Below are 288358 nucleotides of genomic sequence, written 5' to 3' on the forward strand. Positions count from 1 at the left end.
AGGTTTTGTGTATAACCTAGGACTTCACGTATCGTTTGGTTTATTGTTTTGGTTCGTGTTGTGTACGCAATAAAGGATGTACGCTTATCACGCTGCGCCTTGGTCCGCTTCATCTGTCAGCGATCGTGACACTCATTCAAGGGTTTTTCTTTATTTTTACTATTTTCTACATTGTAGAATAGTAGTGAAAACATCAAAACTATGAAATAACACATATGGAATCATGTAGTAACCAAAAAAGTGTTAAAGAAATCAAAACATATTTTATATTTGAATTTCTTCAAAGTAGCCACCCTTTGCCTTGATGACAGCTTTGCACACTTTTTGCATTTTCAGATCTCTCAAGAGATGTTAAATCAGATTCAAATCCGGGCTCTGGCTGGGCCACTCAAGGACATTCAGAGACTTGTCCCGAAGCCACTCCTGCATTGTCTTGGCTGTGTGTTTAGGGTCGTTGTCCTGTTGGAAGGTCCTGAGGGCTCTGGGGCAGGTTTTCATCAAGGATCTCTCTGTAATTTGCTCCATTCATCTTTCCTTCGATCCTGACTAGTCTCCCAGTCCCTGCCACTGAAAAATATCCCCACAGCATGATGCTGCCACCACCATGCTTCACTGTAGGGATGGTATTGGCCAGGTGATGAGCGGTGCCTGGTTTCCTCCAGATTATTTATTCCCTTTTATTTATGAAAAGAAGCTGATACTGGCTTTTATTTTTCATGATTTATTTCTGATATTTTAGCCTAATTAACTTGATTTATATTATGCTGTTCCTTTCCCCCCAAAAACGTAAATGCATTTTACAGTAGCCTATGTATTGCCTAAAACATCCGTTAATACATTTGAATTCCTTCAAAATGGAAACAACATATTGTCACGGATCCCCCTGGTACTGCAGCTCATTCCGGTCTACATCACCGGCTTTCTAGGCGTCACTGACACGGATCATTTCCACCAACCCCGGACTGTCTTGTCTCATTACGCACACCTGGCTCCCATTCCTACTGATTAGTATGTATATATATATATATATATGTGCCCTCTGTTCCCCATTGTCCTTGTCGATTATTGCCTCATGTCCGTTGGTCTCATGAGTACCGTGTATTGTGCTCTTGTGATTATGGGTCTCGTCCCCGTGTATTTGTTTGTAGGTTTACACCTTGCTCTTTTGTTTGGGTTACATCCCAGTGTTATATATATATACACGTTTGTTTTGGGCTTCTTCCCCGTCGTTTATCATGACGTACCTTGTGTTGGGTGGAGTAAATAAAACCCCTAATACGTATTCCTGCGCCTGTCTTCAAATCATTATACAACGTGACAGAATAATCGACCCATAAAATGGAGACAGCGGAAAGGCAGAGCTGGCGACCATCGTAGAGATAGTCCTCGTGATGCTGGACTGTCTCTCCAGACTCGGCAGCGCCATGGACAGCATGCTGGCAACCATCCTGCATTTGGAGAGGAATGTGCAGTCTCTCCAGTCTCCAGCGTCGGTTCTGGCACCAGCCCCCACACCACCACTACCTGCCTCCGTCCCATCGGAGCCGGTTCACGGAATACCCCTGTCCCTCCCGGAGCGCTTTGATGGGATTCCTTCTGCAATGTGACCTGTACCTCGCTCGCTATGCCCAGGCTGTCTCCGGGAGAGACAGGGTTGCCACAGTCATCTCGGCACTGAATGGAAGGGCCCTGGACTGGGGTGCCGCGGTCTGGGAAACGGGTGGACCCGAGGTCGAGTCCTACGAACGCTTAACCCTCCTCTTCCGCTCGGTGTTTGATCATCCTGTGGAGGGCCGAGATGGGGGTGGGCGTCTACTCTGACTACGCCAGGGATCTAGGACTGCCTCGGAATTCGCCCTGGATTTCCGGACCATCGTGGCCTCCACCGGATGGAATGAGTCGGCTCTGGTCACCATTTTCCGCAGCGGACTGCAGGAGGAGGTACCAGCTCATCAGCATGGCGATCCGGTTGGACAATCTCCTGCGGTCCCAACGAAGACCTGTGCGGAATCCGGAGCCCATGCTACACCTGCTCCGTGGCCAGAGCCGATGGAGGTGGGCTCTGCACGTTTACCCAAGGCAGAGCGTAGGAGAAGGAGGAATCTGTGTCTCTGCTTATATTGTGGAGAAAGGGGTAATTTCTCCCCGACCTGCCCCCTATCCACTAATAGGCGAGGAGGTGACAAGCCAGGGAATTCTCCTGCTCCAACACAGGAGTGTCAGGGGAGGTGTCTCGCGGTGTCTGTCAACACCACTACAGTGGAAAGTCCGGACCACGCCACTCAAGTGGATTTACCGGAGGAATACCTGGATCTGCACCGGGTTTTTTCTAAGATCCAGGCTAAACGCCTGCCTCCTCATCACTCCTGGGACTGTGCCATTGACATGCTGTCTGACGCAGCCCTCCCGAGAGGACACGTCTATCCCCTCTCCTACGCGGAGACCGAGGTAATGGAGACCTACATACAGAAGACCCCCATCATCCCTCCGTTCCCTATCACCGTGCCAGTGGTGTGGGACATGGACGCCGAAATACGGCAGGCCCTGCGTACGAAACCCGCACCTGCAAGGTGCCGGAGAACCACGCCTACGTGCCCACGGGTGTGCGGGACCGCCTCCTTTCCTGGGCGCACAAGGCGCCTGTGTCGGGTCATCCTGGGATAGGCCGTACCATCGCCTGCCTGACTGAGAAGTACTGGAGGCCCACCTTAGCTAGGGACTTCCGGGTTTACGTCTCTTCCTGCTCCATCTGTGCCCAGTCTAAGACACTCAGACACCTCCCTTATGGAAAGCTCTTTCCCCTGCCGGTTCCAAAACGACCCTGGTCTCACCTCTCGGTGGACTTTGTCACTGACCTTCCCCACTCCCAGGGGAACACCACCGTCCTCGTCGTTGTGGACCGGTTTTCCTAAGCTTGTCGCCTCCTTCCTCTGCCTGGGCTCCCATCGGCCATGCAAAACGCGGAGGCTCTTTTTACGCACATCTTCCGGCACTATGGGATCTCGGAGAACATTGTGTCAGACCATGGTCTTCAGTTTACCTCACGCGAATGGAAAGCGCTCATGGAACGCCTGGGGGTCACGGTCAGTCTCACCTCCGGGTACCGTCCTCAAGCTAATGGGTAGGTTGAGAGGGTTAATCAGGAAGTGGGAAGGTTCCTGAGGTGTTACTGTCAGGCCGGGGGAGTGGCCGGATTTTCTACCTTGGGCTGAGTACGCACAGAATTCCCTCTGCCACTCCTACACTAACCTCACTCCTTTCCAGTGCGTGTTGGGGTACCAGCTGGCCCTGGCACCTTGGCATCCGAGCCAGACTGAAGCCCCTGCGGTGGACGAGTGGTTTCGGCGCGCTGACGAGATCTGGAATGCTGCACACACTCGTCTCCAGCAGGCCGTGCGTCGACACAAAGAACAGGCCAACCTCCATCGCAGTGAGGCGCCTGTTTTCTTTCCAGGCGACCGGGTCTGGCTCACCACCCCGGAACCTGCCCCTCCACTTGCCCTGCCGGAAGCTGAGTCCGCGGTTTGTTGTGCCGTTTAAGAGGAGGGTTAATGAGGTAACGTACCGTTTACAACTCCCTGATGATTACCGCATTAACCCGACTTTTCATGTGTCTGTCCTCAGGCCAGTGGTGCCTGGTCCCCTCGCTGAAGCTGGACCCGGGGGGGGGGGGGGGGGGGGGGGGGTTACTGTCACGGATCCCCCTGGTACTGCTGCTCATTCCGTTCATCAGTTCCGGAGGTCTACGTCACCGGCTTTCTAGGCGTCACTGACATGGAATATTACCACCAACCCCGGACTGTCTTGTCTCATTACGCACACCTGGTTCCCATTCCCACTGATTAGTATGTGTATATATGTGCCCTCTGTTCCCAATTGTCCTTGTCGATTATTGTCCCATGTCCGTTGCTCTTGTGAGTACCGTGTATTGTGCTCTTGTGATTTAAGGTCTCGTCCCGTGTATTTGTTTGGAGGTTTACACCTCGCTCTTCTTTTTGGTTTACATCCCAGTGTTATATACAGTTGAAGTCGGAAGTTTACATACACTTAGGTTGGAGTCATTAAAACTTGTTTTTCAACCACTCCACAAATTTCTTGTTAACAAACTATAGCTTGTTTCTTGGTGACTATACTATTTTAACTCAGCTTGTTGCAATGATCATGAGAACGGTGAGGAATCAGCCCAGAACTACACGGGAGGATCTTGCCAATGATCTCAAGGCAGCCGGGACCATAGTCACCAAGAAAACAATTTGTAACACACTACGCCGTGAAGGACTGAAATCCTGCAGCGCCTGCAAGGTCCCCCTGCTCAAGAAAGCACATATACAGGGCCGTCTGAAGTTTGCCAACGAACATCTGAATGATGCAGAGGAGAACTGGGTGAAAGTGTTGTGGTCAGATGAGACCAAAATCGAGCTCTTTGGCATCAACTCAACTCGCCGTGTTTGGAGAAGGAGGAATGCTGCCTATGACCCCAAGAACACCATCCCCACCGTCAAACATGGAGGTGGAAACATTATGCTTTGGGGGTGTTTTTCTGCTAAGGGGACAGGACAACTTCACCACATCAAAGGGACGATGGACAGGGCCATGTACCGTCAAATCTTGGGTGAGAACCTCCTTCCTTCAGCCAGGGCATTGAAAATGGGTCGTGGAAGGGTATTCCAGCATGACAATGACCCAAAACACATGGCCAAGGCAACAAAGGAGTGGCTCAAGAAGAAGCACATTAAGGTCCTGTAGTGGCCTAGCCAGTCTCCAGACCTTAATCCCATAGAAAATCTGTGGAGGGAGCTGAAGGTTTGAGTTGCCAAACATCAGCCTCGAAACCTTAATGGAGAAGATCTGCAAAGAGGAGTTGGACAAAATCCCTCTTGAGATGTGTGCAAACCTGGTGCCAACTACAAGAAACGTCTGACCTCTGTGATTGCCAACAAGGGTTTTGCCACCAAGTACTAAGTCATGTTTTGCAGAGGGGTCAAATACTTATTTCCCTCATTAAAATGCAAATCAATTCATAACATTTTTGACATACGTTTTTCTGGATTTATTTGTTGTTATTCTGTCTCTCACTGTTCAAATAAACCTACCATTAAAATTTATAGACTGATCATGTCTTTGTCAGTGGGCACACGTACAAAATACGCAGGGGATCAAATGCTTTTTTCCCTCATTGTACATGTGTTTGTTTTGGGCTTCTTCCCCGTCGTTTTTCATGACGTACCTTGTGTTGGGTGGAGTAAATAAAACCCAAAATTCCTGCGCCTGTCTTCATATCATAATACAACGTGACATATCCTAATGTTAGAAAGTAGAATATAAACTAGATATAGGCTACTATGGGTGGGGTAGGCTAAATAATTACAACCGAATAGGCCTAAAGAACTGTCAATGACTAATCATATCAATAGATGGAATCAGTGAATTAATGGCTGCAGCAACAGATGAGGCCTAATTAGACAAAATAACAATTCAGTCGTTTAAACGACAGTGTACTTTTTTTTCCTTTTTTTTTTCCTTGGCCTTCAGGGCTTCCGTAAGATCTGCAGAGAGGAAGATCCATTGCTTCAAACTTGTGAGGCAAAAAAAAGTCACATTTCCATTCAAATGCAAATGCAGTTTTATATTAAAAGAGAGCAAAGGGATAATTCACTATATCACACAACACAGCTTGTTAGTACTGCAGGAAATACATATTGTATTTTTCATATTTACACATTAAGTGACAACCAAACAAAGAAATCATAAATATCTCTTTTAGTTAACTTTACAACAGTTATATGTGACCAATATTTCTTAACATAAAACAGCATTATTAAATAAATGTCAGCAACCCTATCATTTACAATGTTTGGAAACACAGTGGTTAAATAATCCAGCAAAACAAAATGTTCTTCTCCAGTGAGTAATATTAATACAAGTCAAAACAATCATGAAATCCCTTTTGTACAAAATCCCTTTGTACAAAATCAACACAATATCTTAGACAATTTGTCTGCTTAAAATGCATGGTCAAATCTGTACAGTTTAGCAACCTTCGCTGAGTGGGTGGGATTCTGTGTGTTAGCATAGTTAATGATTGAAGCGTTGGTCAGATTGATGTGTCTGTGATCCAACCATCAGAGACCTCAGGTAAAGTAGCTGCCAAGACCTTCTCTCATTGGCATCAGTGCTGTGGAATTCCCGTCTAGCAGCAAATCAGCATGTTGCTGAACTTGTTGAAGTTACTTCAATATATATGGTTTGAGAACTCAAACTGATATCTGTCCAGAGCAACGCTCCAATGCCTACCCTCTGCATTTCCATGACAGATAGAACAGTACAAAACAATGTTAATCTAAGGGCTAGATTCAATCCGTAACACTGAAGATCTGCACGATTGAAATTTAAAGGCAATGTGCTCACGTTCACGGAGACTGCATTCAGGGTAAACGCTGCATATGTCGGCTCAATTGGAAATTACCTTTCAATTTCAATTGCGCTAGAATGCAGATCTTCAGCGATAAGGCTTGAATCTAGGCCTTAATGTAATATATATTGTTTTTACTTGAATAATATGAATGGTTCCTTAAGTTGTCAGTGGTATATTTTTTGTCTAAGGTAACACCTCTGTGATTTATGGTTCATGGTAATCTCATTTACTGTACAGCGCATTCAGAAAGTATTCAGACCCCTTGACTTTTTCCACATTTTGTTACGTTACAGCCTTATTCTAAAATAGATTCGTTTTTTTCCCCTCATCAATCTACACACAATACCCCATAATGACAACACAGAAAATGGGTTTTAGAAATGTCTGAAAATATATAAAATAAAAATTGGAAATATCACATTTACATAAGTATTCAGACCCTTTACTCAGTACTCTGTTGAAGAACCTTTGGCAGCGATTACAGCCTCGAGTCTTCTTGGGTATGACGCTACAAGCTTGGCACACCTGTATTTGGGGAGTTTCTCCCATTCTTCTCTGCAGATCCTCTCAAGCTCTGTCAGGTTGGATGGGGAGCGTTGCTGCACAGCTATTTTCAGGTCTCTCCAGAGATGTTTGATCGGGTTCAAGTCCGGGCTCTGGCTGGGCCACTCAAGGACATTGAGAGACTTGTCCCGAAGCCACTCCTGCGTTGTCTTGGCTGTGTGCTTAGGGTTGTTGTCCTGTTGGAAGGTGAACCTTCACCCCAGTCTGAGGTCCTGAGTGCTCTGGAGCAGGTTTTCATCAAGGATCTCTCTGTACTTTGCTCCCGTTCATCTTTCCCTTGATCCTGACTAATATCCCAGTCCCTGCCGCTGAAAAACATCCCCACAGCATGACGCTGCCACCACCATGCTTCACCGTAGGGATGGTGCCAGGTTTCCTCCAGACGTGACGCTTGGCATTCAGTCCAAAGAGTTCAACCTTGGTTTCATCAGATCAGAGAATCTTGTTTCTCATGGTCTGAGAGTCTTTAGGTGCCTTTTGGCAAACTCCAACATGTGCCTTATACTGAGGAGTGGCTTCCGTCTGGCCACTCTACCATAAAGACCTAATTGTTGGAGTGCTGCAGAGATGGTTGTCCTTCTGGAAGGTTCTCCCATCTCCACAGAGGAACTCTAGAGTTCTGTCAGAGTGACCATCGGGTTCTTGGTCACCTCCCCGACCAAGGCCCTTCTCCCCCAATTGCTCAGTTTTGCCGGGCGGCCAACTCTAGGAAGAGTCTTGGTGGTTCCAAACTTCTTCCATTTAAGAATGATGGAGGCCACTGTGTTCTTGGGCACCTTCAATGCTGCAGAAATTGTTTGGTACCCTTCTTCAGATCTGTGCCTCGACAAAATCTTGTCTCGGAGCTCTACGGACAATTTCTCTGACCTCATAGCTCGTTAATTTTTTTTTTCTTTGGGACCTTATATAGACAGGTGTGTGCCTTTCCAAATCATGTCCAATCAATTGAATTTACCACAGTTGGACTCCAATCAAGTTGTAGAAACATCTCAAGGATGATCAATGTAAACGGGATGCACCTGAGCTCAATTTCGAGTCACATTGCAAAGGGTCTGAATACTTATGTATCTGTTTTTTATTTTAAATAAATGTGCAAAAATTACTAAAAACCTGCTTTCACTTTGTCATTATGGGGTATTGTGTGAAGATTGATGAGGTAAAAAAAAGTGTTTAATCCATTTTAGAATAAGGCTGTAATGTAAAAAAATGTGGAAAAAGGTCAAGGAGTCTGAATACTTTCCGAATGCACTGTATGTGTTCAATATTTCACAAAGGGCAACCTTGTCAAATGACATAATACACTGAAGCCTATTCTATTGTCTAGACTAGAACAGTGGACACTAAGTGCACAGTGCTTTACAGGTTCAGAGATGACAGATATCTGCTTTAATCAGAACAGCTAAAAGAATACCAAGCACATTTTACAACCTCCAAGAAATATAAAACTGAGGAAAGAAAAAAATGAAAATAATGTTTGGCACTTATACTTCATCGAGACTGCTATTCCCCGAGGACCAGAAATGGTTTACTTGCAGTTTACTTTAGATGTTATAAAATGAATGGATTTCAACGATTGCTAATGCAGTTTCCAGTACCAGTCTAAAGAACCAGTTTCCAGTACCAGTCTAGAGTACCCATTTTCAGTACCAATCTAGAGTACCAGTTTCCAGTACCAGTCTAGAGTACCCATTTTCAGTACCAATCTAGAGTACCAGTTCCCAGTACCAGTCTAGAGTACCAGTGTCCAGTACCAGTTTAGAGTACCAGTTTCCAGTACCAGTCTAGAGTACCAGTTAAGAGAGACCAGATAGATAAGTCCATGGTTGGATTTAGAAGAGTAGGTATACAATGCGAAACATATGTCTGAAACAGATTGTCCCATTCCTGTGCTCTCCCATAGGTAACTGTCTGTCTGTCTGTCCGTCCTTTACGTGGCACATATCTCATACAATTTCTTCTAATGTAGATGTAGCGAAGCTCCACCCTTTGGCACTGTCATAAATACAGTTCTACACAACACTCTCATCATTCTCTAAAATCAGCAAAAACCCACTCAAAGAACACAAAGTTCATAAATACAGTTCATAAGGACATGGTATATGATGAGTGGCATATAGAGGTGAGAGCAGTTTGTTACATAGTCTCCTGCGGGAGTATATCGTTTTTAGCTTTGCCAAAAAGTTCACAAAAAATGCAATGTTATAAACAACTAAGCAGCCCTCACCTTGAGGGGTTGAATTCTTTAAAAAGGCTCCAGATGTCATTTCATTCTCTTTTTATCATTTCCTTTCTCAGTGTCTTTTTTTTGCTTTCTTTTTCCAGCATGTTTGTAAATTGTCATTCAGTCTGTTGCCTGAAGAGGGTAGCAGTGAGTCAGTCTGCGGTTGTGAGAGGGTAGTGGTGAGAGTGCCGGTGTGTGTGTGTGTGTGTAGGACGAAGTCCAGCGGGTGGAGGAGATGCCAGGTTTGTATGCATGCATAAATGTTTGTGTGTAGCATGAAGTATGTATGTGGCTGTAGTGTTTGTATGTACCACCTATCTATGTGAGTGTCAGTTTGTGTATGACTCACTGTGGCCTGAAGCGTAAGTACGTACCGTTTACATATGAGTACTGTATGTATGTGTATATTGTATACAGGTGTGTGTGTGTGTGTGTGTATAGGGGTGTGTAGTTGAAGGGGTCAGGAGGACTAAGGGGGAAGAGTAGGAGTAGGGAGGCAGTGAATCGAGAGGCCTCCCTTACACCTCGCTCTCGGTGGAGGGTTTACGCGCGGGGGTCCAGCCGGTGTCGGGCAGGCTGTGTTGGGGGTGTCGTTGGGGTGTGGCTGTGGCGGGGGTCAGCGTGTTTATGGACGAGCACTCCGACGTCTCCTCTTGGAGCAGCTGCTCCGTCTCGCCGTCGTCCAGCGAGGCGCTGCTGGCCTGCAGGGACACAGTGTCCGTGCGCATGCACGTGTGCAGACCGCCCCGCGACGGCTTCAGCTGCTTCAGGTCCTCCCAGTACAGCTCCTCGCTGGAGAGGAGACACACGCCCTCCACGATGCGGATCTTCTCCTTGGTGTAGCCGCTGTCCCCGCCCCCCTGAGGAAGTAGGAAGGAGAAAGAAGACACAGTAGAAAGGTTAGCTATGTTAGCCTAGCGCACGACGTAGACATCACCCATAATCACAGATCTAGGGTCAGATGATCATATCCCCAAAAGCATCTGAGGGGATGAAGAATATCTGACCCTGCATAAGTAGTTAGTAGAAAACTAAGCCTGTATCAGTGGTTAGACAGCAGCCATTTTGGAATAACTCATCAGAAAACTACTACAAACACTCCAGAGCAGGATGTTGTTGTAAATCTCTACCCATGCACAGTGGTAGTTTGCTTTTCAGTGAGATGTCCTCAAAACTGTAACTAGGCCACTCACGAACATTCAATGTTGTCTTGGTAAGCAACTCCAGTGTATATTTGGCCTTGTGTTTTAGGTTATTGTCCTGCTGAATGGTGAATTTGTCTCCCAGTGTCTGTTTGAAAGCAGACTGAACCAGGTTTTCCTCTAGGATTTTAGCTCTATTCCATTTATTTATATCCTAAAAAACTCCCTTGCCAATGACAAGCATATCCATAACATGATGTAGCCACAACCATGCTTGAAAATATGAAGAGTGGTATTCAGTGACGTGTTGTGTTAGATTTGCCCCAAACATAACACTTTGTATTTAGGACATAAAGTTAATTCCTTAGCCAATTTTTTTGCAGTATTACTTTAGTACCTTGTTGCAAACAGGATGCATGTTTTGGAATCTTTTTATTCTGTACAGGCTTTCTTTTCACTCTGTCATTTAGGTTAGTATTGTGGAGTAAATACAATGTTGACCCATCCTCAGTTTTCTCCAATCACAGCCATTAACCCTAACCCTGAGCGGTTTCCTTCCTCTCCGGCAACGGAGTTAGGAAGGACGCCCAAGTGACTGGGTGTATTCATACAACATCCAAAGTGTAATTAATAACTTTACCATGCTCAAAGGGATATTCAATGTCTGCTTTTTTTTTTTACCCATCTACCAATAGGTTCCCTTCTTTGCGAACCATTTGAAAACCTCCCTGGTCTTTGTGGTTGAATCTGTGTTTGAAATTCACTGCTCGACTGAGGGACCTTACAGGTCATTAATTGTATGTGTGGGGTACAGAGATGAGGTAGTCATTCAGAAATTAAGTTAATCATTTCTGAATGATTAACAGAATGCAGAACAGGATGCAGAAAGGGAGGAGAGGAGGGTTGAGGAGGCAGAATCAGGAGATTGGAGGGAGAAGGAGTGGACCTCTATACCAGGCGGTGTCAGAGGAAGGCCCTCAAAATTGTCAAAGACTCCAGTCACCCTAGTCATAGACTGTTCTCTCTGCTACCGCACGGCAAGCGGTACCGGAGTGCCAAGTCTAGGTCCAAAAGACTTCTCAACAGCTTCTACCCCCAAGCCATAAGACTCCTGAACAGCTAATCATGGCTACCCGGACTATTTGCACTGCCCCCCCACCCCATACTTTTTACGCTGCTGCTACTCTGTTAAGTATTTATGCATAGTCACTTTAACTCTACCCACATGTACATATTACCTCAACTACCTCAACTAGCCGGTGCCCCCGCACATTGACTATGCAACGGTACCCCCCTGTATATATAGCCTCCCTACTGTCACTTTATTCTATTGTATATATAGCCTCCCTACTGTCACTTTATTTTTACTTCTGCTCTTTTTTTCTCAACACTTTTTTGTTGTTGTTTTATTCTTACTTTTTTGTTTAAAATAAATGCACTGTTGGTTAAGGGCTGTAAGTAAGCATTTCACTGTAATGTCTGCACCTGTTGTATTCGGCGCATGTGACCAATAAAATTTGATTTGATTTGATTTGATTTGATCATTTCACTATCAGTTAATCCATGCAACTTATTATGTGACTTAAGTAAATTTTTACTCCTGAACTTATTTAGACTTGCAACAAAAAAAAAGGAGTTGAATACTTATTGACACAAGACATTTCAGCATTTTATTTTAAATTAATTTGTAAAAATGTAGAAGAACATATTCCACTGACATTATGGGGTATTGTGTGTAGGCCAGCGACACACAATCTCAATTTAATCAATTTTAAATTCAGGCTGTAACACAACAAATGTGGAAAAAGTCAAGGGGTGTGAATACTTTCTGAAGGCACTGTACGTCTCTACATTTGTTAAATAATTAGTTAAGTCAGTCATCAGAAACAGAAAGAGTCAGTTGTCATGTATGACCAAGCAGAGGAACAATAGTAGAGAGAGAGAGAGAGAGAGAGAGAGAACATGTACACATGCAAGGTGAAGGTGGGGACGAGAGAGGGAGAGAGAGAGAGATACAAAGGCGTGAGAGATACAGGAGGAGTGAAAGAGAGAGTGATAGGTTGATTGATTGGAGGGATTCCCCCATGCAGTGTGTGACTACCTCTCCGCAGGACAAAACAGGTCAAAAGAATAAAGGAGAGAGGCTGTTGTAAGGATGAGAGAGCTGCAGTGAAGGCGAGGGGGAAGAGAAGAAAGGAGAGATGAGTGGAGGGGTCGGTCACCACTTGTGCCTCTTCATGTTTGGTTATAATTAAACTACTGTAAAGCAATCTATCTAAAGCATAGGAGATAGAGACAAACATTGAAAACTGGTATTTGTCTCAATGGTTACTTCCAGCCATACCATTTGAAACCCTTTGGTCACAATAGGCATACCGAAACCCAATGGTTTCACATCAAATGTATCCGTTCCTCTATTAAACATTAGTTACTTTCTTATTCTCATTATAAGAGAATAACATACATTTCCATTTCACTTTCAAATCGTGATTTCACCTTCAATTCACTTTTATGCTTTAGTCCCTCCAGAAAAAGAACTGCTGCAAATGCTGCACATGCAAAAATGCTTAGCTAGATTAGAACACTGTCGACATTTTCTTGAAATACTAAATAGGCCTGGATAGTTACCTCTTTCTTATATCGTAGCTGGTTGTAAATGGCCGGCTTTTGAGAGGTCTCGATCTTGACCTCTTGCGTTGACGTCCTGTATGAGGGGTTACTGTAGGTCAGGTTGCTCACCCCGGGGTCAGCAAACTTTGACTTTTTGTGTCTGAGGAAAGAAAGATGGGAAAACATTGTACACACAGTCCACTGGTTAAAACTGTCCATGGGGTGGCTTTCTAGGTTAGCTCCCACAACAGACAAATGTCACAGGTCTAACGTAGCTTCCTCTCTGTGTGTTCTTTATCTGCACTGACATGAAACGATAAGTTACATGACAGTAACATCGGCGAAATCTATTGGTGCTCAATTTGTTTTCACCTAATCACTTATTTCAGATCTGGGCAGATAAAGGGATGGAGAATAGACATATTTATTTTATTACTAGCACTGACTTTGCTGGTGACTGCTTAATCAAGGAACATTTTACTTACTATGACTGATGTGGTTGTCTCACCTAGCTACTTTAAGATGAATGTACTAACTGTAAATTGATCTAGTTTAGAGCGATCTAGATAAATGACTAAAATGGTAAATGTCAAATGAGAGGAATTTTGAGTATTTAGAGAGGACTAGGTCTTACCTGTAAATAATGAATGCAGTGATGAGTATCAGGATGGCAAGAATGGTCAACGCTCCTCCAATCACATAGCTGATATGAAGCCCCTCCCCTGTGAAAGAAGTGTTGCAGATGAACATCAACCAATGAGTGGATTACACTGCTATGACATCTAAACAATTAGATATAGCCTATAAAATCAACACTGTACATTTGAAAGTGATGATAGTAATGATGATGCAAAGTGTGATAAAGACGTTACGGAGGGTAATAATCATGATAATGATGATGATTATGATGATGAAGCTGACTGATCTTTATCTTACCGTGAGGAGCCGTCACCACGTTGCTCTGTAAGCAGCCCTCCACACTCAGGATCTTGTCTGTGCAGCTACAAAACAGGATGTAAAAAATAGAACATGAACCATCAAACTGAGCCTATACTTTCTCACAAACTGAAGATATAAAGGTAAAGCATTGTGATACAAGGTATTTAGTCAATATTCATATCAGACAACACTCAATATGTATGAATAGGATCCCTTCAAGTCATGGTCGATGAGGTAAAATGTCAGGCCTGTAGTTGACATACTTGACCAGTGGGGGTCCTTGCTGAGACGTGTCTGTGGGGGCTTTGGGGATCTTGTTGGGGGCTGGGGTGCTGGTGGTCTCTCTGTCTGGTGAGGTGGGCACATAACCTGAGACTAAACAGAGGAACAATGATTAGTGTTTTAAAGATACATAAACAGATCACACACAAAGCTGGAATGTTGTTTATCAAAATAAGTTGTTTCTTACATACATGCACGCAGGTACACACATACACACACACACACAAACTCACTGGTGGAGCAGGGTCTGCTGTCTGGTTCATCAGGGCAGGCGCACACAAAGCTGTTTGTCTTAGCGAAGCAGAGATGAGTACATCCTCCATTATTCACCCCACAGTGGTTAGTGCCTGCAGGGAAGAGAAAAGGCTTACTTTAACCTGTTAAACTCTGACGCCCTCTTGGCATTTTCACAACGGCGCACATCAAATCAAATCACATTTTATTGGTCACATTGTCACACCCTGGCTCTAGGGACTCTTTTAAGTTGAGCCAGGGTGTGTAGAGTTTATGTTTTGTGCTCGTTGTGTCTAGTCTAGTTTTTGTATATCTATGTTGGCCAGAGTGGTTCTCAATCAGAGGCAACGAGTATCAGCTGTTGCTGGTTGTCTCTGATTGGGAACCATATTTAGTCAGGTGGTTTTCCCACAGTGTTTGTGGGATCTTGTTCCTGTGTAGGTTTGTACCTGTGGACGTCACGTATCGATTTGTTGTTTTGTTCGTGTATCATTTAATGAATAAGTATGTTCACCTTCCACGCTGCTCCTTGGTCCTCTATATCCGACGATCGTGACACACATACACATATTTAGCAGATGTTATTGCGTGTGTAGCGAAATGCTTGTGTTCCTAGCTCCAACAGTGCAGTAGTATCTAACAATTCAACAATTCACAACAATACACAAATCTAAAAGTAAAAGAATGGAATTAAGAAATATATAAATATTAGGACGAGCAATGTCGGAGTGGCAATGACTAAATACAGTAGAATAGAATACAGTATATACATATGCGAGTATGTAAACATTATTAAAGTGACTAGTGTTCCATTATTAAAGTGGCCAGTGATTCCATGTCTATGTATATAGGGCAGCAGTCTCTAAGGTGCAAGGTTGCGTAACCGGGTGGTAGCCAGCTAGTGATGGCTATTTAACAGTCTGATGGCCTTGAGATAGAAGCTGTTTTTCAGTCTCTTGCTCTCAGCTTTGATTGACCTGTACTGACCTCGCCTTCTGGATGATAGCGGGGTGAACAGGCAGTGGCTTGGGTGGTTGATGTCCTTGATTATCTTTTTGGCCTTCCTGTGACATTGGGTGCTGTAGGTGTCCTTGAGGGCAGGAACTGTGCCTCCAGTGATGTATTGGGCAGACCGCACCACCCTCTGGAGAGCCCTGCGGTTACGGGCGGGGAAGTTGCTGTACCAGGCAGTGATACAGCCCGACAGGATGCTCTCAATTTTGCATCTGTAAAAGTTTCTGAGGGTCTTAGGGGCCAAGCCAAATTTCTTCAGCCTCCTGAGGTTGAAGAGGCGCTGTTGAGCCTTCTTCACCACACTGTCTGTGTGGGTGGACCATTTCAGATTGTCAGTGATGTGTACGAGGAACTTGAAGCTTTCCACCTTCTCCACTGCGGTCCCGTCGATGTGGATAGTGGCGTGCTCCCTCTGCTGTTTCCTGTAGTCCACGTTCAGCTCCTTCATTTTGTTGACATTGAGGGAGAGGTTATTTTCCTGGCACCACTCCGCCAGGGCTCTCACCTCCTCTCTGTAGGCTGGCTCGTCATTGTTGGTAATCAGTCCTACTACCGTTGTGTCATTTGCAAACTTGATGATTGAGTTGGAGGCGTGCGTGGCCACACAGTCTTGGGTGAACATGGAGTACAGGAAGGGGCTGAGCACGCCCCCTTGTGGGGCCCCTGTGTTGAGGATCAGCGAAGTGGACAGGTGTTGTTTCCTTCCTTCACCACCTGGGGGCGGCCCGTCAGGAAGTCCAGGATCTATTTGCACAGGGCGGAGTTCAGACCCAGGGCCCCGAGTTGAATGATGAGCTTGGAGGGTACTATGGTGTTGAAGGCTGACGTAGGTATTCCTCTTGTCCAGATGGGATAGGGCAGTGTGCAGTGTGATGGCTATTGCATCGTCTGTGGATCTATTGGGGCGGTAAGTAAAAACAGGTCTAGGGTGTCAGGTAAGGTAGAGGTGATATGATCCTTAACTAGCCTCTCAAAGCACTTCATGATGACAGAAGTGAGTGCTACGGGGCGATAATCATTTAGTTCAGTTACCTTTGCTTTCTTGGGTTCAGGAACAATGTTTGACATCTTGAAGCAAGTGGGGATAGCAGACTGGGATAGGGAGAGATTGAATATGTCCGTAAACACTCCAACCAGCTGGTCTGGGCATGCTCTGAGGACGCGGCTAGGGATACCATCTGGGCCGGCAGCCTTGAGAAGGTTAACACGCTTAAATGTCTTACTCACGTCGGCCACGGAGAACCAGAGCCCACAGTCTTTGGGAGCGGGCCGCGTCAGTGGCACTGTGTTATCCTCAAAGCGGGCGAAGAAGGTGTTTAGCTTGTCTGGGACCAAGACGTTGGTGTCCGCGAAGTGGCTAGTTTTCCCGTTGTAATCCGTGATTGTCTGTAGACCCTGCCACATATGTATTGTGTCTGAGCCATTGAATTGCGACTCCACTTTGTCTCTGTACTGACGTTTTGCCTGTTTGATTGCCTTACGGAGGGAATAACTACACTGTTTGTATTCAACTATATTCCCAGTCACCTTGCCATGCTTAAATGCGGTGGTTCGCGCTTTCAGTTTTGCGCGAATGCTGCCACCTATCCACGGTTTCTGGTTTGGGTAGGTTTTAATAGTCACCATGGGAACAACATCCCCTATACACTTCCTGATGAACTCAGTCACCGTGTCCGTGTAAACGTCAATGTTATTCTCAGAGGCTACCCGGAACATATCCCAGTCCGTGTGATCAAAACAATCTTGAAGCATGGATTCCGATTGGTCAGACCAGCGTTGAATAGACCTTAGCACGGGTACTTCTTGTTTGAGCAAAATGGAGTTGTGATCTGATTTGCCGAAGGGAGGGTGGGGGGCCTTGTAGGCATCTCAAAAAGGCGAGTAGCAGTGGTCTAGGGTTATTCTTAAGCGAGTACTACAATCAATGGCTGCTTGAACTTCGGTAGCATTTTCCTCAAATTTGCTTTGATAAAATCCCCAGCTACAATAAATGCGGCCTCAGGATATGTGGTTTCCAGTTTGCATAAAGTCCAGTGTAGTTCCTTGAGGGCCATCGTGGTATTGGCTTGAGGGGGAATATACACGGCTGTGACTAACATATATTTTATGCTTCATGAAAGACATTTAGATTTCAACAAATACATGCTTAGTACTATTAGAAATTGTCAGCAACAACGTGACTATTACAGAGCCAGACAGAGCCTCAAAACTTTGTTATATACCATTTGTTGGCAATGACACAGGTCGAACGTTCTCTGTAAGTCTTCACAAGGTTTTCACACACTGTTGCTGGTATTTTGGCCAATTCCTCCATGCAGATCTCCTCCAGAGCAGTGATGTTTTGGGGCTGTCGCTGGGCAACACGGACTTTCAACTCCCTCCAAAGATTTTCTATGGGGTTGAGATCTGGAGACTGGCTAGGCCACTCCAGGACCTTGAAATGCTTCTTATGAAGCCACTCCTTCATTGCCCGGGCGGTGTGTTTGGGATCATTGTCATGCTGAAAGACTCAGCCATGTTTAATCTTCAATGCCCTTGCTGATGGAAGGAGGTTTTCACTCAAAATCTCACGATACATGGCCCCATTCATTCTTTCCTTTACACGGATCAGTCGTCCTGGTCCCTTTGCAGAAAAACAGCCCCAAAGCATGATGTTTCCACCCCCATGCTTCACAGTAGGTATGGTGTTCTTTGGATGCAACTCAGCATTCTTTGTCCTCCAAACACGACGAGTTGAGTTTTTACCAAAAAGTTATATTTGGTTTCATCTGACCATATGACATTCTCCCAATCCTCTTCTGGATCATCCAAATGCACTCTAGCAAACTTCAGACGGGCCTGGACATGTACTGGCTTAAGCAGGGGGACACGTCTGGCACTGCAGGATTTGAGTCCCTGGCGGCGTAGTGTGTTACTGATGGTAGGCTTTGTTACTTTGGTCCCAGCTCTCTGCAGGTCATTCACTAGGTCCCCCCGTGTGGTTCTGGGATTTTTGCTCACCGTTCTTGTGATAATTTTGACCCCACGGGGTGAGATCTTGCGTGGAGCCCCAGATCGAGGGAGATTATCAGTGGTCTTGTATGTCTTCCATTTCCTAATAATTGCTCCCACAGTTGATTTCTTCAAACCAAGCTGCTTACCTATTGCAGATTCAGTCTTCCCAGCCTGGTGCAGGTCTACAATTTTGTTTCTGGTGTCCTTTGACAGCTCTTTGGTCTTGGCCATAGTGGAGTTTGGAGTGTGACTGTTTGAGGTTGTGGACAGGTGTCTTTTATACTGATAACAAGTTCAAACAGGTGCCATTAATACAAGTAATGAGTGGAGGACAGAGGAGCCTCTTAAAGAAGAAGTTACAGGTCTGTGAGAGCCAGAAATCTTGCTTCTTTGTAGGTGACCAAATACTTATTTTCCACCATAATTTGCCCCTGTACATACAGTGAGGGAAAAAAGTATTTGATCCCCTGCTGATTTTGTACGTTTGCCCACTGACAAATAAATTATCCGTTTATAATTTTAATGGTAGGTTTATTTGAACAGTGAGAGGCAGAATAACAACAACAAAATCCAGAAAAACGCATGTCAAAAATAATATAAATTGATTTGCATTTTAATGAGGGAAATAGGTATTTGACCCCCTCTCAATCAGAAAGATGTCTGGCTCCCAGGTGTCTTTTATACAGGTAACGAGCTGAGATTAGGAGCACACTCAAGTGCTCCTAATCTCAGTTTGTTACCTGTATAAAAGACACCTATCCACAGACGCAATCAATCAATCAGATTCCAAACTCTCCACCATGGCCAAGACCAAAGAGCTCTTCAAGGATGTCAGGGACAAGATTGAAGACCTACACAAGGCCGGAATGGGCTACAAGACCATCGCCAAGCAGCTTGGTGAGAAGGTGACAACAGTTGGTGCAATTATTCGCAAATGGAAGAAACACAAAATAACTGTAAATCTCCCTCAGCCTGGGGCTCCATGCAAGATCTCACCTCGTGGAGTTGCAAAGATCATGAGAATGGTGAGGAATCAGCCCAGAACTACACAGGAGGATCTTGTCAATGATCTCAAGGCAGCTGGGACCAGTCACCAAGAAAACAATTGGTAACAAACTACGCCGTGAAGGACTGAAATCCTGCAGCGCCCGCAAGGTCCTCCTGCTCAAGAAAGCACATATACATGCCCGTCTGAAGTTTGCCAATGAACATCTGAATGATTCAGAGGAGAACTGGGTGAAAGTGTTGTGGTCAGATGAGACCAAAATGGAGCTCTTTGGCATCAACTCAAATCGCCATGTTTGGAGGAGGAGGAATGTTGCCTATGACCCCAAGAACACCATCCCCACCGTCAAATATGGAGGTGGAAACATGCTTTGGGGGTGTTTTTCTGCTAAGGGGACAGGACAACCTCACCACATTAAAGGGACGATGGACGGAGCCATGTACCGTCAAATCTTGGGTGAGAACCTCCTTCCTTCAGCCAGGGCATTGAAAATGGGTCGTGGATGGGTATTCCAGCATGACAATGGCCCAAAACACACGGCCTAGGCAACAAAGGAGTGGGTCAAGAAGAAGCACATTAAGGACCTGGAGTGGCCTAGCCAGTCTCCAGACCTTAATCCCATAGAAAGTCTGTGGAGGGAGCTGAAGGTTTGAGTTGCCAAACGTCAGCCTCGAAACCTTAATGACTTGGAGAAGATCTGCAAAGAGGAGTGGGACAAAATCCCTCCTGAGATGTGTGCAAACCTGGTGGCCAACTACAAGAAACGTCTGGCCTCTGTGATTGCCAACAAGGGTTTTGCCACCAAGTACTAAGTCATGTTTTGCAGAGGGGTCAAATACTTATTTCCCTCATTAAAATGCAAATCAACTTATAACATTTTTTACATGCGTTTTCTGGATTTTTTTGTTGTTATACTGTCTCTCACTGTTCAAATAAACCTACCATTAAAATTATAGACTGATCATTTCTTTGTCAGTGGGCAAACATACAAAATCAGCAGGGGATCAAATACTTTTTTCCCTCACTGTATGTGAAGAAAACTGATGTTGCTACCTTTCCACTAATGTAATTAGATATAGTCTGATTCATAGTTCGTCCGCTAAATAGCAGCTGAAGATCACAAGGTCTCCTGGCCACTTGAAACCAGATGTGTCTGGTTGGGCAATGAGCTCAGTGTCAAAACTGAACAGATTTTGACACCTGACATCTTAAAATGACCATAGCGATTGGGGCTTAGAAGTTATTATTTTTTTAATAACACACAGACAGGTGAGGAAACGTCAAACTTATTTTCCCATTCAATTACCCCATAGTAAACGAGTCAGATATAGCAATGGTACATACTGAAGGATACATCCAAGGTAATGAATTGAGAAAGAAATGCATTGCATTATGATCACCAGGGTGTACATTTCACATTTACATTTGACATTTTCGTCATTTAGCAGACGATCTTATCCAGATTTAGCAGACACTCTTATCCAGAGCGACTTACATCTAGTGCATTCATCTCAAGACAGCTAGGTGGGGCGTTGGGGGAGGGGGGGCATGGTTAGGACATTGCCAGCAGTAAGATTTGAGGTTGATTTCCAAAAAGACAGTTGCTGTAGCTTTCGAATGGTATGTCATTTTGTATTTTTTGACAGTAATTGACGGGATGGATACCCCTTTAGCTGAACGGCCATTGTTTAGCAAGGTTTACTAAACAGGTGAAGAAGAGTTTGTAGAGATTCACAATACAATGTTGAACACTTTTACTGTTGTTGAGTAAAAAACTATGTTTACCTCAGCTCTAAACAAGGCATGAATTACATAACACACACTGTAAATACCATCCTTGAGTGTGACCACCAGTATAAGGTGAAAGCTTAAATAAAAAAAATAAAAAAACCTCCCAGAAATGCCTCGTTACCACTAAGTCACTGTGGCGACACCTTCAATGGGGGGTTGAAGGTAGAAGCTGGCTCTAATCGTCTAGGATCAGATTACCGTCAATCCTAACCTTCGCCATAAGAAGATGAACAAATACTTGAACTGGTATCAGTAGTTAGGGTTAACTTACCGCTCGCTTAAGGGTAAAGTTCCCCCTTCAGTACAGATCTAGGATCAGTTTCCCCTACCCAATCCTAACCTTAACCATTAGTCGGGAAAATGCTAAAATGACCCAAGATCAGCGTCTAGGGACAACTTCACCCTGCTCCCTTACCGCTCTGCCTCTGTGGCGAGACTACGATGATGTCCATGAGACCCTCCACGTTGGCCAGGACCGTCTCCTTGCTGCGGCCAGTGTGTTTGTCCACACGCTGGATGGACTTAGTCTGCCAGTCCGTCCAGTAGATCCAACGGTCTTGCTGCGAGAGTCGGGAGAAAGGGGTTAGAGGGGAGGACACCGGCTTCAACTGGGGGAACAAGGTAGAGAAAAAGAGGAGAGAAAGAAACACAGACAAGGAGGAAGAGAGAGAGGGAGGAAGAAATGAAGGTCAGAGATGAAGGGAAGTAGAATGGTTCAGTTTTATGGTTCAGTATGAGTGGAGGAGGAGGTAGAGCAAGTGAGGCAGTGAACAAACAAGTGAGTGGAGGAGGAGTGAGAGAGAAAGTGAGTGGACGTGGCAGCCAGGGGGAGGGGTCAGGTGGTTGATTGAGAGCTGGGGGGTACCTGTGTGAGGGCGAAGGGGTGGGACACAGGGCTGATGAGGATTTGACGGAGCTTTCCGTTTAGGTCGGAACTCTCAATGCGGTCCAGGTGAGCATCCACCCAGAAGATCCTACACACACACACACACACAGAGGAGTTAAACACACACATTCATAGTACATATACAGTGGGGGAAACAAGTATTTAGTCAGCCACCAATTGTGCAAGTTCTCCCACTTAAAAAGATGAGAGGCCTGTAATTTTCATCATAGGTACACGTCAACTATGACAGACAAAATTAGAAAAAAAATCCAGAAAATCACATTGTAGGATTTTTTATGATTTTCTCAATACTTTGTTATATACCCTTTGTTGTCAATGACACAGGTCAAACGTTTTCTGTAAGTCGTCACAAGGTTTTCATACACTGTTGCTGGTATTTTGGCCCATTCCTCCATGCAGATCTCCTCTAGAGCAGTGATGTTTTGGGGCTGTCGCTGGGCAACACAGACTTTCAACTCCCTCCAAAGATGTTCTATGGGCTTGAGATCTGGAGACTGGCTAGGCCACTCCAGGACCTTGAAATGCTTCTTACGAAGCCACTCCTTCGTTGCCCGGGCGGTGTGTTTGGGATCATTGTCATGCTGAAAGACCCAGCCACGTTTCATCTTCAATGCCCTTGCTGATGGAAGGAGGTTTTCACTCAAAATCTCACGATACATGGCCCCATTCATTCTTTCCTTTACACGGATCAGTCGTCCTGGTCCCTTTGCAGAAACAGCCCCAAAGCATGATGTTTCCACCCCCATGCTTCACAGTAGGTATGGTGTTCTTTGGATGCAACTCAGCATTCTTTGTCCTCCAAACACGACGAGTTGAGTTTTTACCAAAAAGTTATATTTTGGTTTCATCTGACCATATGACATTCTCCCAATCCTCTTCTGGATCATCCAAATGCACTCTAGCAAACTTCAGACGGGCCTGGACATGTACTGGCTTAAGCAGGGGGACACGTCTGGCACTGCAGGATTTGAGTCCCTGGCGGCGTAGTGTGTTACTGATGGTAGGCTTTGTTACTTTGGTCCCAGCTCTCTGCAGGTCATTCACTAGGTCCCCCCGTGTGGTTCTGGGATTTTTGCTCACCGTTCTTGTGATCATTTTGACCCCACAGGGTGAGATCTTGCGTGGAGCCCCAGATCGAGGGAGATTATCAGTGGTCTTGTATGTCTTCCATTTCCTAATAATTGCTCCCAGAGTTGATTTCTTCAAACCAAGCTGCTTACCTATTGCAGATGCAGTCTTCCCAGCCTGGTGCAGGTCTACAATTTTGTTTCTGGTGTCCTTTGACAGCTCTTTGGTCTTGGCCATAGTGGAGTTTGGAGTGTGACTGTTTGAGGTTGTGGACAGGTGTCTTTTATACTGATAACAAGTTCAAACAGGTGCCATTAATACAGGTAACAAGTGGAGGACAGAGGAGCCTCTTAAAAAAGAAGTTACAGGTCTGTTTGTAGGTGACCAATTACTTATTTTCCACCATAATTTGCAAATAAATTCATAAAAAATCCTACAATGTGATTTTCTGGATTCTTTCTCCTCAATTTGTCTGTCATAGTTGACGTGTACCTATGATGAAAATGACAGGCCTCTCTCATCTTTTGAAGTGGGAGAACTTGCACAATTGGTGGCTGACTAAATACTTTTTTCCCCCAATGTACATACTAGGCAAAAATACTTACAAGAGATATTAGACAGAGATGAGAGGGATTTAACAGGAATTGACATCAAAGCTATCCTATTAAGAGGCCAGAAAACTCCTGTACTGTACTATGATTAACTACACAAAACAGAATGTTCTGCAGAAAATAATTCAATTTTGCTGTTAGTTCCTAATATTTTCAGTCTTTCTCTCCCTCTTTCCCGGTCTCTGGCTGTCACACTCTCCCTCCCACTCCCTCTGCAGGTTTACATTTATTGGGATGAGTCTTGTCCCGGAGGCAGAACTGAGCAATTTCTGCTAGATGGGCCAGCTGCAAAGTCAAAATTGGATAATATTGTAAAATTCATGAAAACAAAACTTTGCTTTTTGGTCTTAATTTAAAGTGAATTGAAGGGTTAAGCATTAGGGTTAGCAGTGTGGTTAAGGTTAGAGTTAAGGCTAGGCAGATTATATGACTTTGTGGCTGTGCCAGCTAGTGACGAAAAACACTAACCTGCGCTCTCTCTCCCTCTCCCCCTCCCTACCTCTCTTGTATCTCTGTCTGTTATTCCCTCCCTGTCTCCATCCCCCTCCCTACCACTCTCTTCCTCCCACTCTCTCTTTCTAACCTGCGTGTGTCGTAGTCCAGTGTGAGTCCGTTGGGCCACCCCAGGTCTGTGTTAATCAGAACTTTACGGTCTGATCCGTCTAGGTGTGCCCGCTCGATCTTAGCAATGTGACCCCAGTCTGTCCAGAACAGGTACCTAGGGAGACCAATGAAACAATAACAACCCAGTTCCCACATCCCGCCACCCACACACACAAACACGCATATATAAACACCCACAAAACCAATCTCTTCCACTACACCCTTCCACCCTCTTCCCTCAACCTTAACGCTTTCCCCCCTCTATCCCTCCTCCTCTCCCCTCTCTCACCCTTTGCTGGGAAACACAGCGATGGCCCTGGGTTCATCCAGGCTGTTGTTGACTAGTACTTTGCGGCTGGTCCCGTCCAGTCGGGCCACCTCGATGGTGTTGCGACCTGTGTCCGTCCAGTACATATTCCTGGTCACCCAGTCCACAGCCAGACCATCAGTGGTTTTCAGACCCTGGCTTATCACTGTCTCCATCCCTGTACCATCCAGGTTGGCCCGTCTGACCAGCACAGGAGAAGTTAAGTCAATCAATCAATCAACAAATCAATAAATTATATCAATTATTAAATCAAATCTTATTGGTACAGTGCCTTTCTATTGCTCAAATAAATTAATCACAAAGAGTTAAAACCACAAATAGTACGAAAAAGTGACAGTGACAAGTGAGTGACAGTGTATGTATTGTGTGTGTATACACTGAGTGTACAATCATTAGGAACACCTGCTCTTTACATGACATAGACTGACCAGGTGAATCCAGTTGAAAGCTATGATCCCTTACTGATGTCACCTGTTAAATCCACTTCAATCAGTGAAGGGGAGGACACAGGTTAAAGATGGATTTTTAAGCCTTGAGACAATTGAGACATGGATTGTGTATGTGTGCCATTCAGATGGTGAATGAGCAAGACAAAAGATGTAAGTGCCTTTGAACGGGATATGGTAGTAGGTGCCAGGCACACTGGTTTGAGTGTGTCTGTCACGTTCGTTGAAGGACGGGTCAGACCAAGGCGCAGCGTGAAATGCATACATGTTTATTATACAAAATAAACACACAAACAAAACAACAAACCAACGTAACGTGAAGTCCTCAGGCTAAACACAAAACAAGCTTACACACGGAACAAGATCCCACAACTAATGATTGCAAACAGGCTGCCTAAGTATGATCCCCAATCAGAGACAACGAGCGACAGCTGTCTCTGATTGGGAATCACACCCGGCCAAACATAGAAATACAACACCTAGAAAGTAAACATAGAACTCCACACCCTGACTCAACATACTAGAGTCCCATAAGTCAGGGCGTGACAGTACCCCCCCCCCCAAAGGTGCGGACTCCGACCGCACAAACCTGACATAACAAGGTAGGGTCCGGGTGGACATTCCGCCTCAGAGGCGGATCCGGCTCCGGGAGTGACGACCACATTCTCTCAGCCTCCCCGTTGCGCCCCTGGTCTGGTCTGGACCTCGGCGCACCGCTTCCCCTCTCCTTCCTCCCACGATGTACCAAGCCCTGTCTGGACCCTGGTGTGGGAGACTCCGAACCTGGAGAGGGGCTGACGTCTGGGTCTGGACTGGAGCCGCTGACCGGAGCTGGACTGGCTTGGTGCGAGGCGCAGGCACGGGCCGGACCGGACTAGGAACACGCACCACTGGCTTGGTGCGAGGAGCAGGCACGGGCCGGGCCGGACTGGCGACACGCACCACTGGCTTGGTGCGGGGAGCAGGCACGGGCCGGGCTGGACTGGGAACACGCACCACTGGTCTGGTGCGAGGAGCAGGAACGGGCCGGGCCGGACTGGAGACACGCACCACAGGTCTGGTGCGAGGAGCAGGAACGGGCCGGGCCGGACTGGGAACACGCACCACTGGTCTGGTGCGAGGAGCAGGAACGGGCCGGGCCGGACTGGATGCACGCAACTCATCGTCGTCGTCATCCTCCAACTCCTCAGTATAAAACTGTTCCCACTCTTCTTCCCATGGTCGTAGGGACTCAACCTGGAAACCCACCGGGTGCAGTGGTCGGGGCTCTTCTCTCTCGCTCCCCAACCACTCCTTTAGCCCCCCAAAATGTTTTTATTGGGGCTGCCTCTCGGGCTTCCTCCTCGGCCGGCGCCTTCTGTGTTGCCGTTGCTCCTCTCCTGCCTGGGCCTCCTTCTTTGCCCAGGGTCCTTTCCCCGCAAATATCTCCTCCCAAGACCAAATCTTCCCCACCTGTGTCCAGGGTGTTTGCTCCTGGGCACGCTGCTTGGTCCGTGTTTGGTGGTGGGATCTTCTGTCACGTTCGTTGAAGGACGGGTCAGACCAAGGCGCAGCGTGAAATGCATACATGTTCATTATACAAAATAAACACACAAACAAAACAACAAACCAACGTAACGTGAAGTCCTCAGGCTAAACACAAAACAAGCCTACACACGGAACAAGATCCCACAACTAATGATTGCAAACAGGCTGCCTAAGTATGATCCCCAATCAGAGACAACGAGCAACAGTTGTCTCTGATTGGGAATCACACCAGGCCAAACATAGAACTACAACACCTAGAAAGTAAACATAGAAATAACAACATAGAACTCCACACCCTGACTCAACATACTAGAGTCCCATAAGTCAGGGGGTGACAGTGTCAAGAACTGCAACACTGCTGGGTTTTTCACGCTCAGTTTCCCGTGTGTATCAAGAATGGTCCACCACCCAAAGGACATCCAGCCAACGGCAGGCCAGTGGTCGAAAACAGGTCATTGATGAAAGAGGACAAAGGAGGCTGACACGAATTGACGGACTACAGTTAGTCAACTGACAGTCCAGTACAACATTTGTCCCCAAATAAAATAATGCACAACTCGTCGTACCTTGACACAAATGGGGTATGGCAGCCGATGACCTTAGAGTTCCACTTCTTTCAGCAAAAAACAATAAACTGTGGTTGCAGTGGGCTAAGGAACGAAAACACTGGAAACTGGAGAATTGGAAAAACATTGCCTGGTCTGCTATTTCACGCTGAGTACATGCATCCATCATGTTGCGTGTCAACATTGCAGGCTGGTGGTGGTGGTGTGATGGTGTGGGGTGTGTTTTCATGGCACACATTGGGTCCCTTGATAAAAGTGGAGCTACGTTTGAATGCCACAGGATATCTGAACATCATTGCCAATCAGGTGCATCCCTTCATGGCAGCAGTGTATCCATCTGCAAATTGATTTTTTTCAGCTGGATAATGCCCCATGCCACAAGGCTAGGATTGTCCAGGAATGGTTCCACAAACATCAGTGAATTCAGCTTACTGCAGTGGCCTGCCCAGTCACCAGATCTCAATCCAATTGAGCATTCGTGGGATGAGATGTAACCATCTATTTGGTGTAGAGATCCACTACCAGCCAACTTGACACAACTGTGGGAAACATTGGTGTCAACATGGGCCAGCATCCCTGTGGAACGCTTTTGACACCTTGTAGAGTCCATGCCCCAACAAATTGAGGCTGTTCTGAGGGCAAAAGGGGGTGCAACTCAATATTAGGAAGGTGTTCCTAATGTTTTGAACACTTAGTGTATATTGTGTGTGAGCGTGTCTTTTTAGCATACCTGATAACATCGAGGCTGACATCGGTGTAGTACAGCTTCCCGTCCACACTGTCGTAGTCCAGTGAGATGACGTTGTGCAGCTCGGGCACGGGCACATGAACGTCCGTGTGGTCATTTGTGTCCAGGGAGATGCGTCGCACGCTGACCCGGTTGGAGAAGAGCAGGTAGGTCTCGGGGGAGTCGTCACATGACCTGGCATCCCCCTTGAGGAGGATGCCAGTAGGACAGGCACAGGAAGTACCGTTGGGTCGGGGCAGACACAGGTGGCTACAGCCCCCGTTCCTTCTACCACACTTATTGAAACCTGGAGAGGGGGAGGGAGGGGTGTGGGGGAGAGAGAGAGAGAGAGAGAGAGAGAGAGAGAGGGAGAGATGGTGTGTAAGAGAGAGAGAAAGAAGCAAACCAAGTCAGACTTTTGTTGCAGGTACACAAATAGGGGTAGCAACAGTATATTTACGGGTTTCATTACATTCCCATTACATACAGGCAACTGATTCCATTGAAAGTGAAGTGAGAGAGGGAAGACAAACAATAAATAGAAAATACAGGGGACAAAGGGAGGTAAGCAAACCGGTAAGTGCCACGCAATTCCAAGCACACACCAACCAAACAACCTTCCCAGATTATTTGCAGTCATGTGATTTTCTAAAATTAAATGACGACAAGTAAGGTCACTCCCATAGAATTCTATGGTCACTCCAACTAAGGCCAACTTTGAATCGTTGATGTATCTGGCTTTTATGCGACATGCACAATAGCCTTGGGACGAGGTTAAACCAACGCAAACCCCTACCCACACCTTCCTCTATGCTGTTCCAAGGCCAGTGTGCCATTCGTGGGATGAGATGTAACCATCTAGCAAAAGCATTTTGCAAAAGCACTCACCCAGTGGCTTCTCTCTATCCACAGCCTGTATGTCCATGAGCCCAGGTAGGTTGCTGCGTACGGTGATGGTGTTGGCGCCGGTGGTTTTGTCAGCCCGCTGGATGCTGCGGCTCTGCCAGTCGGTCCAGTAGATGTGTGGTCCTAGTAGGGTCAGACCGTACGGGTGCTGGACCGGGGATACCAGGGTATGGCGGTTCAGCCCGTTCAGGTCTGCCGCCTCGATGCGCTACAGGAGGGTAAAACTTTGTTAATTCACTGACTCAATAGGCCGGTTTCTCAGACACAGAATAAGCCTAGTCCTGGATTTTAAAAACTATTTCAATTAAGATTATCCATTCTTCTTCTCCAATAAGAACACAGAATTGTCATTTCAGTGGCAAAATGCTTTTGCTATGGTGTGTCCTACTTTAAACATGACCCAGCTGTGGTAGAGCTGGGCTGGAACAAAAGCCTGCACAGCTTTTCGGACGGGGCGACTGACCTCTGTGTGCGCGTCGGCCCACAGTAGCTGTGAGCCGGCACTGTCGATGGCCAGTCCATTAGGCCAGCCTAGGTTGTTACTGATCAGAACCAAACGGTCCGAGCCATCCATCGATGACCGCTCCAGTTTAGCATGCTCCCCCCAATCTGTCCAGTACATATACCTGGAGGAGAGAGAGAGAGAGAGAAATGAGCAAGTCGTTAGCGACTGACAAAGTAGGGCTAACTATTGCCCAATCTAGGCTATTTAGAAAGTAAATTGCTGGGGTGTAATTCACGACGGGTCAACTTTTATTGACGAAAATATCGAAATACCTAAAACACACAGGAACCAACTCTCTCACAGGAACTAACTAACAGTCTGCATATGATTATTCAGTAAATTGATAGTAAAAATTACATTTTAATTTAAAAACAAGTGCAAAATCAGAACCTGGAGCTAAACACACTGCTCTGCACAGCGAATCTTAATTGACTGACAGCCAAAATAACTCCTTACCCCATCTCGTGGTAGAGGGCGATGGCTCGCGGGCTGTCCAGGTTCTGCCAGATCAGAACCTTCCTCATGGAGCCATCCAGGTTGGCCACCTCGATCCGGTTCGTTCCGGTGTCAGTCCAGTAGATCTTTCGGCCCACCGCATCCACCACCAGACCATCAGTGGTCATCAGACCTGGAGAACGAGAGAAAGAGAGAGGAAGAAGGAAGGAAGGAAGGAAGGAAAAGAAAGAAAGAGAGAAAGAAAAAGAAAGAAAGAGGAAGTGTGGAAGAAAGGAGCGAAGGAGATACAGTTAGGGAGAAGAGAGAGGATTAGAGGAAGTGAGAGAGAAAGGAGAGATAAGTATAGAAGTTGAAATATTTCTGTGCTACAGGTCATTTGTTTTACATAATAGATTACTATTCCTCTGTAATACAGCAGAAAGACAAAAAAGACACTAGCCTAGTACTATCTGTAATATGATTCAGATATGTTTTCCTTTATGAAATAAAGCTGATTGATTATTTCCCTCACCTGTAGCGATGATATCCTCATGAGCCGTCCCATTCATGTTAGCTCTACTCACCTTCTTCAATGTGCTGTCTGACCAGTACACTTTACCTGCAGGGGGCAGTAGACACACACTCATCAAGGTTACAAAGACATACTGTTAGTCACTGTTTACTGTTAGTGCGTGCAAATGGAACAGCGTGTGCACATCAGTGGAGGCTCCTCAGAGGAGGAAGTGGAGGACCATCCTCAATGAATTTCATAAAAATTTAAATAGTGAAACATTAAAAAGTTATCCTTTATAGATAAAACTATACTAACTATATTCACATCACCAAATAATTAATTAAAACACACTGTTTTGCAATGAAGGTCTACAGTCGCCTCAAAAGCACTCTCTGGGGTAGTACCATTGACTTCAATACAAAACCTAGGACTTACACAGTTATTATGACAACTTCCGGAGGACGCCCACCAACCTATCAGAGCTCTTGCAGCATAAACCGGCATGTTGTTCACCCAATCAAAGAATCAGAGAACAAATACATTTCTTCAAAAATGAAGGAGAAGCAAGAGAGAGAGAGAGCGAGCTAGCTATATTTTGTTGTATTTCTTTCACTTTCCCTTACTTAGCTAATTAATGCTATCCAACACTGGAACTCTTCCAAGTCAAGATAAGCTTTTGGTTTTATTAATTTATTTTCACCGGGGCCCGCCGGTGTAACTGCTAAACTGCTTGCTGTACATTGTACTGCATGATTGTAGCGGGTTTACTAATGCGTTAGTTTTAGTAGCTATGTTGACTATGACATTAGCTAATATGGTGACAACGATGTGTAGCGGTTAGCGGTTTGGCTTGGAAAGGTTTTTTCGCCTGGTCACAGACAGCTGTTGTGTTGCGCAATGAAGTCCACAAGCGAAGGGAAAAGGAGAGAGGACAGCGTAAATGCGAGAAGGAAATATACAATGAGCAAAGTGATCATGCTGTTTGTATGTGGCTTCTATGAAAGTGAACTGTGGGTGGGTGATCAGGGGTGTACTCATTCCACCGGTTCTGTTGAAAAACTTTTCTTAAGAGGAAGAAAACGGAACGGGGATAAACATACCTGCATTTTTTCCAATAGAAACTCTTGTTTGCAACTGCTGAACTAATGATTACACCCTAGATCAGCTAGATGTAGGGAAAAGTGTGCAAGGCAGTATTGAATGCGTCATTCACTGTCTGTCACCTTGATTACTAAAACATTTCTCTCAACCTGTGCACGTACGTGGTAAACTTTCATTGGTAGGATAGGTTGTAGAAACCTCATGATGGTTATTGGGAACATTTTTGTATCATGTAGTAGCCTAAACCTATCAATGTTACATTGAGCTGGGTGAATAAAATATGAATGACAGTCATCCAATATGCTGTAATATAAATAAGGCCATGCTCATTGAAAAAAATGTTGTGCTCCCTCATCTTAAATGGCACTGACCACCAGATCAAAAATAAAAAAATGACACTGTTTTGTCAAAGGACACTGATGATGAAGCCCTTTCGGGCTAAACATCTGGTCTGAAAGATGGAATACATATTTTATTTTTTTTACTGCAAAAACTAAGTGCAGACCTTCCTCATTTTCCTGTTCATACCACACTGAGATCACAGAAAAGCTGAAACACACGCACAGATGCACACACATACACACCCTCTTTGGGGTCCACCCCGATGGCGATGGTGTTTTTCATGGATCCGTTGACAGCCAGCACCACATCAGCAAAGTAGGGGATATCCAGAGAGACCATCCTGATATCGGTCCGCCGTGCAAAGATAAGGAAACTACTCATCCCTACAACCAAGAGACACAACACTGTCAGTTGAACTAAGCTTATGTGGCATTTGTAAGTGATATTCTTTAAGAATCAATGGGCTGTAAATACTGATTCACATCTTGGGCCTTGACGGTGCAGGTAGTAATTAAAGGAATGTCAGCAGTAACGTTTTCAAGATAGAGCACTTACAGTACAAAGCAAAGCGTGTGATGATAATGCAAAACACATTATCATCACACTTTTAGATTTTTACTGAAAGTGCTCCATCTTGAAAACTTTACTGCTGACATGCACGCTTGTTGGGACCATATCAACAGCGGACTAATTAACAAAATACTAAACTACGTTTTTTTTTCTCTCGTTTAAATCATGGATGAGACAATATTTTGTTATATCAATTAACCATTGTTATCAATCTATTTGTGGTATCTTGGAAGACGTAGTTTATTTACAAACATCAATATATCTGTATCTCTGTGATGATATATATGATATAGTGTTGTTTTTAAAAAGTTGTTTTAACCTTTATTCTACCAGGTAGTCATACTGAGACCAAGGTCTCTTTTATAGAAGAGCCCTGAATTTCAGAAAATACAAAATGCAAGCAGAAACAGAACAAGTTCATAAAACATAAACACATTAATCAGTAATAAGGTCCTCAATCAGGTGTCTAAATTGCCCCAGAGGCACCAAAACATCCAATGTACCATGGGTTGTTGTACAATGGGTGCTGGTAGTATAATAATATGACATTGTTGCTATGCTACCGTGTGTGCAGGTCTTTCCGTCCAGCTGAAGGTTGATGCCAGTAGGACAGGTACAGCTGGAGCCTTTAGGGGGTGGGGCCAACAGACACAGGTGACTGCAGCCCCCATTATTCACCGCACAGGGGGTCCGCACTAGAGAGAGAGGGATAGAGGGGGGAGAGAGCGCAATATAAAATTATTCAACATGTAAATGTAAGATTATAGTATATGTTGCCCACTCACAAACTATTGCAACAATGACATCTATTTCTCACTCATTTAACAGTTGAGAGTTTAAAAATGATCTCAAACACAATTTAACCGGGCGCTCTAGACTAGAACCTCCATGAGGTCTGTGCAGCAGGCTGAACATTTGACATCCCTACTCTGATAAGTGCTGCTTCAGCCTGGTATGAGCCCCAGGTGCTTTTTTCCCTCTGAACCACATATCTAGGATCAGTTTACCTGGTCCCTAATCCCCCTAGTGACAGGGAGGGACAGTGGACCTGGTGTTGGGGGTGGGGGTCTAGTATCTTGTCACAAAATACTCAGAAGGCGGCCAACAGGTCATGCACACGCACACACACCTGTGGTGCGGTAGCGGTGGAACATGTGAATATCCATGAGGTTCTCCAGGTTCTCGGCGAGTGTCTGTCGTCCCAGGCCAGTCATTTTGTTGGCACTCTGGATGCTCTTGGACTGCCAGTCCGTCCAATAGAGCTTCTCCTCATGCAGAGTCAGCCCAAAGGGGTGGGGTAACTGACTGCCAATCAACACCTGGACACCAATGGAGGGGAGAGGGGCGGGGAATAAAAATAAATATATTAGCCAGTAGTCTGATTTACAGAGTAAAAAGCCTCACTTGATTAAATACCCATCCAACAAACAAAAATATATTGAAAATAAGCTAAAACTTCAAAAGACTATCCCTTCAAGACCACCTCACCTGTCTGTCTGAGCCGTCAAAGTTGCCAAACTCGATGGTCTTCATCCCGGCGTCGGCCCAGTACAGGCGCTGTGTTTGATAGTCAATTGCCAGTCCGTTAGGCCACGTCAGGTTGGAAGAGATGATGACGATACGGCTGGATGCGTCCATCCCTGCCTGCTCTATCTTAGGACTCACACCCCAGTCTGTCCAGTACATGTATCTATGGTACACAGGGAAAATCATGCATCAGTAAACTGTACATGTATGTGGTATGCAAAAGTCATCTGTATACTGTATGTTCAGATTAGGTGTCTGTGGTAAACAACAAAATCCATGCTGCGCTAACGTTTTAGTATTTTACCAACTTATTGGACTGCTGGAAAAAAAAGGTGTTTTCACACGCTACTCTGTAAACTATTGTCAGAGGTGTCATTGACATCTGACGCCTGATATTGACCCTTGACCTCTGACTCACCCTCCAATTGGGTCAACCACGATGTCCCTGGGTCGGTCCAGATTCTCCCAGATCAGGACGGTACGCATGCTCCCGTCTGCATTAGATACTTCGATACGATCTGTACCTGATCTCACACACACACACACACGCACACAATTCATTATGGTTCGTACAACAAATTACTCAATAAAGACTTGTCAATAAAGACTTCCTGGTAGTCTATAGCTGACATGATACACAAACGGAAGTTTGTACCACTACCCTATAGTAATTTAAATCTAGAACACCGGTACAGTTAAGGATTCTTACCTGCGTCGGTCCAGTAGAGTTTGTTGGTCACCCAGTCAATAGCCAGACCGGCTGGACTTTCCAGACTGGTGTCCACCACCACCTGACACACACAATAACAACTCATTACAATACAGTACAGTAACTTCAATGAAATACTCCCCCATTGCAACAAGGTCAAACAGCTGTGAAATTAACTGTGATACCAAACTCTCATCAATAGGTGGCGATATTTGGTTAAAAGTAAAGTGCAAGGGACTTTTAGCAATACTCTGATCTCATCAAAACATCAACCACTATAACACTAAACTGTTTTCTTCTCTATAACTAGCTATTTTACTTGTAATGATCTTGATGGGTGGTTGTCTCATCTACTTTAGTTGAATGCACATTCCATTGTACAGTAAGTGGCTCTGGATAGGAGCATCTGCTAAGAAAGTAATATGGGGCAGAACTGACCTCCTGCTTGGAGCCGTCCCATTGGGCCCGGTTGATGGAGTCGGTGGTGACATCCGTCCAATAGATGAAGCCCTCCTCAGCGTGCCAGTCCAGTGCCACGGCGTTGCGTACGTCGGCCAGCGGGATGACATCATCCGACATGTCCTCGGTGTCAAAGCTGATTCGTCGGATGTCCGTCCTTCGGGCAAAAAGCAGGAACTTGTCAAGACCTGATCAAAGACCAAAGGTCTTCTGTCAGTGCTCTAGGATTAACAACGGGGTCATCACAACACACACAACACAACAACATACAACAAGGCTCTGTTTCAATTGTCCACACTAGCGTACCCCTTAGAATTAAGAAATGTATTGGGCATTCTAGTGTGGACAATTGGAACCTAACTAAACTAACACATGGTTTAAAGGGCAATTCCGCCACCTTTCAACCTCATATTCATTATCTCCAGCACCAAACCAGTGTCTACATATGTGAAAACAGCTAGATAAGAAGCTAGATAAGAAGAAAGGTCCTAAAAAATGCTTGTCTGTGACTTCACAGGGTAGGATTAAAAGTAAGAAAAACTGTGATTTTCAAAACCTGCAACAAGTTTCTAGCCAGAGGGAGGGTATTTTCTTGCTCCCCACGTCACCGCAAATCTCATAGTGTTTGAAAATCACTGTTTAATTATTTATTTTTTTGACTTTATATTTTGTTCTATAAAACACAGAAATATGCTGTTTTCACATATGTAGATACTGGTATTGTGCTGGAGATAATGAAACATAGGTTTAAAAGTGGTGTAGTCGCCCTTTAACATCAGCTAACTGGACTGAAAATGTATTAGCAAACATTTGAGTTTATATTTAGAATAAAGTAATGACTAAATTAACACAAAAAGATTTACAACTCTAAATCATCACATTAAAATGTCAACAAATATTATGTTATTCTACATAGAGTGTGTTCTTGTAGGCCAGTAAGTATACTCACTCAGGGCACAGTTATGCTGGTCCACTTTCTTGAAGCCCGTGGGGCAGTCGCAGGTATAGGTCTTGTTGCCAGGGAGACAGAGGTGGCTGCAGCCCCCGTTGTTGGTCCCACATCGGTTACGCCCACCTGGAGAAAAGAGGAGGGGAGAGAGGTTAGAAGCACTGAATGAGTGAGTGACTGAGTGAGTGTGCAGGTGTGTTACTGACTAACAGAGTGCATCTGTGGGTGGTGTGTGTGTGTGTGTGTGTGTGTTTGTGTGCGTATGACAGAGTGTGTGTGTATTAGATTGTGTGTGCGTTCATGCATGCGTCTGACTGACCTGCGGGCTGTCTCTGCGGGTGCAGTGTATGTATATCCATGGGGAAGTGCAGCTTGTTTCTGATGATCTCCTGGTTCTTGCCCGTGAACTTGTTGGCACTGTTGATGCTCTTGGTATGCCAGTCTGTCCAGTACAGGCTATCCTCAAATACCGTGATGGCAAATGGATGGGGCAAGCCTGGATAGAGAGAGAGTAAGAGAGAGAGAGAGAGAAAGACAAAGAGAGAGAGATAGAGACAAATATTTGTATTGAAAGAAGCATATGTTGTCTTTATTTCTGAAACACAAGAACATCATTGGAACCTTCTCGTTGACCCTTCAAAGGAATTAGACAAGTGGTATAGAAGGAGGGGGGTTACATGATTTCAAACAACAAGCACCCATTGGATCAGCAACTAAACAACACACAGTCACACACAAATCCCTAAACAGTTCCTTCGCAAACTAAGACAAAACACCAAATAAAACCAATCTGGCGTAAAGGAACAATTATCTTCAAAGCAAAATAGCACAAAGTTGGACAAGATCTGATTCCTCACACCATCAAATGAGGATGAGTTAATGTTGTTGTCTTTTCAATTTAGTGACACATAAGGCAACCCCCCTCTATTGAAAAAGTACCCAGAACAGAGCAGTGGTTCTGGCAGATTTCACGGTGTCCCCTATTGTATTCAGGCTTAATCAGAGCTGGTTGGAGTTAGCCTGTTTCTTATTAGCCACTCGCTAATGACATAAGCTTTGGGAGTTAAGTGCTAGCTCTATAGATTTCTTCTGAGAAAAAAGTCCCTGTTTGAATACTTACAGGAAGGAGGGAGGGATTGACCAAAGAAAGGAAGGAAGGAAGGGAACAATGATTTGGTCATTTAAATAGAGCCACAGTCTTTGGTGGAGAGCATGAGTGGAACACTTCCATACAATCGTCCCTTCATTCATTCGGCTAGCTACAGTGGCCCTATTGGCCAGATTGCCTATATTTTTTACGAAGCACAGAGAACCACAGAGAGCGCTGAATACGCTCAACTGATGGATGGAAAGAACATAGTTTTTCCCCTCGTTTATTTCTGTTGGTGGTGCACAGTTTGTGGTGAGCTTGCTGCCATAAAGGTCTTACACAGGTTTGGCATTTTATACCAGGATTTTACAGTGGGGGTGTAAATGAAGAATGGTGAAAGACCAAACCCGTGGAGAGAGGAGAATGACAATGGGTCTGTGTGTGTGTGCATTTGTGTGTGAGAAAGAGAGACAGTAGAGTACTGATGCAATTATTTTCTCTCTCTCTCTCTCCAAGATATTACCTAACTCTTAATGTAAATGAATACTCAGATACATACTTAAAGTATCATACCCGTCAGAAAAAAACTAAATAACATTAGCTTCAGGGAAAGATTGGTATTTATTCTCTCTCTCATGTCTCTCCATCTGTCAATTTTTTCTTTAGGTCTCCAGGTGTGTGTAGGCTGATACTTGGTGTGTGTGTGTTACTGATGTTACCTTCAAGGAGACACATGGTTAGACATGAGTGTGAAGGGGAGTCATAGAGTTGGATTGACCCTCTCCTCTCTCTTTCAAGGACAGCTAGCAGGAACACTGGTGGTATGTGGGCCTACTTTCTCTTTTCTGTCTCTCAGTTTTCTGTCTCTGGTCTAAGGGACAGCTGGCCCAGAAGCTGTAAGGCAACGGGGGACCAGCAGCTGTAAGGCAACGGGGAACCTTCCATGGGGGTCTACCCTGCACCCACATGTAACCTCTCCCCTCTCTGTCCCCGCTCTTCTCCTCAACTCCCTCACTCGCTCTATTGTGTCCTTCTCTGTCTCTCCCCTACCTCCTTTTCACCCCCCCCCACACCTACCTCACCCCTGAAGGTGCACAGGTGTGCTCAGAGGATAATGGTGTCACCCACATCACTCTCCATATACCATGACAAAGGAGCAGGCATGCCTCCAAATGTTTCTCAAACGAACACACACACACACACACACGTCCCATTTGTTCTGCCTGTTGTCTGAGCAAACAGAGGGCCTAGTGGAGGTACAGGGCCAATTACAGGTTTTTATCCCGAGAGCACACATCATTAAGGGCTGCTCACACAGGGCTGAACGAGTACCCTCTACACCCCTGTCCTCCTCCCCCTATCACCCCTCATGCACCCCTCCTCCTCTAATCAAACACTCACCCAGGGCAGTGGGTACCCCTCCTTTTCCTCTACCAAAAGCCCTTCCTTCTATTCATCCTCCCCTACAAAAAACATCTCACTTCTCTTCCACCCTCAAAAATCCTAAACGTTTTAACACTTATCCCAACAAAACTTTGATGGACCCATAAGCCACTCGAAGTGTCGTATTCCGGAGTTGTGTTTGTGGAAGCTTCTTACAGGTTAGATAATATATACATTTACATTTTAGTAATTTAGCAGACACTCTTATTCAGAGCGACTTATATACACTCATTGGCCAGTTTATTAGGTAAACCCATCTAGTACCGGGTCAGACCCCCCTTTGTTCCCAGAACAGCCTGAAGTCTTCAGGTCATTCTACAAGGTGTCGGAAACGTTCCACAGGGATGTTGGTCCATGTTGACGCGATGGCATCACACAGTTGCTGCAGATTGGACAGTGGTACATTTATGCTGCGAACAGACAATTCCATCTCATCCCAAAGATACTCTATTGGGTTGAGGTCTGGGGACTGCGCAGACCTGAACTCGCTGTCATGTTCCAGGCTATGTTTATCCACTCCTCAATTGTACAGTGTTGGTGATCGCGTGCCCACTGGAGCCGCTTCTTCTTGTTTTTAGCTGATAGGAGTGGAACCTGGTGTGGTCGTCCGCTGCAATAGCCCATCCATGACAAGGATCAACGAGTCGTGCGTTCTGTGATGCCGTTCTGCACACCACTGTTGTACTGCACCATTATTAGTCTGTTTGTAGCCAGCCTGTTAGCTTGCACAAATCTATTTTTTTATTTTTTATTTTTTTGGGGGGGGTAGATCATCTTAATATTGGAGATATATTGTAACTTCCATCAATGTAATTGTCTGCATTACTTCCAATCCCCCATGTTTTTTATATATATATTCCCCTTTATTACTTTTCAACCCCGCCATCCTTTCCCTACTTGGGGTAAATTAGTGAACAACAATGCTTAGGCCTCTACTTCCAACTTATACTTACTATCTACATTTTATGGACACAGTCAATTTTACAATAATTCAATTTTATTTGTTTTTGCTCCTGAACTTCTACTCTCAACCTCGCCGATCATTTTCATGATCTCCATCCGGTTTGCTTCTATATGCCATATCTTTCTAACTGTGCTCTTTCCCAAAAGCTCCCAACATACAACCTATATACTTATTAAGGACACAGTATGCTTACATTATTAGTTATCTTTTTATTATTTGTTGTTATTTATTATTAGTCCCATCCTTCAACTCTATTCAACACCTCCCATCTATCTCTTAACACCATCCATATATGATTTCTATTTGCCATATATATATATATATCTTGCACGATTCTTGCCATTCTCCTTCGACATCTCTCATCAACAAGCTGTTTTCGCCCACAGGACTGCCGCTGATGGATGTTTTTTGTTTGTTGCACCATTCTCGGTAAACCCTAGACAATGTCGTGCGTGAAAATCCCAGGAGGGCAGCTGTTTCTGAGATACTGGATCCAGTGCACCTGGCACCAACGATCATACCACGCTCAAAGTTGCTTAGGTCATTCGTTTTGCCCATGCTAACGTTCAATAAAACAGTAACTGAATGCCTTTGATCAGGGCTGTCCCCGACAAAAATAAATCAAGAGTCATCTGTTCTTTCAAACAATCGATTGGTCAAAATCTTTAAATGTGTATTTTTGCCTATATAGACACATCCTACAGTGGGGAAAAAAAGTATTTAGTCAGCCACCAATTGTGCAAGTTCTCCCACTTAAAAAGATGAGAGAGGCCTGTAATTTTCATCATAGGTACACGTCATCTATGACAGACAAAAATGAGGAAAAGAAATCCAGAAAATCACATTGTAGGATTTTTTATGAATTTATTTGCAAATTATGGTGGAAAATAAGTATTTGGTCAATAACAAAAGTTTCTCAATACTTTGTTATATACCCTTTGTTGGCAATGACACAGGTCAAACGTTTTCTGTAAGTCTTCACACACTGTTGCTGGTATTTTGGCCCATTCCTCCATGCAGATCTCCTCTAGAGAAGTGATGTTTTGGGGCTGTCGCTGGGCAACACAGACTTTCAACTCTCTCCAAAGATTTTCTATGGGGTTGAGATCTGGAGACTGGCTAGGCCACTCCAGGACCTTGAAATGTTTCTTACGAAGCCACTCCTTTGTTGCCCGGGCGGTGTGTTTGGGATCATTGTCATGCTGAAAGACCCAGCCACGTTTCATCTTCAATGCCCTTGCTGATGGAAGGAGGTTTTCACTCAAAATCTCACGATACATGGCCCCATTCATTCTTTCCTTTACACGGATCAGTCGTCCTGGTCCCTTTGCAGAAAAACAGCCCCAAAGCATGATGTTTCCACCCCCTTGCTTCATAGTAGGTATGGTGTTCTTTGGATGCAACTCAGCATTCTTTGTCCTCCAAACACGACGAGTTGAGTTTTTACCAAAAAGTTATATTTTGGTTTCATCTGACCATATGACATTCTCCCAATCCTCTTCTGGATCATCCAAATGCACTCTAGCAAACTTCAAACGGGCCTGGACATGTACTGGCTTAAGCAGGGGGACACGTCTGGCACTGCAGGATTTGAGTCCCTGGCGGCGTATTGTGTTACTGATGGTAGGCTTTGTTACTTTGGTCCCAGCTCTCTGCAGGTCATTCACTAGGTCCCACCGTGTGGTTCTGGGATTTTTGCTCACCGTTCTTGTGATCATTTTGACCCCACGGGGTGAGATCTTGCGTGGAGCCCCAGATCGAGGGAGATTATCAGTGGTCTTGTATGTCTTCCATTTCCTAATAATTGCTCCCACAGTTGATTTCTTCAAACCAAGCTGCTTACCTATTGCAGATTCAGTCTTTCCAGCCTGGTGCAGGTCTACAATTTTGTTTCTGGTGTCCTTTGACAGCTCTTTGGTCTTGGCCATAGTGGAGTTTGGAGTGTGACTGTTTGAGGTTGTGGACAGGTGTATTTTATACTGATAACAAGTTCAAACAGGTGCCATTAATACAGGTAACGAGTGGAGGACAGAGGAGCCTCTTAAAGAAGAAGTTACAGGTCTGTGAGAGCCAGAAATCTTGCTTGTTTGTAGGTGACCAAATACTTATTTTCCACCATAATTTGCAAATAAATTCATTAAAAATACTACAATGTGATTTTCTGGATTATTTTTTCTGAATTTGTCTGTCATAGTTGACGTGTACCTATGGTGAAAATTACAGGCTCTCTCATCATTTTAAGTGGGAGAACTTGCACAATTGGTGGCTGACTAAATACTTTTTTCCCCCACTGTATGTGTTAATAAAATCAACTACAGTTCAAGTCGGAAGTTTACATTCACTTAGGTTGGAGTCATTAAAACTAGTTTTTCAACCACTCCACAAATTTCTTGTTAACAAACTATCGTTTTTGCAAGTCGGTTAGGACATCTACTTTGTGCATGACACAAGCAATTTTTTCCAACAATTGTTTACAGACAGATTATTTCACTTATAATTCACTGTATCACAATTCCAGTGGGTCAGAAGTTTACATACACTAAGTTTACTGTGCCTTTAAACAGCTTGGAAAATTCCAGAAAATGGTGTCATGACTTTAGAAGCTTCTGACAGGCTAATTGAAATAATTTGCATCAATTGGAGGTGTACCTCTGGATGTATTTCAATGCCTACCTTCAAACTCAGTGCCTTTTTGCTTGACATCATGGGGAAATCAAAAGAAATCAGCCAAGACCTCAGAAAAACAATTGTAGACCTCCACAAGTCTGGTTCATCCTTGGGAGCAATTTCCAAACGCCTGAAGGTACCACGTTCATCTGTACAAACAATAGTACGCAAGTATAAACACCATGGGACCACGCAGCTGTCATACCGCTCAGGAAAGAGACGCGTTCTGTCTCCTAGAGATGAATGTACTTTGGTGCGAAAAGTGCAAATCAATCCCAGAATAACAGCAAAGGACCTTGTGAAGATGCTGGAGGAAACAGGTACAAAAGTATCTATATCCACAGTAAAACGAGTGCTATATCGACATAACCTGAAAGGCCGCTCAGCAAGGAAGAAGCCACTGCTCCAAAACTGCCATAAAAAAGCCAGACTACGGTTTGCAACTGCACATGGGGACAAAGATCATACTTTTTGGAGAAATGTCCTCTGGTCTGATGAAACAAAAATAACAGTTTGGCCATAATGACCATCGTTATGTTTGGAGGAAAAGGGGGGTTGCTTGCAAGCCGAAGAACACCATCCCAACTGTGAAGCACGGGGGTGGCAGCATCATGCTGTGGGGGTGCTTTACTGCAGGAGGGACTGGTGCACTTCACAAAATAGATGGCATCATGAGGAAGGAAAATTATGTGGATAAATTGAAGCAACATCTCAAGATAGTCAGGAAGTTAAAGCTTGATCGCAAATGGGTCTTCCAAATGGACAATGACCCCAAGCATACTTCCAAAGTTGTGGCAAAATATCTTAAGGACAACAAAGTTAAGGTATTGGAGTGGCCATCATAAAGCCCTGACCTCAATCCTATCGAAAATGTGTGGGCAGAACTGAAAAAGCGTGTGCAAGCAAGGAGGCCTACAAACCTGACTCAGTTACACCAGCTCTGTCAGGAGGAATGGGCCAAAATTCACCCAACTTATTGTGAGAAGCTTGTGGAAGGCTACCCAAAACGTTTGACCCAAGTTAAACAATTTAAAGGCAATGCTACCAAATACTAATTGAGTGTATGTAAACTTCTGACCCACTGGGAATGTGATGAAAGAAATAAAAGCTGAAATAAATCATTCTCTCTACTATTATTCTGACAGTTCACATTCTTAAAATAAAGTGGTGATCCTAACTGACCTAAAACAGGGCATTTCTACTAGGATTAAATGTCAGGAATTGTGAAAAACTGAGTTTAAATGTATTTGGTTAAGGTGTATGTAAACTTCCGACTTCAACTGTATATGTAGGCTATTGAGCTTGTCTGGTGTTTTATTAAGCACAATGTGATAAAATAACTAAGACAGACAAATGACTCAAGAAGTAGCCAGAGATCAAGATAGCCTAACCAGAAGAAAAAAACCTGTTCCCGACCCTCCTCCTTCAGCTACTGCTGGCCTTCGCAGATTCTGCCATTAAGCTCCTGAAGTTGCCGGTAAAAGGCTACACCAGGGGTCGGTAACCTGTTCCATTTGAAGTGCCAATTTATCTTACAATTTCTTCCGATCTGCGTGCCAGTTATGATTTTTATATTCACATTTTCATGGAACAGTTTCATTTAATTCATAATCAAGTCTTCGTATCTCAAAATCATTATCATGTGGTTAATCAAAATTCTAAAAGTAACTTCTATTACCATTGTCAACTATGTAAAAATTGCCTACATAAAGCCAACAAATAAAAAAATTGCAGCCTGCAGGTAGAAAACATCCTGATAAAAATAAATGTCCTATAAATCCTATATTGGCTACGCATGGCCTGTCTGAAGGGAACTTGAAACATTGTTCCAACTATCAACTTGGTCCGGCCTGAACCTAGCACTAGAAAACTTGCAACATTGTATAAAATATTCTGGCCCCTCAGAGTTTCCCGCACCAGTGAGCTCCGGACACAGCTGTAGGCTATTTGTGCAAGGGATAAGAAGTATTCAGGTAGGCTTATTTTATGACGTTTCCAGCGGATCAGAGCATGACATTTCCCCCCCCCCCCCCCCCTCACACCAAGTAGAGAGTGGAGTGGTTATCGAAAGAGAGCTGGAAAGATTTTTTAAATAGGCTACGTTGAGGAACTATTGTCATTCTCATTGGATGTAAAAACAGACTTTGTTTACTTGCTGTTTGAGGTGAAGAAAAAAATCATTTGAGAAGCTCCACAGTGATGGCGAGTTAAGACAATCAGAAATACTATGAGATCCCCAAATGGGCACATTTAGAGGCAAACATTTGTGCACAGGCCAGGAAGCCTAGGCCTACCTCTATGCATAATCAGGTGTACATCCTTACTCACTCTTACAAATAAAATGCAATGAATAAATTGACAACTCATAAATTAAATTAAATAAATCAAAACTTGTTCCTCACAAGTGTAGCCTAGGCCAAGGCCACACTGACTCATTGTACCTAATAAACTGGGTGGTGAGTGTATGTGCCATTTAGCAGACGCTTTTAACCAAAGCAACTTACAGTCATGCCTGCATGCATCTTTTGTATGGGTGACCTCAGCGAGAATCGAACCTACAGTCCTTGGCATTGCATACTAAGCCAGACAGGACCAGGCTGTGATAAACAGTGAACATACCTATTTATCGCCTCTGTTTTTAGATGGAGACTGAGGAGGACCTCTACTCCTGTCTCGCTTTGTTATGACCGACTGGTGTTCTGCACCGACTGCTGATTTGCCTCTGCAGAGCTGGAATTCTCTCTGCCCAGTTGGAATACCGAGCGGAATTGTGGCTGTGGCGAAGCCCAATGGTGTGTCCCAAATCGCACCTTATTCCCTAAATAGTCCTCTACTTTTGACCAGAGCCCTATGGGGGGATTAGGGTGCCCTATATTGGGCTCCTGAGTGGCATCTCAGTGCTTGAGGCGTCACTACAGACCCCCTGGTTCGATTCCAGGCTGTATCACAACCGGCCGTGATTGGGAGTCCCATAGGGCGGCGCATAATTGGCCGAGCGTCATCCGGGTTTGGCCGGTGTAGGCAGTCATTTTAAATAAGAATTTGTTCTTAACTGACTTGCCTAGTTAAAAAAAGGTAAAATATAAATATATATATACAATGAGGGAAAAAGTATTTGATCCCCTGCTGATTTTGTACGTTTGCCCACTGACAAAGAAATGATCAGTCTATAATTGTAATGGTAGGTTTATTTGAACAGTGAGAGACAGAATAACAACAAAAAAATCCAGAAAAACGCATGTCAAATATGTAATAAATTGATTTGCATTTTAATGAGGGAAATAAGTATTTGACCCCCTCTCAATCAGAAAGATTTCTGGCTCCCAGGTTTCTTTTATACAGGTAACGAGCTGAGATTAGGAGCACACTCTTAAAGGGAGTGCTCCTAATCTCAGCTTGTTACCTGTATAAAAGACACCTGTCCACAGAAGCAATCAATCAATCAGATTCCAAACTCTCCACCATGGCCAAGACCAAAGAGCTCTTAAAGGATGTCAGGGACAAGATTGTAGACCTACACAAGGCTGGAATGGGCTACAAGACCATCGACAAGCAGCTTGGTGAGAAGGTGACGACAGTTGGTGCGATTATTTGCAAATGGAAGAAACACAAAATAACTGTCAATCTCCCTCGGCCTGGGGCTCCATGCAAGATCTCACCTCGTGGAGTTGCAAAGATCATGAGAACGGTGAGGAATCAGCCCAGAACTACACGGGAGGATCTTGTCAATGATCTCAAGGCAGCTGGGACCATAGTCACAAAGAAAACAATTGGTAACACACTACGCCGTGAAGGACTGAAATCCTGCAGCGCCCGCAAGGTCCCCCTGCTCAAGAAAGCACATATACAGGGCCGTCTGAAGTTTGCCAATGAACATCTGAATGATTCAGAGGAGAACTGGGTGAAAGTGTTGTGGTCAGATGAGACCAAAATCGAGCTCTTTGGCATCAACTCAACTCATCGTGTTTGGAGGAGGAGGAATGCTGCCTATGACCTCAAGAACACCATCCCCACTGTCAAACATGGAGGTAGAAACATTATGCTTTGGGGGTGTTTTTCTGCTAAGGGGACAGGACAACTTCACCGCATCAAAGGGACGATGGACTGGGCCATGTACCGTCAAATCTTGGGTGAGAACCTCCTTCCCTCAGCCAGGGCATTGAAAATGGGTCGTGGATGGGTATTCCAGCATGACAATGACCCAAAACACACGGCCAAGGCAACAAAGGAGTGGCTCAAGAAGAAGCAAATTAAGGTCCAGGATTGGCCTAGCCAGTCTGTGGAGGGAGCTGAAGGTTCGAGTTGCCAAACGTCAGCCTCGAAACCTTAATGACTTGGAGAAGATCTGCAAAGAGGAGTGGAACAAAATCCCTCCTGAGATGTGTGCAAACCTGATGGCCAACTACAAGAAACGTCTGACCTCTGTGATTGCCAACAAGGGTTTTGCCACCAAGTACTAAGTCATGTTTTGCAGAGGGGTCAAATACTTATTTCCCTAATTAATATACAAATCAATTTATAACATTTTTGACATGCGTTTTTCTGGATTTTTGTTTTTGTTATTCTGTCCCTCACTGTTCAAATAAACCTACCATTAAAATGATAGACTGATCATTTCTTTGTCAGTGGGCAAACGTACAAAATCAGCAGGGGATCAAATACTTTTTTTCCTCACTGTGTGTATATATATATATATATATATATATATATATACACACACTGCTCAAAAAAATAAAGGGAACACTTAAACAACACAATGTAACTCCAAGTCAATCACACTTCTGTGAAATCAAACTGTCCACTTAGGAAGCAACACTGATTGACAATAAATATCACATGCTGTTGTGCAAATGGAATAGACAACAGGTGGAAATTATAGGCAATTAGCAAGACACCCCCAATAAAGGACTGGTTTTGCAGGTGGTGACCACAGACCACTTCTCAGTTCCTATGCTTCCTGGCTGATGTTTTGGTCACTTTTGAATGCTGGCGGTGCTTTCACTCTAGTGGTAGCATGAGACGGAGTCTACAACCCACACAAGTGGCTCAGGTAGTGCAGCTCATCCAGGATGGCACATCAATGCGAACTGTGGCAAGAAGGTTTGCTGTGTCTGTCAGCGTAGTGTCCAGAGCATGGAGGCGCTACCAGGAGACAGGCCAGTACATCAGGAGACGTGGAGGAGGCCGTAGGAGGGCAACAACCCAGCACAGGACCGCTACCTCCGCCTTTGTGCAAGGATGAGAAGGAGGAGCACTGCCAGAGCCCTGCAAAATGACCTCCAGCAGGCCACAAATGTGCATGTGTCTGCTCAAACGGTCAGAAACAAACTCCATGAGGGTGGTAGGAGGGCCCGACGTCCACAGGTGGGGGTTGTGCTTACAGCCCAACACCGTGCAGGACGTTTGGCATTTGCCAGAGAACACCAAGATTGGTGTCGCCACTGGCGCCCTGTGCTCTTCACAGATGAAAGCAGGTTCACACTGAGCACATGTGACAGACGTGACAGAGTCTGTAGACGCCGTGGAGAACGTTCTGCTGCCTGCAACATCCTCCAGCATGACCGGTTTGGCGGTGGGTCAGTCATGGTGTGGGGTGGCATTTATTTGGGGGGCCGCACAGCCCTCCATGTGCTCGCCAGAGGTAGCCTGACTGCCATTAGGTACCGAGATGAGATCCTCAGACCCCTTGTGAGACCATATGCTGGTGTGGTTGGCCCTGGGTTCCTCCTAATGCAAGACAATGCACACTGCTCAAAAAAATAAAGGGAACACTAAAATAACACATCCTAGATCTGAATGAATGAAATAATCTTATTAAATATTTTTTTCTTTACATAGTTGAATGTGCTGACAACAAAATCACACAAAAAGTATCAATGGAAATCAAATGTATCAACCCATGGAGGTCTGGATTTGGAGTCACCCTCAAAATTAAAGTGGAAAACCACACTACAGGCTGATCCATCTTTGATGTAATGTCCTTAAAACAAGTCAAAATGAGGCTCAGTAGTGTGTGTGGCCTCCACGTGCCTGTATGACCTCCCTACAACGCCTGGGCATGCTCCTGATGAGGTGGCGGATGGTCTCCTGAGGGATCTCCTCCCAGACCTAGATTAAAGCATCCGCCAACTCCTGGACAGTCTGTGGTGCAACATGGCGTTGGTGGATGGAGCGAGACATGATGTCCCAGATGTACTCAATTGGATTCAGGTCTGGGGAAAGGGCGGGCCAGTCCATAGCATCAATGCCTTCCTCTTGCAGGAACTGCTGACACACTCCAGCTACATGAAGTCTAGCATTGTCTTGCATTAGGAGGAACCCAGGGCCAGCCGCACCAGCATATAGTCGCACAAGGGGTCTGAGGATCTCATCTCTGTAACTAATGGCAGTCAGGCTACCTCTGGTGAGCACATGGAGGGCTGTGCTGCCCCCCAAAGAAATGCCACCCCACACCATGACTGACCCACCGCCAAACCGGTCATGCTGGAGGATGTTGCAGGCAGCAGAACATTCTCCACGGTGTCTCCAGACTCTGTCACGTCTGACACATGCTCAGTATGAACCTGCTTTCATCTGTGAAGAGCACAGGCCGCCAGTGGCGAATTTGCCAATCTTGGTGTTCTCTGGCAAATGCCAAACGTCCTGCACGGTGTTGGGCTGTAAGCACAACCCCCACCTGTGGACGTCGGGCCCTCATACCACCCTCATGGAGTCTGTTTCTGACCGTTTGAGCAGACACATGCACATTTGTGGCCTGCTGGAGGTCATTTTGCAGGGCTTTGGCAGTGCTCCTCCTTGCACAAAGGCGGAGGTTGCAGTCCTGCTGCTGGGTTGTTGCCCTCCTACGGCCACCTCCACGTCTCCTGATGTACTGGCCTGTCTCCTGGTAGCACCTCCATGCTCTGGACACTACGCTGACAGACACAGCAAACCTTCTTGCCACAGCTCGCATTGATGTGCCATCCTGGATGAGCTGCACTACCTGAGCCACTTGTGTGGGTTGTAGACTCCGTCTCATGCTACCACTAGAGTGAAAGCACCGCCAGCATTCAAAAGTGACCAAAACATCAGCCAGGAAGCATAGGAACTGAGAAGTGGTCTGTGGTCACCACCTGCAAAACCAGTCCTTTATTGGGGGTGTCTTGCTAATTGCCTATAATTTCCACCTGTTGTCTATTCCATTTGCACAACAGCATGTGAAATGTATTGTCAATCAGTGTTGCTTCCTAAGTGGACAGTTTGATTTCACAGAAGTGTGATTGACTTGGAGTTACATTGTGTTGTTTAAGTGTTCCCTTTCATTTTTTGAGCAGTGTATATATAGACAATATGGTGCCATTTGGGACGCAACTCACGGCTCCCGCTCTCCCCATAAACAGAAGGCAGTGCAGCTTTGATTTCCAGAACGGGTGATTTCCAATTAGCAGGCGGGGGGGGGGGGGGGGGGGGGTCTGATTGCTCATTTATTGTTGTATTTATTTATTTGCACCAAAGAAAATAAGTGATAGACAACAATACAGATGAAAACAAACCCTGAAATAAAAACATGGTGTGCAGGTGTTGTTGGCTTATTTGAAAATATTTGAAAATCACACCACAAAATAAATAATATACAATACAGAAGTAAAAAAAAAAAAGGTTTGTTAAAACAGATAACAAAACCTACTAATTATAAATGTATAAATGAATTGATCAGTAATCATGAAAAAAATGTGTGTGTGCATGTGTGCATGTGAGTGTGTGAGAGTTAGGCTATATAGAGGAGATTACTGAGTAGTTTGGTTCATCAGGCTGACCCCCAGTCTTCACTTGAAGTTATTGAGGGATGATGATGTTTTGGCAATGTGAAGATAAGAATTCCAGAGTATGGTACCTCTATATCTGATAGAGAATTGACTATGTGAGATGTGGCAGTGGGGATGATGAAGGTTATTGCAGTGTCTTGTGTTATATAGATGGATTTCAGAATTAACCTGGAAGAATCCATTGAAGACATTAGGTAAACTGTCTGGGAGGTATGAGTATTTGTAGATAAAAGTGCATAATTGGCGTACATTAATGTCGTAAATAGACAAGATATTGAGTTTCTTAAACAAAGGCGCAGATGGAGCCAGGTAGTTAGATGAGGTGGCTAGTCTTGCAAATCTATTTTGTATGATTAGTAATTTGTGTAGTTAGGAGCAATGTTCCCTCTAAGCTGCGCGCGTGTGTGGGCGCAGAAGAAATATGAGCCTGCGCAGAGAAGCACGAGATTGAACTTCACTCAACATTCTACAGTTTTCCCATTTAGTTAACACTATCAACATTTCGCTCTACTGTGGGAATTGTGATCGAATCAACACATTATCAAACCCTGTGGCACGCCACAGGATATCTTGGCCCTGGTAGATGCACAGCCGTTTGCATAAACATATTGTTCTCTATCATAAACGTAACTCTATAGCCAATTATATGTATAATCATGAAAACCGTAATAATGCAATTTAGAAAGTAATATTTCATGATCAACCGTGTGAAACGCTTTAAATGTAAAAGAATGCCGAGAGCGTATTCATTGTTGTTCAAGGCTGTAACGATTTTATCCACAAGTTGCAAAAGAGCCATATCTGTGGAGTCGTTTTTAACAAAAAACATATTGGTGCTCATATAGAATACAGTGTTGATTTAAATGATTCAACATTCTCTTATACACATATTTTTCTAGGATTTTAGAAAAACATGGTAGTACAGATATTGGGCGATAATTTGTAAAAGATCTGGGATCCCCAGATTTATAGAGGGTGATAACTTTGGCAATTTTCTCATCTTTAGGAACAATACCATTGCATTGATTTGGCGAAGATATACATTAGAGGCTCAGTAATCAAGGAAGACACTGATTTCACCAAAGAGGCACCAATCTCATCATGACCTGCTGCTGATACCTTTAAGTTACCAATTACCTCCATCACCTCCATTACATCAGGAGGATCAAACTGAAAGCAGAGAAGGGAAATGTCACTTAATGTATTCCAAGGGATTTCCATCAGTTTTCTCTGTTTTCTTTGACAGAGAGGAACCCACATTCACAAAAAAGTTATTAAATGCACATTAAATAACATCAGGATCACTATAGGTATTATTTCCAACAATAAATTGAGATGGGATAGTTGTAGATGCCTTTTTCTTATTCAACCGTATACTTTTTGTAACTTGCAGAATTCAGGGGAGAGGGATGTGTGAGAAACTTTTTATACAACTAGTTTTTTTAACTGACAATTTTTTGAGACCGGTTGTAAACCGAGGTTTCCAGAAACAATCTACTGCTCTCTTATTATATTTAACTAACGGAAAGCAGTGGTGAAATACAGAATTGGAAGATGTGAGAAAAGTATTGTATTATAAACATTTTTCCCATTAAATATCATCAATCAACATCTTAAAGCGTTGTGTTAATTTAGTTAAATATTCTACCCTTAATGCTACTAATCATTCCCATCGGTTCATTTCCAGCTGCCAAAATGAAGTGGAAAATTGGAAGTGGTCAGAAATGTCAGTATAAAGTATACCTGTTTTAGCCACATTTTTCAAAGAATTTGGAAAAATATTATCAATAAGGATGGCAGATGAACTGGTCACTCTTGTAGGCTTATAGATGAGCAATTAAAATAGCTGGAGTATAAAGTATTCAAAAAGGCAGATGTCAGTAAGTGGTGCTCACTTTTAAATAAGTTTATGTTGTAATCACCCAATAGAAAACAAATGTTATCTTAATTATTAATCAAATCCAAGGTTGATGCAAGGATATCAATAAAACTCCCAATGTCAGAATCGAGTGGCTGATAGATGCATCCCATTACCATCAAAAAATGAAGAGATTCAACATGTTATCAGATGCAAGTGCGAGGTCCTCTCTTACAAAGAATTGATAATGTTTATGAACAAAAATGGACACTCCTCCTCCCAACCTGAGGTTCTACAGTGGTGAACAGCATTATAAGTAGTACTTGTGACTTACATTACTTGTGACTGTCGTTGTGGACTTAGATTAGTTTCAGGTCTATTTGTGTAACAGTCTTGCTAATTTGTGGGCGTGTTGTATAGTAGGGGGTGTTTTCTTCGCCTCTGCCAGGCAATCAGCAATCAGTGCAGGGAGGTCTATCACCTTGGCTAGGCAATTAGTGCTAGTACTTCAGTCTCCCCTGTTTTGTCAACAAAACCATGACTGTCGCCGAAACAAAGACGTTCTGCCGAGTTGTTCTGTCGAGTTGTTTGAGGAAGGAAAGAGAAAAAGGCTTCACACCACTCTCACACATACAGTTGAAGTCGGAGGTTTATGTACACCATAGCCAAATACATTTAAACTCAGTTTTTCACAATTCCTGACATGTAATCCTAGTACAAATTCCCTGTCAGTTAGGATCACCACTTTATTTTAAGAATGTGAAATGTCAGAATAATAGTAGAGAGAATGATTTATTCCAGCTTTAATTTCTTTCCTCACATTCCCAGTGGGTCAGAAGTTTACATACACTCAATTAGTATTTGGTAGCATTGCCTTTAAATGGTTTAACTTGGGTCAAACATTTCGGGTAGCCTTCCACAAGCTTCCCACAATAAGCTGGGTGAATTTTGGTCCATTCCTCCTGACAGAGCTGGTGTACTCACAAGGCAGACAATACACTTGACATCATCTTAGAGGCTGTTCACCTACTAATCTCACTGGAACCCCCCTCCATGTCTCTGATTACTACTTTGTTTCCTTTTCTCTCCATCTTTCCTACAACCCTACCCACTCAGCCTCTCCCCAGATGTTCATTCGCCACCGCAATCTTCGCTCTCTTGCTCCTACTACTCTCCTCTTCTATCTTATCCTCTCTCCCTTCTGCTAAATCCTTCTCCCTCCTGTGTCCCAACTTTGCCTCTTCGACCTTACTCCCTTTCCGCATCATTTGACTCTCACTGTCCCCTTTCTTCCCGGCTGGCTCGAACCTCCCTTCACACTCTGTGGCTAAATGACTCACTGCGTACTAACAGAAGAGGGCTGCGGGTAGCTGAGCAAAAATGGAGGAAAAGTAAACTTCCGTTGGACCTATCATACTTCCACTCCCTCCTCTCTACGGCTGTGACAATTATGGAATTTTGGTTAACGATTAATTGTCATGCAAATGGCCATGGTTAGTCATTTTATTATTTATTTTTTTAAAGCTTGTATTGTATCATCATTAATATTTGAAAATTAGCTACAACATACTGTACCTAATGAGTAAAACACAGCTTTGGTGATACCCCCGTCTCAAAAACAAATGGTTCTGACCGATTGGAACTTTTGGAAATGACGCTTCTAATCCTGACCATGCAGTTCTGCTCATAAAATTATTACTAACTTGACCCTCTTAATATGAAAATGTAACTGCTATTGTGTAAACTATATCTACTTGAAAATAAAGCAGGCTCTGTCGTAGCCGGCCGCGACCGGGAGACCCATGGGGCGGCGCACAATTGGCCCAGCGTCGTCCAGGGTAGGGGAGGGAATGGCCGGCAGGGATGTAGCTCAGTTGGTAGAGCATGGCGTTTGCAACGCCAGGGTTGTGGGTTTGATTCCCACGGGGGGCCAGTATGAAAAATACAAAAAAGAATGTATGCACTCACTAACTGTAAGTCGCTCTGGATAAGAGCGTCTGCTAAATGACTAAAATGTAAATGTAAATTAATCCCCCCCACTTCCTAAAATTAATATATTAGACAATGTTTTTTTGTTCAGTTATTGTCCATAATTGTCAGTTACACGATTATATGATTATTGTGCCAGCCCTACTCCTCTCTACTTTCTCTTCCTCTGTATCAGCTGCTAAGGCCACTTTCTATCACTCTACATTTCAAGCTTCTGCCTCCAACCCTGGGAAACACTTCTCCAACCTCCTTAATCCTCTTTGCAAACAACTTTGTCAACCACTTTGAAAAAAAAGGCTGACGACATCCACTCCTCATTCATGATCCCAATGATCCCACTCACACATAACTACCTTAGGCCTTGACCTCTTTCTCCCCTCTCTCTCCAGCTGAAATCATGCAACTAGTGATATCCGGCCGCCCAACAACCTGCCCACTTGACCCGATCCCCTCCTACCTTCTCCAGACCATCTCTGGAGATACTCACCCATTCACCACTTCCCTCATCAACTCATCCCTGACCACTGGCTGCGTCCCCTCTGACTTCAAAATGGCCAGTCGCTCCCCTTAAGAAACCAACACTCGACACCTGACTTCAAACTACAGAGCAGTATCCCTTCTTTATTTTGTTTCCAAAACACTTGAGCGTAATGTCTCTGACCAACTCTCGTTATCTCTCTCAGAACGATCTTCTTGACCCTAACCAGTCAGGCTTATAGGCTGCTCACTCAACTGAGATCACTCTTCTCTGTGTCACAGAGGCTCTCTGCAATGCCAAAGCTGACTCTCTCGCCTCTGTTCAAATCTCCTAGAGCTATCTGCTGCCTTTGACACCGTGAACCATCAGATCCTCCTCTCCACCCTCTCAGGGTTGGGCGTCTCAGGCTCTGCACACTCCTGGATCGCATCCTACCTGGCAGGTTGCTCCTACCAGGTGGCGTGGAGAGGATCTGTTTCTGCACCATGTGCTCTCACTACTGGTTTCCCGCAGGGTTCAGCTCTAGGCCCTCTCCTCTGTTCTCTATACACCAAGTCACTCGGCTTACTCATATCCTCACATGGTATCTCCTATCATATGCTGATGACACTCAAATACTCTTCTCCTTCCCCCCCTTCTGACACCCAGGTGGCGACACACATCTATGCGTGCCTTACAGAGATCTCTGCTTGGATGTTGGCCCGCCACCTCAAATTCAACCTCAACAAAACGGAGCTACTCTTCCTCCCGGGAAAGGCCTGTTTGCTCCAAGACCTATCACGGTTGACAACTCCACAGTGTCCCCCTCCAAGAGTGCAAAGAACCTTGGCGTGACCCTGGACAACACCCTGTCGTTCTATGCAAACGTCAAAGCAGTGACTCGCTCCTGCAGGTTCATGCTCTACAACATCCGTAGAGTACGACCCTACCTCACACAGGAAGTGCAGCAGGTCCTAATCCAGGCACATCTTCCGTCTAGACTACTGCAACTCTCTGTTGGCTGGGCTCCCCGCTTGCGCCATCAAACCCCTGCAACTTATCCAGAATACCGCGGCCCGCCTGCAGTTTAACCTTCCTAAGGTCTCCCATGTCCCCCTGCTCCTCTGCACACTCCACTGACTTCCAGTCGAAGCTTGCATCATTTTCAACACCCCGGTGCTTGCCTATGGAGCAGCAAGGGGAAATGCCCCTCCTTACCTTCAGGCTATGCTCAAACCCTACATCCCAACCCGAGCACTCTGTTCCGCCAGCTCTGGTCTCTTGGCCCTCCAACTCAGCCCAGTCAAAGCTCTTCTCTGTCCTGGTACCCCAATGGTGGAACAAGCTTCCCCCTAAAGTCAGGACAGCGGAGTCCCTGCCCATCTTCTGAAAATGTCTAAAAACCCTATCTCTTTAAAACTCAAAAAAAAGTAAAAAGGCATTTGTCTTTTCCTACTAGCACTGACTTTGCTGATAAATAATTTGTTGAGGGAAAATGTACTTGATACGATTGTGAAGTGTTGTTGTCTCACTTAGCTATCTTAAGATGAACGCAGTAATTGTAAGTCCCTCTGGATAAGAGCGTCTGCTAAATGACTAAAATGTAATGTAAAATGTAGTGTGCACTATATCTCTCTGACTGAGGAAATGTGTGAGTGCATGTGTATCTGTGTGTGTTTACGTGTATATGTGTGTATCAGCGTCACAGTAACATCATTGTGGTCATTCAGAAACCAAGTTGAACTCTTGTCAAACCTATGCTCAATTCCTCCCTCATTTTCTTCCCCCTCTCTCACGCGCTCTCTCTCCCCCCCTCTCTACTGCCTCGGTCTCTCTCTCTCTCTGGCTGACAGGGGTTTCATTTCCTGGCCAAACGTTCATTTAGGGGATTTTCAGTTTGATTTTCCGTAAACACAGGTAACCCAGGGTGCCAGCAGAGAGAGGACTGTGTGTGTGTGTGTGTGTGTGTGTGTGTAAGTTAGTGTCTGCGTGTGTGTGTGTGTGTGAATGAATGGCGGTTAACAAACCAATTGCACATTAGATGACGTCTTGGGAGAATGTTGATATTTGTTGCTTACTGCATACATTTTTACTAAACAGTGTATGATTAGTACACAGTATACACTTTTATTAAGCAGTAGGCAAGAACAATTTCGAACATGGCCTGTGTGTGTCTGTGTTTGGTTCCTTGGTGTCCTTACCTTGGCTGATGACGGCCTTACGGTTCCGTCCGTCCAGGTCAGCTCTTTCGATGACGTGATGCTTGGCGTCCACCCAGTACATGCGGTGCCCGGCGTAGTCGATGGTCAGCCCGTTGGGCCAGAACAAGTGTGTGTCGGCGATGATGCGCCGGTTGGAGCCGTCCATGTTGGCATACTCGATACGAGGAGTGTTACCCCAGTCCGTCCAGTAGATCTTGCTGTGGGGGGTGGAAAAAGTCAGGGAAACTTAGGGTTAGGTTGTCGTTGTCCAACAAAAAGATAGGTCACATACAGTTGAAGTCGGAAGTTTACATACACTTAGGTTGGAATCATTAAAACTCGTTTTTCAACCACTCCACAAATTTCTTGTTAACAAACTGCTGGAGGAAACAGGTACAAAAGTATCTATATCCACAGTAAAATGAGTCCTATATCGACATAACCTGAAAGGCCGCTCAGCAAGGAAGAAGCCACTGCTCCAAAGCCGCCATAAAAAAGACAGACTACGGTTTGCAACTGCACATGGGGACAAAGATCATACTTTTTGGAGAAATGTCCTCTGGTCTGATGAAACAAAAATAACAGTTTGGCCATAATGACCATCGTTATGTTTGGAGGAAAAAGGGGGTAGCTTGCAAGCCGAAGAACACCATCCCAACCGTGAAGCACGGGGTGGCAGCATCACACTGTGGGGGTGCTTTGCTGCAGGAGGGACTGGTGCACTTCACAAAATAGATGGCATCATTAGGAAGGACAATTATGTGGATATATTGAAGCAACATCTCAAGATATCAGTCAGGAAGTTAAAGCTTGATCGCAAATGGGTCTTCCAAATGGAAAATGACCCCAAGCATTCTTCCAAAGTTGTGACAAAATGGCTTAAGGACATCAAAGTCAAGGTATTGGAGTGGCCATCACAAAGCCCTGACCTCAATCCTATAGAAAATGTGTGGGCAGAACTGAAAAAGCATGTGCGAGCAAGGAGGCCTACAAACCTGACTCAGTTACACCAGCTCTGTCAGGAGGAATGGGCCAAAATTCACCCAACTTATTGTGAGAAGCTTGTGGAAGGCTACCCGAAACGTTTGACCCAAGTTAAACAATTTAAAGGCAATGCTACCAAATACTAATTGACTGTATGTAAACTTCTGACCAACTGGGAATGTGATGAAAGAAATAAAAGCTGAAATAAATAATTCTCTCTACTATTATTTTGACATTTCACGTTCTTAAAATAAAGTGGTGATCCTAACTGAAATAAGACAGGGAATTCTTACTAGGATTAAATGTCAGGAATTGTGAAAAACTGAGTTTAAATGTATTTGGCTAAGGTGTATGTAAACTTCCGACTTCAACTGTATCATAGGACAAGCACCATTCAGACCTGGGATCGAATAGTACTTGTTTTCTTTAAATAATAATTTGCTGCGCAAGATCAAGTTTTCCTGGTGCAATGGAACCAATGCAGTAGTCCCATAAGTGCAAACTGTAGGAGAAAAATCACGTATTTACCTGATTTGTTTAATATGAATAGTTAACTATTAATATTCTTAACAATAGTAGAGACATTTCTTAACTATCAATGCTGTGATTTTCATAAGGATGGTACCCTCTAGCTCCCTGCAGCTGGTCTGGGCATGTAGTCAAGGACATGAGATAGAGATAAACTTGAGGAACAGATAGACCTGTATTGTTTAATTTCTCGTTGCTTCTGAGTAACCTGGTCACACGGCTTAAGACAAAGAGTGTCACGTTCGTTGAAGGACGGGTCAGACGAAGGCGCAGCGTGATATGCGTACATGTTTATTTAACTGATCAACACACGACAAAACAACAAACAAACAAACGAACGAAACGTGAAGTCCTAAGGCTACAACCCATACAAGCCTCTAACCGAAACAAGATCCCACAACTAAACAGTGCCAATAGGCTGCCTAAGTATGATCCCCAATCAGGGACAACGAGCGACAGCTGCCTCTGATTGGGAACCACACCAGCCAACATAGATCTACACATACTATAATGACAACATAGAAAATACTACATAGAACTGACTCAACATATAAGAGTCCCCTGAGTCAGGGCGTGACAGTACCCCCCCCCCCCAAAGGTGCGGACTCCGACCGCACCAACCTGACATGACAGGGAAGGGTCCGGGTGGGCATTTCGCCTCGGAGGCGGATTCGGCTCCGGGCGTGACGACCACATACTCTCCGCCTCCCTGTTGTGCCCCTGGTCTGCTCTGGACCTCGGCGCGCTGCTTCCCCTCTCCTTCCTCCCACGATACTCCAAGCCCTGTCTGGACCCTGGTGTGGGAGACCCCGAACCTGGAGAGGGGCTGACGTCTGGGTCTGGACCGGAACCGCTGACCGGAGCTGGACTAGGCACCGGTGGAGGGGACTGCTCTAGCTCCTGAGTGGAGCCGCTGACCGGAGCTGGATCAGGCACCGGTGGAGCGGACTGCTCTGGCTCCGGAGTGGAGCCACTGACCGGAGCTGGACTGGACCCCGGTGGAGCGGACTGCTCTGGCTCCGGAGTGGAGCAGCTGACCGGAGCTGGATCAGGCATCAGTGGAGCGGACTGCTCTGGCTCCGGAGTGGAGCAGGCACTGGTGGAACGGGCACGGGCCGTACCGGACTGGGAACACGCACCACTGGCTTGGTGCGAGGAGTAGGAACAGGCCGGGCCGGACTGGGAACACGCACCACTGGCTTGGTGCGGGGAGCAGGTACGGGTCGTACCGGGCTGGCGACACGCACCACTGGCTTGGTGTGGGGAGCAGGTACGGGGCGTACCGGGCTGGCGACACACACCACTGGCTTGGTGCGAGGAGCAGGAACAGGCCGGGCCGGACTGGTAACACGCACCACTGGTCTGGTGCGAGGAGCAGGAACGGGCCGGGCCGGGCCGGTTTGGAGACACGCATCACAGCTCTGGAGCGAGGAGCAGGAACAGGCCGGGCCGGACTGGGAACACGCACCACTGGCTTGGTGCGAGGAGCAGGAACGGGCCGGGCTGGCGACACGCACCACTAGCTTGGTGCGAGGATCAGGAACAGGCCGGGCCAGACTGGGAACACGCACCACTGGCTTGGTGCGGGGAGCAGGTATGGGTCGTACCGGGCTGGCGACACGCACCACTGCCTTGGTGCGGGGAGCAGGTACGGGGCGTACCGGGCTGGCGACATGCACCACTGTCTTGGTGCGGGGCGTACCGGGCTGGCGACACGCACCACTGGCTTTGTGCGAGGAGCAGGAACAGGCTGGACTGGTAACACGCACCACTGGTCTGGTGCGAGGAGCAGGGACGGGCCGGGCCGGACTGGAGACACGCACCACAGGTCTGGTGCGAGGAGCAGGGACAGGCCGGGCCGGACTGGGAACACGCACCACTGGCTTGGTGCGAGGAGCAGGAACAGGCTGGACTGGTAACACGCACCACTGGTCTGGTGCGAGGAGCAGGAACGGGCCGGGCCGGACTGGAGACACGCACCACTGGTCTGGTGCGAGGAGCAGGAACGGGCCGGGCCGGGCCGGACTGGGAACACGCACCACTGGCTTGGTGCGAGGAGCAGGAACGGGCCGGGCTGGCGACACGCACCACTAGCTTGGTGCGAGGATCAGGAACAGGCCGGGCCAGACTGGGAACACGCACCACTGGCTTGGTGCGGGGAGCAGGTATGGGTCGTACCGGGCTGGCGACACGCACCACTGCCTTGGTGCGGGGAGCAGGTACGGGGCATACCGGGCTGGCGACATGCACCACTGTCTTGGTGCGGGGCGTACCGGGCTGGCGACACGCACCACTGGCTTTGTGCGAGGAGCAGGAACAGGCTGGACTGGTAACACGCACCACTGGTCTGGTGCGAGGAGCAGGAACGGGCCGGGCCGGACTGGAGACACGCACCACAGGTCTGGTGCGAGGAGCAGGGACAGGCCGGGCCGGACTGGGAACACGCACCACTGGCTTTGTGCGAGGAGCAGGAACGGGCCGGGCCGGGCTGGCGACACGCACCACTGGCTTGGTGCGAGGAGCAAGAACAGGACGGGCCGGACTGGGAACACGCACCACTGCCTTGGAAGGGGGGCAGGTACGGGTCGTACCGGGCTGGCGACACGCACCACTGGCTTGGTGCGGGGAGCAGGTACGGGTCGTACCGGGCTGGCGACAAACACCACTGGCTTGGTGCGAGGAGCAGGTACGGGTCGTACCGGGCTGGCGACACTCACCACTGGCTTGGTGCGGGAGCAGGTACGGGTCGTACCGGGCTGGCGACAAACACCACTGGCTTGGTGCGAGGAGCAGGTACGGGTCGTACCGGGCTGGCGACACACGCCACTGGCTTGGTGCGAGGAGCAGGAACAGGCCGGGCCGGACTGGGAACTGACGCTAGAGATCTTCGACCGTACCAGTCTTTCACTCTCTGCGCCCAGTCCTCCTCCCGTGAGGACTCCTCCCTGAGCCCCCACTAGTGCAGTGGTCGGGGCTCTTCTCCATCGCTCCCCGACCACCCTTTTAGCCCCCCCCCAAAATTTTTTTATCTTGAGCTGTCTCTCGGGCTTCTTCCTCGGCCAGCGCCTTCTACGTTGCCGTTGCTCCTCTCTATACCGGGCCTCCACTGTCTCCTCCCAAGGACGGCGATCCATCCCAGCCTGAATCTCCTCCCATGTCCAGGATCCCTTACCGTCCAGGATCTCCTCCCATATCCAGGCTGTCTGCTCCTGGGCACGCTGCTTGGTCCGTGTTTGGTGGGATCTTCTGTCACGTTCGTTGAAGGACGGGTCAGACCAAGGCGCAGCGTGATATGCGTACATGTTTATTTAACTGATCAACACACGACAAAACAACAAACAAACGAACGAACGAAACGTGAAGTCCTAAGGCTACAACCCATACAAGCCTCTAACCGGAACAAGATCCCACAACTAAACAGTGCCAATAGGCTGCCTAAGTATGATCCCCAATCAGAGACAACGAGCGACAGCTGCCTCTTATTGGGAACCACACCGGCCAACATAGATCTACACATACTAGAATGACAACATAGAAAATACTACATAGAACATACACACCTTGACTCAACATATAAGAGTCCCCTGAGTCAGGGCGTGACAAAGAGCCTCAGAGTGACCACGTTTTTTCAGTTAATCCTGTCTTTTACTAGGGCACAGCTGTGTGTAGATATGAGTAGTAACGGAACTAACGTTATCACTTGTTTGTGCGCTATGACCCGATACACATAGCCACAAGAAGAAAACAAGGTAGCTCCTGATCTGCCGGGGAGGGGTGGAATCAGCCATGACTAAGCATTTTTAGGTCCACTATATAAGATGTCAGCATTTCCTGTTCGTTGGGCTCTCACTCTATCCAGTTATTTAAATAAAGATTTAGTTTAAGTATAACTCTGACTTGTGTGATAAGTTTGTCTCTCCTCATTTGATACGATTTAAAATATCCACCACATTTGGCGACGAGGATGGGATCTGTTACTTCACCTGTTGGTTGCCCCTGAAGATCTGGGTAAACTGTGCACAGGGGATCCCCAAATTGGGATCTCAGGGGAAACGCGCACCTAAATGAGCAGCTGGATCCACCTAAGATCTGCGAGGAAGCGGGCATGGGTGGATACCAGATCCCGAACATAGTATTGAGAGAGGGGAGCAAGATGATCCACCAATATCCTGATTGGTGGTTGACCTTGTCTCTCCTCATTATTGAAAAAGAGGCGAGCGAACCACACAAAGTCTAGTTTTTAAGAAAAGCCTCTGTACGTGGGCTCTGAGTGTGTATTCCTGTGAGAGGGGGCACCTTGGAGGCGTAAGCAGGGCAGAGTCAGAGGAGAGTCATCTGAGAGCACTGTCAGACTCAAAGATACTCTGCCACTGATCTGTTGCGGGCGACTTAGAGCCGTCCTGACACTGAAGTGATCACAGTGGTGATTGGTGCGGTCTGTAGGGACGAGGGGCCAGAGTGTCTGTAGATATGCCAGCACTTGGTGAAGTCCCATTGGATGAAGGACCTCTGTCTGAAGGGTGTGCCTCAGAAGTGGTGAAGTCCGATTATTTTAAATGTGCTAGCCAGGTATGCCCTGGAGGAGCCAGTGTCGGTATAGAAGCCAGCACTTGGTGAAGTCTGTACCACAGTAATCACAGTAGGTGATATCTCCGTGTGGAGATAACACCCCGTTCTGGACAATATTTTAATGGAGATATGAATTTCCCTGTTCATATGGATAAAACATAAAATCAGAAACAGCACTAACCGGCTTTCTTTGTTTGTCTACCCCTGTGTGTGTGTGTCTGTGTTAACTGTGAGTGTGTGAGTGGAACAGGAACCATGGGAGCACACGGGAGCAAGGGACATGGTATTCCAGATCCCCCCACAGGGGCCCTGAAGGTTATGTGCAGATAAGTGGGGAAGGGGCATTCTGAACCAGGTGAAATTACAGATAGGGAAGGTGGTTTTCCGTTGACAGGGACACTGAGCGTAACAATGTTAGACAAAGTCAGGGAGAGACTGACAGAGTATGAAGGGACTAAAAAAGAAAAAAAAAAATCAAATAGGCTGTGTTAAATTTAGAAAATGGGAAAGAGAGGCAGAAAGGCGTACACAAAGACAGGACCCATTTGGGGGACAGCCCCGTCAGAATATGGTAGTGCAGACTGCGGAGGAAGGAAGAACAGATAAAGACGAGATAATGAGAAAGAACAGAAAAGAAGATGAGAGATTTCCCCCCTCCCTACTTTTTTCCTCCAAATCTTTACCCAGTGCTGTCTGGGCCTGGGGCTGCGGCTGTCGACCTCCCTCCCCCCGCCTGATCCAAACGACCCAGTGGACGCTCTCATTCTACACCCCACTGCGCCTCCTCCCCCAACTTCACAGTTCACTCCTGTGCCTCCCCTAGTAGCAGCAGCGGTGGACAAACTGCTCTCTGGACTGGCCATGCTGGCGGTGGGAATGACGTCAACTCCCAGACCACAGAGGAAGGGTACGGCTGGGGGAGCCAGACAAGCGGACAGGAAGAGTCGCAACCCGTTCCTCGAGGGCGCTCCCCCAACCAGCCCAGACGACAAGACAAGACTCAGAAACTACAAGCTGCTCAGTTGACATTCTACCAGGGGGCCGCACTAGCAGCTGCTGGAGGGGGTGCGAGTGGTGGAAGAATCTGCTACAACTGTCGAAAACCTGGCTATTTCGCCGTAAGCTGCACTCAAACTGCCCAGCAGCCAAGGGGAAGAGGCAGAGGTGGATCAAGAGGAAGAGGAGCCCCAAGGGGGCTCAACAGCCATGGCAGCCGCCAACCAACCAATGGCCAGGCCCACAAGGGGGCCCTCAAGGCAGAGGCCAGCCTGGGGCCTGGCAGATGGGGCCGCCTGCACAGACGGCCCTGTACAATCCAGGAGAGGAGGAGAAGGGAGAAGTAGTTTAGTTAGAATTGTCAGAGCAACCAGAACATTTGTTTTTAAAGAACCATAACCTTCCTCGAATCAAGCTAACAGTGGAGGCTTTCATCAATGTTGAGTCAATAATATTTATTGTTGATACGGGAGCTACGATGTCTGTGATTAACTGTAAAGGCTATGACAAAACCTCCCATGTCTAGTGAAACAGTCAAAACTAGGGCCTTCAGGCCTCCCATTCAGAGAGCATGTAACTATGCCTCTGCCTGTCTCCTTTTATGAGGAGAAGTGTCAGCATCAATTTCTCTACTCTGACCACTGTCCTGTCAATCTGATGGGCAGGGACCTCCTGTGTAAACTAGGCATCAACATAACATGTGGCCCAACCGGTTTAACTGTTATTTGTGAGGAGGGGGAGCAATTGATGTTAATGTCTGAGTTTTGTGACTGGTATTATGCATTGGGGTCACGAGGGCAGTTATGTCTGAAGCAGGCTTACATTGCACCTCCCATTTCTCACCATTGACAAGAGACCTGAGATGAGAACAAATGGCTGTTAGAAAGTGTAGCGCCAGAATCTATCCAGTGTGAAGGGTTGTATTGTAGCAGTGATTATTATTATTTTTATTTTTTTAATTTCTTCAACGAGGCGGCCGCGAGGGATATCCTACAGACACCCGACAAGGCCCAAATCCCCGTCATTCGCGTGAGGAAGAGACGGAGATATCGTGGACGTAGGTCGGGGTGCCTTGTAAGGATCCGACGGCGAGCGAGTAAACTGCCTCTTCCATCAATCCTATTAGCCAATCTTCAATCATTCGATAACAAATTGGATGACCTAAGATTACGGTTATCCTACCAACGGGACATTAGAAACTGTAATATCTTATGTTTCACAGAGTCGTGGCTGAACGACGACATGGATAACATACAGCTAGCGGGCTATACGCTACATCGGCAGGATAGAACGGCTGACTCCGGTAAGACAAGGGGTGGCGGTCTGTGTATATTTGTAAAAAACAGCTGGTGCACAAAATCAAATACTAAGGAAGTCTCAAGGTTTTGCTCGCCTGAGGTAGAGTATCTTATGATAAGCTGTAGACCACACTATTTACCAAGAGAGTTTTCATCTATATTTTTCATAGCTGTCTATTTACCACCACAAACCAATGCTGGCATTAAGATTGCATTGAATGAGCTGCATAAGGCCATAAATCAACAGGAAAACGCTCATCCAGATGCAGCGCTCCTAGTGGCCGGGGACTTTAATGCAGGGAAACTTAAATCCGTTTTGCTAGCACAGACTGGAACATGTTCCGGGATTCTTCAGATAGCATTGAGGAGTACACCACATCAGTCACTGGCTTCATCAATAAGTGCATCGATGATGTCGTCCCCACAGTGACCGTATGTACATACCCCAACCAGAAGCCATGGATTACAGGAAACATCCGCACTGAGCTAAAGGGTAGAGCTGCCGCTTTCAAGGAGCGGGACTCTAACCCGGACGCTTATAAGAAATCCTGCTATGCCCTCCGACGAACCATCAAACAGGCAAAGAGTCAATACAGGACTAAGATTGAATCGTACTACACTGGCTCTGACGCTCGTCGGATGTGGCAGGGCTTGAAAACTATTACAGACTACAAAGGGAAGCACAGCCGCGAGCTGCCCAGTGACACAAGACTTCCAGACGAGCTAAACCACTTCTATGCTCGCTTCGAGGCAAGCAACACTGAAGCATGCATGAGAGCACCAGCTGTTCCGGATGACTATGTGATCACGCTCTCCGTAGCCGATGTGATTAAGACTTTTAAGCAGGTCAACATTCACAAGGCCGCTGGGCCAGACGGATTACCAGGACGTGTACTCCGAGCATGTGCTGACCAACTGGCAAGTGTCTTCACTGACATTTTCAACATGTCCCTGACTGAGTCTGTAATACCAACATGTTTCAAGCAGACCACCATAGTCCCCGTGCCCAAGGACTCTAAGATAACCTGCCTAAATGACTACCGACCCATAGCACTGACGTCTGCAACCATGAAGTGCTTCGAAAGGCTGGTCATGGCTCACATCAACAGCATTATCCCAGAAACCCTAGACTCACTCCAATTTGCATACCGCCCCAACATATCCACAGATGATGCAATCTCTATTGCACTCCACACTGCCCTTTCCCACCTGGAGAAGAGGAACACCTACGTGAGAATGCTATTCATTGACTACAGCTCAGCATTCAACACCATAATGCCCTCAAAGCTCATCACTAAGCTAAGGATCCTGGGACTAAACAACTCCCTCTGCAACTGGATCCTGGACTTCCTGACAGGCCGCCCCCAAGTGGTAAGGGTAGGTAAGAACACATCTGCCACAATGATCCTCAACACAGGGGGCCCCTCAGGGGTGCGTGCTCAGTCCCCTCCTGTACTCCCTGTTCACCCATGACTGCATGGCCAGGCACGACTCCAACACCATCATTAAGTTTGCCGACGACACAACAGTGGTAGGCCTGATCATCGACAACGATGAGACAGCCTATAGGGAGGAGGTCAGAGACCTGGCCGTGTGGTGCCAGGACAACAACCTCTCCCTCAACGTGACCAAGACAAAGGAGATGATTGTGGACTACAGGAAAAAAAAGAGGACTGAGCACGCCCCCATTCTCATCGACGGGGCTGTAGTGGAACAGGTTGAGAGCTTCAAGTTCCTTGGTGTCCACATCACCAACGAACTATCATGGTCCAAACACACCAAGACAGTCGTGAAGAGGGCACGACAAAGCCTATTCCCCCTCAGGAGACTGAAAAGATTTGGCATGGGTCCTCAGATCCTCAAAAAATTCTACAGCTGCATCATCGAGAGCATCCTGACTGGTTGCATCACCGCCTGGTATGGCAACTGCTTGGCCTCCGACCGCAAGGCACTACAGAGGGTAGTGCGTACGGCCCAGTACATCACTGGGGCCAAGCTTCCTGCCATCCAGGACCTCTATACCAGGCGGTGTCAGAGGAAAGCCCTCAAAATTATCAAAGACTCCAGCCACCCTAGTCATAGACTGTTCTCTCTGCTACCGCACGGCAAGCGGTACCGGAGTGCCAAGTTTAGGTCCAAAAGACTCCTCAACAGCTTCTACCCCCAAGCCATAAGACTCCTGAACAGCTAATCATGGCTACCCGGACTATTTACACAAAATCCCCCCCCCCAGGATGAAGGGGGCTGAGCCCCTTGTAGTCACTCCCAAAGATACCAGTCTCCCTCCAGAGCAAAGTATCCACTCAGTAAAGAGGCTATTGCGGGTATCACACCTGTATATGCCTCACTGTTAGAGCACAGAGCGTTAGTCCTGTGTCCAGAGTAACCTTGCAATACCCCTATCTTTCCAGTAAGAAAAGCCTCAGGGGATTGGTGTTTTGTACAAGGTTTAAGGCCTGTGAATAATGCTGTGTTTGCTCGTGCCCCTGTGGTTCCCAATCCAACTATGTTATGTGATTTATTTTGATGATTGTTTTTGTAAGAGAAATGCACTGCTTGAAAAGCATTTACTGCTGTTAGCGGGTTATAATTGTTTTAGATGTCATTTATTTTGTAGACTGTAGTTTTACAAAATTATAACTAAGCTACTGACTCAAGGAGTTATGACTGATTTCCAACAATACCATTTTCTGTCAACCTGCTAGTTGTAGCAGTGTTGTAACCGCTAACCTTTGCTTTCACAGCACTACCGGTGAAGACATTAGAATTCTACGTTTTAAAGGTTAAATGCTTTTAGCCTTGTGTAGAGAAGGCCTGTGTACACCATTTGAAAAGGTGTTCTTGATGTAACCGATTCCTGGTTTTCAAGTAAGTTGTTACGTGTAGTAAGAATACCTGTCCTTTCGGGAACTTAATTTTAAGTAGTGAGAATTGTGTTGACTGATCTTTGGAATTGAATTGAAGTGAACCTAATTCAATTTAAAATAGGCCTGGAATTAGTTAACTGATTGATCTAAGATGATTTGACTGCTGTTAAGAAATGTAGATACTGTTAGAGAACTAAACAAATAAAGAGGGGTACCCCATGAATTAATGTATGGACGCACACAATAACAGAATGATTGTGAATGAATGATTGCATAATGATGAACTGTTTGAACTGTTTAACACATGTTGACACTTACAGGAATGGTGGAAATCCATTTTCTGATTTCACCCATGGCCACAAGATGGCGATGAAGGACAAGATAAAGTGGACTCCTGAGGATTTGCAGGCAGTTGACAAAATCTGACACAGTTGCTAACCTTTTCTCCTTGTTTAGGTTTGCCGGATCATTCTAAACCATTTAATCTATTGGTGTTTAAAATCCACCTTAAAGGGCACACAAATGACATTTTCTGAAGTTTCTATTGCCAGAGTTTTGGTTGCACACGTAAATTATCCTGATAACAAATGTACTGAAACACCCAGTGTAAACCTGGTACACAAAATGTTTGAAATGTCTTTAAATAATGTCTGAGGTCAGTGATGTTTGACCTGTTGCATACTTAGAAATGCGCCTGTTGTAGACAGAGGTTTACTCACAAGGTCGGCTCAGTAGGAGTGGAATATTGGCTTAATGCCCAGACGCTTTTGCAGCATGATGCTGCCACCCCCGTGCTTCACGGTTGGGATGGTGTTCTTCAGCTTGCAAGCAACCCCCTTTTTCCTCCAAACATAACGATGGTCATTATGGCCAAACAGTTCTATTTTTGTTTCATCAGACCGGAGGACATTTCTCCAAAAAGTACGATCTTTGTCCCCATGTGCAGTTGCAAACCGTAGTCTGGCTTTTTTATGGCGGTTTTGGAACAGTGGCTTCTTCCTTGCTGAGCGGCCTTTCAGGTTATGTCGATATAGGACTCGTTTTACTGTGGATATACAGTGGGGAAAAAAAGTATTTAGTCAGCCACCAATTGTGCAAGTTCTCCCACTTAAAAAGATGAGAGAGGCCTGTAATTTTCATCATAGGTACACGTCAACTATGAAAGACAAATTGAGATTTTTTTTCTCCAGAAAATCACATTGTAGGATTTGTAATGAATTTATTTGCAAATTATGGTGGAAAATAAGTATTTGGTCACCTACAAACAAGCAAGATTTCTGGCTCTCACAGACCTGTAACTTCTTCTTTAAGAGGCTCCTCTGTCCTCCACTCGTTACCTGTATTAATGGCACCTGTTTGAACTTGTTATCAGTATAAAAGACACCTGTCCACAACCTCAAACAGTCACACTCCAAACTCCACTATGGCCAAGACCAAAGAGCTGTCAAAAGACACCAGAAACAAAATTGTAGACCTGCACCAGGCTGGGAAGACTGAATCTGCAATAGGTAAGCAGCTTGGATTGAAGAAATCAACTGTGGGAGCAATTATTAGGAAATGGAAGACATACAAGACCACTGATAATCTCCCTCGATCTGGGGCTCCACGCAAGATCTCACCCCGTGGGGTCAAAATGACCACAAGAACGGTGAGCAAAAATCCCAAAACCACACGGGGGGACCAAGTGAATGACCTGCAGAGAGCTGGGACCAAAGTAACAAAGCCTACCATCAGTAACACACTACGCTGCCAGGGACTCAAATCCTGCAGTGCCAGACGTGTCCCCCTGCCTAAGCCAGTACATGTCCAGGCCCATCTGAAGTTTGCTAGAGTGCATTTGGATGATCCAGAAGAGGATTGGGAGAATGTCAAATGGTCAGATGAAACCAAAATATAACTTTTTGGTAAAAACTCAACTCGTCATGTTTGGAGGACAAAGAATGCTGAGTTGCATCCAAAGAACACCATACCTACTGTGAAGCATGGGGGTGGAAACATCATGCTTTGGGGCTGTTTTTCTGCAAAGGGACCAGGACAACTGATCCATGTAAAGGAAAGAATTAATGGGGCCATGTATCGTGAGATTTTGATTGAAAACCTCCTTCCATCAGCAAGGGCAGTGAAGGTGAAACGTGGCTGGGTCTTTCAGCATGACAATGATCCCAAACACACTGCCCGGGCAACGAAGGAGTGGCTTCGTAAGAAGCATTTCAAGGTCCTGGAGTGGCCTAGCCAGTCTCCAGATCTCAACCCCATAGAAAATCTTTGGAGGGAGTTGAAAGTCTGTGTTGCCCAGCGACAGCCCCAAAACATCACTGCTCTAGAGGAGATCTGCATGGAGGAATGGGCCAAAATACCAGCAACCGTGTGTGAAAACCTTGTGAAGACTTACAGAAAACGTTTGACCTGTGTCATTGCCAACAAAGGGTATATAACAAAGTATTGAGAAACTTTTGTTATTGACCAAATACTTATTTTCCACCATAATTTGCAAATAAATTCATTAAAAATCCTACAATGTGAATTTCTGGATTTTTTTTCCTCATTTTGTCTGTCATAGTTGACGTGTACCTATGATGAAAATGACAGGCCTCTCTCATCTTTTTAAGTGGGAGAACTTGCACAATTGGTGGCTGACTAAATACTTTTTTTCCCCACTGTATGAGTAGTAACGGAACTAACGTTATAACTTGTTTGTGTGCTATGACCTGATTCACAAAGCCACAAGAAGAAAACAAGGTAGCTCCTGATCTGCCGGGGAGGGGTAGAACCAGCCATGACTAAGAATTTGTTGGTCCACTATATAAGACGTCAGCATTTCCTGTTCGTTGGGCTCTCACTCTATCCACTTGGTTGTGTGGTATTGCGACCAGCTCACTTATCGATAAGTTATTTTAATAAAGATTTAATTTAAGTTCAACTCTGACTTGTGTGATAAGTTTGTCTGTCCTTATTTGATAGTATTTAAAATGTCCACCACAAAACCCCGCCCATCTGGCACTCCATGCAGGCTCAATCAAACAACATTCAAAGTATTTAAAAGAAAATAAATACTATTCGAACCTAGGTAATTCATAGTTGTTATCAGATGCCACTGATGTCAGCTGTTTGAATAACTTTAAAACTTTGAAACTTAACTGATCAAGGTCACTGACACGTTCTCCGCCCTGGTTCCTGTCTTTCAATCATCTATATACTTTGGCTCTCAGCATTCATAGCCAATTTACCAATCATCCTCTCAATTACCACACGCAAATTAGCTATTTGATGAGCTAAATTAGTAAATTAATAGTTTCCAACTTTTCCATGTCGCTAGAGGTTCTAAAGCATCAAACTGTCACTGTGGCATATTAAAGGTGCCCACCAGAGGGCAAAGCCACGCCTATTTTGACGTAATTCCTGCAATTGCTTGTTTAGGTTCCACCTCCCAAGAATGACACAGGCTACAGTACCAGTCAAAGGTTTGGACACACCTACTAATTCAAGGGGTTCTTTATTTTAACTATTTTCTACATTGTAAAATAATAGTGAAGACATCAAAACTATGAAATAACACATATGGAATCATGTAGTAACCCAAAAAGTGTTAAACAAATCAAAATATATTTTAGATTTTAGATTCATCAAACTAGCCACCCTTTGCCTTGATGACAGCGTTGCACACTCTTGGCATTCTCTCAACCAGATTCACCTGGAATGCATTTCAATTAACAGATGTGCCATGTTAAAAGTAATTTGTGGAATTTCTTTACTTCTTAATGTGTTTTCCATAATCACAAATATTGTTGTAAAGGAAATCACACTACAAACTATCACCCTCATGCTCTTAAGTAAATCATGAATGTTATGGATACATTAGAACTAGTGGATATATGGACACTTAAATATCCTGACTTAGTTAAATATACATGGCGGAGACTCAATCAAGCTAGTCGTCTTGACTTCTTTTTTATGTCATTCCCGTTGGCACCAAAAGTTTAAAAAGTGTTGATAGGGTACAGAATGCGGTCGGACCATCATATAAGTGGCATATACATTACTCTTACTGAATTTCCACGTGGGCAAGGATCTTGGAAATTTCATCAAAGCTTATTGGATGATAACTTGTTTTTAACTAGGACAAAGGAATTTATAACTGAATTTGTCCGACATAACATAGGTACAGCAAATCCCCTTATTGTATGGGACACCTTTAAATGGGCCTTTAGAGGCCATGCAATTCAGTACTCATCTCGAAAACAAAAGCAATTTAGGTCAAGAGTCCATACTAACAAAGGAAATGGAAGGTCTAACAGAACAGATAGATATCAATAAAAACTGTAACATAGAGGCTCTGAATAAATTACAGAAAAAAACTAAAAGAAATGGATGGAACTTAATCAAGAAAGATCAAGTGTAATATATTATAAAAATAAAGCAAACTGGATGGAATATTGGGAAAAATGCACCAAATTATGTTTTTATTTTCAACATAGAAATGCTACCAAAAATAATTTACTGAAACTGGTTACAAATGACGGAGTCACTCATTATTTACCAAATGAGGAAGCAAAGTACTTAAAGCATATGTTTTCCGTATATACACTGCTCAATAAAATAAAGGGAACACTAAAATAACACATCCTAGATCTGAATGAATGAAATAATCTTATTAAATACTTTTTTCTTTACATAGTTGAATGAGCTGACAACAAAATCACACAAAAATGATCAATGGAAATCAAATGTATCAACCCATGGAGGTCTGGATTTGGAGTCACCCTCAAAATTAAAATGGAAAACCACACTACAGGCTGATCCAACTTTGATGTAATGTCCTTAAAACAAGTCAAAATGAGGCTCAGTAGTGTGTGGCCTCCACGTGCCTGTATGACCTCCCTACAACGCCTGGGCATGCTCCTGATGAGGTGGCGAATGGTCTCCTGAGGGATCTCCTCCCAAACCTGGACTAAAGCATCCGCCAACTCCTGGACAGTCTGTGGTGCAACGTGGCGTTGGTGGATGGAGCGAGACAGGATGTCCCAGATGTGCTCAAGTGGATTCAGGTCTGGGGAACGGGCAGGCCAGTCCATAGCAACAATGCCTTCCTCTTGCAGGAACTGCTGACACACTCCAGCCACATGAGGTCTAGCATTGTCTTGCATTAGGAGGAACCCAGGGACAACCGCACCAGCATATGGTCTCACAAGGGGTCTGAGGATCTCATCTCGGTACCTAATGGCAGTCAGGCTACCTCTGGCAAGCACATGGAGGGCTGTGCGGCCCCCCAAAGAAATGCCACCCCACACCATGACTGACCCACCGCCAAACCGGTCATGCTGGAGGATGTTGCAGGCAGCAGAACGTTCTCCACGGCATCTCCAGACTCTGTCACATGCTCAGTGTGAACCTGCTTTCATCTGTGAAGAGCACAGGGCGCCAGTGGCGAATTTGCCAATCTTGGTGTTCTCTGGCAAATGCCAAACGTCCTGCACGGTGTTGGGCTGTAAGCACAACCCCCACCTGTGGACGTCGGGCCCTCATACCACCCTCATGGAGTCTGTTTCTGACCATTTGAGCAGACACATGCACATTTGTGGCCTGCTGGAGGTCATTTTGCAGGGCTCTGGCAGTGCTCCTCCTGCTCCTCCTTGCACAAAGGCGGAGGTAGAAGTCCTGCTGCTGGGTTGTTGCCCTCCTACGGCCTCCTCCACGTCTCCTGATGTACTGGCCTGTCTCCTGGTAGCGCCTCCATGCTCTGGACACTATGCTGACAGACACAGCAAACCTTCTTGCCACAGCTCGCATTGATGTGCCATCCTGGATGAGCTGCACTACCTGAGCCACTTGTGTGGGTTGTAGACTCCGTCTCATGCTACCACTAGAGTGAAAGCACCGCTAGCATTCAAAAGTGACCAAAACATCAGCCAGGAAGCATAGGAACTGAGAAGTGGTCTGTGGTCACCACCTGCAAAACCAGTCCTTTATTGGGGGTGTCTTGCTAATTGCCTATAATTTCCACCTGTTGTCTATTCCATTTGCACAACAGCATGTGAAAAGCAGAACTTAATATTTGGTACATAAACCTTTGTTTGCAATTACAGAGATCATACGTTTCCTGAAGGTCTTGACCAGGTTTGCACACACTGCTTTTGGCCCACAGGTTTTGGCCCACTCCTCCATACAGACCTTCTCCAGATCCTTCAGGTTTCGGGGCTGTCGCTGGGCAATACGGACTTTCAGCTCCCTCCAAAGATTTTCTATTGGGTTCAGGCCTGGAGACTGGCTAGGCCACTCCAGGACCTTGAGATTCTTCTTACGGAGCCACTCCTTAGTTGCCCTGGCTGTGTGTTTCGGGTCGTTGTCATGCTGGAAGACCCAGCCACGACCCATCTTCAATGCTCTTACTGAGGGAAGGAGGTTGTTGGCCAAGATCTCGCGATACATGGCCCCATCCATCCTCCCCTCAATAGGGTGCAGTCGTCCTGTCCCCTTTGCAGAAAAGCATCCCCAAAGAATGATGTTTCCACCTCCATGCTTCACGGTTGGGATGGTGTTCTTGGGGTTGTACTCATCCTTCTTCTTCCTCCAAACACGGCAAGTGGAGTTTAGACCAAAAAGCTCTATTTTTGTCTCATCAGACCACATGACCTTCTCCCATTCCTCCTCTGGATCATCCAGATGGTCATTGGCAAACTTCAGACGGGCCTGGACATGCGCTGGCTTGAGCAGGGGGACCTTGCGTGCGCTGCAGGATTTTAATCCATGACGGCGTAGTATGTTACTAATGGTTTTCTTTGAGACTGTGGTCCCAGCTATCTTCAGGTCATTGACCAAGTCCTGCCGTGTAGTTCTGGGCTGATCCCTCACCTTCCTCATGATCATTGATGCCCCACGAGGTGAGATCTTGCATGGAGCCCCAGACTGAGGGTGAATTACCGTCATCTTAAACTTCTTCCATTTTCGAATAATTGCGCCAACAGTTGTTGCCTTCTCACCAAGCTGCTTGCGTATTGTCCTGTAGCCCATCCCAGCCTTGTGCAGGTCTACAATGTTATCCCTGATGTCCTTACACAGCTCTCTGGTCTTGGCCATTGTGGAGAGGTTGGAGTCTGTTTGATTGAGTGTGTGGACAGGTGTCTTTTATACAGGTAACAAGATCAAACAGATGGAGTTAATACAGGTAATGAGTGGAGAACAGGAGGGCTTCTTAAAGAAAAACTAACAGGTCTGTGAGAACCGGAATTCTTACTGGTTGGTAGGTGATCAAATACTTATGTCATGCAATAAAATGCAAATTAATTACTTAAAAATCATAAAATGAGATTTTCTGGATTTTTGTTTTAGATTCCGTCTCTCACAGTTGAAGTGTACCTATGATAAAAATTACAGACCTCTACATGCTTTGTAAGTAGGAAAACCTGCAAAATTGGCAGTGTATCAAATACTTGTTCTCCCCACTGTAAGTACAGTGATGGAAAAAAGTATTTGATCCCCTGCTGATTTTGTATGTTTGCCCACTGACACAGACATGATCAGTCTATAATGTTTATGGTAGGTTTATTTGAACAGTGAGAGACAGAATAACAACAAAAAAATCCAGAAAAACGCATGTCAAAAATGTTATAAATTGATTTGCATTTTAAATGAGGGAAATAGGTATTTGACCCCCTCTCAATCAGAAAGATTTCTTGCTCCCAGGTGTCTTTTTTTACAGATAACAAGCTGAGATAAGGAGCACACTCTTAAAGGGAGTGCTCCTAATCTCAGCTTGTTACCTGTATAAAAGACACCTGTCCACAGAAGCAATCAATCAATCAGATTCCAAATGCTCCACCATGGCCAAGACCAAAGAGCTCTCCAAGGATGTCAGGGACAAGATTGTAGACCTACACAAGGCTGGAATGGGCTACAAGACCATCGCCAAGCAGCTTGGTGAGAAGGTGACAACAATTGGTGCGATTATTCGCAAATGGAAGAAACACAAAATAACTGTCAATCTCCCTCGGCCTGGGGCTCCATGCAAGATCTCACCTCGTGGAGTTGCAATGATCATGAGAACGGTGAGGAATCAGCCCAGAACTACACGGGAGGATCTTGTCAATGATCTCAAGGCAGCTGGGACCATAGTCACCAAGAAAACAATTGGTAACACACTATGCCGTGAAGGACTGAAATCCTGCAGCGCCCGCAAGGTCCCCCTGCTCAAGAAAGCACATATACAGGCCCGTCTGAAGTTTGCCAATGAACATCTGAATGATTCAGAGGAGAACTGGGTGAAAGTGTTGAACTCTGACTACCAGGGTTGAAATTGAGCTCTTTGGCATCAACTCAACTCGCCGTGTTTGGAGGAGGAGGAATGCTGCCTATGACCCCAATAACACCATCCCCACCGTCAAACATGGAGGTGGAAACATTATGCTTTGGGGGTGTTTTTCTGCTAAGGGGACAGGACAACTTCACTGCATCAAAGGGACGATGGACGGGGCCATGTACCGTCAAATCTTGGGTGAGAACCTCCTTCCCTCAGCCAGGGCATTGAAAATGGGTCGTGGATGGGTATTCCAGCATGACAATGAACCAAAACACACGGCCAAGGCAACAAAGTAGTGGCTCAAGAAGAAGCACATTAAGGTCCTGGAGTGGCCTAGCCAGTCTCCAGCCCTTAATCCCATAGAACATATGTGGAGGGAGCTGAAGGTTTGAGTTGCCAAACGTCAGCCTCGAAACCTTAATGACTTGGAGAAGAGGAGTGGGACAAAATCCCTCCTGAGATGTGTGCAAACCTGGTAGCCAACTACAAGAAACGTCTGACCTATGTGGTCCTCTGTAGCTCAATTGGTAGAGCATGGCGCTTGTAACGCCAGGGTAGTGGGTTCGATCCCCGGGACCACCCATACAGTGGGGAAAAAAAGTATTTAGTCAGCCACCAATTGTGCAAGTTCTCCCACTTAAAAAGATGAGAGAGGGCTGTAATTTTCATCATAGGTACACGTCAACTATGACAGACAAAATGAGAAAAAAAAATCCAGAAAATCACGTTGTAGGATTTTTAATGAATTTATTGGCATATGATGGTGGAAAATAAGTATTTGGTCAATAACAAAAGTTTCTCAATACTTTGTTATATACCCTTTGTTGGCAATGACACAGGTCAAACGTTTTCTGTAAGTCTTCACAAGGTTTTCACACACTGTTGCTGGTATTTTGGCCCATTCCTCCATGCAGATCTCCTCTAGAGCAGTGATGTTTTGGGGCTGTCGCTGGGCAACACAGACTTTCAACTCCCTCCAAAGATTTTCTATGGGGTTGAGATCTGGAGACTGGCTAGGCCACTCCAGGACCTTGAAATGCTTCTTACGAAGCCACTCCTTCGTTACCTGGGCGGTGTGTTTGGGATCATTGTCATGCTGAAAGACCCAGCCACGTTTCATCTTCAATGCCCTTGCTGATGGAAGCAGGGTTTCACTCAAAATCTCACGATACATGGCCCCATTCATTCTTTCCTTTACACAAATCAGTCGTCCTTGTCCCTTTGCAGAAAAACAGCCCCAAAGCATGATGTTTCCAACCCCATGCTTCACAGTAGGTATGGTGTTCTTTGGATGCAACTTAGCATTCTTTGTCCTCCAAACATGACGAGTTGAGTTTTTACCAAAAAGTTATATTTTGGTTTCATCTGACCATATGACATTCTCCCAATCCTCTTCTGGATCATCCAAATGCACTTCAGACGGGCCTGGACATGTACTGGCTTAAGCAGGGGGACACGTCTCGCACTGCAGGATTTGAGTCCCTGGCGGCGTAGTGTGTTACTGATGGTTGGCTTTGTTACTTTGGTCCCAGCTCTCTGCAGGTCATTCACTAGGTCCCCCCGTGTGGTTCTGGGATTTTTGCTCACCGTTCTTGTGATCATTTTGACCCCACGGGGTGAGATCTTGCGTGGAGCCCCAGATCGAGGGAGATTATCAGTGGTCTTGTACGTCTTCCATTTCCTAATAATTGCTCCCACAGTTGATTTCTTCAAACCAAGCTGCTTACCTATTGCAGATTCATTCTTCCCAGCCTGGTGCAGGTCTACAATGTTGTTTTTGGTGTCCTTTGACAGCTCTTTGGTCTTGGCCATTGTGAAGTTTGGAGTGTGACTGTTTGAGGTTGTGGACAGGTGTATTTTATACTGATAACAAGTTCAAACAGGTGCCATTAATACAGGTAACGAGTGGAGGACAGAGGAGCCTCTGAAAGAAGAAGTTACAGGTCTGTGAGAGCCAGAAATCTTGCTTGTTTGTAGGTGACCAAATACTTATTTTCCACCATAATTTGCAAATAAATTCATAAAAAATCCTACAATGGGATTTTCTGGATTTTTTTTTCTCATTTTGTCTGTCATAGTTGACGTGTACCTATGATGAAAATTACAGGCCTCTCTCATCTTTTTAAGTGGGAGAACTTGCACAATTGGTGGCTGACTAAATACTTTTTTTCCCCACTGTACGTAAAAATGTATGCGCACATGACTGTAAGTCGCTTTGGATAAAAGCGTCTGCTAAATGGCATATTATATTATTATATTATATATGTGATTGCCAACAAGGGTCGAATACTTATTTCCCTAATTAAAATGCAAATGAATTCATAACATGTTTGACATGCATTTTTCTGGATTTTGTTGTTGTTATTCTGTCTCGCACTGTTCAAATAAACCTACCATTAAAATTATAGACTGATCATGTCTTTGTCAGTGGGCAAACGTACAAAATCAGCAGGGGATAAAATACTTTTTTCCCTCACTGTATGTATGTTTATATATATATATATATATATTTGCGAGAAAAAAAAAAACATATGGGTGATTGGAAGTAATGCAGACAATTACATTGATGGAAGTTACAATCTATCTGCAATATTAAAGCTGATCTACACCCTAAAAATAAATAAAAATACAAAATAAATAAAACTATTATTGTTTCAGCTGTTTGAAGCTGGTGTACAGAACTGAAAGTAGAAGACGCAAAAACAAAACTGAAGAATGGGAAGCATAGAAAATGTATTTTATTTTACCTTTATTTAACTAGGCAAGTCAGTTAAGAACAAATTCTTATTTACAATGACGACCTACACCGGCCAAACCCGGACGACGCTGGGCCAATTGTGCGCCGCCCTATTGGACTCGCAATCACGGCCGGTTGTGATACAGCCTAGAATCGAACCAGGGGGTCTGTAGTGACGCCTCAAGCACTGAGATGCAGTGCCTTAGACCACTGCGCCAATCGTGCACATAGAACAGATGTACCACTTCTTAGACATGCTTTCAAGTAGAATTATATATCTATAACTCACATCTCTATGTAAATTTGGTCGGGTCGCCCAAAAAGTTACATATTGCCACTTTAAAATGTACAATCAAGGCTCTCCTTAGGCATTTCTGACTAGGTGGTGCTGATGTAGGCCTAAGGGTGAGTAGGAGAGAGGTCTGGAAGTTGTGAAGTTGGAGAAGGAAATTGGAGCATTTTGCTATAAAAAAAAAAATAAAACTTTAAATGCCATTTCCTGAACCCTAGAGTCTTAAATGATATTAAACAATGTAGCCAACACAGTAGTCTAGTGTGTGATCCTAAATTAAATTGAGGTGGTCTCAATGATACTTTCAAATTTTTTTGGGTTAAATTTAGGGGAGATTATCATTCTAATTCATAGGTGTCTTAATGTGGAAACTCTAGTGGAAATGTAAACTGGCATTTTTAATTTGTAGCTAACTACCTGTTTTGTAAAAGACGCCTTAGCTAAGGAGCTATCTAAGAAATAATATTGGTTATGTGCTTGACTAACGCATACAATTTTGGAAAATGTATTTGGCAAACAGTCCATTCTCCATATTCCCTACCCTTTTCCCTCACACATCAGTGGTATCAACAGACAAAGTGGAGAGCTGCCATCCAGCTGCAGGGACGAAAATAGTACTACGACTATGGGGGGCTGGGAGGGCTGGAGATTTTTTCTCCTCGTCTGAGTCCTATGATTGGTTCAGCTCCAACTTCAGAGTCAAAAACCACAATGTGCCTACTAGAAGCTTATTTTTGCATTGTTTAGGGTCGTTTTTTGTACCAGCATACTTTGACCTGAAATTGCGTGTATGGTACACAAAATACGTGCAGGTTGGCAGGTAGGGATAGAGAAGAGAGAGGAGAAAGAGAGAGATCCTCCTTACCCCTCTATAGGGTGCAGTGCGATGGCTCGGGGTTTCTCCATGCTCTGCCATAGGAGGACCTTGCGGTGGGTTCCATCCAGATTGGCCACCTCAATACGGGACGTCCCTGAGTCAGTCCAGTATAGCTTGTCATGGATCCAGTCTATAGCCAGACCACCTAGAGGGAGAGAGCAGGGTCATGTTCATTAGGCACCAAACGGAGGAAAACGGACTGAAACAGGGAGGGACTGTCTTGACTTAATTAAAAACAGTCTTTTGTTTTCCATTGCAAAAGTTTTAAAACATGTTATGTTGCATGCCCTAATAAACACAACCCTGGTAGTCAATAGATGGTAATATTAAAATGTGGCAAAAGAATCAGCGCTGTTGAGCCATCTAGTTTTTATCTAGGGGTTATGGTTTGGGGCAAACTTTGGGTAAAAGTGTAGAAGCTAAAATCACATTTGGGATTAAAGGGCGGCAGGTAGCCTAGCGGATAGAGCGTTGGGCCAGTAACCGAAAGATTGCTAGTTCGAATTCCTGAGCAGACTAGGTGAAATATCTGTTGATCTGCCCTTGAGCAAGGCACTTAACCCTAATTGCTCCAGGGTTGCTGTCATTAATGGCTGATCCCTGGCCGTGACCCCACTCTCTGAGGGTGTCTCAGAGTGGGATATGCAAAAAAACACATTTCCATTTCACACCACACACTTGTACAGGTTACACAGAACAAATATAAGCCCCCCTATTTGACCTTTTTGGATTAGAAAATGCCATCCATTTGTCTTCTTCAGCAAGGCCAGATTGTGTTGACTCGTAATTTGTCCTAAACCTTGTATTATGACTGTTGCAGTGCTGTACATACTATGTTGAAACATGTTCTGACCATAGTAAAACCATGTGTGGTCGTAGTTATAACTGGGCTTTCCTTTAAATAATTTTGTGTGTTCAGAATGTAGCATGACCATCTGTGATCGTATCAATGGTGGTGGAAAACCACCTGCTATGCATTCTCCCGTGTGTGTTTTGACCAGAGTTAGACCATAAACGGTCATGTTCATACCTGGACTCTCTAAGCCAGTGGAAACCACTTCCTCCACGTTGCTCCCGTTCAGGTTGGCCTTCATGATGCGGTCGAGCGTGACGTCGGACCAGAAGACCAGCTCCTGGTTGTGGTGGAAGTCCAGAGCGATAGCGTTTTCCAGGTTGTTCAGCAGCAGAGTGTACTCTGACCGATGGGGCAACACCTGGCGGATGTCTATACGGTTAGCGAACAGCAGCACTGGCTCAGGACCTAATGGGGGGGTACAGAGTAGGGTAAAGAGAGGAGGGTATAGAGAGGAGGGAGGGAAAGGAGAGAGGGAGGGTAGTGAGAAGCAAAATGAGGAGAGTAATAGAAAGAGGGAGAGAGGGGAGAGGGTGTGGAGTGCAAGGGAGAGAGGAAGAAAAACTCAGCTCTTGCAGGAAACTCCAGCTATCACTTTCAATAAGACCCAACATTAATATTAGTCAGTCAGTCAAGTACACCCCCTGGCCACTGGAACCCAAGCAGAGATGCTCGACCGGGGTTCACCAGTGATACACACCAGATTTGTGGGGTGCTGTATTGGCAATGTAGTGGACCCTAGCTTCATATCTAAATATAGTACAGACCAGGCCTGCGTTTCAAATGGCACCCTATTGCTTTATAGTGAACTACTTTAGTACAGTAGTGCACTATAGGATATAAGGTGCCATTTGGGATGCACCCAAGCACTCGCTTTTCTGACCTTAAACTATGAGCTAACCTCAGCCACAGTCCAACTCCCCCAAGCTTAGCAAGGGATATGGTTACAATTAAATGCAGATGAAACATGTTTGCATGTTTTAAACACAACTATGATGCATATGGGTCACCCACTACCCAGGGCAGAGTAAGGGAAATGGTTTGAATTCCATGCAGGCAAAACATGTTTAAGAAACACAAAACCCTGATGCATTTCAGGTAAACAACTTCCCCAGGCGCTCGCAATCCCTCCAAATGTTGAAGCCAAAGGTCTTAAATTGAAAGGTTGTGAGTGGACTCACCCAGCGCCTTGCAGCTGCGCTTGTCAGGCCTCAGCTCGTAGCCCTGCACACACCAGCACTGGAACCCCCCCTCTGTGTTGGTACAACCCTGGCTGCAGTAGCCCTCCTCTGCACACTCATCCACATCTGGGAACGGGGGGTGTAAGAGAATATGTGATGAAACTGCAAGTGTAAACACCTAAAATATATACATTTTCAATCAACTCATTATAAAATCAGCAGAGCTCATTTACGTTAAATTTTTTCAGTCTCTCATCGCACGCACACGCACACACACACACAATCTCACCCTGGCAGGCCCTGCCATCCTCCATCAGTCTGTAGCCAGTATGACAGGTACACTGGACCAGACCTCTGGCCATCTGACACTTCTGAGAACAGTCTCCGTTATTCAGGTTACAGTTGCCCTCGCTGGACCGCGGGCCTACACTCAAACACACACACACACTTGTTAGAGAGATATTATGATGTGGAGCCTTACAGAAGTTTCCGCATAAGCCCCCAAACACACACACACACACACCCTTCCCCTTATACAGTCAGACATAACTCACGGCAGTCCTGGTGAGGGTGTTCGTCCGTCCCATCTCCACAGTCGCTGACCTCATTACAGACCTTCCTCTGGCCAATACAACGGCCGTTCCCACACAGGAACTGGTCTGGAGCACATGGATGGGTGTCTGGTGGGGAGATAGATGGAGAAAGTTACAATGGGCTGGAAAAAAGCTGTGAAGAACAATGGACAACATCTGAAAACTCTGTTTCAAATGGCACCCCTTGGGTCCTGGTCAAAAGTAGTGCACTATATAGGGAATAGGGTACCATTTGGGACTTAGCCTCTGACTTTTGAAGGATAGACACAAAAGGTCGGTGGGGTAATGGTAACCGTTCTTTAGATTGACTGGATCTAGACTCCACCCTGGGTGGGGTGATCATCCAATATACTTTCCCTCTGACAGTTTCCTCTCCCATGATGCTTTTCAGCATGGAGAGCTGTCCTGCAACTGTTGTCATGGATACTGAATTATAGGGTGCATGTCTGAGGTGTGAGATTTAGCTCAATGTTTGTTTAGCCCCGCCTATAATAACTAAGTCCCTGGAGCTCTCTTTCCTCCTTTGTATCCTTTTATTTCCTCTGTACTGTCTAGTTTAGATTAATGCCGATCTGCACAAGTGCACACACCCACACACGTACCAGTCTTCTCACAGTCATCTTCATCGCTGCCGTCAGAGCAGTCCTCCTCGCCGTCACATCTCCATGACAACCTGACACAGCGTCCCGATGCACAGCGGAACTGATCCGCAGTACACATGGAGGTGGCTGGAGGGAGAGGACAGGTTGGTTAGACACACACACACACACACACACACACACACAATCTACATACATTGCATACACAAACACACAGAAACACACACACAATATGTACACACACACACACACAAGCAGATACTTACTGCAGTTCTTCTCATCTGATTGGTCATCACAGTCAAACTCCCCGTCACACCTCCAGCCAGCGTTGATGCACATCCCACTGCTGCACATGAACTCCACAGAACGACAAGGCTGGTGGGAGGCTGCAGGACACACACACATGCACGCACACACACAATCACTACCGTGAGATAAAATGCAAATGCTTTTGGAACTTCAATCATCCCTGACAGTGTAAAACAATTTATCTGAAGGACCCTGATAATACAAAGATGCTTTTACAGGGACAGAACAGAAAGAAACATGTGGGGCAGGACATGCATGTTTGCAAAAGAATCAAACATATATATCCAAGACCAAACGAACACACACAAGGACACACACACTTTTATTCATGATCTAACAATAGAGCCTGTTCATATGAGGCTGAAGGGCTGAGGGTAGAAGATAAGGACAGAGAGCTGAGGAATGAATAAAGCGAGGGTAAAAAAGAGAGGAAGCGTGAGAGAACAAGTGCTGTAGAGTGTCTGCATGCGTCCATGTGAAGTGTTATCAGTTAGACAAGAGAAGGGAACAGCGCCAACAGAACAGAAGAGAGGGAGATAAGAAAGCTGTGTGTGTGATGAGGGGATGATCAAAACACCAGGTGGTGAGAGAGAGAGAGAGAGAGAGAGAGAGAGCGAGAGAGAGAGAGAGAGCAATGGAAAGACATTTTAAATGGACAGTGTTCTCATGTTCAAACCCACTTATCAGCTGGTACCCTGTCGTCCACATTGACACCCACACACACAGAGAACCGTTTCATCTACTCGTGTGTGCCCAACTCTCAGAATACACACACACACAACGAATACACAGACATAACCATACACACACACACACACACCACTAAACACACAGATAATCGTTTGATCTGCTCGTGTGCCCAGATCGCTCTCCATTCTGAACACACACACCATGCCCATCTAAGAGTGTGCCAGTGTTTTTCTATCAAAGCGTCCAGCATACAGTCAATACCAAGACATGCAGTGTGAGGATGGCTAGTCTTATTCCTCTCTGGTATGTCTCCTCTGCCAGCTGTAGTGTAAGGTCTTCTTTTCCTATTTTTTTTTATCTCTGTCCTTTTTCTTTTTCTTTGATGCGTTTTTAACTTTCCCAAAAATTATGAATATCCCAAGGCAAGGGGGCAATTATCCAATCAAGTTGTATTGGTCACATACACATTTTTAGCAGATGTTATTGCGGGTGTAGCAAAATGCTTGTGGAGGGCGGAGAAAGGGATGATAGAGGAGAAGAAGAGAAGAGGTGGGAGGGGGGACGAAGACATGCAACTAACATGACCTTACTGATCTGTCAGTCATGAAGAAAGCCTTATCACCGTTAAAGACAACATCAAAGAAGAGAGGAGTTTGAGAATCGCTGCTCTCTCTCCTCTCATCCTAATCCCAAGTCTGATGCATGCTAACAGAGATCCATTCTCAGGCATTTGTGTGGGCTGCCATGACAGAGAGAATGAGAGAGAGAGTGTGTGTATCATTGAGCGAGAGAGAAGAGGAGAAACATGATAGCCTGTGCTAATCGAAACGCTAGCTAGCTCGCGTGTATATGTGTGTTAGAGAGAAAAAGACGGGAAGTGTTTTCCAACGCACGCAGACATGCACACACGCACGTAACATAGACACACCACGGAGCAGCAGGCTCTACCACGACAGCTGTCAGCAAGGAGAATGGGACAGGGCATTCCAGGAATCTGTGTTAGGGAACGCTCAGAGAGCCATAATAAGTGAGGGAGACAGATTTCTGCAGTGTAGCCATTCAGTGCTCAAGCTCAATCATAGCTACAATGGTAACAGCTGGACCAGCCATCACCAACTTGTCTCAATTCTGTTTAACCTCAGCCGATCCTATCCTATCCTTTTCTCTTTTCTTTTATGAAGACTTGACTGGAAATTTTGACACACTATTGCTTTCACCTGATAAGGCCTTAAAAATAAAACAAAGAGTGTCAGTGGCACCTCTCAAATACTGAACTTCACTCCCTCACTCCTGTCCCTCATGATAAAGTTGTAGCCCACCTGCAATCCTACCTGCCCCTAACATACTGACCCCTTTGTTTACATTCCACTTGACAAATAGGGCGCTCGGCATTCTGGGTAGAATTCCAAGCTGTCGTCTGGCCACAGCAGGTTCTCTCTGTGTGTGTGTGTGTGTGTGTGTGTTTGTGTGTCTGTGTTTGTTTGTGTAGCAGAGGAATTTGAGGTACAGTATGTGTTTGCTGCCTGGCGGTGTAGCAGCCTCTGATGAAGCATTTATTGGTGCTGGCGCCTGCAGATGTCAATGATTAGCTACCTGAATCAGACGTGTGTGTGTGTGTGTGTGTGTACTTACAGCAGTCGGACTCATCAGACCAGTCTCCACAGTCGTCGTCTCCGTCACAGTGGTAAATGTCCAGAATACAGCGTCCGTACGCACACTGGAACTCTTCAACACTACAGGTGGCCGTCATTACATCAGATGCTACAGAGGGAGAGAGAAAGGGAGAAAAAGAGAGAGGGGGGAGGGTTTGGTGAAGCTGTAATGTCGACACACTGACCCCTTGGCGACAAAGGAAAGGGAAGATAAGGCTCCGAGTGTACACCTGTGCGAGGCCCTTTGAAATCCTGCTGCCAATCCTTTATCCATACCATTGAAATCCCCCTCGCCAGAGAGAGAGAGAGAGAGAGAGAGAGAGAGAGAGGGGGGGACACACACACACGTACAGTATGTGTCTCAGGGGGAGTTGGGACATGCAAAAAACAAAAAACATTTCCATTTCATGCATATAAATAAACGAGGCTGTCTGCACTTTTTTAAGGTCCTTACTACTGAATAGTGTCTGTTCCAGGTGTGTAGGAGTCAAAATAAGAATACTGGAAGAGATGGAGACCCACACACTGTAGAAAAAATGAATAAATCCAAAACTGAGGCTTGAATGCAATTATTAAAACATCATGGTGGCCAAAAAATCTGAAGGCTGAAACGTTTGTGTTTTGTTTTCACCTTTCATTTATGCACTGATGATTTTTTGGACACCATGATGTTTTAATATACATCTTTATTTTGCATTAAAGCCTCAGTTTTGGATTTATTCCTTTTTAGACAGTGTGCGGGTCTCCATCTCTTTCCAGGACACATGTGTAGAATACACACTTGTACATGTGTGAAACAGGACAAATATAAGCACACACACAGGGCAACTCACGGCAGTTTTCCTCATCTGATCCGTCCTTGCAGTCAGTGTCTCCATCACAGTACCAATGTTCAGCAATGCAGCTCCCATCTGTACAGCGAAACTCCTTATCGGAACACTTACGCATGTCTGAGAGAGAGAGAAAGAGGGGAGAAAGAGAGAGAAAGTAAGAGAGAGGATTGAGTTGTGACAAAGACTATGATTTTCTGAATGTATGTGTATACTGTAGGAGTGAATGTGTGGTGTGCATGTGTGTGTTTGTGTGTGTGTGTGTGTGTGTGTGTGTAACTCACCACACTGCTCGTCACTGTTATCCCCACAGTCATTGTCCCCATCACAGTGCCACAGGCTGCGGATGCAGTAGCCGTTCTGACAATGGAACTCATCCTCTTCACACTCTCTAGGAGCTACAGACAGAGAGAGAGACGGGATGTCAGTCAAAGGACAAATCACACAAACAATATCCTATACACCGCTTGTATGATGTAAGTATCTGATATGGGTGCATGCACGCACCGCACAGCTTAGTGACCTTTCTCTTACTTTCATACAGAGAAAAGTAGCTGTCTATTAACCTCCAGTGGACAACCTCCCATCCACACTGATGGTTAACCTCTGGTCTAAAATACACTGTCATATCCAGCACAACAACACCCCAAAACCTACTTCCTTACAATAATGTATCCGATGTTATTATTAGTTCCACTTACTAGCTCTCTTAGGCCTACAACAATGTCTCTCTCCCGTTCTCTCCTGCGCTGTCCTCCCCCCCATCTCGCCATCTTTCCCTCTCCTTCACTAATACAACATCCTGCCAGTCATTACCACGGCGTTCATTAGCCAATTATAGTCCTGGCTAAAGGAGGACCAGGTAAACAGGTTAATATTGGAGGGAAGTACTGTGATTTCTGCCTGAATGGCCCCAGACCGGAGGTGATATATTATTTAAAGTGTGTTGTGTGTGTGTGTGTGTGTGTCTTGTGTGTGTGGGGGGTTGCTGCCTTAGAAGGTTAACTAATTATGAAATCTACCTCACTTATACCTGGACTGCCAATAAAATGGATACAGAGGCTCAGTCAAAGAAACGTGACGGCAGTTCAGAGTGTAATACAAGTTAAGGAGCAGAGAGACAGAAAAAAGGGACGGGCACAGATATGTTTGAGGATAAAATGTGTATTTTTCATTGAGACTGTACTTCCTACCTCAGTGACTATTGCGACGGAACGTGACCCAAATCTACTACCTCTCATCTCTTTCTCTTGTTTTCTTACACACAGTCTTCACAGCTTTAAGACCCAACCGAGTCATCAGAACAGAAGAGACTAGATTTATTAGTATTTTTATTTAAGAGTACTCTTGCCCCTCTCCTATTCAGATGCAACAGAGTAGGAGAAGGACACGGAATAGAAGCAGAAGACAAAGCTAGCCCCTGGATGAGAGTCTCTAAACGATAACACTATGGCTGAATCTCATTCCAAAAACTAACTTGGCACACTAAGTAGAATTTAATTGAATCTCTCATCTGGCGCTCTCTTTCCTTCCCTCTCATTCCTAACCCAAACAGAGGAAAGTTCAGAAGTCACGTGTCCTTAGGCAGATCATCAGTCAGAAAGCAGGCAGGGGTTAGAGATGAAAGGTCACTGTGATTCATTACCAGGGTCATTATGCATTGAGGTGTGTGTGTGTGAAAAAATGTATAAAACAAAATACATTCATTTTTAAACACTTTTAATGTTTCCTGGAGTATTACCTATGCACTTTCAGGGTTTGCCTTCCCTCCTTGCCCCCTGCCTGCCTTGCATCCTCCTCTCATCCCATGAGTTGACATAGAAAAGAGCAGAAGCTCTGAACTTTCCCATCAGTTCTACCTACAGGTTATAGAAAAGAGCTGAAGCTCTGAATAGTATTTGAACCCATATCTGGTGTGTGTGTGATACCACTGTGGATATGTAGTAATGTGTGTTCTGCTGAATGTTTGATAAACAAACAAAAAAATGATATGAACGTAGGACCACACACATCCACACAGGCACGCTCACTCTGTCACTCACTTTCACACAAACTTCTCTTTTTCCAGTTTTGTTGTCTGAAACTTTGACAACTTGCTAAGCTCAAGTGGAGCATAACAGATTCTCCCCCGTCTCTCTCCTTTCTCTTCCCCTTCTCTCTTTAAATAATGGAATAAAACAACAGTGGGGGGAAAAAAACTAGGGAGGAGGACAGAAACACAGAGAGAAAAAAGGCCTGAAATAATAAGTAGGCCGAGGAGCGAGGGAGGGGGAAATTTACGGAGCATGAAGATGAAACATTTATGGCTGGCTCACAGAAGACGGACCCCCCATCAGGATGGGATTCTACGTCTGGCTCCTGTAATATGGGTCAGACAGGAGAGAGGGAAGCTGGGAACGAGAGAATCGGAGACAGAGACAGAGAGAGAGAAAATCAGAGAAAGAGAATCAGAGACAGAAAGAAAGAAAGATTGAAAGAAAGCCCACCTCCATACAGAGATATCTGGAAAAAATAAGGAGGGAACGAGAGAATCTGAGAAAGAGAGAGAGAGCTCACCTCCAAAAAAAAGGATGAATGGAGGTACATGCTGGCAGAGTTAGCTTGGGTCAATTCCATCTCCTTAACATTCAGGAAAATCAATCCATGGAGTTGGAAATGAATCGTACCAGGTTTCTCATTCCGATTTGAGTGGTGATCTCTGAGAAGGACTTAATGGGTGTGGAGGTGTGTGGACTGAAATCTCATTAAACCACAGGGTATCATGGATACCTCTGTTTATTATGACACCTTTTTATAACAGACAGTTGTGAATGTGTGTGTGTGTGTGCACGCGCAAACGTATTAGTCTTTGTCTGGAAGTCACTTTAAGCATTTGAAAATATTTAAATGAATCCAGAACATTATTTTGAAGGCTCCCTCATGAGCCATAGTATAGTTGAAAATATTTCCCGGCATACATATCCACTCACTACACTGGTAACAGGGTATGTAGCAGTATGATCAAGCCAATGGAAATACTCAGCCATCTACATGGATTATATGTGACACTTTCAACCCAGTGAGTCACTCTGGATAAAGCAGTTACCCGTTGGACAGTCTTCATTTAGTCTGACCACTAACTACATCTCAACCCAGAAACAACTCTGACAGCTGGAGTGGATAGGGAAACATCAGTGCCCTGTGTATGTCTGCTTCCCAAATGGCACCCTATTCCATAGGGCTCTGCTCAAAAGTAGTGCACTATATAGGGAATAGGGTGCCATTTGGGATTGAGCATATAAGTACATGTACAGTGGGGAGAACAAGTATTTGATACACTGCCGATTTTGCAGGTTTTACTACTTACAAAGCATGTAGAGGTCTGTAATTTATCATAGGTACACTTCAACTGTGAGAGACTGAATCTAAAACAAAAATCCAGAAAATCACATTGTATGATTTTTAAGTAATTAATTTGCATTTTATTGCATGACATAAGTATTTGATCGCCTACCAACCAGTAAGAATTCCGGCTCTCACAGACCTGTTAGTTTTTCTTTAAGAAGCCCTCCTGTTCTCCACTCATTACCTGTCTTAACTGCACCTGTTTGAACTTGTTACCTGTATAAAAGACACCTGTCCACACACTCAATAAAACAGACTCCAACTCTCCACAATGGCCAAGACCAGAGAGCTGTGTAAGGACATCAGGGAAAAAATGGTAGACCTGCACACGGCTGGGATGGGCTACAGGACAATAGGCAAGCAGCTTGGTGAGAAGGCAACAACTGTTGGCGCAATTATTAGAAAATTGAAGAAGTTCAAGATGACGGTCAATCACCCTCGGTCTGGGGCTCCATGCAAAATCTCACCTCGTGGGGCATCAATGATCATGAGGAAGGTGAGGGATCAGCCCAGAACTACACAGCAGGACCTAGTCAATGACCTGAAGAGAGCTGGGACCACAGTCTCAAAGAAAACCATTAATAATACACTACGCCGTCATGGATTAAAATCCTGCAGCGCCAGCAAGGTGCCCCTGCTTAAGCCAGCGCATGTCCAGGCCCGTCTGAAGTTTGCCAATGACAATCTGGATGATCCAGAGGAGGGATGGGAGAAGGTCATGTGGTCTGATGAGACAAAAATAGAGCTTTTTGGTCTAAACTCCACTCGCCATGTTGGAGGAAGAAAAAGGATGAGTACAACCCCAAGAACACCATCCCAACCGAGAAGCATTGAGGTGGAAACATCATTCTTTGGGGATGCTTTTCTGCAAAGGGGACAGGACAACTGCACCGTATTGAGGGGAGGATGGATGGGGCCATGTATCGTGAGATCTTGGCCAACAACCTCCTTCCCTCAGTAAGAGCATTGAAGATGGGTCGTGGCTGGGTCTTCCAGCATGACAACGACCCGAAACACACAGCCAGGGCAACTAAGGAGTGGCTCCGTAAGAAGCATCTCAAGGTCCTGGAGTGGCCTAGCCAGTCTCCAGACCTGAACCCAATAGAACATCTTTGGAGGGAGCTGAAATTCCGTATTGCCCAGCGACAGCCCCGAAACCTAAAGGATCTGGAGAAGGTCAGTATGGAGGAGTGGGCCAAAATCCCTGCTGCAGTGTGTGCAAACCTGGTCAAGACCTACAGGAAACTTATGATCTCTGTAATTGCAAACAAAGGTTTCTGTACCAAATATTAAGTTCTGCTTTTCTGATGTATCAAATGCTTATGTCATGCAATAAAATGCAAATTAATTACTTAAAAATCATACAATGTGATTTTCTGGATTTTTGTTTTAGATTCCGTCTCTCACAGTTGAAGTGTACCTATGATAAAAAGTACAGACCTCTACATGCTTTGTAAGTAGGAAAGCCTGCAAAGTCGGCAGTGTATCAAATACTTGTTCTACCCACTGTAAGTATAAATATGCACCAACTCCTGACGTGTATAAGTACATGGCGATATAAACATGAGTGTATAAATACACACACTCCTCACTCACACCCTCCCACTCTCTCTTTGACCATCTACTGCTGCCAGCCAGCTGAAGCCTATTTCAGTTTATTTCCCAGGCATGTGCATGCATGCACACACATGCATACACACACACACACAAAATAAGTGTTCCCCCTGGCAACAGGAGGAAGTGTTTGCACGGTAAGGTAAAAGGTCATCCTCAGAGTCAGGTGTGATTGCCATGGGAGCAGTGACCTCCCATTAGGGTGTGGTCACGTGTTGCCAGTGGACAGCAGGAGAGTAGGGGTCTCCTTTACAACTCACTCATGATGACTGCTCCTTTCCTGTGTACACACACACACACACCCCACTGGACGAAAAGGGTCCATATCAGGGGATATCTTTTCATTACATGTTTTTGATATTCTAGAGCATACAGACCATTTCCAATGAATATTTTCTTATTTTTTAGATTTGCACCATATCCTGACAAATTCTGAATCAAGATGTGTCTTGTAGACATACAGTGGGGAAAACATGTATTTAGTCAGCCACCAATTGTGCAAGTTCTCCCACTTAAAAAGACGAGAGAGGCCTGTAATTTTCATCATAGGTACACGTCAATTATGACAGACAAAATGAGAAAAAAAAATCCAGAAAATCACATTGTAGGATTTTTAATGAATTTATTTGCAAATTATGGTGGAAAATAAGTATTTGGTCAATAACAAAAGTTTCTCAATACTTTGTTATATACCCTTTGTTGGCAATGACACAGGTCAAACGTTTTCTGTAAGTCTTCACAAGGTTTTCACACACTGTTGCTGGTATTTTGGCCCATTCCTCCATGCAGATCTCCTCTTGAGCAGTGATGTTTTGGGGCTTTCGCTGGGCAACACGGACTTTCAACTCCCTCCAAAGATTTTCTATGGGGTTGAGATCTGGAGACTGGCTAGGCCACTGCAGGACCTTGAAATGCTTCTTACGAAGCCACTCCTTCGTTGCCCGGGCGGTGTGTTTGGGATCATTGTCATTCTGAAAGACCCAGCCACGTTTCATCTTCAATGCCCTTGCTGATGGAAGGAGGTTTTCACTCAAAATATCACGATACATGGCCACATTCATTCTTTCCTTTACACGGATCAGTCGTCCTGGTCCCTTTGCAGAAAAACAGCCCCAAAGCATGATGTTTCCACCCCCATGCTTCACAGTAGGTATGGTGTTCTTTGGATGCAACTCAGTATTCTTTGTCCTCCAAACATGACAAGTTGAGTTTTTACCAAAAAGTTCTATTTTGGTTTCATCTGACATTCTCCCAATCCTCTTCTGGATCATCCAAATGCACTTTAGCAAACTTCAGACGGGCCTGGACATGTACTGGCTTAAGCAGGGGGACACGTCTTGCACTGCAGGATTTGAGTCCCTGGTGGCGTAGTGTGTTACTGATGGTAGGCTTCGTTACTTTGGTCCCAGCTCTCTGCAAGTCATTCACTAGGTCCCCCCGTGTGGTTCTGGGATTTTTGCTCACCGTTCTTGTGATCATTTTGACCCCACGGGGTGAGATCTTGCGTGGAGCCCCAGATCGAGGGAGATTATCAGTGGTCTTGTATGTCTTCCATTTCCTAATAATTGCTCCCACAGTTGATTTCTTCAAACCAAGCTGCTTACCTATTGCAGATTCAGTCTTCCCAGCCTGGTGCAGGTCTACAATTTTGTTTCTGGTGTCCTTTGACAGCTCTTTGGTCTTGGCCATTGTGGAGTTTGGAGTGTGACTGTTTGAGGTTGTGGACAGGTGTCTTTTATACTGATAACAAGTTCAAACAGGTGCCATTAATACAGGTAACAAGTGGAGGACAGAGGAGCCTCTTAAAGAAGAAGTTACAGGTCTGTGAGAGCCAGAAATCTTGCTTGTTTGTAGGTGACCAAATACTTATTTTCCACCAAAATTTGCAAATAAATTCATTAAAAATCCTACAATGTGATTTTCTGGAGAAAAAAAATCTCAATTTGTCTGTCATAGTTGACGTGTACCTATGATGAAAATTACAGGCCTCTCATCTTTTTAAGTGGGAGAACTTGCACAATTGGTGGCTGACTATATACTTTTTTCCCCCACTGTATATGATATTGGGATTACTCTGAATATCACCCATGGACATTTCCTAGGGCCGGACATGGACTCATTCAATATCCTGAGATATGTGATATCCTATTTTCTCTCTTCATGTTGACAAATACTGACTGTATAAATCACATATCTGTGTTTTCTCAGCACATTCAAGATATTAAGCTATATTGATTCCAGATATGCTTCTCTTGGCTGAGGTCCATGTCCGGATCTTGATATGCTTTTTGATATGCTGAAAATAAGGACGAGTTTTCATCACATGCATTTTTGGATTCCATCATTTTTGGATTCCCTCCAGACATCATACATGGTATTGCTGGATATTGACTCATTAGATTCCCTGAAATAGGCCTATGTGGACATCTTATTTCTCTATATGATGACTTTCAAGTACTTTTTCAAGCACTAATATTTATTTTCAAGGACCATAAATGTGTAATAGTTCATTTCAAGAACCATCAGATCCTCCTCTCCACCCTCTCCGAGCTGGGCATTTCCGGCGCGGCTCACTCCTGGATTGCGTCCTACCTGACCGGTCGCTCCTACCAAGTGGCGTGGCGAAAAGCTGTCTCAGCACCACATGCTCTCACCACTGGTGTCCCCCAGGGCTCAGTTCTAGGCCCTCTCCTTTTCTCCCTATACACCAAGTCACTTGGCTCTGTCATATCCTCACATGGCCTTTCATATCATTGCTACGCTGACGATACACAACTAATCTTCTCCTTTCCCCCTTCTGATAACCAGGTGGCGAATCGCATCTCTGCATGTCTGGCAGACATATCAGTATGGATGACGGATCACCACCTCAAGCTGAACCCTGGCAAGACGGAGCTGCTCTTCCTCCCGGGGAAGGACTGCCCGTTCCATGATCTCGCCATCACGGTTGACAACTCCGCTGTGTCCTCCTCCCAGAGTGCGAAGAGCCTAGGCGTGACCCTGGACAACACCCTGTCGTTCTCCGCCAACATCAAGGCGGTGACCCGATCCTGCAGGTTCATGCTCTACAACATTCGGAGAGTACGACCCTGCCTTACACAGGAAGCGGCACAGGTCCTAATCCAGGCACTTGTCATCTCCCGTCTGGACTACTGCAACTCGCTGTTGGCTGGCCTCCCTGCCTGTGCCATTAAACCCCTACAACTCATCCAGAATGCCGCAGCCCGTCTGGTGTTCAACCTTCCCAAGTTCTCTCACGTCACCCCCCTCCTCCGCACACTCCACTGGCTTCCAGTTGAAGCTCGCATCCGCTACAAGACCATGGTGCTTGCCTATGGAGCAGTGAGCTGAACGGCACCTCTGTACCTTCAGGCTCTGATCAGTCCCTACACCCAAACGAGGGCATTGCGTTCATCCACCTCTGGCCTGCTGGCTCCCCTTCCTCTGCGGAAGCATAGTTCCCGCTCAGCCCAGGCAAAACTGTTCGCTGCTCTGGCACCCCAATGGTGGAACAAGCTCCCTCACGACGCCAGGACAGCAGAGTCACTCACCACCTTCCGGAGACATTTGAAACCCCACCTCTTTAAGGAATACCTGGGATAGGATAAAGTAATCCTTCTAACCCCCCCCCCCAAATTGTAAAGTGGTTATCCCACTGGCTATAGGGTGAACGCACCAATTTGTGAGTCGCTCTGGCTAAGAGCGTCTGCTAATGACGTTAATGTGCCCTTGAGCAAGGCACTTAACCCTAATTGCTCCTGTAAGTCGCTCTGGATAAGAGCGTCTGCTAAATGACTAAAATGTAAATGTAAATGTATATTATGCAATTGTTTCTAGTCGCCACCAGATGGCAGTATATCACCACAGCCTCATGACAAATAAAAATACACTTCGCATTCATCACTACCTTACATGTTCTACTCAATAATATGTTGTTTCACTACTTATTTACTACATACATGAGTGGTAAGTCCGTACTGATGATTTTGTCATTTGAGTAGTGATGAGCAGAGTTTTGGGACATGCCTACTGGTGAACACACATTTCCTATTCACATTACTACACAATTCCAGCTAAATTACTGTTTTTATTGGGCATTTGGGAATCTACTACTTAATGGCTACAAAAAAAGTATTGCTTCCAACTGGCTGCTTTATTGGTTGGGTCCAGTAATGTTGTGGTAAAAAAGGTGGGTAAACTACACTGAACAAAAATATAAAACACCACATGTAAAGTGTTGGTCCCATGAGCTGAAATAAAATATCCCTGAAACTTTCCATACGCACAAAACGCAGGATTGAATCCACATTTGCCCGGCATTTTAGCTATTGATGTGACGTTTGGCAGCGCGTTATCAGTCAGTGCTGTACAGTGCCTTGCAAAAGTATTCATCCCCCTTGGCGTTTTTCCTATTTTGTTGCATTACAACCTGTAATTTAAATGGATTTTTATTTGTAATGGACACACACAAAATAGTCAAAATTGGTGAAGTGAAATGAAAAAAATAACTTTTTCAAAACATTCTAAAAAATAAATAACGGAAAAGTGGTGCGTGCCTATGCATTCACTCCCTTTGCTATGAAGTCCCTAAATAAGATCTGGTGCAACCAATTACCTTCAGAAGTCACATAATTAGTTAAATAAAGTCCACCTGTGTGCAATCTAAGTGTCACATGATCTCAAAATATATACACCTGTTCTGAAAGGCCCAAGAGTCTGCAACACCACTAAGCAAGGGGCACCACCAAGTAAGCGGCACCATGAAGACCAAGGAGCTCTCCAAACAGGTCAGCGACAAAGTTGTGGAGAAGTGCCGATCAGGGTTGGTTTATAAAAAATATCCTAAACAAAAATGGAAAGAATATGGCACCACAACAAACCTGCCAAGAGAGGGCCGCCCACCAACTCACGGACCAGGCAAGGAGGGCATTAATCAGAGAGGCAACAAAGAAACCAAAGATAACCCTGAAGGAGCTGCAAAGCTCCACAGCGGCGATTGGAGTATCTGTCCATAGGACCATTTTAAGCCGTACACTCCACAGAGCTCGGCTTTATGGAAGAGTGGCCAGAAAAAGCCATTGCTTGAAGAAAAAAAATTAAGTAAAAACGTTTGGTGTTCGCCAAAAGTCATGTGGGAGACTCCCCATACATATGGAAGAAGGTCCTCAGGTCAGATGAGACTAAAATAGAGCTTCTTGGCCATCAAGGAAAATGCTATATCTGGCGCAAACCCAACACCTCTCATCACCCGAGAACACCATCCCCACAGTGAAGCATGGTGGTGTCAGCATCATGCTGTGGGAATGTTTTTCATTGGCAGGGACTGGGAAACTGGTCAGAATGATGGATTGCGCTAAATACAGGGAAATTCTTGAGGGAAACCTTTTTCAGTCTTCCAGCGATTTGAGACTGGGACGGAGGTTCACCTTCCAGCAGGACAATGACCCTATGCATACTACTAAAGCAACACTTGAGTGGTTTAAGGGGAAACATTTAAATGTCTTGGAATGGCCTAGTCAAAGCCCAGACCTCAATCCAAGTGAGAATCTGTGGTATGACTTAAATATTGTTGTACACTAGCGGAACCCATCCAACTTGAATGAGCTGGAGCAGTTTTGCCTTGAAGAATGGGCAAAAATCCCAGTGGCTAGATGTGCCAAGTTTATAGAGACATACCCCAAGAGACTTGCAGCTGTAATTGCTGCAAAAGATGGCTCTGCAAAGTATTGACGTTGGGGGGGTTAATAGTTATGCAAGCTCAAGTTGTTTTTTTGTCTTATTTCTTGTTTGTTTCACAATCAAAAATATTTTGCATCTTCAAAGTGGTAGGCATGTTGTGTAAATCAAATGATACAAACACCCCCAAAATCTATTTTAATTCCAGGTTGTAAGGCAACAAAATGGGAAAAATGCCAAGGGGGGGTGAATACTTTTGCAAGCCACTATATTAAGAAAATGACTGTAAAAACTCATAAATCCTAGTGGATGGATGAGGAATTGAAAATGTGTATGGTTGAGAGGGATAAGGCAAAAGGAATGGCAAAGAAATCTGTCTGTACAACCGACTGGCAAATTGAGAAATCATGTGACTAAACTGAATAAAAAGAAGAAGAAACTACACTATGAAACAAAGATAAATGACAAAGAATAATAGTAAAAAGCATTTGAGCACCTTCAATTACATTTTGGGAAAAAAGGCAAACTCAGCTCCATCATTTATTGAATCAGATGGCTCATTCATCACAAAACCGACTGATATTGCCAACTACTTTCACAATTTTTTCATTGGCAAGATTAGTAAATTTAGGCAATCTCTGATTTGGACTCCAGACCAAAGGACACATTTCCACCTGTTTAATGTCCATTGCTCGTGTTTCTTGGCCCAAGCAGGTCTCTTCTTATTATTGGTGTCCTTTAGTAGTGGTTTCTTTCCAGCAATTCGACCATGAAGGCCTGATTCACACAGTCCCCTCTGAACAATTGATGTTGAGATGTGTCTGTGACTTGAACTCTGTGAAGCATTTATTTAGGCAGCAATTTCTGAGGATGGTAACTCTAATGAACTTATCCTCTGCAGCAGAGGTAACTCTGGGTCTTCCATTCCTGTGGTGGTCCTCATGAGAGCCAGTTTCATCATAGCACTTGATGGTTTTTGTGACTGCACTTGAAGAAACTTTCAAAGTTCTTCATGTCTTAAAGTAATGATGGACAGTCATTTCTCTTTGCTTATTTGAGCTGTTCTTGCCATAATATGGACTTGATCTTTAACCAAATAGGGCTATCTTCTGTATACCCCCCCCAAAAAAAAAAAATGTGTGGTCGAACTGACAACTGAAGAAACAAAGAAGTGAGAAGCTGTTTAGAAAATACCTCAAAGTAGTTAAGGCTAAAGTGAGTAGCTAATTTGAGATGTTTTATTCATCTTAGTAACTAGAATCAAGAACGTTAGCTAATTTGGCCAGCAGCCAGTAGGGCGAGCTAGCTAGCTAGACTTAATAGGGGGGTAAAGGCTAACTGGTAGCCTAGCTAGCTAACAAATAATGACATTGCCTTCCTTTTAGGGAAAAATTGTGTTTACCCCCTATCAAGCGTCAAGGTGACAGATAATGTTTTTAAAAGTTTAGGCATATTTTGTATTATTGGTTTGTTGATGTGCATGAATGTGTGTGTTAGATTAGATATTATTTTCTTATTCACAAAAATTGTGAATGTGTGTTTCTGTGTGTGTGTGTGTGTGTGTGTGTGTGTGTGTGTGTGTGTGTGTGTGTGTGTGTGTGTGACTTACGACAGTCCTGTTCGTCGGAGTCATCCTCACAATCGTTGTCCCCGTCACACACCCAGGAGCGGCGGATACACTTCCCGTTGTCACAGTGGAAGTCCAGTGGAGAGCAGGTGGGCAGCACTACAGAGGAAAATACCAGCCATTAACACATCCGAAACAAAGTATGGGCATACACACACACAAATGCATGACAGCGAACACGGCCCCATGGACACAGCCAATATACTGAGTATACAAAACATGTTTGGTATACTCAGTGTATATAGCAACACAATTAAAAAACAAAGAGACATAATGAGAAAGAAAGGAAAGTATAGGAACGAAGCAAAGACAAGGTAATGGCAGGGAAATACACTGGATGGAGGGGAGGTTGGTTATTTATTATCCTCCATATCCTACTCTATGTGTCCATTCCCTGAGTCCAAATCTCAGCACATTCCTCACTAACTTCATTCCCGCTCTGAGTCCGCTGTACCCATCACAGAATGACTGGCTCTTTGTCATCAACAGATAATGAAATTACCACAGGGAGAGGGGGAGGAAGAAGAGGAAGAGTTATGTTATCTTTCTTGTAGGCCTTCAGGCCACTATTATATACACACAAACGTGCATGTTGATATGAAGTATGAAACATTGACCATCCAACATGGACTACATGAAAAATGCATGACGTCACTGAGTAAAGCAGCCCATGTGGCAGGCAGCTAAGAAGTCTGAACTGACTGAGTGATGTATGAATGAATAATGTGTGTGTGTCTGTGTGACAGAGACACTGGAGTGGAGTAACGAGGAGAGGAAAGCCCCACTGACCCATATATCCCTGTATGGGTCCTGTATTATTAAGAGAGAGAGAGCAAGAGAGAGAGAGAGAGAGAGAGAGCGAGAGAGAGAGAGAGGAGAGAGAGAGAGAGAAAGAGTGAAAGATTGAGAAAGAGAAAAAGAGAGAAAAATAGGGAAAAGAGAGACAGAGATAGAAAGATAGAGAGAGTGAGAAAAAAAGAGAAACATAAAACACAACAGAGACATGGAAAGAAAGAGATATGCAGTGAGAGAGTGAGTGTCACGCCCTGGCTCTGGAAACTCTTTATGTTGAGCCAGGGTTTGTAGGTTTCATTGTTTAGTTTTCTATGTTTGTGTTCTAGATCGTTTAGATCTATGTTGGCCAGGGTGGTTCCAAATCAGAGGCAGCTGTAGCTTGTTGTCTCTGATTGGGAACCATACTTAGGCATCCTGTTGGCACTAGTTATTTGTGGGATCTTGTTCCGTAAGGTTTGTTTTGGGGTTAACCTAGGACTTCACGTATCGTTTGGTTTGTTGTTTTTGTTCGTGTGTGTACTAATAAAAAATGTACGCATATCACGCTGCGCCTTGGTCCGCTTCATCTTATAACGATCGTGACAGAAGATCCCACCTCGACTGGATCAAGCAGCGTGACGAGGAGAGAGGATGGACTTGGGAGGAGATGAGTGAGTCTGGCAAGAGCGATGGAGGCCATGAGCACGGGGGAGAGACAAGCCCCAAAAAATGTTAGGGGGGGGCTCACGCCGTGGACGACGAGGCAGCAGGAGGCCGCGATAGAGTGGTTCAGCAGGTTGGCAGAGGAGGCCGCCAGGTTACGGGGACCACTGGTCACGAGGGAGAAGAATAGTGTGGAGGCACGGCGAGAGGAACTGAGTAGGCAGCAGAGGGAGCGGAGGTTTATGAGGAAACCCAGTCCCGCTCCTCGCACCAAGCAAGTGGTGTGTGTCACCAGTCCGGTCCAGCCCGTTCCTGATTCACGCACAAGGCCAGTGGTGTGTGTTCCCAGTACGGTCAGGCCCGTTCCTGCTCCCCGCACTAAGCCTGTGGTGCGCGTCGCCAGCCCGGTCCGGCCTGTTCCTGCTCCCCGCACCAAGCCAGTGGTGCGCGTCGTCAGCCCGGTCCGGCCTGTTCCTGCTCCCCGCACCAAGCCAATGGTGCGCGTCGTCAGTCCGGTCCGGCCCGTTCCTGCTCCCTGCACCAAGCCAGTGGTGCGTGTCGTCAGTCCGGTCCGGCCCGTTCCTGCTCCCCGCACCAAGCCAGTGGTGCGCGTCGTCAGCCCGGTCCGGCCCATTCCTGCTCCCCGCACCAACCCAATGGTGCGCGTCGTCAGTCCGGTCCGGCCCGTTCCTGCTCCCCGCACCAAGCCAATGGTGCGCGTCGTCAGTCCGGTCCGTTCCTGCTCCCCGCACCAAGCCAGTGGTGCGCGTCGTCAGCCCGGTCCGGCCCGTTCCTGCTCCCCGCACCAAGCCAATGGTGCGAGTCGTCAGCCAGGTCCGGCCTGTTCCTGCTCCCCGCACCAAGCCAATGGTGCGCGTCGTCAGCCCGGTCCGGCCTGTTCCTGCTCCCCGCACTAAGCCTGTGGTGCGCGTCGTCAGCCCGGTCCGGCCTGTTCCTGCTCCCCGCACCAAGCCAATGGTGCGCGTCGTCAGTCCGGTCCGGCCCGTTCCTGCTCCCCGCACCAAGCCAGTGGTGCGCGTCGTCAGTCCGGTCCGGCCCGTTCCTGCTACCCGCACCAAGCCAGTGGTGCGCGTCGTCAGCCCGGTCCGGCCCATTCCTGCTCCCCGCACCAAGCCAATGGTGCGCGTCGTCAGTCCGGTCCGGCCCGTTCCTGCTCCCCGCACCAAGCCAATGGTGCGCGTCGTCAGTCCGGTCCGGCCCGTTCCTGCTCCCCGCACCAAGCCAGTGGTGCGCGTCGTCAGCCCGGTCCGGCCCGTTCCTGCACCAAGCCAATGGTGCGAGTCGTCAGCCAGGTCCGGCCTGTTCCTGCTCCCCGCACCAAGCCAATGGTGCGCGTCGTCAGCCCGGTCCGGCCTGTTCCTGCTCCCCGCACCAAGCCAATGGTGCGCGTCGTCAGTCCGGTCCGGCCCGTTCCTGCTCCCCGCACCAAGCCAGTGGTGCGCGTCGTCAGTCCGGTCCGGCCCGTTCCTGCTACCCGCACCAAGCCAGTGGTGCGCGTCGTCAGCCCGGTCCGGCCCATTCCTGCTCCCCGCACCAAGCCAATGGTGCGCGTCGTCAGTCCGGTCCGGCCCGTTCCTGCTCCCCGCACCAAGCCAATGGTGCGCGTCGTCAGTCCGGTCCGGCCCGTTCCTGCTCCCCGCACCAAGCCAGTGGTGCGCGTCGTCAGCCCGGTCCGGCCCGTTCCTGCACCCCGCACCAAGCCAATGGTGCGAGTCGTCAGCCAGGTCCGGCCTGTTCCTGCTCCCCGCACCAAGCCAATGGTGCGCGTCGTCAGCCCGGTCCGGCCTGTTCCTGCTCCCCGCACCAAGCCAGTGGTGCGCGTCGTCAGTCAGGCACGGTCCGTGCCTGTTCCACTGCGCCTTGGTCCGCTTCATCTTATAACGATCGTGACAGTGAGAGAGATAGTGAGAGAGACATACAGTGAGGGAAAAAGTATTTGATACCCTACTGATTTTGTACGTTTGCCCACTGACAAAGAAATTATCAGTCTATAATTTTAAATGGTAGGTTTATTTGAACAGTGAGAGACAGAATAACAACAACAAAATCCAGAAAAACACATGTCAAAAATGTTATAAATTGATTTGCATTTTATTGAGGGAAATAAGTATTTGACCCCCTCTTAATCAGAAAGATTTCTGGCTCCCAGGTGTCTTTTATACAGGTAACGAGCTGAGATTAGGAGCACATCCTTAAATGGAGTGCTCCTAATCTGTTTGTTACCTGTATAAAAGACACCTGTCCACAGAAGCAATCAATCAATCAGATTGCAAACTCTCCACCATGGCCAAGACCAAAGAGCTCTCCAAGGATGTCAGGGACAAGATTGTAGACCTACACAAGGCTGGAATGGGTTACAAGACCATCGCCAAGCAGCTTGGTGAGAAGGTGACAACAGATGGTGCGATTGTTCGCAAATGGAAGAAACACAAAATAACTGTCAATCTCCCTCGGCCTGGGGCTCCATGCAATATCTCACCTCGTGGAGTTGCAATGATCATGAGAACGGTGAGGAATCAGTCCAGAACTACACGGGAGGATCTTGTCAATGATCCCCAGGCAGCTGGGACCATAGTCACCAAGAAAACAATTGGTAACACACTATGCCGTGGAGGACTGAAATCCTGCAGCGCCCGCAAGGTCCCCCTGCTCAAGAAAGCACATATACAGGCCTGTCTGAAGTTTGCCAATGAACATGTGAATGATTCAGAGGAGAACTGGGTGAAAGTGTTGTGGTCAGATGAGACCAAAATCGAGCTCTTTGGCATCAACTCAACTCTCCATGTTTGGAGAAGGAGGAATTCTGCCTATGACCCCAAGAACACCGTCCCCACCGTCAAACATGGAGGTGGAAACATTATGCTTTGGGGGTGTTTTTCTGCTAAGGGGACAGGACAACTTCACCGCATCAAAGGGACGATGGACGGCGTCATGTACCGTCAAATCTTGGGTGAGAACCTCCTTCCCTCAGCCAGGGCATTGAAAATGGGTCGTGGATGGGTATTCCAGCATGACAGTGACTCAAAACACACGGCCAAGGCAACAAAAAAGTGGCTCAAGAAGAAGCACATTAAGGTCCTGGAGTGGCCTAGCCAGTCTCCAGACCTTAATCCTATAGAACATCTGTGGAGGGAGCTGAAGGTTCGAGTTGCCAAACGTCAGCCTTGAAACCTTAATGACTTGGAGAAGATCTGCAAAGAGGAGTGGGACAAAATCCCTCCTGAGATGGGTGCAAACCTGGTGGCCAACTACAAGAAACGTCTGACCTCTGTGATTGCCAACCAGGGTTTTGCCACCAAATACTAAGTCATGTTTTGCAGAGGGGTCAAATACTTATTTCCCTCATTAAAATGCAAATCAATTTATAACATTTTTGACATGCGTTTTTCTGGATTTTTTTGTTGTTATTCTGTCTCTCACTGTTCAAATAAACCTACCATTACAATTATAGACTGATCATTTCTTTGTCAGTGGGCAAATGTACAAAATCAGCAGGGGATCAAATACTTTTTTCCCTCACTGTATTGGAGACAGAGGGATGATGTTGGGTTATCATGAAGCAGCGAGTCACACAGAGATCAAAAGCAGGCAGAGAGAGAGGGAGAGAGAGAGAGAGGCAGGCAGCATCAGAAGTAGAACAGACCAATCATATTTATTCCTACATTAATTTATTCATAAACACGCCTCATTGCCACCAGCTTTCATGTTATAGAATGAAGCCCAGCGTTGTCGTACACATAGGCTGTGTCTCAAATGGCACCCTATTCCCTATATAATGCACTACTTTTGAACAAAGTCATATGGGTCCCGGTCAAAAGTAGTGCACCACATTGGGAATAGGGTTCCATTTGGGACGCACCCTACTAAGATCTCAAGTCTTAGGCAACAGATCAATCATATGAGTTTACAGTGGAACAAATTGAAAACTGAGAAGGTAGCTACACACTTTATGGTATTTAGTCAATTATCCCTTCTCGCTCCTTCCTCCTCTACCCCAGAACCATCCCTTGTCTCTCCAGAATGATAGGATGAATAGTGGTCACATCTGTGCAGTGGTGGTAGTGTCAATTACAGTGAGTTGAATCAGTGACGTGGAGAATGAAACAGAGTTCAGTCACAGTTCAGTGAAGAGTTACTGTAGAAGTAAAGAGCTGTGTGTTAGTGTCTTGGCAAGAGTTTGTAGAACTTGCCCCGAACCACTGATACAGGGACATAACTTTTTTAGCCTCTATTAGTGGTTAAGGTTAGGATGGGGTGTAGGGTAATCTGATCCAAGATCTGTGTTTAGGGGCAACTTCTACCATGAGATTCTTTGCATTAGCAGTCTAGCACAGTCTTTGAGCTAGCAACTAACACTGAATTCCCTTTTGAAAGTTTTCAATGTAACATCTTTGAATAATTCAACTGATCTGGGCGACAGAGAGCGCAGTGTGAATACACACGTATGCAGGCAGGACACCCACAAGCACAAGTTAAACAGAGAAACACGCCGCCATAAGGTATAAAAACATTTGTGCTCACACGAACAACACACGCACATGAGCAATCACACACAAAACCTTTTTTTTTTTTTTTTAGGGGCTAGATCAGCCTTAATATTTCAGATAGATTGTAACTTTGTCACAAATTCAGCCGAGGCTGCCCTTCCTCCTTCCTCGGGCAGGCTTCGGCGTTCGTCGTCACCGGAGTACTAGCTGCTACCGATCCATGTTTCTATGTTCAACTTGTTTTGTCTGTGTGTTCATTAAGATACCTACGAGTAAAGTACATTTTCCAATTAGCTCTGTGTCCTGCGCCTGACTTCATCCTAACGCATTACACTGACGCCTTGACAGAAACACGCACCAAATATGGAGTCAGCAGGTACAGCCATGCCAGCCGGATCGATGGAGGAACGCGTCCAACAACAAGCGACCATGATCCAGGCTCTCGGCACCGCAATGGAACGAGTGTGAATATTTTTTCATTTCATTTTTAGTCATTTAGCAGACGCTCTTATCCAGAGCGACTTACAGTTAGTGCATACATTATATATATATATATATATTATTTTATTTTTTCATGCTGGCCCCCCGTGGGAATCGAACCCACAACCCTGGCGTTGCAAACGCCATGCTCTACCAACTGAGCTACATCCCTGCCGGCCATTCCCTCCCCTACCCTGGACGATGCTGGGCCAATTGTGCGCCGCCCAATAGGTCCAACTATAGAGCGATGGGAGAGAGGAGGTTTTCCTATACCTCTTCCAATTACACCACCACCTACACCGCTGTCGACCTTTTCACCACCTGGGTCCAGTGGGATTCGGCTCTCGCTCCCGAGGGCATACGACGGTACAGCTGCCGGGTGTCAGGGTTTTCTGCTACAGTTAGAGCTCTACCTGGCAACCATCCACCCGGCTCCCTCGGGATACGAGAGCGTGTCCACCCTCATCTCCTGTCTGTCCGGTAAAGCGCTCGAGTGGGCCAATGGCGAGTGGGGAGGAATAGACACAGCATCTGTACGTTATGAGGAGTTTACCCGCCGCTTTAGGGCGGCATTCGATCATCCACCGGAGGGGAGAGCGGCGGGTGAGCGTCTATTCCAACTCAGACAGGGGAAGAGGAGCGCACAGGATTTTGCACTGGCCTTTAGGACTCTGGCTGCCAGCGCAGGATGGAATGAGAGGGCCCTTATCGACCACTACCGATGCAGCCTAAGGGAGGAGGTTCGTCGGGAACTGGCCTGCAGGGACACCAACCTTAACCTGGACCAACTGGTGGATATGTCAATCAGGCTGGATAACCTGTTGGCCACCCGCAGACGTCCGGATCAGGGGCCGTCCATTTCATCCCCCAGCACCTCCGACCATACCCCTATGCACCAACTGTGGCCGCAGAGGACACACTGCTGGTCGGTGCTGGGGAGGGTCTTTAAGGAGTCGAGGCAGTAGGCAGAGCACGGGTGGACCATTTCAGGTGAGTAGGCACCCGACTCACCCAGAGCTCCCTGTTGCGCATATGTGTATAGATGTTGTATTTCCAGAGTTTTTTCCTCATTCCCAGCATAAGGCGCTAGTAGATTCAGGCGCAGCTGGGAACTTTATTGATCGTCAGTTCTCCCGTAGTTTAGGGATTCCTATTGTGCCAGTTGATGTGCCCTTCCCTATACATGCCCTAGATAGTCGCCCTTTAGGGTCAGGTCTGATTAGGGAGGTCACAGCTCCACTCTGGATGAAGACGCAGGAGGGTCATGAGGAAAACATTTGTCTCTATCTGATTGATTCTCCTGCGTTTCCAGTTGTGTTGAGGCTTCCCTGGTTAACCTCTCATGACCCCACTATTTCATGGCAACAGAGGGCTCTCAAGGGATGGTCAAGTCAGTGCTCGGGGAGGTGTGTAGGTGTTCCCGTAGGGGCAACTACGGTGGAAAGTCCAAACCAGGTTTCCACCATGCACATTCCGCCTGAATATGCCGATTTCGCTCTCGCCTTCTGTAAAAAGAAGGCGACTCAATTACCACCCCATCGACAGGGGGATTGTGCGATAAACCTCCAGGTAGGTGCTGCACTTCCTCGAAGTCACGTGTATCCTCTGTCACAGGAGGAGACGGCGGCTATGAAACATATGTCACCAAATCTCAGAGGCAGGGATACATTCGGCCTTCCACCTCCCCTGTCTCCTCAAGTTTATTTTTTGTGAAGAAGAAGGATGGTGGCTTACGCCCGTGCATTGACTACCGTGGTCTTAATCAGATCACTGTGAAGTACAGCTATCCACTACCTCTGATTGCTAGTATGACGGAGACATTGCACAGGGCACGCTTCTTCACTAAATTGGATCTCAGGAGTGCGTACAACCTGGTGCATATCCGGGAGGGAGATGAGTGGAAGACAGCATTCAGTACCACCTCTGGGTACTAGGAGTACCTCGTCATGCCATACGGGTTGATGAATGCTCCATCAGTCTTCCAATCCTTTGTTGATGAGATTTTCAGGGACCTGCACGGACAGGGTGTAGTGGTGTATATTGATAACATCCTCATATACTCCGCTACACGGGCCGCGCATGTGTCCCTGGTGCGTCAGGTGCTTGGTCGACTGTTGGAGCATGACCTGTATGTGAAGGTGGAGAAATGTATGTTCTTCCAAGAGTCCATCTCCTTCCTAGGGCACAGCTTGTCCGCGTCAGGTGTGGAGATGGAGATTGCATTTTGGCCGTGCGTAATTGGCCGACTGAAGTAGGTGCAGCGATTCTTGGGTTTTGCCAACTACTACCGGAGGTTTATCCCGGGCTTTGGTCAGGTAGCGGCTCCCATTACCTCCTTGCTGAAGGGGGACCGGTGCGACTGCAGTGGTCAGCTGAAGCGGACAGGGCTTTTGGTCACCTGAAGGACCTGTTTACCTCGGCTCCTGTGCTGGCTCATCCGGATCCCTCCTTAGCATTCCAGGTTGAGGTGGATGCGTCCGAGGCTGGGATAGGAGCTGTACTGTCTCAGCACTCGGGTACGCCACCAAAGCTCCGCCCCTGTGCTTTCTTTTCGAAGAAGCTCAGCCCGGCGGAGCGCAACTATGATGTGAGGGACCGTGAGCTGTTAGCTGTGGTTAAAGCTCTGAAAGTGTGGAGGCATTGGCTTGAGGGGGCTAAACACCCTTTTCTCATTTTGACTGACCACCGCAATCTGGAGTAAATCCGGGCGGCGAGAAGATTGAACCCTCGCCAGGCAAGGTGGGCCATGTTCTTCACACGTTTTGTGTTTACTCTTACTTACAGACCAGGGTCCCAGAACGCTAAGACAGACACACAGGAGAAGTCCATTGAGCCCACTCCCATACTTCCGGCGTCATGTCTGGTGGCACTGGTGGTGTGGGAGGTTGACGCGGACATCGAGCGAGCGTTACGTACCGAGCCCACTGCCCCCCAGTGTCCAGAGGGTTGTATGTACGTGCCGCTCGAGGTTCGTGATCGATTGATTTATTGGGCTCACATGTCACCCTCCTCTGGTCATCCTGGCATCGGTCGGACAGTGCACTGTCTTAGTGGGAAGTACTGGTGGCCCACTTTAGCCAAGGAAGTGAGGGTTTATGTTTCCTCCTGCTCGGTGTGCGTCCAATGTAAGGCACCTATACACCTGCCCAGAGGGAAATTACAACCCCTACCCATTCCACAACGGTCGTGGTCCCACCTATCGGTGGATTTTGTTACGGACCTTCCCCCCTCACAGGGGAACACCACGATCCTGGTCGTTGTGGATCGGTTTTCTAAGTCCTGCCGTCTCATTCCTATGCCAGGTCTCCCTACCGCCCTACAAACTGCTGAGGTCCTATTTACACACGTCTTCCGGCACTACGGGGTGCCTGAGGATATTGTATCGGATCGGGGTCCCCAGTTCACCTCAAGGGTCTGGAGGGCGTTCATGGAACGTCTGGGGGTCTCGATCAGCCTGACCTCAGGTTTTCACCCCGAGAGTAATGGGCAGGTGGAGAGAGTTAACCAGGATGTGGTTAGGTTTCTGCGGTCCTATTGCCAGGACCGGCCAGGAGAGTGGTCAGGTTTTATCCCCTGGGCAGAGATGGCCCAATACTCACTTCGCCACTCCTCTACTAACCTTTCTCCATTTCAGTGTGTGTTAGGTTATCAGCCGGTCTTGGCACCTTGGCATCAGAGCCAGATCGAGGCTCCTGCGGTGGATGAGTGGTTTCGGCGCTAGGAAGAGACCTGGAACGCTGCCCATGTACGCCTGCAGCGGCCCATCAGGCGACAAAAGGCGAGCGCCGACCGCCACCGCAGTGAGGCCCCGGTGTATGCACCGGGGGACCGGGTCTGGCTCTCGACCCGAAACCTGCCCCTTCGCCTGCCCTGCCGGAAGCTGGGTCGGCAGTTTGTGGGGCCATTTAAAGTCCTGAGGAGATTGAACAAGGTTTGTTATAGGTTACAGCTTCCTCTTAATTACCGTATTAACCCCTCGTTTCATGTGTCTCTCCTCAGGCCGGTATTAGCTGGTCCACTCCAAAAGTCTGAGGTACGGGAGGTTCCTCCGACCCCCACTGGACATCGAGGGGGCACCGGCGTACTCGGTCCATTCCATCTTGGATTCGAGGCGTCGGGTGGGGGGCCTGCAGTATTTTGTGGAGTGGGAGGGGTACAGTCCGGAGGAACGGTGCCAGGTCCCTAGAAGGGACATCCTCGATGCCTCCATGTTGAGGGATTTCCACCGTTGTCTTCCGACTTGCCCTGCTCCGTATCCTCCTGGCCACCCCCGAGGCCGGCGCGCGGCAAGGGGGGGTACTGTCATGAATTCAGCCGAGGCTGCCCCTCCTCCTTGCTCGGGCAGGCTTCGGCGTTCGTCATCACCGGAGTACTAGCTGCTACCGATCCATGTTTCTATGTTCGACTTGTTTTGTCTGTATTGGTCTCACCTGTTTCCCATCATGTAGTTATTTCTTCCCTATTTAACCATCTGGCTCACACTGTGTTGTGCGTGTTGGTATTTTGGCCCATTCCTCCATGCAGATCTCCTCTAGAGCAGTGATGTTTTGGGGCTGTTGCTGGGCATCACGGACTTTCAACTCCCTCCAAAGATGTTCTATGGCGTAATGTGTTACTGATGGTAGGCTTTGTTACTTTGGTCCCAGCTCTCTGCAGGTCATTCTCTAGGTCCCCACGTGTGGTTCTGGGATTTTTGCTCACCGTTCTTGTGATCATTTTGACCCCACGGGGTGAGATCTTGCGTGGAGCCCCAGATCGAGGGAGATTATCAGTGGTCTTGTATGTCTTCCATTTCCTAATAATTGCTCCCACAGTTGATTTCTTCAAACCAAGCTGCTTACCTATTACAGATTCAGTCTTCCCAGCCAAGTGCAGGTCTACAATTTTGTTTCTGGTGTCCTTTGACAGCTCTTTGGTCTTGGCCATAGTGGAGTTTGGAGTGTGACTGTTTGAGGTTGTGGACAGGTGTCTTTTATACTGATAACAAGTTCAAACAGGTGCCATTAATACAGATAACGAGTGGAGGACAGAGGAGCCTCTTAAAGAAGAAGTTACAGGTCTGTGAGAGCCAGAAAACTTGCTTGTTTGTAGGTGACCAAATACTTATTTTCCACCATAATTTGCAAATAAATTCATAAAAAAATCCTACAATGGGATTTTATTTTCTCAATTTGTCTGTCATAGATGACGTGTACCTATGATGAAAATTACAGGCCTCTCTCATATTTTTAAGTGGGAGAACTTGCACAATTGGTGGCTGACTAAATACTTTCAGCTCCCTCCAAAGATGTTCTATTGGGTTCAGGTCTGGAGACTGGCTAGGCCACTCCAGCACCTTGAGATGCTTCTTACGGAGCCACTCCTTAGTTGCCCTGGCTGTGTGTTTCGGGTCATTGTCATGCTGGAAGACCCAGCCACGACCCATCTTCAATGCTCTTACTGAGGGAAGGAGGTTGTTGGCCAAGATCTCACGATACATGGCCCCATCCATCCTCCCCTCAATACGGTGCAGTCGTCCTGTCCCCTTTACAGAAAAGCATCCCCAAAGAATGATGTTTCCAGCTCCATGCTTCACGGTTGGGATGGTGTTCTTGGGGTTGTACTCATCCTTCTTCTTCCTCCAAACACGGCGAGTGGAGTTTAGACCAAAAAGCTCTATTTTTGTCTCATCAGACCACATGACCTTCTCCCATTCCTCCTCTGGATCATCCAGATGGTCATTGGAAAACTTCAGACGGGCCTGGACATGCGATGGCTTGAGCAGGGGGACCTTGCGTGCGCTGCAGGATTTTAATCCATGACGGCGTAGTGTGTTACTAATGGTTTTCTTTGAGACTGTGGTCCCAGCTCTCTTCAGGTCATTGACCAGGTCCTGCCATGTAGTTCTGGGCTGATCCCTCACCTTCCTCATTATCATTGATGCCCCATGAGGTGACATCTTGCATGGAGCCCCAGACCGAGGGTGATTGACCGTCATCTTGAACTTCTTCCATTTTCTAATAATTGCGCCAACAGTTGTTGCCTTCTCACCAAGCTGCTTGCCTATTGTCCTGTAGCCCATCCCAGCCATGTGCAGGTCTACAATTTTATCCCTGATGTCCTTACACAGCTCTCTGGTCTTGGCCATTGTGGAGAGGTTGGAGTCTGTTTGATTGAGTGTGTGGACAGGTGTCTTTTGTACAGGTAACGAGTTCAAACAGGTGCAGTTAATACAGGTAATGAGTGGAGAACAGGAAGGCTTCTTAAAGGAAAAGTAACATGTCTGTGAGACCAGGAATCCTTACTGGTTGGTAGGTGATCAAATACTTATGTCATGCAATAAAATGCAAATTAATTACTTAAAAATCATACAATGTGATTTTCTGGATTTTTGAAAAATTACAGACCTCTACGTGCATTGTAAGTAGGAAAACCTGCAAAATCGGCAGTGTATCAAATACTTGTTCTCCCCACTTATGTCATACATATATACATACATCCATACAAACACACATGTCCTTTTTAAAATGATATTTCCCTTCATTACTTTCCAACCCCACCACCCCTTCCCCAATTGGAGTAAACTAGTGAACAACAACGCTTAGGCCTCTACTTCCAGCCCATACACACTATATACAAACAATGTTGTAGTGGAGGGTAAATGCACGCAAACTGCGCTTACGCAACTTTCTTATTTTGCGTGAACGTTTACCCACCGTTTGCAGAAACAAGCATTGAAAGTATATAGTGTTTTACTTTACTCACCGCGGACGGCAATCAACGTTTACCCACCTATTTTTTACCACTACATTCCTGCACACACACACACGAGCAGTTGAGAAATCTAACAAACACACACACACACAGTGCATGTCATGGTTGTGGTATCAGGTGGATCAGTTGGGAGTTGATGAGGTCTCCTCCTAATGCTTTGATGCCTGCTCAGCTCAGCTCCTCTCATCCCACTGCATTCGAAGCGCGAACACACACACACAAATCCACTTTTCCTCATCTCTCTCCATGGTCTAAGAAGCAGAATGTGCTTCAACTTCACCATCTCTCCCAGGGTGTGTGAGTGTAATCCACACACTCTGACTTTGCCTTTCCCAAGGCTATTCCTGGCAGAGCCACAGGATTCCAACCAGTGTTCCCACACACCTGCCATTCCCATCATCATTATGCACACACATGTGCAAACACACGGGCCACTTGGTTCATGGTGTGTGTGTGTGTGTGTGTGAGAGAGAGCGAGAGAAATACTGTAGATAAAGAGGAAAGGTGTGTACAAGAGTCTCTCTTTCTCCCTCTCCGCCCCCCTCTCCCCCTCTCCTAAGGAAGAGGGTGCCGTTTCATGGAGATGAATGTGGGAGGTTTTAAGTGGCTCCAAGGATCAAAGTTAATGGGCTCTCCTTTGCTGAAACAGAGCTACATCAAGTACCCGTAATGTGACCAATTTACTGTTTGTGCCTAAAAGAAAAATTTGGCTTTCAATCACATCGTAACTGCTATACTATTTACCTATACCTATTTTATGTACGGAGAGAACATAATTGACTTTGTGTATTGGCAAATGTAATGGACACTTACACAAATAGCACATCTGTAACATGAACTCGCTCTAGTAGAGGTTTATAGGTCATCTCAGAACTTTCAGCAAACCTGCAGGGACAGTCTCTCTCTTTCTCTCTCTCTCTCTCTCTCACACACACACAAAAAAAAAACTCTCGCTGTTTCCCCCTCTATCTCTCGCTTTGTGTTTTCCTTTCATAACCTATACCGACAGAGGTGGCTTATCTGATTCTTGGCATGGCTCCGACCCAGCACATCATCTCATACAATTACCAGAGAGCAGTGGTGCTGCAAATATAGTTTGTCTTGGCAACAGAGGCAGCTGTGGGGCCCGTCAGATAGGCTCTATATTGGCCTCCTCAGCTCCACTACAGTAAATAGGCCTACGATGCTATCAAGCCGACGTGCTCAATATGCTTTAAAGTAGCACAGTGTGATTGAAGTGCTACTAGAATGGAGACCCATGAGGAGTGTGGGTACTTATGTGTGTACACCCAAACTGAGTGTATAAAACATTAAGAACATCTGATCTTCCATGACATAGAGTGACCAGGTGAATCCAGGTGAAAGCTATGATGCCTTATTGATGACACCTGTTAAATCCACTTCAATCAGCGTAGATAAAGGGGAGGAGACATGTTAAAGAAGGATTTTTAAGCCTTGAGACAATTGAGTCATGGATTGTGTATGTGTGCCATTCAGAGGGTGAATGGGCAAGACGAAATATATTATTTATCAAAGTGCAGCTGCTACTACTCTTAAACCTTTGGATGCCATCTACCCTTAGTTTTGTTAAAGGTGACAAATTTGATACTTATCGCTGCATCCTGTATCAAAAGGTTGGCTGGACTTCGCTAAAGACAGGTAGATCTCTACATTACTCCCTTTTTGGCCCTACTTCCATAAACTTCCGTCTTATCTAACTTTGCTGTTGAAGTATAGACACCTGGGTTGCCTAACCTGTTCACAGGATTGGCTAACTCTTGAGGTTCCTACGGTCTCCACCAAGCAAGGTAAATATGTTTTTAGCTTTAATACGATGTATTGCTGAAAATAAAATGCAAAATACATTTAATCTTGATGTTCTGGTGCCATTCGGGCAATTTAAAGTATTGCTTGGGGACTTATTTGAGGAGGAATGTAACTGTTTTTCTGGGTGATTTGTGATGTTTCATGTCTGCTTCCCATGACTGTGTATTTGTAATTTAATATATATATATATATATATATATATATATATATATATATATATATATATATATATATATATATATATATATATATATATATATATATATATATATATATATATATATATATATACACACACACACAGTGGGGAGAACAAGTATTTGATACACTGCCGATTTTGCAGGTTTTCCTACTTACAAAGCATGTAGAGGTCTGTCATTTTTATCATAGGTACACTTCAACTGTGAGAGACGGAATCTAAAACAAAAATCCAGAAAATCACATTGTATGATTTTTAAGTAATTAATTTGCATTTTATTGCATGACATAAGTATTTATACATCAGAAAAGTAGAACTTAATATTTGGTACAGAAACCTTTGTTTGCAATTACAGAGATCATACGTTTCCTGTAGGTCTTGACCAGGTTTTCACACACTGCAGCAGGGATTTTGGCCCACTCCTCCATACAGACCTTCTCCAGATCCTTCAGGTTTTGGGGCTGTCGCTGGGAAATACAGACTTTCAGCTCCCTCCAAAGATTTTCTATTGGGTTCAGGTCTGGAGATTGGCTAGGCCACTCCAGGACATTGAAATGCTTCTTACGAAGCCACTCCTTAGTTGTCCTGGCTGTGTGTTTCGGGTCATTGTCATTCTGGAAGACCCAGACACGACCCATCTTCAATGCTCTTACTGAGGGAAGGAGGTTGTTGGCCAAGATCTTGCGATACATGGCCCCATCCATCCTCCCCTCAATACGGTGCAGTCGTCCTGTCCCCTTTGCAGAAAAGCATCCCCAAATAAAGACGTTTCCACCTCCATGCTTCACGGTTGGGATGGTGTTCTTGGGGTTGTACTCATCCTTCTTCTTCCTCCAAACACGGCGAGTGGAGTTTAGACCAAAAAGCTCTATTTTTGTCTCATCAGACCACATGACCTTCTCCCATTCCTCCTCTGGATCATCCAGATGGTCATTGGCAAACTTCAGAAAGGCCTGGACATGTGATGGCTTGAGCAGGGGGACCTTGCGTGCGCTGCAGGATTTTAATCCATGACGGTGTAGTGTGTTACTAATGGTTTTCTTTGAGACTGTGGTCCCAGCTCTCTTCAGGTCATTGACCAGGTCCTGCCGTGTAGTTCTGGGCTGATCCCTCACCTTCCTCATGATCATTGATGCCCCACGAGGTGAGATCTTGCATGGAGCCCCAGACCGAGGGTGTTGGCCGTCATCTTGAACTTCTTCCATTTTCTAATAATTGCACAAACATTTGTTGCCTTCTCACCAAGCTGCTTGCCTATTGTCCTGTAGCCCATCCCAGCCTTGTGCAGGTCTACAATTTTATCCCTGATGTCCTTACACAGCTCTCTGGTCTTGGCCATTGTGGAGAGGTTGGAGTCTGTTTGATTGAGTGTGTGGACAGGTGTCTTTTATACAGGTAACGAGTTCAAACAGGTGCAGTTAAGACAGGTCATGAGTGGAGAACAGGAGGGCTTCTTAAAGAAAAACTAACAGGTCTGTGAGAGCCGGAATTCTTACTGGTTGGTAGGTGATCAAATACCTATGTCATGCAATAAAATGCTAATTAATTACTTAACAATTAAGTATGTGATTTGTTTGAACAGTGAGAGGGGGTCAAATATGTATTTCCCTCATTGAAATGCAAATCAATTCATAACATTTTTGACATGAGTTTTTCTGGATTTTGTTGTTGTTATTCTGTCTCTCACTGTTCAAATAAACCTACCATTATAGACTGATCATGTCTTTGTCAGTGGGCAAACGTGCAAAATCAGCAGGGGATCAATTACTTTTTTCCCTCACTGTAAGTGGCAAAGCTGGGAAAGAAACTAGTCTATGAGATTTTGAGTGTGGTTTGTAGCATACTTTCTCTAATAATGGGGACTCATAGCTACTAGAGAGAATACCGTCATTTGGACAGTATAACTGGACTAGATAGAGGCACAACGACCTAAATCAATGGATCTTATTCATTTGATTCAATGCCATTTCATCTGCCATTTCAGCTGCAACCATCACAGAATTATTCAGTAAATATTCCCTCCTGAAAAGCACAAATTGTTGCTGAAAATCAGATTTCGTAGGTGTTTGCATCTTTCGAATTTCAGAAAGGGTGGGGACATTTGGTCAATAAACTATAAAAATAAAATAAAAATGTCATTTAGCAGACGCTCTTATCCAGAGTGACTTACGGGAGCAATTAGGGTTAAGTGCCTTGCTCAAGGGCACATCGACAGGTTTTTCCACCTAGTCGGCTCTGGGATTAGAACCAGCGACCTTTCGGTTACTGGCACACTCTTGTTAGTTCCAAGATTAATTGGAACTAATCGCCCAACATCAGTGCCCGACCTCACTAATGCTCGTGGCTGAATGGAAGCAAGTCCCCGCAGCAATGTTCCAACAACTACTGGAAAGCCTTCCCAGAAGAGTGGAGGCTGTTATAGCAGCAAAGGGGGGACCAACTCCATATTAATGTCGATGATTTTGAAATGAGATGTTCAACGAGCAGGTGTCCACATACTTTTGGCCATGTGTGGATGAACTTGATAAAGACCACGAAACTACCCCTATAAACTAAGACTTCTTAAAGCTTCATTCAGCCCCACTTTGTTTCCAGCTCCCCCAAAAAGCATGCTGTTAAAGGAAGGCCAAAAGCAATTAGCTCTTTCTCTCTTTTTGTCTCTCCTCAATCACTCACTAATCGTGTCCCTTCCTTGAGTCAGGGAGTAAATATTTAGGAAGGAGGGCAGAGGAGATTGGATCTCAGCGCCTTAAGAGGGCCATGGTGGTGGGCCCCAGCTAGAGCGAGAGAGCGAGACAGTTGGAGGATTATGCTGTTGTCTGGACGCAAACAGAGAGAGATGGAGGGAGGGAGCGAATGGCAGAGGTGGGAGAGAGAAATGGAGAGAGATTGAAAGGAGAGAGGAAGAAATGAAAGGATGAAACCGAACCACAGAGGGAGAGAAATTAGAAAGAGAAACAGGGCCACAGAGCGAAAGAGAGAGAATAAGGTGAATTCTGTCACTGCAGGTCCCCCCTGGCAAGCAGGCAGAGATAATGTGGACTGGATGAAAAGCTCCCTCTAGATAAAGAGAAGGAGGGAGAGAGCGAGGGATGGAGGGAGTGGTGTTCTAATCTCTTCCTCTAAGGCCTGTTCTTGTCACATGCTGTTCAACTGCTCCCCCGCCGACTCAGCTCGTCTGTGATTGGCTAGGACTGGTGAGAGCAGAAGATTATGGGGTGGTGGGGGGGGGGGGGGGGAGTTTCATTTTGGGGGAACGCCCCCTCCGGTGAAAACTTCCCCACAAGCTCAAAACTCTGAGGTGGAGAGGAGATGGTGGTGGGGTGGTGGTGGGTATATCTCAAGACACATTTTCAATCACTCTCAGCAGAGGACAAGAAAATAGAAAGGCGGAATGATTCCTCTCCTCTTCTATTTCCTGTAAAACTACCCCCACATTTCCTTCACAGCCCCTGCCCACCAGCTACCTCAGTACACACACAACTCTTTCTGGCCCAAAGCAGTTACTTTCCAGCAGGAGGCTACCAAAAATGTGTGTGTGTGTGTGTGTGTGTGTGTGTGTGTGTGTGTGTGTGTGTGTGTGTGTGTGTGTGTGTGTGTACCAGCTCAAGTCCCGCTGGCCTCAATCTAAGCTGGCCAGCACAGAGAAAACCGAGGGATGAGGAGAGAGGGGAAAAAGGGATAAATAATAAATAGAGGGAAGTGAAGAGATGTGAGGTAGAGCAGTTAAGTGATGGAGGAGAGCAGAGCAGATGGGAAAAAGTCCAATAGAAATTGATAAGCAAGAGATGAAAGAAAGAGAGAGATGGAAAACTAATAAAAGAAACCACCTCAAAAAAGGAAGGAAACGTAGAAAAGATAGATATTTAGGAGAGAGAATGGAGGGAGGCATGGCTAATAGGATAGACTATACTTACTGACAGTCAGCAGGAGGAAGAACTAACTTTCATCAAACTCTCCCTCCTCTCTGCATATCCATGCATCTCTCCTGCTCACCCTGTCATCTCTCTATATCTTTCCTGTTCATCCTGTCATTTATCTATATCTCTCCTGCTCATCCTGTCATTTCTCTATATCCCTCCATCTTTCCTGCTCACCCTGTCATCTCTCTATATCCCTCCATCTCTCCTGCTCACCCTGTCATCTCTCTATATCTCTCCTGCTCACCCTGTCATCTCTCTATATCCCTCCATCTCTCCTGCTCACCCTGTCATCTCTCTATATCCAGCCATCAATATCTCTCCCCTTCCTCCTTTCCTCTCTCTTCTTCTTATAATGTCCATTATACCTACAGTACCAGTCAAAAGTTTGGACACACCTACTCATTCAAGGGTTTTTCTTGATTTTTACTATTTTCCACATTGCAGAATAATAGTGAAGACATCACAACTATGAAATAACACATATGGAATCATGTATTAACCAAAGAAGTGTTAAACAAATCAAAATATATTTTATATTTGAGATTCTTCAAATAGCCACCCTTTGCCTTGATGACAGCTTTGCACACTCTTGGCACTCTCTCAACCAGCTTCACCTGGAATACTTTTCCAACAGTCTTGAAGGAGTTCCCACATATGCTGAGCACTTGTTGGATTCTTTTCCTTCACTCTGTGGTCCGACTCGTCCCAAACCATCTCAAATGGGTTGAGGTCGGGGGATTGTGGAGGCCAGGTCATCTGATGCAGCACTCCATCACTCTCCTTCTTGGTCAAATAATCCTTACACAGCCTGGAGGTGTGTTGGGTCATTGTCCAGTTGAAAAACAAATGATAGTCCCACTAAGCCCAAACCAGATGGGATGGTGTATCTCTGCAGAATGCTGTGCTAGCCATGCTGGTTAAGTGTGCCTTGAATTCTAAATAAATCACAGACAGAGTCACCAGCAAAGCACCCCCACACCATAACACCTCCTCCCCCATACTTTACGGTGGGAAATACACATGCAGAGATCATCCGTTCACCCACACCGCGTCTCACAAAGCCACGGCGGTTGGAACCCAAAATCTCAAATTTGGACTCCAGACCAAAGGATACATTTACACCGGTCTAATGTCCATTGCTCATGTTTCTTGGCCCAAGCAAGTCTCTTCTTCTTCTTGGTGTCCTTTAGTAGCAATTCAACCATGAAGGCCTGATTCACACAGTCCCCTCTGAACAGTTGATGTTGAGATGTGTCTGTTACTTGAGCTCTGTGAAGCATTTATTTGGGCTGCAATTTCTGAGAACGGTAACTCTAATGAACTTATCCTCTGCACCAGAGTTACCTCTGCGTCTTCCATTTCTATGGCGGTCCTCATGAGAGCCAGTTTCATCATAGCGCTTGTTGGTTTTTGCGACTGCACTTGAAGAAACGTTCAAATTTCTTTAAATTTTCCGTATTGACTGACCTTAATGTATTCAAGTAATGATGGACTGTTGTTTCTCTTTGCTTATTTGAGCTGTTCTTGCCATAATGTGGACTTGGTCTTTTACCAAATAGGGCTATCTTCTGTATACCCGCCTACCTTGTCACAACACAACTGATTGGCTAAAACACATTAAGAAGGAAATTAATTCCACAAATTAACTTTTATGAAGGCACACCTGTTAATTGAAATGCATTCCAGGTGACCTCATGAAACTGGTTGAGAGAATGCCAAGAGTGTGCAAAGCTGTCATCAAGGCAAAGGGTGGCTATTTGAAGAATCTCAAATATAAAATATATTTTGATTTGTTTAACACTTTTTTTGGTTACTACATGATTCTATATGTGTTATTTCATATTTTTGATGTCTTCACTATTATTCTACAATGTAAAACATAGTAAAAATAAAGAAAAACACTTGAATGAGTAGGTGTGTCCAAACTTTTGACTGGTAGTGTATGTGCAGTAGAAGATTCATATGGTTTCACCTTGCCATGCTGTTTCTTTAGTGTGTGTGTGTGAGTGTGTTTGTAGCTGCCCTCTCGCATCCCTCTAAGCCCGCTTCACAGCTGTACTGACACATCATAGACATAGGAGCGGAGCAAACATACACACACCTTCACGCACACAAACTTTGATGTGGAGGAGTGAAGTGTGGAGAGAGGAATGTTGTTAGTCCGGTTCCAGCGAACACACCCCCAACAGAGCTTTAGCCCAAAGGCATTCTCTGAGAAGCTGTGGTCCTACAATTTAATGAGCGCACACACACACACACACACACACACACACACACACACACACACACACACACACACACACACACACACACACAGCATAAAAACACATAACCACACACAAACACACTGTTTTTGAACAGGTGGCACATTTATGGACACTCCATGAGGACCACAGGGGTCCGCTCCATAAAAATTAGTTGGCAGCCACATGTGGGGTTCAGAAGAAGACCTGACGGCTGCTAAGTGCATTTTCTCATGTCATTTTCACCTTCCTACCCCTCCATCTCTACCACCAAGATGATCCCATCCACACTGATCTAAGGTCAGTTTTGAGTCCTACATCCTAAAACGTCTATACCTGGATCCTTAAGGCGTCCGCAACCTTCCCAGCCAAAACAGTTCGGAAGAGTTTGTGCATATATTATGACGACATTTTGTGACGTTTTTGACTTCGGTGAGCTTCTATTCGGCTGTTCTGGCACACCCAACAAATTTCTGGAGGCAAGCCGAAGTTCGGAGCCAAAGTCTACGCCCCTTCGTCGGTGATTGGTCAACAGTAGGGATTCTTCAATAAAGTCTTTGTTGTCATTCGACGAGAGACGACTCATTTTATGCAAATTTTTTCATTGAGAAATATTGCATCAAACATCTTAGTTAGATGTAAAATTGCACGACTAAGATCTTCTCGGCAAAAACGTTAACATTTATGACCGATGTTTTGAGTTATCTTAGATTCATTCTGACTATTTTGAGGAAGTGTATACTGTCTTTGGCGTCTCAAAATGGACAAACAGTACTATTGCCGCTTTTTTCTCATTTTTCAAATGAAGGTCTTTTCAAGGAGTATGCAAGCACACTCGTTCGTTTTGGCTAGGTGCCAGCCGAACTGAAGCATGCTGACAGTTTTAGTCTCTCCCACAGATACCCTAGTAGATGGATAGGTAATTAAAAGGTAACTACAGTCCTCCAATTTCCCGGCGAAAGCGGCCATTGTGCCCTTGGGCTCAATATAATAATTATAATTATCTTCTGCCAATCGTCGTGCTCCGAAGCACATATCACTCACATGGCTCTCTCAGAAATCTCAATAATTATTAACCAATGCCCGTCATGTGATCGGGGCATCGCTGCTCCGAAGTACAAGTAAAGGCAGACACATCGGGGATGCATCAACATGAGTCCCTTATCGAATTCCGAGGCGCACTTTGAAGATGTTAGAAGAACTGTCCACATGTACTTTTTCTCAGCCAACAAGATGAGTAATGAACAGCAAAATCACTAGCTTATGTCAATCTACTATCCCCCATAGTAGAAACATTTACCTATTCTATTGGTCAGCTTGGTGTTCTGTGTGAGAAATAAATATTCCAAACAGATTCTGGGACAGTTGTGCGATGATAGATCCCAAATTCATACAACCACTGTAGCCTACAAAAAAAAGCAAATTAGGCTGATGCAACAGATCAGAAGGTTTAGCTTAATATCTTGATAAACTAATTATTCACATTATAAGCGCAGCAATGCGCACACGGCAGTAGGGTATACGTGTGAATGCTTCTAAATGCAATAAGCGGGAAAACACCGGTTCTCAAAAGCGCAACACACATGCGAGCGGTTTCATGTGAGAGATGAAAATATCCCTTAGAAATGTTGAAAGAGGGGAGATCTAAAGATGCAACAACTAGAATCGGTTGCTAATATGAGTATTGTGCCTTTGGCTACTGGTCGATGAAAGAAAGCTGATTTGAAAGCCTGAGAACATGAGAGAAATGCTGGTTTAAATGGCATAAGGGAGTGGCATAAATATAATGATTATTTGCTTCAATCCAGTGGCCACTTGTTTTGAAAACTCCATCACAAGTGCGCTACTGAAACACCACTAGCCAAAAACAACAGGCTGGTTGGTGCACACCTGAGGGTTACTACACCAAAAAATCTAAATTTCTCCGATTTTTTTCAGACCTCAAAAATGGTCCCCTGATGTGTTTAAGCATTGTTGTGGACTTGGATGTAATATTTAAAAAAGTGTGCTTTTGAGAGGGAAAACATGACAAGATTGAGGGAAATCACAGTCCTCCTCCCTGTTTGTACAGTACCTTGCAAAAGTATTCATCCCCCTTGGCATTTTTCCTATTTTGTTGCATTACAACCTGTAATTTAAGTAGATTTTTATTTGGATTTTATGTAATGGACATACACAAAATAGTCAAAATTGGTGAAGTGAAATGAAAAACATACGTTTAAATTTTTTTTTGAACAAATAAATAACGGCAAAGTGGTGCGTGTATATGTATTCACCCCCTTTGCTATCAAGCCTCTAAATAAGATATGGTGCAACCAATTACCATCAGAAGTCACATAATTAGTTAAATAAAGTCCACCTGTGTGCAATCTAAGTGTCACATGATCTGTCACATGATCTCAGTATATATACACATGTTCTGAAAGGCCCCAGTTTGCAACACCACTAAGCAAGGGGCACCACCAAGCAAGCGGCACCATGAAGACCAAGGAGCTCTCCAAACAGGTCAGGGACAAAGTTGTGGAGAAGTACAGATCAGGGTTGGGTTATAAAAAAATATCAGAAACGTTGAACATCCCACGGAGCACCATTAAATCCATTATAAAAAAATTGAAAGAATATGGCACCACAACAAACCTGCCAAGAGAGGGCCGCCCACCAAAACTCACGGACCAGGCAAGGAGGGCATTAATCAGAGGGGCCAAAGATAACCCTGAAGGAGCTGCAAAGCTCCACAGCGGAGATTGGAGTATCTGTCCATAGGACCACTTTAAGCAGTACAGTCCACAGAGCTGGGCTATACGGAAGAGTGGCCAGAAAAAAGCCATTGCTTAAATAAAAAAATAAGAAAACATTTCTGGTGTTCACCAAAAGTCATGTGGGAGACTCCCCAAACATATGGAAGAAGGTACTCTGGTCAGATGAAACTAAAATTGAGCTTTTTGGCCATCAAGGAAAACGCTATGTCTGGCACAAACCCAACACATCTCATCACCCCGAGAACACCATCCCCACATTATAGATTATAGTTATGCATGCTCAAGTTTTTTTGTCTTATTTCTTGTTTGTTTCACAATAAAAAATACTTTGCATCTTCAAAGTGGTAGGCATGTTGTGTAAATCAAATGATACAACCCCCCCCCCCCCCCAAGGGGGGTGAATACTTTTGCAAGCCACTTAATTTCTTTTTGCTGTGGTATTGTTTTGATATCTAGCATTGTTTTTTCAAATGATGCCTTCTAGAGGATTTCGCAGAAAATAACTCATGCGAGAAATACATTTTGCACTTTATTTTAACAGTCTCTTTTCTTTGCTGTTACAGTAAAATATATCCAAATGTTAGAACACAAGGGCATCCTAATTTAAAAATGGCTAGTCATTATTAGCCTGGTTCTGTTTGGAATGCAGGCACATTATGGGACACAGGCCATGTCATTATCAATTATGTAAAATATTTTTTTTTTTAATTGGTGAGACTAAATAATGTGCTGGTGCCACAAGCTGAAAACATTAGTAGCACCAGTTGAAAAAGGTTACTGTAAAACCTATTCCTAATTAGATCAGGAGGTTTACATGGTATACTCCGACACAAACTGACCACATACACACACTCACTCCTGCACACAAAGTTTACTTTGTATGCCATTTCCAGTCCAGAGTATTCTGCTTTCTCTGTAAATTGCTCAATGTATATAAATTGTAATTGGCTCCTCATGGTGCTATCAGCACACACTTAAGTAAACCACTGCAATGTGTGTGTCTGTGTGTGTGATGGATTCACTCAGCCACAGTCTACAGCTGAATCACGGAATTCCGTGTGTATGTGTGTGTGTTCATTCAGATAATTCACCCAGCCAAACAGTCTCCCCTATGCTACTGCAACATGTACAGTAATTCATTTGTGGCCCTACCCAGAGAGAAACTGACTCCATAAATTCAATTATTTGCCCTGTTTTGAGAATGTTTATTAAAAACCATAAAGTCGCAACGTTGTTTTTTATAATCCTGTCTCCACAAGCGCTCAGAGTTAATTCAATTTGTGTAATGGAGGTCCGGATCATATGACCTACACTTTCCTCCATTACCCACAACTCCATGCCATTTGATCTGCATTCTATTAAACTGCCTTCTCTCTAGAAGTAAGAATATAATTATTGGCATGTCCAGAAACAACCCATAGCCCTTATTTCCTTGGGCAATTCATATGGATCTGAAATCATGGGAAAAGTGTAAGCAATGTGGTTGTAGCTAGCTCCACCTTGCCCTCACTTTGTCAATTACATTTTTGCTGTATTTCTTTAATGCATATATACCCATCAATTTAATTCATATCTACACATGCCTAGGGTTTTATTTTGGATAGGGACATATCTTACCCTATATGTTTGTGAAAGACAAACCTCAGCACCTACTTTATTAAGGTGAGTTTGTAATGCAACAGATATGTATTGTCAGAAACGGGGCACATAGGTTCAGTGTTGGATAGGAGTAAACTGATCCTAGAACTGCGGTTATGGGCAGCTTTACCTCAAGCCAGCCTCACAAAGTGATCACAATGAGCGATCTGCCCGGGATCGATCAGACAGGACTAATGGATTGAAGAGGGCTAATTGAAAAGGCTAATATCTACTGCCTGCTTACACGTGTCTGCTTAAATGATCTCAGTACCAGTGATCAATAGGGAGCGATCAGACTCCACACTGATTCTATTGGCCAGGATCAATAATGCTTAGTGCCTGGGGCAAGGCATCACCAATTACTTCCCTCCTCCCTTTCCTCACACCCCTCCTCCCCCTTCCGTACTGGGAAAGAGGTGGACAGATGAGAAGAAACGTGCACACACACACACACGCCTGTATGCATTCTCACACACGCACATACATGCACAAAAATGCACGCATGCGCACACACACACCACCACCAACAGCTCTGGTGCCAGTGCTTCTCTGAAAGCTTAGCAGAAGCCAGAAGTCACTCAAGCATCCGTTAGTGAGCACAGAGAATATATACAGTCAGAGTGGACCACTGAATGTTATGGTTCTCCATTTCTGACACAGTGGAGCTCGTTTCAGTGACTCCACTAGGTTGGTACAAATGAGTACATATGGAACCAATGAGATCAATGATTGGCTGAATGACCCAGTGCTATATGCCAACGTGGAGCTGCCATACAGGGTGATAAGATTTAAAGTGGGATGTCACTGGTCTACAAAAGGCAATATAAAAACCCACACACATGAGCAATACACACAACAACAAAAAACACAAAAAAACTGTTTTTTTTGAGTGTGTTTAGTGCGTGTGTGTGTGGATTTTGTAAAAATATTGCCTTTTGTAGATAGCTACACAGAAAGTGGCACAGGTCCTAATCCAGACACTTGTCATCTCCCGTCTGGATTACTGCAACTCGCTGTTGGCTGGGCTCCCTGCCTGTGCCATTAAACCCCAACAACTTATCCAGAACGCTGTAGCCCGTCTGGTGTTCAACCTTCCCAAGTTCTCTCATGTCACCCCGCTCCTCTGCACACTCCACTGGCTTCCAGTTGAGGCTCGCATCTACTACAAGACCCCGGTGCTTGCCTACGGAGCTGTGAGGGGAACGGCACCTCCTTACCTTCAAGCTCTGATCAGACCCTACACCCAAACGATGGCACTACGTTCATCCTCCTCTGGCCTGCTAGCCCCCCTACCTCTACGGAAGCACAGTTCCCGCTCAGCCCAGTCAAAGCTATTCGCTGCTCTGGCACCCCAATGGTGGAACAAGCTCCCCCACGACGCCAGGACAGCGGAGTCACTGACCACCTTCCGGATACACTTGAAACCCTTCCTCTTTAAGGAATACCTGGAATAGTCTTTAAGGAATACCCCCCCCCACATCAAAAAAAAAAAGTGGTTGTCCCACTGGCTATCATAAGTTGAATGCACCAATTTGTAAGTCGCTCTGGATAAGAGCGTCTGCTAAATGACGTAAATGTAAATGTAATATCGGTCCAGCATAAATTATGAAAATTTGATCATTTGAAGGAAAAAAACTCCAAAGATTAAAAAATGTCCCATGTGTCCAGAGACTAAATAAGGTACAATATGGAGATGGCTCACATACTGCTGTAGTTTACATAGTGCTGTATTTCTTCAACCAACTTCCAAAATAAAAACATTAAGTCATTGAACACAATAAATTTATATTGTTATGTAAATACAACAATTTAGACTTTTTATTTTCAAATTAAAACTCTGGAGTTGCCTATTCTACGACAATCATACAATTTATATGTGACCTGTATAGCCACTTGTACTAGCTGTGCTGACACCAAATGTCATTACACCAACAACAACAAAAATAATCTGTGGCACATTTCGATATTGTACTAAATATAGTAACGTCAAGCGAGAGAGAAAGAGACAAATGGAGATATTTAGGTATAACTCACTGCATCCATCCTCGTCACTGTGATCTCCACAGTCGTTGTCCCCGTCACACTGCCACTGGGCCGGGATACATGTACACTCCCCAAATGCGCTCACTGCACACGTGAAGTGGTTGCGCCCGCATGAACACTCTGCACCGCCCAACACACCTGGAAAGAGACAGAGAGAAGAGGGAACCAGGTTAGGAAAATGCTAAAAGAATACACTTAGAGGACATGCTTGTATAGCAGAGGTGGTTTGGTGAACTATCCTCTTGTGATGAGTAGCCTTTCCTGAGGTTTGGTGTACCATGTACAGATTAAGCCTAATCCTGGGTTAAAAAGCGTGCTCAATGGAGAATCTCCATTGAAATAGCTTTTAAGTCTTGGACTAGGCTTAATCTTTGTCCGGGAAACCAGCCCTAAGAGTTGTGGGGGGGTCCCACAACTATGTCTAGCCGTTAGCTATCTGCCCTTTTTCTGTCCCGCAAATTGATTTTGACAAACAAATCGGTCCCCGAAAAATTTGAATTTTGAAATCCCGATGTGGCCCTCAAGCCAAAATGTATGCCCACCCCTGCTTTAGCTCAATATGCTAACACAGCCTTGAGTCAAGCCATAAAAATAAAAATAAAAATGTTACCTACTGCACCTATGAGCACAGACCATATCAAGAACAATACATCTTGTCTCATCACTACCCATACAGGGGGGGAAATATTAATTTGAGGCATTTCGCTTTAAGCCATAGCAAAGCTGTCAGATATGCTTATGAAAGCGTCAGCAGCCTCATCCACTCATGTAGTCTGACTGTCATAAAACCAATGAGCTGTATGTTATAAGACTGGTAGCCAAGACTGGTTCATTTATACACTCCATCTATCCTGAACACGCACGCGTGTGTGTGTGTGTGTGTGTGTGTGTGCGCGCGATGGATATGTTTTCAGCTGGGGCTGAACCACAGTCTCGTGCTATTAAAGTAGTACAATAAATATATCTGGCCTTAATTTCACTGGCTTCCATTATGTTAAAGCGTTCTGTGTGAACACTGTACGCAAGTGAGAATGTGTACCCATCAGTTTTGTGTGTGTGCGTGTGTGTGCATGCTTGCATATGGACATGAGAGTGAGGCTGCGATGCCTCCTCAGATGCTTTTAGCCCCTTTGAAAGAGGCTGACAGCTTCAATGAGTAAGGGGTGAAGTGTGTGTACAGATTGGTTGTACAAATATCTACAAAAGACAATATAAAAACACACACACGAGCAGTACACACGAGCGATACACATATTTTGTAAAAATATTGCCTTTTGTTGATATCAGTCCAGTGTGTGTGTGCGTGCAGTACGGCAACTGCACCGCCCGCAACCGCAGGGCTCTCCAGAGGGTGGTACGGTCTGCCCAACGCATCACCGGGAGCACACTGCCTGCCCTCCAGGACACCTAGAGCACCCGATGTCACAGGAAGGCCAAAAAGATAATCAAGGACATCAACCACCCAAGCCACGTCCTGTTCACCCTGCTATCATCCAGAAGGCGAGGTCAGTACAGGTGCATCAAAGCTGGGACCGAGAGACTGAAAAACAGCTTCTATCTCAAGGACATCAGACTGTTAAATAGCCATCACTAGCCGGGTACCACCTGGCTACTCAACCCTGCACTTTAGAGGCTGCTGCCCTATATACATAGACATGGAATCACTGGCCTCATTAAATAATGGAACACTAGTCACTTTAATTCTTTTTTTTTTTCACCTTTATTTAACCAGGTAAGCCAGTTGAGAACAGGTTCTCATTTACAACTGCGACCTGGCCAAGATAAAGCAAAGCAGTGCAATAAAAACAACACAGAGTTACATATGGGGTAAAAAACATAAAGTCAAAAATACAACAGAAAATATATATACAGTGTGTGCAAATGTAGCAAGTTATGGAGGTAAGGCAATAAATAGGCTATAGTGCAGAATAATTACAATAGTATTAACACTGCAATGCTAGATGTGCAAGAGATTATGTGCAATAGAGATACAGGGGTGCAAAAGAGCAAAATAAATAACAATATAGGGATGAGGTAGTTGGGTGGGCTAATTTCAGATGGGCTGTGTACAGGTGCAGTGATCGGTAAGGTGCTCTGACAACTGATGCTTAAAGTTATTGAGGGAGATAAGAGTCTCCAGCTTCAGAGATTTTGGAATTTGTTCCAGTCATTGGCAGCAGGGAACTGGAAGGAATTGCGGCCAAAGGAGGTGTTGGCTTTGGGAATGACCAGTGAGATATACCTGCTAGAGCGCAGACTACGGGTGGGTGCTGCTATGGTGACCAATGAGCTAAGATAAGGCGGGGATTTGCCTAGCAGTGATTTATAGATGGCCAGGAGCCAGTGGGTTTGATGACGAACATGTAGTGAGGACCAGCCAACAAGAGCGTACAGGTCACAGTGGTGGGTAGTGTATGGGGCTTTGGAGACATCATTGATATACACGGAGAAAAGTGTCGGCCAAAGAATTGAACCCTGTGGCACCCCCATAGAGACTGCCATAGGTCCAGACAACAGGCCCTCCGATTTGACACACTGAACTCTATCTGAGCAGTAGTTGGTGAACCAGGCGAGGCAGTCATTTGAGAAACCAAGGCTATTTAGTCTGCCAATAAGAATGCGGTGGTTGACAGAGTAGAAAGTCTTGGCCAGGTCGATGAAGACGGCTGCACAGTCCTGTCTATTATCAATCGCGGTTATAATATCGTTTAGGACCTTGAGCATGGCTGAAGTGCACCCGTGACCAGCTCGGAAACCGGATTGCATAGCGGAGAAGGTACGGTGGTATTCGAAATGGTCGGTGATCTGTTTGTTAACTTGGCTTTCAAATACATTCGAAAGGCAGTGCAGGATGGATATAGGTCTGTAGCAGTTTGGATCTAGAGTGTCACCCCCTTTGAAGAGGGGGATGACCGCGGCAGCGTTCCAATCTCTGGGGATCTCAGACATTATGAAAGAGAGGTTGAACAGACTAGTAATAGGGGTTGCGACAATTTCGGCGGCTAGTTTTAGAAAGAAAGGGTCCAGATTGTCTAGTCCAGCTGATTTGTAGGGGTCCAGATTTTGCAGCGATTTCAAAACATCAGCTGTCTGAATTTGTGTGAAGGAGAAGCGGGGGGGGGCATGGGCAATTTGCAGCAGAGGGTGCAGAGTTGGTGGCCGGGTTAGTGGTAGCCAGATGGAAAGCATGGCCAGCTGTAGCAAAATGCTTTTTGAAATTCTCGATTATTGTAGATTTATCGGTGGTGATAGTGTTTCCTAGCCTCAGTGCAGTGGGAAGCTGGGAGGAAGTGCTCTTATTCTCCATGGACTTTACAGTGTCCCAAAACTTTTTGGAGTTAGTGCTACAGGATGCAAATTTCTGTTTGAAAAAGTTAGCCTTTGCTTTCCTGACTGCTTGTGTATATTGGTTCCTAACTTCCCTGAAAAGTTGCATATCGCGGGGGCTATTTGATGCTAATGCTGTACGCCACAGGATGTTTTTGTGCTGGTCAAGGGCAGTCAAGTCTGAGGAGAACCAGGGGCTATATCGGTTCTTAGTTCTGTATTTTTTGAATGGGGCATGTTTATTTAAGATTGAGAGGAAATTACTTTTAAGGAACAACCAGGCATCCTCTACTGACGGAATGAGATCTATATCCATCCAGGATACCTGGGCCAGGTCAAATAGGAAGGCCTGCTCGCTAAAGTGTTTTAGGGAGCGTTTGACAGTGATGAGGGGTGGTCGTTTGACCGCGGACCCGTTACGGACGCAGGCAATAAGGCAGTGATCGCTGAGATCCTGGTTGAAGACAGCTGAGGTGTATTTAGAGGGTATGTTAGTCAGGATGATATCTATGAGGGTACCCATGTTTACGGATTTAGGGTTGTACCTGGTAGGTTCGTTGATAATTTGCGTGAGGTTGAGGGCATCTAGCTTGGATTGTAGGATGGCTGGGGTATTAAGCATATCCCAATTTAGGTCACCAAGCAGTACAAACTCTGAGGATAAATGGGGGGCAATCAATTCACATATGGTGTCCAGGGCACAGCTGGGGGCTGAGGGGGGTCTGTAGCAAGCGGCAACAGTGAGAGACTTATTTCTGGAAAGGTGGATTTTTAGAAGTAGAAGCTCAAACTGTTTGGGCACAGAATAATGTTTACATACTGCTTTACTCATCTCATTTGTAGATACTGTATTCTATTCTACTCTATTTAGTCAATGCCAATCCAACATTGCTCGTCCTAATATGTATATTTATACAGTATATATATATATATATATATTTTTTTTTTTATTATATATTTTTTGTCATTTAGCAGACGCTCTTATCCAGAGCGACTTACAGTTTAGTGAGTGCATACATTTTCATACTGGCCCGCCGTGGGAAATGAACCCACAACCCTGGCGTTGCAAGCCCCATGATCTACCAACTGAGCTACAGGGGACTACATTCTTAATTCTATTCTTTTACTTTTAGATTTGTGTATTGTTGTGAATCGTTAGATACTACTGCACTGTTGGAGCTAGGAACACAAGCATTTCACTACACCCGCAATTACATCTGCTAAATATGTGTAGGTGACCAATCAAATTTGATTTGAGATGTTTTTCACTGACAGCCTTCGAAAGAGTGTGTCGTAGGCTACACTAAACAATATTAAGCAAAAAATAATAATACCCCAACTTTATATGAATCTCAGCAAATTGGGTCCATTACGGGGAGTGAAAAAAGCCTCCCATTTCTCTCTCTCTTTGAACTCAGTTAAAGACTGTGTGTGTGTGGTTGGTTCCTGGCCTCTTCACAAAGGCATCAGTCAACCCAGGAGAGCCTGGCACCAAACACACACTAACCTTCAGAAGCCTCCCACAGCACTAAATTAATGGCCTCTCTTTTCATTTTCTCGCTCTCTCTCTCTCTAAATTAATGGCCTCTCTTTTCATTTTTTCTTTTCCTCCATTCTCGGTCTTGCTCTCCCGCTCTCTCTTTCCAAAAGATTCTAACACGACAAAGACAAAAAAATTCCCACTCAGTCATTATTTTTCCAGCCTTTTCTGGCTCCTTCCCTTTCTAATCTCTCCCCTGAGGCGTGTGGTCCCTCCTTAGTGTCTCCAGTCCCTGTCCCTTTCAGACACATAGAACAAGGGACCAGGCTAGAATTAAGGCCCTAATGACTGATGACAAAGACATTAAGCCTGAAAACACTGTTCCTTTCTTACCCCCTAGAATGGGTCCTCTGTAGCTCAGCTGGTAGAGCACGGCGCTTGTAACGCCAAGGTAGTGGGTTCGATCCCCGGGACCACCCATACACAAAAATGTATGCACGCATGACTGTAAGTCGCTTTGGATAAAAGCGTCTGCTAAATGGCATATTATAATTATTATTATAGAATCTAGATCAGACAAGGAATTATATGTAGCATCATACAGACACACACACACACACACGCACACACGCAAACTTATGCTCACGCACACACTCACAGATGCACACACACAGACACTACTCCTCTTAGACTTGGTCAGGTCATAACTTATACTATTCATTCGGGTTGGTGCATGCTGATCAACAATTTAATCTATGCTAAATCTACATGAGTGTGTATGGGTTTCCATGAGCAGGGTTGTATATGCGGGTCTATATGAATGGCTTTCTAAGTGTGGGTTTATGTCAGACTAAATTAAAGCCTTGTGTCTAGAGTTGGCAGAGCAGTCATGTCACATGGATCCACATGAGAGAGGCTGCATTGTCAAACATGCTTTAAACAGCACAGGCCACTTGCACTGAGAAGACCTATAAAATGACAGGGTTCAATACAAAAACACACACAAACGCATGCATGTGTGTGAACTCGAATACACACACAGAAAATTAAACCACAAGTTGAGTGGATTCATAAAACTCAAGACCATATGAGTGAACCGTGTAGATGTGGATAGATATACAGGTAACTGCCAAAATAAAGAAAACACCAACATAAAGTGTATTAATAGGGTGCCAGAAAAGCTTCAATGCACCTTGGCATAGATTCTACACGTCTCTGGAACTCTATTGGAGGGATGCGACACCATTCTTCCACAAGAAATGTCATCATTTGGTGTTTTGTTGATAACACTGTCTCGGGCGCTGCTCCAGAATCTCCCATAAGTGTTCAATTGGGTTGAGATCTGGTGACTGAGATGGCCATGGCATATGGTTTACATCAATTTCATACTCATCAAACCATTCAGTGACCACTCGTGCCCTGTGGATGGGGAATTGTCATGTTATGGGGGCATAGCCAAGATAGACAAAATAATGGCCTGCCCAGCATTTTTATATATGACTCTAAGCACGATGGAATGTTAATTGTTTCAATGTTTCAAGTTTTTATGTCACATGCCCATTTACAGTGAAATGTCTTTGTTTCAAGCTCTAACCCCAACAATGCAGTAATCAATAACAATGCAATACTAAAAATAACAAGGTAGAACAAAAATACACAAGATACAAAAATAACAAATAAGAAGAACATGATAAAGTAAGTAAGCATACTATATACAGGGTCAGTCAGTTCCAGTCCCATATTTACAATGTGCAGGGATACTGGAGCGATAGAGGTAGATATGTATAGGGTTAAGGTGACTAGGCATCAGGATATATGATAAACAGAGTAGCAGCAGCCTATATGATGATTGTATGGGAGTGTGTCTGTATAAATGTACAGTTCCAGTCAAACTACAAAAAGTTTTGGGACACTGTAAAGTCAATGGAAAATAAGAGCACCTCCTCCCAACTGCCCACTGCACTGAGGCTAGGAAACACTGTCACCAACGATAAATCTACAATAATCTAGAATTTCAACAAGCATTTTGCTACGGCTGGCCATGCTTTCCACCTGGCTACCACTACCCCGGCCACCAGCTCTGCAACTTGCCCATGCCCCCCCCCCCCCCCCCCCCCACTTCTCCTTCACACAAATTCAGACAGCTGATGTTCTGAAAGAGCTGAAAAATCTGGACCCCTACAAATCAGCTGGGCTAGACAATCTGGACCCTTCTAGCCATCGAAATTGTCGCAACCCCTATTACTAGACTGTTCAACCTCTCTTTCGTAACGTCTGAGATCCCCAGAGATTGGAAAGCTGCCGCGGTCATCCCCCTCTTCAAAGGGGGTGACACTCTAGATCCAAACTGTTACAGACCTATAAACATCCTGCCCTGCCTTTCGAACATTTTTGAAAGCCAAGTTAACAAACAGATCACTGACCATTTCGAATACCACCGTACCTTCTCCGCTATGCAATCCGGTTTCCAAGCTGGTCATGGGTGCACCTCAGCCACAATCAAGGTCCTAAACAATATTATAACCGCGATCGATAAAAGACAGTACTGCGCAGCCGTCTTCATCGACCTGGCCAAGGCTTTCGACTCTGTCAACCACCGCATTCTTATTGGCAGACTAAATAGCCTTGGTTTCTCTAATGACTGCCTCACCTGTTTCACCAACTACTTCTCAGATAGAGTTCAATGTGTCAAATTGGAGGGCCTGTTGTCTGGACCTCTGGCAGTCTCTATGGGGGTGCCACATGGTTCAATTCTCGGGTCGACTCTATTCTCTGTGTATATCAATGATGTCGCTCTTGCTGCTGTTGACGCTCGGATCCACCTCTATGCAGACAACACCATTTTGTATACATCTGGCCCTTCATTGGACACTGTGTTAACAAACCTCCAAACGAGCTTCAACGCCATAAAACACTCCTTCCGTAGCCTCCAACTGCTCTTAAACGCTAGTAAAACTAAATGCATGCTCTTCAACCGAACGCTGCTTGCACCCGCCCACCCGACTAGAATCACTACTCTCGACGGGTCTGACCTAGAGTATGTGGACAACTACAAATACCTAGGTGTCTGGTTAGACTGTAAACTCTCCTTCCAGACTCACATTAAGCATCTCCAATCAAAAGTTAGATCTAGAATCGGCATCCTATTTCACAACAAAGCCTCCTTCACTCATGCTGCCAAACATGCTATCGTAAAACTGACTGATCCTTGACTTCGGCGATGTCATTTACAAAATAGCCTCCAACACTCTACTCAGCAAATTGGATGTAGTCTATCACAGTGCCATCTGGTTTGTCACCAAAGCCGCATAAACTACCCACCATTGTGACCTGTACGCTCTTGTTGGCTGGCCCTCACTACATATTCGTCGCCAAACCCACTGGCTCCAGGTCATCTATAAATCACTGCTAAGCAAATCCCTGTCTTATCTTAGCTCACTGGTCACCATAGCAACACCCACCTGTAGTCTGCGCTCCAGCAGGTATATCTCACTTGTCATCCCCAAAGCCAACACCTCCTTTAGCCGCCATTCCTTCCAGTTCTCTGCTGCCAATACCTGGAACGAACTGCAAAAATCTCTGAAGCTGGAGACTCGTCTCCCTCACTAACTTTAAGTGTCAGTTGTCAGAGCAGTTTACCGATCACTGCACATGTACACAGCCATTCTGAAATTAGCCCACCCAATTACCTCATCCCCATATTGTTATTTATTTTGCACACCAGTATCTCTATTTGCACATCATCTTTTGCATATCTATCATGCCAGTGTTAATTATGAAATTGTAACAATTTTTGCACTATGGGCTAATTATTTATTGCCTTACCTCCATAACTTACTACATTTGCACACACTGTATATATATTTCTGTTGTATTTTTGACTATGTTTTGTTTACCCCATATGTAACTCTGAGTTGTTGTTTTTATCGCACTGCTTTGCTTTATCTTGGCCAGGTCGCAGGTGTAAATGAGAACTTGTTCTCAACTGGCTTACCTGGTTAAATAAAGGTGAAATAAAATAAAAAAATGTTTGGACACACCTACTCATTCAAGGGTTTTTCTTTATTTTTACTATTTTCTACATTGTAGAATAATAGTGAAGACATCAACACTATGAAATAACACATATGGAATCATGTAGTATCCAAAATATATTTTATATTTGAGATTCTTCAAAGTTGCCACCTTTTGCCTTGATGACAGCTTTGCACACTCTTGGCATTCTCTCAACCAGCTTCACCTGGAATGCTTTTCCAACAGTCTTGAAGGAGTTCCCACATATGCTGAACACTTGTTGGCTGCTTTTCCTTCACTCTGCGGTCCAACTCATCCCAACCCATCTCAATTGGGTTGAGGTCGGGTGTATGTGGAGGCCAGGTCAACTGATGCAACACTCATTCACTCTCCTCCTTGGTCAAATAGCCCTTACACAGCCTTGAGGTGTGTTGGGTCATTGTCCTGTTGAAAAACAAATGATAGTCCCACTAAGCCCAAACCAGATGGGATGGCGTATCGCTGCAGAATGCTGTGGTAGCAATGCTGGTTAAATGTGCCATGAATTCTAAATAAATCACTGACAGTGTCACCAGCAAAGCACCCCCACAACATCACACCTCCTCCTCCATGCTTCATGGTGGGAACCACATATGCAGAGATCATCCGTTCATCTACTCTGCGTCTCACAAAGACACGGCAGTTGGAATCAAAAATCTCAAATTCAGACCAAAGGACAGATTTCCACCGGTCTAATGTCCATTGCTCGTGTTTCTTGGCCCAAGCAAGTCTCTTCTTCTTAATGGTGTCCTTTAGTAGTGGTTTCTTTGCTGTAATTCGACCATGAAGACCTGATTCACGCAGTCTCCTCTGAACAGTTGATTTTGAGATGGGTCTGTTACTTGAACTCTGTGAAGCATTTATTTGGGCTGCAATTTCTGAGGCTGGTAACTCTAATGAACGTATCCTCTGCAGCAGAGGTAACTCTGGGCCTTCCTTTTGTGTGTTAGAGCAAATGATGGAGTGAGTGTTTGTATGTGTTGGAGTATCAGTGTGCGTAGTGTGTAAGGCCCTGTGTGCGTGAAAAGAGAATAAGAATAAAATACAGAGGTCAACTCATATAGTCTATGTAGTCATTTTGATAGCTATTTAGCAGTCTTATGGCATGGGGATATAAGCTGTTCAGGAGCCTGTTGGTGTCAGACTTGATGCACCCGTACTGCTTGTCATGTGGAAGCAGAGAGAACAGTCTATGGCTTGGGTGGTTGTAGTCTAACGATTTTATGGGCCTTCCTTCCACACCACCTGATATAGTGGTCCTTGATGGCAGGGAGCTTGGCCCTAGTGATGTACTGGGCTATCCGTACCACACTCTGTAGCGCCATGCGATCGAGGGCGGTGCTATTGCCATACCAAGCAGTGATGCAGCCAGTCAAGATGCTCTCAATGGTACAGCTGTAGAACTTGTTGAAGATTTGACGGCCCATGCCAAACCTTCTCAACCTCCTGAGGGGGAAGAGGCGCTGTCGTGCCTTCTTCACGACTGTGCACGTATGTGAACCATTTTATGCTCTTAGTGATTTGGACACTGAGGAACTTGAAGCTCTCGACCAGCTCCACTGCAGCCCTGTCGATGTGGATGCGGGGCCAAACTGCCAGGTCACCGACCTCCTCCCTGCAGGCGGTCTCATCGTCGCCGGTGATCAGGCCTTCCACCATTGTGTCGAGAGCTGCATGTCTGGCAGACATATCAGTATGGATGACGGATCACCACCTCAAGCTGAACCCTGGCAAGACGGAGCTGCTCTTCCTCCCGGGGAAGGACTGCCCGTTCCATGATCTCGCCATCACGGTTGACAACTCCGCTGTGTCCTCCTCCCAGAGTGCGAAGAGCCTAGGCGTGACCCTGGACAACACCCTGTCGTTCTCCGCCAACATCAAGGCGGTGACCCGCTCCTGCAGGTTCATGCTCTACAACATTCGGAGAGTACGACCCTGCCTTACACAGGAAGCGGCACAGGTCCTAATCCAGGCACTTGTCATCTCCCGTCTGGACTACTGCAACTCGCTGTTGGCTGGCCTCCCTGCCTGTGCCATTAAACCCCTACAACTCATCCAGAATGCCGCAGCCCGTCTGGTGTTCAACCTTCCCAAGTTCTCTCACGTCACCCCCCTCCTCCGCACACTCCACTGGCTTCCAGTTGAAGCTCGCATCCGCTACAAGACCATGGTGCTTGCCTATGGAGCAGTGAGGGGAACGGCACCTCTGTACCTTCAGGCTCTGATCAGTCCCTACACCCAAACGAGGGCATTGCGCTCATCCACCTCTGGCCTGCTGGCTCCCCTTACTCTGCGGAAGCATAGTTCCCGCTCAGCCCAGTCAAAACTGTTCGCTGCTCTGGCACCCCAATGGTGGAATAAGCTCCCTCACGACGCCAGGACAGCGGAGTCACTCACCACCTTCCGGAGACATTTGAAACCCCACCTCTTTAAGGAATACCTGGGATAGGATAAAGGAATCCTTCTACCCCCCCCCCCCCCCCCAATTGTAAAGGGGTTATCCCACTGGCTATAGGGTGAACGCACCAATTTGTGAGTCGCTCTGGCTAAGAGCGTCTGCTAAATGACGTTAATGTGCCCTTGAGCAAGGCACTTAACCCTAATTGCTCCTGTAAGTCGCTCTGGATAAGAGCGTCTGCTAAATGACGTAAATGTAAATGTAAATTGTGTCGTCAGCAAACTTGATGCAGTTGTGGGTGAACAGGGAGGGCTAGACACACCACTGTGGGGCCCCCGTGTTGAGGGTCAGCGTGGCGGAAGTGATGTTGCCTACCCTCACCACCTGGGTTCGGGCCATCAGGATGTCCAGGATCAAGTTGCAGAGGGAGGCATTCAGTCCCAGGGTCCTAAGCTTGGTGACGAACTTGGAGGGGACAATGGTGTTGAACGCTGAGCTGTAGTCAATGAGCAACATTCTCACATAGGTATTCTTCTTATCTAGGTGGGTGAAGGCAGTGCAATTAAGATTGCGTAGTCTATGGATCTGTTGGGGCGGTATGCAAATTGGAGTGGGTCTAGAGTGTCTGGGATGGTAGAGTTAATGTGTCCCATAACCAGCCTCTCAAAGCACTTCATGATTACAGATGAGTGCAACAGGGTGGTAGTCATTGTGGCATGAAGCTTTAGAGTTCTTGGGAACAGGAATGATGGTGGTCATCTTAAACTGTTGCGATTACAGACTGGGACAAGGAGAGCTTGAAAATGACCGTGAATATACCGGCCAGCTATTCTGCACATGCTCTGAGAATGCGCCCTGGAATAGCATCAGGCCACACGGCCTTGCAAGTGTTGACCTGATTAAAGACTTTACTCACGTCGGCCTCGGAGAGCGAGATCACCCAATCTTCTGGGTCTCACACCTGGCACAACGTTAATGTCAAAGCGTGCTTAAAATGCATCGAGTTCGTCTGGTAGAGAGGCATCGTTGGGCAGATCCGGCAGGGTCTTCCTTTGTAATCAGTACTGGACTGTAGCCCCTGTCACATGCGGCAAGCATGTATTGTCCTTTTGCTCGTTTGATGACTCAGCAGAGGTCATAGCGGGACTTCTTGTACTTGTTCCTGTCCTCAGCCGTAGCCTCAGGGTTGTCTGTGTGCGGTAGCCCTGTCCTTTAGATTAGCGCCAACCTCAGTGTTAATCCAGGTCTTTTGATTGGGGAAGCAGCAAACCTTAACTGAGGGGATAACGTCGCCTATGCAATTCCTAATGAAGCCGGTGACTGAGGTGGATAGCTCGTCGATGTTATCGGCAGAGTCCCGAAACATATTCCAAATCAGCGCTAACAAAGCAGTCCTGTAGCATAATCTCTGATTCTGGAGACCATTTCTCAATGGAGCGAGTCATGAGTAATTCCTGTTTGAGCTTCTGCTTGTAAACAGGAAGCAGGATTATGGAGTCATGATCCGATTGCTGAATGGCGGATGAGGGAGGGCCCTTGTATGCTTGCTTGTGGGTAGAATAACAGTGGTCTAGGACTTTATCGCCCCTAGTGGTGAGGGAGACGTGTTGATGGAGGTTCGGGCATCACGCGTCTTAATGACGCAGAATTAAAATCGCCAGCAACCAGAAAAGCAGCCTCTGGATGTACGTTTTCCTGCTTGGTTATAGCCTCAAACAGTTCGTGAAGTGCCAGCTTGTTATTTTTCTTGTCCTGGTGGAATTTATACAACAGTAACAATAACAGCTGAAAACTCCATTGGGAGGTAAAGGGGTCAGCATTTGACCATCAAGTATTCCAAGACAGGTGAACAATGGGTCGACACTTCCACAGCACTCGAGTCAGTGCACTCAATTTTCCTGACTCTACTGTCCTGTCGGCATGGTGAATGGAGAATCCATAGAGTTGTCCGAGAGCCATGATTCGGAAAAGCAGAGAATATTGCAGTTTTGAGAGTCCCATTGGTAGCAAATCCGCGATCGGAGGTCATCCATCTTATTATTAAGTGAATGGAGGGAAGATGGAGGGAGGAGAATGGCCGGTTCTCCATTCACCTTAATCTCGCTAGGATCTCCCCTCTCTTGCCTCTGTAACGTTGGCAATTCCTCTTGGGTAGCCCGAAAATTGGGTCGGTATTACAGAAAGAGCCAAGGCCAGATGAGTCGAAGTTGAAGCTGAAGCCGGTATTGAGGTAAGTAACTGCCGATCTGATGTTCAAAAGTTGTTGTCGGTTGTAAGAAATGATATGGCCATACAGTACGGCGTAAAAAGACGAAACCCTCTCCAGGTACTTATCTTAAAATGGAACACGTCTTTCCCCCACAATGCATTGCCAGCCAGGCATCGTGGCACTGGTCTTTCAGAGGCACTGCCATGACAGACAGAACACAATGATCAGAGAGAGATAAGAGCTCAACTGGCTGTGTGTGTTTGTGTGTGAGTGTGGGGGGTAAGCCAAACCCTCACTTCCTTCCCGGTATAACATTTCACCTTTGCTGCCAAACGCTGGGGTGTGTGTGTGTGTGTGTGTGTGTGTGTGTGTGTGTGACCTCCTGCGAAGAGAAAACAGACCACTGACCACACACAGCTTTGTCCACCTTTGAACGTGGCGTGCATGTGTGTATATGAGCATGGAACCCCACAGGACCCTCGGCATGGCCAAAGCTAGACAGGTGTTCCTCCAGGGAAAACGCAACCCATCCCACAATCCACCACTACCTACAGCAGTCCACTAACACATTATGGCTATTCTAGACCACGCTATTTCATCTATGGTGGGACTACAAGTCAAGATCAAAGTTGTTCTTTCCACTACCGCATGTTTTCTTTCATCAGCACCCAATGCTAACTCATTTACCTTCTAATTTACTACTATAAATGAGTGTATGTATTGGGAAATTACAGCAGAGCCAGCATCCGCACACCGGACCTTGGAAGACTGATCATTGTAATATAGGGTCAACGCAAACATTTTTTTTTTTTTTTTTTTTTTTTTCAAACAATAACTCAACCCCCCAGGAGTAAAGGATATCAAAAGGTTGACTGTTAATTAGGGCTGGACCTCCCAAGTGACTCTGTGGAGGGCTGAGTGTGTGTTCAGTCACTGAGAAAACAGTACCCTGCCAAAATGTATAGTGGTACAGAACATAGGAAGAAAATCAAACCACCTCGCTCGCAGACAAGCATGTGTGTGGATTTGCATTTGGGAGATGGAACAGGACACACACACACTTTGCACTCATGTATTTTCCCAAATTCCCTCTCACTCTTTCCCAGTCTTCCCTCACCTGTCTTTCTATTGTTGCTCTCCAGATATCTTGACAATGTCCATTCCTGTCCCTTTTCTTCTCCACTATGCCACCCATAGCTCCCATCTCTATACATCCTTCTATCCCCCTCCATCTCTCTCCTCACCCTGTAAAGTGTTGTGAAATTGTTTGTTAGAGCTGGACAGCTGCATCTCAGCATGTCAACACCTGTTGTGGCCAGACAATCCGTCCTGAGTTACGCTCCCTCTTAAAAACCCAGAAGAGTCACACAACGCTGTTCAATGAGACAGGACTAAAAAGGTCTGTGTGTGTCCATAACCTCCCCCCAACACCAGTATTTTACCACCTCCATATCTGATGGTCATACACACACACGATGCCAATGGTCATCTTGGTATTTTGGTGGCATTTCTTGATCTTTCCATTGGTTATTAGGGCCATAGCGAGCAGGAAAAGGGTAGGCCTAGATAGGTAAGTCTGTCATGTTTATGTGTTTACTATACTTCCTATGCTCTCACTCTATCCCTCTCCCCATCTCTCCAGAAGTCTCTCTCTCTCTTTCTCAATATCTCTCCCTCCGCTACACCCCTTTCTCTAAACCACCACATATGGAAGCCCTTAAAACCTCTTAAGGCACGGTCACAGCGGTTACGGTTGCTCCCGGTTAAGGTGGTTTTCAACAAAGATGCCAATACCTCATCTTCTCTGCTCTCGGTCTCTCCCTCCATCCCTCTCATCCCCCCCTACTAATTTACCCATCTCATGTCAGGCCAAGCCTGGAGCGGTGAGGAGTAACCCATAGACGCACATGTTGGGCCCAGCTAACACAAACACACACAGGCACAAACACACAGACACACACAATTGTCCTAGGGTAACATTTGGGCAGCGGCAGGGTTCTCTTCTTGCCTGCTCATCTCAGATTTTCATTAAAACTCAACTCTTCTGACAGCCCAGCACTCAATCACTGTCCCAGAGAGCAACAGGGTACGGTGTGTGTGTGTGTGTGTGTGTGTGTGTGTGTGTGTGTGTGTGTGTGTGTGTGTGTGTGTGGGGACACTCCCTCAAACAAGCCTGACTAGCAGCCTCATAACTGAGCCAGCACCACCTGTTCATCAGACATACCCCCTCAAACTACGCAAATGACCCGTCTGTCCAAACACACTGGGACAGGCAGACAGACAGGCTATGTACCAATCCAAAAGGCACCTACCTTCATAGGTAGCACTTTTCCAGTAGGTTACTGCCATTTGAGACAGGATTCGAAGGCAGCATCACGTGAAAATATATTTGCATTCCACAGAGCGTGAGACTTTGTTTACACTGTAGCCACTGTAGCAGCGTAAGCAACTAGTGCTAGCAATTCAATGATCAACTATCCCAAAATGGAAATATCTAACACCAATAACAAGTAAACAAGTAACAGAATCAATCTCCTCAGTACCTGTTAATGAATTAAGTTAACACCGACCATAATAATTATCCTACAGTATAGGGTCCTCCTCTCAAATATTGCTTGGTCTGCAGCTCCATGGTTGTGGACATGACAGGTAAGCTTGCCTGCATGATACAGGATACGATTTTTTGAGATAGCTAAAAAAAGCTATTTTACTGACTGTTTAAGAATGATAAATAGCCAGAATAGTGGTGTTTCACTGGGAAGCTAATATTACATTAGGACTGCTAATGTTTTTTTCTAATGAGTAGGCTTGCATTGTGATTAACTCATACAACTCACACATTTACATTTACATTTGAGTCATTTAGCAGATGCTCTTATCCAGAGCGATTTACAGTAGCAAAACACACCCATGCATATTATTCAATTACACTGATGTTCAAGATAACATGGTTTTATATTTGTTGATAACTAATATTGAAAGGTGATATGATGCAATCTAACTAGATTAGAAGGCCTAGGCTACTTCACCCTAATTTCAAATAAATGCATTGGATACAAAACAAACACGGACTTGATAAAGGATGTCCAATATAATTATATAAATGCAAATCAAACAGGAATATATATTCAATTAAATGAATCCAGCATTGTAGTATTATTGATGCCTTTCCCTCTCCTTGCAGGGGATTAGACAGATGAACTGCAGTCACCAGATGCCCAAGCCTCAAAACCAGAAATGTGTGGAGACATCAACACTTGTCTTTTTTTTAATTGGTTTTCCTGTATCTGTACATGAGTCCTTAAAACACAGCCCAATCTCAAGATGATTATCAATCAATCAATCAACCAAATGTATTTATAAAGCCCTTTTTACATCTGCAGATGTCACAAAGTGCTATACAGAAACCCAGCCTATATTGCATTGTTGGATGCAATATAGCATAACCTCCAACATTCAGTTCAGCACATGAGGGCAAATTTTGTCATGACAGACAGTTTTTTAATACACAGGATATGATGTTTACAGGTTTTTGTTCCAGCCCTTCACTACCACCTCATTCAACTAATGGTGGTCTAAATTGAAGACTTGCACACAGTGCAATCCCCTGGCACAGAAATCACATTTGTATTTTAGAATAAGCTTCATAAGTTACAATGACCTGACAAATCTGCATGATAAACAATAACAAGGGTGAATCTATTTCTATCTAACATTGTGATGTTGCACACTCCTGAATAAAAGCCTGGGATATTGTGATTATCCTGGTGGCTGGGAGGTTCCCAAGTTATTTACATCTGTCTGGGTGTCAGGGTGGGATGTCCTTCAACCTGGAACAAGCAGAGACAAGCTACCTTTATTAATGTGCAATCACATATTTGTAGGCTTGATCAAGTTGTTTACAGTGAGAGTAGAGAACCTTAGCCTCTAATTTTAACTAGTAACACCAAACCCAATGGTGCAACACAATAGGGTAAGGGAAAGTGACAAGAGAAAGTTAATGTCAGCTAACATCATGTAAACAGACTTTGCATTCAGCAAGCTAGCTAAACATACTCTTCATCAAAACCCTTAAATAACTTGGCTAACTAGCAAGCCTAGATTGAACAGAACATAGCTGGCTGCATTTCCTACGTTTTCATGTTGTTAAAATGTCTAACCTCCAAATGACTTGGGCAGGACTGTTTTCCCCTGCCAAGCCAATGGAGTGAAGAAAAAAAAGAAGCACTACATGTCTTTAGACGGCTAACAAGTTCACTAATGAATGATCTTCACAATTGACACATTGCTGAATCTATGATTAGTTAGTTTAGTTGTTCATCTCCAAACAGCTGATAAGCAGGCTAGTGAGCTATATCGCATCCAACGTGAGCTGAGCAAGCTTGGCAACAGGCTGATAAACACCAGTTCCTCAACATTTGAATTCAAAATGCATATGAAAGTAATTTGTAGAACATTTAACATAATTTGGTGAAAAACTAAACGTTATACTTACATTTCACAAAGTTATTCCTTACTCTTCTGGAAAGATTTCCCCCAAGCGGGGACTTCTGTCCTCCATTAATTCAGAAATGCTAGGAATTTTCGCTGCACCGCAAGATGTTATGGGATAGCCTCCCCGGCGAAAAATACATGGGATGTTGCCTTCAAAATCGGCCAAATGAAGGAACCTTAGAAGGCAGCATTTTAAGGTACCTTTGGGATATGCCAATTTGACGTCCTGCCTCAAAAGGCAGCATTCTTGTCGATTGGGACACAGCCACAGACACAGACAGAGAGACAGTGCAGCCCAAAATCATTGTATTTTTGTTGAGTGGTCCTTCTCTTCCTGAGGGTTAAAAATAGGGACCTACAGGGTGAGGGCTGGAAGAGAAGATGATAGGATAGTGCCATTATGGCAAAGTTGTGGGTATGTGTGTGTGTGTGCGCATGTGTGTTGCAAGCCAGCAGTCCCTCGGAAGTCAGTTCAAAGATAACACTCTGGCTTGGCTGGGGATGATGGAATGGCTTCTGGATCAAGTATTTGGGCTAGAGTAGTGTGTCTGTGTGTGAGTGTGTGTGTGTGTACTTGCTTACGTGCGTGTGTCAGTGGGGGTTGGGTTTTGGATGTGTTTATCTGGAAAAGGGGCAAGTTTGTCATTCCCCAGTTGATTTTCCACCAATGTCAGCCCTTTGTAATGACTCTGGCCCCTACACACTGTACACATGTGGGTTTGGAGCATTCTCAGTGTGTGTGTGTGTTAATACCCTGCTAGTGAGAACACAACTGTCCTCTATGCCGTGTCCCTGGCTGTGAACACTACACCACTGGACAATGTGCTGACTGAGCACTTGGTCTCCAATCCCCCCCTAATCCTCTGCTTGTCTTTTTGCCCATCGGCGCCGACACACACACAAAAACCAGTAGAACACCATTGTTGAGCCACAGCCATACCCAGGGCGTGACATGAGAGAGTGAGAGAGGTGACAGGTGGAGGGGAGAGGTATTGGTTGATGGCAAGGCTGTGTGACACACACATACACACAAGCAATATTCCTACAACACCAATTTCCACCATATGTTGTCAGCCCTTTGGTGGCCTAGCTAGTATCATCCTCTGTGCAGCACTTCAAACCATACAACCAGGCTACTAAATGTCAACTTGAGACATGGTATGTGTTGAGCTGAATCTCAGGAGTGAGTCAAAGAACTACACTTCCCAGAGTGCACCAGCAGCAGAAAACCGGCTGCTTGTCACCTGATCAGTCATTTTCACTGATTTGGAGCACCTGTGAAGGCATGGAGGGGCTCAGTCATTCAGAAGAACAAACTTCAGAGAGAAGACTCCAAGTTCACTCACAGGTTCAGTCCAAAGACGCCAATGGTAAATGGTTAATTCATTTAAGATATTTAGAATGTTTATTTAAATGTTTAAACTAAGTTAAGTTCATTAAAATGTTTAATTAAAATGGTAACTTTTTGTTCTGTCTTTAAAGGTTTACAACCTAATTTACTGGCTAATTTACTGGACAGACCAATCAACTGAAAGCAAACTAAAAATAAAAAAGATTGAGTCAGAAATTTGAGTTGTCCCTGTGTCCTTTGGATGGTGAACAAGAGGAGGACTTGACAGTTGTAAACCACGCGGAGCGGCCTGGCCCTGAGGATAAACGGCTTCAGATCCAGAAATAAGCTGTTGACGCAGAGGAAGTCAAGATGGCGGAAGATGTCCTGGGGAAGTCGGTCCAGCAGCTCAAAAAGGAGAGGACCACTGCAAACAGCAGCTTCACCAGACAAGGAAACTTCATTTCAAGAGGAGCAAGCAGCATGCTTCAAGTGGAGTTAAAGAAGGAACCAGGTCTTAATGAACAGCAAGAGGCTGACATCGATAGATCTGTAAATGAAGGTGAAACAAAGTTGGCCGAGATAAGAGACATTGTTCAAACAAACCTGTGGTCGAGGTATGGAAGGAGTGAACTTCTTGTGGCAATCCTGGAAGCAGAAAAAGCTCATGATAAAGCGGCTGATGTACCTGTGGAAAGTGCCAATTTAGAGGGCTATGAAGTGCACCTCGCTCTCTTGGACAAGAGAATAAAAGAGGCCATCTCAGCAATGTCAACATGGGAGCGATGGATCCCTGTAGGATTAAAGGACGAATTAGATGGAAGAGTCAAGGACATAAGAGCATTCTACTACAGGCTTGAGTTAAGGAGACCTGAATTTGCCACTGCACGGACGATCAATGAGCAAGGCACAGGAGAGAAACTACTACCCCAACCGGCAACATCCACACCAATAGTGAGAATCAAGCCAATCTCTCTACCTATCTTCAATGGAAGCAATAGAGAATATCACAGATGGAGGAAAGACTGGGAAAGGCTACAAAAGCAGGGAGAGCCATCCGGATCAACTGAAGTTAAGAAAATTCAACTCCTGGAGAGTGTGGATGACAAAATCTCAAAAGACCTCAGACTTTCAACCTACACCACTGCCGATGACATGTTCAGAGTCCTGGAGAACAGGTATGGCAACAAGTCAACCATCATAGTGGAAATCCTGGAAGAGCTGGAGAAGATGCCACATGTGAAAGGGAACCAACCAAGAAAGGTCATTGATCTCATACAGTCAGTGGAGAAGGCTCTAGCAGATCTCACAGAGCTAGGAAACTCTGGAGCCATAAATAACCCACTGGTAATTAGATCCATTGAAAGCAAGTTGCCTGACTTCATTAAAAGAGACTGGGTGATGTTCATGGTTGAACCCAGAAACAATGTCACATCAGACAACCACTTTGCCATGCTCTTGAAGTTCCTGAAAAGTCAAGAAGAAATACTAGAGAGACTCGACCAGCTCAGAACTGTGGAGAAGGTGGATAAATCCGATCGTTTGGACAAGAAGTATGACAGAAAGATTGCCTCAACAAAAACCACAAAGAAAGAAGAGCTTGATGAGGTATGTGGTATATGTGGTGATAGTGGGCACAACAACAAAATCTTCTTCTGTAGAAAGTTCAAAAGACTTAAGCTACCTGAAAAGAAAACTGTATTGAGAAAGCTGGGAGCATGCAGAAAATGTATCGGATGCCATGATGAAGATGGATACTGCAGAGACACTTTCCTATGCAGAAACAAAGACTGTAAAAGGGAAGGTGGTGCCCCAGACCACCATTTTTTCCTATGCCCAAAAGGAGAAGTCAAAAGAGGGGAAGAGAGAAAGCGTGGAAAAGACGGCAAAGGTGAAAGCAAGCTAACGGAGGAACAAGAGGAGATCTTGTCTGAACTTTCCCAGGAAATCGATGCAGAAATGCTTTCACCAACACCAACAAAATCGCAGTGACACTCGATGCTTCAGGCCAGTCTGAGCTACCGCAGAGAAATGGGCTCTCTGAACTTCCTGTCATCATGATGTTGATGCAAGTCACGGCAAACGCAGGGCAGAAGATTGGGACTTTGATTGACCTTGCTTCAGACACAAACTACATTACCCATAAGGCTGCTGAAAGACTGAGGTTAAGACATGAGAAGATAACTTTAGTTGTGCATGGGGTTGGTGGTATGACCATGGAGGTGAACACACAAAGGTATCTCCTCAAAGTCAGAGTCAAGACACCTAAAGGGACAGAGAGAGCTCATGAAATGGTCTGCTACAGCTTGGATGAAATCGCCAGAGTGCATCAAGTAATTGAAACTGAGAAGTTGAAAAAATTCTTCCCAGAAGTCAAACTTACAGAATTGGAAAGGCCAACTTCTCATTAGCCACCGAGAGGGAAGACTCGCTCCCCAGAGGGTAAAAATCATCAGAGACCTTGTCTTGTGGGAGGGTCCATTGGGGAAAACAGTGGGTGGAGCACATCCCGACTTATTTGAAGAAGTGCAGCATATGAGTCCAAAACACACTTTGCTCGCTCCATGAGGACAGCAGCTGTCAAATATCATGAAATCACAAGTCCAACAACTGACACAGCCCAGCTACAGCAGGAGGCTGTGACTCAGACCAAATTTACAGCTGCCAGTAACCGTGAGTTCCTTGAGTGGTGGCACTGGGACAGCATCGGAGCTGCATGTGAGCCAAGATGTGGAGGATGCCAATGTGGAAACTGTCCACCAGGAAGAAAAGAAATGACCCTGGCAGAGGAGAGGGAACTGGAGATCATTAAAGAAGGCCTCACCTACAAGAAGGGGGATGCTCACACACCGGCTCCACATTGGGATGCGAAGTATCCTTGGACGGTAGATCCAGCCTCTCTCCCGAACAACAAAAGTGCAGTCCAGGCTTGTTTCTTAAGGATGGAAAAGCAACTAAGCAGAGAGCCAGACTGGAAAGTCGCATATGCTACCCAGATCCATGAAATGGTCGAGCGAGGCGCAGCCATAAAACTCACCAACAAAATCATGGACGAGTGGAACGGACCAGTGTGGTACGTAAGCCACCTGGTGGCACCAAACCCTCATTCGGTGACAACACCAGTTCGTATTGTATGGAATAGTAGCCAGAGATACAAAGGCGTGGGTATGAATGATCTTATTCTGAAGGGACCAGACGTTCTCAACCCTATAAGAGCTGTCTTGCTGAGGTTCAGAGAAGGGACGTATGCATCTCTAGGAGACATCAAAAAGATGTACAACTCTGTATGGCTGGAGGAGCGTGAGATGCATCTTCACAGGTTCCTCTGGAGGGACAGCCCAGATGAAGAGATAAGTGAATATGCAATAACCAGAGTCAACATTGGGGACAGACCTGCTGGTTGCATTGCTCAGTTGGCTATGAGGGAAACAGCACGCCTGCCCAACTTTCTTCACTTGGAGGATGAGAGCAGAGTCATTGAAGAGGACAGTTATGTGGATGACCTCTTAACCTCCCAAAATGACCTGAATAAACTTGACAAGATCACAGCAAATGTCGAAGAGATCTTGAAAGCTGGAGGGTTCTTCCTCAAACCATGGGTCCGGTCAGGGCAAAGTGGGAGGCAAGGAATGGAGATGGAGGTTCTAACAAAGACACAAAGTAAAACCTTAATTCTACCAAATCAAATGAGGGACGAAAACAACAAAGCCTTGGGTATTGGCTACCAAATGGATGAAGACAAGCTCTACAAAAGGAAAAAGAAGATGAGAGTTGGAAAAAATCTTCTCAAGGAGGAGGTGAGAACTGAGACACCTAACCCACTGACTAGGAGGGCTCTCTTAAGCCAAGTGGCTGGACTGTACGACCCAATTGGCTTAGTTACACCTGCCAAACAGAAGGGAGCAATTCTTGTTCGAAAAGCATTCCAAGAGGGAGGGGGTGGGAAACTAACCCAAGAAACCTGGGACCAACCTCTCTCAGAAAGCCTCAGAAGAAGCCATCCAGCTTTTTGAAGAATATGTGCAGCTTGGAGAGGTGAATTCCACAGGAGCCTCACACCAGCTGGCTGGGAAGGGAAACCTTGGGGCATCACATTCTCTGATGGAAGTGACAAAACCTATGGAGCTGTGATGTACTTAAGATGGGAGACAAGTCAAGGCACTAAAGTTTGATTAGTTGAATCAAAAGCCAAGCTGACACCCCTGGATCAGAAGGGAGAAGCTGTAAAAGCTGAGATCTGTGGTGCTGTCTTCGCAGCCAGGATCAGGAAGTATGTGGAAAAGCATGCTCGAATGAAGATCGAGAGATGGTTCCATCTACTTGACAGTCAAACGGTCTTGGGAGCCATTCAAAGAGTCAGTTATGGGTACAGAACCTTCTTTGCAAATAGAGTGGGTGAAATCCAGAAGGCTGGACAAGTGCAAGACTGGTGGTGGATCCGTGGGGTTCTAAACATAGCTGACATCATAACAAGAGGGGGTGCTCCTGAAGATTTGAAGGATAATTCCACATGGCAAAATGGACCAGAGTTCCTAAAGTGGCCAGTGGAGGAGTGGCCTATAAAATCAGCTGGAGAGGTTGCAGCTCATGCCAGCGAGAGTGTAAACAAGCTCCAGAGGAAGGCATTCTCAGGTGCATTAACAAGAGCTCAAGCAAGAAGTAGTCAGCAGAAAGAAGACCTACAAGGTACTCAGGAATGTCCAAAGAGTGAGACTCAAGAGGGAATACCTGTGGTAAACCCAACTCTTCTTAGAAGGAAGCCCACTGGCTGGGTTAAAGATATTGTGGAAGTAAGAAGATTCAGTAGCCTGTCCAAACTGGTGAGAGTCGTTGCCTGGGTTTGTCTAGCAGCCAAGCAGTGGCTGAAGAGGAAGGGCCGGGCCCCTAAACAGGCAAAGAGGGAGGTAAGATCACCCAAGCAAGCTGTGCTGACTGTCAAAGAACATGAATATGCACTCAAAGACCTTTTCCTCGCAGCTCAAGAAGGTACAGATTTTTCAGACACAACTCTAAGCAGATTGACAGTGTACAAAGATGTGAACTCTGGGCTGCTAGTTTGTGGAGGCAGAATTCAGACATTCAACGAAGATAAGACAGCAGTGCCAGTTTTACCCTTTGAAGCATGGGTGTCTACACTGCTGGCACAAGAATCCCACAAAGCAAACCACGAGGGAGTGGCGGGAACCCTTTTCCGGATGAGGAAGAAAGCCTGGGTAATAAAAGGCCGTAGACTTGCCAAGAAAATGGTTGACAACTGTGTGGTCTGCAGGAAAAACAAGGCAAAACAGTGTCAACAAATCATGGCTGTCCTGCATCTAGAGCGAACAGGCCCAGCTGCACCTTTTGAATTCACCACCATGGACCTGTTCGACCCTTATGAAGTGAAAGATGAGGTCAAGAAGAGAACTAGACTCAAAGTATGGGGAATAGTCTTCTGCTGCATGGCTTCCCGAGCCATACACACTGAAGTGGTGAGTGACATGTCATCTGAAGGATTCCTGCTAGCCTATCAAAGGTTCACTTTACTGAGAGGACACCCCAGGAAACTCTGGTCAGACCCTGGCACTAACTTTGTGGGAGCCAAACCCGCACTTCAAAAATTCCTTAACCAACTAAACAAGTCTGAACTTGAAGACACAGCTGCCAAGCATGGTACAGAATGGTCATGGAAGATCCACCCTGCAGACTCTCCCCATAGGAATGGTGCCGCAGAGGCAGCTGTCAAAGTAGTGAAGCGGGCGTTGAGCAACCTTGGTGGAGATGGTGTTTTCACGTGGGGAGAATTCCAAACTTTTCTCTTCATGGCAGCCAACCTTGCTAATGAGAGACCCATCGATGCAAGAACTCAAAGCAGAGAAGACTGTGTAGAGTACATCACCCCGAATTCTCTGCTTTTAGGACGTACCAATCCAAAGGGAGACCCTGGAGATTTCCAGTTTGATGGCTACCCTTACAAAAGACTTAAACATATTCAAGCAGAGTTAAGCCATTTCTGGAAGAAGTGGAGCCAATTGGCTGGACCTAATCTGTTCATAAGGAACAAATGGCACACCAAAGAGCGAAATGTTGCTGTTGGAGATGTGGTCTGGTTGGCTGACCAAAACGCCCTAAGAGGACAGTACAAGCTGGCTAGAGTGGTCGGTGTCAATGCTGACAGCAAAGGCATCGTAAGAGATGTGCTTGTGAAGACTTTTCCCAGCTATCCTGTTCACATCACAAAGTCAAACAGGAAAAAAGGGCCCACAAGAGCAAACGGTGAAAGAACGAAGAGGCTTCAAACCAAAATCCCAGCCACAATTCTTCATAGAGATGTCAGACGGCTTGTCATTCTACTTCCCATTGAAGAACAAACAGAGGTGTGAAGGGCTTGTGTGACCTCTCTGGATTTGAAAAAACCAGGAGCTCAAGTGGGAGGTGTTGAGCTGAATCTCAGGAGTGAGTCAAAGAACTACACTTCCCAGAGTGCACCAGCAGCAGCAAACCGGCTGCTTGTCACCTGATCAGTCATTTTCACTGATTTGGAGCACCTGTGAAGGCATGGAGGGGCTCAGTCATTCAGAAGAACAAACTTCAGAGAGAAGACTCCAAGTTCACTCACAGGTTCAGTCCAAAGACGCCAATGGTAAATGGTTAATTCATTTAAGATATTTAGAATGTTTATTTAAATGTTTAAACCAGGGGTGTCAAACTCATTTTAGCTCAGGGGCCACATGGAGGAAAATCTGTTCTCCGCTGTCCTTGAAAGTTGTCATATTTGTCGGCATGAAGACTCACATAGTGGCGACGAAGGTTATATTCTTTCAGCACTGCAACATGCTCTGAACACACCAAACATACAGCTTTCCCATTCAATTCCGTGATTAAATAGGTTGACCATTTTTCTTGGAACACTCTGCACTCTGCGTCCACTTTTCTCTTTTTTGACAGAGACATATTGGGGCAATGAGGGTGCCAAAGCACATAATGTTAAAAGTAGAAGCCGTAATAAATATCGCGGGCAAAACAAAGTAGCTCATTGGCTGCACGTGCTTGACCTACTTGCTCTGCCCCGGTATAAACAGTTTGCTTGCTTAACACAATTGCTATTGTGCTATCCAGTGGACGCAATTGGAACAGCAGTTTATTTTATTGAAAAATTGCAGCGCATTTTTATACTTAAAAAAAAAATATATATATATATATATATATTTATTTATTTTTATTTATTTTTAATCATCTCGCGGGCCGGATTAAACCCGTTTGCGGGCCTGATCCGGCCCGTGGGCCGTACGTTTGACACCCCTGGTTTAAACTAAGTTAAGTTCATTAAAATGTTTAATTAAAATGGTGACTTTTTGTTCTGTCTTTAAAGGTTTACAACCTAATTTACTGGCAAATTTACTGGACAGACCAATCAACTGAAAGCAAACTAAAAATTAAAAAGATTGAGTCAGAAATTTGAGTTGTCCCTGTGTCCTTTGGATGGTGAACAAGAGGAGGACTTGACAGTATGTAACATGAATGACCAGGCTTTAATGTTGGTCTGGGCTTCCACTCCACATCAATCATCACTCTCAAAAAAACCTATTCTCGCTGGGAAGATGCTCCAATACTGTCCCTCCACCACTCTTAAACCTTTCAAGCCTTTCATATGGGAAAAAGGAAAGGACTTTTCAAACAGTCTTAAACAAAAATAGATTTGAACCCTCAAAACTTTAAGCAAGCCCCGGCATCATATGTAATATTTGTGTGGGGTAAATCAGAAACATGTTTCTGGGCAGGAGAGTCTGTAAATGAATGTAGCAGATGCAACTGGAATTTGAAAGTCTCAGAGTTCAGGTGTAATAAAATTCTAACAAGTTCGCACAGAGAGTGTGAGAGACCGAGAGAGAGAGAGATAGATAGAAAGAGAGATGGGCTTGAAAGATGGGCTTGGCTGAGGAACGAGACGGAGAGATGGGCTTGAAAGATGGGCTTGGCTGAAATGGCTAGCTGAGTATGAACATATTGCGTCTGTATGTGTGCGTGCGTCCGTGACTGCTGTTTGGGGTAGGGAATTCCACTGATTCCAGCTGTCTTTCTCCACAGCGTACAAGGAATGCTGCTGAAGCCCCAGTGTTTAGGTGTGTGTATGTGTGTGTAACCCTATCGTCTGGCCCAAGTCCAGTCCAGCACAATATCCAGTACAGTAGTCTACAATACAAGCCTCCTGTCTGGGACAAGCCTCTGAACCCCTCCCTGCAACCCAAACCTCCTCGGAGACCAGGACCTCTCTCTGAGCCTTATCGATCACCCGCTCCCCCTTCCTCATGCTGACAGAGTGAAATCCACTCCAGGTATGAATCAAACAAGAATGAGATGACAGACGAGTAGAACTGGAAAGCGAGAGGGAAAGAGCAATGGCAAAATTATTGTATTCCTTTCTGACTGATGACTGGAGAATACTCTTGGTGCATCACAATAGTCTAGTTGATTCATCTTCTACTCTCATTTCCTTCATTGTACTGATATAAAAGGACCTGGGCATGTTCAGTTGGTGCAGCCAGTTGGCATGACTCCACTATACCTTGCTCCCCTTTCCTGTCTTTGTGGGTCAGCATACATGAAGGAAATGAGGAGACGAGGGGAGGAGGCTACTTTAGGCTATCGAGACACGTCCCCTGCCTACATCTGCCAGTTGTTCACTAGCTCTGAACACTGGAAAGCACAGTGTTCTTGAACAGCCTCTCGGAGCAGTGTGGGTTGCCAGATCACTCTCAGCCTGCTGAGTCTGTGAATGTGACCTCAGACTGAAGGGATAAGTGTAATAAAAAGGGATTACTCCATCCAGGCGAGATGTAACTCACTTTATTGGCTCAGAGTGAGGCTGGATGAGAAGAGCAGACAGGGAGACCCACACAGTTCCAATATCCACCATTAGAGCCATAAAGAAAACCATGTACAGGGTCCAGCCATTCATAGTAAAAATAATAACTGAAGCATCTTGTCTATTATCAATGGCTTCTAGGGATGGGCACGGTTAATAGAATATACTAACAGATGTTAATATTTATTTGTAAAAACATTTTTAGGCCTATTTTAACAATGAAAATATGTCACGTGGCTTTGACAGTACATTGTTAATGTTTGACAGTACATCCAGGCTCTGTCGTAGCAGGCCGCGACCGGGAGACCCATGGGGCGGCGCACAATTGGCCCAGCGTCGTTTAGGGTAGGGGAGGGAATGGCCGGCAGGGGATTTAGCTCAGTTTGTAGAGCAGGGTTGTGGGTTCGATTCCCACAGGGGGTATTAAAAAAATAAATAATAATGTATGCACTAACTGTAAGTCGCTCTGGATAAGAGCGTCTGCTAAATGACTTAAATGTAAATGTTAACAGTTTACTGTAAGTAGCCTATGAACTGAGGACGCACAAAGTGATTGTATTATTTTCAAGCTCATTTTCTCTCTCATGGGTTGCATTTTACATGAAAAGGCATTTTACTGTAATAGCGCATTTAGCCCTCTGGTCAGCCCTGACAACTGTATACAATTTTCCCTACTTTAAATAGCCTAGTGTAGGCACGCACCAACGGAGGGTCCACAAGACCTGACATAGTTCAATGCAAAACACTTACCAGAATTTTTTTTTTAAAACAGTATCAGTTCTATGATGGCGAACATCAGACCGCTCTTTCACTGTTGCTGTTAGCCTAGGCTACTGTTAGCCAAAGACTACCAATACAGCACCCTGAAAACAACTGCACACTGTCTTCTGTTGTGGCATTTTATATATATTTTTTACTATCTGCATATCTGGAAAGAAATGCAGGATATTATTTGAATAGTTAAATAATTTCAAATACCCAACCCTAATGGCTTGTAATGAAAAGCGCAGAATGGCCATGTACAGTCGTGGTCAAAAGTTTTGAGAATGACTCAAATACTAATTTTCACGAAGTCTGCTGCCTCAGTTTTGATGATGGCAATTTGCATATACTCCAGAATGTCACAAAAACGTTTCCACTGCATTTCAGCCCTGCCCTGAGTTAGAATAACAGAATGGAAGCTTTAAAAGGAGGGTGGTACTTGAAATCATTGTTCTTCCTCTGTTAACCATGGTTACCTGCAAGGAAACACGTGCCGTCATATCATTGCTTTGCACAAAAAGGGCTTCACAGGCAAAGATATTGCTGCTAGTAAGATTGCACCTAAATCAACCATTTATCGGATCATCAAGAACTTCAAGAAGAGAGGATCAATTGTTGTGAAGAAGGCATCAGGGCGCCCAAGAAAGTCCAGCGAGCGCCAGGACCATCTCCTAAAGTTGATTCAGCTGCGGGATCGGGGCACCACCAGTGCAGAGCTTGCTCAGGAATGGCAGCAGGCAGGTGTGAGTGCATCTGCATGCACAGTGAGGCAAAGACTTTTGGAGGATGGCCTGGTGTCAAGAAGGGTAGCAAAGAAGCCACTTCTCTCCAGGAAAAACATCAGGGAGAGACTGATATTCTGCAAAAGGTACAGGGATTGGACTGCTGACGACCGGGGTAAAGTCATTTTCTCTGATGAATCCCCTTTCCGATTGTTTGGGTCAGTCCTGTGTCATGCCAACAGTAAAGCATCCTGAGACCATTCATGTGTGGGGTTGCTTCTCAGCCAAGGGAGTGGGCTCCCTCACAATTTTGCCTAAGAACACAGCCATGAATAAAGAATGGTACCAACACATCCTCCGAGAGCATCTTCTCCCAACCATCCAAGAACAGTTTGGTTGACGACCAATGCCTTTTCCAGCATGATGGAGCACCTTGCCATAAGGCAAAAGTGATAACTAAGTGGCTCGGGGAACAAAACATCGAAATGTTGGGTCCATGGCCAGGAAACTCCCCAGACCTTAATCCCATTGAGAATTTGTGGTCGATCCTCAAGAGGCGGGTGGACGAACAAAAACCCACAAATTCTGACAAACTCCAAGCATTGATTATGCAAGAATGGTCTGCCATCAGTCAGGATGTGGCCCAGAAGTTAATTGACAGCATGCCAGGGCAGATTGCAGAGGTCTTGAAAAAGAAGGGTCAACACTGCAAATATTGACTCTTTGCATAAACTTAATGTAATTGTCAATAAAAGCCTTTGACAGTTATGGAACATCTGACAAAAATATATCATAACACTGAAGCAGCGAACTTTGTGAAGACCAATACTTGTGTCATTCTCAAAACTTTTGACCACGACTGTAGATATTGTGTAGAAGAGTCAGCATGTCCTCCATGTTGGCACCACATGTTCCATAACAATAAGACTTTAGTTCACTACATGGAGCTCATTACATTTGAAAATGTCTAACTGAGTTTGCCATTATGATTTGAGTTCGTATGGCACTGCTATCAGTCCAACACTGACCTACAGAATAATTGTCTCAAACATGCACGCATGCACAAACACTTGAGCACACACACACACATCCTGTCTGTGGAAAGTCTTGTTCTGAAGAAGACAGCTCAGCAGAATGTGACTGGCTACAAGACGCCGCCTTACAAAGACCAATTTCTCATTATCCACCATGTTGTAACAATGTCCCTTCCCCAGACACTGGAGAACAACATCCTCGAAGTTGATAGTAGTTCCTAGAAGAGTTTGGGCCTGGGTCAAACACGTGTTTCAGCCAGGGAAGACTTTTAGGGCGACTCATTCTGTCCGCAAAACAGTCTTCACAGTGCGTTAAGTTGTACAATAGTTGGCTGTTTTGTAGACAGGTGATGTGACCCTTAGTAGCTCAAGATAGATAGGTGAGGGTTTTAAGAGTCAAAAACGCACACACTCAAACGTGCAAAATTGCACATGATGTGTGAGACACACACAACAACAAAACCCACATTAAATTGGTGACTTGAAGGCAAGACCACTCTAGAACCGAAGCGGACAACCTGTGGTTGTGGTTGAATTCTCTCTGTCTCTGGCTCCTTTTTGGAAAGAGAATAAAACTGAAAACACAGACCCCTCCATTCAGTGTGATTTATCCGTATGGCCGAGCCCTCTTTACCAACTGCAAAGGCCCCCTTCCGGGGTGCCCAGCGGGATGCCTGAGAGTGGTGTGTGAACCTCTCCTGTCTCCTTTAGCTCAAAAGGGAGGGATGAACAATGGCCCTCGCTAGGCGCTCACTCCGAACAATCCCTCTCTTCTCTCTTTTTTTTCCTCTAGCTCTCCTTCTCTTTCTTAAAACAACCCCAAGCTAGAAAAGCCCCATATTACTCATTCCTCATACCTCACTCCATCAGAGTATCATAGTTAATAAAACTACTTCCTTTCCTACCACCACCCTCTCCCTTCTTTTTCTCACTCGGTATCGTTACTCTCACTGTTTCTTTCTCCTCTCCCTATTCCATGTCCCACTCTCTCACCTATGCCACCCTTTCCCCTCTCTACCTGCTCCCACTGCCTTTCGTTGGCAATAGCGAGGAAAACGGACTGAATCAAAAGGAGGAACAGCAGAATAGAGGAAGGGGAGACTATGAGAAAGCTGTGCCTCACATCTTTCTGGGTTCTCAGGACCCCAAATGACCCTCCTATTACCCAAATTGTCAGAAAGTGGTTGACCACCCCTCCCCCACAAGCTCCATCTGTCCCCCCGACCCAATCCTGTGAAAAGTCCTCTGTTGCCTCATGGGTTTGGACCGAGCGAACGAGTGAGTGATATTTTTGGGAACTATTAACATAATTGTCATTGCTGCTATAATGACATCAATGTTGATTTACGATGAGGCCCAATATGAAAACAATCAACTAGGCCTACAGCGTGGATGCAGAGCTGGCTGTATGGATCATGATGGTCTACAGTCACATCTCTCCCCCAGTGCAGGAGCTACTAGCGACCACACGCTGTCTGTGTGGAACGAGTAGCTAATTTGTTAGCATGGCGCTCTCCCAACCAGGCCAAGCCAGGAGACACAAAACCAAAAGCACCCACACACGGGCACAGGCACACACACACCTGTTAACCATTACTTGTTTAAATTCTCCCCTTATAACACTGCAACTCACTTGGCCCCTTCTGTTGAAGGCTCCGGAGAGAGTACAGTTTAGACACAGGAAGTTACCACTGGAGGCCATTTTGTCCATTCACCGCTGGCTCCTACAGAGCTATTGAGCATTCACTCCGCACCTCCACGTCCCCGACAGGCGCAACAAAAAGCATTTTAACGAAAACCCTCCCTGTGGTTCCCACACTATTTCACCTGTCAAACACTCACAAAACAGGAGGGGAATGCCAAACGCTCCTCTGGGGCACCTCAAGCGCACCTCCCGCCAGCCCGGGACCAATAGAGACATTGTGGTTCCTCTTTCAGACCAGGGACACTATATCTTTGGACCGCCATACCTCCCTTTTCTCCATGGTCCAAACAGCAAGGCCTGAAAGGGGCAAACGTTCTTTAGCACCGCTGTGAAGAGCATGACCACAACTGGCAGGAGGTTGGGGGGGGGGGGGGGGGGGGGAGTTGGTGGGAAGCAGTTCTTTCCAAATAGAAAAGGATGAAAGAATAAGAGGAGTCTTCTGGAAAGAGGGATAGAATAGCTTTAGTGGGCAAACAATCCAAATACAGGAATGCCCATTTAAGACGGGAGAGAGATTGTGAAAAAGGAGGGCGCAATTCAGGAGATCTCCGCTGTTAAGACAGTTCAGTAACCCCCTGAAAAGTCCAGGTCTGTCACAGATGCTGTGTGTGATTATTCCTTTAATCCTATAGAGCTTCAAAGCATTTAGAGCTACCTGGAAATACATCCCTAAAACACAGCATTGACTTTAGAGAGCCATTTTCACAGATTCTCAGTGCAATCAGTACTAAAATAGAGGTTATAATTTGTTCTGTTTGTCCGTCAACTAGGGTTGGGCGATGTCAATCTTTGTCCTATTGTTATTATGTACCAATAAAACATTGTGATATACGATGGTGTTACCACCTATTATTGGCCAACCACCAAGAAAAGTTATATAAAAAAACAGCTAAAATGATCGTTGGTCTATAGGCAAAATCGAATGCTACAACTGGACGAATCATGATGAAAGATAATGTTGTTGAAAGCCAGGCAGAGGCCAAGTGCAGGCAAATATTTTCTAATATTACTTTCTGGTGGAGGAGCTTCGGCATGGAACAGGTTTGTGTGTGTGTGATTGTGTGTGATTGTGTGTGTGTGTGTGTGTGTGTGTGTGTGTGTGTGTGGCGTGCACATGATGGAGCAGTGACAGTTTGATGAGGAACCATTTTACCATTTAGTGAATTAGCCTACATCATGGGCTGGATAGAAGCAGTCAAATGTGTTCAGAAATTAATAATAATTGCTTTATTCACTTCATAAAATAATAATAAATAAATCTCTCATCTGTTCGATCTCTCATAAAGCTGTGATTGAGAATAGCCAATGCCTAGGTTTATGCTATAAACTAAAATCAAATGTTATGTGTCACTTGCTTGTTATTTTTTAAAGCAGCAACTTTAGGACAACACTTTCAATATTTGGGAAATAAGCTACTGTTCATAACTAACTTGTATTAAAGCTTTTATGACATGCCTAGTAAGAGGATAGGTTATTGTACATTTGGTTTTCAACCATGCATGGAAGGATTTTCTGGCCGATAACTTATTTCTTAATAAGCTTAAACTTGTAATTAGATTATCCTATAGGCTATTGATATTGTTTGTTCTCTCATTATTAGAACCTTCGCTACCTTATGTTTTTAGGCTCTATAAACAACTTTTTGAGTTGGAACTTTACATTCATTGTTTGATCGGGAGAAAGCCATGCATAAAACTATGAAAGTGTAGCGTATTGCTCAAAGTCATCCTCACAGCCTATCGAATGGAGAGAATGAAGGAAATATAAGCTACCTTTTTTTAGTTAGTTATAGTTAAGGAGTGTCCGTTATAAAAAAAGGTTTAGACTATAGCCTAAGGCTATTGTAATTTCACCCAACTTTTTTGATATCTTGAACAGCTAACTTAAAAAATATGTGTATTTGTTGCACCTTGACCTTAAAGGGAAACTTCACCACTAGACAGTATTTGGGGTGTATTTCCAGTCTCTCTACATAATTATGCACTGTATTTTAGAATTTTGCATTGGGAGAGTTGAGCCTGCTGTCCAGTGTTATGTTCGAGACCACCTAAAGCGAGACCGATTCAAGACCAAGACCGGAGCAAATCAAGTCTGAGTCAAGACCAAGACCGGAGGGGTACAAGGGGTCCGAGACCGAGTCAAGACCGAGACCAGAAAAATGCGAGTCCAATTCAAGACCATGATTGTACATTTTGTCAAATCACCTCCATAATAAGAGTTCAGGCCTTCTACGCCTTCAGAGAAGGGCTAAGGATTTATAAAATAATAATTATAATATTATCTTTATTATTATTATTTTAATTGATGTTCTGATTTAATCTCTTCAGTTTTTGTTGGAAAGGAAAGATAAAGATAAAAAAATATCCAATCAGGATTTTTCTTTGCTGGTTTCTAGGGAGATGAATCTAGCTAGCGAAGTCAGTCATTGGCTAGGCCATCCGAAGCTACATGTGTGTATAGTGCATATGTTATCGTGTGTGTGTATGCATGTGTCTGTGCCTATGTTTGTGTTGCTTCACAGTCCCCACTGTTCCATAAGGTGTTTTTTTGTATCTGTTTTTTAAATCTAATTTTACTACTTGCATCAGTTACTTGATGTGGAATAGAGTTCCATGTAGTCATGGCTCTATGTAGTACTGTGCGCCTCCCATAGTCTGTTCTGGACTTGGCGACTGTGAAGAGACCTCTGGTAGCATGTCTTGTGGGGTATGCATGGGTGTCCGAGCTGTGCGCCAGTAGTTCAAACAGACAGCTTGGTGCATTCAACATGTCAATACCTCTCATAAATACAAGTAGTGATGAAGTCAATCTCTCCTCTGCTTTGAGCCAAGAGAGATTGACATGCATATTATTAATATTAGCTCTCTGTGTACATCCAAGGGCCAGCCGTGCTGCCCTGTTCTGAGCCAATTGCAATTTGCAAGTCCTTTTTTGTGCCACCTGACCACACGACTGAACAGTAGTCCAGATGTGACAAAACTAGGGCCTGTAGGACCTGCTTTGTTGATAGTGCTGTTAAGAAGGTAGAGCAGCGATTTATTATGGACATACTTCTACCCATCTTAGCTACTGTTGTATCAATATGTTTTGACCATGACAGTTTACAATCCAGGGTTACTCCTAGCAGTTTAGTCACCTCAACTTGCTCAATTTCCACATTATTTATAACAAGATTTAGTTGAGTTTTAGGGTTTAGTTAATGATTTGTCCCAAATACAATGCTTTTAGTTTTATAAATATTTAGGACTAACGTATTCCTTGCCACCCACTCTGAAACTAACTGCAACTCTTTGTTAAGTGTTGCAGGCATTTCAGTCGCTGTAGTAGCTGACATGTATAGTGTTGAGTCATCCGTATACATAGACATTCTGGCTTTACTCAAAGCCAGTGGCATGTCATTAGTAAAGATTGATCAAAGTAATGGGCCTAGACAGCTGTCCTGGGGAATTCCTGATTCTACCTGGATTATATTGGAGAGGCTTCCATTAAAAGAACACCCTCTGTGTTCTGTTAGACAGGTAACTCTGTATCCACAATATACAGTGGGGGAAAAAAGTATTTAGTCAGCCACCAATTGTGCAAGTTCTCCCACTTAAAAAGATGAGAGAGGCCTGTAATTTTCAACATAGGTACAAAATCCAGAAAATCACATTGTAGGATTTTTAATGGATTTATTGGCATATGATGGTGGAAAATAAGTATTTGGTCAATAACAGAAATCGTGCTTGTTTGTAGGAGACCAAATACTTATTTTCCACCATAATTTGCAAATAAATTCATTAAAAATCCTACAATGTGATTTTCTGGAGAAAAAAATTCTCAATTTGTCTGTCATAGTTGACGTGTACCTATGATGAAAATTACAGGCCTCTCTCATCTTTTTAAGTGGGAGAACTTGCACAATTGGTGGCTGACTAAATACTTTTTTTCCCCACTGTAGCAGGGGGAGTAAAGCCATAACACATACGTTTTCCCAGAAACAGACTATGATCGATAATGTCAAAAGCCGCACTGAAGTCTAACAAAACAGCCCCCACAATCTTTTTATCATCAATTTTTCTCAGCCAATAATCAGTCATTGTGTAAGTGCTGTGCTTGTTGAATGTCCTTCTATATAAGCATTCTGAACGTTTGTTGTCAAATTGTTTACTGTAAAATAGCACTGTATCTGGTCAAATACCTTTTTTTTTTCTCCAAAAGTTTACTAAGGGTTGGTAACAGGCTGATTGGCTGGCTATTTGAGCCAGTAAAGGGGGCTTTACTATTATTGGGTAGTGGAATTACTTTTGCTTCCCTCCAGGCCTGGGGGCACACACTTCTAGAAGGCTTAAATTGAAAATATGGCAATATAGTCTGCTATTATCCTCAGTAATTTTCCATCCAAGTCCAGACCCCAGTGGCTTGTCATTGTTGACAGACAATACAATTTTCACCTCTTCCACACTCACTTTACTGATTTATTGTTGTTGTTGTTGCAGCAATCTACACAAAATAGCCCATAATAACAAAGCGAAAACATTTTGGCAAATTTATAAAAAAATTAAAACAGAAATACTTTATTTACATAAGTATTCAGACTCTAAATTGAGCTCAGGTACATCCTGTCTCCATTGATCATCCTTGAGATGTTTCTACAACTTGATTGGAGTCCACCTGCTGTAAATTCAATTGATTGGACATGATTTGGAAAGTCACACACCTGTCTATATAAGGTCACACAGTTGACAGAGTATGTCAGATCAAAAACCAAGCCATGAGGTCGAAGGAATTGTCCGTAGAGCTCCGAGACAGTATCGTGTCGAGGCACAGATCTGGGGAAGGGTATCAAAACATTTCTGCAGCTTTGAAGGTCCCCAAGATCACAGTGGCCTCTATCATTCTTAAATGGAAGGAGTTTGGAACCACCAAGACTCTTCCTAGAGCTGGCTGCCCGGCCAAACTGAGCAATCGGGGGAGAAGGGCCTTGGTCAGGGAGGTGCCCAAGAACCCGATGGTCACTCTGACAGAGCTCTAGAGTTCCTCTGTTGAGATGGGAGAAGCTTCCAGAAGGACAACCATCTCTGCAGCACTCCACCAATCAGGCCTTCATGGTAGAGTGGCCAGACGGAAGCCACTCCTCAGTAAAAGGCACATGACAGCCCACTTGGAGTTTGCCAAAAGGTACATAAAGGACTCTCAGAACATGAGAAACAAGATTCTCTGGTCTGATGAAACCAAGATTGAACACTTTGGCCTGAATGCCAAGCGTCACGTCTGGAGGAAACCTGGCACCATCCCTACGGTGAAGCATGGTGGTGGCAGCATCATGCTGTGGGGATATTTTTCAGCAGTAGGGACTGGGAGACTAGTCAGGATTGAGGCAAAGATGAACGGAGCAATGTACAGAGAGATCCTTGATGAAAACCTGCTCTACAGCGTTCAGGACCTCAGACTGGGGCGAAGGTTCACCTTCCAACAGGACAACGACCCTAAGCTCACAGCCAAGACAATGCAGGAGTGGATTTGGGACAAGTCTCTGAATGTTCTTGAGTGACCCAACCAGAGCCCGGACTTGAACCCGATCGAACATCTCTGGAGAGACCTGAAAATAGCTGTGCAGCAATGCTCCCATCCAACCTGACAGAGCTTGAGAGGATCTGCAGAGAAGAATGGGAGAAACTCCCCAAATACAGGTGTGCCAAGCTTGTAGTGTCATACCCAATAAGACTCAATGCTGTAATTGCTGCCAAAGGAGCTTCAACAAAGTACTGAGTAAAGGGTCTGACTACTTACAGTGAGGGAAAAAAGTATTTGATACAATGCTGATTTTGTACGTTTGCCCACTGACAAAGACATGATCGGTCTATAATTTTAATGGTAGGTTTATTTGAACAGTGAGACAGAATAACAACAACAAAAAAATCTAGAAAAACGAATGTCAAATGTTAGAAATTGATTTGCATTTTAATGAGGGAAATAAGTATTTGAAAAACATGACTTAGTATTTGGTGACAAAACCCTTGTTGGCAATCACAGAGGTCAGACGTTTCTTGTAGTTGGCCACCAGGTTTGCACACATCTCAGGAGGGATTTTGTCCCACTGCTCTTTGCAGATCTTCTCCAAGTCATTAAGGTTTCGAGGCTGACGATTGGCAACTCGAACCTTCAGCTCCCTCCACAGATTTTCTATGGGATTAAGGTCTGGAGACTGGCTAGGCCACTCCAGGATCTTAATGTGCTTCTTCTTGAGCCACTCCTTTGTTGTCTTGGCCGTGTTGTTTGGGTCATTGTCATGCTGGAATACCAATCCACGACTCATTTTCAATGCCCTGGCTGAGGGAAGGAGGTTCTCACCCAAGATTTGACGGTACATGGCCCTGTCCATTGTCTCTTTGATGCGGTGAAGTTGTCCTGTCCCCTTAGCAGAAAAACACCCCCAAAGCATAATGTTTCCACCTCCATGTTTGACGGTGGGGATGGTGTTCTTGGGGTCATAGGCAGCATTCCTCCTCTTCCAAACACGGCGAGTTGAGTTGATGCCAAAAAGCTCCATTTTGGTCTCATCTGACCACAACACTTTCACCCAGTTCTCCTCTGAATCATTCATATGTTCATTGGCAAACTTCAGACGGGCATGTATATGTGCTTTCTTGAGCAGGGGGACCTTGCGGGTGCTGCAGGATTTCAGTCCTTCACGGCGTAATGTGTTACCAATAGTTTTCTTGGTGACTATGGTCCCAGCTGCCTTGAGATCATTGACAAGATCCTCCCGTGTAGTTCTGGGCTGATTCCTCACCGTTCTCATGATCATTGCAACTCCACAAGGTGAGATCTTGCATGGAGCCCCAGGCCGAGGGAGATTGACAGTTATTTTGTGTTTCTTCCATTTGCAAATAATCGCACCAACTGTTGTCACCTTCTCACCAAGCTGCTTGGCGATGGTCTTGTAGCCCATTCCAGCCTTGTGTAGGTCTACAATCTTGTCCCTGACATCCTTGGAGAGCTCTTTGGTCTTGGCCATGGTGGAGATTTTGGAATCTGATTGATTGATTGCTTCTATGGACAGGTGTCTTTCTTTAAGAGTGTGCTCCTAATCTCAGCTCGTTACCTGTTTAAAATACACCTGGGAGCCAGAAATCTTTCTGATTGAGAGGGGGTCAAATACTTATTTCCCTCATTAAAATGCAAATCAATTTATAACATTTTTGACATGCGTTTTTCTGTATTTTTTTGTTGTTATTCTGTCTCTCACTGTTCAAATAAACCTACCATTCAAATTATAGACTGATCATGTCTTTGTCAGTGGGCAAACGTACAAAATCAGCAGGGGATCAAATAATTTTTCCCCTCACTGTATGTAAATGTGATATTTCAGTTTATATAATTTTTTATACATTTGCAAACATTTCTAAAGTCCTGTTTTTGCTTTGCCATTATGGGGTATTGTGTGAAGATTGATGAGGGAAAAAACAATTTAATCAATTTTAGAATAAGGCTGTAACATAACACAATGTGGAAAAAGTCAAGGGGTCTGAATACTTTCCGAAGGCTCTGTATATAGTGAAATGGAGCAGCGGTGAAATTTCCCTTTAAGATCATTTGACTACACCCAAACCAAATAAAGAAATTGCAATCTGAGGAACTGTGTGGTTTTGAACGGTAGTGTTGTGTGTTATGTAATAATGTAGGCCTAATAATAGATTGTACCCAGTGCTCCTCCTCCTTCTGTCTCGTCGGTATTAGAGATATGATACTTCAGTGGCTTTCTCTGTTACTGCTCTCTGTCTGATTAGCTAGATCTGTAGCACACGCACATTTTCCACTATGGGCTTAGGGAGTGTGTATGTGTGTTCCTGCGTGTGTGTTATAGACTAGTAGCGCTAACTGCAACCTCACCGAAGAGAGGACAAAATCCATTACCGAAAGCTTACCAGCTTTACACATCAAAAAACATATTTAAACTTTAACAGTGCTGCAAAACAAAATACACACTTCAGCTCCTCTCCAAACACTCCCACAGTATTGGGGCAGAGGGTGAGTTCCCTCTCTGTATTCTGACTGACTTTCTATACCATTACTCTAACACAGCCTATCAAAACGACTCAACAGCTGACATCAACATGCATTGAAACACTGTTTCAAAAGCATATTAAATCAGTGTTTCTGTCTCTAGTTGCTAGTGTTATGATTGAGATTTCATGTCGCCGGTGATGATATCCACACACTCGGTGTGAGGGATTAATTAAGTTTGGATGTCATTATGACTGTTTAGAGACTAGAAACAGCTATGAGGAGATAGCAACACACTGCTCCTTAAAGTTGCATTAGAGACCTCAGCCTGCTAATCATTCAGTCATACCCTTCCTACAACCCAAACCCCACAAGCCTCATCGAAATGATCTTACAAGACAACCAAGATCAGTTTTACCAGCTTTTTGTTGGTACGTGTATGTGTGTGTCTTCCATAAGGCCTGTTCTCATTGGCAATCTGGTTGAGACATTAATAACATGACTCAGAATTATAACTCAATGGAGGTAATTTGGCCCGCGGCATTGTGGTCATCCATCATTGTGTGGCGTGTGTCATTGTAGAGCTTTACTATGGAGAAACACCATACAGAGAGAGTGGAGGGTGGAAAGCAGTAGGTGAATGAAGAACAGCAATGTTTATCACATTTTTTATTCAGAACTTTTCACACAAACACCACTGTAATTGGAAATCCTTTACTTTTATAAAAAACTACATTAGTAATACATATATCATTATTTCATTCATAGACACACACTTAACCAACCAATCATGTTTGTGATAAAGGTGACAAAGACATTTCTATATTTCTTGCCATCTAAATACTACAGTCCAGTTTGTGTCTGAAAGGTTTAGACGTAAGAACGGATCAACACAACTGACCTAATTCAAAGTCCCGCACTATCCCCCTCTCTTTAACCCTCTCCCCTCTCTTCCTCTGCCCTTTCTCTTTGTAGAATAGAACCAATCCCTCCCCCACTCCATATCCCCCTCCTCCTCTATCCCTCTCCCTCCATCTCCGTGGTCTATCCTCGCCCCAACAGTGATGATTAACAGCTCTTCCCGAGCTAGGCTGATGTTTACCTCTCTCCTGTCTGTTCACAGGCAGACGTGATTAAAAGGCTAGGCCTGGCTTTGTCTGTCTGACACACAAACACTCCTGCAGACGGCTCACCATGCGGGCAGAGCAGACACACATGGCAAGGCCAGGAGATTAGAGAGAGAAGACACACACATAGGGAATGGCTGAGGTGTGGGTGTAAACACTGGGATCCTGGGCTCATGCTTAGGGCCTGTTAGGACTCGTACCTAGGCTACCTAGCAGACACTACAGCATGTAGGTATAACTACAACCCAGGGCCCTGGGTGAGTGGCGTAGTCTGGGTAATTTTATGTTTAATGTTTTAATTAATCCTTCTTTGATACAATCACTTAATCAATCAAATAAATATATTTACTGTCCGAGACAGGAAATCCAGAGGCACTATCAACATGCTAAGGTTTGAGGAGAGGGAGGAAGATGAGAGCAGAGTTGAATTTGATAGAAGAGGGAAGCGGAGGTCGATCCAATGGTATTGACAACAATAATAGAGTTTGAACGTACACTATATATACACAGAAGTATGTGGACACCCCTTCAAATTAGTGGATTCGGCTATTTCAGCCACACCCGTTGCTGACAGGTGTATGAAATCGAGCACACAGCCATGCAATCTCCATAGACAAACATTGGCAGTAGAATGGCCTTACTTAAGAGCTCAGTGACTTTCAACGTGGCACCGTCATAGGATGCCACCTTTCTAACAAGTCAGTTCGTCAAATTTCTGCCCTGCTAGAGCTGCCCCAGTCAACTGTAAGTGCTGTTATTGTGAAGTGGAAACATCTAGGAGCAACAACGGCTCAGCCGCGAAGTGGTAGGCCACACAAGCTCACAGAACGGGACACCCCGAGTGCTGAAGCGCCTAGCGTGTGAAAATTGTCTGTCCTTGGTTGCAACACTCTCTTTTACTTTAGTACATTCCTAAAGAAAATAATGTACTTTTTACATCATACATTTTCCCTGACACCCAAAAGTACTCGTTACATGTTGAATGCTTAGCAGGACAGGAAAATTGTCCAATTCATGCACTTATCAAGAGAACACGTGGTCATCACTAGTGCCTCTGATCTGGCAGACTCACTAAACACAAATGCATCGTTTGTAAATTATGTCTGAATGTTGGAGTGTACCGCTGGCTATCCGTACATTTTAAAAACAAGAAAATGGTCCCGTCTGCTTTGCTTAATATAAGGAATTTGAAATTATTTATAATTTTACTTTTGATACTTAAGTAGTATTTTACTGGGTGACTTTCATTTTTACTTGAGTAACTTTCTATTAAGGGATCTATACAAAGTATGACAGTTGGGTACTTTTTCCACCACTGTCGTCGGGAGCTTAATGAAACGGGTTTCCATGGCCAAGCAGTCACACACAAGCCTAAGATCACCATCTGCAATGCCAAGTGTCGGCTGGAGTGGTGTAAAGCTCACCGCCATTGGACTCTGGAACAGTGGAAACGCTTTCTGTGGAGTAATCAATCACGCTTCACCATCTGGCCGTCCGACGGACTAATATGCGTTTGGCGGATGCCAGTAGAACGCTATATAGCACCAACTGTAAAGTTTGGTGGAGGAGGAATAATGGTATGGGGCTGTTTTTCATGGTTCGGGCTAGGCCCCTTAGTTCCAGTGAAGGGAAATCTTAACGCTATAGCATACAATGACATTCTAGACGGTTCTGTGCTTCCAACTTTGTGGCAACAGTTTGGGTAAGGCCTTTTCCTGTTTCAGCATGACAATGCCCCCGTGCACAAAGCGAGGTCCATACAGAAATGGTGTGTCGAGATCGGTGTGGAAGAACTTGACTGGCCTGCTCAGAGCCCTGACCTCACTAATGCTCGTGGCTGAATGGAAACAAGTCCCCGCAGCAACGTTCAAACATCTAGCGGAAAGCCTTCCCAGAAGAGTGGAGGCTGTTATAGCAGCAAAAAGGGGGGGGGGGGGGACAACTCCATATTATGATTTTGTAATGAGTTGTTCGACGAGCAGGTGTCCAAATACTTTTGGTCCTGTAGTGTAGCTGTAATTACACTGTGAAAACAGAACAATGTTCCGTGGTCGCCTTAGAAACGGAACAGCCAGCAAGTCCTCAATCACTGCATGAAGAACTGTCAATAATAAGTTCATAATAAGTTCCCCAAAATTCTGCTCAAAGTTCTCACACTCTGTGTGAACAACAACATAGAGAATAGAATGGCGCTGGAGGAAATAGCAGACCAATTGTGCTACTTTGTGTATTTATTGAATTTGTACATAATGTTTCCTCCATCATTTCTTCTGGACATCAGAACAGCTATCACTAACCTCAATTTGGACGAGGACTTCTACTTCAATGAGTCATAGGCGAAAGACATTGATTATGCCGGACCAGGCCCAAATCCCCGACACTCGAAAGAGGAGCCGCTATAGAGGCCAGTGTGCCGGATACCTGACAAGACTACGTCGGCTCCACCCTCCGTTCTATTGGCGAACATGCACTCACTGGAGAATAAACTGGATGAGCTCAGTTCGAGACTATCCTATCAATGTGATCTGAAGAACTGTAATATCCTATGTTTCTCTGAGTCATGGCTGAACAAGGACATAGTAAATATAAACCTAGCAGGCAGGACAGAACGGCAGCATCAGCCCCAGTGGTGAGCAGGTTTTCTACTATTTCTATTGTTTTCTCCGCATTGTTGGGAAGGGCCCATAAGTAAGCATTTCACTGTTAGTCTACACCTGTTGTTTACTAGGCATGTGACAAATACAATTCTCCAAACTGGATCAACTTCTCTCCCCCAAATCCTCCTCCCTCACTGTCTTCCACATTCTGATTCACTGACGTTTACTACCACTCTATGCCTTCAAAGAAAGAGTCAGGAAGGGGGAGACCAGAAACAACAGAGAGCGAGAGAGAGAGACAGAAAGAGAGAGAGAGAGAAATGGAGAAGGGGGGGCACAAGGAAAAAAGACACAGAAAGAGCTACAAACTGTCCTGCTTCGGAGAGAACGTGTTAAGGAAGAAGAGAAGCGCCCCCCCACCCCAAAAAATAAAATAAAAAATAAAAATGAAAGACGGAACGCCACTAACGGAATATTCCAGACTTTGATTAAAGATGGATGAGAGAGGACTCCCCCACCATCCCTCCCTCGCTCTCTACTCCCCCAACCCCAGTTAGAGTTTACAGGGCAGGGGGTGCCAGAACCCTTTAGAGAAGAAAGAGGAAGGCTTTCATGACACGGCATTAGAGCAAAAGAACGTGTGACGCGCCGATTGATGTGTCTTAGCAACGGCGTGGTAAAACAAGGTTAGGAGCAGGCACTATGTAGAGCAGGAGAGGCAGAAAGAGAGAAAAAAGAGAAGGGGAGGGAGGGTAATAAACTCACTTTCTTTCAATGCGCTTGTTGTTCCTTTTCCTTTCCGAACGAGGCCTTTCAGAGATATTTTTGGAAAAGCAGCTTTGAAAAAAGAGAGAGAAAAAAATGAAAAAAAGGGATGTGCAGCATGGTAGCTCCAGCGGTAGTTGTGCCACAGCCTCCCTGGCTCGTTGTAGCTGTGCTTCACACAAACACACACACACACACACACAGCTCCATATGCCAGAAGAAGAGAGTCAGTGTCTTTAAGATCAGGAGGAATTAAGCGGGATGAGAGGGAGAGTGATGTAGTGTGAACTCCCCGCTGTTCCTCCTCGGTCCTTCCCCCCTAACGGCCTCCTAAAGAGAGACAGATCAAGCCTCAGAGCTTTAGAGCCATTCCCGGCTCCCCACTCCGACGGCGCAGATGAAGAGGAGCTGTAACAATCCGCCCCATTGTCCACGCAAGATAGTTCCTTAACTTAGAGACACCCAGTTAGGCTACTGTGCTACTGCAACTATGAATGAATGATGGAGGGCCTTGGTTTGATCATATGCAGATTGGGGGCTAGAGTCGTTATTACTGGACCTTTCTTACTCATCTGTCCGTCAAATTTTTCTCTCAGGCTCTTCTCTCTGTCAATCTCTGTCACGATCGTCAGGGAGAGACCAAGGCGCAGCGTTGAATGCGAACATGATATTTATTAGAATGATCACACGATCAAAATAACAGACGAAAACGTGATGTCTCTGGTTACATAAACAAACCAAATAAGAACAAGAAACCACAAACACAAAGTGAAAGACAGACAGTTAAATATGGCTCCCAATCAGAAACAACCAGCTGACACTCGTTGCCTCTGATTGGGAGTCACTCAGGCCAACATAGAAATACAAACAGAATTACACACCCTGGCTCAACATAACAGTGTCCCCAGAGCCAGGGCGTGACAATCTCTCTCTTTATCTGCCTCAAAGTCTTTTCTCCGTCTCTCCCCGAGCAGTTGCCCCTAGAGACGCTGATCTTGGATAAGTTTACAATTTCCCCCACTAATAGTTAAGTTTATATTGGGGGAGGGGAAGCTGATCCTAGATCTGTACCTAGGGGAAACTTCACCCCAGGGCCTGTCTATGGCGCTCTGTCTATTTTCTTTGTCTCTCTTTCTTTGGGTGATAAAGTAAAGTGAAGTGGTTTCTGTTAAGAAGGGAGGGAACAAGAAGACTAGGATGTCTATGGTCTAGTCTCTTCATATGACATTGTCACTGCTGTTGTACATGGAGAAAGTCCAGTATATGAGGGGACATGTTAAGGGAGTTCAGGATTTTGGCAATGATGCCCTTTATCTTCTTCCCCAGTCAGATGAACTCATGGATAGCATGCTAGCTGTTCCTGTAGGCTTCTAGTCATTGCGCTAACGCTAGTTAGAATTGGCTCGCAAAACTACCTATAACTTTCTTCATACTGGACGCAGATACATAAAAATGGTATCCACAAGTTCATCTGACTCTCAGAGCTGTTCCAAAGGTTCAACGATTCTCTGACTCACATACCCCCATCTCTCACTCCCTCTATCTGCCCAGGGTTGTGTGTGAGTGTGTGTGTGTGTGTTGTACAGTAAATAGCTAACATTATCAGCTGTTGGGCTGGCATGGTTTTTGCTCATGAGAATGTGTGTCAAAGGACAACCATGCACACACTTACACTAACACACACAAATGCTAAATGGACAAATACTGACATTTCTTCAGGTCTACATCGCGACAATCTCTGGCACATTGAATCCACAATATTGGTATTGCCAGTACTGTGCTCTAACCAATTGAGCCATATGGAAAACATAAGGCAACAACACAAGGCAACAATATATCTTGCACTCACACATATACACACACACACACAGACTTAGATGCTCAGGTGTTTATGGCCCCTCCTAGGATAATCCCCCTCCTCATGTCCAGATATACCACTCCTAAGGATTACCCACACAAAGCAGAGAACTCTTTTATCCTGCAAGGCTCTGCCCTGCCCAGTCCTTTACAGACAAACACACACCGCTGTAGCTGGAAGCAATTAGGTGTGTATCTAGTGGGACACACACACACACACACATATTCACACACGCACACATTCACTGTGCACACATACGTGTACACACACACGCACCTCACATCTATCCCATTACATTTTGGGATAGGGATTATGGGCAAGGGACTCCTCTCAAACTCTTTAATTACTGCTCCTCCCTCTCACCCTCACCGTCCTTCGCTCCGTTCTTCCCCCTCTACCCCCCGACGGAAACCTCTCTCTCTTCCCAATGAACTGCCAATGAACCGCGTGGTCACTCTGCTAGGCAGTCATGGATGTGTGAGTACTAACCACAACCGCCCATCCCCCTAAAGCTGCTCTCCTCCTCCCTTCTTTCCCTCCCTCCTGGCATTCCTAACTCAGAAGGGGACATCTTGGGCCACTGGGCTGGGACTGGATAAACAGCATCTCACACACAAACACACCTCACCGTCTCAACATTGCAACATAATAATAATAAATTACATTTCTATGGTGCTTTTCATAAGAATCTCAAAGCGCTTCAAAAGCAAAAAACAAACAAGCAATACATCATGAGTAGCGTAGCTATAGTTGGCTAGGTCAACCAATAGAGGCCAAGTCTGAGTGCATGCATCATCCAAAGATGGAGAAGGACAGTTCATAGCTTGATCAGAGGAAGGTGGTCAGGGCAATGGTTGATGATGATGGAGTCTGGTGATAATCTTGTGGAGGACTACTCTGAGAACCAGCCTGAGTTGTGTAGCCACTGGATTCTCCTCTTCCACTCTGTGAAGCACCCACTCGGGTGATGCCTCAGAAGCTCTGGGTGCCAGAAAGCTCACCACACACAGTTCAGAGTAGTAGCCAGTCATGGCATGCCATGTGTGAATAGAAGAGTGAGTGTGTGTTTGAGTGTGGCGTGCTTCATCTATGGAAAATTACATAGTGTGTATACATATGTCGTTGCATGTATATGTAGAGAGAGAAGCTGTGGGGAAAGTGGGGAGAGGGCTAATTCTACCTTTGGCTTCTTTCCAGCTCAGCTCTGCTCACTACGGTTGATGGGTGGTGAGAGCAGTGAGGGCTGGAGTTGTGGTTGAGCCCTCTTGAACCACAGAGAGGCTCTCTAGTCAATCATTAGTCATATGGCTGATGTTCTCCACTCTAGCCAATCATTAAGCTTAGATTATTCATCACTGAACAAGAATGAAGACCCTCCAAAGAGACCAGTCACCCACAACTTCCCCTCCATCTATCCTCCATCCTTCTTTTCCATCACGCCATCTCTCTGTCCCTCTGCTTACGCCTTGATAACACAGACAAAATGTTACGCAGCATCATTTGGATATGTGTGCAACAAAAGTTCAACATCCACCTTCTGCTACCATTTCTGTCAAGCCGTCTACGCATACAGTTTGACGCATACAGTTTGACGCATACGTTCGATAAATTCAACGTATGCACCACACAGAACGCACTGCAACTGCCTCTGCAACGCAATGCTGCAAGGCAAACACAGCGTTCCATTGGAATTAATGTACGTCTGGTGTACCAAAATGCAATGACGCTGTCGGTGTGATCGAGGCGTTAGTCCTTCAATATAAAACATTATATTAAAAAAAATCCTGATGTACTGACCTGTTACAACCACTGTGATTATTATTTGAACATCTTGGAGAAAAATCTGGCCTTAATGGCCATGTACTGTTATGTAATCTCCACCCGGCACAGCCAGAAGGGGACTGGCCACCCCTCAGAGCCTGGTTCCTCTCTAGGTTTCTTCCTAGGTTTCTGCCTTTCTAGGGAGTTTTTCCTAGCCACCATGCTTCTACATCTGCATTGCTTGCAGTGCTGTACAGCACTTTGTGACATCTGCTGATGTAAAAAGGGCTTTATAAATACAATTTGATTGATTGGTTTTCTGTAGTTAACTATGATTATAGCCATTTTTTGACATTTTTCAAATATGAACCTAATTAAATTTGTTTCAATTTAAAACATCACAACAGGTTGTAGGTATAATGTATTTTGATTATTGGGGAAGAAAACTCAAAATAAATTGTATTCTAACACAATAACATCTTAGCCAGGTCTGATATAAAAGTTAATGTAAAATATCAAACCGCTATTAAATCTAACCTGGGCTACTTCTTATCCATGTTCTTCAACATGAACTAGTCACAAGCTGCTCCTACTAGAATTGGGATCATTTGCTTTAAGCTTTTGACCTGAGAACTACAACAACAAACAGTAGCTAAATAGAATGGATGTGCTGTTCTGATTAAAATAATTGTGAGAAATTAGTGTTGAATTTAGAGGTATTCAGCAATGGCATTATAAACATTCTCATTTGGTTAGCTAGTTAGCTAACATTAGCATAACTAGCCAGCTACACTGAACAAAAATATAAACGCAACATACAACATTTCAAAGATTTTACTGAGTTACAGTTCATATAAGAACATGAGTCAACTGAAATAAATAAATTAGGCCCTAATCTATGTATTTCATAACGTACCAGTCAAAAGGTTGGACACACCTACTCATTCAAGGGTTTTTCTTTATTTTTAATATTTTCTACATTTTAAAATAATAGTGAAGACATCAAAACTATCAAATAACACATATGGAATAATGTAGCCACCTTGCCAAGGGTGTGCAAAGCTGTCATCAAGGCAAAGGGTTGCTACTTTGAAGAATCTCAAATATTAAATATGTTTAACAATTTTTTGGTTAGTACATGATTCCATATGTGTTATTTCATAGTTTTGATGTCTTCACTATTATTCTACAATGTAGAAAATAGTAAAAATAAAGAAATGAGTAGGTGTGTCCAAACTTTTGACTGGTAATGTATGACTGGGAATACAGATATGCATGCATCTGTTGGTCACAGATACTCTTTTTTTTTGGGGGGGGGGGGGGTGTAAGGCGTGGATCAGAAAACCAGTCAGACCCTGGTGATGATGACGAGCACGCAGATGAGCTTCCCTGAGACGGTTTCTGACAGTTTCATCAGCTGTCCGGGTGGCTGGTCTCAGATGATCCCGCAGGTGAAGAAGACGGATGTGGAGGTACTGGGCTGGCGTGGTTACACGTGGTCTGCGGTTGTGAGGCCGGTTGGACGTATTGCCAAATTCATTAAAACAATGTTGGAGGCGACTTATGGTAGAGAAATGAACATTAAATTATCTAGCAACAGCTCTGGTGGACATTCCTGCAGCCAGCATGCCAATTGCACGCTCCCTCAAAACTTGAGACATCTGTGGCATTGTGTTGTGTGACAAAACTGCACATTTTAGAGTGGCCTTCCATTGTCCCCAGCACGAGGTGCACCTGTGTAATTATCATGCTGTTTAATCAGCTTCTTGATAAGCCACACCTGTCAGGTGGATGGATTATCTTGGCAAAGGAGAAATTCTCACTAACAGGGATGTAAACATTTCTGGAATCTTTTATTTCAGCTCTTGAAACATGGGACCAACACTTTACATGTTGCGTTTATATTTTTGTTCAGTATAATTCTGTGCAAATTACGTTTTTGCTGTTATCTAAAGAAACGCCTGGGAATGTGTTTATGGTTGAACTTTCTGTAGGTTTTCCTTAAAAATGGTGAATGTCTTAGCGCCACAAGAGACAGGCCGCTCTACAGCTGCTGCCAGCTGCCAAAACGAGAGCACAGAGTGTATTGTGTGTTGCGCTTAAAACTCTCCGTGCAGAAACACACTTTTGGGTGATATTTTTTTGATGCGATTAAATGTGTAAAAAAAAAACACCAAATGTGTTAAAAATGTCAAAAGTTAACTAATTAACGCGTCTCCTTTGACAGCCCTAGTATATAGACACCATATCAGAATCCTCCGGATCCAGTTCTTTATATTATCCGATTTTTTACTGGATTCCAGTCTCTAGCGTCCCTCTGCTGGGTTCAGTTTTTTTAGACCAGGCGGTTTCATTTGTCAGCCCAGGCGACTGCTGGACCCACGGCCTTTCTCACAATCCATCGCTGCTCTGCACCAATCCCACAATGCTCCGCAGGGGACCGCAGGACCCAAACAAATGCCTATGGGCAGCCCGGACCGCAGTTAAACGTGTAAAAGAAAAAAAAAGTGGAGAATGTTCCTTTTTTTCCTTCTATATATCCTCCTTTCCTTCTGTGACCTGCCTTCCTCCTCCCCATCTACTCCACCACTCACTTCACATGAGATAGCAGAGAAGAAAACCCAGAGAAAAGGAAGGAAGAAGATAAACAGGCAGAGAAAGAGACGTTTTGATTGATTAGAGTCTGGGGCAGAAGAAATGCTACTGTCTCGCATGAAACACTGAGGCAGACAGAGACAGGCCTTTCAGACTAGCTTAGGAGGTTTCTTAAAAGCCAGCCTCTTCACAGACACACACCTCTACAAGGCACTCTGTCAGTGATTCAACAGTGGATGCTTTTCCGTAAACAGTTGCCGTTTCCTAACATCCCAAACCAGTGTCTGCCACCGACCAAGAAAAGCAAAACACACAGCAATGCTAGTGAGTCACTATGATTGCAGTAAAGCACCCAATCCTCTCTGTTTTCCCCCTTTTAGTTGATCATAGCCCAATGAACCCTTAAAAGGAGGAAGTACTTATGCAGGCGAGACCCTTCGCCAATTGTCTGTCAGCATCAAATTATTTTACTAGACTTTTGGGAGTGTTGGCAGCAACTGGATGATGGTTACGCAGCACCTGACCAAAACAACTTGGGTGCAACACTGCTTTTGAACGTCTGAACACAGGGACAACAGAAACTTGTGACGTTAACCCTGGCCTAGGCATTGGTGATGACAGAGGCGTGCACCCACTCTCCCCTCCTTCTTTCCTCCCCACTGCCCGTCGTCCCCTTTTGATGAAGGAATGGGAACAGGTGGTGCAGTGGCTCCAGACACACGGACACGCATGTAATTGTCATGACAGAGGGATTACTGGGCCCTGCCTGGCCGTGTCGCCTGTTGCTGAAACACGATAGCCCCCATGACTCATACTGACTGGACACACACACCAGACACTGGTCTGAAGACACACTGGACACACTCACCAGACACTGGTCTAAAGACACACTGGACACTCTCACCAGACACTGGTCTGAAGACACACTGGGCACGCACACCAGACACTGGTCTGAAGTCCATCCTTCTCTGAATCCCCATGGCTTACTGTGATGTCCATGTGAGAAGGTTTGCCTGCTTGCCATGATCATGTAGCACAGTATTTCTGAAGGATGTTGCTGACAGGTTCCTCGATTTAGTAATTTCTCAACTAAAGTGCTAGTTTTAAGTGGTCATCCAAGAAGGAAGGACCATAGCTTGTCACTACCTGTTTCAAACCCTTGAGAAACCCTGATGTAGTACATATACACTACCGTTCAAAAGTTTGGGGTCACTTAGAAATGTCCTTGTTTTCGAAAGTAAAGTTGCAAAGAAAAAGCCATATCTCAGACTGGCCAATAAAAACAAAAGACTAAGATGGGCAGTCTGAGATATGGCTTTTTCTTTGCAACTCTGCCTAGAAGGTCAGCATCCCGAGTCGCCTCTTCACTGTTGACGTTGAGACTGGTGTTCTGCGGGTACTATTTAATGAAGCTGCCAGTTGAGGACCTGGGAGGCGCCTGTTTCTCAAACTAGACACTCTAATGTATTTGTCCTCTTGCTCAGTTGTGCACCGGGGCCTCCCACACCTCTCTTTCTATTCTGGTTAGAGACAGTTTGCTCTGTTCTGTGAAGGGAGTAGTACACAGCGTTGTACGACATCTTCAGTTTCTTGGCAATTTCTCGCATGGAATAGCCCTCATTTCTCAGAAGAAGAATAGACTGACGAGTTTCAGAAGAAAGTTATTTGTTTCTGGCAATTTTGAGCCTGTAATCAAACCCACAATTGCTGATGCTCCAGATACTCACCTAGTCTCAAGAAGGCCCATTTTATTGCTTCTTTAAATCAGCACAGTTTTCAGCTGTGCTAACATAATTGCAAACAGGGTTTTCTAATGATCAATTAGCCTTTTAAAATCATAAACTTGGATTAGCAAACACAACGTGCCATTGCAACACAGGAGTGATGGTTGCTGATAATGGGCCTCTGTACGCCTATGTAGATATTCCATTAAAATCAGCCCTTTCCAGCTACAATAGCCATTTACAACATTAAAAATGTCTACACTGTATTTCTGGTCAATTTGATGTTATTTTAATGGACAAACAAATTGCTTTTCTTTTGAAAACAAGGATATTTCTAAGTGACCCCAAACTTTTGAACGGTAGTGTACATCAGGGAATATGCTTCACAACCAGATATCTGCAGCAAAGAGTTATCGCCAGGACCAGGTGTGGGTTATGTAATTTACCTGACCCTTCAGGTCTGTATCCCCCATCTAGCGTAGAGCTCTGGGGGTCTGTAAGCACTGCTAACTGAGCTGCCAGAGATCCTGTGTAATCCGGTTTTCAGCTAAAGCCCAGCTTTCCCTCTACTAATCCACTCCTAATAGCCCTGCCAGATAACCACCACTCTGTCTATTAGCCTAACCCTTTTCCTCACTTTCTCACTCACTCCATCTTTTCTTCTTCCTTCCCTCGGTGTCCCTCACTTCTGTTCTAACGCCTTGCCTTCCCTCCCAACCTCTCAATCTTGAATTATCTTGTCCTGTCTCTCAGCTGTTCTCACACTTCTACCTTGTCCTCCTCTTTGTGTTCATCTTCCCTCTGCCTTTCACTTCGCCTCTCATTCTCTGTATGGCTATCTCTCTTTCATCTATGCACACCATTTTCTTGCTGTGGATGGTTTTTCTTTTTTTTAACTCTAGCCGATCTTTCTCACACACACACACACACGACAGACAATTGTTAAACCAGAGCGCAACTCCAGACCTGGTCAGCCATAAATCTGCCTTTTTAACAAGGAAAGCCAGTTTCCTCTGCTCAACTGGATACATGGGCCATAGGAATATAATTACTAGTACGGACATTCTCATTCAAGTCATTTCTGCAATGTGGGAACTGGCGGCCATATTGAGTGTACCCATAGGGGTAAAGCAGCAAGTAAAATATCCATCTCATTTACATGCATCTCATTTACATGTCATTTCTACAACACTATATTTACATGACATCAAACTATACTTCTGCCTCACTCCTGTCCTGGTGCTTTGGAAGGGGACAGTTATGTTTGTGTAATGGCTATATGATAGTGTCATTATGGGGAGGGCCCAGAGGCTGAGAGAACAGCCAGATTTGATGTGATGTTGTCATCCATCATGTCTATTCCTGTCCACAATATCTATATCCTGTGAGATGAATGTGCCAGTTTAGGGGTGAATGTTTATTGGTCGGGTACACAGATTTGCAGATGTTATCGCAGGTGCAGTGAAAATGTTGTGTTTCTAGCTCCAACAGTGCAGTATTAATACAAAACAATTTGCGCATAATCCAAAAGTAAAAATAATGAAATTAAGAAATATCAGAATGAGCAATATCAGACTCCGGAATATACAGTACATACGGGAAATAGTTGAGCATGAAAAACCCAGCAACGTTGCAGTTCTTGACACACTCAAACCGGTGCGACTGGCACAGACTACCATACCCTGTTCAAAGGCACTTCAATCTTTTGTCTTGCCCATTCACCCTCTGAATGGCACATATTCACAATCCTGTCTCAAGGCTTAAAAACCCTTCTTTAACCCGTCTCCTCCCCTTCATCTACACTGATTGAAGTGGATTTAACAAGTGACATCAATAAGGGATCATAGCGTTCACCTGGATTCACCTGGTCAGTCTATGTCATGGAAAGAGAAGGTGTTCCTAATGTTTTGTACACTCAGTGTATATAAACTAATTGGCCAGTTTAGTGTATATACACCCCGCTCACAAAAATGGTTAGCTCCTACAAACAGTGAGTCACATGGCTGTGGCTTGCTATACAAAGCAGGCATGCAGGCATCGAGGCATTCAGCTACTGTTCGATTGAACGTTAAAATGGGCAAAACGAGTGACATAAGCGACTTTGAGCGTGGTATGATCATCTATGCCAGGTGCGGCGGTTCCAGTATCTCAGAAACTGGCAGGCCTAGGCTTTTTAGGCACGACAGTGTCTAGGGTTTACCGAGAATGGTGGACAAACAAAAATCATCCAGTCAGCGGCACTCCTGTGGGCGAAAACAGCTTGTTGATGAGAGAGGTCGAAGGAGAATGGCAAGAATTGCGCAAGCTAACAGGCGGGCCACAAACAGGCAAATAATGGCGCAGTACAACAATAGTATGCAGAACGGCATCTTGGAACATACAGCTCATCGGTTCTGTCACGGATGGGCTATTACAGCAGACGACCATAACGGGTTCCACTCTTATCAGCTAAATACAAGAAGAAGCGGCTCCAGTGGGTACGCTTTCGACCAACACTGGACAATTGAGGAGTGGAAAAACATCGCCTGGTCCGACGAATTCCGGTTCCGGTTGCGTCATGCTGATGGCAGAGTCAGGATTTGGCGTAAGCAGCATGAGTCCATGGCCCCATCCTGCCTGGCGGTGGTGTAACGGTGTGGACAATGTTTTCCTGGCACACGTTAGGTCCTTTGATACCAATTGAGCAAATGTTCGAATGCCACACCTTGTAGAATCCATGCCCCGAAGAATTCAGGTTGTTCTGGAGGCAAAGGGGGGTCCAACCCGGTACTATATGGGTGTACCTAATAAACTGGCCACTGAGTGTATACAATGCTGTGAATAGACAGTTTGGACAGCATATGAATAGGGTTAGGCACAGAGATAGCGATAGAGATAGAGACTGAACTACATAACCTTCCAACCATTGATTCAGGCCCATTTATTTGATACATTTCACATATATTAAATTGGGAATTAGAGAAGGATATAGATATAAAGAGAGAGAAAGCGTGAGTAGTGGAGAGAGAGAAAAGAATGAGACAAAGAAAGACCGAAAAAAGGATATAGGGGTCTCTGCTGGAGCACCTACAATCTGCTACCGTGAGGTGGAGGGGAAGTGTGTTTGTGTGTGTTGTGTGGTTTGTGGTGTGTGCGTGTGTGTGTATAGGTGGGTGGGGGGTTGCGATCGATAGGCCTGCCAGGCAGTATTAGTCCCTGTGGCTCAGAGCTCCTGTCTCCGGACACAAGAGCGCAGAGACTTTAACTCTGATCTTATTTACAGGCACACAAAGGGCAGCACAAGGGGTCCTTCAGCTGGGGCTGTTCAAACAGAAGGCCGGTGCAGAATGCCCTTTGAGGGGGCCGGGCTGCATTGACTCTGGGGAAGAGAGAAGGGCTGACAGGTCAGTCCAAAAAAATGGGGCTAGGATCAGATGGAACTGAGAGAGGGGGTCTAAACACCCCCTGTGCCCCCCCCTCACTTTCTCCCCAGGGAGTAGAGTTTGTAGAGACAATAACCCTCTGCTGTTGACTTGTGGGAAGAGTGGAGTGAGAGCTGGCTAGGGGGAAGTTGAGGGAGAGAGGTGAAGAAAGGGGGGGGGGGGGGGGGGGGGGCTGATATAGTGAAAGGAGCCATTCCCCTCCCACCCTCTCCCAGCTGTCACAGAGCATAGCAGAAGCGTGCGTCTCTCTTCCACCCCTTGTCCCCATCCCCACTGGTGGAGGAAAAGGTGCTAAATCAGGGAATTATACAGCCCCGTTCTGAGCTCGGGGGCCAGGGGGGATGATGGGGGATCAAAGCCGTCCGGAGGGGAACACAACAGTTCCATCCAGCTGGACGCTTCCCTCCCGTTAGCTCTTAGAAGGGGTGGGGGGGTACGGGGTAAAGGCCCTGAGGGGTATGGGGGAGTAGGGGGTAAAGTCAGATGTGACACCGTTTGAGTCAAAGAGCAGATCTGTCATGCTTGTTACGGTTGCTTAGGGATGAGGCGGACAGAGGAGCTGAGAAAGAAGAAGAGACAGAGAAGACTAGCTACAAAGAGAGCTGAGGAAGGAGACAGGAGACGACTGGAAATGGTCAAGAGAAATGGACGAAGGGGTAGTGGTGTAGAAGGGTATAGAGATGCATGAGTGAGTGTGTGTGTTGTGTGCACATCTGTGTTTTCAGACCCTGTGCAGACTGACCATCAGACTTCAAACACCATTAGAACAGAAGAAAGAAAGATGCCTGGTCATCCAATTTATGGTCGGCTTGACCCCGCCATGGCCTTTCACTCCTTGTCCACTGACCTGGATGTTATGTCCATTTGGGGCGGCCATTTCCTGACTATAAAGCAAGGAGCGGAACTAAGGGGGTGTGTAGGGGTGGGAGATGGAGGGGAAGAATCATCAGCTACCAGCACAATGACCACAACTGTGTCCAAGTAAAATCAAACCTTCACAGAGGTCAAACTCTGCTCTGCTCGTAAAGACCCCAAGCCCTACAGCCCCCAAACATTATTTTTTTATTCTACCTTTATTTTACCAGGTTAGTCTCATTTAGATCAACAATCTCTTTTACAAGAGACACCTGGCCAAAATATCAGCGCACAAAGTTGCATCAATTTACACATTGAACAGCAAGATGGTTTAAGAAAGTGTGATGCAACTAGGGGTCAAAACATTGACAGCCCCCCACTTCATTTTCCATCATAGTGTTTAACCTAGCTTTAAATTAATTTAAAGGGACGAGCTCCTGTAATTTCAGGACCTTTGAAACTTGTTGCAAGTGGAAGGGGAAGAGAAGTGGAAAGCTTTTTTCCCTAGCTCATTACGGGCCTTAGGCACAATCAACAAAACACAGTCATGTGAGCGCAGGCGACAGTTTATTTGTCTGCGGGACAATGTAGTTACACAAGTAAAATGGGAGGAGTCTCAATATGGCCTTATAAATAAAAACGTACCAATGATTTCATCTCCGAACAGCTAAGGAAGGCCAGCCCACTCTCATAGTGTGTACAGTGATGAGTGAGGGCTTTGGAGTTATTAACAAACCTCAGCGCCCAATGGTACACAGTGTCCAGCATACGTAATGATGCCACAGGGGCATACATGTACAGTGAGGGAAAAAAGTATTTGATCCACTGCTGATTTTGTACGTTTGCCCACTGACAAAGAAATTATCAGTCTATCATTTTAATGGTAGGTTTATTTGAAAAGTGAGAGACAGAATAACAACAACAAAATCCAGAAAAACGCATGTCAAAAATGTTATGAATTAATTTGCATTTTAATGAGGGAAATAAGTATTTGACCCCTCTGCAAAACATGACTTGGTACTTGGTGGCAAAACCCTTGTTGGCAATCACAGAGGTCAGACGTTTCTTGTAGTTGGCCACCAGGTTTGTACACATCTCAGGAGGGATTTTGTCCCACTCCTCTATGCAGATCTTCTCCAAGTCATTAAGGTTTTGAGGCTGACGTTTGGCAACTCGAACCTTCAGCTCCCTCCACAGATTTTCTATGGGATTAAGGTCTGGAGACTGGCTAGGCCACTCCAGGACCTTAACGTGCTTCTTCTTGAGCCACTCCTTTGTTGCCTTGGCCATGTGTTTTGGGTCATTGTCATGCTGGAATACCCATCCACGACCCATTTTCAATGCCCTGGCTGAGGGAAGGAGGTTCTCACCCAAGATTTGACGGTACATGGCCCCGTCCATCGTCCCTTTGATGCGGTGAAGTTGTCCTGACCCCTTAGCAGAAGAACACCCCCAAAGCATAATGTTTCCACCTCCATATTTGACGGTGGGGATGGTGTTCTTGGGGTCATAGGCAGCATTCCTCCTCTTCCATTTACATTTTACATTTTTAGTCATTTAGCAGACGCCCTTATCCAGAGCGACTTACAGTTAGTGAATACATTATTATTTTTTTATACTGGCCCCCCGTGGGAATCGAACCCACAACCCTGGCGTTGCAAACGCCATGCTCTATCAACTGAGCTACATCCCTGCCGGCCATTCCCTCCCCTACCCTGGACGACGCTGGGCCAATTGTGCGCCGCCCATGAGTCTCCCGGTCGCGGCCGGCTGCGACAGAGCCTGGATTCGAACCAGGATCTCTAGTGGCACAGTTAGCACTGCGAAGCAGTGCCTTAGACCACTGCGCCACTCAGGACCCAAACACGGCGAGTTGAGTTGATGCCAAAAAGCTCCATTTTGGTCTCATCTGACCACAACACTTTCACCCAGTTCTCCTCTGAATCATTCAGATGTTCATTGGCAAACTTCAGACGGGCATGTATATGTGCTTTCTTGAGCAGGGTCCTTGCGGGCGCTGCGGGATTTCAGTCCTTCACAGCGTAGTGTGTTACCAATTGTTTTCTTGGTGACTATGGTCCCAGCTGCCTTGAGATCATTGACAAGATCCTCCCGTGTAGTTCTGGGCTGATTCCTCACCGTTCTCATGATCATTGCAACTCCACGAGGTGAGATCTTGAATGGAGCCCCAGACCGAGGGAGATTGACGGTTATTTTGTGTTTCTTCCATTTGCGAATAATCACACCAACTGTTGTCACCTTCTCACCAAGCTGCTTGGCGATGGTCTTGTAGCCCATTCCAGCCTTGTGTAGGTCTACAATCTTGTCCCTGACATCCTTCGAGAGCTCTTTGGTCTTGGCCATGGTGGAGAGTTGGGAATCTCATTTATTGATTGCTTCTGTGGACAGGTGTCTTTTATACAGGTAACAAACTGAGATTAGGAGCACTCCCTTTAAGTGTGTGCTCCTAATCTCAGCTCGTTACCTGTATAAAAGACACCTGGGAGCCAGAAATATTTCTGACTGAGAGGGGGTCAAATACTTATTTCCCTCATTAAAATGCAAATCAATTTATAACATTTTTGACATGCGTTTTTCTGGATTTTTTTGTTGTTATTCTGTCTCTCACTGTTCAAATAAACCTACCATTCAAATTATAGACTGATCATTTCTTTGTCAGTGGGCAAACGTACAAAATCAGCAGGGGATCAAATACTTTTTTCCCTCACTGTACAAGATATCAACATACATCAATTACAGGCACAAAAGTAGCGGAAACAAGCCTTTCTCGCTTCAAAAGAAAAACATGACTTATTACGAAAATAAAAAGCTTTTTCACGAGACGTTAGATGTGGGGTTTTAAGGTGACACTCATCTATCAAGAAACACAAGTACTTGTAAGTTGCTACTCTTTCTATTTGCTTGTCCTGCATAGTGACTACATGGAAGAGTCAGTTATACATTTTAGATTGTGAAAACCATCAACTTTGTATTTTCAGCATTAAAAAGCAACTTCAGCTGACTGAGCCGAGTATGGATAATAGTAAATTCAGACTGCAATTCTTCAAAAGCCTTATTTTAGTGTTGCTGCACAACAATAAATAACTGTCATCAGCATAAAAATGAAAACTAGCATTTGACACATTTCTACCAACATTATTAATATAGACCGTAAACAACAGCAGTCCAAGAACAGAGCCCTGTGGCACCCCATTCTGGACAGTTAACATATCAGATGACTTGCCATCAGTTCTATCTGACAGGTAGCTTTTGAACCATGAGACTACCTGACTACCTGACCAGCCAAACCTATGATGACAAGTCTTTGCAACATTATGTCATGATCAACGGTGTCAAAGGCCCTTGACAGATCGATGAAAGGGGAGACAGTGCTGTTTCTTGTCCATGGTATCAATTATATCATTAACAACTTTTGTTGCTGCAAAAAAATATGCCATGCCATTTTATAAAACCTGATTGAAACTTAGATATAATGTAACTGACACATAAAAACTCATTCAATTGATTTGATATAAGGGTCTCCAAGATTTTAGCTAGAACCGGTAGCTTTGAAATAGGCCTGTAGTTATTCAGCTTAGAGGTTTCTCTAAATCCTTCCAAACACTAGGGATGACATTTAGCTCAAGGGTGAGATTAAATAGGTACTGTAGGTTAGTGGTTCAGCAATAAAGTCAGTTGCAAGTTTCAATAGATTTGGATCCAGATTGTCAGGACCAGCTGCTTTTTTTGAGTCAATACCTTTTAGAGCTTTATGTACCTCAGAGACAGAAAAGCAGGAAAAACTAAAACTCCGGTCATTTCTCACTTCTACATCAACAAATGCAGGATTATCTGTGTTTGATACGGTCTTAAAAAGAAAACTAGAAGCAATAAAATTATCATTAAAACAGTTTAACATTTCAGCTCTGTCAGATACTAGTTAAATAAAAGGTAAAAAAAAGTAAAACATTATTTCAGTCCTTAGTTACACATGGTTGTCAAGGATGTTGTAAGTGGGTGTGGTGGTGGAATCAGGCGCAGGACGCAGAAGTATAGTTCCAAAGACTTTAGTGAAATCTCGAACCGTGCAAGCACTAAATAGCCCGAAGGCGAAACTCCGCGCGCAGGCAAAACAAAACGGGCGCACAGACAGGTGCGAACAAAACTCTCCAAACTATGGAGGACAGCTCTACCGAGCAAATAGTCAAAACATCCAGCAACAAAGCACGACAGTGAAAACAATCACACACAACACTAACACAAACCCAAGGAGAAATTATAGGACACTAATTCACTAAACGAAAACAGGTGTGACAACAATTAGACAAAAGCAAACGAACATAGAAACATGCAACGGTGGCAGCTAGTATTCCGAGACAACGAACGCCGAAGCCTGCCCGAGCAAGGAAGAGAGGCAGCCTCGGCCGAAACCGTGACAATGGTGGCAAATCATAGTTACAGTTTGCATTCAACGATTTAATTAATGTTTTCACTTCTTGATAAGAGCTGTACATGTGTTAAGAACCTAAACCTGGACCAATCAGGCTCATAATTTGTTCTCATAGCAGTGGCCCATACTTGGTTAATCTAATGTATAAGCTTAGACAGCTCCTCAGAGTACCAGGGGTAGTCCCTTTCTTTAACTTTGTAGCTCCTTAAAAGGGGAATGTTTAGTGGTTATTTCCAGGAAATTGTCACAAAAAAAACTCCAAGCCATTTCACCATCAGGAATAGAAGCCATCCTACTCCAATCACAATAATACATATCATGTAAAAACCCTTGTTCAGAGAAGTGTTTAAAACTTTGTTTTTGGAGAAAACGGGGCCTGGTCTTAGGGACCTTAGTGTTTCTTACAGCAGCAATAACACAGTGGTCACTCACATCATTAGAAAAGACACTAGCGGCAACATATTTGTGTGGGACATTAGTCAAGAAGAGCTCAATAAGGGTTGATTTCTCAGGACACTACAGTTTAGGTTGTGTCGGGGCATTTTTCAATTAAGTTAAATTCTTAGTAACACAGTAAGCCTTGACATTGTCAGAGGCAGGCTTTAACCAATCCCAGTCTAGATCCCCAACAATAATTACTTCACTGTACTTTAGGTTCGCCACGCAATTTGTGAAAGATACTAGCGTCTCGCTCAGGGCTGACGGAGGTCTATTATATCCTACCACAGTAATAATAATACTAATAATAATAATAATAATAATATGCCATTTAGCAGACGCTTTTATCCAAAGCGACTTACAGTCATGCGTGCATACATTATTAGTTTTTTGTGTATGGGTGGTCACGGGGATCGAACCCACTACCTTAGCGTTACAAGCGCCATGCTCTACCAGCTGAGCTACAGAGGACAGGCGGCAGTCTTTCAATACCTCAACATTGAGTGCAATCATTTCAAATTGTTTGCACACAGATTTTGAGAGCAGCACACTGGTGCGGAACTTGGCTTTGGAATAAATAGCATATCTTTAAGTGGGGACAGATTTACTCAGCCAAGTTTCAGATATTACAAATGTTATCTGCATTAGTAGTCTCAACCCCAACAAAGCTTTGAACATTAAAATGGACAATACCCAGACCAGTCCTACTTTTAAAATCAGACTGCGTTTGCAAACATTGTAGACTTGTGCCAGGACCAGGGTTTGGTTGAATATTCCCAGATATCAACAATAAAACAACCAAACATCTCAGTTTAGTCTTTACTCTGTCACCTTCTTAGCATTTAGTCGGTTGAAAAAGTCAGAAACAGTGTTCTTTGATACAACAAAATAAATAATTCTGCAACAACAAGCTGTGAAGATGTAGGATAACCGAGTGATTTGTAGACAGGAGAGAAGGGACTTGGCCATAGTGAAACATTGCGGTCGTTGGGAAGATTATCTGCAGTGATCGCACAGGGTTTATGGATTTACTCACCCAACTCCGCTCGCCACAGAAGGTGAGTAGACAGTATATCACCAGTAGCCATTCAATTTTGATCCTTGTGGATAAAGTTGACTGGATAAAACCACAAGAAAGGTCGGCAGTATAGCCAACTACTGTCGGCACTGCTCTGATTGACGTGTGTATTAGGTTGCAAGGTAGGCGACTATCGAGCACTGTGTGAAAGGGCATGCAGACAAGTAGAGGCCGCTTGAGTGTGGGGAGGAAGAGATTCCACGCAGGCTATGGGGTGTGAGGATGGGCACTGGTGCCCAGAAGGGGTAGGGGTTTGGAGAGGGTTTTATCCTCGCTTGGTAGTCCACTAGTAGATGGAGCCGAACAGGAACAGCTCCTGGCACTGTGTAGACTGGTGCCTACTCCATAGGAAGAGCGTAGGATGACTCAGATTGACAAACAGCTCACAGAAACAGGACAAGGCCCAGGTATCAGCAAATAGCCATCCAGGCCCAAAGCTCATAGAAGTGCCACTTATGAAAGTACACTGTGGACATTTCTGAATGTTTTTGTAGCCCTTTGGATTCCCAGTTTCCTTGCAAATCAAAACCATGGGATATAGGCCTCATTCAGTGGTGTGTTTCCATGTGATTGCATTCAGCAAAAAGTCCAGAAATAAAAAATGCATCCGTCTTGGCCTTTCAATCTATAAAATATATTTCTACCCTCTACAATAACATTTAAAAAACTTTGGGTTAGGTATAGGCACTTTAAAACAGACAAATTTGACTTACAAACACTGGACAACAAACATTCCCACAGACAAAGACTGACATGTTGCCATCTTGGTTGGCAACAAACACACAGTCAAGGGAAAAAAAACATCTCCCTCAGATGAGCTGAAGACCGACAGGGCTGCAAAACAGCTGGGCCTGTTCACAAACAAAAACAACAAGGGTCCAGGGTAAAATCGGATACATGTAACCACAGAGAGGAAAGTACTTCTACTACATCAAGTGATGTTTTCTGACCGGATATGTAGGCTACACCCTACTAGTTTCTTCATCGTGCCATTGTTATCAGTTCCAGGCACTCTGTGGTTCCTCATCTAGCTCCAGGGGCCGTCAGAATAGCTGTAGCCACGAGACAGAGCTCTAAGCTGGGAACGGCTGGATGACACAGTGGCCCTAGTCTGGAGCTGGTCTAAAGCCTGCTGTCCTTTTATGCTCTGATCTCCAATCCTGTCAAGGTCAGATTGGGCGACCAAATAGAGAGTCAAAACCAGAGATAGAGAGGGAGAGAGCATTTTGTGTGTGTATGTGAGTGTTTGGGACCCCTGGAGTATCAAGTGCCCTCCACCCCTCATCTTCCAGCCCAATACCAGCTCCCCATATCCCCACCAAAGTTCAGCCCAGGAGATACCATTCCAATGATAGTGTGGCATGAATGTTATCAAATACATCAAACACATGGTTTCCAGGTGTTTGATCCCATTCCATTAGCTCCGTTCCAGCCATTATTATGAGCCGTTCTCATAAAAGTGGTATCCACGAGTTAATCTGACTCTGGGGAAATAGATAAAGGGCCTCACTTCCAAAATCCCAAACTATCCCTTTAAACAAGGTGTGTGTGGTGAATTACAGGACTACTTCACTGGATGTGGGAGTGTGGCCTTCACTGGAGAGAGAAAGTCGGTGAGTGAGTGAGTGAGTGGGTGGGTGAGTGAGTGACAAATACAGAGACCAGTGAAAGAGTGATTAGATTCACACAGGAATACACTATGGACACTGATTGTCTGGCTCCTTCTCCTCCTCTCTCCTCTCCTTTTCTTCTCCTCTCCCCTCTAGAGTCTATCCTGCAGAACATGGGTTCAGTAATTGGGTTGGATGTCCCCCTGGTCCCCACTGCAGCCTAAGAGAGACTGGGACTTGGTATGATTGAGACTCAAGTCTATTAGATCCAAGTGTAAGTGTGAGTGGACACACTTTAGTAGAGGGGGAGAGGAGCAGACATGGCACAAAGGTGGCAAGTGACAGCATTGGGTGACAGTTTTTTTTTTTTCAAGAACACAATGACAATGAAAATCTTGGCAAAAACTGAACCAGTTCCTTGTGTAGACAAGGATGCAGAGAGAGATGTATGGGAGACTTGTATTTAGCATTCTTTAATCGATGTTCTCCTCCATTTCCCTCTTTCTCCTTCTCTCTAGCTGCCTTTCACACATGTTTCTCTCTCTCACACTGAGGAGGAGGCATGAGGGCGGTAACGGCCTAAACAGGGCAAACCAAATATCTCATTACACCACCCAGACCACTGTTAAAACTTTAGGATAAAAGTCCAATCGACTACAGTGTGTGTGATGGGTTGTTGGGACTAGTATAATATGCCTATATAAACCTGAACATGCAGATATTCACAGACTGAGTCAACAAGAATGGATTTGAATAAGGACAGGTAAACTGTTCAGGTAAACTGGCCCTATTCAACTGAATTCAGTTTGACATTTTTTATATGTCCAATAGATTTCCAATCAAGACACAGCCAGAAGAGGCACCGACCGGAACAGGAAATGTGTGTGTTTTGAGTATGCTGTATTTGTGAATGACAGAACTAGCAACTGTTTAGGGCCTGTCTCTCCCTTTAGTGAATGGTGTCTCTGTGCTGAGTCTATGTGTCTTCTGGCTGATCAGAAGCACGAGGCCAGGCCAAGTCTCATTGACTTAGCTCTGGGTCTTGTTGAATGAGGTGCTTCATAGAGAAAGTTGACGATATAAATGTAATGTATAGAGCTGACATGATTCCCTACACAAGACAGAGATGCATTACAATGCATTTCTATCTGGGAATAAGGTCCTAACGTTTCGCAAAGGATGTGATTGTCTAAGGTGACATGTCTGTGGATCCTTCGCTGTGATTGGTGCCCTAAAGGGTCAGGGGTTATCAGACAACGGCACATGATTAGACAATAAGAGGGTGTGTGTGTGTGTGTGTGTGTGTGTGTGTGTGTGTGTGTGTGTGTGTGTGTTTGTGTGGCATGAACAGCAACAACTACAGGCATGAACAGCAACATTCACTTGTGACAAACCGCAGTAATCAAGGCGAAATCACCCAGACCTTTACAAGAGGCTCCTTTCAACAGGAGTCACACACACACACACACACACACACACACACACACGCACGCACAAACACACACTTTCATAGGTACTTGAAGGTAAATAAGGGTGGTGAGCTATAGATAGACCTAAACTGGTTGTACTATCCAAAATGGCTCATAAAAACAAATGCTATCCTGCTGAACAGAAAATAGTTGTCTGTGCAAGGAGCTTGTGTTCTGGAAATAAGACTTGTCATCATGGTGAGCAACAAGTGTCAGTGACAACACACACACACAGACACACACACACACACACACACACACACACACACACACACAGACATAGGCGAAGGTCAGCTTTAGTTCACGGGTTAGGGGAGAGTTTTGTTTGCATTCCAGTTCTCTCCACTGCATAACCATAAGTTCAATCTTAAATAAACATGCCCCATTCAAAAAATACAGAACTAAGAACCGATATAGCCCCTGGTTCTCCTCAGACTTGACTGCCCTTGACCAGCACAAAAACATCCTGTGGCGTACAGCATTAGCATCAAATAGCCCCCGCGATATGCAACTTTTCAGGGAAGTTAGGAACCAATATACACAAGCAGTCAGGAAAGCAAAGGCTAACTTTTTCAAACAGAAATTTGCATCCTGTAGCACTAACTCCAAAAAGTTTTGGGACACTGTAAAGTCCATGGAGAATAAGAGCACTTCCTCCCAGCTGCCCACTGCACTGAGGCTAGGAAACACTATCACCACCGATAAATCTACAATAATCGAGAATTTCAACAAGCATTTTGCTACAGCTGGCCATGCTTTCCATCTGGCTACCACTAACCCGGCCACCAACTCTGCACCCTCTGCTGCAACTTGCCCATGCCCCCCCCGCTTCTCGTTCACACAAATTCAGACAGCTGATGTTTTGAAAGCGCTGCAAAATCTGGACCCCTACAAATCAGCCGGGCTAGACAATCTGGACCCTTTCTTCCTAAAACTAGCCGCCGAAATTGTCGCAACCCCTATTACTAGTCTGTTCAACCTCTCTTTCATAACGTCTGAGATCCCCAGAGATTGGAAAGCTGCCGCGGTCATCCCCCTCTTCAAAGGGGGTGACACTCTAGATCCAAACTGCTACAGACCTATATCCATCCTGCCCTGCCTTTCGAAAGTATTCGAAAGCCAAGTTAATAAACAGATCATCGACCATTTCGAATACCACCGTACCTTCTCCGCTATGCAATCCGGTTTCCGAGCTGGTCACGGGTGCACTTCAGCCACACTCAAGGTCCTAAACGATATTATAACCGCGATTGATAATAGACAGTACTGTGCAGCCGTCTTCATCGACCTGGCCAAGGCTTTCGACTCTGTCAACCACCGCATTCTTATTGGCAGACTAAATAGCCTTGGTTTCTCAAATGACTGCCTCGCCTGGTTCACCAACTACTTCTCAGATAGAGTTCAGTGTGTCAAATCGGAGGGCCTGTTGTCTGGACCTATGGCAGTCTCTATGGGGGTGCCACAGGGTTCAATTCTTGGGCCGACTCTTTTCTCTGTGTATATCAATGATGTCGCTCTTGCTGCTGGTGACTCTCAGATCCACCTCTACGCAGACGACACCATTTTGTATACATCTGGCCCTTCATTGGACACTGTGTTAACAAACCTCCAAACGAGCTTCAATGCCATTCAACAATCCTTCAGTAGCCTTCAACTGCTCTTAAACACTAGTAAAACTAAATGCATGCTTTTCAATCGAACGCTGCTAGCACCCGCCCACCCGACTAGAATCACCACTCTCGACGGGTCTGACCTAGAGTATGTGGACAACTACAAATATCTAGGTGTCTGGTTAGACTGTAAACTCAACTTCCAGACTCACATAAAGAATCTCCAATCCAAAGTTAAATCTAGAATCGGCTTCCTATTTCGCAACAAAGCCTCCTTCACTCATGCTGCCAAACATGCCCTCGTAAAACTGACTATCCTACCGATCCTTGACTTCGGCGATGTCATTCATAAAATAGCCTCCAACACTCTACTCAGCAAATTGGATGTAGTCTATCACAGTGCCATCCGTTTTGTCTCCAAAGCCCCATACACTACCCACCACTGTGACCTGTACGCTCTTGTTGGCTGGTCCTCACTACATGTTCGTCGTCAAACCCACTGGCTCCAGGCCATCTATAAATCACTGCTAGGCAAATCCCCGCCTTATCTTAGCTCATTAGTCACCATAGCAGCACCCACCCGTAGTCTGCGCTCCAGCAGGTATATCTCACTGGTCATTCCCAAAGCCAACACCTCCTTTGGCCGCCATTCCTTCCAGTTCTCTGCTGCCAATGACTGGAACGAATTGCAAAAATCTCTGAAGCTGGAGACTCTTATCTCCCTCAATAACTTTAAGCATCAGTTGTCAGAGCACCTTACCGATCACTGCACCTGTACACAGCCCATCTGAAATTAGCCCACCCAACTACCTCATCCCTATATTGTTATTTAATTTGCTCCTTTGCACCCCAGTATCTCTATTTGCACATAATCTCTTGCACATCTAGCATTCCAGTGTTAATACTATTGTAATTATTCTGCACTATAGCCTATTTATTGCCTTACCTCCATAACTTGCTACATTTGCACACACTGTATATATATTTTCTGTTGTATTTCTGACTTTGTTTTTTTTTACCCCATATGTAACTCTGTGTTGTTTTTGTTGCACTACTTTGCTTTGTCTTGGCCAGGTCGCAGTTGTAAATGAGAACCTGTTCTCAACTGGCTTACCTGGTTAAATAAAGGTGAAATTAAAAAAAATTATAATAATAATAAAACCAGACACTATTTATCTTTGTGTCCCTGCGTCCCCTCCCATTGCAGTTGGTCCAGGGACGCCACACAGTGAAGGGCTAAAGGCCTCTGACTGTAAAGAGTGAATTGGGGGGGACAGAACTGACCTACCAGGCTAAGAATAGCTGTCACCCAAAACCACCACAGGAGGAGGAAGAGCATTGACATCAGCTTCCAATAATTGTCATACTAGCCAGGTCTTAGAGAGAGGAGAGAAAATGTATTGTATTGGAAAAGCAACCAGTTTAGCTAAATAAATTAGATTTCCGTTTTACAGGCCATACACTGTGATGCTGAACAATGTGAATACCATTTCTAGTAAGTGCATTTCTAAGGCTGCATAGAGTACCCGAGCCCAGGCTCATAAATCAATGCCATCCGGTTGAGGGGGGCACTGTGCCAACCCTAAATCCAATTATATCAGGCCCTGGCACCAGTCAGGCAGCGGACTGTCTACCTTATACCCACCCCCCAGAGGGGTAGGAGCAGGGACAGTGGTGCCAGCATCAGCTGTGTGTGTGTGTGTGTGCGTTCTTCTATCGTTGTGGGGACCTAAAAATGTCCCCACAAGGGTAGTAAAACAAGGAAAATTCTCCTTCATGGGGACAGTTCCCACATCCCCATGAGGAAATTGGCTATTTTAAGCTTAGGGGTTAGGTTTAGGGTTCCGGGTTAAGGTTAGGGTTAAGGTTAGGTTTAGGGTTAGGGTTAGGGAAAACAGGATTTTGAACAGAAATACATTTTTGGTCCCCACGAGGATAGAAGAACATAACATGTGTGTGAAGGGGGGGACGATAAAGATTAAGAGGCTAGGAGTGGGAAAGTGAGGATGACAATGTGGTAATCTGGTTCAGAGTACTTTGTGTGTGTGTGTGTGTGTGTGTGTGTGTGTGTGTGTGTGTGTGTGTGTGTGTGTGTGTGTGTGTGTGTGTGTGTGACGCTCTGCCATGGAGACCTACACTACATGACCAAAAGTATGTGGACACCGGCTCGTCGAACATCTCATTCCAAAAATCATGGCCATTGATATGGAGTTGGTCCCCCCTTTGCTGCAATAACTGCCTCTACTCTTCTGGGAAAGCTTTCCAATAGATGTTGGAACATTGCTGCGGGGACTTGCTTCCATTCAGCCACAAGAGCATTAGTGAGGTCGGGCACGGATGTTGGGGTGTCCACATACACTATATATACAAAAGTATCTGAGTAGAGGACTATGGGTGCCAAGCGCCAGCAGAGCCTCTATTCTGCCGGCCGCTATATAATATAATAATATAATAATATGCCATTTAGCAGACGCTTTTATCCAAAGCGACTTACAGTCATGCGTGCATAAATTTTTGTGTATGGGTGGTCCCGGGGATCGAACCCACTACCTTGGCGTTACAAGCGCCGTGCTCTACCAGCTGAGCTACAGAGGACCACAACGCTATGGCTACTGGCAACTGGACTGAGCTCTGCCACCTGTCACACACACACACAACCAAGGATATAAACACTGGCGCGTGCACACACACACACACAAATCAACACAAACACACCGGCAGGAATATAAAGAATGTCAACTTTGACACGGGACAAAGCAGCAGTGCCACCGGTCAGGACTTTACTGTCATGGTGAAAGTAGACGACAGATAACCTTTATTCTATGATAGCCCTATTCTGACCATTACCTTTTCCTGGGCTCAGTGAAAGCTAGCATATATGGAGCAGTTGAGATATACCAGACTAGACACCACTAGGAAGATCTGAGGAAGACCTGAGATATGGCCCGGGTCACTTTCAGTAGGCTCAAACCATGAGGAAAAACAGAGGTACCACCTGAACAAGTAAAAGCTCCATTGAAGCTTTCCCTTTCAAATTCTTCCCATTGAACGCAAACCGATTTGCTCAGGGAGGGACGACCTTCAAGAGCAGACCAGTGAAGCAGTAACGCACAGTTTAAATAATACCCTATCCATTACACCATCCCTGACCCTGAATGCTATCCTAAACAGAGCCGTAACAGAAACGCTTTACTATGGAGTAGGAGGGTGGCTGCACCAAAAGTAAAATGTGCTTTTTATTAGTGTCCCGTCTGCAACACGTATGAGACTGGGCCCACAAAGCATCCCTATTAAATGAGCAATTTCAGAACCGGGCATGTTTTATGGTCACTTCTCTAAAGCAGGGTTTCCCAAACTCGATCCTGGGGCAGTCCGGGTTCTTAAGCACTTACAAAGTTGTAACATATGTTAAAAATTCAAATTCGTACAATATCATACAAATTGCTTAAAATGATACAATTGCTCTGGAGCATCACTTTAACTACCAACTAACCCAGTGTTTCTCTGCATCACAACACCCAGAAATCTCCACCCCCTTTATCAGCCCAATGAAAGCTGGAGATAAGAGCCAGGGGTAATTGTAAGGATCCGACGGCGAGCGAGTAAACTGCCTCTCCCATCAATCCTATTAGCCAACGTTCAAGCTTTTGAGAATAAAATGGACGATTTAAGATTACGGTTATCCTACCAACGGGACATTAAAAACTGTAATATCTTATGTTTCACGGAGTCGTGGCTGAACGACAACAATGATAACATTCAGCTAGCAGGCTATACGCTACATCGACAGGACAGAACGGCAGACTCTGGTAAGACAAGGGGTGGCGGTCTGTGTATATTTGTAAACAACAGCTGGTGCACAAAATCAAATACTAAGGAAGTCTCGAGGTTTTGCTCGCCTGAGGTAGAGTATCTTATGATAAGCTGTAGACCACACTATTTACCAAGAGAGTTTTCATCTATATTTTTCATAGCTGTCTATTTACCACCACAAACCAATGCTGGCATTAAGATTGCACTGAATGAGTTGTACAAGGCCATTAATCAACAGGAAAACGCTCATCCAGATGCAGCGCTCCTAGTGGCCGGGGACATTAATGCAGGGAAACTTAAATCCGTTCTACCTCATTTCTACCAGCATGTTAAATGTGCAACCAGATGGAAAAAAACTCTAGACCACCTTTACTCCACACACAGAGACGCATACAAAGCTCTCCCTCGCCCTCCATTTGGCAAATCTGACCATAACTCTATCCTCCTGATTCCTGCTTATAAGCAAAAACTGAAGCAGGAAGCACCAGTGATTTGGTTAATAAAAAAGTGGTCAGATGACGCAGATGCTAAGCTACAGGACTGTTTTTCTAGCACAGACTGGAACATGTTCCGGGATTCTTCAGACAGCATTGAGGAGTACACCACATCAGTCACTGGCTTCATCAATAAGTGCATCGAGGATGTCGTCCCCACAGTGACCGTACGTACATACCCCAACCAGAAGCCATGGATTACAGGAAACATCCGCACTGAGCTAAAGGGTAGAGCTGCCGCTTTCAAGGAACGGGACTCTAACCCGGACGCTTATAAGAAATCCCGCTATGACCTCCGACGAACCATCAAACAGGCAAAGAGTCAATACAGGTCTAAGATTGAATCATACGACCCGTAGCACTGACGTCTGTAGCCATGAAGTGCTTTGAAAGACTGGTCATGGCTCACATCAACAGCATAATCCCAGAAACCCTAGACCCACTCCAATTTGCATACCGCCCCAACAGATCCACAGATGATGCAATCTCTATCGCACTCCACACTGCCCTTTCCCACCTGGACAAGAGGAACACCTACGTGAGAATGCTATTCATTGACTACAGCTCAGCATTCAACACAATAGTGCCCTCTAAGGTCATCACTAAGCTAAGGATCCTGGGACTAAACACCTCCCTCTGCAACTGGATCCTGGACTTCCTGACGGGCCGCCCCCAGGTGGTAAGGGTAGGTAACAACACATCTGCCACACTGATCCTCAACACGGGGGCCCCTCAGGGGTGCGTGCTCAGTCCCCTCCTGTACTCTCTGTTCACCCATGACTGCATGGCCAGGCACGACTCCAACACAATCATTAAGTTTGCCGACGACACAACAGTGGTAGGCCTGATCACCGACAACGATGAGACAGCCTATAGGGAGGAGGTCAGAGATCTGGCCGTGTGGTGCCAGGACAACAACCTCTCCCTCAACGTGATCAAGACAAAGGAGATGATTGTGGACTACAGGAAAAAAAAGAGGACTGAGCATGCCCCCATTCTCATCGACGGGGCTGTAGTGGAACAGGTTGAGAGCTTCAAGTTCCTTGGTGTCCACATCACCAACGAACTATCATGGTCCAAACACACCAAGACAGTCGTGAAGAGGGCACGACAAAGCCTATTCCCCCTCAGGAGACTAAAAAGATTTGGCATGGGTCCTCAGATCCTCAAAAAGTTCTACAGCTGCACCATCGAGAGCATCCTGACTGGTTGCATCACCGCCTGGTATGGCAACTGCTTGGCCTCCGACCGCAAGGCACTACAGAGGGTAGTGCGTACGGCCCAGTACATCACTGGGGCAAAGCTTCCTGCCATCCAGGACCTCTATACCAGGCGGTGTCAGAGGAAGGCCCTCAAAATTGTCAAAGACTCCAGCCACCCTAGTCATAGACTGTTCTCTCTGCTACCGCACGGCAAGCGGTACCGGAGTGCCAAGTCTAGGTCCAAAAGACTTCTCAACAGCTTCTACCCCCAAGCCATAAGACTCCTGAACAGCTAATCATGGCTACCCGGACTATTTGCACTGCCCCCCCACCCCATCCTTTTTACGCTGCTGCTACTCTGTTAAGTATTTATGCATAGTCACTTTAACTCTACCCACATGTACATATTACCTCAACTAGCCGGTGCCCCCGCACATTGACTCTGCAACGATACCCCCCTGTATATATAGCCTCCCTACTGTCACTTTATTTTACTTCTGCTCTTTTTTTCTCAACACTTTTTTTGTTGTTGTTTTATTCTTACTTTTTTGTTTAAAATAAATGCACTGTTGGTTAAGGGCTGTAAGTAAGCATTTCACTGTAATGTCTGCACCTGTTGTATTCGGCGCATGTGACCAATACAATTTGATTTGATTTGATTTGATTTAATTATAAAAGAGTATGGAGCGCCATATCTCCACACTGTAAAAATCAAATTAGCTTATTTTTTAAATCCCCTGCCTGCCGTCCCCTTCCTCTCTGTGCTAGATAAGTGTAGGAACAGAGAACCGCTGTGCTGCTTTGTTCTGCATCACCTGGCTGATCAGTATGCCAGTCCGTCTCTACCCAGGGCCGTGCTAAATATGCCACTACTACCCCACCACAGCTCTGCGAGTTCAAGAGAGAGAGAGAGAGCGAGAGAGAGAAAGGGAGAGATGATTTACCTATATGATTCAGGGTTCTCTGAGGTTATAAGATAGATGAATTGGTAGTGGCAAGGAGCAGAAATAGGAAATAGAGAAGGAGCAGATGGATGGTGGATGAAGAGAAGATGGATGGAGAGTGGCAGAGAGTGAGAGACGCTTGCTATAGCCCCCCTATTCTTCGCCCCCACCTCCTCACGCCCCTGCCTTGGTGCCTTCTCCAGTCCGCTCCGGGCTTTGATCAGGCCTGGTTCTGATTTGCCCCAGATTTCCTCTCCCTCCCGGGCTAACACCTGGATGGGATCTCCGACCAGCACCAGCCTCCAGGGCCTGGAAAACAACATCCCAGCTAGCCCTAGTCCACTGGGAACAACAACCTCAAACCCTTAATCTGATACAAGGTAAAGTAGAAAATGTGCCCTTAATCCGGCAGCAACTCAAAAAAGGAGGAAGGATGGGTGCTTTAATCTCTCATGGAATTCATCCAATGTTTGTAACTGACTTGGGAAAGGCGACTTCTATGAGGTAAAATATTGAAATTCTTTGCCTGCATGAAATGCTAAACTTATAGCCTAATACATTTCTGAATATAGCGAGTCCATTAGCTTCAGAAACCCCCTTAGCCTCTTGACTGTTATGCACTCGCTATTGAGCTCAAGAGGCCATCTACACTATGGCTTCCAAGAAAACAATTATCCCCACATGAGCATGTGGCGGCCCCGTTGTCTGTGACTGTGACAGTAAGCAGACACATGGGGCCAAGGCCTCCCAGTTAAACACATTAATTCACATTACTCACAGAGCAGAGGAAACTAGACTCCCAGAGAAGCCATTTTAGCTCATTACAGAGAATGAGTCCGCTCTCTGGACTAAAGGAAAAGACAGTTAGGCTAGCATATTCAAGTGGGCTTCACTAAAAGAGAAAAATATGAAAATAGTTTTTTGAGAGGGCTAAATGTGTACAAAGACTATGAGGGCAGCGTAGCCTCAATTTAGTGGACTTCTATGAAAGGACAAGTAGAGAAATACAGTTTGGGGAGATCAGGCGAAACCAAAATGACCAAATTGATCTTATAATAATAATAATAATAATAATAATAATAATAATAATAATAAGCCATTTAGCAGACGCTTTTATCCAAAGCGACTTACAGTCATGCGTACATACATTTTTGTGTATGGGTGGTCCCGGGGATCGAACCCACTACCCTGGCGTTACAAGCGCCGTGCTCTACCAGCTGAGCTACAGAGGACCACCCATACACATCATCATCATCGTCAGCACACTGCAACAACAACTACATCACCATGTTGCAATAACAAGAGCGTTGCAGGTCACTGCAACCTGATTACAACTCTCGCTCTCTGTATCCTCTCCAGGTTTGGGCTGTGTCCCAAATGGCACCCTATTCCTTATATAGTCAGAGATCTGTATATAATGACGAGATGTTCTCCGCCCTAACAATGGGAGTCTGTCCCAAAGGCGGGAAGGCAGGTGTTCTGCTTATTCAGTCCATAGAAACGCATTGAATAACACTGTATTCCCAAGTGGACAGGTTGACTAGAATTTTTGTATTTTGTATTTATTATGGATCCCCATTAGCTGCTGCCAGGCAGCAGCTACTCTTCCTGGGGTCCAGCAAAATGAAGGCAGTTATACCATTTTTAAAACATTACAATACATTCACAACAGATTTCACAATAAACTAAGTGTATGTCCTCAGGCCCCTACTCCACTACCACATATCTACAACACAAAGTCCATGTGCACGTGTGTGTGCCTATGTTTGTGTTGCTGCACAGTCCCCGCTGGAGGAGGAATAATGGTTTGGGGCTGTTTTTCATGGTTCAGGCTAGGCCCCTTAGTTCCAGTGAAGGGGAATCGTAACGCTATAGCATACAATGACATTCTAGACGATTCTGTGCTTCCAGCTTTGTGGCAACAGTTTGGGGAAAGCCCTTTCCTGTTTCAGCATGACAATGCCCCCGTACACAAAGCGAGGTCCATACAGAAATGGTGTGTCGAGATCGGTGTGGAAGAACTTGACTGGCCTGCACAGAGCACTGACATCAACTCCATCTAACACCTTTGGGATGAATTGGAATGCCGACTGCAAGCCAGGCCTAATCGCCCAAGATTAGTGCCCGACCTCACTAATGCTCTAGTGGCTGAATGGAAGCAAGTCCCTGCAGCAATGTTCCAACATCTAGTGGAATGCCTTCCCAGAAGAGCGGAGGCTGTTATAGCAGTAAATGGGGGACCAATTCCGTATTAATGCCCATGATTTTGGAATGAGATGTTCAACGAGCACATATGTCCACATACTTTTGGTCATGTAGTGTATGTGTGAAGCTAATGTGTCTTGAGTATAATACACAGATCAAAAAAATAAAGGGAACACTAAAATAACACATCCTAGATCTGAATGAATGAAATAATCTTATTAAATACTTTTTTCTTTACATAGTTGAATGTGCTGACAACAAAATCACACAAAAATTATCAATGGAAATCAAATTTATCAACCCATGGAGGTCTGGATTTGGAGTCACCCTCAAAATTAAAGTGGAAAACCACACTACAGGCTGATCCAACTTTGATGTAATGTCCTTAAAACAAGTCAAAATGAGGCTCAGTAGTGTGTGTGGCCTCCACGTGCCTGTATGACCTCCCTACAACACCTGGGCATGCTCCTGATGAGGTGGCGGATGGTCTCCTGAGGGATCTCCTCCCAGACCTGGACTAAAGCATCCGCCAACTCCTGGACAGTCTGTGGTGCAACGTGGCGTTGGTGGATGGAGCGAGACATGATGTCCCAGATGTTCAATTGGATTCAGGTCTGGGGAACGGGCGGGCCAGTCCATAGCATCAATGCCTTCCTCTTGCAGGAGCTAACACACTCCAGCCACATGAGGTCTAGCATTGTCTTGCATTAGGAGGAACCCAGGGCCAACCGCACCAGCATATGGTCTCACAAGGGGTCTGAGGATCTCATCTCGGTACCTAATGGCAGTCAGGCTACCTCTGGCGAGCACATGGAGCCTCATGGAGTCTGTTTCTGACCGGTTGAGTAGACACATGCACATTTGCGGCCTTCTGGAGGTCATTTTGCAGGGCTCTGGCAGTGCTCCTCCTGCTCCTCCTTGCACAAAGGCGGAGGTAGCAGTCCTGCTGCTGGGTTGTTGCCCTCCTACACGTCTCCTGATGTACTGGCCTGTCTCCTGGTAGCGCCTCCATGCTCTGGACACTACGCTGACAGACACAGCAAACCTTCTTGCCACAGCTCGCATTGATGTGCCATCCTGGATGAGCTGCACTTCCTGAGCCACTTGTGTGGGTTGTAGACTCCGTCTCATGCTACCACTAGAGTGAAAGCACCGCCAGCATTCAAAAGTGACCAAAACATCAGCCAGGAAGCATAGGAACTGAGAAGTGGTCTGTGGTCACCACCTGCAAAACCAGTCCGTTATTGGGGGTGTCTTGCTAATTGCCTATAATTTCCACCTGTTGTCTATTCCATTTGCACAACAGCATGTGAAATGTATTGTCAATCAGTGTTGCTTCCTAGGTGGACAGTTTGATTTCACAGAAGTGTGATTGACTTGGAGTTACATTGTGTTGTTTAAGTGTTCCCTTTATTTTTTTGAGCAGTGTATATAAATAAATGCTGAGACAAGAAGAAGGGGAGGGGTGTGTGGTGAAGATATGCAGTGCCTTCAGAAAGTATTCATACCACTTGACTTATTCAAAATGTTCTTGTGTTAACAACCTTAATTCTAATATGTGTTAAATTGTATTTTTCTTCCTCACCCATCTACACACAATACCCCATAATGACAAAGTGAAAACATGCCTTTAGAAATGTTTGCAAATTTATTGAGAATGAAATACAGAAATACAGTATCTCTTTTACATAAATATTCACACCCCTGAGTCAATACTTTGTAGAAGCACCTTTGGCAGCGATTACAGCTGAGAGTCTTTCTGGGTAAATCTCTAAGAGCTTTTCACACTATAATTTTTTGCAGTATTGTGCCTTGTTGCAAACAGGATGCATGTTTTGGAATATTTTTCACCCTGTTAATTAGGTTAGTATTGTGGAGTAACTACAATGTTGTTGATCCATCCTCAATTTTCTCCTATCACAGCCATTAAACTCTGTAACTGTTTTAAGTGGCCTCAAGGTGAAATCCCTGAGCGGTTTCCTTCCTCTTCGGCAACTGAGTTTGTGAGGCATTGGAAAACCGCCCTGGTCTTTGTGGTTGAAACTGTGTTTGAAATTCACTGATCAACCAAGGGATCTTACAGATAATTGTATGTGTGGGGTACAAAGATGAGGTAGTTATTAAAAAATCATGTTAAACACTATTACTATTACTTATGTGACTTTTTAAGCACATTTTTACTCCTGAACTTACTTAGGTTTGCCATAACAAAGAGGTTGAATACTTATTGACTCAAGACATTTCAGCTTTAAATTTTTTCTTAATTTGTAAAAATGTAAAAAAACATAATTCCACTTTGATATTATGGGGTATTGTGTGTAGGCCAGTGACAAAACACCTACATTTAATGAATTTTAAATGCAGGCTGTAACACAACAAAATGTGGAAAAAGTCAAGGAGTGCGAATACTTTCTGAAGGCACTGTATATTATCTAGCTAGCTACTGTATGTCTTACCGTTTCAGCAGAAGAAATGCAAACTCTGGGTGGGTTTTGAATCCCTTCAACTCCCTTAGTTCTTTCCAATGTGTGAACGCAAAAAAGGTTTACTATCGCTTTCTATTTTTGCCTGTCTGTTCTCCAAATGTCTCTGTTTCTTTGGCTTAGATGGAGTAGTTGCTGTTGGGTCAGGTTGTTTGCCCCTCGTGTCTGGCATGTCTGTAAGCTAGCTATCTACGCTAGCCAAGTACTGGCTATGGGCTCAGCTAGCTAGTTATCATGCCGCCTCCTCACTGACGGAAAACACGTCACTCATTGTGCGCCCCACAAAATCTGGTGGGAAAATCCGACCCGACAGGGAAAATGAAAACCAACGAACACAGCGGTTCTCAGGTAGGTTTAAGGCGCAATATCGTTACTGTTGCATCACATTGAATGATCACTACTGACTTATTGGAGCTTTTGAACATAAAATAAATACAAAAAGTTACATACAGTATTGAAGCTTTAATGCATGTATTAATTACAGTCATTCACCGTTCTCATTCTCAGAGTGTAAGCGTTGTTTGCAGAGTTCACAACCTGCTACACTACATTTCATAACCATCATTTACGAGATTAGTCCATTTTTTCATAATCTTTTTTTTTGGTGCTCCATGTGAGCAAGGAGCAGAAAGAGGGGAAGGAGAGAAGAAAAGCGAGCCGAGAGGACATGATGGTACACAAGTCCCTGGTGGCAGACTGAGTGCTGTGAGTACACCGAACGGGGCTCTCCTCTGATTACTAAGACCCTCTCGTAAGCACAACAACCACTACAGAGACAATTCTAAACCAGTTCCTTTGAGACCCCTTAATATATGGGGCTTCAACCACTCGCCCAAGAGTGCCTCTAATAGGCAGTAGTGGCGCTGCCAGGATAGGGGGAGTAGAGGAGGTGAGAGGGGGGGGGGGGGGGGGGGGGGGGGGAAGAAAGGAAAGAGGTGAGAGGGTGCTTCATTTCATTTGATAGTCCCATTGTTTTAATAAGTACATTCTGCCACCCCCCTCTTTTCTCCTCCCGGATTCCCCTTCACAAAGCCCACACTCCGCCAAGTCAAAAGGCGGTGTTTTACCCCTGAGAGCGGCGAGGGGCTGGGGTTGTTTTGATACTTTGTCCTCCCCATCTCCTGTGAAAGGCATGTCTGGATGGGCCACTCCAGTTCATTAGGGAGTGCATGCCTTTCAGCCGTGTCCCCACTCCAAACCCAGGCCTCAATGGGGCCTCCAGGCAGAGCCCCCTCATTGTTTGTTTAATAGAGATTGTTGCTCAGGGCCCCCCAGCCCTCATCCAGAGTAATGCTGGTTAATTTAGTCTTTGCGGGGCGAGGGTCTAATGAATGCGGATGCGGAAGGAGGGAGGGAGGTAGGGGGACGTGACATGGGTGATCCTCCTTGGCGAGTTCAGAGCTAGAGTTGGGAGACCACCAAATGTGGAATGGCGTAATTGGGAAAGAGGAAATTGGAAAATCCAACTCCAAATGGTCACCTCCTACTAACAACCTGCCCTGAGCACGACCTGACAATCACCAATATCCCATTCAGGCAGAAGAATAGATTTAAGACCTCCTGGTGACACCCCAGACCACACCAATGGCATCTCCTGGACTATGTGATAGTCAGAAAGTGTGACAGTAAAGATGTCCACATCACCCGTGCCATGATAAATGCAGACAATTGCTTTGCTGGACCGACCACAGACTAATTAGATCAGTGATAACTCTCAAACTAGCTCGCAAACACATCAACCGCCCAAAGCTGCAGAGAAAAAGGCTCAATGTAAACAAACTAAAAAGACCAAGAATCGCAGAACCAGCTGAAGGAGTAGCTAGCCCGAACACGCAACACCAACAAGGTTCCAGGATATGTACAGGAGCACTGGACACAACTGAAGACGGCAGTTCTAATCAGCTGTGAAAACATCCTCAAATACACAAAGGAAAAACTGTGTCTGGTTTGATGATAACGACCCGGAAATCACAGACCTAATCGACAAGAAGCGGAAAACATTCATAGCCTGGACACAACAAGCACTCGCAACAGAAAAGAAAGAAGCACACAAGAAGGCCAAATCAAAAGCACAAACCAAAATCCGGGAACTGAAGAACAACTTTTTCAGAAACAAAGCAAAATAAATATAAAACCTTGCAGACACCAATAACTCACATGCATTTTTCAAGGCTACCAAAGCCCTCTATGGCCCATCAAAACAGGGCCTTGCACTACTCCAGTCAAAGGACAGGACCGAAATCTTAAAAAATAAGGATGCAATCAACTCCCGCTGGCAAGGACACCATGACGGTAGATGATTCTGTCTTCAGTGACATCCCCGAACACCCTACTGCTGAAGAACCAACCAAACTTGAATTGGCCAAAGCTGTCAAGCAGATGAAAGAGAACAAGGCCAGCGGGCCAGACCAGATACCTGCTACAGACACGGAGGAGAATGTCTACTAGAACACCTGCACTCCTTTCTGGTCAGGATTTGGAATGAAGACCTTCCCAATGAACTGAAAGATTCCATCATTGTCACCATGTTCAAGAAAGGGGACAAGTCAGAATGTGGCAACTACAGGGGAATATCCCTCATTTCCACAGCAGGCAAAATACTTCTGAAAATCCTTCTAAACAAACTCCAACCCCTTGCCAAAACACTCCTCCCTGAATCCCAGTAGCTTTTGACCTGGCAGGGGAGTCAGACATGATCTTCTCAGCCCGTCAACTCCAAGAAAAGTGCCAGGAGCAGAGACTATACATGGCAAGGTTCTACACTAACTTTTTCCACTGGTGGCAATGGTGCTACAAACTTCTTCAGTGATTTGGTCGCACAATTTGTTTATTAAAAAAATCATAATTGATAATGACCTGGCCTGTGTCCCATAATGCTCCTGCATTCCATACAGAACCAGGCTAATAATCACTAGCCATCTTTTAAATTAGCATGCCCTTGTGTTCTTAGATTGATTTGGAAAGATTTACTGTAACAGCAAAAAAAAGACACTTAAAATAATGTGCAAAATTTATTCATTGCAGATTTCAAAGTGCCATGAGTTATTTTCTGCGAAAACCTCTAGAAGGCAGAATTTGAAAAAACTATACTTGATACCAAAACAATACCACGGCAAAAAAAAGAAAGCGTGGAGGACTGTGATTTCCCCCAGTTTGTTCAGGTTTCAGTCTCAAAACTCACACTTAATAGAAAGACCAAAACATTTGAAGTTCAAAGTCCACAATGCAACAAAAGAAACATATCAGGGGACCATTCTTTTGAAAATCTGAGAAATGTAAAAACATTTGTGTAGTTACCCTTTAACTCAGGTGTGCACCAGCCAGACAGTTGTGTTTGGCTAGCTGAGTTTCTACAGCGCACGTGATGGAGTTTTCAAAACAAGTGGCCACTGGATTGAAGCAAATAATTATGATTCTGCCATGTAGGCTAATTTGTAGGTACCTTTTAATTGCCTTTCCAACTACCAGAAAACGGTAAGGCAATCATTAGCGTCAAAATCTGACAGGAAAGCGAATGATATGTGCATAATTTCAATAGCAGGTGATTTTATCTTTCATTTTTGGGGCAGAGAAAGTAGCCTATACAGGGTTCATATAGACATTGGCAAGTCAAATCAAGGACTTAATAAAGGACACATAAATTGTAATTTTCAAGGACCTACATTTCATATTTAATTGTTGTAATAGCGTGTAGAAAAAAAAAAGTCCCCCCCCCAAAATGTATGCAAAAAAAGTATGCATTACCACTAAGAATAATTCATTTTTTAATAGGCCTACACAATGTCATTGTGCATTGACATTCATATTATTTTTACATTCTAAAATATGTCAGAATAATGTGGGTATTGCCTGACTAAATAGACAACATGCTCCCGACACAAACACATTAATGAAGTCTGTCCATATGGTAGCTAGTCAGTCTCTCCATTTGAGATGTTGAAGAGTTTGAGGGTTACTGTATCATGTTTAAATACAGCCGGTTGTGATACAACGGCCGGTTGTGATACAGCCCGGGATCGAAGCCGGGTCTGTAGTGATACTGCGATGCAGCGCTTAGACCGCTGTGCCACTCGGGACCCTAAGAAATGCCATATGAATCCAAATAACTGGGAAATCCATGCCATTGACAGATCTTCATGGAGGTCCAAAATCATCAACGGAAGTCAACTCTGAGGCCGAAAGAAAAGAACTAACAGCCGGAAAGAGAGCACGCCACAAAGCACAGGACGAACCATCCCTGCCCCCACTGAGACAAGATCTGCAAGTCACGGATCGGCCTGTTCAGCCATCTCATGTGTGTGTGCGAAATAGGAGGGAGAGAGAAAGAAAGAGAAAGAAAAAGAGAGAAAGACAGAGTGAGAGCAGAGCTATCCCATTTAGTCTGAAAAAATATATAAAACGCAACATGTAAAAGTGTTGGTCCCATGTTTTATGAGCTGAAATAAAAGATCCCAGAAATGTTCCATTCGCACAAAAAGCTTATTTCTCTCAAATATGTTGCACAAATTAGTTTACATCCCTGTTAGTGAGCATTTCTACTTTGCCAAGATAATCCATACACCTGACAGGTGTGGTATATCAAGATGATGATTAAACAGCATGATCATTACACAGGTTCACCTTGTGCTGGGGACAATCAAAAGGCCACTCTAAAATGTGCAATTTTGTCACAGATGTCTCAACTTGAGGGAGCGTGCAATTGGCATGCTGACTGCAGGAATGTCCACAAGAGCTGTTGGCAGAGAATTTAATGTTAATTTCTCTACCATAAGCCGCCTCCAACATCATTTTAGAGAATTTGGCAGTACATCCAACCAGCCTCACAACCGCAGACCATGTGTATGGCATCGTGTTGGCAAGTGGTTTGCGGATATCAACATTGTGACTGAGTGCCCCATGGTGATGGTGGTGTTATGGTATGGGCAGGCATAAGCTACGGACAACGAACACATTTTATCGATTGACAATTTGAATGCAGAAAAATACCACAACGAGATCCTGAGGCCCATTGTGAGGTCCATGTTTTGTAAGTTATCTGTAACCAACAGATCAAATCAAATCAAATTTTATTGGTCACATGCGCCGAATACAACAGGTGCAGACATTACAGTGAAATGCTTACTTACAGCCCTTAACCAACAGTGCATTTATTTTAAACAAAAAAGTAAGAATAAAACAACAACAAAAAAGTGTTGAGAAAAAAAGAGCAGAAGTAAAAATAAAGTGACAGTAGGGAGGCTATATATACAATAGAATAAAGTGACAGTAGGGAGGCTATATATACAGGGGGGTACCGTTGCATAGTCAATGTGCGGGGGCACCGGCTAGTTGAGGTAGTTGAGGTAATATGTACATGTGGGTAGAGTTAAAGTGACTATGCATAAATACTTAACAGAGTAGCAGCAGCGTAAAAAGTATGGGGTGGGGGGGCAGTGCAAATAGTCCGGGTAGCCATGATTAGCTGTTCAGGAGTCTTATGGCTTGGGGGTAGAAGCTGTTGAGAAGTCTTTTGGACCTAGACTTGGCACTCCGGTACCGCTTGCCGTGCGGTAGCAGAGAGAACAGTCTATGACTAGGGTGACTGGAGTCTTTGACAATTTTGAGGGCCTTCCTCTGACACCGCCTGGTATAGAGGTCCTGGATGGCAGGGAGCTTTGCCCCTGTGATGTACTGGGCCGTACGCACTACCCTCTGTAGTGCCTTGCGGTCAGAGGCCAAGCAGTTGCCATACCAGGCGGTGATGCAACCAGTCAGGATGCTCTCGATGGTGCAGCTGTAGAATTTTTTGAGGATCTGAGGACCCATGCCAAATCTTTTTAGTCTCCTGAGGGGGAATAGGCTTTGTCGTGCCCTCTTCACGACTGTCTTGGTGTGTTTGGACCATGATAGTTCGTTGGTGATGTGGACACCAAGGAACTTGAAGCTCTCAACCTGTTCCACTACAGCCCCGTCGATGAGAATGGGGGCGTGCTCAGTCCTCTTTTTTTTCCTGTAGTCCACAATCATCTCCTTTGTCTTGGTCACGTTGAGGGAGAGGTTGTTGTCCTGGCACCACACGGCCAGATCTCTGACCTCCTCCCTATAGGCTGTCTCATCGTTGTCGGTGATCAGGCCTACCACTGTTGTGTCGTCGGCAAACTTAATGATGGTGTTGGAGTCGTGCCTGGCCATGCAGTCATGGGTGAACAGAGAGTACAGGAGGGGACTGAGCACGCACCCCTGAGGGGCCCCCGTGTTGAGGATCAGTGTGGCAGATGTGTTGTTACCTACCCTTACCACCTGGGGGCGGCCCGTCAGGAAGTCCCCAGGTGGTATAGATGCGTATCTGTATTCCCTGGTTACAGATAACTTACAAAACATGGACCTCACAATGGGCCTCAGGATCTCGTTGTGGTATTTTTCTGCATTCAAATTGTCAATCGATAAAATGTGTTCGTTGTCCGTAGCTTATGCCTGCCCATACCATAACACCACCATCACCATGGGGCACTCAGTCACAATGTTGATATCCGCAAACCACTTGCCAACACGATGCCATACACATGGTCTGCGGTTGTGAGGCTGAATTTATTTCAATTGACTGATTTCCTCATATGAACTGTAACTCGGTAAAATCGTTGAAATTGTTGCATTTATGTTTTTGTTCAGTATATTTCAATTAATATATTAATACTGGACCTAACTTTTTCCACATAGCACACTTTCTCTAGTCACACAAATCCTCCTCCCTTTATATCATCCATGCACACACACACACACACACAGGCCTCTGGAATCCTCTAGGCTTAGGGTCAGTCCTACATACTCAATACCTCGCCGTTTCACCCCTTAAAGCTGATCCCAGCTATAATGATATTATTCACCTACAGGGTGCCTGCGAGGGGAGGGAGAGGGAGGGTCCTAGAGGGATAGAGGGAGGGAAGATGGGTACTTCCTCCTCGGATAAACACTAGCCTTATATTAACCTCAAACTCCAGAGAGGTGTGAAAGAAATCCTCTATTCCAGCAACTGGAATAGAGGGCAAGTAGCAAGACAAGTAGCAAGACCGCTGTATCCCGTGTCAGGACTCCTGCAGGGTAGGGTGCAGAGATTGTGCATGAAGCAGCAGGAATACTTCTGGGTGAGTCGGGGACAGAAAGACCTTCAGTTGATATGAAGAGGGGTTCACGGGAGCGAGGAGGAGAGGTGAGGAAAAAGGGATCCACAAGAGATGAGAGGCACAAAATGGGTATGATTGAAAGAAAGGCTAGTTGAAGAGGGGTCAATGGAAGAGGGTTATTAGGAGTGGGGAGAAATGGGTATGAACTGGTGAACCAAAGTGAAGAGTGATAAGGTTCTGACATTTATTGGGATATAATGAGGTAGGGTACACATAATATTAAAGGGGACACTTTATGGGTTAAGCAGAGTGGTAGAGGTAAACAGCAGAGTGTGTGTGTGTGTGTGTGTGTCTGTGTCTGTCTGTGTGTGTGTGTGTGTGTGTGTGTCCAGCACTGGCTCAGTCATCAAGGAGCAGAGGAACAACAAAAGCACTGTGTACAGAGCCAGAGTTACAGCCCTGACACCAAATAAAGGACAAAAACACTTACTCCTCTCTTTCTCTACTTCTCACACTCCCTTTCTATCCTCATGGGACTGACTATAAGTGGGGGGGTTGTAAGCAGTCACGCAGAGTGCACAGAGCCACACGCATGCAAACACACACACTCCGTCTCTGACCCTGCCATCGTCAGGCTGTGACCAGTCAACTAGTCAGTCAGTCAGTCAGTCAGTCAGTCAAAGGGGCCGTCTATCTTTCGGTCTCTCCAGAGTTATTTATACATTGACCTCTTAACCTATTTGCTGTACGGCTCCACTGTATGGAGAGAGTTACAGATCGCCTACCCCACCCCCAAATCCCTGTTCCCCTGTCCCCGTCCAATGTCCCTACAAGGCCCCTGGCTTGTAGAATGCCCCTCACCCCCTCCTCGGATACCCCACCCCACGTGACATGTGGGGTGACCACATGTGACAGTGGTCCTACGCTGACAAATGGCTCTGATGTTTTTATTTCCCTTTCACATGGCCAATCTCCATGGCATGCATGTGTGTGTGTGTGTGTGTGTGTGTGTGTATATAGCCCCCACTGTGTCAGTTAACTGGGTTCATTGGACACAATGATACACAATCTCCTGTACTTTCACGAGACAAAGAGACAGAGAGAGAGAGAGAGAGAGAGAGAAAGATAGAGACTTAGACAGAAGGACACTGGCATCAGATATTGCTCAATGTGTCTTGTTTCTGTCTCGTCCAGGGGTCCCGTGATCCTTTTTAGATGCTGTGACAATGGCAAGGCATAAGTAGGTTCATTTCAATGTGTGGTCGAAATGTGATTGAGATGCGGAGCCGCCTTACACCGCAACATTATGCCAATGCCCCTATCGTTTCACACAGATGTCTTCATCTGACACACACAGCATAATGGCTGGACAATAATTACATTTTCTGCACCATACCGCCGTGGGAAAGAGAGACAACACCGAAGAGAAAAAGAAAGGAAAGAAGTGCGTCATCCAACTCTCATGCATTCCTTCTAAATCAGAGACACAGAAATGAAGCGCCTCCAGAATTCAGTTACCTCGCATGTGTGCGTGTGTCATTCACAATGACTATCCCTCTCTCTCTCAGTCTCTGGCCTCCCAAGCTAACTCGGAGGTTCCGGTCTGGGTTGTGTTCAGACAGAGAGTCTCCTCAGCTCTCCTCTCCTTCCCAAGCCTCTCTTCTCCTCTCCTTGTATCTTCTACCCTCTCATCCACCCACACAGGTGATAAAGAAATGTGTGATTAAGATATTACTAAAATGTCACCCTCAGTTAAACTAATAATGTATGACTATTAGCAGACTAGAGCTTAGAGAGTTAATCAAATGTGTTTATATAAGATGCATATTTGCCCAGCAACAGAGTATTTGTGTCTTGTAATTAGGCAAGCAGAAGTGCAAAACGATTTAAACCAATAACAGGAGACTGGTTCCAAAAACACACAGGGAAGGGGAGTGAAAGGCGTGCAGGATATTGTGAGAACAGCGATAGAGAAAAAGTGTGGCCTGCCCGACCAAGGAGTAGACTATGATAAGAACGTGTGTGTGTATATGTGTGACCTGATAGTCAGGAGAGAAGAGGATAATCACATGAGCTAAACCCAGGTGTGAGCTTGGTGTGGGATTTTTCCTCTGACGTGTGTGTATAAAAAGATTGTACGACCATTTTGTTGCAGAGCGCTCTCATGAATAAACAGGCTGACCATTGCAGTAAGGGGTCTTTGTTTAATTTATTTAAACTAAAGATTTATACCTCTGGGAATTATTCAAAGATTTAAGAAGTGTTTGACTTCAACCATTGAGATAACAAAATTATTGTGACAACAGGCCAGGCCACAACTACAATATAGGGCAGTGCTTGATATCCACTGTTGGAGTTAGCTGTTAAGCTATTAAAGACAATATTCCCAATAGCTCATTCGTTGTGACCAGGGCTACCCTGTATTTCTGTCTGAGAGTGTTGTGTCTGGCTGTTTGCTTGTGTCCTCCAACAGGGGGACATATGTGATGCGTGTTTCTAAATTGCCCCTGCAAGGTGTAGTAATTGAAATACGCCCAGGGTGCGGGTGTTGTGCAGCGGTGTGTACCGAAACCAGACACCACAGAAGAAGAGACTCTCAGCCTCACAGAGAGGGAGCACGGCATCGCAGGGAACCCAGGTGATTTATGGGAAGGTGGAGGAACGGGAGAGGGTTTAAGGGGGGGGGGGGGCATTAATACACACAATGTGCAGCAGTCTGTGGGTGTAGTCTACACCCCTCTTCCCACCTTGCCCTCAACCTCAAAATCAGGAGAAGGAACATGGCCCCTGGGGCAGGAGGGGAGAAAAGGGAAGGGGGTGTGCTGTGTAGCTCTCTGAATCGTGTAATCATAGCCTACCTACCTCTCTACTACCTCCGGGGTGCAATTCCATCATCCCCTTAGCAGAGAAAAGCAGAAAGCACACAGGGGGTATCAAATACCTCATTCTACTTTCCCCTAGAGAAAGCTAAACCCAGGACTGCACCAACCTAACCAGCTATACCAGCAGGGAGTGCACGCCCACAAACACACCAAAACTGGGTGCAAATACATAGTATTTGTTATTTAAATAGTTAGAGTATTTTCAAATAATGTGGCCAAATACATAATTTCAAAACCCCCTTAGGACTAAACAGACCTGGGTTCAAATGAATGAGTATTTAAACATTTGTATTTTAGTATTTTTCAAATACATGCCAATACTTTCCAAGAGTTTTCCAAATACATTCCAATATTTAACTACTTATATTTTTAAAGAAAAACATGTCAAAATACTTACTTCTTGTCTAAAGTAATTGAAATGTATCCTAAATAGTATTTGAACCCAGGTGTGACACACACACACACACACACACACACACACACACACACACAGAGAGTATCAGACACACTCATGCGACTCTGAAAACCCAGGATTAAGATACATTATTAAAACCCTTTCCAGCTGTGTCTGTGGGAAAGCCAACAGGAGTAGTTTTTACAGCTAAATAAAAGCGTCACAAAGCGGGAGGGCAACATGCATGCAAACTCTGCCGTGGACACAGCCTCAATCACTGCGCAAAGAGTTACATATCCCCACTGTTTTGTGTGTGCAAATAAAACCACAAGATACACAGAAGGCATAGTTTACAGCTGAAAGAATAAGAAATACAGGTATCAAAATGATTAATTATATTATTCCGTTGTCTTTCTTATCATAATAGTAGTAGCCTTCCTTTCCAGGGCCCGTTTTCCTGATAGCGATGGAATTTAGGCTTACGAGTGTTTCAACGATGCATCTAATACAACGGCAAACACCACGCGGAGAGAACATTCACTAAGTGCGTCATTGAGGCATGTGTCGATACTGATAGGATCGAAAGGCAGCGCTACTCTCGGATTAGCTTTCTCCATTCAAATCTTACCTTAACATTAGAATTATTCCACAATACTGACGATGGATCAGCTCCTAGAGAGATATCACCTATGGCTGCAAATATTGAGGCGGCATATTCTAATGTTTACCCTATAACAATGCACTAAATCAAGATTTGGCACATCATACCGCACGTTAGGCTACACATCATGAAATATATTGGAGGCAAAAATTACAGACAGTAGCCAACTAAAATTTAATTGAATGATCATGAAATTGATTTCAATATCATTTAAATATATACAGTGAGGGAAAAAAGTATTTGATCCCCTCCTGATTTTGTAAGTTTGCCCACTGACAAAGAAATGATCAGTCTATCATTTTAATGGTAGGTTTATTTGAACAGTGAGAGACAGAATAACAACAAAAAAATCCAGAAAAACGCATGTCAAAAATGTTATTAATTGATTTGCATTTTAATGAGGGAAATAAGTATTTGACCCCCTCTCAATCAGAAAGATTTCTGGCTCCCAGGTGTCTTTTATGCAGGTAACGAGCTGAGATTAGGAGCAAACTCTTAAAGGGAGTGCTCCTAATCTCAGTTTGTTAACTGTATAAAAGACACCTGTCCACAGAAGCAATCAATAAATCAGATTCCAAACTCTCCACCATGGCCAAGACCAAAGAGCTCTCCAAGGATGTCAGGGACAAGATTGTAAACCTACACAAGGCTGGAATGGGCTACAAGACCATCGCGAAGCAGCTTGGTGAGAAGGTGACAACAGTTGGTGCAATTATTCGCAAATGGAAGAAACAAAAAATAACTGTCAATCTCCCTCGGCCTGGGACTCCATGCAAGATCTCACCTCGTGGAGTTGCAATGATCATGAGAATGGTGAGGAATCAGCCCAGAACTACACGGGAGGATCTTGTCAATGATCTCAAGGCTGCTGGGACCATAGTCACCAAAGAAACAATTGGTAACACACTACGCTGTGAAGTACTGAAATCCTACAGCACTCGCAAGGTCCCCCTGCTCAAGAAAGAACATATACAGTGGGGAAAAAAGTATTTAGTCAGCCACCAATTGTGCAAGTTCTCCCACTTAAAAAGACTTACAGAAAACGTTTGACCTGTGTCATTGCCAACAAAGGGTATATAACAAAGTATTGAGAAACTTTTGTTATTGACCAAATACTTTTTTTCCATCATAATTTGCAAATAAATTCATTAAAAATCCTACAATGTGATTTTCTGGCTTTTTTGTGTCATTTTCATCATAGGTACACGTCAACTATGACAGACAAAATGAGGGAAAAAAATCCAGAAAATCACATTGTAGGATTTTTAATGAATTTATTTGCAAATTATGGTGGAAAAAAAGTATTTGGTCAATAACAAAAGTTTCTCAATACTTTGTTATATACCCTTTGTTGGCAATGACACAGGTCAAACGTTTTCTGTAAGTCTTCACAAGGTTTTCACACACTGTTGCTGGTATTTTGGCCCATTCCTCCATGCAGATCTCCTCTAGAGCAGTGATGTTTTGGGGCTGTCGCTGGGCAACACGGACTTTCAACTACCTCCAAAGATTTTCTATGGGGTTGAGATCTGGAGACCGGCTAGGCCACTCCAGGACCTTGAAATGCTTCTTACGAAGCCACTCCTTCATTGCCCGGGCGGTGTGTTTGGGATCATTGTCATGCTGAAAGACCCAGCCACGTTTCATCTTCAATGCCCTTGCTGATGGAAGGAGGTTTTCACTCAAAATCTCACGATACATGGCCCCATTCATTCTTTCCTTTACACGGATCAGTCGTCCTGGTCCCTTTGCAGAAAAACAGCCCCAAAGCATGATGTTTACACCCCCATGCTTCACAGTAGGTATGGTGTTCTTTGGATGCAACTCAGCATTCTTTGTCCTCCAAACACGACGAGTTGAGTTTTTACCAAAAAGTTATATTTTGGTTTCATCTGACATTCTCCCAATCCTCTTCTGGATCATCCAAATGCACTCTAGCAAACTTCAGACGGGCCTGGACATGTACTGGCTTAAGCAGGGGGACACATCTGGCACTGCAGGATTTGAGTCCCTGGCGGCGTAGTGTGTTACTGATGGTAGGCTTTGTTACTTTGGTCCCAGCTCTCTGCAGGTCATTCACTAGGTCCCCCCGTGTGGTTCTGGGATTTTTGCTCACCGTTCTTGTGATCATTTTGACCCCACGGGGTGAGATCTTGCGTGGAGCCCCAGATCGAGGGAGATTATCAGTGGTCTTGTATATCTTCCATTTCCTAATAATTGCTCCCACAGTTGATTTATTCAAACCAAGCTGCTTAGCTATTGCGGATTCAGTCTTCCCAGCCTGGTGCAGGTCTACAATTTTGTTTCTGGTGTCCTTTGACAGCTCTTTGGTCTTGCCATAGTGGAGTTTGGAGTGTGACTGTTTGAGGTTGTGGACAGGTGTATTTTATACTGATAACAAGTTCAAACAGGTGCCATTAATACAGGTAACGAGTGGAGGACAGAGGAGCCTCTTAAAGAAGAAGTTACAGGTCTGTGAGAGTCAGAAATCTTGCTTGTTTGTAGGTGACCAAATACTTATTTTCCACCATAATTTGCAAATAAATTCCTTAAAAATGATTTTCTGGAGAGAAAAAAATCTCAATTTGTCTGTCATAGTTGACGTGTACCTAAATTACAGGCCTCTCTCATCTTTTTAAGTGGGAGAACTTGCACAATTGGTGGCTGACTAAATACTTTTTTTCCCCACTGTACATGCCCGTCTGAAGTTTGCCAATGAACATCTGAATGATTCAGAGGAGAACTGGGTGAAAGTGTTGTGGTCAGATGAGACCAAAATGGAGCTCTTTGGCATCAACTCAACTCGCCGTGTTTGGAGGAGGAGGAATGCTGCCTATGACCCCAAGAACACCATCCCCACCGTCAAACATGGAGGTGGAAACATTATGCTTTGGGGGTGTTTTTCTGCTAAGGGGACAGGACAACTTCAACGCATCAAAGGGACGATGGACGGGGCCATGTACCATCAAATCTTGGGTGAGAACCTCCTTCCCTCAGCCAGGGCATTGAAAATGGGTCGTGGATGGGTATTCCACCATGACAATGACCCAAAACACAAGGCCAAGGCAACAAAGGACTGGCCTAGCCAGTCTCCAGACCTTAATCCCATAGAAAATCTGTGGAGGGAGCTGAAGGTTCGAGTTTCCAAACGTCAGCCTCGAAACCTTAATGACTTGGAGAAGATCTGCAAAGAGGAGTGGGACAGAATCCCTCCTGAGATGTGTGCAAACCTGGTGGCCAACTACAAGAAACGTCTGACCTCTGTGATTGCCAACAAGGGTTTTGCCACCAAGTACTAAGTCATGTTTTGCAGAGGGGTCAAATACTTAATTCCCTCACTAAAATACAAATCAATTCATAACATTTTTGACATGCGTTTTTCAGGATTTTTTTGTTATTCTGTCTCTGTTCAAATAAGCCTACCATTAAAATTATAGACTGATCATTTCTTTGTCAGTGGGCAAACGTACAAAATCAGCAGGGGATCAAATACTTTTTTTCCCTCACTGTAGGCCTATGTAGCATATACTGTAGGTAGGCTATTTATATATTTGAATGCAGTCATCTCAGCTTTTATTTGAAGCATATTTTCATCCTTCGCTTGTTTGTAACAATTGCAAATACATTGGCAACTTTGTATTTGGAGTCAACTTCATTGTGAAGTCTTTTTTGTATAAAGTGACGCCGTAGGAAAAAACGCTTCTAACGATGCACTTAGCTGTTCTACGAGTTGTCTGAGGCAGTAGGTAAATAAAGAGCGTTTTCAAGTGCAACTTTAGTAACAATGGTTTTGGGAAACAGCTCGGAGATTTAATGATGCTCCTACAAAGGTTCTAACAATGAACTTAGCCTTGAGATGCATTTGGGAAACCGGGCCGATATGGGATGTAGCCTAAAGCCAAATCAAACGAAAAGCGTATTTTCTTTACGCGCATGATTCCATGCCGGAATTAGAATGCACGATAGTGAATGTACAGTTAAGTATTTAGTGTTGATAAGTTTAGCTGCCAGTGGCAATAATACATATTTGAAAACAATAACTTTATGCTTACCTTTGTTGATTTTGAGCACAGGCATATAGCCTAGGCAGGCTACGGCTGGGAAACTCTAACTCCGTTCAAGACAGAATATTGTTATGTAGCAAGAACGAGACTAGATAAATTCTTTATAAAATGCTTGGGTGTATTTGCTACAACTCTCCTCACGTTCGTGAGCGAACATAACAGAGGCAGGTACGGTGGCTCCCATAGGCCATACAAGGTGAGTCAAAAAGAACACACAACAATAGTTCACAAGGGCTGTACAGCTAACATAACAAATACAACTGTTTATTATGGATTCTCATGACAATTAAGTTGGCATACGATACGCAGTGTATGTGTATTGACGCTCTCTACTCTCGCATGCAAATGTTGACGCTGTTTCGGCTTAACTGCCATTTTCAAATCCAGTACACCTGACATTCTAACAAGGGTGTTATCAAAGCCTTGGCATGACTTTGAGCTGTGGTGTTTTCATCTGTTACAGGCCAGGGGTGACAGTGGCATGGGAGTAATCAGACACGCAGACACACACACACACACACACACACACACACACACACACACACAGGACACAGGGGATGAGGGGAGCAGACATAATAAAAAGGTCCAGCTGACCCAAACCCCAGAGGATTGATAAGAACCAGAGTCAGGCAGCCTAACATTTCTCTAACTGCTCTCCTCTCACTCAATTTCTTCCAACCGCTTGCTTATTCCATTCCTGACATCTCCTCTCTTCAGCTTTCTTTTGCAATCTCCCCCCCTTTCCTCCCTCCAAAACTTTATCGTCCTCTACCCTTACACATTCACTCTTCCTCCCCTTCCATCGTCTAATCACTAACTAAAATATGGCAGAGTAAATTGTTGCATCGATAAATATATTTTCACATCAATTGGCATCCTGAGACTATAGACCAATCCAGACTGAGGAAGAGGCACTTGATACAAAGAGAGAGGATTAATTAAATGTGGTCATACCCACTTCATATCTATATACTGTATTCTAGTCTAGGCCTATCCTAATTAACTATTGATGTACATACAGTACCAGTCAAAAGTTTGGACACAACCACTCATTCCAGGGTTTTTCTTTATTTGTACTATATTGTAGAAAAATTGTGAAGACATCAAAACTATGAAATAACACATATGGAATCATGTAGTAACCAAAAAAGTGATAAACAAATCAAAATATATTTTATATTTGAGATTCTTCAAAGTAGCCACCCTTTGTCTTGATGAAAGCTTTGCACACTCTTGGCATTCTCTCAACCAGCTTCATGAGGTAGTCACCTGGAATGCATTTCAATTACCTGGTGTGCCTTGTTAAAAGTTCATTTGTGGAATTGCTTTCCTTCTTAAAGAGTTTGAGCCAATCAGTTGTGTTGTGACAAGGTAGGATTGGTATACATAAGATGGTATTTTACCAAATAGGGCTAAGTCCATATTATGGCAAGAACAGCTCAAATAAGCAAAGAGAAACGACAGTCCATCATTACTTTAAGACATGAAGGTCAGTCAATATGGAACTTTTCAAGAAGTTTGAAAGTTTATTCAAGTGCAGTTGCAAAAACCATCAAGCGCTATGATGAAACTGGCTCTCATGAGGACCGCCACTGGAAAGGAAGGCCCAGAGTTACCTCTGCTGCAGAGGATACGTTCATTAGAGTTAACAGCCTCAGAAATTGCAGCCCAAATAAATGCTTCGAGTAACAGACACATCTCAACATCAACTGTTCAGAGGAGACTGCATGAATCAGGTCTTCATGGTCGAATTGCAGCAAAGAAACCACTACTAAAGGACACCAATAAGAAGAAGAGACTTGCTTGGGCCAAGAAACACAAGCAATGGACATTAGACCGGTGGAAATATGTCCTTTGGTCTGATGAGTCCAAATTTGAGATTTTTGGTTCCAACTGCCGTGTCTGACGGTCTTTGACTGTTGGAAAAGCATTCCTCATTAAGCTGGTTGAGAGAATGCCAAGAGTGTGCAAAGCTGTCATCATGATTTGTTGAACACTTTTTTGGTTACTACATGATTCCATGTGTTACTTAATAGTTTTGATGTCTTCACTATTATTCTACAATGTAGAAAATAGTAAAAATAAAGAAATGTAGGTGTGTCCAAACTTTTGACTGGTACTGTATACTATTCTACCCTACGTATTCCTCAGATAAACTACATATTCTATCCATATACTGTCCATATTGTCTATACATCCCATCATACATATACACAGTGCATTTGGAAAGTATTCAGACCCCTCTACTTTTTCCATTATTGTTTTTACGTTACAGCCTTATTCTAAAATGGATTACATTTTGTATTTATTTGTATCAATCTAAATAATACCCCATGAAGACAAAGCGAAAACAGGTTAAGAAATGTTTGCAAATGTATATATATATATAAAAAAAAAAAATACCTTACTAAAAAAAGTATTCAGACCCTTTGCTATGAGACTCGAAATTGAGCTCAGGTGCATTCTGTTTCCATTGATCATCCTTGAGATGTTTCTAAATTTGTCCACCTGTGGTAAATTCAATTGATTGGACATGTTTTGGAAAGGCACACACCTGTCTATATAAGGTCCCACAGCATGTCAGAGCAAAAACCAAGCCGGAGGAATTGTCCGTAGAGCTTTGATTGTGTCGAGGCATAAATCTGGGGAAGGGTAACAAAACATGTCTGAAGCATTGAAGGCAATAATAATATGCCATTTAGCAGACGCTTTTATCCAAAGCGACTTACAGTCATGCGTGCATACATTTCTGTGTATGGGTGGTCCCAGGGATCGAACCCACTAACCTGGCGTTACAAGCGCCGTGCTCTACCAGCTGAGCTACAGAACACAGTGACCTCCAACATCCTTAAATGGAAGAAGTTTGGAACCACGAAGACTCTTCGTATACCTGGCCTGCTCGGACAAACTGAGCAAAACGGGGGAGGAGGGCCTTGACCAGATAGTCACTCTGACAGACGTCCAGAGTTCCTCTGTGGAGATGGGAGAACCTTCCAGAAGGACAACCATCTCTGCAGCACTCCACAAATCAGGCCTTTATTGTAGAGTGGCCAGATAGAAGCCACTCCTCAGTAAAAGGCAAATGACAGCTCGCTTGGAGGTTGCCAAAAGGCACCTAAAGGACTCTCAGACCATGAGAAACAAGATTCTCTGGTCTAATTTTTACATTTTACATTTTAGTCATTTAGCAGACGCTCTTATCCAGAGCGACTTACAGTTAGTGAATACATTTTATTTAATTTTTTTATACTGGCCCCCCGTGGGAAGCGAACCCACAACCCTGGCGTTGCAAACGCCATGCTCTATCAACTGAGCTACATCCCTGCCGGCCATTCCCTCCCCTACCCTGGACGACGCTGGGCCAATTGTGCGCCGCCCATGAGTCTCCCGGTCGCGGCCGGCTGCGACAGAGCCTGGATTCGAACCAGGATCTCTAGTGGCACAGTTAGCACTGCGAAGCAGTGCCTTAGACCACTGCGCCACTCAGGAGACGAAGATTCAACTATTTGGTCTGAATGCCAAGCATCACATCTGGAGGAAACTTGGCACCATCCCTACGGTGAAGCATGGTGGTGGCAGCATCATGCTGTGGATATGTTTTTCAGCGGCAGGGAATGGGAGACTAGTCAGGATCGAGGGAAAGATGAACGGAGCAGAGTACAGAGAGATCCTTGATGAAAACCTACTCCAGAGCGCTCAGGACCCCAGACTGGGCGAAGGTTCACCTTCCAACAGGACAACGACCCTAAGAACACAGCCAAGACAACGCAGGAGTGGCTTCGAGACAAGTCTCTGAATGTCCTTGAGTGGCCCAGCCAGAGCCGGACTTGAACCCGATGGAACATCTCTGGAGAAACCTGAAAATAGCTGTGCAGCGATGCTCCCCATCCAACCTGACAACGCTTGAGAGGATCTGCAGAGAAGAATGGGAGAAACTCCCTAAATACAGGTTTGCCAAGCTTGTAGTGTCATACCCAAGAAGAATCGAGGCTGTAATCGCTGCCAAAGGTGCTTCAACAAAGTACTGAGTAAAGGATCTGAATACTTACAGTTGAAGTCGGAAGTTTACATACACTTAGGTTGGAGTCATTAAAACTAGTTTTTCAACCACTCCACACATTTCTTGTTAACAAACTATAGTTTTGGCAAGTCGGTTAGGACATCTACTTTGTGCATGACACAAGTAATTTTTCCAACAATTGTTTACAGACAGATTATTTCACTTATAATTCACTGTATCACAATTCCAGTGGGTCAGAAGGTTACATACACTAAGTTGGAGAAATGTCCTCTGGTCTGATGAAACAAAAATAAAACAGTTTGGCCATAATGACCATGGTTATGTTTGGAGGAAAAAGGGGGGAAGCTTGCAAGCCGGAGAACACCATCCCAACCGTGACGCACGGGGGTGGCAGCATCATTTTTTATTAAATGTTTTTGTCATTTGCAGACGCTCTTATCCAGAGCGACTTACAGTTATAGTGAGTGCATACATTTTTCATACTGGCCCCCCATGGGAATCGAACCCACAACCCTGGCGTTGCAAGTGCCATGCTCTACCAACTGAGCTACAGGAGGCCTGGTGCATCATGCTCTGGGGGTGCTTTGCTGCAGGAGGGACTGGTGCACTTCACAAAATAGATGGCATCATGAGGAAGGAAAATTATGTGGATATATTGAAGCAACATCTCAAGACATCAGTCAGGAAGTTAAAGCTTGGTCGCAAATGGGTCTTCCAAATGGACAATAACCCCAAGCATACTTCCAAAGTTGTGGCAAAATGGCTTAAGGACAACAAAGTCAAGGTATTGGAGTGGCCATCACAAAGCCCTGACCTCAATCTTATAGAACATTTGTGGGCAGAACTGAAAAAGCGTGTGCGAGCAAGGAGGCCTACAAACCTGACTCAGTTACACCTGCTCTGTCAGGAAGAATGGGCCAAAATTCACCCAATTTATTGTGGGAATCTTGTGGAAGGCTACCCGAAACATTTGACCCAAGTTAAACAATTTAAAAGGCAATGCTACCAAATACTAAATTGAGTGTACGTAAACTTCTGACCCACTGGGAATGTGATGAAAGAAATAAAAGCTGACATTTCACATTCTTAAAATAAAGTGGTGATCCTAACTGACCTAAGACCGGGAATTTTTACTAGGATTAAATGTCAGGAATTGTGAAAAACTGAGTTTAAATGTATTTGGCTAATAGTATGTAAACTTCCGACTTCAACTGTATGTAAATGTGATATTTCCGTTTTGTATTTGTAATACATTTGCAAAAAAGTCTAAAAACCAGTTTTTGCTTTTTCATGATGGGGTATTGTGTGTAGATTGATAAGGGAGAGAAAAAAAAGTTCTACATTTTTTAATAAGGCTGTAACATAACAAAATGTGGAAAAAGTCAAGGGGTCTGAATACTTTCTGAATGCACTGTATATTTATACTCCGGACTCTGACTTTGATCATCCTAATATTTCTATATTACTTAATTCCATTCTTTTACTTTTTAGATGTGTGTATTGTTGTGTACTGTTAGATATTATAGCACTGTTGGAGCTAGGATCACAAGCATTTCGCTACACCCGCTATAACATCTGTTAAATATGTGTATGCGACCAATATAGTTTTATTTTATTTGCCAAGACATCTACCCAGGACAGTGTGGGTTAGAGAACTGAACATAGTTCAATATGTTCTCCATAATATAGTGCTTAGCGTGACGGAGCTTTGGGATTCATCAGAATCATCACCACATCATCACTGTGATTCAATGTGCAGGCATAAAATTAAGAACAAACAATATTAAACGGGCGGGGGGGGAATTAAGTGCGATCCGAAATGCAAAGAAACGGCCTCCCGAGTGGCGCAGCGGTCTAAGGCACTGCATCGTAGTGCTTGAGGCGTCACTACAGCGGCCCAGCGGCGGCCGGGTTATTGGAGGGTTTGGCCGGCCGGAATTTCCTTGTCCCATCGCGCTCTAGCGACTCCTTGTGAAAGGCCGGGCACCTGCAAGCTGACTTCGGTCGCCAGCTGTACAGTGTTTTCTCCGACACATTGGTGCGGCTGGCTTCCGGGCAGGGTCGTGTTTCAGAGGAAGCATGGCTCTCAACCGTCACCTCTCCCGAGTCCGTATGGGAGTTGCAGCAATGGGACAAGACTGTAACTACCAATTGGATATCACGAAATTGGGGAGAAAAAAAGGGGTAAAAAGTAAACACAAAAAAAAGGCTAAGAAACAAATATATACTCACTAGGACTACTTATAGCCATGGAAATGTCAACAACAACAGACGTGTTAATCATACACACAACAGATATAATGTCTGTAAATGAGTTACAAGATATGGGGCTCGTAGATTTCATAGTTTTATGATAGAGTGAATAATCAAGCAAAGCATGACCTGAAACCTCCCTACTCAAAGATATAGAAAAGACCACAGTTGACGTTGACAACTTCACTCTGAAAGGACAGCAGACTTCACTATAAATAGGAGCAGCCTCATCCGAGGGGCCTTTGTTTTCAGCGAGATATCGAATCTTATCTGGCTGGCATTTGGGAGCCAGTCTGCCGCTGACATTTAGAATTCTGTCACAATTACTGCCGGGTTGCATATCTGAGCACAACATGAGCAACAGTTGTAGAGGCGTACTTTTTGCCATTTTGTCAGATTAATCAATTCATGTCAGCAGAACGATACACTGCAGGCAGCTGATTGTGTGTGTGTGTGTGTGTGTGTGTGTGTGTGTGTGTGTGTGAGTGAGAGAGACAGAGAGACAAGGAGAGCGAGAGACAAAGAGAGAAAGTGACAGAGAGTGAGAGAGAGAGATGCCTGCCATAGTCTAGTGTTTCTTTAAAAAGGCGTTCCCAGCGTGTCGGTGAGGTCCTCACACATTCCAGCACGTAAGGCAGCTGTTCTGACATGTTATAAGCTAAGGTGTTAGTGGAAACTTGGATGAGGAAAAAAAGGACTGGCCAAACCTATTACTGGTGGTCTGACAGGGGGTGGGGGTGTATCCTACAAATGCTAACAATCACAGCAAGGCACTTAATTGTTACCCAGGAACAAAAAAGCAACCAGAAAAGGGCTAGAAATAGCCCACATTAACGTAAGTAGCCTGAGAAACAAGGTTCATGAAATCGATAACTTGCTCAGATTACATTCATATACCGGCCATCTCTGAAATTCACTTTGATAATTCCTTTGATGATACAGTGGTAGCAATATATGGTTATAACATATACAGAAGAGACAGCAATGCCAATGGAGGAGGTGATATACAGTACCAGTCAAAAGTTGACACACCTATTAATTCAAGGGTTTTTCTTTATTCTCACTATTTTCTACATTGTAGAATAATAGTGAAGACATCAAAACTATGAAATAACACATATTGAATCATGTAGTAGCCAATGAAGTGTTAAACAAATCAAAATATATTTTATATTTGAGATTCTTCAAAGTTGCCACCTTTTGCTACACTCTTGGCATTCTCTCAATATATACACTACCGTTCAAAAGTTTGGGGTCACTTAGAAATGTCCTTGTTTTCCATGAAAACATACATGAAATGAGTTTGAATAGGAAATATAGCAAAATGCATAGGAAATGTAGTCATTGACAAGGTTAGAAATAATGATTTTTAATTTAAATAATAATGGTGTCCTTCACACAGAATACCAGCTGACTGCTAAATAGTTCTTGCATAGTTTGGAGCTGGGCTTAGGGTCATTGTCCTGTTGTTGGAGGAAATTGGCTCCAATCAAGTGCCGTCCACAGGGTATGGCATGGCGTTGCAAAATGGAGTGATCGCCTTCCTTCTTCAAGATCCCTTTTACCCTTTACAAATCTCCCACTTTACCACCACCAAAGCACCCCCAGACCATCACATTGCCTCCACCATGCTTGACAGATGGCATCAAGCACTCCTCCAGAATCTTTTCATTTGGTCTGCGTCTCACAAATGCTCTTCTTTGTGATCTGAACACCTCAAACTTCAATTTGTCTGTCCACAAAACTTTTTTCCAATCTTCCTCTGTCCAGTGTCTATGTAATTTTGCCCATCTTAATCTTTTCTTTTTATTGGCCAGTCTGAGATATGGCTTTTTCTTTGCAACTCTGCCTAGAAGGTCAGCATCCCGGAGTCGCCTCTTCACTGTTGACGTTGAGACTGGTGTTTTGTGGGTAGTATTTAATGAAGCTGCCAGTTGAGGACCTGTAAGGCGTCTGTTTCTCAAACTAGACGCCCATGGGGCGGCGCACAATTGGCCCAGCGTCGTCCAGGGTAGGGGAGGGAATGGCCGGCAGGGGATGTAGCTCAGTTGGTAGAGCATGGCGTTTGCAACGCCAGGGTTGTGGGTTCGATAAAATAATGTATGTGCTAACTGTAAGTCGCTCTGGATAAGAGCGTCTGCTAAATGACTAAAATGTAAAATGTAAATGTAATGTATTTGTCCTCTTGCTCAGTTGTGCACCGGGGCCTCCCACTCGTCCTTCTATTCTGGTTAGAGACAGTTTGCGCTGTTCTGTGAAGGGAGCAGTACACAGCGTTGTACGAGATCTTCAGTTTAGCCTTCATTTCTCAGAACAAGAATATACTAGCGAGTTTCAGAAGAAAGTTCTTTGTTTCTGGCCATTTTGAGCCTGTAATCGAACACACAATTTTTACATTTATATTTTTAGTGATTTAGCAGACGCTCTTATCCAGAGCGACTTACAGTTAGTGAGTGCATACATTTTCATACTGGCCCCCCATGGGAATCGAACCCACAACCCTGGCGTTGCAAGGGCCATGCTCTACCAACTGAGCTACATGGGGGGCTGATGCTCCAGATACTCAACTAGTCTCAAGAAGGCTAGTCTCAAGAAGGCCAGTTTTTTTGCTTCTTTAATCAGCACAACAGTTTTCAGCTGTGCTAACATAATTGCAAAAGGGTTTTTCTAATGATCAATTAGCCTTTTAAAATAATAAACTTGGATTAGCAAACACAACGTGCCATTGGAACACAGGACTGATGGTTGCTGATAATGGGCCTCTGTACGCCTATGTAGATATTCCATAAAAAAATCTGCCGTTTCCAGCTACAATAGCCATTTACAACATTAAATGTCTACACTGATTACTTATTTCTGATCAATTTGATGTTATTTTAATGGACAAAAAAATTGCTTTTCTTTCGAAAACAAGGACATTTCTAAGTGACCCCAAACTTTTGAACGGTAGTGTACAGTTGTGGTCAAATGTTTTGAGAATGACACAAATACGAATTTTCACAAAGTCTGCTGCCTCAATTTTGATGATGGCAATTTGCATATACTCCAGAATGTCATGAAGAGTGAACAGATGAATTGCAATTAATTGCAAAGTCCCTCTTTGCCATGAAAATGAACTTAATCCCCAAAAAACATTTCCAGCCCTGCCACAAAAGGACCATCTGCCATCATGTCAGTGATTCTCTCATTAACACAGGTGAGTGTTGACAAGGACAAGGCTGGAGATCACTCTGACATGCTGATTGAGTTAGAATAACAGACTGGAAGCTTTAAAAGGAGGGTGGTGCTTCATTGTTCTTGCTCTGTTAACCATGGTTATCTGCAAGGAAACAAGTGCCGTCATCATTGCTTTGCACAAAAAGGGCTTCACAGGCAAGGATATTGCTGCTAGTAAGATTGCACCTAAATCAACCATTTATCGTATCATCAAGAACTTCAAGGAGAGAGGTTCAATTGTTGTGAAGAAGGCGTCAGGGCGCTCAAGAATGTCCAGCAAGCGCCAGGACCATCTCCTAAAGTTGAGTCAGCTGCGGGATCGGGGCACCCCCAGTGCAGAGCTTGCTCAGGAATGGCAACAGGCAGGTGTGAGTGCATCTGCACGCACAGTGAGGCAAATACTTTTGGAGGATGGCCTGGTGTCAAGAAGGGCAGCAAAGAAGCCACTTCTCTCCAGGAAAAACATCAGGGAGAGACTGATATTCTGCAAAAGGTAAAGGGATTGGACTGCTGAGGACTGGGGTAAAGTTATTTCTCTGATGAATCCCCTTTCCGATTGTTTGGTGCATCCGGAAAACACCTTGTCCAGAGAAGAAAAGGTGAGCGCTACCATCAGTCCTGTGTCATGCCAACAGTAAAGCATCCTGAGACCATTCATGTGTGGGGTTGCTTCTCAGCAAAGGGAGTGGGCTCACTCACAATTTTGCCTAAGAACACAGCCATGAATAAAGAATGGTCCCAACACATCCTCCGAGAGCAACTTCTCCCAACCATCCAAGAACAGTTTGGTGACAACCAATGCCTTTTCCAGTATGATGGAGCACCTTGCCATAAGGCAAAAGTGATAACTAATTGGCTCGGGGAACAAAACATCAACATTTTGGGTCCATGGCCAGGAAACTCCCCAGACCTTAATCCCATTGAGAACTTGTGGTCGATCCTCAAGAGGCGGGTGGACAAACAAAAACCCACAAATTCTGACAAACTCCAAGCACTGATTATGCAAGAATGGACTGCCCTCAGTCAGGATGTGGCCCAGAAGTTAATTGACAGCATGCCAGGGCGGATTGCAGAGGTCTTGAAAAAGAAGGGTCAACACTGCAAATATTGACTCTTTGCATAAACTTAATGTAATTGTCAATAAAACCCTTTGACACTTATGGAATGCTTGTAATTATTATTCAGTATACCATAGTAACATCTGACAAAAATATCTCATAACACTGAAGCAGCGAACTTTGTGAAGTCCAATACTTGTGTCATTCTCAAAACTTTTGACCACGACTGTGTGTGTGTGTGTATATATATATATATATATATATATATATATATATATATATATATATATATTCAGAGTCATATTCAAGTAAAGCTTAGAGATGATCTCATGTCAAATGCTGTTGAAGTAATATGGCTACAGGTTCACCTGCCTCACCTAAAGCCCATTCTTGTGGGAAGCTGCTATAGACCACCTAGTGCTAACAGTCAGTGTCTGGATAATACGTGTGAAATGCTTGATAATGTATGTGATATCAACAGAGAGGTATACAGTGGGGAGAACAAGTATTTGATACACTGCCGATTTTGCAGGTTTTCCTACTTACAAAGCATGTAGAGGTCTGTAATTTTTATCATAGGTACACTTCAACTGTGAGAGACGGAATCTAAAACAAAAATCCAGAAAATCACATTGTATGATTTTTAAGTAATGAATTTGCATTTTATTGCATGACATAAGTATTTGATACATCAGAAAAGCAGAACTTAATATTTGGTACAGAAACCTTTGTTTGCAATTACAGAGATCATACGTTTCCTGTAGGTCTTGACCAGGTTTGCACAAAAGCAGTATCCACACCCATCGGATGTAGTGATCGTAATATAGTAGCCATATCTAGGAAAACCAAAGTTCCAAAGGCTGGGCCAAAAATTGTGTATAAGATATCATACAAGAGGATCTGTAGTGATTCCTATGTTCAAGGTTTAAATAATATTTACTGGTCTGTTGTGTATAATGAGGAGCAACCAGACACCACACTTGACGCTTCTTCCAGTTGCTAATAAGCATGCATCCATTAAGAAAATTACTGTAAAAACCGCTAAATCCCTGTGGATTGATGAAGAATAAAAAAAATTGTATGGTTGAGAGGGGCGGGGCAAAAGGAATGGCAAATAAGTCTGGCTGCACAGCCGATTGGCATACGTACTGTAAATTGAGAAATGATCTAACTAATCTGAACAAAAAAAAGGTGAAACTGTACTATGAAACAAAGATAAATTATATAAAGAACGATAGTAAAACTTTGAAGCACCTTAAATGGCAAACTAAGCTCCATCCATTGAGGCTGATGGCGCATCCATTACAAAACCCTCTGATATTGCCAACTAGTTTAATTACTTTTTCATTGGCAAGATTAGCAAATGTAGGCATGACATGCCAACAACAAACTCTGAACCTTCACATCCATGCATAACTGACCAAATTATGAAAGAAAAACATTGTTATTCAAATGATCAAAGCTTGATGATTAGTTGATTATTTGAATCATCTGTGTAGTGCTAGGGTAAATACCAAAATGTGCACCCCTTGGGGTCCCGAGGACAGAATTTGGGAAACCCTGCTTCAGAGAAGTGACCATAAAACATGCCCAGTTCTGAAATTGCTCATTTAATAGGGATGCTTTGTGGCTTAGATTGAAGAGATGGCAAATACGAGTGCTGCTCAGAATTAAGATTCAAAGATGTCTGCAGAAACAACGGGGTGTCAGCTATGACATAGCACCTTGAGTTTGAAAAAAATATATTTTGATTATTGAACTACAGTAAGTGAAGTGGATTTACACCCGGTAACAGAATTACATCATGGGTCCCTGATCTGTACTACACATAAATGCATGATTATGGATATGAATGTCATTCTCCTCATGTTTCACAAGTTTAGACAAGTTTGGACATCACAGCGCAGCACAGCACAGTAGAGTACAGTGCAGTACAATACAGCAGAGCAGGGTAGAGTACAATACAGTAGGGTACAGTAGAGTTCAGTACAGTAGAGTATAGTTCAATACAGTACAATATACTGTACTATTGTACTCTACTCACTGTACAGTACAATCTACTGTGCTCTACTCACTATACTGTCCTATCCTGGTTCGTCTGTGGATGTAAAAAAAATTATTTTCCTGTGAAATTGTAAAAATAATGATAATGCCCTTTTAGTACAAGAGCTGTTTGAAAAGACTGGCTGAAATTTCAGCCTGTTTTGTGGGATGGAGTTTTGGCATGCCTGGCGACAATCACCAGGCGGTATAAGTAAATAGACCAATAACAAAGAGTTCTACACCACTCTGCCAATAACAGCTAGTTTTCAGGTTACATATCCCTTCCATTACGGCTGCATTGGACCTTTAACATCAATGCCAGGGTGGACTGACCAAATTTCAACGTCCATGGACTTCCGATGTCGATCGGTGCTCAGTGGGTGAGGATGCTGGTTACAGTAAATGGAAAGAGAGGGGGCTCATCGGTAGGTGTCAGTAAGAGCTGGAGCTCCATTAACTTGAGAGAGGCAGAGAGAGAGAGATAGATGGGTTGTCCAAAATGACTTTTAACACTCTTGGTTTGACCACCAGATGACAGAAAGAGAAAGAAAACAGTTATGAGCTGAACATAACAGTATGCCCGTGGAAGGGCGGCCAGGAGCAGGTGACCCAACTGTGGTTTGTGACTATTATGACTTCACAGTTTAGCCAATTCAGTTGCAGTAATTCCGTTAATAATTTTTTCGTAATTACGTTACTAATTTGGTAACGGAATTAGGGTTGGGCGGTATGCAGATTTTCATATCGTCATACTGTCCTTCTGTCAACCTGGAATTTATGGTATTATTATTAAACGCAAAAAAGCCCATTGGGAGTCAACCAGAATACTAACAAAATTATCACAAGTAATAGCGAATTTCCATGGAGCCTGCTCGCTAAATATGCTAATGAGCGAGATGAAAATAAACAAACTGCAAAGACAGGCAATCCAGCTCATAAAGTTATACATATATATGTAGGAGCTACTGAATTTCATTTTTGGTGAGTTTGGACATTTACAAACGAATGTGAACGAGAGACGTAGTGCAAATTAACTAAAGTATTTCTGATACTTTTAGGACTTTTTCTGGTAGATGTTTTCTAAGACCACTTTCCCATCTGTTCATTCCAGAAAACAAAGCCTTTAATTATGCGTAATTTTTAAGATGGAAAATGGTTGAAAAATGTATCTATGCCTTAATTTCCCAAAAAACATAGACGCTTAGCTTTCATTTGACACCCAATTTGATATGCTCCTATGAATTTCATATCTTGGTTCTCAAGGTTCCTTCTCGATGGAAATGCCTGGAAGCAAAAGTAATTCCGTTACCCAAGAATAGCAAAGCACCCTTTACTGGTTTAAACAGCTGACCAATCAGCCTGCTACCAACCCTTAGTAAACAAAAAATTATAATTGTGTTTGACTAGATGCAATGCTTTTTCACAGTAAAAAAATGAACAACTGACTTTCAGCACTATTGTAGGGAAGGGCACCTAGGAAGGGCATTCAGCATGTATGGGACTAACGTAAATGACTGATGATTGGCTGAAATAAATTGATAATGAGAAGATTGAGGAAGCTGTTTTGTTACGACTTCAGTGCAGCTTTTGACATTATCAATCATAGTCTGCTGCTGGAAAAATGTGTGTTATGGTTTCACATCTGCTATGTCGTGGATCGAGTGCTACCTATCTAACAGAACAGCGGGTGTTCTTTAATGGAATCCTCTCTAACATAAACCAGGTAGAGTCTGGCATACCTCAAGGCAGCTGTCGTGGCTCCTTACTTTTCTCTATTTTTACTAATTACCTACCGCTAGCACTGAGTAAAGCCAGTGTGTCTGATGACTCAGCATCATACACGTCAGCTACCACAGCAAGTGAAATCACTGCAACACTTAAAGAGCTGCAGTCAGTTTTAGAATGTGTGGCAAGTAACAGCCTAAGCTAGTCCTAAATACACTATATATACACACAAGGTATGTGGACACCCATTCAAATGAGTGGATTCAGCTATTTCAGCCACACCCGTTGCTGACAGGGTGTATAAAATCGAGCACACAGCCATGCAAGCTTCATAGACAAACATTGGCAGTAGAATGACCTTACTGAAGAGATTAGTGACTTTCAACATGGCACCGTCATAGGATGCCACCTTTCCAACAAGTTAGTTCGTCAAATTTCTGCCCTGCTAGAGCTGCCCCGGTCAACTGTAAGTGATGTTATTGTGAAGAGGAAACGTCTAGGAGCAACAACGGCTCAGCTGCGAAGTAGTAGGCCACACAAGCTCACAGAATGGCACCGCCGAGTGCTGAAGCGTGTAAAGATCGTCTGTCCTCGGTTGCAACACTCTCTACCGAGTTCCAAACTGCCTCTGGAAGCAACGTCAGCACAATAACTGTTCATCGGGAGCTTCATGAAATGGGTTTCCTTGGCCGAGCACCCGCACACAAGCCTAAGATCACTGTGCGCAATGCCAAGCGTGGGCTGGAGTGGTGTAAAGCTCACCACCATTGGACTCTGGAGCAGTGAAAACGCGTTCTCTGGATTGATGAATCACGCTTAACCATCTGGCAGTCTGACGGACTAATCTGTGTTTGGCGGATGCCAGGCGAACGCTACCTGCCCCAATGCATAGTGCCAGCTGTAAAGTTTGGTGGAAAAGGAATAATGGTCTGGGGCTGTTTTTCAACATCAGTGCCTGACCTCACTAATGCTCGTGGCTGAATGAAAGCAAGTTCCCGCAGCAATGATCCAACATCTAGTGGAAAGCCTTCCCAGAGGAGTGGAGGCTGTTGTAGCAACGAAAGGAGGACCAACTCCATATTAATGCCCATGATTTTGGAATGAGATAAAAATAATGTTCGACAAGCAGGTGTCTAAATAGTTTTGGATACACTACATGACCAAAAGTAAAATAATTGTATTTGGGATAAAACATTTGCTAAACCCTAAACCTAGGGCTGACCCCCATCTGATTTGCACCTGTCTCAGTGGACTAATCCATTGAGGAGGCCGCGGGATGCCATGGTCCAAGAAGAAGGGGAGTGTGGCTAAGATGCACAAGGCACATCTCTCTCCAGAATGCGCTCTCTCGCCATTTTGTGCGCAATCATTTTTTCATAACTTCATTGTGTGAATTGTTTGATTGTTACTGTCTATCAATTCCCCATTCCATATACTGTATTACGAGTAGTAGCCTACATTTACCGTTAATTCACATAATTTCTAATCTACAATGTTTGTTTGGTTACAGTAATTCCTGTTAATGCATTCAATAAATTATTACAGTCATTTACCGTTGTCATTGTCGGAGTGGACACATTGTTTGCAGAGCTCACAACCTATGCTACACTTATGAGAAACAAGTTTTGGTTTATTTCATTCCATTTACGAGTTTTGTCAATTTATTAATTGCTTTTTGTTTGAAGCGCTCCTGTCAATTTTGAGTAAGGATGGGCACTTGTTTACGCATATAAAAGTAGGCCTAGGATACCTGGCCTGCGTGCAAATGTAGGCCTATAAATGTGCCCATTTGAGGATGTCTGATAGTATCTCAGATTTTCTTAATTCACCACGACTAATGAGCTATGGAACTTCAGGTATTTTTCTTCTGGTTAGGCTATCTTGATCTCTGGCTCCCTTAAGTAATTTGTGTGTCTTAATTATTTAATCAAACAGGATGCTTAAAGCATCAGACAATCTCAGTACATATTGTTTATTTTATTAAAACACATAGGGTGTGGCTATATGGAAAAATACACCTTTGAAAATGTCGACCAATCGATTGGTCGAAAGAAAAGACGACTCTCAGTCTACAAATATTTTTTTTAGTCGGGGACAGCCCTACCTAAACCTCAACTAAATATTGTAATGAATAATGTGGCAATTGAGCAAGTTGAGGAGACTAAACTGCTTGGTGTAACCCTACATTGTAAACTGACATGGTCAAAACATATTGATGAAATGGTAGCTAAGATGGGGGGAGGTCTGTCCGTGATAAAGCGCTGCTCTGCTTTCTTGACATCACACTCAACAAAACAAGTCCTACAGGCCCTAGTTTTATCAAACCTGGACTCCTGCCCAGTCATATGGTCAAGTGGCACAAAGAAAGGCAAACAACAGTTGGCCCAGAACAGAGCAGCACGGTTGCCCCTTAAAATGTACACGAAGAGCTAACATCCATGACATGCATGTAAATCTCTCCTGGCTCAAAGTAGAGGAGAGATTGACTGCATCACTACTTGTCTTTGTGAGAGGTATTGACATGTTGAAAGCACCGAACTGTCTGTTTAAACACCTAACACACAGTTCAGAGACACATACATAACCCACAAGACATAGTCTCTTCACAGTCCCCAAGTCCATAATAGAATCTGGGAAACGGACAGAACTACATAGAGCCATGACTACATGGAACTCTTCCACATCAAGTAACTCAAGCGAGCAGTAAAATCAAATTACACACACACACACATTGTAATATTGGTGTATTGTAAATATTATATTGTACATTTGTAATAATAGAGTAATAATGTAATAAATGTTTTGTATGATGAATTGTTTTTTTTTTTTATGATGTAGGCCTAATTGTTTTAATCCTGTTTGGACCCCAGGAAGAGTAGCTGCCGCCTTGGCAGCAGTTTATGGGGATCCTAATAAATATAAATACAAATACATGATGTTCTGTAGAAGGTTTACTATGATACATCATAAATATGGCCCTCATCCACACATCCACAGTCATGTGATTTGTATGCGGCTGAATGCACGTGTAGAAGGTATAAGCTTCTGCTGTTTTAAATAGCGGCTGTCCGGAAGCGAAGGCGAGTTGTAGACGTGCACACTCGCGCTAAATTAAACCTGTGCCGAGGATGAGTAGGTCCGTGCCAAGGATTTCATCTTTGCTCAAGTATAGGCTAGTGGCAATGTGTAAACCGACAACAAAAATTTGGACAGACTGTAAACAATGCGAGTGATGCAGAAAAAGGTCTGCAATAGCCTATAGTAGGCTATTTATTGGTAATTCAAAAACAAAGCAAGCAAATATCACTATTCCACCAGTGGCCTAAAACGTATGTATTTGCCTTAGGCATGTTTAGTGTAATTACAGTGTAGATAGGCTTCACATTGTTAGGCTATAGAAGGCTACTGTGATGGCTGATTGACGGACCTATCAGTCTTTGTGCAATGAGATCCATTATTCGGATTGTATATTGATAGGGCTGCATCATGTCACATAAAAAAAGTTATCCCCAGCATTATTTATGCAAAACATAAACTTTTGTTGTTATGAACCTCATGCGTATTTCAAAGCAATGGACTAGAATTGAGGGCTGAAAAAAAAATTACGACACGGTTGTTTGGATATCATAACATTCACTCTTCGAATCAGGCTCCCGCAGACAGAAATTAAACAGTGGATCCAAGATTCGAGGACGTTTTTGACGAGGTGACATGTTAAAATGCAACTTACCTTGACTGCGAAGAAATAAAGTTATCATGCTACACAGCACCACAGAGACCTGCATCTTTGATCCCTTTCTCTCGCTCGCTCTCGGTCTGTCTTTTTCTCTCTTATTTGCTGCAAATATTTCGGTATTATCGATATATCAAAGAAGAGCCATCAAATAAACAAAGACTGGACTCATAACTATATTCATAGCATGGCTGTATTTCGGTCTTTATTCCCTGTTGATACGACGAGCCAAAGTTAAAGTTTCGCTCTGTGCCCCGGCATACACGCTCTTCAACATGTTGTGCTGTGCTCTGGATCCGATGCTGGAGTGATCAGAAGGAGCAGTGGACTGTACCAAACGCAAAAAGGGGAGGTTCAGCTAGAACGCGCACCGTTTCGTGAGGAAAAACGGACAAGCTAGTGTATTTTACTTTGATATAAGATATACATTCACTTGAACAACCGTATTTTGGTGTGTGAGTCCTCATTAATGCAACTTTGTTCCCTAAGCGAACACTATATTGTTGCAAATCACCCAGTGATTTGGAGTTTGTATTGCCCTTGGTTTCTCCTCGTTGTGTCATTTCTAAAGTTACAATGTATTTTTAAAGGTTGGTGGTCAGCAAATCAGTGTGCTTTCAAGTAACCCCCGAAAAGAACTGGACGCATGGGTAGACTAACTGTGCATGTTTCTCTCGGTTGAAAATGCAGACTAAAACTTGAGGCTATGGGAAATCTGGCCCGCTTCCACTTCGATGTTGCCAAAAGGATTGCAACCCCAAAATGGTCAGGAACCGGTAGGCTCTACGAAGTTTGGAAGTCATATGCAGCGTGTTGCAATACCATGCACACAGTGTTTAGTATGAATGGAATTTAGCAGTTCATCCCGGAAGGCAAAAGCAGCATGCCTAGGCTATAAACTCAACTCCATGTTGAAGGAAGTTTACCATGAACTCTATTGAGTCGAGCAGTGACGAGGGTTTGTGGAATTCATATGGAGCCAGATAGCTGTCAAAAGGTTGAACGTACATATCTTTAGGATCGCAAGAAAATCCTAATGTACATTGTTAGGATCCTAAGAAAAGCCATGCGTGAAACAAGAAATGTAACCGTTAAATTAGATCTGTAAACGTACAAACCCTAGTTACGACTATGAATGAACATTTACACGTTCAATTCTTACTTTACATCTCCCTTTACTTGGTTACAGATCTTTTTATATGTACAAACTTTTGTCAGGAATGTGGCATCTGCAAAGGACATGAACCGAACATAGCTAGTCAAAGTTAGCTAGTCAATCAAGCAACTCTAGCCCAGATGTTAGAGTTGCTTTGCAGCTTCCGGTTTAATTTCCAAAATAAAAGTCTAGAGCTTGTTTTAGAACGGCATTCGATAACGACATTATACCAGTAGATGGCGTAGTATAGGCTTGGGCCTTCAGCAAATTACTTGTGTGAGAATGATACTATAAAGACAAAGAGCCTTGTCTAGAATAACCGCCTGAGCTGCAAAATAGAACATAAATATGATTTATTCTAGGCCTATTCCACTATCTAAATATGCCATGTTGTGTTATTTAATGGCCATATAATTGAATAATTTGTTTTTATAGCCGTGTGGGGCTACTGTGGTGATCATGTAACCTAATGAATCACACTTTTAGGCTAAAGAACTTTGGAGGATTTAGATCATTTTGAATACACACATGGATAAGACTATTCTATTCTCTTTGATTTAGTTCCTATTGCAACTCAGACAAATTATAGAATGGATGACATACTGACTGACTGAACTGAATGAAGGATGAATTAAATGTTCAAATATGTTGGAATAATGAGTTGCATGTATCATGCATGCTCTGCACTTTATTTGGCTAGTAGGCAAATAGGCCTACAGAAGGGTATAATGACTCTATGGTTGCATGACTCCAGAAGGGCATCTTCTGAAGCTGAGGGGTGCTTTTCCGAAGGCACGTGGTGCTGCATAAAGATCACAAGCTCTTCCACTGGGCAGCAGTGTCACGATGGAGGGAATAGCCTATATGGAGACTACCTAAGACCACTGCAACAGAGTTATTGTAAAGCGTGGGAATAAGCTTATGCCAGACTTAGCCTACGTTTAAACTCGCCCTTGTTCATTTCAAAGTCCATATGTTCATGACCCGATTCATATACACTACAGGTCAAAAGTTTTAGAACACCTACTCATTCAAGGGTTTTTCTTTATTTTTACTATTTTCTACATTGTAGAATAAAAGTGAAGACTTCAAAACTATGAAATAACAGATATGGAATCATGTAGTAACCAAAAAAGTGTTAAACAAATCAAAATATATTTTATGTTTGAGATTCTTCAAATAGCCACCCTTTGCCTTGATGACAGCTTTGCAAATGCTTGGCATTCTCTCGCTGTATGCTCCCCCTACCTTGTCACACAACTGATTGGCTCAAACGCATTAAGAAGGAAAGAAATTCCACAAATTAACTTTTAACAAGGCACACCTGTTAATTGAAGTGCATTCCAGGTGACTACCTCATGAAGCTGGTTGAGAGAATGCCAAGAGTTTGCAAAGCTGTCATCAAGGCAAGGGATGGCTATTTGAAGAATCTCAAATATAAAACGCTTTTTGGGTTACTACATGATTCCATATGTGTTATTTCATTGTTTTGATGTCTTCACTATTATTCTACAATGTAGAAAATAGTAAAAACTAAGAAAAACCCTTGAATGAGTAGGTGTTCTAAAACTTTTGACCGGTAGTGTAAACCGGTAGTGTAAACTAAGATGGCAACTCAGCGCGAATGCGCGTGTGCCAATTGAATCTCAGATTCATAGGGTAAGCGTTAGGCCTGGCTACAGCAATCGGTAGGTTTGCACTATATAAATGATATACAGTGAGGGAGAAAAGTATTTGATCCTGCTGATTTTGTACGTTTGCCCACTGACAAAGAAATGATCAGTCTATAATTTTAATGGTAGGTTTATTTGAACAGTGAGAGACAGAATAACAACAAAAAAATCCAGAAAAACGCATGTCAAAAATGTTCTAAATTGATTTGCATTTTAATGAGGGAAATAAGTATTTGACCCCCTCTCAATCAGAAAGATTTCTGGCTCCCAGGTGTCTTTTATACAGGTATCGAGCTGAGATTAGGAGCACACTCTTAAAGGGAGTGCTCCTAATCTCAGGTTGTTACCTGTATAAAAGACACCTGTCCACAGAAGCAATCAATCAATCCGATTCCCAACTCTCCACCATGGCCAAGACCAAAGAGCTCTCCAAGGATGTCAGGGACAAGATTGTAGACCTACACAAGGCTGGAATGGGCTACAAGACCATCGCCAAGCAGCTTGGTGAGAAGGTGACAACAGTTGGTGCGATTATTCGCAAATGGAAGAAACACAAAAGACCTGTCAATCTCCCTCGGCCTGGGGCTCCATGCAAGATCTCACCTCGTGGAGTTGCAATGATCATGAGAACGGTGAGGAATCAGCCCAGAACTACACGGGAGGATCTTGTCAATGATCTCAAGGCAGCTGGGACCATAGTCACCAAGAAAAAAATTGGTAACACACTACGCCGTGAAGGACTGAAATCCTGCAGCGCCCGCAATGTCCCCCTGCTCAAGAAAGTACATATACAGGGCCGTCTGAAGTTTGCCAATGAACATCTGAATGATTCAGAGGAGAACTGGGTGAAAGTGTTGTGGTCAGATGAGACCAAAATCGAGCTCTTTGGCATCAACTCAACTTTCCGTGTTTTTAGGAGGAGGAATGCTGCCTATGACCCCAAGAACACCATCCCCACCGTCAAACATGGAGGTGGAAACATTATGCTTTGGAGGGGGGGGGGGTTTCTGCTAAGGGGACAGGATAACTTCACCGCATCAAAGGGACAATGGACGGGGCCATGTACCGTCAAATCTTGGGTGAGAACCTCCTTCCCTCAGCCAGGGCATTGAAAATGGGTCGTGGATGGGTATTCCAGCATGACAATGACCCAAAACACACGGCGAAGGCAACAAAGGAGTTGCTCAAGAAGAAGCACATTAAGGTCCTTGAGTGGCCTTGCCAGTCTCCAGACCTTAATCCCATAGAAAAAACCAATGATGTATACACTGAGTGTACAAAAGATTAAGAACACCTTCCTAATATTGAGTTTGGATTTGGCTTCACACCAATCAAATCACACCAAAGCAAAACGTGATTGTTAGCTTCTGGTCTGTGTCCTGCAGTAGCTAGCTATGGATGGAGATGGGGATCTAGAGTTTCTAGTTCAAAACGATTTAGTAAAATTGTCATTTGAGAAGCCACTGAAAATCAAGGAGAATGGGAGGCAGACTCCAAAATTGTGCAGGGGAGAATAGCACTGGATGGGACACCATTTTTCAACACTGAGAATTACAATAGGACCGACCGGCTAGCTGGGAGTGGTAGGCTAAAGATGCTGTTTTTCTGGCCATGCCTTCTATTTGACAAGAGCACATGTTTGCTCAACAACCCTTGGACCACCACTGGTTTTTCTGATCTTGCAAACCTGGGCAGGTCCCTTGACGGACATGGAAAATCTAAAAATAACATTATGGCGAGCCTGAAACTAAAACTCTTTGGTCGAGTCCGGATCAACAAGGTTTTCGACCAGGCCGCAGTGATCAGTGTCCAGAGGCACAAGGAACAGGTGAAGAAACATTCTGTTTATCTCACATAATATCATTTTAAAGTATGCATTAAGGTGTCTGTAATGTAATAAACGTGACAAAAACAAATGTAGACATTAATAAATGCATTTCTATAGCTTCCAAAATACTTTTTGCACTGGTGGGGGAGTGCCAAGATGAAGGCGCAGTGGCTTCAAAACAGCACGTACCAAACATTTTCTAGGAATCTCTTATTAGGCTACTGACCAGTTACAGACGGCGGTGCCTTCTCCATAAATAGAAAATATTAATTTACCACACGCATGCATCTGCTTCACTTTTCATAGGTGGTGCGTAATAGGCTCAGCCTAACTACCATGCAACATTTTCCATGAACGTCGCTTCATCACCATTCGGATGAATGCCAATGTTCTGATTCTAGATCCAGATTATCTCGGCCCTGCGCTTCAGATTATTTGAATAACTGTAACAAAGACAGTACAGTATGAAGATAGGCAGAAATGGCCTCTCCAATAGAAATCCCCGATCACACTTGTCATGACGACGTTGGCTAGCTAAGCTCATGCGCAGAAACACGTCATCGGGTCTAACGGTCATCTCACGTCAAACTGCGCATGTGCAGGCTGTCAAATCAAAGGCACTCCTTCGATATAACTTGGTTGTTAAACATACGAATACTGAGCAACGTAATTACTATTTGTGTCAAAAAACCCACTTCACATATCCTGAACCTCCCCTTATGATGGTGTCACACACACACACACACACGCACACACACACACACACACACACAAACACATGCACACACACCACAACAAACTCTGTGTCACATCTTCCAGACCCACCAGATAGGGCTCCTATTAGACACCTTTTGGCCATAGAGACATATGGTAAGGAAAGAATGGCCGGTGGCAGAGGAAATGTGTGTGTGTGTGTGTTACAGTGCCTTCATTAAGTATTCATTCCCCTTGACTTATTCCACATTTTGTTGTGTTACAGCCTGAATTCAAAATTGATTAAATATATTTTTTCTCACCCATCTACACACAATACCCCACAATGACAAAGTGAAAACATGTTTCTAGAAATGTTTGCAAAATGTACTGTAGTAGTAGGACAGCTGTGGGTTACAAAAGAAAATAAAGAAACAGGGAATGTAGTCTAATGACCACCAGTATTAGCATGCTCACGATGTGACCGCAGACAAGACACACCATAATGAACGTTGGCCGTGCATAGTAACTCACCTGTTGGTGTCGATTTAACATGTAGAATCGTCAGGAAATGAAAATAAAATGAAGGTCAATGTTCTATGGTCAGAGGCGATAGGACGGCCACCCACTGCTTTTAACTGTTCATCAGCACGTACTGTTTTGTCTTTAACTTCCACAGTTAGTCAGCGTACAGATGTAGTATCTTAATTTGATCACCCTGTTGCAGGAAAACAGTATATACACTATGAGAAGAGCAGCCTGCTGGTGTTAGTGGGTGGAAAGGGACATTCACCTGATTAAGGAGGGATATCGCACACGGCACAAATGATTGTCTAGTCCAGCAGGTGCCCTATACCTGCCCCCAGAGGGGAGTAGTTCAGAGTCGAGGTGCAGGGGGTGACTTGGGTCTGAAATTGTTTTCTGAGCCTTGATGAGGGTCCTAACCTTGAAGATTTCATCCAAGCCTGTCGTCTGTTTGACTCCAAGTACCTTGCTTGCTGTGGTGATAATCTTTCTCAGCATGCTATTTTGGTTAAAATACTCTCAATGAAAGATTTGTAAAACAGAGTCAGTATAGTACAGTCAACATGGAAGGATATCCATGACAAGAAACAGGTGCAAAGAGAGTTTGTTATAGCTGTATGACTTCTTTGTCGTGTTTAGAGGGCTGGTGTGTAATAGAGATATGACCTCTACACCGACTTGCAAAAGTACATTCCTCCCTCGGGTCGGCTATTAACACAGGAGCTTATTCATTTCCTGGGCCTGAGCAGAGAGGTAGCTAACGTAAATAAGACTGCACGCACGCACACACACACACTGGAATTGCTGAAAGTTGATTAGCACTAAATTGTAGTGTTTCTTTGTTTTCAATTCTTACTAGTCTAAAGTGTAATAACACCTTTATTGAATGATAGTCGAGAACATGTTCTAATTTGCCATATACCTGATGAAAAAGAGTGCCACCAACTGGTGTTCAACTCAGAGAGGTGCCAGTTTAGAATAGAGACAATCAACACCAGTGTCCAGTGAGGAATAATGACATAACAGGAGACATACTCAAGTCACTCATTTATTACCTTAAAACACACACACACACAGCATTGAACAGTAGATAGCGATGGTGATAATGGTAAAGGTGTAGTAGAAGTGGTAGTGATAGTGGTATTCTATTGATAAGAAAGAGAAAGAATACACAGGCTGTAATTACAGTGATTACTAAAGCAGTCTAGACGTGTATGCTAATGATGTAGCAGCGATGTACATAAGGTGCTAGCGGCAGGTAGCTTAGTAGGTAAGAGCGTTGTGCCAGTAACCGAAAGGTCGCTGGTTCTAATCCCCGAGCCGACTAGGTGAAAAATCTGTGGATGTGCCCTTAAGCAAGGCACTTAACCCTAATAGCTCCTGTAAGTCGCTCCTCCGCACACTCCACTGGCTTCCAGTTGAAGCTCGCATCTGCTACAAGACCATGGTGCTTGCCTACGGAGCTGTGAGGGGAACGGCACCTCCGTACCTTCAGGCTCTGATCAGTCCCTACACCCAAACGAGGGCATTGCGTTCATCAACCTCTGGCCTGCTGGCCCCACCACCTCTGCGGAAGCACAGTTCCCGCTCAGCCCAGTCAAAGCTATTCGCTGCTCTGGCACCCCAATGGTGGAACAAGCTCCCTCATGACGCCAGGACAGCAGAGTCACTCACCACCTTCCGGAGACACTTGAAACCCCACCTCTTAAAGGAATACCTGGGATAGGATAAAGTGATCCTTCTACCCCCACCTTACCCCCCCCCCCAAAAAAAATAAATAATAATAATAATAATAATAATACATATTGTAAAGTGGCTATAAGTGGCAATTTGTAAGTCGCTCTGGATAAGAGCGTCTGCTAAATGACGTAAATGTAAAAATGGATAAGTGTCACGCCCTGACTCAGGAGACACTTATATGTTGAGTCAGGGTGTGTATATTCCTTGTTGTGTTTGTTCTATGTTGTAGGATCTAGTATGTCTAGATCTATGTTGGCCGGTGTGGTTCCCAATCAGAGGCAGCTGTCGCTTGTTGTCTCTGATTGGGGACAATACTTTGGCAGCTTATTGGCACTAGTGGGTTGTGGGATCTTGTTCCGTGTGAGGTTTGTTGTGTGTACCTTAGGACGTCACGTATCGTTGGTTTATTGTTTTGTCATTGTGTTTATTCGTTAAATAAACATGTTTGCATATCACGCTGCGCCTTGGTCCATCCCGTCTGTAAACGAGCGTGACAGAAGATCCCACCAGACCTGGACCAAGCAGTGTGCCGAGTAGGAGCAGAGAGGATGGACTTGGCAGGAGATGAGAGAGGATCTGGCAAGAAAGATGGAGGCCCTGATCAGGGTGGAGAGGCAACCCCAAGATAATTTTTTTGGGAGGGCACACGGTGTGGACGACGACGCAGCAGGAGGCCGCGATAGGGCGGATCTGCTGGTTAGGAGAGGAGGCCACCAGATTACGGGGGCTATTGGTTCAGAGGGAGCAGATGGAAGGTGTAGAGGCACGGCGAGAGGAGGTGGTTAGGCACCAAGCAAGTGGTGCGTGTCGCCAGTCCGGTCCGGCACGTTCCTGCTCCCTGCACTAAGCCAGTGGTGCGTGTACCCAGTACGGCCCGACCCGTTCCTGCTCCTCGCACCAAGCCAGTGGTGCGTGTACCCAGTACGGCCCGACCCGTTCCTGCTCCTCGCACCAAGCCAGTGGTGTGCGTCGCCAGCCCGGCCCGGCCTGTTCCTGCCCCTCGAACCAAGCCAGTGGTGCGCGTTGCCAGCCCGGCCCGGCCTGTTCCTGCCCCTCGCACCAAGCCAGTGGTGCGCGTTGCCAGCCCGGCCCGGCCTGTTCCTGTCCCTCGCACCAAGCCAGTGGTGCGTGTCGCCAGCCCGGCCCGGCCTGTTCCTGCCCCTCGCACCAAGCCAGTGGTGCGCGTCGCCAGCCCGGCCCGGCCTGTTCCTGCCCCTCGCACCAAGCCAGTGGTGCGCGTCGCCAGCCCGGCCCGGCCTGTTCCTGTCCCTCGCACCAAGCCAGTGGTGCGCATCGCCAGCCCGGTCCGGCCTGTTCCGGCCCCTCGCACCAAGCCAGTGGTGCGCGTCGCCAGCCCGGTCCGGCCTGTTCCTGCTTCACGCACCAAGCCAGTGGTGCGCGTCGCCAGCCCGGTCCGGCCTGTCCCGGCCCCTCGCACCAAGCCAGTGGTGCGCGTCGCCAGCCCGGTCCGGCCTGTTCCTGCTACCCGCACCAAGCCAGTGGTGCGCGTTGCCAGCCCTGTCCGGCCTGTTCCAGCCCCTCGCACCAAGCCAGTGGTACGCGTCGCCAGCCCGGCCCGGCCTGTTCCTATCCCTCGCACCAAGCCAGTGGTGCGCGTCGCCAGCCCGGCCCAGCCTGTTCCTGCTCCCCGCACCAGGCCAGTGGTGCGCGTCGCCAGTCCGGTACGGCCCGTTCCTGCTCCCCGCACCAAGACAGTAGTGCGCGTCGCCAGCCCGGTCCGGCCTGTTCCTGCTCCTCGCACCAAGCAGGTGGTGCGTGTGTCCAGTCTGGCACGGCCCATGCCTGTTCCACCGGTGCCTGGTCCGGCACCGGTCAGCTGCTCCACTCCGGAGCCAGAGTAGTCCGCTCCACCGGTGCCCAGTTCAGCTCCGGTCAGCTGCTCCACTCCGGAGCCAGAGCAATCCGCTTCACCGGGGTCCAGTCCAGCTCCGGTCAGTGGCTCCACTCCGGAGCCAGAGCAGTCCGCTCCACCGGTGCCTGATCCAGCTCCGGTCAGCTGCTCCAGGTTGGGGCAAGGATAGGGACGGAAGTAATACAATTACACAATGTTAACAGTAAATAGTAGATAAATACCAATAAATAGAGTAGTAAACAGCTAATAGCAAAGGTACACAGAGCTGCAGTAATAATATTTAGCAGACACTTTTATCCAAAGCGACATACAGACATGTGTGCATACAATTTACAAATGGGTGGTCCCGGGAATCAAACCCACTACCCTGGTGTTACATGAGCCATACTCTATAAAGGACAACAGTAAATAAGCACTATACAATACACACTATTTACAAAGGTGAGTTGGCATGCTAATAATGCTAACCCTGTAATTTACATGAGCTGACTGGTGCCCGATATCGGGGGCCAAACTATTTTTTTTTTATGTATTTTTTTATTTAAGTTTTTATCGGTTAAAGCAAACACATTACATCTGACTGCATCAAATAACATTTACATTTACATTTTCGTCATTTAGCAGACGCTCTTATCCAGAGCGACTTACAAATTGGTGCATGCACCTTATGCTAGCCAGTGGGACAACCACTTTACAATCTTTATTTTAATTTTAATTTTTTTGGTTTTTGGGGTGGTGTAAGGGGGGGGGGGGGGGGGGGGGGGGGGGGGGGGGGGTAGAAGGATTACTTTATCCTATCCCAGGTATTCCCTAAAGAGGTGGTGTTTCAAGTGGTGAGTGACTCTGCTGTCCTGGCGTCGTGAGGGAGCTTGTTCCACCATTTGGGTGCCAGAGCAGCGAACAGTTTTGACTGGGCTGAGCGGAACTATGCTTCCGCAGAGGTAGGGGGGCCAGCAGGCCAGAGGTGGATGAACGCAATGCCCTCGTTTGGGTGTAGGGACTGATCAGAGCCTGAAGGTACGGAGGTGCCGTTCCTCTCACAGCTCCGTAGGCAAGCACCATGGTCTTGTAGCAGATGCGAGCTTCAACTGGAAGCTAGTGGAGTGTGCGGAGGAGCGGGGTGACGTGAGAGAACTTGGGAAGGTTGAACACCAGACGGGCTGCGGCGTTCTGGATGAGTTGTAGGGGTTTAATGGCACAGGCAGGGAGCCCAGCCAACAGCGAGTTGCAGTAATCCAGATGGGAGATGACAAGTGCCTGGATTAGGACCCGTGCCGCTTCCTGTGTAAGGCAGGGTCGTACTCTGCGAATGTTGTAGAGCATGAACCTACAGGATCGGGTCACCGCCTTGATGTTAGCGGAGAACGACAGGGTGTTGTCCAGGGTCACGCCAAGGCACTTTGCACTCTGGGAGGGGGACACAACGGAGTTGTCAACCGTGATGGCGAAATCATGAAACGGGCAGTCCTTCCCCGGGAGGAAGAGCAGCTCCGTCTTGCCGAGGTTCAGCTTGAGGTGGTGATCCCCTCATCCACACTGATATGTCTGCCAGACATGCAGAGATGCGATTCGCCAACTGGTTATCAGAAGGAGGAAAGGAGAAGATTAATTGTGTGTCGTCTGCGTAGCAATGATAGGAGAGGCCATGTGAGGATATGACAGAGGCAAGTGACTTGGTGTATTGCGAGAATAGGAGAGGGCCTAGAACTGAGCCCTGGGGGACACCAGTGGTGAGAGCACGTGGTGCGGAGACAGATTCTCGCCACACCACCTGGTAGGAGCGACCTGTCAGGTAGGACGCAATCCAAGAGTGAGTAGCGCCGGAGATGCGCAACTCGGAGAGGGTGGAGAGGAGGATCTGATGGTTCACAGTATCAAAGGCAGCAGATAGGTCTAGAAGGACGAGAGCAGAGGAGAGAGAGATAGCTTTAGCAGTGCGGAGACCCTCCATGACACAGAGAAGAGCAGTCTCAGTTGAATGACCAGTCTTGAAACCTGACTGGTTTGGATCAAGAAGGTAATTCTGAGAGAGATAGCAAGAGAGTTGGCTAAAGACAGCACGCTCAAGAGTTTTGGAGAGAAAATAAAGAAAGGATACTGGTCTGTAGTTGTTGACATCGGAGGGATCGAGTGTAGGTTTTTTGAGAAGGGGTGAAACTCTCGCTCTCTTGAAGACGGAAGGGACGTAGCCAGCGGTCAAGGATGAGTTGATGAGCGAGGTGAGGTAAGGGAGAAGGTCTCTGGAAATGGTCTGGAGAAGAGAGGAGGGGATAGGGTCAAGCGGGCAGGTTGTTGGGCGGCCGGCTGTCACAAGTCACAAGATTTCATCTGGAGAGAGAGGGGAGAAAGAAGTCAAGCATAGGGTAGGGCAGTGTGAGCAGGACCAGCGGTGTCATTTGACTTAACAAACGAGGATCGGATGTCGTCAACCTTCTTTTCAAAACGGTTGACGAAGTCATCCACAGAGAGGGAGGAGGGGGGGAGGGGGAGGAGGATTCAGCAGGGAGGAGAAGGTGGCAAAGAGCTTCCTAGGGTTAGAGGCAGATGCTTGGAATTTAGAGTGGTAGAAAGTGGCTTTAGCAGCAGAAACAGAGGAATAAAATGTAGAGAGGAGGGAGTGAAAAGATGCCAGGTTCGCAGGGAGTCTAGTTTTCCTCCATTTCCGCTCGGCTGCCCGGAGCCCTGTTCTGTGGGCTCGCAATGAGTCATCAAGCCACGGAGCAGGAGGGGAGGACCGAGCCGGCTGGGAGGATAGGGGACATAGAGAGTCAAAGGATGCAGAAAGGGAGGAGAGGAGGGTTGAGGAGGCGGAATCAGGAGATTGGAGGGAGAAGGATTGAGCAGAGGGAAGAGATGATAGGATGGAAGAGGAGAGAGAGCGAAGGTTGCGACGGCGCATTACCATCTGAGTAGGGGCAGAGTGAGTAGTGTTGGAGGAGAGTGAGAGAGAAAAGGATACAAAGTAGTGGTCGGAGACTTGGAGGGGAGTTGCAGTGAGATTAGTAGTTAGTAGAATGATCCCCTACTGATTTTGTACGTTTGCCCACTGACAAAGAAATTATCAGTCTATAATTTTAATGGTAGGTTTATTTGAACAGTGAGAGACAGAATCACAACAACAAAAAATACAGAAAAATGCATGTAAAAAATGTTATAAATTGATTTGCATTTTAATGAGGGAAATAAGTATTTGACCCCCTCTCAATCAGAAAGATTTCTGGCTCCCGGGTGTCTTTTATACAGGTAACCATCTGAGATTAGGAGCACACTCTAGTGCTCCTAATCTCAGCTTGTTACCTGTATAAAAGACACCTGTCCACAGAAGCAATCAATCAATCAGATTCCAAACTCTCCACCATGGCCAAGACCAAAGAGCTCTCCAAGGATGTCAGGGACAAGATTGTAGACCTACACAAGGCTGGAATGGGCTACAAGACCATCGCCAAGCAGCTTGGTGAGAAGGTGACAACAGTTGGTGCGATTATTAGCAAATGGAAGAAACACAAAATAATTGTCAATCTCCCTCGGCCTGGGGCTCCATGCAAGATCTAACCTCGTGGAGTTGCAATGATCATGAGAACGGTGAGGAATTAGCCCAGAACTACACGGGAGGATCTTGTCAATGATCTCAAGGCAGCTGGGACCATAGTCACCAAGAAAACAATTGGTAACACACTACGCCATGAAGGACTGAAATCCTGCAGTGCCCGCAAGGTCCCCCTGCTCAAGAAAGCACATATACAGGCCCGTCTGAAGTTTGCCAATGAACATGTGAATGATTCAGAGGAGAACTGGGTGAAAGTGTTGTGGTCAGATGAGACCAAAATCAAGCTTTTTGGCATCAACTCAACTCGCCGTGTTTGGAGGAGGAGGAATGCTGCCTATGACCCCAAGAACACCATCCCCACCGTCAAACATGGAGGTGGAAACATTATGCTTTGGGGTTGTTTTTCTGCTAACGGGACAGGACAACTTCACCGCATCAAAGGGACGATGGACGGGGCCATGTACCGTCAAATCTTGGGTGAGAACCTCCTTCCCTCAGCCAGGGCATTGAAAATGGATTGTGGATGGGTATTCCAGCATGACAATGACCCAAAACACACGCCAAGGCAACAAAGGAGTGGCTCAAGAAGAAGCACATTAAGGTCCTGGAGTGGCCTAGCCAGTCTCCAGACCTTAATTCCATAGAAAATCTGCAGAGGGAGCTGAAGGTTCGTGTTGCCAAACGTCAGCCTCGAAACCTTAATGACTTGGAGAAGATCTGCAAAGAGGAGTGGGACAAAATCCATCCTGAGATGTGTGCAAACCTGGTGGCCAACTACAAGAAACGTCTGACCTCTGTGATTGCCAACAAGGGTTTTGCCACCAAGTACTAAGTCATGTTTTGCAGAGGGGTCAAATACTTATTTCCCTCATTAAAATGCAAATCAATTTATAACATTTTTGACATGCGTTTTTCAGGATTATTTTGTTGTTATTCTGTCTCTCACTGTTCAAATAAACCTACCATTAAAATTATAGACTGATCATGTCTTTGTCAGTGGGCAAACGTACAAAATCAGCAGGGGATCAAATACTTTTTTCCCTCACTGTAGTAAAGATGAGGTCAAGCGTACTGCCTGCCTTGTGAGTAGGGGGGGGGGGGGGGTGAGAGGGTGAGGTCAAAAGAGGAGAGGAGTGGAAAGAAGGAGGCAGAGAGAAATGAGTCAAAGGTAGACGTAGGGAGGTTAAAGTCACCCAGAACTGTGAGGGGTGAGCCATCCTCAGAAAAGGAACGTATCAAGGCGTCAAGCTCATTGATGAACTCTCCAAGGGAACCTGGGGGGCGATAAATGATAAGGATGTTAAGCTTGAATGGGCTAGTGACTGTGACAGCATGGAATTCAAATGAGGAGATAGACAGATGGGTCAGGGGAGAAAGAGAGAATGTCCACTTGGGAGAGATGAGGATTCCTGTGCCACCACCCCGCTGACCAGATGCTCTCGGGGTATGAAAGAACACATGGTCAGACGAGGAGAGAGCAGTAGGAGTAGCAGTGTTTTCAGTGGTAATCCATGTCTCCGTCAGCGCCAAGAAGTCGAGGGACTGGAGGGTAGCATAGGCTGAGATGAACTCTGCCTTGTTGGCCGCAGAACGGCAGTTCCAGAGGCTGCCGGAGACCTGGAACTCCATGTGGGTCGTGTGTGCAGGGACCACCAGGTTAGAGTGGCAGCAGCCACGCGGTGTGAGGCGTTTGTATAGCCTGTGCGGAGAGGAGAGAACAGGGATAGACAGACTCATAGTTGACAGGCTACAGAAAATGGCTACAATAATGCAAAAGAGATCGGAATGAAATGAACTAAACATCAAGGCGGCAGGTAGCTTAGTGGTAAAGAGCGTTGTGCCAGTAACCGAAAGGTCGCTGGTTCTAATCCCCGAGCCGACTAGGTGAAAAATCTGTCGATGTGCCCTTGAGCAAGGCACTTAACCCTAATTGCTCCTGTAAGTCGCTCTGGATAAGAGCGTCTGCTAAATGACTAAAATGTAAATGTAAAAATCTGGGAAAGCGAGAGAGCGGGGCCTCCCTCACTTACATTTCACTGAAACACTCAAATATAACTCTCTCAACTTCCACTTTAGAAATTATAATTGTTGTAAACTACAGTGGTTCAATGTTTCTAAGAATAGACTAATTTAGTTTATTCAGCTAGCTAACTTGGTACAGTATTCTTCCGTGAAAACCGTCCAGGGCACCGAATCCTATGATGCCATAGCCAACTAGCATGCCAGCCTCCAATAACACGGTTTAGCACCAATACTCGGTTACAACAAACCACCAGTGTGTTAACACGCCAAGCAGATCATTAGTGTCCGTGTCTAACGTTGTGTAAAGTTTTGGGTTAGTTTTGACAGTTTGAGTGAGTCAGTCGTCAACTTATTCAGCCAGTTAGTTAGCTAGAATAGTTAGCATACTAGCTAGCCATTGCACTCTGCCAACGAAAAACCCCTCCTCCCACGGCACGAACACACAGAGAGAGCCAAGCTAACGTTAACTAGTCTCCCATGTCCCGAATTCCCTTGAACGACTCAGGTTGCCAGTATGTAAAAACGAAACACAAATGTAGGTTATAGCTTACCCTTTGTAGCTACTGTTAGCCAGTTAAGTGCAAAGCTAGCCACTGAATCGATTCAGCCAGTTCGCGTCTGTTCGCTAGGTCGTTCCAGCTATTGTTTAGTTAGCTATCCAGGTAGCAACAAGCTAGCTACATTTCGAATACAGTAGCTACTAACTACCTAACGTTAACGCTTCAGATGATGAGGTTAGAAAAACAACTGAATGGTAGGCAGCTAGCTGGCATAATTACAGGTACTCTTAAGCGTGAAATAATAATAATAAAATAATAATATCCACAGTTGCTATCCACAGTTGCTAATAGTTACCAGTAGCTACCCGCTAGCTAGTCCAGGTAGTGGGTTAGCTAGCCTCGTGCTTCACCGGGCTCAGTCGAATACAATATTTACCTACAATAATTACCTACAATAACCTACGATAACTACCTAGATAAACTACCTACAATACCTAACTACAATCTAAATACATGGTTTAAGCTTTACTCGACACCATATAAGCACCATATAAGCCAAGCTTACCTCCCGCCAGCGGTATCATTCGATAGGCCTCGGTCATGTGCTTCAAATTAGTGAACTTTGCTACACCCAACTTTACTACACCCCAAAATGACGTCACCGTCCATGTTAAAGTTTAATTGGCTCATGAGATTTAAACGTCTCTACACGGACTTCCGCATTACACCCTTACATTTGGTACCAATGTTTTCATCTTGAGCAGGGGATTATAAAAAAACTACTTTCGGCGCTCTAGATCCTGACATCAGCTTACCAGACCTGAAAGCTAAAAATACAAGAACATTTTTAATAGATATGCGTGTGTTTGTCTGATTTGGACACAGATTATATCAAACGAACAGGCTGCTCAATAGATGTATAAGGATCCCATGTGGCTCAGGTGGTAGAGCATGTCGCTTGCAGCGCCAGGGTTGTGAGTTCTATTACCATGTGGGACCAGTACGAAAAGTATTAAAATGTATGCACTGTAAGTCGCACTGGATAAGAATTTCTGCTAAAATATAAAACATTTAAAAATACAAATGAAGGAGTGGTACTGCAATTTGCAGATTTTGTTTTACCATTGCTCGTAACTTCATGATACATTTGAACAGTATAAGACAAGTAATCCTTCTTGAGCTGTCATGCACCCTCTGTTAGAAACAATAGTTGGAAAGGATTCAAAGGGTGAAAAGACAAGTTCATTCACATTTTACATTTTCTTAAACAAAATTATTAGATAGGAATATTTTTTCAAGCAAAAATTATATTTGTATGATGTACTTGAGCCTGTGCTATGCCAATTGAATAAGTCTGACACGGAAGTGATGAACCGCTGTGACTATTTGTAGTATTTTAGTGGTTCTGGAGGCAGAGGCCAGCTTAGCTCCCATAACATCCTATGTTATGGGGATACCACATGAAATGACTGAAAACGCTAAGATCATTAATATAATAGGTAAACTAATAAAACCCGCTAACAAAATGCAAAGCACAAAAGAGGGCCATATCAATAGTTTACTATCACACATAGCTGTAACACAATAATAACATTGTAACAACACTATAATACAGTATAATAGCAAAAATATTGGCTAATTACACATAAACATTGCAAGCATGACATGGATGGCTGGAATATGGCTCTTATATGTCATGCAATAGCACAACACCATGTTGGGGAGAGTTTATAGTCCAGTGTTGTACTCTTCAGCTGAGTGTAATCCACTTGTCTGAAGATATTCACATCACTCACATTTTTAAGTTGCCCCGGCCCCACTTGCCCATTGGCCTGTGGCCAGGTGGGCCGGGTCAAAGGTGGTGACGGACAGGTCAAGAGTTCCAATGAGAGGTCACTGGGGAGACCTGCCCCCACATGTTCTACGAGCAGAGGGCAGGCCATCTCATAGAGATGGAAAGCGGCCTCATCATTGTGCCATTATGGTGTATGTGACAGCATGGGCAGCGCCATTGAGGCTATCTTCATTTTGAAGTAGTCAATTTTCTTCTTCATGATTGGCTGATCCCTCCTGATGACAAGGTCAATAGGGGGGATCAGCTAATGAAGTTGTAAGTCCCAACCAGTTGACTACATTAAAATGATGGACGTCCTCAATGGCTCTGCCCATGCTAAAATGGCCTTTTGGCCACGAGAGGCCTCTATCATTCTCAATGGGCCATCCCTATAGCAGGCCTTGCACCAAAATAAAAGAAACAACTCATGACTAGAGGGATGATTTACTACAACTGACATAGAACATAGAAATCCAAAGTAAATGTCTAGTAGGAGCCCTGATTTAGGATCAGTTTTGCCTTTAGATCATAATGAATAAGATCCTAGATCAGCACTGTGAGACGCTTGATACGCTCACCGAAAAAAAGGCTACGTTATGGTAGAGTATTTGTATTTGTTAGGTTACATTATTGTTCCCGGGCGTACAAAAGATCAAAATACACCATCAGAGGTACACACATGGTACTGTTCGGGATTTATTAGGGTACATGTGCGCATAATCTAGTATAATGGTACCTTTTAGTACCCAATATTTTTATAAAGGTACAATCATCACACACTCTCAGAAACCCAGCCCATCATTATCATATTTCCCAGCATGCTATATTGCAGGTTGATTTTTGTTTATTCAATGTGTGTTTTTGCATGCACATTGATTGATTGATCTTTTGACTCATCACATATGCTGCTGTTACTGTTTATTATCTCTCCTGTTGCCTAGTCACTTTATCCCTACCTATATGTACGTATCTACCTCAATTACATTGTATCCCTGCACATCGACTCGGTAGTGGTACCCTGTGTAAATAGCCAAGTTATCATTACTCATTGTGTATTTATTCCTTCTGTTATTATTTTTCTATTTTTGACTATTTCTATTTTTTTCTCTCTGCATTGTTGGGAAGGGCCCATAAGTAAGCATTTCACTGTTTACAAAGCATGTGACAAATAACATTTGATTTGATTTTATGCTACACAAAGATAAATAACATCTTTCTAAACTAAGCCAATCTGTTAGTAGTTGGACTTATTGCATTGGTTAATGAGATGGTTGTTCCTGTTCAGATGGTCTCATTTATCAATTTTCCCTACCTTGGCAGTCATTCTAAATGCAGGTTGCGGGTAATTAAAAGTTCACATTTGGGATATCCTTTCACTGGCTCGATTCCAATAGGAATTGCATGTCACTTTGCAAGCCAGCATAATTTGACTCGCCCGATGTGGCCTGCAAACCAGCAGTGCCAGACCACTGTGTTGTAGAGATGTGCAGTTTGCAAACAATTTGTTATTTTTGAATGACTCTTTTTACTGACTCAAGAGTCATGATTCGGGTTTTTTCGTTTGTCCTGCTGGCCACAATGAATTCTACTGCAGGATTAACCAACAAATGTCTGTAATATATGTGCGCAGGCAAAATACAGTGTAGATCATGCTGAAGGCAGCATAGAGAAGAAAAAGACAAGATTAGAACTGATAATTGATCGCATGGTGCAAAAATGTATGCAATTAATTGATTATTGAATGTTATTATGGACACAGCTTTGTAGAACCAAAACATACTTCTCAAGAACCTCGAACTCGAGAACGAATCATTTAGGGTGCTGCAGTTCGTGAACGATAAAGTGCTTATCACTCTCACGGTAGTCAAGCAATGCATTCCGCCAAGAGTCGTTCACAATCTAGTCCGGTTGCGGCCACAACTAGACCTTGTTTCAAATGTACCAATAAATAATTTAATTTGCTTAGCAATCAACAAATGTGCATTGTTTAAAGCATGCTTTTACAAATCTCAGTTACAAATGACAGCTCCAATAAGCCTGTTATGGTGAACGACATGATAATGAGAGGCTTGTAGAATCATGACTTTTTTTAGTTTTCAGTTTATTGTTCTGCATGGTCTGGGTATTACTGGCTCAAATGAACGAAATTAGTCAAAAGATTTGTTATTTTGACTGAACGAGTCGAAAAGATCTGAGTCAGTAAAAAAAGCAGTACTTCCCATTAATACTGTGTTGGGGTAAAAATAGGCTGTCAAAGCATGGCCTTAAGATATATGTAAGGTATTATCATAAAACGTTTAATTTCAATGATAACATCTGAAATCCTGGACTGAAAACAGTCATGGGTAGTACTGGTAACTTAAAAATTCACTTGAAAGGCACCCTGAGAAATATGCAAATAAGGCTTTACACCCTACGGTGTTAAAACCTCATCTGCAGCTGTTTCTCCCAACTCAAACACAACAAACAAACCTCCTGCAGGTTGAGTTCAATAACTACAGGCAGATTATGGTGAGATGCTTTGAGGAAGCTTTGAATAGTTCAGTAGCCTACAGAGTAATATAATAATGCGATTGCTGAATTTATGTAGATATTCTAAACAAAGTGTTTGATAACTTTCTTCTAAAAATCCGCCTTTCCAGAAATAAATCTCTCACTGTTGCCGCTTGCTACAGACCCCCCTCAGCCCCCAGCTGTGCCCTGGACACCATATGTGAATTGATTGCCCCCCATCTATCCTCAGAGTTCGTACTGCTTGGTGACCTAAATTGGGATATGCTTAACACCCCGGCCATCCTACAATCTAAACTAGATGCCCTCAATCTCACACAAATTATCAACGAACCTACCAGGTACAACCCTAAATCCGTAAACATGGGTACCCTCATAGATATCATCCTGACTAACTTACCCTCTAAATACACCTCCGCTGTCTTCAACCTGGATCTCAGCGATCACTGCCTTATTGCCTGCGTCCGTAACGGGTCCGCGGTCAAACGACCACCCCTCATCACTGTCAAACGCTCCCAAAAACACTTCAGCGAGCAGGCCTTCCTAATTGACCTGGCCCAGGTATCCTGGATGGATATAGATCTCATTCCGTCAGTAGAGGATGCCTGGTTGTTCTTTAAAAGTAATTTCCTCTCAATCTTAAATAGACATGCCCCATTCAAAAAATACAGAACTAAGAACAGATATAGCCCCAGGTTCTCCTCAGACTTGACTGCCCTTGACCAGCACAAAAACATCCCGTGGCGTACTGCATTAGCATCAAATAGCCCCCGCGATATGCAACTTTTCAGGGAAGTTAGGAACCAATATACACAAGCAGTTAGGAAAGCAAAGGCTAACTTTTTCAAACAGAAATGTGCATCCTGTAGCACTAACTCCAAAAAGTTTTGGGACACTGTAAAGTCCATGGAAAATAAGAGCACTTCCTCCCAGCTGCCCACTGCACTGAGGCTAGGAAACACTATCACCACCGATAAATCTACAATAATCGAGAATTTCAACAAGCATTTTGCTACGGCTGGCCATGCTTTCCACCTGGCTACCACTACCCTGGCCACCAGCTCTGCACCCTCCGCTGCAACTTGCCCATGCCCCCCCCGCTTCTCCTTCACACAAATCCAGACAGCTGATGTTCTAAAAGAGCTGCAAAATCTGGACCCCTACAAATCATCTGGGCTAGACAATCTGGACCCTTTCTTTCTAAAACTAGCTGCTGAAATTGTCGCAACCCCTATTACTAGCCTGTTCAACCTCTCTTTCGTAACGTCTGAGATCCCCAGAGATTGGAAAGCTGCCGCGGTCATCCCCCTCTTCAAAGGGGGTGACACTCTAGATCCAAACTGCTACAGACCTATATCCATCCTGCCCTGCCTTTCGAAAGTATTCGAAAGCCAAGTTAACAAACAGATCATCGACCATTTCGAATACCACCGTACCTTCTCCGCTATGCAATCCGGTTTCCGAGCTGGTCACGGGTGCACTTCAGCCACGCTCAAGGTCCTAAACGATATTATAACCGCGATTGATAATAGACAGTACTGTGCAGCCGTCTTCATCGACCTGGCCAAGGCTTTCGACTCTGTCAACCACCGCATTCTTATTGCCAGACTAAATAGCCTTGGTTTCTCAAATGACTGCCTCGCCTGGTTCACCAACTACTTCTCAGATAGAGTTCAGTGTGTCAAATCGGAGGGCCTGTTGTCTGGACCTATGGCAGTCTCTATGGGGGTGCCACAGGGTTCAATTCTTGGGCCGACACTTTTCTCCGTGTATATCAATTATGTCGCTCTTGCTGCTGGTGACTCTCAGATCCACCTCTACGCAGACGACACCATTTTGTATACATCTGGCCCTTCATTGGACACTGTGTTAACAAACCTCCAAACGAGCTTCAATGCCATACAACAATCCTTCAGTAGCCTTCAACTGCTCTTAAACACTAGTAAAACTAAATGCATGCTTTTCAATCGAACGCTGCTAGCACCCGCCCACCCGACTAGAATCACCACTCTCGACGGGTCTGACCTAGAGTATGTGGACAACTACAAATATCTAGGTGTCTGGTTAGACTGTAAACTCAACTTCCAGACTCACATAAAGAATCTCCAATCCAAAGTTAAATCTAGAATCAGCTTCCTATTTCGCAACAAAGCCTCCTTCACTCATGCTGCCAAACATGCCCTCGTAAAACTGACTATCCTACCGATCCTTGACTTCGGCGATGTCATTTACAAAATAGACTCCAACACTCTACTCAGCAAATTGGATGTAGTCTATCACAGTGCCATCCGTTTAGTCTCCAAAGCCCCATACACTACCCACCACTGTGACCTGTACGCTCTTGTTGGCTGGTCCTCACTACATGTTCGTCGTCAAACCCAATGGCTCCAGGCCATCTATAAATCACTGCTAGGCAAATCCCCGCCTTATCTTAGCTCATTGGTCACCATAGCAGCACCCACCCGTAGTCTGCGCTCCAGCAGGTATATCTCACTGGTCATTCCCAAAGCCAACACCTCCTTTGGCCGTCATTCCTTCCAGTTCTCTGCTGCCAATGACTGGAACGAATTGCAAAAATCTCTGAAGCTGGAGACTCTTATCTCCCTCAATAACTTTAAGCATCAGTTGTCAGAGCACCTTACCGATCACTGCACCTGTACACAGCCCATCTGAAATTAGCCCACCCAACTACCTCATCCCTATATTGTTATTTATTTTGCTCTTTTGCACCCCAGTATCTCTATTTGCACATAATCTCTTGCACATCTAGCATTCCAGTGTTAATACTATTGTAATTATTCTGCACTATAGCCTATTTATTGCCTTACCTCCATAACTTGCTACATTTGCACACACTGTATATATATTTTCTGTTGTATTTCTGACTTTATGTTTTTTTTTTACCCCATATGTAACTCTGTGTTGTTTTTATTGCACTACTTTGCTTTATCTTGGCCAGGTCGCAGTTGTAAATGAGAACCTGTTCTCAACTGGCTTACCTGGTTAAATAAAGGTGAAAAAAAAACAATGTTGAGGTTTGAACAGGTCAGACTAAACCTACCTAATTCTGGTCTCATCCTTGACGACCGTTGGTGAGCATGCAAGAGGTGAGGCTGGAGGTAAGGTCTTTGCCAGAGCCCCATTGATGGGCATAGCATCTTGCTGCTGACCCAGGCCCATTTCAGACATCCTTTGAATAAGTAGGGAATGGTTGACAGTGTCGAAGGCCTTGGAAAGGTCTATAAATAAGGCAGCACAATGATTTTTATGATCTAAGCAATTTAACACATAATCTAAGACAAACGTACCAAATGAAACGGTGTTATGTCCAGGTCTAAAACCAGACTGGTGCATATTAAGAATGGAATGAGAAGTTCTTAGCTGAGAGTTGGCCAGGGATTCTAATATTTTGGCAAGGCAAGGTAGCTTAGAAATTGGACGGTAGTTATCTACAGTGGTTCTTCCTTTAAAAGTGGCGTCATACCACAGCACAGCTTGCGGGGTGCTGCGGAATGGTTTTGCATGTTGGAGTACATGACGTCATAGTATTTTACTGTCAGCCATTGTTGCCATTAATGCTAGTATGACCACCAGACGGCATCTTTGAGAATCTAAGTTATTGAAATGACATGGAGCTGTAGGTCTAAGAGTCCTGTTTATTGTAGCTGTTAAAGCGTAACTAACTTATTGGCATAAAGGCCTACTTCAACATACAGTATATCAATCAATCATTCATTCATTTGTGCATGTCATCACACAGCATACAAGTCATCCATGTCTTTAAATACAGTAAAGCATTTTAGTTATAAAACGAAATAACAAAGGGAGCCTTGAATAATTAAACAATGAATAAACCGCAACATGTCGGCTAAAGCGATTTAATTCAAAATGCATTTGACAGTTCTTAATATTGGCTGTACTAGAGACTTTAAAATCTTTTTTTGGTTAGAACAGACTGTCACGAATTCAGCCGAGGCTGTCCCTCCTCCTTGCTCGGGCAGGCTTCGGCGTTCGTCGTCACCGGAGTACTAGCTGCTACCGATCCATGTTTCTATGTTCTACTTGTTTTGTCTGTATTGGTCTCACCTGTTTCCCATCATGTAATTATGTCTTCCCTATTTAACCCTCTGGCTCACACTGTGTGTTGTGCGTGCTTGTTCATGTTTTGGTTGTCGTATGTGAGCGGGTTTGTTCCTCCCTGCGTGGAGGTATGTTCATTAAGATACCTACGAGTAAAGTACGTTTTTCGATTAGCTCTGTGTCCTGCGCCTGACTTCGTCCGACCGCATTACACTGACGCCTTGACAGAAACATGCACCAACTATGGAGTCAGCAGGTACAGCCATACCATCCGGATCGATGGAGGAACGCGTCCAACAACAAGCGACCATGATCCAGGCTCTCGGCACCGCAATGGAACACGTGGTGAATACTATGGAGCGATGGGAGAGAGGAGGTTTTCCTATACCTCCTCCAACTACACCACCACCTACACCGCTGTCCACCTTTTCACCACCTGGGTTCAGTGGGATTTGGCTCTCGCTCCCAAGGGCATACGACGGTACAGCTGCCGGGTGTCAGGGTTTTGTGCTCCATGTAGAGCTATACCTGGCAACCATCCACCCGGCTCCCTCGGGATATGAGAGCGTGTCCACCCTCATCTCCTGTCTGTCCGGGAAAGCGCTCGAGTGGGCCAACGCCGAGTGGGGAGGAATAGACGCAGCATCTGTACGTTATGAGGAGTTTACCCACCGCTTTCGGGCGGTATTCGATCATCCACCGGAAGGGGAGAGTGGCGGGTGAACGTCTATTCCACCTCAGACAGGGGAAGAGGAGCGCACAGGATTTTGCACTGGACTTTAGGACTCTGGCTGCCAGCGCAGGATGGATGAGAGGGCCCTTATCGACCACTACCGATGCAGCCTAAGGGAGGACGTTCGTCGGGAACTGGCCTGCAGGGACACCAACCTTAACCTGGACCAACTGGTGGATATGTCAATCAGGCTGGATAACCTGTTTGCCACCCGCGGACGTCCGGATCAGGGTCCGTCCATTCCATCCCCCAGGACCTCCGACCCTACCCCTATGGAGTTCAGAGGTGCTGCTCTTAGGCATACCGGTAGAGGGGCCATCCCCTGCAACAACTGTGGCCGCAGAGGACACATTGCTGGTCGGTGCTGGGGAGGGTCTTTAAGGAGTCGAGGAAGTAGGCAGAGCACTGGTGGACCGTTTCAGGTGAGTAGGCACCCGACTCACCCAGAGCTCTCTGTTGCACATATGTGTATAGATGTTGTATTTCCAGAGTTTTCCCATCATTCCCAGCATAAGGCGCTAGTAGATTCAGGCGCAGCTGGGAACTTTATTGATCGTCAGTTTTCCCGTAGTTTAGGGATTCCTATTGTGCCTGTTGATGTGCCCTTCCCTGTACATGCCCTAGATAGTCGCCCTTTAGGGTCAGGTGGAGGAGGGTCATGAGGAAAAAATTAGTCTCTATCTGATTGATTCTCCTGCGTTTCCAGTGTTGTTGGGGCTTCCTTGGTTAACCTCTCATGACCCCACTATTTCATGGCAACAGAGAGCTCTCAAGGGATGGTCAAGTCAGTACTCGGGGAGGTGTGTAGGTGTTTCCGTAAGGGTAACTACGGTGGAAAGTCCAAACCAGGTTTCCACCATGCACATTCCACCTGAATATGCCGATTTGGCTCCTGCCTTCTGTAAAAAGAAGGCGACTCAATTACCACCCCATCGACAGGGGGATTGTGCAATAAATCTCCAGGTAGGCGCTGCACTTCCCTGGAGTCACGTGTATCCTCTGTCACAGGAGGAGATGGCGGCTATGGAAACATATGTCACCGAATCTCTGAGGCAGGGTTACATTTGGCCTTCCACTTCCCCTGTCTCCTCGAGTTTCTTTTTTGTGAAGAAGAAGGATGGTGGCTTACGCCCGTGCATTGACTACCGTGGTCTTAATCAGATCACTGTGAAGTACAGCTATCCACTACCTCTGATTGCTAGTGTGACGGAGTCATTGCATGGGGTGCGCTTCTTCACTAAATTGGATCTCAGGAGCGCGTACAACCTGGTGCGTATCCGGGAGGGAGATGAGTGGAAGACAGCATTCAGTACCACCTCTGGGCACTATGAGTACCTCGTCATGCCATACGAATGCTCCATCAGTCTTCCAATCCTTTGTTGATGAGATTTTCAGGGACCTGCACAGACAGGGTGTAGTGGTGTATATTGATGACATTCTCATATACTCCGCAACACGGGCCAAGCATGTGTCCCTGGTGCGTCAGGTGCTTGGTCGACTGTTGGAGCATGACCTGTATGTGAAGGTGGAGAAATGTCTGTTCTTCTAAGAGTCCATCTCCTTCCTAGGGCACCGCCTGTCCGCGTCAGGGGTGGAGATGGAGATTGACCGCATTTCGGCCATGCGTAATTGGCCGACTCCAACCACGGTGAAGGAGGTGCTGCGATTCTTGGGTTTTGCCAACTACTACCGGAGGTTTATCCGGGGCTTTGGTCAGGTAGCGGCTCCCATTACTTCCTTGCTGAAGGGGGGACCGGTGCGACTGCAGTGGCCAGCTGAGGCGGACAGGGCTTTTGGTCACCTGAAGGACCTGTTTACCTCGTCTCCAGTGCTGGCTCAACCGGATCCCTCCTTAGCATTCCAGGTTGGGGTGGACGCGTCAAAGGCTGGGATAGGAGCTAGCTGTACTGTCTCCGTGCACGGGTACGCCACCAAAGCTCCGCCCCTGTGCTTTCTTTTTTCGAAGAAGCTCAGCCCGGCGGAGCGCAACTATGATGTGGGGGACCAGGAGCTGTTAGCTGTGGTTAAAGCTCTGAAAGTGTTGAGGCATTGGCTTGAGGGGGCTAAACACACTTTTCTCATTTTGACTGACCACCGCAATCTGGAGTACATCCGGACGGCGAGGAGATTGAACCCTCGCCAGGCAAGGTGTGCCATGTTCTTCACTTGTTTTGTGTTTACTCTTTCTTACAGACCAGGTTCCCAGAACGCTAATGCAGACGCCCTGTCCCGACTGTATGACACAGAGGAGAGGTCTATGAGGGTTTATGTTTCCTCCTGCTCGGTGTGCGAACAGTGTAAGGCACCTAGACACCTGCTCAGAGGGAAATTACAACCCCTACCCGTTCCACAACGGCCGTGGTCCCACCTATCAGTGGATTTTGTTACGGACCTTCCCCCCTCACAAGGGAACACCACAATCCTGGTCGTTGTGGATCGGTTTTCTAAGTCCTGCCGTCTCATTCCTATGCCAGGTCTCCCTACGGCCCTACAAACTGATGAGGCCCTATTTACATACATCTTCCGGCACTACGGGGTACCTGAGGATATTGTATTGGATCGGGGTCCACAGTTCACCTCAAGGTTCTGGAGGGCGTTCATGGAACGTCTGGGGGTCTCGATCAGCCTGACCTAAGGTTTTCACCCCGAGAGTAATGGGCAGGTGGAGAGAGTTAACCAGGATGTGGGTAGGTTTCTGCGGTCCTATTGCCAGGACCGGCCGGGGGAGTGGTCGGGTTTTATCCCCTGGGCAGAGATGGCCCAAAACTCACTCCGCCACTCCTCCACTAACCTTTCTCCATTTCAGTGTGTGTTAGGTTATCAGCATCAGTGCCAGATTGAGGCTCCTGCGGTGGAGGAGTGGTTTCGGCGCTCGGAAGAGACCAGGAACGCTGTCCATGTACGCCTGCAGCGGGCCATCAGGCAACAAAAGGCGAGCGCCGACCGCCACCGCAGTGAGGCCCCGGTGTATGCACTGGGAGACCGGGTCTGGCTCTCGACCCGAAATCTGCCCCTTCGCCTGCCGTGCCGGAAGCTGGGTCGGCTGTTTGTGGGGCCATTTAAAGTCCTGAGGAGATTGAACAAGGTTTGTTATAGGTTACAGCTTCCTCCTAATTCCATGTGTCTCTCCTCAGGCCGGTAGTAGCTGGTCCACTCCAAGAGTCTGAGGTACGGGAGGTTCCTCTGCCCCCCCTGGACATCGAGGGAGCACTGGGGTACTCTGTCCGTTCCATCTTGAATTCGAGGCGTCGGGTGGGGGGCCTGCAGTATCTCGTGGAGTGGGAGGGGTACGGTCCGGAGGAACGGTGCTGGGTCCCTAGGAGGGACATCCTCGATCCCTCCATGTTGAGGGATTTCCACCGTCGTCATCCGACTCGCCCTGCTCCGCGTCCTCCTGGCCGTCCCCGAGGCCGGGGTCGGCGCACGGCTGGTGCCGCGCGTCAAGGGGGGATACTGTCACGAATTCAGCCTAGGCTGTCCCTCCTTCTTGCTTCGGTGTTCGTTGTCACCGGAGTACTAGCTGCTACCGATCCATGTTTCTATGTTCTACTTGTTTTGTCTGTATTGGTCTCACCTGTTTCCCATCATGTAAATATGTCTTCCCTATTTAACCCTCTGGCTCACACTGTGTGTTGCGCGTGTTAGTTCATGTTATGGTTGTCGTATGTGAGCGGGTTTGTTCCTCCCTGCGTGGAGGTATGTTCATTAAGATACCTACGAGTAAAGTACGTTTTCCGATTAGCTCTGTGTCCAGCGCCTGACTTCGTCCTACCGCATTACACTGACGCCTTGACACAGACTATATGGGATTGATTATAATTTCTTTGTAAATTATTGTTCTATTTGTTGTGCTGTTTATACTGTTAGAAATGTAGCTTAATTAAATTCATTAATATTATGTTGTTTCTATTCCAAGAAACCAAAATGCATTTTACAGTAGGCTATGTAGGCCTCAGTGTTTCCGTTAGGAAAATATGGCTCTGTACAATGTGACCGGTCGGGAGTAGGCCTAGGTTACTAAGCGACTGCGAGTGAAGAGCAAAATAATCCTAACATTTCCACACCCTAGTTGTAGGCTAACCAATACCCAAACGGAGATTCAGTGAAAATAAAAATCTGATTGATTTATCAAGACCAGTCCCCATTGTTGTCTCAAAGCAGCGCAACACAGTGCTGAAATAGTTGACCACACACTGGTAGGCTATTGCTTCAAATACTATTATAACAATTGGATGACTTTGGGTGTTTCAGTAAGCAACTATTTGTTGCCTACTTTATTCCAATATTCCATACCTAAAAATGTATGCTAAATGGCTTATTATTATTATTATTATTTCTGTCATACAGTGATATTTATTCCCATAGTAATTTGTTATGGATCCATCCAGATGTGGTTAGGCTATGCAAAGAGATGGGTGAAGTGACATGCCTCGCAAACATCCATTAATACATTTAAAGTCCCTAAACTTGGCAATAGTCTATTGTCCTGCTGATAGCCCATCAAGGGTGGATGGCTTCTTTTGTATTCCAATTTATTGCAAAGGCTGTTAAACCATTTACACCTGGCCCACAGCGTTGTTGTGTACTTACAGTACAGTGCACTTTCACTCCATTCTCCGCCTGTCTCTCTACCAATGCCACCAGATTATTATTTATATTGTTGTTATTTATTCGGTAACATTCCACAAGTAAATGTAATAAATAAAACACCTACATTAAATAGCTCAGGTTTTGAAAATATGTGAAACCATTTTATTTAATTTTTAATCTGTGTTTAGTAGTAGAGGCTTTATGGCTTCGCCATCAATTTGTTAATTTAGCAGACATCACTTGCGTATATTCAGTCAACACATATATTTAAAGAATATAATGGAATATAACAGACCATTTTAGTTTCTATTAGAATAAAAACCTTACAGTGTAACAACAGTTTTAGTAAGTATTAAGCTACGGTCCAGTTACTGCTTCTTCTGACAAAGTAGAAACAAAAAAAAGTGTACTTTTTTTAGTGAGCGCAAAGGAAGAGCAAATCTTACACTATTTTTCTAAATTCTTCAATCACTCTCTTCTTCTTCATCCTCATCATTCAGTTCATTCAAATTCAATTGTAATACATTTAGTCACTCCCGTTCAACAACTCCAAATCTCTTTTGCATGTGCTTCTAAGGGATAACTTGAAATAACTTGATATAGGTTAATTAAATAATTGAAAGGAAGAATAAGATTATTTATTAGCCTAGTGGATATAAAGTATCAGTCAAGAGTTTGGACACACCTACTCATTCAAGGGATTTTCTTAATTTTTACTATTTTCTATGTTGTAGAATAATAGTGAATACATTACAAACTATGAAATAACACACATGGAATCATGTAGTAACAAAGAAAGTGTTAAACAAATCAAAATATATTTTAAATTTGGGATTCTTCAAAGTAGCCACCCTTTGCCTTGATGACAGCTTTGCATTCACTTGGCATTCTCTCAACCAGCTTCACCTGGAATGCTTTTCCAACAGTCTTGAAAGAGTTCCCACATATGCTGAGCACTTGTTGGCTGCTTTTCCTTCACTCTGCGGTCCAACTCATCCCAAACCATCTCAATTGGGTTGAGATTGGGTGATTGTGGAGGCCAGGTAATCTGATGCACCCCTCCATCACTCTCCTTCTTGGTCAAATAGCCCTTACACATTCTGGAGGTGTGTTGGGTCATTGTCCTGTTGAAAAAGAAATGATAGTCCCATTAAATGCAAACCAGATGGGATGGCGTATCGCTGCAGAATGCTGTGGTAGCCATGCTGGTTAAGTGTGCCTTGAATTCTAAATAAATCACTGACAGTGTCACCAGCAATGCACCCCCACACCATCACACCTCCTCCTCCATGCTTCACAGTGGGAACCACACATGCAGAGATCATCTGTTCACCTACTCTGCGTCTTACAAAGACATGGTGGTTGGAACCAAAAACCTAAAATGTGGAATCATCAGTCCAAAGGACAGATTTCCACCGGTCTAATGTCCATTGCTCTTGTTTTTTGGCCCAAGCAAGTCTCTTCTTATTATTGGTGTCCTTTAGTAGTGATTTCTTTGCAGCAATTCGAACATGAAGGCCTGATTCACGCAGTCTCCTCTGAACAGTTGATGTTGAGATGTGTCTGTTACTTGAACTTTCTAAGGCTGGTAACTGAACTTATCCTCTGCAGCAGAGGTAACTCTGGGTCTTCCTTTCCTGTGGCAGTCCTCATGAGAACCAGTTTCATCATGGCGCTTGATGGTTTTTGCGACTGCACTTGAAGAAACTTTCAAAGTTCTTGAAATGTTCCGCATTGACTGACCTTCATGTCTTAAAGTAATGATGGACTGCCGTTTCCCTTTGCTTATTTGAGCTGTTCTTGCCATAATATGGACTTGGTCTTTTACAAAATATGGCTATTTTCTGTATACCACCCCTACCTTGTCACAACACAACTGATTGGCTCAAGCGCATTAAGAAGGAAAGAAATTCCACAAATTCCACAAATTAACTTTTAACAAGGCACAATTGTTAATTGAAATGCATTCCAGGTGACTACCTAATGAAGCTGTTTGAGAGAATGCCAAGAGTGTGCAAAGCTGTCATCAAGGCAAATGGTGGCTACATTGAAGAATCTCAAATATAAAATATATTTATTGGTTACTACATAATTCCATATGTGTTATTTAATAGCTTTGATGTCTTCACTATTATTCTACAATGTAGAAAATAATGAAAAATAAAGAAAAACCCTGGAATGAGTAGGTGTGTCCAAACTTTTGACTGGTACTGTAAGTATTTTAGGCAGATCATGTGAATTAGGCCTCATGTAAAATCATTGTCAAAAGCACAAGAGATACTGTTGCATGACAAACAGGTGCTGTTAGATTACAATATAATTTATCTGCCAATTTGGAACAGTGTAAACAATACTAAATAAAGTATAAGTAACACCAGAGAGTCATAAAAAAAAAGCCTTTAATACAGTATAGCAAAGTTCAAAAACAGTCGGATTTGTGAAATTGCTTTATCCGACATTTTACGGTTGCATGAGGCTTGGTGATTACAAAAGGAAACCCAGCCGCGAGCTGCCCAGTGACGCGTGCCTAACAGACAAGCTAAATGCCTTTTATGCTCGCTTCGAGGCAAGCAACATTGAAGCATGCATGAGAGCACCAGCTGTTCCGGACGACTGTGTGATCACGCTCTCCATAGCCGATGTGAGCAAGACCTTAAACAGGTCAACATTCAACAAGGCCATGGGCCAGACGGAGTACGAGGGCGTGTACTCAGAGCATGCGCGGACCAACTGACAAGTGTCTTCATTGACATTTTCAAACTCTTCCTGACCGAGTCTTTAATACCTACATGTTTCAAGCAGACCACCATAGACCCTGTGCCCAAGAATGCGAAGGTAACCTGCCCAAATGACTATGGCCCCGTAGCACTCACGTCGGTAGCCATGAAGTACTTTGAAAGGCTGGTCATGCCTCACATCAACACCATCATCCCGGAAACCCTAGACCCACTCCAATTCGCATACCACCCCAACAGATCCACAGATGATGCAATCTCAATCGCTCTCCACACTGCCCTTTCCCACCTGGACTAAAGGAACACCTCTGTGAGAATGCTGTTCATTGACTACAGCTCAGCGTTCAACACCATAGTGCCCACAAAGCTCATCACTAAGCTAAGGACACTGGGACTAAACACCTCCCTCTGCAACTGGATCCTGGACTTGCTGACGGGCTGCCCCCAGGCGGTAAGGGTAGGCAACAACACATCTGCCACGCTGATCACAACGAGGCCCCTCAGGGGTGTGTGCTTAGTCCCCTCCTGTACTCCCTGCTCACCCACAACTGAGTGGCCAAGCACGACTCCAACACCATCATTAAGTTTGCTGACGACACAACAGTGGTAGGCAGAGAAAGAAACCAGAAAAACGCATGTCAAAAATGTAATAAATTGATTTGCATTTTAATGAGGGAAATAAGTATTTGACCCCTCTGCAAAACATGACTTAGTACTTGGTGGCAAAACCCTTGTTGGCAATCACAGAGGTCAGACGTTTCTTGAAGTTGGCCACCAGGTTTGCACAAATCTCAGGAGGGATTTTGTCCCACTCCTCTTTTTAGATCTTCTCCAAGTCATTAAGGTTTTGAGCCTGACGTTTTGCAACTCGAACCTTCAGCTCCCTCCACAGATTTTCTATGGGATTAAGGTCTGGAGACTGGCTAGGACACTCCAGGACCTTAATGTGCTTCTTCTTGAGCCACTCCTTTGTTGCCTTGGCCGTGTGTTTTGGGTCATTGTCATGCTGGAATACCCATCCACGACCCATTTTCAATGCCCTGGCTGAGGGAAGGAGGTTCTCACCCAAGATTTGACGGTACATGGCCCTGTCCATCGTCCCTTTGATGCGGTGAAGTTGTCCTGTCCCCTTAGCAGAAAAACACCCCCAAAGCATAATGTTTCCACCTCCATGTTTGACAGTGGGGATGGTGTTCTTGGGGTCATAGGCAGCATTCCTCCTCCTCCAAACACGGCGAGTTGAGTTGATGCCAAAGAGCTCAATTTTGGTCTCATCTGACCACAACACTTTCACCCAGTTCTCCTCTGAATCATTCAGTTGTTCATTGGCAAACTTCAGACAGGCCTGTATATGTGCTTTCTTGAGCAGGGGGACCTTGCGGGCGCTGCAGGATTTCAGTCCTTCACGGCGTAGTGTGTTACCAATTGTTTTCTTTGTGACTATGGTCCCAGCTGCCTTGAGATCATTGACAAGATCCTCCCGTGTAGTTCTGGGCTGATTCCTCACCGTTCTCATGATCATTGCAACTCCACGAGGTGAGATCTTGCATGGAGCCCCAAGCCGATGGAGATTGACAGTTCTTTTGTGTTTCTTCCATTTGCGAATAATCGCACCAGCTATTGTCACCTTCTCACCAAGCTGCTTGGCGATGGTCTTGTAGCCCATTCCAGCCTTGTGTAGTCTGTAATCTTGTCCCTGACATCCTTGGAGAGCTCTTTGGTCTTGGCCATGGTGGAGAATTTGGAATCTGATTGATTGATTGCTTCTGTGGACAGGTGTCTTTTATACAGGTAACAAGCTGAGATTAGGAGCACTCCCGTTAAGAGTGTGCTCCTAATCTCAACTCGTTACCTTTATAAAATACACTTGGGAGCCAGAAATCTCTCTGATTGAGAGGGGGTCAAATACTTATTTCCCTCATTAAAATGCAAATCAATTTATAACATTTTTGACATGCGTTTTTCTGGATTCTTTTGTTGTTATTCTGTCTCTCTGTTCAAATAAACCTACCATTAAAATTATAGACTGATCATTTCTTTGTCAGTGGGCAATCGTACAAAATCAGCAGGGGATCAAATACTTTTTTCCCTCACTGTAATGACCATCGTTATGTTTGGAGGGAAAAGGGGAAGGCTTGCAAGCCGAAGAACACCATCCCAACCGTGAAGCACAGGGTGGCAGCATCATGGGGTTGCTTTGCTGCAGGAGGGACTGGTGCACTTCACAAAATAGATGGCATCATGAGGAAGGAAAATTATGTTGATATTTGTGGAAAAATGGCTTAAGGACAACAAAGTCAAGGTATTGGAGTGGCCATCACAAAGCCCTGACCTCAATCTTATCGATGATTTGTGGGCAGAACTGAAAAGCGTGTGCGAGCAAGGAGGCCTAAAAACCTGACTCAGTTAAACCAGCTCTGTCAGGAGGAATGGGCTAAAATTCACCTAACTTATTGTGGGAAGCTTGTGGAAGGGTACCCGAAACGTTTGACCCATGTTAAACCATTTAAAGGCAATGCTACCAAATACTAATTGAGTGTATGTAAACTTCTTACCCACTGGGAATGTGATTAAAGAAATAAAAGCTGAAATAAATCATTCTCTCTACTATTATTCGGACATTTCACATTCTTAAAATAAAGTGGTGATCCTAACTGACCTAAGACAGAGAATTTTTACTAGGAATAAATGTCAGGATTTGTGAAAAACTGAGTGCAAATGTATTTGGCTAAGGTGTATGTAAACTTCCGACTTCAACTGTACATGACTCCTGGGAGGCACAGCATCTACTCGTAGGTTTATCGCGCAATCCCCCCCGGCCTGATGAGGTGGTAATTTGGTCGACTGCGATTTGGAAAATACGTGTGCCAAATGTATGTATTCAGGGCGGATGCGCACAGTGGAGGAAGTGTCTGGACTTTCCACCGTGGTTGCACCAACGGAAACAGCTAGGCACCTACCCTGACACTCTCACGACCACCCGGTGAGAACCCTCTGCGGCAATGAAAATGCGGGGTTGTGTAGTGCTAACCAGGGAAGTCCCAACACAACAGGGATATCGGGGGACAAAATAATAAAAAATGTGACGTGCTCTCTATGGGTCCTTTGGGTAACCATCGTGACTGGTGCTGTAACTTCCCTAACGAAGCCTGACTCTAATGGTCGACTGTCAAGTGCTTTGATGGGCAGTGGAGTGGATAGGGGAACCAATGGAATACCTAGACTTAGAGCTAACGACATGTCCATGAAGTTCCCAGGTGCGCCTGAATCGACCAGCGCCTTACACTGGGAAACTACGGAGTAGTCAGGGAAGGTGACGAGTATGGTGCAGTGTGCAGCAGAGGGCTCTGACCGAGTGTAGGTTTGCGCTACCTGGGGTGATGCGAGAGTGCCCTGCCTGACGACAGTGTGCAGTATAATGTCCTCTTCTGCCACAAGAGTGACACTGAATCTGTCCTCCTCCATTCTCCGGGATCGTTGCCTCACCCAGCTCCATCGGAATGGACTCCGAGTTGGGGGGGTGGGGGTGAAACGGGCAGGCCACACCCAGGACATCCTCTAGCAGCCAGCAGGTTGTCCAACCGGATGGCCATGTCCACCAGCCGGTCGAAGGTTAACATGGCATCCCGGCAGGCTAGCGCCCTTTGGACATCCTCTTGCAGGCTGCACCAGAATCCGTCGATCAGGGCCCGCTCGTTCCACCCGGACCCAGCCGCTAGGTTCCAAAACTCCAGGGCGAAGTCCTGCGCGGTCCTCGTCCTCTGCCTCAGTTGGACCAGACGCTCGCGGAAGAGGCGAGCGAACTCCCCGTAGTTGTCCAACGTGGTTCCTCCTTCTCTCCAGACCCTGTTGGCCCACTCCAGGGCTTTCCTCGAGAGGCAGGAGACGAGGGCGGACACCTTCTCCCACTCCAATGGAGCCGGGCTGATGTTCACGAAGTAGAGGTCCAGCTGCAGGAGGAATCCCTGGCAGCGGGCAGCCGTCCCATCAAACTCCTTCGGTCGGGATAGATGAATCCCTCGGGGTGCTGGAGTGTGGGTGGCCGGATCCGGTCACTCAGCTGGTCCCAACGGGTCGGGTCCTCTCCTTTCCAGGCGTTGGATGACCTGGAGAACCCGATCCATCGCTTCTCCCAAGCTGGCTAGCATCCTGGAATGCTCGTGGACCTGTGCCACGACTCCAGGCATGGGCTCTTCTCCTGCTGACTCCATGGCGTGTGTGTGATTCTGTGGCATCTGATTTGGACGGAGTCAGACGCAGGAGGGTATATCACAGAATAAAGGTTTATTCCGTATATACAGTGAGGGAAAAAAGTATTTGATCCCCTGCTGATTTTGTACGTTTGCCCACTGACAAAGACATGATCAGTCTATAATTTTAATGGTAGGTTTATTTGAACAGTGAGAGACAGAATAACAACAAAAAAATCCAGAAAAACGCATGTAAAAAATGTTATAAATTGATTTGCATTTTAATGAGTGAAATAAGTATTTGACCCCTCTGCAAAACACGACTTAGTACTTGGTGGCAAAACCCTTGTTGGCAATCACAGAGGTCAGATGTTTCTTGTAGTTGGCCACCAGGTTTGCACACATCTCAGGAGGGATTTTGTCCCACTCCTCTTTGCAGATCTTCTCCAAGTCATTAAGGTTTCAAGGCTGACGTTTGGCAACTCGAACCTTCAGCTTCCTCCACAGATTTTCTATGGGATTAAGGTCTGGACACTGGCTAGGCCACTCCAGGATCTTAATGTGCCTCTTCTTGAGCCACTCCTTTGTTGCCTTGGCCATATGTTTTGGGTCATTGTCATGCTGGAATACCCATCCACGACCCATTTTCAATGCCCTGGCTGAGGGAAGGAGGTTCTCACCCAAGATTTGACGGTACATGGCCCCGTCCATTGTCCCTTTGATTGGTGAAGTTGTCCTGTCCCCTTAGCAGAAAAACACCCCCAAAGCAGAATGTTTCCACCTCCATGTTTGACAGTGGGGATGGTGTTCTTGGGGTGTTTTTTGGGCAGCATTCCTCTTCCTCCAAACACGGCGAGTTGAGTTGATGCCAAAGACCTCGATTTTGGTCTCATCTGACCACAACACTTTCACCCAGTTCTCCTCTGAATCATTCAGATGTTCATTGGCAAACTTCAGACGGGCCTGTATATGTGCTTTCTTGAGCAGGGGGACCTTGCGGGCGCTGCAGGATTTCAGTCCTCCGCGGCGTAGTGTGTTACCAATTGTTTTCTTGGTGACTATGGTCCCAGCTGCCTTGAGATCATTGACAAGATCCTCCCGTGTAGTTCTGGGCTGATTCCTCACCGTTATCATGATCATTGCAACTCCACGATGGTGAGATCTTGCATGGGCCCCAGGCTGAGGGAGATTGACAGTTCTTTTGTGTTTCTTCCATTTGCGAATAATCGCACCAACTGTTGCCACCTTCTCACCAAGCTGCTTGCCGATGGTCTTGTAGCCCATTCCAGCCTTGTGTAGGTCTACAATCTTGTCCTTGACATCTTTGGAGAGCTCTTTGGTCTTGGCCATGGTGGAGAGTTTGGAATCTGATTGATTGATTGCTTCTGTGGACAGGTGTCTTTTATACAGGTAACAAACTGAGATTAGAAGCACTCCCTTTAAGAGTGTGCTCCTAATCTCAACTCGTTACCTGTATAAAAGACACCTGGGAGCCAGAAATCTTTCTGATTGAGAGGGGGTCAAATACTTATTTCCCTCATTAAAGTGCAAATCAATTTATAACATTTTTGACATGCGTTTTTCTGGATTCTTTTGTTGTTATTCTGTCTCTCAATGTTCAAATAAACCTACCATTAAAATGATAGACTGATAATTTCTTTGTCAGTGGGCAAACGTACAAAATCAGCAGGGGATCAAATACTTTTTTCCCTCACTGTATGTCGATACAAAGTACAAGGAGCTCCACCGAGCTCATATAACCTCCACAATAAACAATCACACACAAAGACAAGGGGGCAGAGGGAACATTTATACAGGTAATGATGAGGGGAATTGAAACCAGGTGTGTGTAATAAACAAGACAAAACAAATGGAATGATGAGATGAGGAGCGGCAGTGGCTAGAAGGCCGTTGACGACGAACGCCGAAGCCTGCCCGAACAAGGAGAGGAGGCAGCTTCGGAGGAAGTCGTGACACTCTGTGCATTCAAATTGCCATAGATAAAATGCAATTGTGTTCGTTGTCCTACCCATACCATAACCCCAACGCCACCATGGGGCACTCTGTTCACAACATTGACATCAGCAAACTGGTCACCCACACCGCTGCCATCTGCCCAGTACAGTTGAAACCAAGATTAATTTGTGAAGAGCACACTTCTCCAGCGTGCCAGTGGCCATTGAAGGTAAGCATTTTCCCACTGAAGTCAGTGACGATGCTGAACTGCAGTCAGGTCAAGACCCTGGTGAGGATGACGAGCATGCAGATGAGCTTCCCTGAGACAGTTTCTGACAGTTTGTGCAGAAATTCTTCGGTTGTGCCAACCCACAGTTTTATCAGCTGTCCGGGTGGCTGGTCTCAGATGATCCCGCAGTTGAAGAAGCCGGATGTGGAGTTCCTGGGCTGGCATGGTTACATGTGGTCTGCGGTTATGAGGCCAGTTGGATGTACTACCAAATTCAATTCAATTCTCTGGCAACAGCTCTGGTGGACATTCCTGCAGTCAACATGCCAATTACATGCTCCCTCAAAACTTGAGACATCTGCGGCATTGTGTTGTGTGACAAAACTGCACATTTTAGAGTGGCCTTTTATTGTCCCCAGCACAAGGTGCACCTGTATATTGATCATGCTGTTTAATCAGCTTCTTGATAAGCCACACCTGTCAGGTGGGTGGATTATCTTGGCAAAGGAGAAACGCTCACTAACAGTGATGTAAACAAATTTGTCACAACATTTTAGAGAAATAAGTGTATGGAACATTTTGGGGATCTTTTGTTTCAGCTCATGAGTCATGGGACCAACACTTTACATGTTGCGTTTATATTTCTGTTCAGTACCTAGTCATTGAACACTGACCACTTTAACAATGTTTACATACTGTTTCACCCACTTTATATGTATATACTGTATTTCAGTCATGGCTCATCCTATATAGCTTACATTTTCTTATTTTATTACTAGGTATTACTACACTGTTGGAGCTAGAAACACAAGCATTTCCCTGCACCTGTGATAATATCTGCAAATCTGTGTACGCAACCAATGAACTTTTATTTGAACCGTTTGATCTCAATCAGTTTCATGGGGATATGCATTTAGATCTACTTGAGTTATAGTGTTGTTGCGATGTTGTGAGCGAATTTTAGAGCAGATGGTGTTAACAAACTGTAGCATAGCCTACCTGTGTATTTTGCCTAGTGGCGTGCGCTGTTGAGAGAAAAATGTGGTGGTGTTTTTGTCTTACAGCAATGTTATATTATGCTATTATATTAGGTTCTGTTATGTAGAATACTGTAATCATTATGTGATCTTGCAGACATTGGCTGTGTCCTAATCGGCAAGGATGCTGCCTTTTGAAGCAGGATGTTAAATTTGGCACGTCCCAATCCCAAGGTACCTTAAAATACTGCCTTCTAAGGTGCCCACATTCGGGCGATCCCATAACACCTAGCGGACAGAAGTCCCCGCTTGGGATAACATTTTCCAGAAGAATAAGGAATAACTTGGAAATGGTAAGTATAACATTTATTTATTCAACAGATTGTTAAAATGTTAAAATTGCTTTCACATGAATTTTGAATTCAAATGTTGTGTAACTGGTGTTTATCAGCCTGTTGCCAAGCTAGCTAGCTAGATAGCTAGATACCAAGTCATAAACGATAACTACCTAGCTAGCAAGCGATCTCATCCTGCTTAACGGCTGTTTAGAAATGAACAATAAACTTAATCGTAGATTCAGCAGTGTGTCAATTGTGACGACCCGGACAGTATTTAAATCATGAATTAGAAAACTTGCTAGCCAGCTAAAGACATGTAGCAAATTGTTTTTTCCCCATTTGTGTTTTAGGGACGAAAGTGGGCACCAGATTGCGTTTCACTCCATTGCATTGGCTCGGCAGGAGAAAACAGTCCTGCCCAACTCGTTTGGAGACCTTTTAACAATATCTGATGAAAAACGTAGGTAATGTAGCCAGCTGTGTTCAATCTAGGCTTGCTAGCCAGCCAAGTTATTTGTGCATTCTGTTGATGAGTCTGTTTAGCTTGCTAGCTAGCTGCATGCAAGTGTCTGTTTAGTTACCTAACGTTAGCAGAATTTCTCTAGTCACTTTCCCTATTGTGTTGCACCATTGGGTTTGGTGTAAATAGTTAAAATTAGAAGTTATTCTATTCTTACTGTAAATAACTCGACCAAGCCTAAAAACATGCAAAACTGTTAACAAAACAACTGCACATGAATAAAGGTAGCTAGCTAGCTAGCTAGTTGTGGCTTCAGCAACATAAACCAGCACTGGAATTTTGAGCAGTGAGGTTAATTTCTCCCCCCTTGCCTCTGCTTGTTGCAGGTTGAAGGACATCCCACCCTGACACCCTGCACTTTATGGAAACCTCACAGCCACCAAGATAATCACCATATCCCAGGATTGTATTCAGGAGTGTGCAACATCACAATATTAGATAGAAATAGATTAATCTATGTTATTGTTTATCATGCATATTTGTCAGGTCATCGTAATTTAGTCTTCTAAAATACATACGTGATTTCTGTCTCAAGGGATTGCACTGTGTGCAAGTCTTCAATTTAGACCACAATTAGTTGAATGAGGTGTTAGTGAAGGGCTGGAACAAAAACCTGTAAACTCCTGTTCTGTATAAAACACATGTGGCTGTCATAACTAAATTGTACCTCATGCACTGAGCAAGTTTATGAATGTTGGAGGTTAATCTACTTGAGATTTCCCTCAATAGGAAAATAATTTTTGTTGTACAATGGACTGTGTTTTAAAGACTCATGCACAGATACAAAATGACAAGTGTTGATGTCTCCACATGTTTCTGGTTTTGAAGTTTGGGCATCTGGTGAGTGCAGTTAATCTGTCTAATCCCCTGCAAGGAGAGAGAAAGGTATCAATAATATTACAATGCTGTATTAATTTAATTGAATATATATTCCTGTTTTATATGCATTCATATAATTATATTGGACATCTTATTCTTTATCACATGCCAGTATTTGTTTTGTATCCAATGCGTGTATCTTACATTATAGGATGAAGTAGCCTAAACATTCTAATCTATTTAGATTGCATCATATCACCTTTCAATATTAGTTATCAACGACCAAGCAATATGCGAGAGGATAATTATTCTGGTCAGTGTCATAATTATTCTGGTCAGTGTCAACTTCATTCATTAACAGGTAATGAGGAGATATATTCTGTTACTTGTTTCCTTGTTGTTCATGTCAGATATTTCCATTTTGGGATAGTTGTTCACTGAATTGATAGCACAAGTTGCTCACGCTGCTACAGTGGCTACAATGTAAACAAACATCTAGTGCTCAGTGGAATGTGAATGTGTTATCATATGAAGCTGCCTTCGAATCCCATCCCAAATGGCAGTAACCTACTGGAAAAGTGCTACCTACTAAGGTAGGTGCCTTAGAAGGCAGGTAGGCAGCTGCCTTTGGATTGGTTAAATAATAACAGTAGGCTACACTGGGCGCAAACTCATGATGCGCAGAGCTGAAGTGTGCTGCTCAGACCACTGCTCTCTCTACAGCAGTTTACAATGCTGTAGCAACCTGTGACAATACTTGATACTTGATGGTATGAGGTCGGTTGGTTTGCAGAGCCTTCCCCAAACCATAGCCCTACTCACATGAATAAAATACTATTGTCTAAATACTGTAGTATTACCATATTTATTTTACAATTGTATTCACTGTGGTGTTTTTGCAGACTTCACTGTAGTTATCACTATAGTGTTTTGTGGACATGACTGTAGTATATTGTAGTAACACCTGCCGACTAGGGTTAGTGTAGTATCTGAACATTTATAACTTTGGCTGAAGTTTTCGTATTGTTGGTTAAATGAACTTTACTTTACTTTGCTGAAACATCTGGAAAGTGTTACTATATGGGCCCCCTAAGACAGAGGACATTTGGCTATGTGGAGGCCAGGGATTGGTCTATTCAAAACACGCCATCTTATGTTACATAGGGCATAGGATATATATATACCATGTTTGAACAAAGGAAGGGGAGAGTGCACATATTTGAGTTTGGGTTTGTTGCTCTCCAGATTCTGCAGAATCTGTAAATTGATACTGAAATCTTTGATATAATAAACCTTTATAATCAAGTACAGTGTCAGCGGAATTCTTATCAACACATCATCGCAGCATCATTCGGACACCACAGAAATTGGCGACGAGGATTTTGGGACGAGTTGTGTCTGTTTCAACGTTCCATCATGGGCTCCGAACTGACTCTTGCTCCAGAGGCCGGCAGATAAGGTGAGCTTTCTCACAACTTTGGGATCTGGTCAGTTCGTGTGGCTGTGTGTGCGTTGAGGGAATGCACCGTGAAGAACCTGTGTGTGCCATGCTGTGATTGCTGTGTGATGAGATTCCGTTCTAAATTTCTACATTTTGTTTGCGTTGGGAACAACGCAAACAGGGGGGAGTGTGTATATAATACAGGATCAAAGGAAAAAAAAGGAATTGATAACATTGGACCCAGGGAAATTTGGCTTGAATAAAATTAAAGGGAAAAAGGAATAGAATAAAGTAATAAGGGACAAGGAACTAAGGAAAAAGGTACACTGATTAGGACGTCGCTGATCTACGGAAGCCCTCAAATGAGGCGATCATTAGATGGACCGCAAACCCTGGGAAGTCACTAGGTGAATTTTCGGGTCTGTTCCAAGGAACTGTGATACTGTAGAATACAAAATTCAATTGTATGTTACCTCTCGGTATATAGTTGACGAGCTATATGTCCGAAGTAGCCTCTCATTGAATGTCTGCAACTCAAGGTAGCACAAATTTAGGAAGGAAAATAAGGAAAAGGAGCGACGGAAGCATGCTTTAGGGACCGTATGAATGAATGCATTCTTGTTGATTGAATAGTTTTCGTGTGTGTGAGAGAACGAGAGTGTGTGCGCAAATAAAGATGTCTCTGCTGTGTTTGAGCTGTGTGGATTGTGCAGAGAGTTATATGCTCAACTCATGCTATAATAAGATTTTATGTTAGATATATATACATATATATGTTTTGGTTGAGAACAGGGGTTTTAGTTTTTTGTAAAGAAATCTGTTAATTACGGTTGAAACCTTATGAGTCTCCATTTGAGAGAACGTTTTCAAATTTGTTAAAATCTATGAGCCCCCGGGAGGACGTTATGATTGTATAGAGAGGATTTGTAATGGATAAGAAAATAAGTATAAATCTGCAGATTGGAGTAGAATGGGTGAAGAAAGAGGAGAGAGAAAATAGACTAAAGTAAAGTTAAGTAACTTCGAAGTAGGATTTGTGTTCTATGTTTTGTGTTGGTTTGTGCATTTTGTTCAGTGTTACTGTTGTCTGTGTGGTAAATGTGGTTTGCTGGAAAGAACGGAGAGACAGCTGGTCTGTCTGCTGTTTGACTTAGAGTAAAGTTACTTGCAGGAGCACTCATCTCACTCTGAAGACACAGTAATAAATGAACTGCGCATGTGTGGAGTTCCAGGGGTTTGCAGTTACACAGAGCGAATATGCCACTCCCCTGCCTGCACTGAGCTGCTGTGACACACAGACTTATAGCTGAAAAAAGAAAGGGGGAGATTTGAATACACACTAATAAAGTATTCTGTTTGTTAAGTGGCTGTTGCTTGACTAAGAAAACATATATGAACATTATTCCAATAATTTAATATCTGTATTGTATGGTTGAAATAACCCAGTGAGTACATAAAATACTAAATTGTTGTCTGTTTCTTTTGTTCTCCTGTGGTGTGAGAGACGAGAAGGAGGAGACAGAGAGAGAGGAGGTGCTGACCAGTGAGTCACGCGACAGCGTGTGCTGTCCCGGATCCAGTCCAATTAAGGCCAGTACTGTTCTATCCACAAACTTACTTTCCCTTACAGGATATTATAGATGAAGGGCATTTATCTGTTTGTGTATGCCTAAAATATTTCATGTTGTGACCATTTAACAGGGACTTGGCTACAGACTGATCAATTGATGTAATTGAGAATTGCACATCGACGTTTTCTTTGTGCTTTGTCGGATGTGGTAAGATTGCCGCTAATCAATAATTTGGTAGAAAAATAAATAAATAAATAATTATAAAAAAAGAAAGAAAAAAAAACTAAACAAAAAAATTAGCATGAAAAATATAAACAAATATACTAAAAATATATATTTTTAAATAATAGGAGGGAAAGATAAGCTACATAGCTTAAAGTATTTTTGGGTTTACAAATTAATTAGTTTAAAATAATAATAATAATAATAAAATAATTCACAATAAAGGAATATAAAAGAGTTGTTACAATGCAGAAAAAAGACATAAAAACTACGAAAGTAATTACTCCTGTTGATGTAGTACAAAATAGTAACCCTTTAGTTAATGGTATTGCAAGGTTATCTGGAAAATGGCATAAATGTTGGTCTGACATTGAACAACCATGGCCAGTGGAAGGGACTCTTAATCCAGACGTAATTAAAATAATGCAAGTGCTTGTGTCCACATATAAGGCAGATCAAAAGGGGAAAAAGGGGAACAACAGAAAGAAAATAGACAAAGAGAGCTGGGTGTTCTTAAGTTGTTTGGAAATGAGGGACAAAAACTGATAAAAAATACAAAAGATAAAAGAGACAGAGGTATAGAGAAAATGGCAAAAGAGGCGAAGGTAACAGAAAAACTAATGGCAGAAGTCAATACACATTTCTCACATAAGGATTCAGCAAAAAGACCCCCACCTTACGAGGAAGAAGTAGAGTTTAAGGACGTCTATCCTCAGCTTCCAGTGATCATTCAGGAGGGTGATTATTGCATCAGAGATGAAGATGAACGAATAATAGAGAGAGGACAAGCAGAAACGACCATAAAGATGAATCCAAACTCCAAAAGTAAGAAGAAAACGACATGTCTGGAAACTAAGGGTAGAGTGATGTTCAGGAGGATGGAATTTGAAGATGATGATGATGATGATCAGAGTGATTCAGAAGAGATCATGGGTGGATATGACCCTGTGATCAGACGGAGATTGGCCAGAGCGGAAAGAAGGGTTGATGGAAGTTGGAAGAAGAAGGATACAAGAGATTCGACCTCTGATGAAAGTGAAGATGGAGACAGCGATGAAGATTTGGAGATTAAAGGTGCTTCATGTTCAAGAGGATGTTATCCTACAATGACTAGCACAGAAGAAATATAAAGAGATATGGATCGATGCATATCATGCTTGGATAAGGCGAATAATTTAGAAGAAGTACGAGAATTGGAAGAACATCTCAAGAAGCTGAAGATACAGAAGGAAAAACTGCTGAAAAAAGGATCCCAAAAATTGGAGAGGAAGTATACATTGCGGCCAAGAAAAGGGAGCACAAGTAAGAAGATGATGCCAGTGATAATCCGAGGACAGAATCTGGAGTATAAGCCTTTGCAGAATACCGATATGTCAGATATACTTGAGAAGCTGCCTACTCTTCAAGATGGAGCATATCCTTGGATTACGGTGGGAACACAGTCTGCCATAGGAGACATTAAGAGACGTTTGGCTAATCTCCTTGGGATTCCAGGTATGGAAGAAATGTATCAGAGAGCTGGACTTAATCGATATATGGGGGGTGAATGATCCTGAGTTGTTAGCTGCAAGTAGAAATCGGCTGTGGAGAGCACTAAAAGATACGTTTCCAACAAATGTGCATCCTGACAACATTCTGATTGACCCACTAGGACAACAAGAAAATCAGAGAGCCTATGTGTCAAGAGCTCATCAAGTGTGGAGAAATATTACCGGAAATGATCCAGATGTGAGCCAAATTGAGCAGTCAATTTTGCGAGCTAAACTGCAGATGGGGCTGCCCTGACCAGTAAGGAGCAAACTGGCAGAAGTGGTTGGACTTGGAAGCATGGAAAAAGGTGTCTACAGATCATATAGCCCATCAAGTGGATCTATACAGGAAAAAGGAACACAACCAGAAAGAACAGGACCAATAAACTCTCAGAAAACTCAATCAAAAACAACTGGTGGAGAATAAAAAGACGGAGAAGAAACAGGCTTTGGTTATGCAGAATCAGTGTTCACCAAATCAACAATCACTGCCACAGCTTCAACCGAACCAGGTCCAACCGCAATTGTCCCAGCCACTACTTGTGGGACCAGTTGTTTCATATCCACAGCCAGTTTCCGGACAGACACAGAATTGGAGAGGAAGAGGACGAGAAGGTTTAGGAAGAGGAAGAGGAGGAAGATTTAATCCATACTTCCAGCAATCTTCAGAGGTGTGTTATAATTGTGGACAGGTTGGTCACTTTGCCCGTGAGTGTAATGGGCCAGGAGGAAACACCAGAGGAAATTTCAGAGGAAGATACAGGGGCCAGTCAAGATCATTTGGAGGACCGGTGAACCCTTATAGTGGCCCGGAGCCAGGATTCTAGAGGTGCCCAGAAGATCCGAAAGGGGGGTGTCAGCTGGTAGCATCAAGACTGGAAAAAGATCCAACAATTGAGGTGAAAGTAAACAACCGACCATTGGAAGTGATGGCGGATAGCGGAGCTGCTTTCACCTGTGTTCGGCCTGAAGATGCTACATATCTCCCTATGTCCAATCAACTGATTCGGACAATCGGGTTTGAGGGAGTGAAACAGCTGATTCCTCTTACAGAACCAATTGAGCTCTGCTATAAAAATCTGAAAACTACAATACCCATACTGGTATCGGAACATACACCTATTGCATTGTTGGGAAGAGATGCATTGTGTAGATTAAATTGTACAATAAAATGTACGCCAGACGGCTGTCTGGAAGAAGTGTCAAAAGAAATGGTTTACCAATTGTTGATGACGACAGAGATTGACTCTTCTTCAGTATTTTGGATTGGAAATCTCAGTGCAGATGTTTTGAAGCCAGCTAAGATATGGGAGAAATTCATTGTGGCAAACATGCCAGATGCGAGGCTTCAGGAATATCCATTTCATTGTACGCTCAAGTATTTCAAGAATGCTGCCCATTCGAACTCAGAGGAATGGTTGAGTCATCAACCAAAGAAAGTTCAACTCAGCTCATGTTGCATAATTTTAGGACCACAAGGAGCAGCTATGAAGATAAACACAGACGATTATCTGGATAAAGAATTTGAGATGGAGAAGAGTGTGCCACATGTGACCTTGTTGGTTTCTGAAGACTATGAGCAGAAGCATATATGAGAAATTATGACAGAAGCAGAGAAAGCTGTTTTTGTACCGATGAAAGAGAATTTGGCGATTTGGAGGAGTGAAGATCAGCGATTTCTCAAAATCATGATTTCGGCTCAAGGACAAGGACAGCCACAAGCTGTACGGATGACACATGAATCTATTTGCAGTGCGAAGATGGATTCAGACCCTATGAAAGAGGAGATGTTGCAACAAGTTCCAGAAGGTTTGTGGTCTCAACACAGTACCGATATTGGACTTGTGAAATCAGCCCAACCGGTGAAAGTTGAACTTCGACCAGGAGCCAGACCTCCTTGGAAGAATCAGTATCCATTGAAAGATGAAGCAATCCAAGGGATCGAACCACAAATTGAAGGACTTTCGAAAGCAGGTGTTTTGAAGACAATAAAAAATCATTAGAGTAACACGTCTTTGTTGCCTGTGAAGAAACCCGATGAGACTTATCGTGTGGTTCATGATTTGAGAGCGGTGAATGAGGTAGTGACTGATTTTCGAAGTGCCAGACCCACATACCTTGTTAGCCCAAATTCCTCCTGATGCGACACATTTCACGGTGTTAGACTTATGTGGTGCATTTTTTAGTGTTCCACTTAGTGTAGAAAGTTAGGGTTTATTTGTGTTCACATATAATGGACAGTTATATGAGTACAGGAGATTGCCACAGGGGTTCAAGCATAGCCTTCACATTTTCAATAACGTACTGAAGGACGATTTGGTAGTGATAGATCAGATATTGAAAAGCACTGTCATTCAGTACGTGGATGATATAATTATCTGTTCACAGAATGAGGAAACATGTCATAAAGACTCAATTAAATTGCTACAGGTATTGGCAGAAAAGGGGCATAAGGTTTCACAGAAAAAGTTGCAATATTGCCAGGAGAAGGTTGTTTATTTGGGTCAGAAAATAACGCATGGACACAGAAGCATTTCTGACAGTCAATTGGAAGCTATTCGTAAGGCTCCGAAGCCTAGAACTGTCAGAGAGATTATGACATTTCTTGATATTGCTGGTTATTCTTCAGCCTGGGTTGAGGGCTATGCTACTTTGACGGGACCTTTGAGAGCTATGGTTAAAGATACTGGGAATGGTCAACTCCATAGCAATCTTTCCTGGACACAGGAAGGCCTTGTAGCATTTGAAACGATCAAACAGAGGTTACAAGAGGCACCAGCCCTCACACTGCCAGACTACTCGAAGAATTTATTGCTATATGTGTCTACTTCTACTGGAGGTAAATATGCATGTGCAGTTCTTTGTCAGCTGACAGGTACAGGGACAAATCCTCAACCTATTTCCTACTACTCTACTGCCTATTCAGAAGTAGAACTAGGGCTACCGCTGTGCTACAGAGCAATAGTGGGAGTATATTTAATGTATGACAAAGCATCATCTGTTATGATGGGTTACCCAGTAACAATTCTTACCCATCATAGTCTCAGAAATCTTCTGAACTATGGAAAATATACATTGACTATGCCTAGGCTCAGAGACTATAATAGGCTCTTAGAGCAGGAAGATGTCACCCTAGTGAGGTGTGATACGGTGAATCCAGCCGAGAATTTGCCAACTTCAGAGGATGGTGAGCCACATGATTGTGTTCAAGAAGCAGAGAAATACTTGAGGCTTAGTGTCAGGACCCGGTGCGAGAAACAGTCACTAATAATTGTCAGAACCCAGAAGATGAGGCAGACACAGCAGTACTAGAGATGGTGGTTTAATAAAGAACAAAAATCCTCAGGCAAAGAAACTAAATCCACAATGTCCAAAAATAAAGCCAAGAGGCACAAAGAGGAAAACCTCCAAAAAACAAAGAAACTCCACAAAGTGGTAAAAATCCCACCAGAGAAATATCCATATAACACAAGGCTTGGGCTGGGGCTGGGTGCTAACTTACAAACACTGAGCAAGGAACTGAGGAACACACAGGGTTTAAATACTAACAGGGGAATGACCTACAGGTGCAAACAATAATTAGATCAAGAAAAAACAAAAAGGTACAAAAAAGGTGCAATGGGGACATCTAGTGACCAAAACCCGAACATTCATGGCCAAAACCTGACAGAATCCCCCTCCTAGGAACGGCTCCTGACGTTCCTACCAGCCTTCTCAGGGTGGAGGGCCCTGAACTGACGAATGAGGTCAGGGTCCAGTATGTCCTTGGCAGGAACCCAGGAG

General features: G+C 44.8%; 1 protein-coding gene across 2 annotated transcripts; it reads right to left on the reverse strand.

The window, feature by feature from the left end:
- Positions 1–5745: 5745 nt before the first annotated feature.
- Positions 5746–239022, reverse strand: LOC311128448 (low-density lipoprotein receptor-related protein 4-like). 2 transcript variants are annotated; one of them, XM_084160595.1, is made up of 38 exons: positions 238741–239022; positions 126737–126883; positions 98918–99034; positions 86919–87032; positions 86638–86754; positions 85785–85913; positions 83420–83539; positions 83157–83282; positions 82516–82641; positions 82251–82385; positions 81962–82087; positions 80958–81188; positions 79916–80072; positions 56487–56704; positions 36332–36508; positions 36013–36138; positions 35043–35251; positions 34605–34686; positions 34314–34419; positions 33857–34058; positions 33498–33687; positions 32932–33063; positions 32041–32181; positions 30374–30460; positions 29863–30034; positions 29365–29527; positions 28884–29109; positions 27999–28302; positions 24691–24909; positions 24382–24516; positions 22078–22186; positions 21628–21772; positions 14407–14520; positions 14155–14266; positions 13889–13953; positions 13587–13674; positions 12971–13112; positions 5746–10060 (listed from the first exon to the last, which is right to left on the reverse strand). In XM_084160595.1, the coding sequence occupies exons 1-38, from the start codon at positions 238793–238795 to the stop codon at positions 9719–9721; spliced, it is 5706 nt and encodes a 1901-aa protein (XP_084016721.1). In that variant the 5' UTR covers positions 238796–239022; the 3' UTR covers positions 5746–9718. The 2 variants fall into 2 exon arrangements, with proteins under 2 accessions (XP_084016721.1, XP_084016720.1); XM_084160594.1 differs by having other exon boundaries at positions 21628–21820.
- Positions 239023–288358: the final 49336 nt, after the last annotated feature.

Source organism: Coregonus lavaretus (genome assembly GCF_964263955.1).
Source record: "Coregonus lavaretus genome assembly, chromosome: 4".
NCBI lineage: Eukaryota > Metazoa > Chordata > Actinopteri > Salmoniformes > Salmonidae > Coregonus > Coregonus lavaretus.

Bases quoted from the DNA above. Each gene is read 5' to 3' on its own strand.
- LOC311128448 (XM_084160594.1), bottom strand. From the start codon at position 238,795: ATGCAGGTCTCTGTGGTGCTGTGTAGCATGATAACTTTATTTCTTCGC. The intron at 28,303-28,883 runs GTGAGTGCTTTT...CCCCCTCTCCAG, and splicing joins GGATAGAGAGAAGCCACTGG to GTTTCAATAAGTGTGGTAGA. The intron at 21,821-22,077 runs GTACCCCCCAGC...TTGTTCCCCCAG, and splicing joins ACCCCTTCGCCCTCACACAG to TTGAAGCCGGTGTCCTCCCC.